Source organism: Balaenoptera acutorostrata, chromosome 6 (genome assembly GCF_949987535.1).
Source record: "Balaenoptera acutorostrata chromosome 6, mBalAcu1.1, whole genome shotgun sequence".
Lineage (NCBI taxonomy): Eukaryota > Metazoa > Chordata > Mammalia > Artiodactyla > Balaenopteridae > Balaenoptera > Balaenoptera acutorostrata.
This window is the reverse complement of record NC_080069.1, coordinates 49,509,443-49,797,800: the sequence shown is the minus strand read 5'-3', so window position 1 is coordinate 49,797,800 and position 288,358 is coordinate 49,509,443. Positions and strand designations below refer to the sequence as shown.

Below are 288,358 nucleotides of genomic sequence, written 5' to 3'. Positions count from 1 at the left end.
AGGTGATGCATGTGTTAATTAACTAGATGGGAAGATATCGTTCACAATGTATATGTATATCATATCACATGATGTACACTTTAAACATCTTATAATTTTATTTGTTAATTATACCCCAAGAAAGCTGAACAAACACCTGCTATATGTGAACTACCACATGAGGAATTATAAATGATGTTAAGATTTTAAAAAGATAGAATGTTGCACTCAAGGGGCTTAGAATCTACCAGCCAATCTGACTAGATGATCTAGTTTCTAACTGACCTAGAGTTCTCCTACAGAGAGGAAATTAATCACATTATTCTAAAAAGGGATTCTTCATTTCACAAAAAGATTCACAGCACATTTCCTAATGTACAGCAGGACATTTAAAATATAAGTACATGGGACTTCCCTCGTGGTCCACCGGTTAAGAATCCACCTTCCAATATAGAGGATGCGAGTTCAATCCCTGGTCAGGGAACTAAGATCCCACATGCCACAGGGTAACTAAGCCTGCATGCCACAACTACTGGGCCTGCATGTCATAACTAGAGAGCCCACTTGCTGCAACTACAGAGCCCACATTCTCTGGAACCCATGCACCACAACTACAAAGCCCATGCACTCTGAAGCCTGTGCACCACAACGAGGGACACTGCATGCTGCAACTACTGAGCCCGCGTGCTCTGGAGCCCACGCATGCACCACAGCTAAAGAGAAGCCCGCATGCCACGACTAAGACCCAACACAGCCAAAAAATAAATAAATAAATATTTTTAAAAAATAAAATAAAATATGAGTAGATGTGCATACTGCTTTTGGGAGAACATATTTGTGACTTTCACAACATTGGAAACAGATGAGTAGTATTTTTCTGTTTTCCAACAGTAGGAGTTAATTTTTTATGACATAAATTCTTAAATGTTATTTGTTTTTAGGCAAAAAGTGACCCTGAAAACAGGCAATTTATTTATTGTGAACTTTTGCCAAATAGTATCAAGAATGATAGCTACTTTTCCTTTTCCCAAAGCCTCTCTCTTTGTAATATGCTTCTTAAATGTGTTAAAATGTGCGTTTGTTTTATAGACTATCAATTTAATGTGACCATTTCCATATAAGCTGTAAAAACTACAAAACTGTTATCACAATCAATATGATATCAAGAAACAAAAATGAGATCTAATCATACTTAACTATACTCATATATCCCCTTAATAACATTCACAGGAGAAGCTTCAAGATGGCGGAAGAATAGGACGTGGAGATCACCTTCCTCCCCACAAATACATCAGAAATACATCTACATGTGGAACAACTCCTACAGAACACTTACTGAACGCTGGCAGAAGACCTCAGACCTCCCAAAAGGCAAGAAACTCCCCATGTACTTGGGTAGGGCAAAAGAAAAAAGAAAAAACAGAGACAAAAGAATAGGGACGGGACCTGCGCCAGTGGGAGGGAGCCGTGAAGGAGGAAAGGTTTCCACGCACTAGGAAGGCCCTTCGCGGGCGGAGACTGCAGGTGGCGGTGGGTAAGCTTCGGAGCCACGGAGGAGAGCACAGCCACAGGGGTGCGGAGGGCAAAGCAGAGAGATTCCCGCACAGAGGCTCGGCGCCGAGCAGCACTCACCATCCCAAGAGGCTTGTCTGCTCACCCGCCGGGGTGGGCGGGGGCTGGGAGCTGAGGCTCGGGCTTCGGTCGGATCTCGGATCGCAGGGAGAGGACTGGGGTTGGCGGAGTGAACACAGCCTGAAGGGGCTAGTGCGCCACAGCTGCCGGGAGGGAGTCCGGGAAAAAGTCTGGAGCTGCCGAGGAGACAAGAGACTTTTTCTTGCCTCTTTGTTTCCTGGTGCGCGAGGAGAGATTAAGAGTGCCGCTTAAAGGAGCTCCAGAGACGGGCGTAAGCCGCGGCTATCAGCGCGGACCCCAGAGACGGGCATGAGACGCTAAGGCTGCTGCTGCCGCCACCAAGAAGCCTGTGTGCAAGCACAGGTCACTCTCCACACCTCCCCTCCTGGGAGCCTGTGCAGCCCGCCACTACCAGGCTCCCGTGATCCGGGGACAACTTCCCCGGGAGAACGCACGGCGTGCCTCAGGCTGCTGCAACGTCACACCGGCCTCTGCCGCACAGGCTTGCCCCGCCTCCTCCGTACCCCTCCCTCCCCCCGGCCTGAGTGAGTCAGAGCCCCCAAATCAGCTGCTCCTTTAACCCCATCCTGTCTGAGCGAAGAACAGATGCCCTCAGGGCGACCTACACGCGGAAGCGGGTCCAAATCCAAAGCTGAACCCCGGGAGCTGTGCAAACAAAGAAGAGAAAGGGAAATTTCTCCCAGCAGCCTCAGAAGCAGCGGATTAAAGCTCCACAAACAACTTGATGTACCTGCATCTGTTGAATACCTGAATAGACAATGAATCATCCCAAATTCAGGAGGTGGACTTTGGGAGCAGGATATATTAATTTTTCTCCTTTTCCTTTTTTGGTGAGTGTGTATGTGTGTGCTTCTGTGTGTGATTTTGTCTGTATAGCTTTGCTTTTACCAATTGTCCTAGGGTTCTGTCTGTCCTTTTTTTTTTTTTTAACTATACTTTTTAGCGCTTGTTATCATTGGTGGATTTGTTTTTTGGTTTGGTTGTTCTTTTCTTTCTTTCTTTCTTTTTTAATCACTTTTTAAATTTTTTTAATTTTTAATAATTATTTTTTATTTTAATAACTTTATTTTATTTTATTCTTTCTTTCTTTCTTTCCTTCCTTCCTTCCTTCCTTCCATCCTTCCTTCCTTCTTTCCTTCTTCCTTTCTTCCTTTCTTCCTTTCTTTCTTTCTTTCTTTCTTTCTCCCTTTTATTCTGAGCCATGTTAATGACAGGCTCTTGGTGCTCCAGCCAGTCATCAGGGCCGTGCCTCTGAGGTGGGAGAGCCAAGTTCAGGATATTGGTCCACCAGAGACCTCCCGGCTCCATGTAATATCAAACAGCGAAAATCTCCCAGAGGTCTCCATCTCAACGCCAAGACCCAGCTCCACTCAATGACCAGCAAGCTACAGTGCTGGACACCCTATACCAAACAACTAGCAATACAGGAACACAACCCCACCCATTAGCAGAGAGGCTGCCTAAAATTATAATAAGGTCACAGACACCCCAAAACACACCACCGTACGCAGACCTGCCCACCAGAAAGACAAGATCCAGCCCCACGCACCAGAACATAGGCATCAGTCCCCTGCACCAGAAAGCCTACACAACCCACGGAACCAAACTTACCCACTGGGGACAGACACCAAAAACAATGGGAATTACGAACCTGCAGCTTGGGAAAGGGAGACCCCAAACACAGTAAGTTAAGCAAAATGAGAAGACAGAGAAACACACAGCAGATGAAGGAGCAAGGTAAAAACCCACCAGACCTAACAAATGAAGAGGAAATAGGCAGTTTACCTGAAAAAGAATTCAGAATAATGATAGTAAAGATGATCCAAAATCTTGGAAATAGAATGGAGAAAATACAAAAAATGTTTAACAAGGACCTAGAAGAACTAAAGACCAAACAAACAATGATGAGCAACACAATAAATGAAATTGGAATCAATAGCAGAATAACTGAGGCAGAGGAACGTATAAGTGACCTGGAAGGTAAAATAAGGGAAATAACTACTGCAGAGCATAATAAAGAAAAAAGAATGAAAAGAATTGAGGACAGTCTCAGAGACCTCTGGGACAAAATTAAACACACCAACATTAGAATCATAGGGGTCCCAGAAGAAGAAGAGAAAAAGAAAGGGACTGAGAAAATATTTGAAGAGATTATAGTTGAAAACTTCCCTAACATGGGAAAGGAACTACTTACTCAAGTCCAGGAAGCAAAGAGAGTCCCATACAGGATAAATCCAAGGAGAAACACACCAAGACACATATTAATCAAACTATCAAAAATTAAATACAAAGAAAAAATATTGAAAGCAGCAAGGGAAAAACAACAAATAACATACAAGGGAATCCCCATAAGGTTAACAGCTGATCTTTCAGCAGAAACTCTGCAAGCCAGAAGGGAGTGGCAGGACATATTTAAAGTGATGAAAGGGAAAAACCTATAACCAAGATTACTCTACCCAGCAAGGATCTCATTCAGATTCGATGGAGAAATTAAAACCTTTACAGACAAGCAAAAGCTAAGAGAATTCAGCACCACCAAACCAGCTTTACAACAAATGCTAAAGGCACTTCTATAGGCAGGAAACCCAAGAGAAGGAAAAGACCTACAATAACACACCCAAAACAATTAAGAAAATGGTAATAGGAACATACATATCGATAATTACCTTAAATGTAAATGGATTAAGTATTCCAAACAAAAGACATAGACTGGCTGAATGGATACAAAAACAAGACCTGTATACATGTTCTCTACAAGAGAACCACTTCAGACCTAGGGACACATACAGACTGAAAGTGAGGGGATAGAAAAAGATATTCCATGCAAATGGAAATCAAAAGAAAGCTGGAGTAGCAATTCTCATATCAGACAAAACAGACTTTAAAACAAAGACTATTACAAGAGACAAAGAAGGACACTACAGAGCGATCAAGGGATCAATCCAAGAAAAAGATATCACAATTGGAAATATTTATGCACCCAACATAGGAGCACCTCAATACATAAGACAAATGCTAACAGCCATAAAAGGTGAAATCAACAGTAACACAATCATAGTAGGGGACCTTAACACCCCACTTTCACCAATGGACAGATCATCCAAAATGAAAATACATAAATAAACACAAGCTTTAAATGACACATTAAACAAGATGGACTTAATTGATATTTATAGGACCTTCCCTCCAAAAACAACAGGATACGTTTTCTTCTCAAGTGCTCATGGAATATTCTCCAGGATAGATCATATCTTGGGTCACAAATCAAGCCTTGGTAAATTTAAGAAAATTGAAATTGTATCAAGTATCTTTTCTGACCACAACGCTATGAGACTAGATATCAATTACAGGAAAAAATCTGTAAAAAATACAAACACATGGAGGCTACACAATATACTACTTAATAACCAAGAGATCACTGAAGAAATCAAAGAGGAAATCAAAAAATACCTAGAAACAAATGACAATGAAAACACGATGACCCAAAACCTATGGGATGCAGCAAAAGCAATTCTAAGAGGGAAGTTTATAGCAATACAATCCTACCTTAAGAAACAAGAAACATCTCAAATAAAAAACCTAACCTTACACCTAAAGCAATTAGAAAGAGAAGAACAAAAAAAAAACCCCCAAAGTTAGCAGAAGGAAAGAAATTCTAAAGATCAGATCAGAAATAAATGAAAAAGAAATGAAGGAAACAGTAGCAAAGATCAATAAAACTAAAAGCTGGTTCTTTGAGAAGATAAACAAAATTGATAAACCATTAGCGAGACTCATCAAGAAAAAAAGGGAGAAGACTTAAATCAATAGAATTAGAAATGAAAAAGAAGAAGTAACAACTGACACTGTAGAAATACAAAGAATCATGAGGGATTACTACAAGCAGCTATATGCCAAAAAAATGGACAACCTGGAAGAAATGGAAAAATTCTTAGAAAAGCACAACCTTCTGAGACTGAACCAGGAAGAAATAGAAAATATACACAGACCAATCACAAGCACTGAAATTGAAACTGTGATTAAAAATATTCCAACAAACAAAAGCCCAGGACCAGATGGCTTCACAGGCGAATTCTATCAAACATTTAGAGAAGAGCTAACACCTATCCTTCTCAAACTCTTCCAAAATGTAGCAGAGGGAGGAACACTCCCAAACTCATTCTATGAGGCCACCATCACGCTGATACCAAAACTAGACAAACATGTCACAAAGAAAGAAAACTACAGGCCAATATCACTGATGAACATAGATGCAAAAATCCTCAACAAAATACTAGCAAAGACAATCCAACAGCACATTAAAAGGATCATACACCATGATCAAGTGGGGTTTATCCCAGGAATGCAACGATTCTTCAATATACGCAAATCAATCAATGTGATACACCATATTAACAAATTGAAGAATAAAATCCATATGATCATCTCAATAGATACAGAAAAAGCTTTTGACAAAATTCAACGCCCATTTATGATAGAAACCCTCCAGAAAGTAGGCAAAGAGGCAACTTACCTCAACATAATAAAGGCCATATATGACAAACCCACAGCCAACATCGTCCTCAATGGTGAAAAACTGAAACCATTTCCACTAAGGTCAGGAATAAGACAAGGTTGCCCAGTCTCACCACTATTATTCAACATTGTTTTGGAAGTTTTAGCCACAGCAATCAGAGAAGAAAAAGAAATAAAAGGAATCCAAATCGGGAAAGAAGAAGGAAAGCTGTCACTGTTTGCAGATGGCATGATACTATACATAGAGAATCCTAAAGATGCTACCAGAAAACTACTAGTGCTAATCAATGAATTTGGCAAAGTAGCAGGATACAAAATTAATGCCCAGAAATCTCTTGCATTCCTATACACTAATGATGAAAAATCTGAAAGTGAAATTAAGGAAACACTCCCATTTACCATTGCAACAAAAAGAATAAAATACCTAGGAATAAACCTACCTAAGGAGACAAAAGACCTGTATGCAGAAAACTATAAGACACTGATGAAAGAAATTAAAGATGATACAAACAGATGGAGAGATATACTATGTTCTTGGATTGGAAGAATCAGTACTGTGGAAATGACTATACTACCCAAAGCAATCTACAGATTCAGTGCAATTGCTATCAAACTACCACTGGCATTTTTCACAGAACTAGAACAAAAAATTTCACAATTTGTATGGAAACACAAAAGACCCCGAATAGCCCAAACCATCTTGAGAAAGAAAGATGGAGCTGGAGGAATCAGGCTCCCAGACTTCAGACAATACTACAAAGCTACAGTAATCAAGACAGTATGGTACTGGCACAAAATCAGAAATATAGATCAATGGAACAGGGTAGAAAGCTCAGAGATAAACCCACTCACATATGGTCACCTTCTTTTTGATGAAGGAGGCAAGAATATACAATGGAGAAAAGACAGCCTCTTCAATAAGTGGTGCTGGGAAAACTGGACAGCTACATGTAAAAGAATGAAATTAGAACACTCCCTAACACTGTACACAAAAATAAACTCAAAATGGATTAAAGAGGCCAGACACTATATGTAAGGCCAGACACTATAAAACTCTTAGAGGAAAACATAGGCAGAACATTCTATGACATAAATCACAGCAAGATCCTATTTGCCCCACCTCCTAGAGAAATGGAAATAAAAACAAAAATAAACAAATGGGACCTAGTGAAACTTAAAAGCTTTTGCACAGCAAAGGAAACCATAAACAAGATAAAAAGACAACCCTCAGAATGGGAGAAAATATTTGCAAATGAAGCAACTGACAAAGGATTAATCTCCAAAATTTACAAGCAGCTCATGCAGCTCAATATCAAAAAAACAAACAACCCAATCCAAAAATGGGCAGAAGACCTAAATAGACATTTCTCCAAAGAAGATATACAGATTGCCAACAGACACATGAAAGAATGCTCAACATCATTAATCATTAGAGAAATGAAAATCAAAACTACAATGAGAAACCATTTCACACCGGTCAGAATGGCCATCATCAAAAAATCTAGAAACAATAAATGCTGGAGAGGGTGTGGAGAAAAGGGAACATTCTTGCACTGTTGGTGGGAATGTAAATTGATACAGTCACTATGGAGAACAGTATGGAAGTTCCTTAAAAAACTAAAACTAGAACTACCATATGACCCAGCAATCCCACTACTGGGCATATACCCTGAGAATACCATAATTCAAAAAGAGACATGTACCACAATGTTCATTGCAGCTCTATTTACAATAGCCAGGACATGGAAGCAACCTAAGTGTCCATCATCGGATGAATGGATAAAGAAGATGTGGCACATATATACAAGGGAATATTACTCAGCCATAAAAAGAAACGAAATGGAGTTATTTGTAATGAGGTGGATGGAGTTAGAGTCTGTCATACAGAGTGAAGTAAGTCAGAAAGAGAAAAACAAATACTGTATGGTAACACATATATATGGAATCTAAGGAAAAAAAAAAAAGTGGTCATGAAGAACCTAGGGGCAGGATGGGAATAAAGACGCAGACCTACTAGAGAATGGACTTGAGGACATGGGGAGGGGGAATGGTAAGCTGGGCCAAAGTGAGAGAGTGCCATGGACATATATACACTACCAAATGTAAAGCCAATAGCTAGTGGGAAGCAGCCGCATAGCACAGAGAGTTCAGCTCGGTGCTTTGTGACCACCTAGATGGGTGGGATAGGGAGGGTGGGAGGGAGACGCAAGAGGGAGGAGATATGGGGATATATGTATATGTATAGCTGATTCACTTTGTTATAAAGCAGAAACTAACACACCATTGTAAAGCAATTATACTCCAATAAAGGTGTTTAAAAAAAAAAGAATTAATTAGTAAAAATTCCATGGGGATTTTATATTTAAAGATAGTGTATTTAGCAATACTAAACTGAAAATACAATCAAATAAGAGATAATAAAAAATTTCAGTTTGTAACTAAAAAAAATAATAATAACATTCATAAGTTACCAGTTACGTAATTAAATGCCAGAGGTGTTATCAAAGATATATTTTAAGGTCTAATTAACTGATAAGTATGGTTCAATGCTAAGTCTACATGATAATTAGTAAGACATAAGCAGAGAAAGTCTGCTAATCTGAAAATTATGAAGCTATTTCTTACCTGTTGCTGCATGGATGGAGATCTGCCTGCAAAGAAATGGCCTCAGGTTCTCAGGTTGGACTCAGAAAGGAAAGATGTGGTTTTACATGCTGCTGGAATAAAATATTATTCATTGCTCCTGTACTCTTTTCTTTTATAAATTTTTAAATTTTTAATTGTAGTAAAATACATATAACAAAATTTACCATCTTTATTTTTAAATGTATAGTTCAGTAGTGTTAAATATATTCATACTGTTGTGCAACCAATCTCCACAAGTTTTTCACCTTGCAAAATTGAAATTATACTCACTAAACAACTCTGCATTCCCCCCCAACCGCCACCCCAGCCTCTGGCAAACCATTCTACTTTCTGTCTCTATGAGTTTGACTACTCTAGGTAGTCTATAGATACCTCATTTAAGTGGGATCATACAGTATTTGTCTTTTGTGACTAGCTTATTTCACTTAGCATAATGTCCTCAAGGTTCATCCATGTTATAATCTGTGTCAGAATTTTCTTCCTTTTTAAGGATAAATAATGTTCTATTGTATGTATATACCACATTTTGTTCATCCATTCATCTGTGGGTAGACATTTGTGTTGCTTCCACCTTTGGCTATTGTGAATAATGCTGCTGTGAACATGGGTGTACAACTGGACTCTTCTCTTGATTTGATATAAACAGACACATTTTTCTGGTCCAAAAATTTGACCCTAACTTCAACCTCCAGTTGTCCCAGTTGCATTGGCAATGCATCCCCCCTGCGACTGGTGAACCAGTCTTTTCCTTGAGATTAGTGTGCTTTTTCCTAGAGGGAATTTGGAAAAGATCTAATATTTATTATGCCCAGTATGTGTCAGTCTCTGTGAATGGTGCTTTTACTTTCTATTCCTAATAAACCTTTGAAGTAGATATTAATCTCTTTATTTTACAGATGAGGATCCTCAGGCTAAGAGTTTAACAATTTCCCCAAGATCTCAAAGTGGTGTCAGGAAAAAAATATTTTCCACTATCCTCTTAGGTGATTGTATGGGGGCCTGCAAATTAAACTAACAAAAGCTTGATTAACAGAAGACACACAATTTTTATTAACATTTACATGCACAAAAGTTCACAGAAAAGAAGTAAAACTCAAAGAAGAGGTTAGTCTCTGGGGTTTGTATAATATTTTAACAAATGAAAGGCAGTTTAGGCTTTAAGGGACATTAATGTTGTGGAAGTGACTAGGAAATATATGGGGAATTAATGGAAAATAAGGGTTATTTTAGTAAAGGCTGTTTATGCACACTTGTCTCAGTGTTGACTCTCCATCTCTGGTAATAAGAGGGTCCTTCTCTTCCTGGTAGAGGAGGACACTTTCACAAAGGGACATTTATGACCTGCTTGTAGGCAGTTAACGAGAGGGCAGAGACTCTTCCTGCATCTGTTGATCCTCCATTGCCTTCGACTCAAAATAATCCTATGCCAAAGTGGTATATTTGGGGGTGGCATATCCTGATCCCCTTCAGTAGTAAAAAGTGAAATGAGATTAAATTCCAAGTCTTTTGGCCTCTATATCCCATGTACTTTCCCCACTACATTGATAATTAATAGGAACAACTTTTCCCACTTACATTCACAGAAATATATCATACCATTTCAGGGGGGTCATTCCGCTTGTCAAATGTTTCTTCATTTCATCTGCACTGCCACTCCCATCCCCTCAGTCACCCGCTGTTATGTGTCTAGCCCTATCCTATGCACAATGGGATACTGAGGGATACGATGAGGTTATACCTATAAGAAACTCACAGCCTAGCTGGGAGAAAGCATGAAAGAATTTCAAGGGAGTGCGTCTCTACAGACACATTAGGGTGTCAATCAGGGCACATGAATTCTGATCCAGTGCCATCCACCGTGCATCCTCTGCTGGACAATTCACCTCTCAGTCTTAATATGAATCTGGAATATGAGGGCATTGGATTGAAATTCCTTTAGACCCTAAATTTCTGATATGTCATTGCATATATACAAACAGGTGTATATTACACGTGGCTGAAGGCAACTTGCTTAAGCCCTCAATGTCTTTCTGTCCTTATTTGTAAAATGGAAGGTTGGATACGTGCCTTGTAAGATCTGGAGGAAATTAAAAGCAATACTTCCAAAAGACAGTCAGGAATACTCTTTGGTACAATAAATGGTAGCTAGAATTACGATAGATCTTCAGGTAGATTTATCAAATCAACAACTTTGCAGGGTAAAGATAGTGATATAGCAATGGGCTTCAGGTGAGGTATGGGAACTTTTGTTTCCCCTGGAAACAAAATAACCCTATTAAATATAATTTGGTTTACCATTCTTTCTTTTATCCAATCACAGAGTGGAAAGAAACCTTGAAATCATAGAATTCCATGATTCCTCAAACCTAGCTGGTCATCAAATCATCCAGAGTACTTATTAAAAATATGGATTCCTAGCCCAGCACCCAGAAGGATTCTGATTCAGTAGGTATAGCTGTGGTGGGTAGCTCTCCAACTATACCTGGAATCTGATTCCTCCACCTATGACCCTTTTTACATCTGGTTTCAACCTCATGCCAGGCTACAGGCATCCTTTAAAGAGTAGTTTTCCAAGCAATTCCACTTCTAGGTATATAGCCCAAAAGAAATGAAACCAGTCACTTGAACAGGTATTTATACATCCATGTTCATAGCAGCATTATTCACAATAGCCAAAAAGGGGAAGCAACGCAAGTGTCTATCGACAGAGGAGTGAATAAACAAAATATGGTAAATGCATACAATGGGGTATTATTCAGCCTTAAAAAGGAAAGACATTCTGACACGTTATAACATGGATGAACTTTGAGGACATTATGCAAAGTGAAATAAGCCAGTCGCAAAAGGACAAATATTGTCAGTTACACCTAGACGAGGTATCTAGAGAAGTCAGACTCACAGGAACAGAAGGTAGAATGGTGATGGTAGTTGCCAGAGGCTGGGAGGCGGGGGATGGAGTTTCAGGTGGGGAAGGTGAAAACGTTCTGGAGATAGATGGTGGTGACGGCTGCACAACAATGTGAATGTACTTAATGCCAATAAACTGTACACCTGAAAAATGGTTAAGATGGTAAATTTTATGTTCTATGTATTTTACCACAAAAAAATAAAAAATAAAAATAAACTAGAGAGGTAAAAAAAAAAAGTTTTCTGGCTGGGGGAAGGGAGAGATTTATTTTGAGCATCTGCCATAAACCAGGTTCCCTTGTAAGCACTGGGGAGATGGTTCCTTTTCTCAAAGAACCCGTGTACCTCTACAGAGAGGAACTGGATTGTTTCAATGAATTGGACCTACAGTGGAAAACTTCTCTGATAGCAGCCTGTGGAGTCAGAAAAGGGAGCCATCAACTCGTCCAGGGAAGGATGGGGTGGGCGTGGTGAGGGACAGTTGAAGGCTTCTCAGGAAAATAACACAGATTCTGAGTTCCCTCCGTAGCTCCAGCTCTGCTCTTACTCGCCTCCCCAGCAATTTCAGAGCCAGCGTTGCATCCTCCTCTACTCCAGCCACTGCCCCATCTCCTCTGTTTCCAGGTCCTTTGTCTCATGTCCTGAAGTCCCAGCTTGAACTTCACGAGCACCAGCTGATTAACATTTTACAGAGGGCTGAGAAATTCTTCCTCAGTCAGAGGTCAGGTCCTTTAGGAAAGTCTCTTACACCTATTACTCTGCAGCTATTTTTGTTCTGCTTTGCTTTCTTATTATTACCATCCACATATCTATTGTAGAAATTTGTAAAAGCAGATAATAAAAAAGAAATGAAAAATAAAAGTCACCAATAATCCCACCACCTACCTACCTCCGGAAATACTAATGTGCACACACACACCACACACACAAGCACACACACACATTTTACATGAATGGGGTAACACTATACATGATCATGTTTAACCTGCTTTGCCCACTTCACTCTGTTTTATCTCAGGTGACGACGCCTCTAGATTTGCGGATGGGGAGAGCACTGAAACAAGATTCCAACATTCACCACCCCCCACGCAGACATGCAGTTCTCATGCCCAGGTTTTCTAAACGGCAGGATCCCTAGAGGAGTAAAGCAAGGTCTGCTGCTACATGGGGCCAGGAGCCTGAGGTTGAGGACGATGCAAGAAAAAGGAGTTTCCTGCACCTCCTGCCCTTCCAAAGCCCACTGCTCTCCCCACCCCTCACAGCCATCCCTCCAAATACCACTCACTGAAACTTCAGCCCTTTGGACTACACCCGCCCTGCCAGGAATCAGGCACCGTGCCACCCCAGCAGATGGGCCAGAGAATAGGTAGTCAATGTTGATTTCCTGGGACAAATAGGAGTATCAAGTGTAGATGTTGAAAACAGGACTCCTAGGTAAGAATTTATCCTTCAGCACTCAAATCCTGACAGACACAGTCAGAATTCTAGCTGAGGGAAAAATTCACTCTGACCCAAGAGGAACAGCTGTCAAGTCTTGGGGAAAATATGTTTCCGTGGAGAGGGGAGGGCGGCAGTGAGGCCAAGGAGCTCTCTGGTGGGTTCCCCTCGCATTCTGCAGAATCCATCTTCAAGCCAACACAAGCTCGCTCAGCCCAGGCAGCGCCTGGTTAAGCGGCCATTAGAATGCAGAGCTGCACACGCAAGGCTCTCCAGATACATAAAGAGTCCATAACATTTGGGCTGCAGCCCTAACTCATTATTTGCTATGAAAGTTTATGTAGCCGCAAAATTAAATGAGAAAAGCCCATTAGGAAGGGTTTGAAACCTACTTAACTCATGCCTGACAACAGCAAAAGAGCAGAGCATAGCTGTCAGCTTAGTGGTTCTGCTTCCCAATCTAAATCATGGCTACTCCTTTTGGGAAGTTCCAAGCAAACTGGAGCCTTTCACACATCCTAGGGCCTGCCCCCTGTGGCCTGGGACCCACCCCACAGAGGTAAGCGAGCCCTGCCTGTAGCAGTCGCACCCTTACAGGACACTGCTGGGGCCCCTGCTCCAGCAGCCACTCGGCCAAAAGGCTCAGGCTGATTCTACAGGCTCCAATGGGTCATTTTAAATAGGGTCTGAAAATTCCCATTCAGCCACAGATTAGGCCTTTCAACAAGATCTCCTCTTTTTATTAAATCCTGAGTCAGCAAATCACGGCCCCCAGGTCAAATCCGGTTTCCTACTTGATTTTTAAATACGGTAAAGTGTTTTTTTTTTTAATTTTTATTCATTTATTTGTTTATTTTTAATTTTTGGCTGTGTTGGGTCTTCGTTTCTGTGCGAGGGCTTTCTCTAGTTGCGGCAAGCAGGGGCCACTCTTCATCGCGGTGCACGGGCCTCTCACTATCGCGGCCTCTCTTGTTGCGGAGCACAGGCTCCAGACGCGCAGGCTCAGCAGTTGTGGCTCACGGGCCCAGTCGCTCCGCAGCATGTGGGATCCTCCCAGACCAGGGCTCAAACCCGTGTCCCCTGCATTGCAGGCGGATTCTCAACCACTGCGCCACCAGGGAAGCCCTACTGTAAAGTTTAACTAGAATACAGCCACATTCCTATTTACACGTCCTCTAGGGTTACTTTTACTTTCACCCCACTGGGCAGAGTTGTAAAGTTGCAAGAGTCTGCAGAGCCAATAAATTCAAAAATATTCACGAATCTGACCCTTTACAGATAAAGTTTGCCAACTCGTCTACTAAACCACTATACGGATCAACTTCTATTAGTCATTGTTATTTAAAAATTTTTCTGATATATTTTAGAAAAGACATGAAAACAGTGGTTATTCAGGGATGGAGGGATTATGGAGAGTTTTATTTCCTTCTTTTTACAGATGTGTTTTTTTTCCACAAATGTTATGTATTCTTAATTATTAATATGAAAGAAAACATTTTTAAGAAAAAGACGAATGGATGCCTTTGCTATGGAAAAACGAACCTGTGGGACTGGTTGAGGTTGTACAAATGATGCTAAAACCAGACCAAATTTTCCATCTCCTTCCATGGAGAAAGGTGAATTTCTTATGATACCAAATATAGGTTGTATATGAGTCCAGGTCACCCAAGAAGCAGTACCCAAGACACGGAAGAACTTTCTAGGGGAAATGCCTGTGAGAGAAAATGAGGAGGAGCTGGGAGCCTGTGTAATGCTGGTCGGACCCCAAGTGAAAGAGAAAGAAAAGGAAGATTGGGTGGCAGCGTCTGAGAATGTGGTACAGTTCTAAGAAAAGTTCAGGACTGTCAAGGAGTTCTTGAGCCGAAACCATCTGTCAGTGGAGGCCCGCCTCTCCCAGTGATGGGCGAGCTTCATATCCTAGCCTAGCTCAGGTCACTGACTGACAGCAGCTGGCAGGAAACGTGGCCTCATGGAATTGCCGGAATGGATTTTTAGGCCAGGAGCTGGGGCCTTGAGCAACTACACTCCTTACAGCCAGAGATCTGAGAGATGCACTGTCACGGTCAGCTCAAAGAAAACCATAAAGAACACACACAAAACTACGTGACTCCAGCAAAGGAAACCATAGACAAGACGAAAAGACAACCCTCAGAATGGGAGAAAATATTTGCAAACGAATCAATGGACAAAGGATTAATCTCCAAAATATATAAACAGCTCATGCAGCTCAATATTAAAGAAACAAACAACCCAATCCAAAAATGGGCAGAAGACCTAAATAGACATTTCTCCAAAGAAGACATACGGATGGCCAAGAAGCACATGAAAAGCTGCTCAACATCACTAATTATTAGAGAAATGCAAATCAAAACTACAATGAGGTATCACCCCACACCAGTTAGAATGGGCATCATCAGAAAATCTACAAACAACAAATGCTGGAGAGGGTGTGGAGAAAAGGGAACCTTCTTGCACTGTTGGTGGGGATGTAAATTGATACAGCCACTATGGAGAACAGTATGGAGGTTCCTTAAAAACCTAAAAATAGAATTACCATATGATCCAGCAATCCCACTACTGGGCATATACCCAGAGAAAACCATAATTCAAAAAGACACATGCACCCCAATGTTCATTGCAGCACTATTTACAATAGCCAGGTCATGGAAGTAACCTAAATGCCCACCGACAGACGAATGGATAAAGAAGTTGTGGTAAATATATACAATGGACTATTACTCAGCCATAAAAAGGAACAAAGGAACAAAATTGAGTCATTTGTTGAGACGTGGATGGATCTAGAGGCTGTCATACAGAGTGAAGTAAGTCAGAAAGAGAAAAACAAATATCGTATATTAACGCATATATGTGGAACCTAGAAAAATGGTACAGATGAACTGGTTTGCAGGGCAGAAGTTGAGACACAGATGTAGAGAACAAACGTATGGACACCAAGGGGGGAAAACCACGGTGGGGTGGGGATGGTGGTGTGCTGAATTGGGCAATTGGGATGGACATGCATACACTGATGTGTATAAAATTGATGACTAATAAGAACCTGCTGTATAAAAAAAAAAAAACCTAATACTAAACTTTCTTTGGGTTATTTGTATGGAAATATGTTAATATAAATGTTTCAGGCATTACATGAAATTTCTAAAAATCTTAAATGCTCTGGTATAATGTTATAAGTCATAATTCTAGTTATTACTTTAAAATGTATATCTCAGGGCTTCCCTGGTGGCGCAGTGGTTGAGAATTTGCCTGCCAATTCAGGGGACACGGGTTCGGGCCCTGGTCTGGGAAGATCCCACATGCCGCGGAGCAACTGGGCCCGTGAGCCATAATTACTGAGCCAGCGCGTCTGGAGCCTGTGCTCCGCAAGAAGAGAGGCCGCGATGGTGAGAGGCCCGCACACCGCGATGAGGAGTGGCCCCTGCTTGCCACAACTGGAGAAAGCCCTCACACAGAAACGAAGACCCAACACAGCCATAAATAAAATAAATAAATAAACCAAGTGAAGAAATATTAAAAAAAAAAAAAATGTATATCTCAGAAATAACTAAATTTCCTTGTCAATTGCATTATTATGAACTTTCATCAAATCTTTAACCGTGGTCATTTTTAAGTCTTTTGTCATTTACAGACAGTTCTGGGTGTACTCTGATCCTTTTGCAAAAATGTTCCTATAGAAGGGTTTCATCTTCAAGGAATTCATGGAAAAGACTCTAACAAGTACAGGTTTCTGGTAACTGACTATACTGCTGAACTGAATGAATAAGCATTTTCAGAACTCTAATGGAAAACTGATGAATTCATAAAAGTGCTTAGAGAAGATCAAGATGAAAAAAAAATTAATGACATGGGACTGAGTGAACTGATGAGGATGATTATAATTTTTGTGACTTTCTGTTTGAATTTTTAAAAAAATGTTAAAAAAAAAAAGTGCATGACTCTATTAAACAAATCATTTTAAAACCCCAAAGCAGCATATAAATGAGATTCCAAAAAGATACTGACATTTTGGAAGCAGAATGGACCACAGAACTCTCTAATTCAAGGTGTTTACAGATAAGAAGGTATTTCAAATAGTTCACCCTTTAGAAAATGTCTAATGTCCTATTTTTCAAGAGTATATTTTATATTCTGAGCAACACTGATTTGAGAACTTGAGATTTTCTGACATGGGTTAAATCCACAGGGCAGAGAAAAAGAGTTTCAGCGTCAAAAGTGAGCCTCAAATGTCGGGATCATTCTTTAGGCCTGGGCCCAAATTCATCAATGGTAAGATTTTCAGGCAGAGGTCAAATGGAAACCCCATCTTTTATTTCTTAGAGGCATATAAAATATCAGATGAAGGCTGGATTATAGAGCTATCTAGTCTAAATCTTTCAATTTATCAGATAAAGTCACTGAAGCTGTGGAAGTAATAAACTAGCATTTATTGAGCAAATATTACGTGAAGCAATACGACAAGCAGTATCACGAGTTCACAGGTGTTTTGAGAAGCTAGTTCTAGCAGCACAACAAAGGCTACTTTGGAGGCACACAGGTCAGTTAAGAGGTCATTATAATTGCTGGGGCAATGATAGCAGGACTGGGAACAAGGGGAGACACACATCCCCTGGTCAAACAAGAAAGTGCAGAACGTAGAAATTAGAGAAACTGGCAAAAAAAGACGAAGATGTTTCCAGACTGAAGGAGTCAGAGAAGATGAGGCCTTTGTCCAAGAGTCAGTAAGGACAGAGTAGGTGAGGGCAGAAGATGGAGAGAGAACAGATGCTGCTGAGCAAAGCCAGACTTGTACGGTTAGAGAGGCTGCTGGAACTTTCATGTGGACCCAGCCAGAGAGGGGATGACAATTCAACCCTGAATCTCATTAGCAAGGACAAGGCTAGAGAAACAGACTCAGAAGTCATCAGTACAGATGTGAAAAAGGACCCGGAGGATGACAGTGTTTGGAGAGTGGATGGAGGCACAGTACCCAGCTGAGCACAGTGGGGAAAAGGGGCAAGAAAAGAACCAGGCGGGGCGGAGTCAACATGGCAGACGAGGAGAATGCAGAGTTCGCATCTCCGCACAACTAGGGCACCTACCAGGCACTGGTGGGGGACCATGGACACGGACGGGAGGAACCTCCGAGCAACCGGGTAGGACATGGTGGGGAAGTGAGCGGGGAGGAGAAGTGGAGGCGGGATGGGACCAGTGCCCCTGAGGGGCGGCTGGGTGAGGGGAGGGGTTCCCACACCCAGAGGGGGAACAGGGGAGACCCTCGGGAGAGCGGAGGAACAGAAGGGAGCGCGGCCGGTGTTTCCCCTGCCCACTTGCGCTCCAGGGAGCCTGCTGAGGTTCTGAGCCTAATCCTTTGGCTTCGGAGGCTCCCTCCAGCGTCTCTGAGCCTAAGCCCTGCCCCTACGCCCCTACCCAGGGCCTTACCTCCTGAACTCCAGGGCCCCCCTCAGGCCGTGCTGCCTTTCCCCAGGTCCTAAGCATAGGCCCCGCCCCACGCTTAAACATCACCCCAAGCCCCGCCCCCACCTAAGTTCCCTCCTCCCGCCTAAGCTCCGCCCCCACAGCCAAGGCCTTTTCTGGCCTTTTTTTTTTTTTTTTTTAGGTTGTGGTTCTGTTTTACCTTGTTGTTGTTGATTCATTTATATTTTTACTTATTCTAATAAATTTTTTATTTTTCTAATTTTATTTTATAATTTGTTATTATTCTGCTCCTTTTGGCTTCTTCCCCTTTTTTTTTTGTTTTTCTTCTTTTTTCTGCTGTGGTTCTGTTTTACCTTGTTGTAGTTATTTCACTTATATTTTTCCTAATATATTTTTTATTTTTCTAATTTTATTTTATTTTTTATTCTTTGTTATTGTACGCTCCTTTTTTTTTTCCTTTTCTTTTGCTGCACCATGTGGCTTGCAGGATCTTGGTTCCCAGGCCAGGGGTTGGGCCTGAGCTCCTGTGGTGGGAATGCCGAGTCAAAACCACTGGACTGGGCTTCCCTGGTGGTGCAGTGGTTGAGAATCCGCCTGCCAATGCAGGGGACACGGGTTCGAGCCCTGGTCTGGGAAGATCCCACATGCCGCGGAGCAACTAGGCCCATGAGCCACAACTACTGAGCCTGCGCGTCTGGAGCCTGTGCTCTGCAGCAAGAGAGGCTGCGATAGTGAGAGGCCCACGCACCGCAATGAAGAGTGGCCCCCACTCGCCACAACTGGAGAAAGCCCTCACACAGAAATGAAGACCCAACAGAGCCATAAATAAATAAAATAAATAAATAAAATTTAAAAAAAAAAAAACTACTGGACTAACAGAGGACCTCAGACCCCAGGGAATATTAATCAGAGTGAGGCCTCCTGGAGGTCCTCATCTTGGCATCAAGACCTGGATCTACCCAACTGCCTGCACACTCCAGTGCTGGACGCCTCAGGCCAAACAACCAGTGAGACAGGAACACAGCCCCACCCATCAAAACAAAAAAAATGAAATGACAAGAAAAATATGTTACAGACGAAGGAGCAAGATAAAAACCTACAAGACCAAATAAATGGAAATTAAAAAGGCAACCTACCTGAAAAAGAATTCAGAATAATGATAGTAAAGATGATCCAAAGAACTGAAATGAAAAATACACTAGAAGGAATCAATAGTAGAATAACTGAGGCAGATCGAATAAGTAAGCTGGAAGATAGAATGGTGGAAATAACTGCTGAGGAGCAGAATAAAGAAAAAGAATAAAAAGAATTGAGGACAGTCTCAGAGACCTCTGGGACAACATTAAACACACAAACATTTGAATTATAGGGGTCCCAGAAGAAGAAGAGAAAGAGAAAGGGACTGAGAAAATATTTGAATAGATTATAGTCAAAAACTTCCCTAAGTGGGAAAGAAAATAGCCACACAAGTCCAGGAAGTGCAAAGAGTTCCATACAGGATAAAACCTAGGAGAAACACACCAAGACACATATTAACAAAACTAACAAAAATTAAATTCAAAGAAAAATATTAAAAGCAGCAAGGGAAAAGCAACAAATAATATACAATGGAATCCCCATAAAGTTATCAGCTTATTTTTCAGCAGAAACTCTGCAGGCTAGAAGGGAGTGGCAGAACATATTTAAAGTGATAAAAGGGAAAAACCTACAATCCAGATTACTCTACCCAGTGAAGATCTCATTCAGATTCGATGGAGAAATCAAAAGCTTTACAGACAAGCAAAAGTTAAGAGAATTCAGCACCACCAAACCACCTTTACAACAAATGCTAAAGGATCTTCTCTAGGCAGGAAACACACAAAAAAGAGAAACACACACAAAAACAAACCCAAATCAATTAAGAAAATAGTAATAAAAACATACATATCGATAATCACCATGAATGTAAATGGATTAAATGCTCCAACCAAAAGACACAGTCTGGCTGAATGGATATAAAAAGAAAACTCATATATATGCTGTCTACAAGAGACCCACTTCAGACCTAGGGACACATACAGATTGAAAGTGAGGGTATGGAAAAAGATATTCCATGCAAATGGAAATCAAAAGAAAGCTGTAGTAGCAATACTCATATCAGATAAAATAGACTTTAAAATAAAGACTGTTACAAGAGATAAGGAAGGACACTACATAATGATCAAGGGATCAACCCAAGAAGAAAACATAACAATTATAAATATTTATGCACCCAACATAGGAGCACCTCAATACATAAGGCAAATGCTAACAGCCATAAAAGGGAAATCGACAGTAACACAGTAATAGTGGGGGAATTTAACACCCCACTTATACCAATAGACAGATCATCCAGACAGAAACTAAATAAGGAAACACAAGGTTTAAATGACACAACAGACAAGATAGATTTAATTGATATTTATAGGACATTCCACCGAAAGCAGAAGAATACACTTTCTTCTCAAGTACACACTGAATGTTCTCCAGGATAGAACACATCTTGGGTCACAAATCAAGCCTTGGAAAATTTAAGAAAATTGAAATCATATCAAGCATCTTTTCCAACACAACGCTATGAGATTAGAAATCAATTACAGGAAAAAACCCTGTAAAAAACACAAACACATGGAGGCTAAACAGTGCACTGCTAAAAAACCAAGAGATCACTGAAAAAATCAAAGAAGAAATTAAAAAATACATAGAAACAAATGACAATGAAAACACAACGATCCAAAACCTATGGGACACAGCAAGAGCACTCCTAAGAGGGAAGTTTATAGCAATTCAAGCTCACCTCAAGAAACAAGAAAAATCTCAAATAAACAATCTAACCTTACACCTAAAGCAACTATAAAAATAAGAACAAAGAAAACCCAAAGTCAGTAGACAGAAAGAAATCATAAAGATCAGAGCAGATAAATGAAATACAAATGAAGAAAACAATAGCAAAGATCAATAAAACTAAAATTTGGTTCTTTGAGAAGATGAACAAAATTGATAAACCTTTAGCCAGAAAAACAGGGAGAGGACTCAAACCAATAACATTAGAAATGAAAAAGGAGAAATTACAACTGACACCACAGAAATACAAAGGATCATATGAGACTACTACAAGCAAATATATGATAAAATGGACAACCAGGAAGAAATGGACAAATTCTTGGAAAGGTACAACTTTCCAAGACTGAACAAGGAAGAAGTAGAAAATATAAACAGACCTATAACAAGTAATGAAATTGAACCTGTAATTAAAAATCTTCCAACAAATAAAAGTCCAAGACCAGATGGCTTTACAGGAGAATTTTATCAAACATTTAGAGAAGAGCTAACACCTATCCTTTTCAAACTCTTCCAAAAAATTGCAGAGGGAGGAACACCCCCAACCTCGTTCTATGAGGCCACCATAACTCAGATACCAAAACCAGACAAAGATATCACAATAAAAGAAAATTACAGACCAATATCACTGATGAACATAGGGGTAAAAATCCTCAACCAAATACTAGCAAACAGAATGCAACAACACATTAAAGGGATCATACACCATGATCAAGTGGGATTTATATACATATATACAATGGAATATCACTCCGCCATAAAAAGGAACAAAATTGGGTCATTTGTAGAGACATGGATGGACCTTGAGTCTGTCATACAGAGTGAAATAAGTCAGAAAGAGAAAAACAAATATCGTATATTAATGCATATATGTGGAATCTAGAAAAATGGTACAGATGAACCTATTTGCAGGGCAGGAATAGAAACACAGATGTAGGGAATGGACGTGTGGACACAGGGGGGAAGGAGAGGGTGGGATGAATTGGGAGATTAGGTTTGACAAAAATACACTACCATGTGTAAAATAGATAGCTAGTGGGAACCTGCTGTACAGCAGAGGGAGCTCAGCTCGGTGCTCTGTGGTGACCTAGATGGGTGGGATGGGGAGGGGGGTAGGAGGGAGGTCCAAGAGGGAGGAGGTACATGTATACATATAGCTGATTCACTTCACTGTCCAGCAGAAACTAACACTAAGATTGTAAAGCAATTATACTCCAATAAAAAAATTTTTAAAGGAAAAGAAAGAAAAGAAAAGAGCAAGGAAAGCCTGGTGCTGAGGAAGGCGGAGGAGGGGAGAGCCTCCAGACGCCATAGCACTAACTTGACCGAGATCAAGTCACCAATACTTCCAAGACACCCTGCCCCGAAACCAAGCCAGGAGAACAAAAGTCACACTGCAGAGCTGGAATCCAGCAGATTGTAAGGAAGTGGAGTCCAGCCAGGAAGGGAGGGAGTGGGGGAATTAGTGGAATAACCACTGGGGAGATGAAGGTTCTAACTGGCCAACATTGAGCTTTTCTCCACTGATTTTGCTGTTGTCACATGCTCGGGTACTTGGGTCTTATTGCCTTATTTCTTCATTCACTCTCACTCCTGACACTTAAGTTTGCCTAATCTGGTTTCCAGGTAACTGCACCCCATAGAATTCAACTGCGTTAAGGACTAAATAGGATTTTTGTGAGCAAGCCTCAGCACAACTATATGTAATAACCAGCTGTAAAGGAAGCTAACCTATTCAGGATGTGGTCTGTCTCTTCTTCTGTTCATAGAGGCTTAATTTATGTCTTTTCTGAGCTTTATGCCTTAGAGAAGGAAAGGGATTGCAGTTAAAAGTCTTGTGTACAAGAAAAAATATTTTTTAATTTCTTAGTAAATTGACCTCTAAGCATAATCATATCTTGGATCTCTGTTACTCTCTCTCTCTCGGTCTCTTTCTCTGTCTCTGTCTTTCACACATCCACACAGTAGATGTTAAAGAAAGTTACATGAGTTTTTTTGGCTCTGGGATCATTATTATAAGTCGTAATAATATGGTTTTCAAAACATTTTTGTGTTGGCTCTGTAGCCAATCTTAACTGTAAAGATGATAAGCAGTTACTGTTATATTACAAATAAAACTTACACCTGTCTCTGTCTAAAATGCTACAGTGTATTATTGTTGTTGTTGTTATAGGAAAAGGAAAAAGCAGCCCTATAGGTATAACCCTTCACAGAAGAAAAATATCACGCTGGCAACTCATTATTTCAGGTTGTTATTATGTTAGATGATAGCTTCTAGGTGTAAGGCACACACCTATAATGATCACATTAAGGCAGAACCTCATTAATAATAGATGAGATCTGATTATATCCATTCCTGATGTTAGTTTAATAACCTGTGGCACTTTTTCAACAAAAAATAATCATTTGAACCTTTTTGCTTTTTAAAAAAGTCATCCTTGCCATATCTTGGTACCAAGCTGGAGAAAACAGGCTGCTTTTGAATCAAGGAGTAGTCCCTGATATGAGTCTTTCTGGTGCCTTTTACCAGTAAGAATTAACATTTCAAAGAATATTAAGAATAATTTTAGACTGAATTTCTAGCCTTTTAGAGATTTGGGGAGAAGAGACTTGATCATTTTTCATTGTTGTATGTCATGATTTGGGTTTTTTAATAGAACACATCAGCTTCTGCATTTACACCAGACCCAAACACGTTGTATCTCCTGCCAGTGCATTTGGTCCAGTACAGCTATGATCTGTAAGACATGAACAGATATTCTGTGTAAAGTACTTGTTATTTTACATTATCAGAAACTTTGTTGCAGCTTTTCCTAGCCCAGTTTTTGTTTGATTCATCACCTCTTATACACAAGCCCCATGTGCTGGGCTTAGTGATGTCTCCTCATTAAAAGATCTCCATATGTTACCTAATATGGCAAAAAAGAACTTTGCAGAGGTGAATAAGATTCTTGAGATGGGAGACTGTGCCGGATTATGCGGCTATGTCTGATGTAATTACAAATGTCCTTACATGGGAAGAAGGTGATGTGATGACAGAAGAAGAGACTGGAGTGATGTGCTTTGGAAATGAGGGAAGGACTTACTTCACTTAGCATGATAATCTCTAGGTCCATCCATGCTGCTTCAAATGGCATTATTTCATTCTTTTTTATGGCTGAGTAATATTCCCTTATATATATGTCAGACACAGAAAGACAAATATCATGTACTATCACTTATATGTGGAATCTAAAAAAATGATACAAATGAACTTATTTACAAAACAGAAACAGACTCACAGACTTCGAAAACAAACTTAAGGTTACCAAAGGGGAAAAGTGGGGGGAGGGATAAATTAGGAGTTTGGGATTAACATATACACACTACTATATATAAAATAATCAACAAGGACCTACTGTATAGCAAAAGGAACTCTACCTAATATTCTGTAATAACCTATATGGGAAAAGAATCTGAAAAAGAATGGATGTATGTATATGTATAACTGTACACCTGAAACTAACACAACACTGTTCTGGGTTGGCCAAAAAGCCAACCGAATAAATCAACTATATTTTAATACAAAATAAAAATTAAATTTAAAAAATGAAATAAATTTTAAAAAATAAAAATAGAAATACTTTATTACTAAAAAATATGAAGGAAGGAGCCACAAGGCAAGGAATACGGGCACCCACCAGAAGCCAAGAAAGGCAAAGAAACGGATTCTACCTTCACAGCCCCCAAAAGAACCAGCCCTGCTCACACCTTGATTTTAGCCCCATAAGAGTCATTGCAGATTCCTGATCTCCAAAACTGTAAGAGAATAAATTTGTGTTGTTTAAGTCACTTAGTATGCAATAATTTGTTACAGCAGCAATTGGAAACAAATACACCCCATATCTGCTTTCCTTTCAAAAGAGTAAGAGAGAAGGGTAGATTTTATGGAGCAGAGGAAAAGGAAAAGGAGATTCAATAGATATTATTATAATCCATGTGATCTTGAACAAAAGAAGATGTGCTTTTATAAACCGTAATTTTCCTATTGAAGTATAATGCTTGCCTATATAGAAAGTTGAAAGGTGCAAAACAAAGAGGAAAAACAAACAACCATTTTTAACATTCTATTTTTTCCTTCCAGTCTCTTTTCTACGTTTATTTTTATATATTTGAGCTTTTACTATCAGAGTGTTGGAAATATCCATGGAAGACAAGTCTTTGTTGCCCATCTTGTAGGTAAGGAATTTGAGGACCAGAGAGGTGAAAGTCATTTTGCCCAGTCATACTACTCATGAAGGACAGAACCTGGATTCCAGATCTCTCTTAACAACAAAACTCTTTTAACCACAGCATATGATGAAGTTAGGAGTTGGGAATAAAACTATGGGGGGGAAAGATCCATCAATTTTTATGAAGGTTCTAAGATTTCACTCTTGCTCAAGTAAGTCCCAAGTTTCCTGGAAGCTTGGGAATGAGGTGCTGATGAGACGCCCCAGTAGAAACATCTTCCTTTTTCCTAAACTGACTCTCCTTCTAACAGGCCAGTGAGGCCAGGAAGACGTTAGGTAGATGTAATTGATATTTAGATGAGATGCATAAATTAAAATCCCCTTTCATACCAGCAGCCAAACTGTTCCATTCATACAGCTGAAGGGAGATTTTTTTTTTTTAATTCTTTGCATCTTGGAATCCTCCAGATAAAGGCTTTCATGTCCATGCATTCTATTCATTGTGCTACCAATGCCATACTACTTTAATGTTTTCCACTTAAATGTATTTGCTTTGTCTTTTCAAAGGAAACTTAGAAAGGAAGAAAAAAAGGGAGAAAGAAGAGAGGAGAGGGAAAGAAGCAGGGAGCACGGAAGGGAGAGAGGGAGGGAGAAAGAGAGAGAGTCAAGCTCTATGCAATGTGAAAAGTTGATTAACATGTTCTCACAATTTTGAGTTTTGGAGGATCCATAGGCTACTTTTTAAAAATTATTATTCACTAAACATTTCTATTTGTGTCAAGCAATTGGGAACTGTTTGCATTTAATAGTTTAATGCCTCATGCAGTCACTGATGTAGAGAAATTAATGTAAATGAAAATAAATTGGGTATTATGCCCAGTAGGAAAGCACCCCAGCCTGCATCCCTCATCTAATTCACCCCCTAAGCCAGAGGGCAAAACTTCTAATGCAGTGTAATTTCCTCTCTGTAAGGTGCAAAATACAGCCCCCACTAATGGTCAACTTGAAGGATGTTTCACACAGGGAGAGTATCCGCATCTCAGGAGGTACTTGGGGAGCTGGTGTCCTCTATAGGGGTCCTGGCTGGGACATTCATCCTGAAGGCAATTTGGAGAGAGAGACAATAGGCAATAAAGCTAAATCATTGCAGAGATACCAGAGGGCTGTCCTCTGCACCCGGCTGGTGAAGCTGGGCTTGTAGCCAAGGCTGTTCTACCTACTCAGAGTGCAATTCTCCCTCCTTCAAGGTCATTCTCCCTAATAAAAGGGATCAGGAAATGGGGTTGGAACTGAGATGAGATCTCTGACCCCTTTTACACAGAAAGTCTACAGCCACTGTGCTGCTCACATTTCTCTCTTTATGCATGTACCTATTCCTCATAGACCCAGGGCCTGACTGCTCCAGGTCATCTGACTACCTGGTTACAATGCATGAGGATTCACTGTGCTTGTGTTAGGACCTGTATTCCAAGATGATGATGATGATGATGATGATGACGATGACGATGATATGATGACAAGGAGAGAAGCTAGCCTTGATTTATCACTTACCATGCACCAAGCACTATTTTAAAAGCCAAATGTATATTTTTTCTTATTTAATTCTCCAATCAACCCTAGGAGGTAGGCACAATTGCCATCACCACCCTCTACATGAAGAAACTGAGGCACAGAGAGGCTAAATAACTTACCTGACACAGCAGCAGCTAGTAAGTGGAGAAGCCAGAACCCTGGCTGTCTGCCTTCAGAGTCTTCAGCCAGTATCTCTTCTGCCTCTTTTACATTTATAGTTGGTAATTCTCCCAGCAACCCCTAGGACAGACAACATTATCTATGTTTTATAGATGAGGAAACTTGGCCTTGCCCAAGCTCACTCAGCTTCTCACATTTATTTATAATTCCATAGGGCATTGGTTTGCAACCATTTTTCTTTTGCTGAAGTCTTCCAAGAAAGGAAAATTTATTGGAAGCTTGAGGCCAAACAAAACTTTTCAGACTGGAGTGAGAACAGGGTCACTCTTCACATCCCCACATGCAGCAGGCAGACAAAATCACCTTTGTTCCTTTCATAGCATTTATCATAATTTCCAATTATTTGATGTCATTGTCTGATACTTACTCATTGTCTATCCACATAACTAGGCTGTAAGTTCTATGAGGCCAGGAAACTTAGTCCTATCTTATTCACCTTTGTATGTCTAGCACCTAGCAATGCTCCAGGCACACAGTAAGCAATCAGTAGGTATTTACTGAAATGTACAAGGTTAAGTAATACTTTTCCCTCAATCCCATTACGGAGCAAATCAAGACAAAACAGAACTTCCAAAAACTGGAGAGCAGAAGGAAATGTTAAATGAGGTTCTCTATTAACTGAGGTTTTAGTTCATTTCTATCGCTAAAATCACTTTACAGGGCATTGCTGCCCCTGTGGGGAAAGCGTGGTGATTTAGGTCACAGGCACAGGCTCCAGTCACTCAGCCCAATGGTGCAGTAGGAAAAGGATGAGAGGATGAACCCAACAAGCATCTTGGAAGGTAAACAACTACACTTATGCATAGAGAGGTCGTCTTCTTTTAATTTGAAAAGTGTTCCCAGAGCATACCTGGTAAATTCCCCAGAGAAACTGAAGTACAATTTACTGAAACAATGCAATGTTTCAAAGGTTTCTATCGGGAAGGTCTGCTAAAAAATTAAAGAAACCATGAAAGTAATGTCAGCAAATTTGGCTAGATCAAATAACCACATAAAATATTCACAAATAAAGTTAAAAGAACTTTAGAAAACTATTTTTAGCAAGTAGGACAGATACTATCAAAAGATCACCCAAATTAATAGGAAAAAAATTCTCAGACTTAGTAGACAATTCTATAATGGGATTAAATACAAGTCTCCAAAGAATTCCAGTGGAACTAATTCTCCATTAAATGACTAATCAATATAAAGTCGTTCAATTTCACAGGAAAGCAAAAGAACTGTGACTTTAAAAAATGAGCAATGTCATTTTTTATAAGTTAGGTTTATTGAAGTATAATTTACACACAGGAAAATTCATTCAAGTATATAGTTCAATGAGTTTTGACAAATATGCACAGTCACGAAACCATCATCAAGATCAAGATTTAGAAAATTTCCATCACCGCCAAAAAGTTCCCCTGGACCCCTTTCTTTTCAATCCCTTCCCTCTTCCCCAGACCCTGATCCAATTTTTTTCCCTATAGTTTTTCATTTTCCAGAATGTCATATAAATAGAATCATAAAGTTAAGTAGCCTTGGAGCCTGGTTCAATGTTTTTTTTAGTCTATCAAAGTAGCAAAGATGTAAAAGGTAATAATAATGTTCATGAGTGTGCTCAGACACAGCTAATGTATGAATAAACTGTTATTACCTCTCTTGGGTGCAAACTGGCAATATGTACCAACAGCCTAAAAATATTGATACACTTTGACAACTAATTCAATTTGTAGAAATCCCTATACCAACAGTTAATATCAAAGATGTGCACAAAAACTTATATACGCCCAAAGATGTTCATTACAGTGTTATTTATTATGGTAAAAAATTACAAACACCCTAAATGTTCAATGTAAAGGGAATGTATAAGTAAATTCATACAATAAACATATTTATCTATACACCAATTAGAAGTAAAGTTTACTGAAAGTTTTTGATGACATGGAAAATACTTATAATACTGGAATAGTACAAAAACAACATACAATGTTGCGTATATATTATGATATCAGAGTAAAAATGCACAGAGAAAAGAATGGAAGGAAAATTATTTTCTCCAAGTGATAGATGACTGTGAAAAGTATATATTCTTCTGTATTGTCCTAATTTTCTTCAATGCCCTTCTATTAATTTTATAATTAGACAAATACCTTATAAGAGATATAAAGCTCTGCTTTCTATCTAACCTGAATCACTTTTGCTCTACTCTAAACTCTTAGGAAGATTCAGATCAACTGGCCAATTACTCACACCTTTAACTAAGATTTATTAAGCACCTACTAGGCCCCAAGCACTCTGTTAGGTGCTAGGACTACAAAGAAGAATTTGACTCTGCCCTTATCTCAAAGGAATATTAGGTCAATATGTAAACACATAATATTGATTACTTCTAATAATTTATTTTACATCTTTACTTTATGCTAGATACTAACCATTTTTCATACATTACCTCACTTCTTCATCTGTAAAATGGAGATAATACTTGGGTGGTTATGAAGAGTCACCCTTAAAGCACATAGCCAGTTCCCACATTAGGCAGGCAACAGATATTTGTTCTACTCTAAAAGGTGTTATAACAGAGGCAAGAACTAAATATACTAGGGGCACAATTCTACAGAGGAAAGAGAGGTCAGAGACACTTGTGCTCTGCTTGACAAGATCAGGATTTTGCAGGTGGTCAAGCAAAGGAAGGGTATTCCAGGCAGAGGGGCCAGTGTACATCCTCATCTCTTTGAAGATGACTTTTCTAGCACTTCTATAAGGAAAGAGTTCCCTGTGTGATATATTCACAAGAGCCTCTTGAGAGCAGTGCTGCATACTTGCATGAGATGGTCTCCAGTGTTATGACACCCCCTGACAAATGTCGAGATTCATTTTCTAACTTGATTCTATAGGAAAGAGAGACAATTCCATCCCATGCATTGGAAATTGCCCTTTTGTTGGCCTTCCTACACAGAGTAGGACCTTCACGGAAACTCACCAGAAAGCACACAAGCTACTAGGTAAATGGAAACATCACACAGACCTTTGGAGGCAGAAAAACAGCAATATTATTTTTGGCAACAAAGAGTTTGCTCACTATCTTTTCTTCCTTACTCTTTCCTTGTCCTTTGCACTATCTACTGGGAGCTCTTCAAGTATACAAACAACATATAAATTCTAGCCATCTCAGTGATCTTCTGGAAGAGGAAAAAAGGGGAAGAAAATTTTCTTTTAGATAAAATTATCCTTGTTTTGCTTCACAAAGATTAGTCACTAGTTGAGTGGTGTGACTGGTTACATCGCCAGCTTGAGCAGCATAAACTGAACACACAAGTTCAATGAAGACAGATGGCAAATATCCATGTTAGTTATCAACCGTACTGAAGAGAGAGCTGAAGAGAAACACCACGTCAAGGGAAGAAGAGGCAAAAAGCACGTCAACATCACGCAGTTAGAAATTAGGTCCATGTAACTGCTTATGGCAGGAGGTGGAACTTTCAATATACATATTCAATATAGATAACCTTCAAGGTTTCTGAACTTTCCCTCAAGAATCCCAGTTATTTCAGCCATAATTTCCAAACACCACTGCTTCTGCTAATACTTTGGCCCCGATTTAAGGAAACACTCCTGTTTAATTTAGAACCTAACTCCCACTCATCTTCACATTTTTCTCATGAGCACAGCTCACAAGAGGTTTATTTATAAATGAGTACAGAAAGTCACAATGAAGAGGTTTATTTATAAATGAGTACAGAAAGTCACAATGAACTGACAAAGCCAACAACATCCCTAGAAGTGGCCAAGCCAGCAGAAGCTTTGACATTCCATCAGCAGTCCTCTGCTCCTCTTAATGAAAGCGCCGGAAGTAGGAAATGTAATACATGGTGGAAAACACTAGTCACAAGAGACCTTGTGAATATCTGTTCTTAGAGGTGTTATGCATATAAACGAGGCCCATCCACCTTAGATTGCTGTGATGCTTTCCTGTTGGAACTGTGGGGCTGACTCTCAGAGTTTGCTCACTGACATGATTTTGCAAAAGGTAAATTGAGTTACTCTGAAGAAGTTTTCCTAAGTAACTTAATAATATGGCACTTTAATGTGATGAGACTATTCAATCCTAGAGACAATTGTCCATGTAGAGTAAGAAGACTATAAGGTGAAAAAAAAAATGGCTTCCATACACGAATCACCTTTCGCTAATACCTAGGACCCACTGGACCTTCTGGATGAATATGTGCCATTCTATTTCAACTCAGCCAACCTACAATGGTCCTGAGCAGAGCCCATAAATCCATCTATAATTTATTAAAGACTTTCATGGCGCTCTGTTCAACCAGTGCACACAGCATGCTCTGTTAAAAAATGGTTCCGTCACTGGAAAAGAGAAAATACAAGTCTTTGCCCCAAAAGGTTTAGAGTGACTGCATGTAAATGTTTATGGACTGGAATTCCAAGTACGTCTTGTCTTGATGCTGACAGGGCAAATAGCTCTGCATTTAGCCACAACTAATAGAATATGCGTCCATGGACATGTCCCTAAGTATGGCTGAACATCATTTCATCCACAACTTTCCCTGAATTCAAGGAGTCCACAACTTCTAGGGTAAAATTAAAAACAATAACCACTCAGATTTTTGGTGTAATTGCAATCTTTTGTTAGCATCTTTTTTTTGCATTTTGAGTCGCATTAGAAAGAAATGCTTCATGAGCACACCATGCGGAAACAACCCTACTGCTAATGTGTTATTTCTATTCTGGGTGTAATATATTTTTACCCAGGGCCAGCAGAAGAAGAGAAATGATGCATAGATTTCTCTAAGGGGAGCAGGAAGGGGGAAAATACTGAGAACACACAACTACACTACCAAAAAGGTCTCAGCCAGGGATCTGTATAAGTCGGAAGAGCTGATAAATAAGACAAGGAAAAATCTGAGCCTTCACTGAACTTAACTTGGTGTCTTCCAGCCTTCTCAGGGCTGCCAGTGACAGAACTAGAGGGACCTCTCAGATTCAGAGTCAATGCAGGACATACTTGCTAGGCACTGTGCTAGATGATATCACCTCCATCATGGGCCACATGCAAAGGGCTCAGGCCTTTGCAGGAAGACTTGGCTCCCCTTTGCTGGCCAGAGAATACAATAACACCTAAGTAGGAGGCTTCCAGGATTGTGAGGCCAAGTGTCAGAGACCAAGTGGCCAATGGTGGGACTAGCACTGCTATTTTTAGAGCATTCACTGATGTCCAAAAGAATTCCCAGTGGCTACAGAAATTTAAAGAGATGAAACAGAAGCTCAAGGTCAAGGAGTGCCTTCAAGGCAGACTGTGCATGGTCGCTAAGGTCTTTTCCCAAGATGCCTCCACAGAATGATATTCACTATCTTGAAAGTAGACCGTGGTTCCCAGTAGGACAAAGTCAAAAACTAAATTTTTTCAGGATCCTGAGAATGAACCCACATCTCATATTAAACAAGCAAAAGAAACTAATGTGTAAAACCAGAACACCAATGTATTTTTTCACAAAGAGAAATTAGTATCAAAGGGAATACATGGATTCCATTTAACCATTGTTTTCTGGTTCTGTTCACAGATCTCTATGGAAAGCCATTAGAATGTACTTAAAAACAAGTAATAGAAAATCCAGCTCAAATTGGGTTAAACAATAACTTATTGATTGATTTATATAACCCAAAAGGTCTGTGCTAGGAAGTACTCCAGGCAAGGCTTGATCCAGCAGCTTAAGGCTGTCACCAAGAATTAAATTTCTTTTGATATATTGGCTCTATTTTCCATCATATTGGCACCCTTTCCATGGTGGCAAAATGGTTGTCAGCAGCAATAAGATGATATGCATTTTTCTATTCAACTTCAGTAAAAGAGTGATGGCTTCTTTCTGTCCAACCATCAAATAAAGGTCCTAAACTTTACTTTGACTGGAATAAATGAGATAAGTACCTATCCATGAACTAATCACTATAGCCAGAGGATTAGTTTAGGCCTAGGTCAGTTTTTATCCCTGAATCAATCACTGTGACAAAGAGTACGGGTTTGTGAAAATTGGTTTACAGCCAATCTCTGGAGTTAAGGGATGGCCAAACTACAATACAATCTATACAGTGTAAACAGGATGGGATAAATGCTTGGGAGGCAGCTACATGATTCTACTGTACAAAGGTATACTGTAAAGAGGGTTGCTTTATAAACCTGGGGTCAGAAGAAATCCAGAAATACACATTTTAATGGCGTTAAGATAAATAGCAGGATTCCCCCAACTCCACAGGAATTCCATTGCCAAAGTTTCTAGAAAGTAACTGGCTAACTTCTATAAATATACCTTAAGAATGAAAGGGGGAAAAAAGGCCAATACTGTGTGATTCCACTTACATGAGGTACCTAGAGTTAATCAAATACATAGAGACAGAAAGTAGAATGGTGGTTGCCAGGGGCTGCAAGTGGGGTGGTGGAGGCATGATGTGGAGTTTTTGTTTAATGGGTATAGAGCTTCAGTTTTTCAAGACGAAAAGAATTCTGGAGATAGGTGATAGTGATGGTTGCACAATATGAATGTACTCAATACCCCAGAACTGCACTCTCAAAAATAGTAAAGATGATACATTTTATGTTTTGTGTATTTTACCATAATTTTTAAAAAAGGAATAAATGGATTAATTGGATGAGTTATGGGCATATCTTATAGGCCTTGGAGTTGAATTTCAGTATCTCCACTCTAAAGTGTTATGTGCTTGTTTTTAAGTCAAATTACGAAAGAAAAAAAGTATTATTTTTCCGTTGCAAAAGATCTAGGGTCAAACACCACAATGACATACCAAGAAGAAATTGTCTTAGGTTCCTTTGGGCTCAAGGAACAGAATGTAGGCAGTTACCTAGTCTCCCACCATCATATGGCTTAAGTTGAGTCCGTCCTGCTTAAGCGGGCATAGCTGGAGACAATTTAAATTGTGCTCCAGGAGAGAGATCTTCTGGTACCCGCCACCTCATCTATTTATAGCTGGGAGGTGACAGAGATCACCCAACCCTGTTGCTCTGAAAACGAGGCACAACCTTGCCAGTGTGAAAAAAAAACATTCTCTTCTCAATGCCCATCTTCTGGGAAGTTTGTGTATCAGAATTGGTGCCAACCAGTACAACTTCTGGCTCTCTCTGCCAGGCCAGTTCATTACTGGACGACCTGAGAGAAAGTTGCTGGAGGCATCCAGAGAGAAACCGGCTCGTCTCTCCTCATCATCTGACATCCAAGTGCTTGGAGGAAGCTTCACTGTGGTCCCTAAGTACTGCCTGAAAACATCGATTGTATTTCAAAAAAAAGTCAGTGGGACAGAGGAAAACACTTCATTGGTAGTTAAAGTAGCATGTCCAGGGGCCTGGAAAAAGAGCTGGTAGAGTTAGAACCGGTAAAGGATGAAGGAAGGATGCCGCGTGTGCACACCTGATAAGGTTTATAAGCCACACGGAACTGCAGCTAGGCTTTGGTTATCTTAGCATAAGTAACGGGGCTGCGTAGAGCTCTTTTATTACATTGACTTTGATTTCTTTACACCATGGGATCCCTGCATATCTGATAATTGAACTCTAAAAACACCACACAGACACTGAGCTGATGTGGCCCAAGAGCAGCCATAGATATGCCCTCCAAAGACTATGTCTAACATTGACAACTAAAGGATAAATATCTCACTGACTTCTTAATAATCCTTATAGAATTAATGCCATCATCTGGTGGTGGCTTAGCATTTCCTAAATAAAGGAGCAAGTCCCTGGAGGGATGTAAGATGTTAGGTAGTGATGAGTTAGTGTTTCATTTAGGCTTTGTAGTGAGTGAGACGCTTAATACACCTATTCTTAGTGTGGTTGCACATTATTATTTGTGACATGGTAACAGTGTTTTGAGAATTTATTAACTGTAGGACATTGTGGTAACCGATATATTATACATCAGCTCCTCTAACCCTTAAAACACTGTAAGGTCAGTATCATTCCAAGTTCACAAATGAAGAAATCAAAGCCCAAAGCATTTGGTAATTTGTTCTGGATCGCGTAGTTAAGATATAGCAGATCTGTGATTCAAACTCGTATCTCTCTGAGCCAAAAAACTCACATTCTTCATCATCATGGTTCAACAGGCCTATATCTTTGTTGGACTGATGAAGTTTTGGTGAGCATTCTACACTTTGAATTCTTCTCTCAAGAGGCATCTAGACAAAGCTGGATGTTGGGAAAACATAAATTTTATCCTTTAGGCAAAATAGATGTCCAGACTTGAAGTTCCATGATAGCCACTGGGACTGGTGATAGGCTGCCCCATCAGGAGAGGAAATGGAAACTGTATTCTTTAGTAAGAAGTGAGTTCCCCCATTTCCAACCTTGGCTTTTTTTTTTTTTAAACATTTTTTATTTCTTTAATGTTGTATCTATTTTATTTATTTATTTTTGGGTCTTTGTTGCTGCGCGCAGGCTTTCTCTAGTTGCGGTGAGCGGGGGCTACTCTTCGTTACAGTGTGTGGGCTTCTCATTGTGGTGGCTTCTCTTGGCATGGGCACTAGGTTCACTGGCTTCAGTAGTTGTGGCATGTGGGCTTCAGTAATTGTGGCATGCAGGCGCAGTAGTTGTGGCTCACGGGCTCTAGAGCGCAGGCTCAGTAGCTGTGGAGCACGGGCTAGTTGCTCCGCAGCATGTGGGATCTTCCTGGACCAGGGCTTGAACCCATGTCCCCCGCATTGGCAGGCGGATTCTTAACCACTGCGCTACCAGGGAAGCCCCCAACCTTGGCTTTTGAAGCCTCCTTCAAAGGACTACTGCTTGAATAGCATCGGGTTTAAGCAGGGGTTAGGAGACCTGGGTTCAAATTCAAATTCTACTGCTTAATAGCTGGTCAACCTCGGTCAAGTTATGTAATTCCCAGAACGTGACTTTTCTCATCTATAAAATGGATATCATACTAATGTAAAATTTTTGCTCCCTTTTAACCTTTGCCATTTAAATAAGCATGTCAGTTGTGGTTTTAGTTTTCGTTTCCCAAATGACTAATTTCTCTAAGGACTACATCTTCTTTGCCAAATTCTCTGTTGAAATCTTTTATACATTTTTTTTAAAATCGGGTTGTTGGTCTTCTTAGTATTAAGTTTTGAGAGGTTTTTTAAAAAATAAATTCTGGATACATACCAAGTGTAGGTGAGAATATGTAGCATTTGGAAGTCTCATGCATTGCTGGTGAGAATGTAAAATGGTAGAACCACTTTGGAAAACTGTTTGGCAGTTTCTGAAAAAGTTAAATATACACCTACAATATGACCCAGCCTTTCTATACCTAGGTTTTCACCCAAGAAAAATGAAAACATGTGTGCATGTTTAGTTAGTTTCCAATATTACCCTTGTCCTGGGGATTGCCCCTTTTACAAAGGAGGAACCCCCCGCAGTCATGCCTGGACCACATGACCCTGCCTTCCTGGCCAGAGTCGGTCCATCTGATGGCAGGTCACTAAAGCTGAGAATTATAGACGTCAGTATTCTAGAAAAAAGGTCCATAATGTCCTGCTTCTGAGGTCCCTGACATTGCCTGGCACCAACCCAACCAAAGACTGGTTGCTTTAACACTTAGATTTCAGAACCTGAGCGTCCTGTCAATAAATTCCTTCTATGTTAGCTAGCTGGAGGTGGTGTATGTTGTCTGCCACCCGGGGGAAGAAATGAAATTGACATTTAACTCATTGCATTGATATTTCTTATGCTTTCTATCACAAGTGGGCACACCCCTATTTTTTAAAAAAAGGGCGTTCAATTGGCTCTGTGAGTCATTCATCCATCCCTTCATTTAACAAACTTTGATCCGATGACACACTCTATGCCAGGCACTGTACCAAACATTTTCAAATCTTGTTCAAATTATACAACTGCCTGTGTAACAATCGCATGCTCACAGCTGAGAGAGCTCAGGTTAGAGGGGTTCAGTTACTTGCTTAAAGTTGGAGTCCCTAATAGGTACTGGATCCTGCCTGCTACGATTTGAGCCCAGGCCTGACTAGCTTCAGAACCACACTTTTTCCATTACCCGTGCTCTGTCCGCTGGTAGTGGTAAGCCCCAACATGAGCAGTGAGCTCTCAGTGACCAGTCAAGCCACTGTGGCTGGCGGCTTTGGCAGTTAGGGGTCCCAAGATGTTTCCTGGATGCTCTCATGACCAATGGGAGCTAGGTCAGGAGTTTGCCCCTGTAAGGCTTAGTGTCCTGGGAACAGGTGAATTATCTATTCTTGAAGGCAGGGACAATCAGAGGACCTTTTTTCCGGATGTTGATGTCTACCTAGTAATGAAACTGACTCCTCAGTGACAAACGAGCAGCAAAATCCTAAAAAAAAAACCAGTCAACCACAAGCACAGGAAATGCTCAACCAGTGCCACCCTTGGTCACAAATCAAAAGATAATGGGACTGAAATAGTCTTCCTGAGAACTCATTGGAACTTTGACCACTTACGAAAAGCTGAGGATTGAAGCTGCATTTTTACAGAGTTGCTGGAAACACCCCTAATAATTTCAGTTGCACAGGTTCAGGCTAAAGCCAGAGACCTCATGATATGTTCTTTTCCTCAGGGAAGTAAGTCTACCAGAGCAGGGGGAGATTTTCATTTTCAATTTAGAGATTTCAGTATAGTTTAAACGTGCTACTGTTGAATTTTAAAATATAATCAAAGGGGAAATTCCACAGATCTTCACTTTATATATTTTTCCTTATGATCAGCCTGCAGAAATACGAAAACTGCCCAGAGCTCATGTGCACTGAAAATCATCACAGTGTCATTTGTAAGAGGAAAAATGGAAACAAGCATTCAATAATCTGGTAATGATACGTACAATGTTACAAATTGATTTTATTCAATTTTTTAAAGTTTTAAAATAATCTGGTAATCCATGTGATAAAAACTATGCACACATCAAACATATTTCAAATACTAATTTAATAATATAGGGTAATATTTATGATTCATTACATGATAAAAAATAGGGTACAAAAATAGATATTCAGTCTGATCCTGAAATGCGTGTGGTGTGTGTTTACGTGTGTGTGTCAGGAAGAAAATATACCAACAGCAGTGATACCTGAATATGTATAAAATGCTTTCCTCCTTACTTTTATATCTTATCCATTATTAAAATACATATATGCTAAATGTAATGTGGTACCTCAGCAGATTGGATCCTGGAACAGAAAAGGAATTTTAATGGAAAAACATGGAATCTGAATAAAGCCTGTTGCTTAGTTAATAGTAAGGTAACAATGGTAGTACTTTAGTTTGATAACTGTACCATGGTTATGTAAGATGTTAACACTGGGGGAAGCCGAGGATAAGGCTATATGGAAACTCTCTGTACTATCATCGCAACTCATTTATAAATATAAAATTATTTTTCAAAATAAAAAAAATTTTAAATACATATATGGCAAGCCACAGTGGAACCATAGTGGCAGAAAAGCCATTCTTCTTTATTTGTAAGGGCTGCATAATTTAGCATGTATAAACTGTCTCGTTTTCTAGATGTATCTTGTTCTTCCACTTAGACTGTAACTTCTTATGGGTCAGAGCTATCCTGGGCTTCTCTGGTGTTCCCCAGAGAGCACGTAGACCAGTGCTGGGCTAAGGATGTACAACCAAGACCAACAGCTTCATTGACTGTTTGACTTGTCCTGAGAAAGAAGACACCAAAAGGGACACCAAAAAAATCCACTGTTGTGCCACTTTTCTCCTTTTCTTTCAAGCACTTATGGCTCATTTCCAAGTGTATTTTAGATGAATGATAGAAAATATTAACAAATTAATTAGTTTGAGCCATATGAAATTGCATTTTTAGGCCAAAGATGTCTAATATTTACATCCATATGGTGCAACTTAAATAACAAGTATTTTGTGTTAATCATTGAGGGAGGTCTTCAGAGGCAATACCTTATAAGCAACAGTCTACACTTTACAGCCATTATTATTTCCATGAGTTCCTCTTCTACAGGGTTTGCTATTTTTCACTCTCAACTCATGCATTTTCTTCTTCTCCAAAACTTATCTGAGCAGTAAAAATCTCCCCAGTGGTTTGGAACTAATTTCTGAAACACCAATTCAAAAGATCACATGTCCTGACACACTGATATGTCTTGATTAGTTGTGAGGTGTGTAGCAAATCGTTCATTATTATTATTTTTTAATCCAAAATGTACAATGGGTTTGTCTTGTGCTTTTTCATATAAATTAGAACAAATTCAAGGTAATCCTTCTAATAGCCTTATACTCACACTCAATCACTCTCCATGTGGTTTCTCGAGCAGGGAAGAAAGAGGTGCAAGAACAGCCAGGGCTCTGGGAACCATACACACCTGGGTGTGTCCACGTGGCATGTGTCAACAAAGCATCATCAGCCTGTGCACATCTGCACACGGAGGGAGGGTGAACACCACTGTTGTAAGGACTTAGCAACTGCTACATGTTCCGAATTCAGAATACAAGAGTCTGTTTAACTATTTAACCACACATGAGAAGTTGATTTGAAAGGTATATGCAACCTGACATCTGTAAGAATATCTCTTGGGTTTATGGTGACAATCATTTAAAGCAGTGCTTTTTAAACTTTTTTTAAATTAGGGATGACTTTTCTTTAAAGAAAAAAAAAAAAAGCAATCTTACAGTTTATTTATTTGTACAAAAATTCTTCCTGAGTGCCTACTACATGCTAGGACGTGCTGTGCCCAGTAATTAATAAAACAGATGCTGTCCTTCTGCACAAGAAATTAGTTGTAGAGACAAACAAAAAGTCAGGCAAACACTAAATAAAGAATTATAAGGAGTCAAAGTGTCATGAAATAAATGAACAGGCCCCAGGTGAGGGGGGGACCCACTTAGGCAGAGAGATCAGGGAAGGATTATTTGACGCAGTTACGTTGAAGGTGAGACCTTAAGAATCGGAAGAGGACAGCCAAGCAAAGAACAGGGAGATGGTGCAGGAGAAAAACAGAAGTCCCTGAGGTTGGAAAATAAAAATGTGTACTGGTGCCAGTTTGCAGAACCATGTGATTTCCTTCTACTGATGCTTGCTTAGCAGCCAAGGTAAAGGATACAGAAGACATATTTTGAATTGACACAGAATTGGGAATTGGCAGTGAGCGTCACTAAAGGTCTAAGATGTGATAGAAATGAAGGTGCTTTGAGAAATATGCAAATGTTAACATTCGGTAAGAGACCAGAGAGATCCAATATTTACCTATGCAGAACCTTTTTTTAATACTCCTCTGCCAGCCTTTCCAGAGGTCTGAATGTTTCTTATCCATCACGGAGACACGGAGACACTCAGAATTGTCGAGCAGATTTCACTAAACCTGGAGGTGTCTGGAATAAAAGTGAAGTTCACATCATCGGGATGATACCATTTCTTAGAAGACAGCTGTCATCTATATATCAACAAATGGAGCCTAAGGCAGCACTTTCTTCAGTACTTTTCTGTGATTCCATCCCCCGCCTAAAGGAATATTGCCAAGTCCGTGATAACTTGCCATGTCTTGCATATTATCCACCATTAACATAAATCAAGTTTTCGTGTTTGTAATTTATGTTTCAGCACTTAGGGAATACCTTGCTAGTTATTTTAGATAGATAAATCAAATCAAAATTTTGTTAATAAAGTATTAGAAATGTCATAAGACCTCTGATTTATTTAAAGATGTCTAACATTCTTATCTCCATTTATTTCAAGTTTTAGGAAGAAAAATGGTTAGCTGGATCATCCTGCTCTTATTTTTATTCCTTCATTTAGGAGATTACATCTCAGCTCCAAAACCATTTTTAATAATAAGATATGCAATTTTTAACTGTTGGTATTTTTTAAAGAATAAACACGATTAAGATTAATTCATGCCATCCCAGATATACTCAAATAATGGATTAGTCTGTATAGCATATTGGATTCACGTCTGATAGCCAAGCTTTTTTTCATTTTAGCTTCATCCATATACTGTATACAGAAATTTACTCCTTTGTTTGCATAAAAGCCAGAACTACTTATGCAATAGAAGGAAATGAATGTAGACTGAACACTGCTAGGTAGCATATACCAGTTACCCAGCTTATAAATTGTATATATTTACAGGGAATGCCTAGGATATAGCAAATTAACACTATAAAACAAAAAGCAAATGGTGTCCATGGATTACAGAGAGGTCTTTTTCAAATGTAGAGTGTCAGGAGATAAGACTTAAATATATGGGAAAAAAAAGTAAAAAGAGCAGCAGGAAACTTTTGTAGGTGATGGGAAGGTGTAAAGCACAGATTGTAGTGATGGTTTCACAGTGTATACTTATTTCCAAACTCATCAAGTTGTACACATTAAATATGCACAGCTTTTTGTATGTCAATACCTCAATAAAGTGGTTTAAAAAACAAACAAAAGAATTAAACAAATGGAAGACACTGAAAGAAAAAGACAAAATCCGGATAAGCACACAGAGGAGGAATGGAATGGAAACTTTCCTTTTCTAGCAAAGAGTTAGATCCATGCCAGATCTCAAGTCAGAAGCTGATTCTCCATTTTAGGTGCTGCCTTATTTACATTTTCCCTCTGGGAGTCCGAGGGACAAAAGGTTTGTCGTTGACCTTGGAAATAATTAGCAACATTCTTCATTTACTACTTGACTCATTTTTGGCCTCCCTGCACTGGTGAACATGTATATTTTAGATGCTGATGAACACTCAGACAAAACAACGTGATGGAATTAGTCACTGCTTTTACAATTTCAGAGTGGACAGCTAAAGGATTCATAGTCTGGGATCATATTGGAAGAACTTAACATTGATTTGTCTAGTATTTGCCAAATAATAATAAGCAACAATATTGAACATCCAAGCAACATTTAGTGTAAAAGTAATAAATAATTCATGACATAAAGGTTAAAAATGCAAAAAGAAGCTTGCAGTTCTTAAGGTCATTCCTACTTGGTGTTGACTAAACAAAGCATAGTGAGTTGCGGGGCGGGGTGGGGGGGGGGCGGGGGGGCGGGGAGGAATTTAACTAGGCTCAGCAACTAAGTAGCCAGGTGACCTAGAAAAACTCAGGAGGTTCAGTTTCACTATGGACAAGGAAAGAGTATGAAACAGTATGACTTCTTAGTACCTCTTTTAGCTATAAAGTTCTATGATTGATCTAAGAGCCATGATACAGTTGCCTTCCATTTAGTATAGAATCTTATACATTAGTTTCTGCCTTCTAAGTATGCTTAACTAATTACTGGAGAGTCTAATAAAATACTACACTTTTTAGCTTAGGTCTTGCCTGAGAAATACTGGACCATAATATTGAAAGAGGTCTTTAAAATTAGTTATCTGTATCAACTCCAGCCTGAAGTAACATCCTCCTTTCAATTTCATTTCTATTCCTTACATGACTTGTTCAAAACCAAAAGAAGTCAGACACTGTTCTCTCCTCTCATTTAGAGGAATTCAATACTCTATTGCACACACATTATTCATTGTATTCATACTACACCTTGCACACATATTATAGAATTATCAAAAGAGTAAAAAGAATCGTATGGTCAAAGAACAAATGGTACAAATAGTGCAGTTTGCCACAGTGGCAATTTAAAAACCTCTAAATATTGTAAAGGTTAAATAAGGAAGAGAAAGAATTGCTTACTATGCCCAAAGAGGCATACCTGGGTACAATTAGGAAAAAAACAAAAGAGTAACAAGGATTCTCAGTAATACCTAATACACACCAAAGCCATTTCTTAAGAAAAATAAAGAGGAAAAATGGTTAGCACTAAGCTTAAACTGGGAAAAGATCAAGTTGCAGAATATAATTTTAAACAGAGTTTTATAGGACGAGACAACCTAATGGTGAGTCTTTTTTTTTCTTCCATTTTCAAATTCACAATTTCTGTGACTCCTTCCGGTGAGGTTGCCAATACCATACAATGGTAATGAAAAAAACAAATGAACAACCAGCAGCTAAAAGAATGAAGAAAATCTCTGTATTCCTACGGCCTCAAAGTTAAAATCCAGAGTCACCATTCCAGAGCCTGTCCAATAAGATAAAAGAGAAAAATTCAGATACTTGAATTTAGTCCCCAAAATCGCCCTGTTACATAAAGTGCTTCACAGTCCTTCTCTCTCTGAAGCTATTGTCATAAGCCCTTTCCATCCCTGTTCCCATTAACACAATAGCAAAACTGCCTCTGGCACATATAGGAAAAATGTAATAGCACCTCGATCTAGCCTTTCCAGTTGCAGGGAATCCAGAGAAGGCTGCAGTGGGAACATATGTCTACTTGCCCAGTAATGCTAGGTTTTACCTGTAGAGTAGGAGTGTGTAGAGTATGAAGATGTAGTGGGTTGGAATAGTCAAGCAAACCAGGACGTGGAAGATCTGACTTTGCCTAATGACCTAAAGAGAAAGCCACATACGCCCTCCAATTTCCTGGGCGCAGAGAGAAAGGAGACTTGGTCTGCCTCTCCCAATTCCTGGACATCCCTTTGCTCTGTTTGGTGGGACATTAGGTGTCATGTGGCCCTGAAGAGAGGCCTCAAATCCCACATCTAAACTATAAGGAGAGGGACTTCCCTGGTTGCACAGTGGTTAAGAATGCAGGGGACACAGGTTCAATCCCTGGTCCGGGAAGATCCCACATGCCATGGAGCAACTAAGCCCATGCGCCACAACTACTGAGCATGCGCTCTAGAGCCCGTGAGCCACAACTACTGAGCCTTCTTGCTGCAACTACTGAAGCCCGTGAGCCGTAGAGCCCATGCTCTGCAACAAGAGAAGCCACCGCAATGAGAAACCCATGCACCGCAACGAAGAGTAGCCCCCGCTCACTGCAACTAGAGAAAGCCAGCGCGCAGCAACAAAGACTCAGTGTAGCCAAAAAAATAAATAAATAAAATAAACTATAAGGAGGAATGTGTTATCGCGAGATAGGGAAGTGCCCCACTCCCCTGCTCTAGCCATGGCTTCCTCATTGCACGCAGGGATTCAGGATGATGGAACCAGACTCATGAGAACTTACTGCTTTATGATGACCTTCAACATTAATACTCTAAAGAAAAGACAACTTATTTATACCCTAAGCTCAGAGTATAGAAGCAGGAACAGTTGTGTATCTCAACCTTTGCCTAACCTGCAAAGGCATCATTGTGACGGTCCTGCCCAATCTCCTTGAATTTAACCTGTGAACAGAACATTCAATGTGTAAGGTTCAGGCATCCTTCTTCATTTCTCAATTATTCCTCTTTCAAATCCAGGTTTTTCTTGGGTCTCTAACAGCTTTCAAAAGTATTTCAGGCAATTCCTAGTTTTCTACCAAGGTTGAAGGGGCTAGAATGAATTTGGTTTATGTTAACACCAGATCCAGTACCCAGCGCAGAAGAGGCTGGGATTAACAGGGATCCAGTTACCTGCATCTGACACAAATGGCCTTTTATTTTAATAAACTGCCTGTACAAGAGGCTTTCTAACAGAGCAAGAAAGAAAAGAAGCTTATGATCTAGCAAAATGTTCTGAGAAGTGTGCTAAGTTTGAACTCAAATTGAAAAGGACCTTATTAACAAAGTAGTCTTCCTTAAAAATTGAGCCACAATCTTATTAGGCTCTCAACATCTAAATGCCAGTTAAAACCAATATACAGTCGGCGCTCCACATCTGCAGGTTCCCCATCTGTGGATTCTAGCAACCGCTGATTGAAAATATTTGAAAAAACATTTTTTCAGAAAGTTCCAAAGAACAAAACTTGAATTTGCCATGGCTAGCAACTATTTGTGTAACATTTACATTGTATTAGGTAGTACAAGTAATCTAGAGATGATTTAAAGTATACAGGATGATGTGTGTAGGTTATATGCAAATACTATGCCTTTTTATATAAAGGACTTGAGCATCCGTGCATTTTGGTGTCTGGGGGGAGGGCTGGAACCAATACCCTACAGATATCAAGAGACTTCTGTAGTAGATAGAGAAACAAGTTAAATGAACCTTAAGGAAACTTTAACCTCAGAATGTAGGACACTCTACAGGACTTCTGACATGGTTTCTCCAATAAATTGATGCCATTAAAAAAAAAAAAATGTGTGTGTGTGTACTGTTTAGAATGAATAAAATTTTAATGATGTGACAACCAATTGCAACTTGTAGACCATAATTGGATCCTAATTTGAACAAGCCAAATATTAAAAGTCACTCATGATAATCAGGGCAATTTAAACCAGACTGAGTATTAGATGATATTAGGGAAAAGCCTTTATCAGTTATAAGTCTATCCTGAAGTATTTACACATGAAATGACAAGCTACTTGAAATTTTCTTTAATGTCCTCGAGAAAAAAGTGGGGGAATAGATTAAACAAGATGGGCAAAATGTTGATTATTGTTGAAGCCTAGTGATAGGTAGATGCAGGTCCCTTCTAGACTCTTATGAATATTTCACAATTTTCATGATAAAAAAAGGTTTTAAAAGACAACGCATTACCATTAATCTAAAAAACTACATAAGCATCATTATTATAACAATTTATTGCAGCACAAAATGGAAATAATCTAAATGTTCCACAGGAGAAAAAGAATTTTTAATCTCTGATAAACCAATCTGATGAAAACTAGGCAGCCATTAAAATGACAATACAGAAGAGAGCAACAAAGAAAATGGTTATGGAACTCTTATTTTTAGAATAAGGCCTACATTCACATTACAATCACAACTCTTTCAAATATGTGTGAATATAAACAAAGAAGAGACTAGTGTATAAGAAATATAAAATAGCAAGTTGATGTGTCATAAAGTGGTGAAATGTTTTTCTTTTTGGTGATATAATACTGTTTCTGAAACAAATGAAAACCTGAGATGAACAAAACAACAAAAATTGATATGGACCTACATATGCGGAAATGTACCCTAATGCAATGGAAACAGCACTGGCTTTGGAGTTAGACAATCTGGGCGATTTCTTTAAACAATCTGAGAATCAATTTCCTCGTCTCTAAAATTAATGTAAAATATCAGCCCTTTAGGGATGCTACAAGGATTAGAGATGTAAGTAAATATCTACCACAATACCTGGCATGTATATAGTAAACATTCTGTAAACATTATTTACTACTATTATCATATTAAAAATGGGAGAGTTTTGAAAAAAAAAAACAAAAACAGATAAAAGGTAGGTGAGCTAATGGTGAAATGGCCGCAGATTTTCATGGTGGTATGGCTTTTACACAAAAAATGAAGATAGGGCAAAATGCAAGGAGGTTTTAAAATCTTATCTGGGCCAGTAGGAGGTAAGGATGAGCTGGAGAGGGGCCAAGGCTTGGATGAGGGCTGGTGTAATGAGGCAAAGGAGGCCACAGAGCGGGGAATAAGATCACCCTACAGGAAGAACGGGAGCAGCATGTAACACCACATTCAAACTACCCTGCAGCTTCAAGGCAAAAACTATAGTTCTAGGGGAAGGAGAAGGAGGGAAGTAAGAAAAAGTACCTAGAGGACCCCAAATCTGAATAAGGTACAAGAAATTTAAGTACCTTATTTGGGGGCTAGAGAGATGGGGCTTCTTGGCACTAACAGACAATCCCTAACCGGGATGATTATGATAGATGATAGAGTTTCAGAGCTTGAATGACCTGGAGTTCTTATAAAATTATCTCATCCTGTCTCTCCATTCTACAAGATGCGAAAACTAGGTCCAGAAAAGGGAAGTCTCCAGGAACTGTGACACGATTCTATGGCAAAGCTCTGCCTAGGATGCTGGCTTATGAACCTGAGACCAGGGTCCTTGTCCTACCTCATCATGCCATCCTTCAGGATGGTTCATCCCATAACCTCACCAAGTCAATCATTTTTTCCCATATTTATTAAACATATGTAGCCTTCCATGTCTTCAACAAACAATACAATACAAGCAGTTAATCTCTTCATTAATATCTTGCACGTCAGAAGCTCCCTATTAACTTCAAATTATTTTGTTGCATGAAACAAAAGAGAATGTACTGAATGTTTGTTTATCAAATGTGCCATCAGCACCTACTATGTACCACACACACAAAAATGAATGGCATAGACCCTGTCGCCAAGGAGCTGACAATCCAGTGAAAAAGACGAGCATGCCTGCATAGAAGCATAATCCTACAGGTACAGGTTACAATGCTTGTGCTGTGGAACTGAAGAAAATGGAGCTCATTAGACCTGAGATGGGGGGAAAGGAAGAGAAAACTTCATTGCAGGTGATGCTAGAGGAGACCCTGAGGATGAATAGTTGGTCAAAAGGCAGGGACAAGAAGGTGGCTGGTTCCAATACATGCCTGGCACAATAGCTTAGTGAGAGGTGGTAAGGGAAAATACAGAAAATACAGCAAGCATATACAGGAGTGAGAGTTGGGTGGGACTTGTGGTGAGAAAAATCAGTCAGGCAAACTGGCAGCAGAGTCAAGACCAAAATAAAAACCAACCTCTTTTAAGTTGTAAGAAAATAGAAAAGAGAGGGAGAGAGAAGAAATCTATTTCCTATCTCTGAGCTCTAAGTATAATCAGGTGATTAAAAATGAGTCATTGCCAGCTGAGGTATAAGAAGACTCCAAGAACAGAGCTAATTCCGGTCTTGGAGAGATTCCAGCAGCTGCCAGCAAACCTACATCTGGGGGTGCTAGTCCTGGGGTGTATATACAAATTCTGGCTTCCTGGCAAAAATTCTTTATTCCCTTTTTTTTCTGGGATCTGGCCTCTCTTCTTCTGGCTTGTCCCCCCCCCCCCCGCCTTGCTCTATAGATCCGTTGTGGTATTTAGATTAGATATTCCAACCCAAAAATATTTGGTCTCTCCTCCCTGGACCTGTATGACTTTCAACAAATGATCCTTCAAAACTACCCGATGATGACAGCCCTCAATACACAGATGCTCCCTCTCTAAAGAACAACGTCAATGAGCATCAAATTATAGGGACATACTATTACAGGGGGGAACTATCAATATATACTCAAATCCAAAGTCTACTCCAAGGAAAACTTTATGAGAGCTGCAAAATACACGTGGGCCACACAGGAAGGTGAAGCAAAAGTTCCTGAGGAAATGGACCACTTCCTCGAAGCAAAAAAGAGCAGGAAACGAACACTGCTTTATATGTACCCCCTTTGTGCTGGGCACCACCATGGGTACTTTACACATGTTACTGAATGTTTTTCTTCCCTTCTTTCCTCATTTCATTCAGTTTTATTCTTTCAAGTATCTCTCAGTAGTTTATACACATTATGCCATTTCTACTAAGGATGAATTTGGAGATGATGAGAACAAGGAGACAGCCAGTGCTAGAATCAGAGAAAACCTATTTCTTCAAACTCATGTACATATATTCTTTGTAAGAGTTCTTACTAGTTTTCAGATGACAGAGCATTTAAGGATATACACTGACATGAACATTAGTATTTCTTAAAATACATTGTGGGCATAAAGAATGCTAAATACTCTATGGGTTTTGCCTTGTACCAGCACATTCTTCTGTTCAAAATGAGTACATTTTCTGAAACTGGTTGCTGAGATGAGAATGAAGCCAGGAAGAAGTTAAGAAAGCTTTATGAGGACTTAGCTCTCCCACCTGGCAGACTTTCTGGAGACCACCCAGCAACCCTGACAAATGATTTACATTCTTCTCTGTTGCATGCTTGCCTGGGCCTATTAGACTATTACAATATTAAAAGGGTCTTGGTATCTGTCATTATTAATTTTAGAGAGTAACAAGGACATGCTGAGCCATAGTATTGATAGATTTGTAGAATATGTTAATCAGAGCACTCATTACTCAGCTAAGTTACCATTTTTTTTCAGATGGGCTTTCTCCACTAGTCATTTTTGATATTTAACAATTTGTCATTTCCAACTATGCACACTTGTTCCCTAGAAATCTATTTATAGGGACTTTCCTGGTGGTGCAGTGGTTAAGAATCTGCCTGCCAGTGCAAGGGACACGGGTTTGAGTCCTGGTCTGGGAAGATCCCACATGCCGCAGAGCGACTAAGCCCGTACACCACAACTACTGAGCCTGCGCTCTAGAACCCGCGAGCCACAATTACTGAGCCCACGTGCTGCAACTACTGAAGCCCGTGCACTCTAGGGCCCACATGCCGCAACTACTGAGGTCGTGTGCTGCACCTACTGAAGCCCGCACGCCCTAGACCCCATGTTTCACAACAAAAGAAGCCACTGCAATGAGAAGCCCACACACCACAACGAAGAGTAGCCCCTGCTCACCACAACTAGAGAAAGCCCGTGTGCAGCAATGAAGACCCAATGCAGCCAAAAAATAAATAAATAAAATAAATTTTTAAAAAAGAAATCTATTTATATACATATTTTGTAATGTCTTGATAGCAATGATTTATTAAACATTTGTGCCTCATCACGGAAGGAAAAAAATCTTCCGACAAGTATCTGGAGAACTCAGCTAAGAAATGAGTGGATTATGAAATGTGGCATAAAAATAATATGTTTCTGCTTTTGAAATGAGAAAGCTGAAGCATAAAGCTAGATGAATTCCTAAAAACTAACATGCATGAAGATCTAATCTCTTCTAATTCCAGAAGCTTGAAAGGTACCAAGTTTAGATTTGGGGTGTGCATTTAACAAAGGCAAACTCAGGTATTTTTCTGGGTCAGGGTAAACAACTCAAATATAATTGAAAAAGTAAGAAATATTTTTCTGTTATCTAAAATACAAATTCTGTCTTCAAGTAATGATTGTTTTTTTTTGTGTGTGTGGGTGAAGGCCATCACACCCATATATCTCCCCAGTCTTTTTATTCTCCTCAATCTATTTCCACTATCATTTCTAAAAGATCAGTACTTTATCTGCCCAAAACAGAGATGGTGGTAGCAAAACACATAAGCCACAGTCTTAAGTCAGAGAGGCTTATGCTTCATACCCAATTACGTATAGCACAGTCTATATTGAAACACCCAGGATGGTTCAATGCTCACACTATACTTCAAACAACTGTGTTACTGCTTACTTACTGCAGTAGCCTGGCTCTCCAGGACAGGGGCTCTGATGAAAGGGTGAGGAATGCAGGTGGAACCAGAGAAGAATTTGTCTGGTTGCAATATCACCATCACTATTTACAAAATACCCCTTAATGTGGCTTTAAGCAGAAACAGAAATGTTTTCAATTTGGAGGCTGAAGTAGCCTCAACTGGGCTTTGCCTAAGGTCGTCTCTATCACAAATCAGGGAGTGATATATCTCTTATTTGACATGGCCATGGCTCTTCATGGCCCAGACTCATTAAATGACAAGTTAAAATAACAACAGGGACTTCCCTGGTGGTCCAGTGGATAAGACTCCACACTCCCAATGCAGGGGGCTAGGGTTTGATCCCTGGTCGGGTAACTAGATCCCACATACTGCAACTAAGAGTCCGCATGCCACAACTAAGAAGTCTGCATGCCACAACTAAAGATCCCGTATGCTGCAACGAAGATCCCTCGTGCTACAACTAAGACCCAGCACAGCCAAAATAAATAAATAAATATTTTAAAAAATAACAACAGACTGCTTTGTTTGTCCTCTTGAGCCAAAACTAAAGTGCAGAAAAACCTCAACCAACCCAACCAACCAAACAACAAATGAACCGTTGAGGAAGGTGTTTTCCATTTTCAATATTGTACAGTTCATGTTTAAACTGACAATCCAGATCTATTCTCATGACCTTGGAGAAGCTCACATTTTTCAGTTGTACAGTGTAAATCTCAGCCCACCTCCCCAAAGCACTGAATAATGAATTCTGTGAAAAAAAACATTATATAAAATGGGATGCTCTGGAAATAGGGTGTTATAATAAACCCATGATTCTCCACAAACTCCTTCCTACTTTCTACTCCTCTCATTAGACATCTGAAAATTAGTTCTTTTTCCATCCTTTATATTCAGAATATAACTGAAAACTCTTTGGTGAGTGAGCCTCCCAAGTGGGTTCATTTATCATTCTGAAATCAGTGATCAGTCCACGTTACAGCAAGGGTGAAAAGTGTGATATTAAATACAAGAGAATGTTGACACCATAAGTATCCTGAAGCCGTGGCTTTCCCATTCTGTTCCTGACACAAATGCTTTCTCTTGTGATCTTTTTCCTAAGATTTGAAAGTGGGTGTGGCAGGGATAAGTGAGTGTGGGTGTGGGTGTGTGCGAAGAAGGGATGAAGAATATGGCCATCAAGGGCTCTGGTTCATTGACATTTGCTCCATCGTGGACTGAACTACTCATATCCTTCATGTCAGCCTTGTTGGCCACACAGTAGCTCTCTTTGTCTCAGCCTTAGTAACTTTGCCACAATAATACAACTGGATGATGCTATGAACTGTACCACCGCCCCCCCCCCCAGATTCATGTGGTGAAGCCCTAACCCCCAAAGTGCTGGTATTTGGAGATGGGGTCTTTGGGAAGTAAACAGGCTTAGGTGAGGTCATGAGGGTGGGGCCCTCATGATGGGATTAGTATCATTATAAGAAGAGCCATCAGAAAGCTTGCTCTTTCTCTCCCTGTGGATGTACAAAGAAGAGGTCAAGTGAGCACCACTGGAGATGGTCATGGTCTGCAAGCCAAGAAGGGAGACCTCCCCAGAACCCAGCCATGCTGACACCTTGATCTCAGACTACCAGCCTCCGGAATTGTAAGATAATTCATTTCTGTGTCTATGGTATTTTGTTATCACAGCGCAAGCTGACTAAACCAGGTGAAGAGACAAAGACATCCTGGGAAGAGTGATCTCCATAAAGATATAGTTTTTCTAAATGCAATGGACAGTTATTTCATCTCCTTCATACTCAAATTTATGTAAGTTTCATTGAAATAGACATCCCTTGGCCATACCCAGGGCTACCACCCTTAGAACAGGAAACAAAAGGATAAGAACTAAGGAACAAGAGGGTGGATACAGCCCTTCTCAGGAGATGGAGCAGTCGATGCCATTTTCTACATGTGATGTCTAGTCCAATTGCAACAGGTACAAGCAAAGACACTTCCTGATCCTCCCACCAGAGAGGCCAGCACTGGGGCAGACTGTGGGCCAAAGAGCCCTTCTGCACCCCATCGCCACCCTCCCTTCCCTCTGTGGTACCGGGAAGTGAATTAATTGAAGAGCTCACCTGCCTCCATCAAAGAGTAACTTAAGGAAAAGAATATAAAATGAAAAAGAAAGTATATATATATATATATATATATACACACACATATATATACATATATGTGTATATATATATACACATATATATGTGTGTGTGTATATATATATATATATATATATATATATATATAACTGAATCACTTTGCTGTACAGCAGCAATTAACACAACATTGTAAATCAACTATACTTCAATTTAAAAACCTAAAAAAAAAAAAGAGTAACTTAAAAGGAGAGGAAAACTACTAAATTCCACTATACAAACCAGGTTTGTTCAGTTCTTACTTTTGCAAATCTGAAGCATTCTATTTGACTACTTGTGGTTCTGTTACGTTAGGACTTGTGCAAGGCCAAGATAGCTAGGTTTACTAGCTGCCAAGGGTCAAAAGTGAAGAAGCTCTCAGAGACAAATAAGCTTCTAATAAACTAAGTTTTCCCTGCTTTAAAAAAAATAAGAATAAAATGTCAACGCTGTGCAGGCAAGTTTACAGAGATGGAAATGAAAGCTCTGCCTATCACCACAAGCCTTATTTTTTTTAATAAAATTGATTTGGATCAATTTGAGATAACTGCTGGGAGATGCCAGGTTTTATTTTAGAGACATCATTTGTTTTTGTTTCTGATCTGGGCTCAAAAAGGAACATTGCCAGTGTTTTTCCAGTGGCACAATGCTGTTCTAGAAGAATTAAAATAAGAAACAGTACCTGCATAATCTGCCAGAAAACACATGAGAGGAGCAATCAGCTCTGGGAAGAGTTGCTCTGAATGAGGTTTTCCTGGCTGCTTTAGGCCATGCTGTTTGTCAGTCTTTCAAAATTCAAGTCATTACCAGATGCTGATCTACTATAATATTGTGATATTTTATCTGATTACACTTACCTGATTGTGCCTTATCTGCTATTTGCCTTCCCATTCTTCCATGTATATTAAATGCAGGTGCTTTTATTATTCTGGGAGCTAGAAAGTGTTGACTGCTCTGAATATAAATGGGGATATTATATCATTAACTTGCTCCAAAAGCAGGGCCATTCACTGTATAAATCACATGCAAGGCACCTAGTGGAGCCACAATAAACCATAATTTCTTGAGAAAGAAAGCAACGAGGAATGGATAAGGAGATAAAAATTTAAGACATTGTTAAAGAAGGGTAATCTTCAAAACCCTATTTGGTTCTTTCAAACCAGCATTTGTTGATAATACAACCTTTATATTAGAAACTTTTTTAACTTCATAAAAAAAGCTCTGGGGGGAGGCATCATAACATAGAATGTTATCACTATTGGACTGCATAAAAACATGATCACTAACCTTCTATGGCTTGTCTAGGTTAGAAGAACATTTTGGGAGTACCAGTCTAAACTTTCAGAGATGTATACTCTGCTTCGGCAAATACAGTCTTACCCTCCCTGGGTTGTTCAGCTTAAACAAGGTGAGCAAATGGCCAAATGCTTTCAGCACTTCCAGACATTAAAAGGTGAATAGGGCTTCCCTGGTGGCGCAGTGGTTGAGAATCTGCCTGCCAATGCAGGGGACACGGGTTCGAGCCCTGGTCTGGGAAGATCCCACATGCCGCGGAGCAGCTGGGCCCGTGAGCCACAATTACTGAGCCTGCGCGTCTGGAGCCTGTGCTCTGCAACAAGAGAGGCCGCGATGGTGAGAGGCCCGCGCACCGCGATGAAGAGTGGTCCCCACTTGCCACAACTGGAGAAAGCCCTCGCACAGAAACGAAGACCCAACACAGCCATAAATAAATAAATAAATAAAATTAAAAAAAAAAAAAAAAAAAAAAAGGTGAATAGTTTAGAACCCGGTTGCAAATTTCAAAGGAAGTAGTATGCAGCGAATTAAGGCAGAACCGTGACCATGTGTGGCTGCCCAACAGTCTGGGGTTATACGCTCTGCTTAGTTTCCACTATGTTGGCCTCACTAAAAAGTTAATCCACAGCTATTTAAGTGGAAAGTTTCAGAAAATCCATTTTCAGAGCAAATGTTTCAATGAGACACTGCCCTCTGTTGGATAGACGACTATCCGATGGCCTGTGCATTTATCAGAGTGTCAGATTCCTCCACCATGTAACAGCTGGGAGCCAGGCCTTGGAAAGGAACACAGGCGACACTCTGCCTGAAGCAGGGTGGCCAGAGTCATCATCTGACTATCAGATCTGAACATACGAGACAGAAAAGAACAAGTTATGAGGACAACTGGGAACAGGAGGAGTAAGTTTGTCTCTCCTGTGTCATCAAGGAGGATGTGGTTTCTGCTCTCACTTTCCTCCCAAATTCCATGCGAGCAGACGAAGCCCAGCGTGTGGATGCTATTCTTGTCTCCCCGCCCCTCACTGTTACTTATAAATGCACAGAACAGTCCATTTTCTTTTAACTAAACAAACATATGTTTCAAACCTCTTTAAGTCAAGGTTGCTCTTTAATCAGAGAATCCTTTATTATTCTTAAATGATATGCTTGAAAACAAAGCATGAATATGGAAGACAGTCTGATCTTTTCAATAATCCCATGTTTACACATATTTTCTCTGGAAAGACACTGTAATGGGTTTCTTGTAATGTGATGTTGGGGCTCAGGGCAGGATACCCCAAAATATGCCACAATGACATATTGATTATTTTGAATTGAAGTTACTTGAGAAGCAGAGGACCCAAGGAGGAAACTCTGATGTTCCTCTGTCTCCCTGAAAGCAGGAAATAAATCTCTCATGTGAAAAGTGCACCCCTGCATTTGGAAGTAAGACAGCCTTACCGCAGAGACAGGGAGTTTGGGCCGAGAAGCTTCTATAAACTAACCTTGTTACTTCTTTAATTTACTACCACAAGACCAAACTCTGTTTAGATTCTTCACTAATTAAGCACCCAAAGCCTAAGTGTCTTTGTCCTGTCAATTCCTCACAAATTGTTTCTTTGACAGTTTATACAACTCAATATCAAAAAAACAAACAATGCAATCAAAAAATGGGCAGAAGACCTAAATAAGCATTTCTCCAAAGGAGACATACAGATGGCCAACAGGCACATGAAAAGATGCTCAGCATTGCTAATTACTAGAGAAATGCAAATCAAAACCACAATGAGGTATCACCTCACATGGGTCAGAATGGCCATCATTAAAAAGTCTACAAATAATAAATGCTGGAGAGGGTGTGGAGAAAAGGGAACCCTCCTACGTTGTTGGTGGGAATGTAAATTGCTGCAGCCACTATGGAGAACAGTATCGAGTTTCCTTAAAAAAACTAAAAATAGAGTTGCCATATGATCCAGCAATCCCACTCCTGGGCATATATCTAGAAAAGAGGAAAACTCTAATTCGAAAAGATATGAATACATGCACCCCAATGTTCACAGTAACATTGTTTATAATAGCCAAGACATGGAAGCAACCTAAGTGTCCATGAATAAATGAATGGAGGGACTTCCCTGGTGGTGCAGTGGTTAAGAATCCACCTGCTAATGCAGGGGACATGGGTTCAATCCTTAGTCCGGGAAGATCCCACATGCCATGGAGCAACTAAGCATGTGTGCCACAACCACTGAGACTGCACTCTAGAGCCCATGAACCACAACTACTGAACCCACATGCCACAATTACTGAAGCCCGCACACCTAGAGCCTGTGCACAAGAGAAGCCACTGCAATGAGAAGCCCATGCTCTGCAAATCCACCAGAGGGCAGACAGCAGAACCAAGATGAACTACAATCCTGCAGGCTGTGGAACAAAAACCACATTCACAGAAAGATAGACAAGATGAAAAGGCAGATGGCTATGTACCAGATGAAGGAACAAGATAAAACCCCAGGAAAACAACTAAATGAAGTAGAGATAGGCAACCTTCCAGAAAAAGAATTCAGAATAATGGTAGTGAAGATGATCCAGGACCTCAGAAAAAGGATGGAGGCAAATATTGAGAAGATGCAAGAAATGTTTAACAAACACATAAAAGAATTAAAGAACAAACAGAGATGAACAATACAATAACTGAAATGAAAAATACACTAGAAGGAATCAATAGCAGAATAACTGAGGCAGAAGAACGGATAAGTGACCTGGAAGACAGAATTGTGGAATTCATTGCTGCAGAACAGAATAAAGAAAAAAGAATGAAAAGAAACAAAGACAGACTAAGAGACCTCTGGGACAACATTAAAAGCAACAATATTCACATTATAGGTGTCCCAGAAGGAGAAGAGAGAGAGAGAGGACCCGAGAAAATATTTGAAGAGATTATAGTCAAAAACTTCCCTAACATGGGAAAGGAAATACTCACCCAAGTCCAGGAAGAGCAGAGAGTCCCATACAGGATACACCCAAGGAGAAACATGCAGAGAAACACAGCAATGAAATTGGCAAAATTACAAAGAAAAATTATTGAAAGCAGCAAGGGAAAAATGACAAATAACACACAAGGGAACTCCCATAAGGTTAACAGCTGATTTCTCAGCAGAAACTCTACAAGCCAGAAGGCAATGGCATGACATATTTAAAGTGATGAAAGGGAAGAACCTACAACAAAGATTACTCTACCTGGCAAGGATTGCATTCAGATTTGATGGAGAAATCAAAAGCTTTAAAGACAAGCAAAAGCTAAAAGAATTCAGCACCACCAAACCAGCTCTACAACAAATGCTAAAGGAATTTCTCTAAGTGGGAAACACAAGAGAAGAAAAGGAACTACAAAAAGAAACACAAAACAATTAAGAAAACGGTAATAGGAACATACATATTGATAATTACCTTACATGTGAATGGATTAAATGCTCAAATCAAAAGACACAGGTTTGCTGAATGGATACAAAAACAAGACCCATACATATGCTGTCTACAAGAGACCCACTTCAGACCTAGGGACACATACAAACTGAAAGTGAGGGGATGGAAAAAGATATTCTACGCAAACAGAAATCAAAAGAAAGCTGGAGTAGCAATACTCATATGAGACAAAATAGACTTTAAAATAAAGAATGTTACAAGAGAAAAGGAAGGACACTACATAATGATCAAGGGATCAATCCAAGAAGAAGATATAACAATTATAAATATATATGCACCCAAAATAGGAGCACCTCAGTACATAAGACAACTGCTAACAGCTATAAAAGAGGAAATCGACAGTAAAACAATAATAGTGGAGGACTTTAACACCTTACTTACACCAATGGACAGATCATCCAAACAGAAAATTAATAAGGAAACACAAGGTTTAAGTGACACAATAGACCAGATAGATTTAATTGATATTTATAGCACATTCCATCCAAAAACAGCAGAGTACACTTTCTTCTCAAGTGCACATGGAACATTCTGCAGGATAGATCACATCTTGGGTCACAGATTAAGCCTCAGTAAACTTAAGAAAACTCATATCATATCAAGCATCTTTTCTGAACACAATGCTATGAGATTAGAAATCAATTACAGGAAAAAAAACCTGTAAAAAACACAAACACATGGAGGCTAAACAATACATTACTAAATAACCAAGAGATCACCGAAGAAATCAAAGAGGAAATCAAAAAATACCTAGAGACAAATGACAATGAAAACATGATGATCCAAAACCTATGGGATGCAGCAAAAGCAGTTCTAAAGAAGTTTATAGCAATACAATCCGACCTGAAGAAACAAGAAAAATCTCAAATAAACAATCTAACGTTACACCAAAAGGAACTAGAGAAATAAGAACAAACAAAACCCAAAGTTAGCAGAAGGAAAGAAATCATAAAGATCAGAGCAGAAATAAATGAAAGAGAAACAAAGAAAACAATAGCAAAGATCAATAAAACTAAAAGCTGCTTCTTTGACAAGTTAAACAAAATTGATAAACCATTACCCAAACTCATCAAGAAAAAGAGGGAGAGGACTCAAATCACTAAAATTAGAAATGAAAAAGGAGAAGTTACAAGAGACACTGTAGAAATACAAAGCATCCTAAGAGACTACCACAAACAACTCTACACCAATAAAATGGACAACCTGGAAAAATGGACAAATTCTTAGAAAGGTATAACGTTCCAAGACTGAACCAGGAAGAAACAGAGAATATGAACAGACCAAACACAAGTAATGAAATTGAAACTGTCATTAAAAATCTTCCAACAAACAAAAGTCCAGGACCAGATGGCTTCACAGGTGAATTCTATCAAACATTTAGAGAAGAGCTAACACCTACCCTTCTCAAAATCTTCCAAAAAATTGCAGAGGAAGGAACACTACCAAACTCATTCTATGAGGCCACCATCACCCTGATACCAAAACCAGACAAAGATACTACAAAAAAAGAAAATTACAGACCAATATCACTGATGAATATAGATGAAAAAAACCTCAACAAAATACTAGCAAACAGAATCCAACAACACTTTAAAAGGATCATACACCATGATCAAGTGGGATTTATCCCAGGGATGCAAGGATTCTTCAATATATGCAAATCAATCAATGTGATACACCATATTAACAAATTAAAGAATAAAAACCATATGATCATCTCAATAGATGCAGAAAAAGATTTTGACAAAATTCAACACCCATTTATGATAAAAGCTCTCCAGAAAGTGGGCATAGAGGGAAACTACCTCAACATAATAAAGGCCATATACGACAAACCCACAGCAAACATCATTCTCAATGGTGAAAAACTGAAAGCATTTCCTCTAAGATTAGGAACAAGACAAGGATGTCCACTCTAGCCAGTATTATTCAACACAGTTTTGGAAGTCCTAGCCACAGCAATCAGAGAAGAGAAAGAAATAAAAGGAATACAAATCGGAAATGAAGAATTAAAACTGTCACTGTTTGCAGATGACATAATACTATACATAGAGAATCCTAAAGATGCCACCAGAAAACTACTAGAGCTAATCAATGAATTTGGTAAAGTTGCAGGATACAAAATTAATATACAGAAATCTCTTGCATTCCTATACATTAATGATGAAAAATCTGAAAGAGAAATTAAGGAAACACTCCCATTTACCACTGCAACAAAAAGAATAAAATACCTAGGAATAAATCTACCTAGGAAGACCAAAGACCTGTATGCAGAAAACTATAAGACACTGATGAAAGTAATTAAAGATGATACCAACAGATGAAGAGATATACCATGTTCTTGGATTGGAAGAATCAATATTGTGAAAATAACTATACTACCCAAAGCAATCTACAGATTCAACACAATTCCTATCAAATTACCAATGGCATTTTTCACAGAGCTAGAACAAAAAATCTTAAAATTTGTATGGAGACACAAAAGACCCCGAATAGCCAAAGCAGTCTTGAGGGAAAAAAACGGAGCTGGAGGAATCAGACTCCCTGACTTTAGACTATACTACAAAGCTACAGTCATCAAGACAATATGGTACTGGCACAAACACAGAAATATAGATCAATGGAACAGAATAGAAAGCCCAGAGATAAACCCACGCACCTATAGTCAACCAATCTATGACAAAGGAGGCAAGGGTATACAGTGGAGAAAAGACAGTCTCTTTAATAAATTGTGCTGGGAAAACTGAACAGCTACATGTAAAAGAATGAAATTAGAACACTCCCTAACACCATACACAAAAATAAACTCAAAATGGATTAGAGACCTAAATGTAAGACTGGACACTATAAAACTCTTAAAGGAAAACATAGGAAGAACACTCTTTGACATAAATCACAGTAAGATCTTTTCTGATCCACCTCCTAGAGTAATGGAAATAAAAACAAAAATAAACAAATGGGATCTAATGAAACTTAAAAGCTTTTGCACAGCAAAGGAAACTACAAACAAGACGAAAAGACAACCCTCAGAATGGGAGAAAATATTTGCAAACGACTCAACGGACAAAGGATTAATCTCCAAAATATATAAACAGCTCATTCAGCTCAATATTAAAGAAACAAACAACCCAATCCAAAAATGGGCAGAAGACCTAAATAGACATTTCTCCAAAGAAGACATACAGATAGTCAAGAAGCACATGAAAAGCTGCTCAACATCACTAATTATTCGAGAAAGGCAAATCAAAACTACAGTGAGGTATCACCTCACACTAGTCAGAATGGCCATCATCAGAAAACCTACAAACAACAAATGCTGGAGAGGGTGGGGAGAAAAGGGAACCCTCTTGCACTGTTGGTGGGAATGTAAATTGATACAGCCACTATGGAGAACAGTATGGAGGTTCCTCAAAAAAACTAAAAATAGAATTACCATATGACCCAGCAATCCCACTACTGGGCATATATCCTGAGAAAACCATAACTCAAGAAGACACATGCACCCCAATGTTCACTGCAGCAGTATTTACAATAGCCAGGTCATGGAAGCCACCTTAATGCCCATCGACAGACGAATGGATAAAGAAGTCGTGGTACATATATACAATGGAATATTACTCAGCCATAAAAAGCAACGAAATTGGGTCATTTGTAGAGACGTGGATGAATCTAGAGACTGTCATACAGAATGAAGTAAGTCAGAAAGAGAAAAACAAATATCGTATGTTAATGCATATATGTGGAACCTAGAAAAATGGTACAGATGAACCGGTTTGCAGGGCAGAAATTGAGACACAGATGTAGAGAACAAACGTATGGACACCAAGGGGGCAAGTGGGGGGGCGGTGGTGGTGGTGGTGTGATGAATTGGGAGATTGGGATTGACATATATACACTGATGTGTATAAAATGGATAACTAATAAGAACCTGCTGTATAAAAAAATTTTAAAAATAGGAAGCCCATGCACCTCAACGAAGAGTAGTCCCCACTCGCTGCAACTAGAGAAAGGCCAGGCACAGCAACGAGGACCTAATGCAGCCAAAAATTAATTAATTAATTTTAAAAAAAAGAGTGGATAAAGAAGATGTGGTATATATATGCAATGGAATATTACTCAGCCTTTAAAAAGAATAAAATATTGCCCTTGGTAGCAACATGGATGGACCTAGAGAATATCATACTAAGTAAAGTAAGTCAGACAGAAAAAGACAAATATTATATGATATCACTTATATGTGGAATGTAAAGAATAATACGAATGAATTTATTTATAAAACAGAAACAGACTCACAGACATAGAAACAAACTTATGGTTACCAAAAGGGAAAGAGAGTGGGGGAGGGATAAATTAGGCATATGGGATTAACAGATACACACTACTATATATGAAATAGATGAGCAATAAGTATTTACTGTATAGCATGGGGAACTATACTCAATATCTTGTAATAACCTATAATGGAAAATAACCTGAAAAAAAAAAATATGTATATATACCTGAATCACTTTGCTATATAATTGAAACTAACATAATACTGTAAATCAACTACACTTCAATTTTAAAAATTTATTGTTTCTTTGTTTAAAAAGTATAAAAGCTGCTTGCTTTGGTCACTTCTTAGGTCTCTGTGTGCAAAAATTAACATTTGTTTCTCCTATTAATCTGTCTTGTGCCAATTTTATTACTAGTCCAGCCACAGAACTCAAGAAGGGATAGAGGGGGAAATTTCCCCCTCCCTGACAGTGAATAAAATTCATTTATTTGTTTATATATATAAGAAATTTAACTGGATATTATTTTACATAGCTTAGGGGATCCATCCTTGAAAAATTGTGAAAATTAGTGAAAAAGTGAAATAAATATCTTAAACATAAAAGCTAAAACTATAAGACTTTTACAGCAGAGTATAGGAGAATATGTTCATGACTCGTGAGTAGTCAAGATTTCTTAGGTCACAGAAAGCAATAACCACAAAAGAAAACAAAAACAGGCTTCATCAAAATGAAAACCTTTTGCTCATCAAAAGACTCCATTAAGAAAATGAATAGTCAATCCAACAGACTTGGAGGAATCATTGGCAAAACATATATCTAACAAAGGACTGTTATCCAGGATATACAAAGAACTGTGGCACTTCAACAATAGAAAGACAAACAACCTATTAAAAATGGGCAAAAGATTTGAAGAATCAAAAATATATGTAGCTGAATGGCCAATTAGCACATGAAAGAAGTGCTCAACATCACTTGTTATCAAAAAATGCAAATTAAAACCATAAGGAGACAGGACTACACACCCATCAGAAGGGCTATAGTCAAAGAGACTGACACCAGCCATCCATGGAAGCAGGGACACAGCACCTGGAGCAATACTGTCCACGGTGGGGTAAATGACACAACCACCCTGGGAAAAGGTCTGGCAGTTTCTTCTAAAATGAAACATACATGTTCCCTATGACCAGCAGTTCCACACAGAGGTATTTACCCAATATAAATGAAAATACGTTCACAAAAAATACTTGTGATGTTTATCGTGGCTTTATTCATAAAGCCAATAACTAGAAAGAGTCATAGTGCCCATCAACCGAAAAACAGATAAATACATGGTGGTAAGCAATGAAACTAGCAACACAGAAGAACAAATGACTGATACACGAAAGAACATGGATAAATCTCACAAGTATTAGGCAGAGCAAAAGAAGTCTTACACAAAAGAGTATATATGGTATGATTTCATTGACATGATGCCAGAAAATACAGAACGAATCTACAGTGGAAAAATTTCAGAACAGGGGTTGCCGCTGGGGTTTGGAGGAAGGATTCACTAGGAAGGGGAGTGAGAAAACTTCCTGTGTTCTGTGTCTTGATAGCTTATATGTGTATATACGTTTGCCAAAATGCAGCGAATGTTCACTTAAGATGGTGCATTGCATTGTAAATGTACATCAAAAGAAAAATGTCAGCAAATATTAAACTCTAATGCTAATGATATGCCTCTGAAGTATTTAGGGGAAGTATACTGATGTCTTAGATTTACTTTGAAGTACATCACAAATACAAAGATGGGTTTATTTATGGGATTGATAACTAAGTAACAAGGCAAGTCCAGTAAAGTGTTAATAGTAGAATCTAGGTGCTGGGTATGTGGGTGTTCACTGTAAAATTCTTACAGTGTTGCTACTTGTTTGAAAATTTTCATAATAAAATGTCAGAAAACATGAAAAAAAATGTGAAGTATGATATGCATGGCAGTAAACTTCCAGTCTGGCTATTTATTAAGGTTCAAATTATAATTGTAGCAAAGGCTTATTTGCTCAGGTCTTAAAAACACACAAACAAGCTTAACTTTATTAAGTTCCACAAAGCAGGGAGTTTTGCCTATTTAACAAATTATAAGCACCTAGCATGGTGTCTGGCATATAGGAGGTGGTAAATAAATATTTGTGGAATGAACTTTTTTACATATAATTCTTAATCAGACTATTTCAAGGTTTTCAGAAAGTGAGATGTGATCAAAGCAATTCAAGTGTCTTCTACAGCTCAGCCCATGATCAGAAGTATTCCTAAACTCAGTATAGATGATTCTTACACTGGTTAATATTAGTTGCCTAACTAAATTGATTTTTTTAAAGTTTTTTTTAAAATTAATTAATTAATTTATTTATTTATGGCTGTGTTGGGTCTTTGTTTCTGTGAGAGGGCTTTCTCTAATTGTGGCAAGCGGGGGCCACTCTTCATCGCGGTGCGTGGGCCTCTCACTATCGCGGCCTCTCTTGTTGCGGAGCACAGGCTCCAGACGCGCAGGCTCAGTAATTGTGGCTCACGGGCCCAGTTGCTCCGCGGCACGTGGGATCTTCCCAGACCAGGGCTCGAACCCGTGTCCCCTGCATTGGCAGGCAGATTCTCAACCACTGCGCCACCAGGGAAGCCCCTAAATTGATTTTTAAATGATGATGGGATAATAAAGTACAAAGAATTTCAAGAGTTCTTGTAGTTTATTGATCTAAAACTGAGTTTGGCATCAGAATTATCTGAGAGTTTTATAAAAATTACAGTTTTCTAGGCTATACTTTGGAGATTCTGATTCAGTAGTTCAGTAGATTTTTTAAAAGTCCTCATGTAATTTCATAGCATATCTAGGTGTGCCAATCAATGACCTTGTTCATTTCTTTTCAACTACTTCAAATATATCTTCCAAATAAATGGCAAGAGAAGTAACTTTTATTTAGCTGCTTCCACATACTAGGTACTGTTCATGTTATCCCATTTAGATCGCACAATGACCCCTACAGGTGAGTATGATTAACTCCACTTTACAGTTTGGAAAATTGAGACTAGGCAATGTTAAGTAACTTTGACTCAATTCATTATAGCTAACCGTAGAGGACCCAAGATTTGAAGCCAGATGTGTCTACAAAGCTACAACCCTAGAACTAACCTTTTCAAAAAAGATAAGGGGAAAAGTTCCTAGAAAAGTTAGTTTCTCATCTGGCATTAGCAACTGTGATATCATGCAGCAAGTTCTTAATTTATTACTTAAATGCCCATTGGTATAATCTCAGCCTCTGCCTTGTTCCAGTATCAATGGAAAAGAGCAGCTAATGTGACCCTTTATATACAGCTTCCAGAAGAGCTTTGGAGGGAGGGGGGAGAAAGAGAGTTCTAGATCTTTATTCTTCAATTCTTTCTATACCTAGATTGCTCTACTTCAATTCCTCAGAGTTCTCCAAATAAATGTCCCAAATTAAATATTGCATTTTCCTCTCTCTCACACACAAAAAAATAGTATTTAGCTCTTCACTGTTTAAACATATCTTAGGCAAACTGTCATCTGCCTCACTGCTAGGATAAAGAATTTGTGGTCAAGGTCAACAGTAAATTGCTACCTCCTTCCTGGATTGCTGAAGTGACTGTTTGGGCTTTAGTTCTTTTAAGCTGTTTCCAGGTTTGAAGACAATCTAATTACAGACAATACCTCTTCACACACACACACACACACACACACACACTCACACGTTTTTATTAAGATTTTCATATTCCATATTGTGTTGCACATTATAAGTCAGGGTCTTTTCTCAGGGACAGTTGGGATCAGGAATCAGGTGTTGAAAATTTAAAACCTCCATCCTTCATTATATGGTTTCACAGCAGAGGTGTTCTAAGTCTTGGCACTGTTCTCCCTGCAGGGGGCTCAAGACATCCTGCTGTTCATCCCTTTCAGAAGAGCACTGTCTCAGCCAGACACACTCTACTGCCGAGAAGATCAAGCCTTCCTGGGTCCAATTCCTTTTTAGTGCCCAACTTTCCTCTTTTATCCTAAATATCTCCTTCTAAGGAGGCATCACTGTGCACATAACGACTTCATGTGATACATGAAAGAAACATAAACCCTAATCTGCTATAACAGCCTATGATTCTTTCATTAACAAATAAGATAAATGCCTAAGTCACAAAAATAGATGTTTTTTCAATCTTCCTGAGCTACAGATTCTTCAGCTATATAAAATAAGGAAGTACATTCCATGATCTCTATGATACCTTCCAGTTATAAAATTTTGGTATTAGACCAAAACAGGATTCGTTGGTTTGGAGAGGGTTCTCATCCACTTGGTCCTTAGAAAAGGTGATACCAAGTGAAAATCAAGATGCACTTTCAATAAATACTAGCCTAAATTGGGCAGGATGTTAGGTTAGAGGTGTTGCACAAAACTCAGAATGTGCCTATACGTAATAGGTACTCAAACCATTTTTGTATTAATCATAATTAAAATTTATTGAACACTTTGAATGTGCCAGGCACTGTTCTAAGAAATTTACATATATTAACTTATTTAAACTAACAACTCTTTGAGCTAAATACTATTATTACGCCCCATCTCATAGATGAGGAAAACTGAGGCACAGAGAAATGTGAGGCCAAAAGTCACAAAGGTGCCAGGATTAGAACCAAGAGGTCTGACACCAGAGCAGAATTAGTATTTGGTTATACTCTGAGAAAACTACCCGGTACTTGAGGGTCTTTCTGGAATATATTTTACTGATCTAACAAGTGGTGGCAAACTCATGACTCACTAGCTCTTCCTGCACCTTTGGCAGACATCATTAATAGATCATGGACCACCTAGAGGGGTGGGATAGGGAGGGTGGGAGGGAGCAAGAGGGAAGAGATATGGGAACATATGTATATGTATAACTGATTCACTTTGTTATAAAGCAGAAACTAACACACCATTGTAAGGCAATTATACTCCAATAAAGATGTAAAAAAAAAAAAAATAGATCATGGCCTCCAGGTGGGTTCTCAGAATCCTTTGTAACATAGAGCTCAGAGCAGGCCTTCCTGTCATTTGGAGTTGACATGTGAGAAACCTACTATCCGTCACATAAGATAGACCACTGACTGAAAAAGAGACGTATATACAGCTACCAATTGTCTGCCCTTACTTTACTTTCGCATTAAATGAAAATACCTACTTGGCACTTGCTCATGCACCATCTATGATTAGTGACTTCTATGCTATTGGAGCACAGCTAGAAAATGTAAAATGCCTCTATCAATGATTAATGATGCTCTTACCCACTGCGTGCAGCTACTCAAGTGGGGAGACGCTGCTTCCCCTGACATTCACAGAAGGTCACCAATGGCATTCAGGAACAAACAGGGGCAAAGTGGTTGATGGTCCGTGGGCGCCACGCTTCCCCAGGGTGGTATTCCAGTGATCAGACAAAACCTCCTGTCACCATCAAGGCACTTTGTTTATTTTCTTGGCTCATAGCTCCAGCATACATTTTAATCTATTCAGATCCTCGGAGCCAGGAAACCATTTGTATGGGGTGTGAAAAAGTCTCTGGTTCCAGAATTAACTTTGTGTCTCCATAATCTGAGAAAGTTAAGAAGGTCCCTATCCTAAAATTATGTCCCCTTGTGATATCCAAAATTCCAGTTACCAGCCATTCATAGTAGAAAATCGTAACACAAAGGAAAGAGCCTGGCTTTGGCGTCAGACAAACGAACCTTGGCTCTGCTATTTTCCTGTGTTATTGTGGGCATGGCATCTAAGAAATGGGAAGAACAATCACTCCCCACTGGTTTCATGGTGGAGGACAATGTATGTAAAGTACTTGGCACAGTGCCTGATACAGGTAACTCATTATCATTATTAGTATTACCATTACCTTTACTGCTAGCATTGCCATTTCCCTGGGTTCTCTCTTAAAATGTCACTGCTCTTGGTATGTGTAATGTATTAAGTCCCCACTGTCTTTGTTTGATGGGATTTCTTCCCTCTTTGGGGCCCAGGCAGCACTGATGGCACTAATCCCTTCAGCAGGAAGGACACTTCAAAAGAGGCAATGGGTTGCCAGAAAGGCACTTGGCCTATTTCACAGCTCTGTCTGAGGACATCCATTCCAAATTAGTTAACATTCCCCATACAGTAGCTTTGCCCCTGCCAAGGGCCATACTGAAATAAAAATCTTTTTAAAAAAATACCTCAGGGCTTCCCTGGCGGCGCAGTGGTTGAGAATCTGCCTGCCAATGCAGGGGACACGGGTTCGAGCCCTGGTCTGGGAAGATCCCACGTGCCGCAGAGCAACTAGGCCCGTGAGCCACAACTACTGAGCCTGCGCGTCTGGAGCCTGTGCTCCGCAACAAGAGAGGCCGCGATAGTGAGAGGCCCGCGCACCGCGATGAGGAGTGGCCCCCACTTGCCGCAAATGGAGAAAGCCCTCGCACAGAAACGAAGACCCAACACAGCCATAAATAAATAAATAAATAAATAATTTAAAAAAAAATACCTCAGCTTGTCCAAATGTAAAGAGGCAGTAAAAAGCAGAGCAATGAGGCAAACCCTGTATGAAGGCTATTAAAAATGTGACACAATTTTTTCAACTCTGTTTTCAAACTTCTAACCACCCTGCCTGCCTACACCTGCCAAAAGCCTGAGATAATAGCTGATGGCACCTTAGGGACCATTTCAGGCATCTCCTGGTTCCTCGTTCCTCATATGCAGAGATGCATAAAGGACTGCTTGGGTCCATATCTCACTTGAAAATCCAAATCATATTCACTTGCTTTTAGATCATCTCTTTGTTCATTTATAGAGCCAGGGAATGTTGCTAGGTTCCAAACAGGGAAACAGGGGCTGTTAGGCAACATACCTATCAAACAACTACAAGTTTAGAGTCCCTGCAGCATATTTATAGAGAAACACGGCAAGGGCAGGAAATGTCTTTGGCTACCAAGGTTATACTTTTATACAAGGCAATTGACATATAGATAGATAGATGATCTCAAAGACACCACATAACCCAGCCTCATAAATATGCCAAAAATGAAACTACACAAATATTTTATTGGCAGGTTTTCACAGATCTGATGAGGTTTTCACTGATGAAATCTATACTTTCTCATCTCACGACATCAGGGTCAAATTCAACTCATGAAACAGTCATGGCAAATTTCCATGATAGCAAGCGGAGTCGAGTGTCTAGAAGCAGCACAGGGGCATCTCTCACTGAAATTACAATGTACCTCCATACACCAATGCTCAGTGGTTGACCAGTTAGTCTCTGTTAGTCTGTAAAAATTTCTTGATCTCCAGAGACTCACTGAAATCCAAGGGTCTGGATTAGAAAACCCACAGAGCATTCTTAAAAGTCAAGAGAAGTTGAGTAGCTCTTTGCTTGCAGACTAACTCATCCATCTAGAGATAGATCTCTGCCAAATTCTCCGTGATTCTGTTACGCTGTTATTTATGAGGACGGTGGCATCATGTTTCAGAAATTACCATCCAGTCAGCACTGATGGGTATGTATTTTTCTTGCTCACTCAGTGGCAAAACACATATATAATAAATTCTTAGGAACTTCATCTCTTTCAGGGAAAGTCGAAATAACTGCTGGCTCAGTGGTCTGCCACAAAATCTATTCCTGGATAAAAGGGAGGTCCACCCCCTTTTTATTGAAGTATTTCAATACTTCAGCATTTCCAACAAGAACAGAGAAGTACCAATGAGAAGCAAAATAAGAAACTATGTTCCATGACTAAGAAATTGTTTCTGAATATTTTTATACCATTTTAAATTTGTTCTCAATGGAAAGATGGCAACAGATTAATTGCCCACATGCCCATTTGACAAAAAAAATTTTTTAAAAACAAACTTATTTTACTTTTATGGCTGCAGATAGGAGTTATTAACCATCTGTCTTTGTATTATTTAAACATTATACGAATAAACATTATTTTACAACCAGAAGACAGTTATTCACAGAATTGTACATTTATTCCCCAATAATTCTTCTTTGCCACTTTAATAAGGGCCTAAAGTTACCATCATTTCAACTCTCTTTAAAATTCATTACCTATATTACTAAGAAAAACAGATGGCAATACAGTTGTTTCATTGCAAATGAAGAAGGCCTAAAAGAGATTTTTAAAAAATTTATTAGCAGTATCAATTATCTCTAAAATTAAGAGGGAAAACTGACAATCTAAATTATAACTCACACTGTTAAAGGAAACGAGGGTAACACAAATAACTACCAGTTGATGGCTGCACTAACTAATACTCTTACATAGGCAAGTATCCTATTGCATAATAACAAAACATGGATAAACAATTAACATTTTAGTTCTCTACTTCTATGAAACACAGAAATGAGTATGTCTCCAGAATCAGACAACACATCATATAAGATAAATAGAAAGACAGTTCTTTGCTATGTAGGGTTAGGGAATAGAGGAAAATAGGGGTAAAATGAGGCAGAGAGATAAGGTTTCAGATCACCTGAAGGGAGTATGATAAATCTAGATTTATTAAGACTACAGAAACACCCTAAGGAACAGAAGTCAGAATAAACTAGCCAAAGACAAATCTGCACTGAAGACAAACTCTGACTTGCACTCTAAACCAGAGACAAGAGAGCGACGCAGAAAGAACTCTGCAGAAGTGCAGAGGCCTTCTCAAGTACTCAGCTGAGATTGAACAGGGAATGCAGGTGAGGAAACTGCCAAGGCCAGGAGAAGAACCACCATAAGGACAGGAGGTAATAATGCCCAGCATTCACACAAAGCTAGGAGCAGTGCCTGTTCACAACAGCCAGACTGGAACCTCATGACTCACAGAGCGCTAGGCTAAATACACAGAGGGCTTTTCTTCAGTAATGAGGACAAATTACACCTAGCATAAGCATGTTCCTGTTGGGCCTAACAAATCTTAAAAGCAAGAATGGAAAGGATCAAATTGTTTACAAGTAACTTAACTATGTCCCAGTAAAAAGGCTCAAGACCATTTATATGAATAAAAATATCCAGCACCCAACAAAGTAAAAGTCATATTGTCTGGCATTCAATCAAAAATTGCCAGGCCTATGTAGAAACTGGAAAATGTGACCCATCATTAGGAGAAAAATTCATCAATTGAGACTAACTGAGAACTGACACAGAATAAGCAGACAAGGACTTTTTAAAAAGTTACTATAACTATTTTTTATATTTTCAAAATGTTAAACAATGATATGAAAAATATAAAAAAGATGCAAATCAAACTTCTTAAATTGAAAATTACAATGTAAAATATGAGAAAGTATTAGATGGGATTAACAGCAGGTTAGATATTACAGAATAAAAGATTGTGAATTTGAGAGACGAAGAGAAAAGAGACTTTAAAAAAATGAACAGAGCAGCAGTGAGCTATAATAAAAACTTAAAGTACTCTATATATGTGTAATGGGAGTCCCCAAAAGAAAAAGAAGACAATTAAAATTATTTGAAGTAATAATGGCTGAAAATTTTCCAGACGTGATAAAAATAATAAACTCACAAATCCCAGAATACCAATGAACCCCAAGAACAAGAAATATGAAGAAAACTACATAAAGCCACATTGTAATCAAATTGCTCAAAACTAGTAATAAAGAAAACTGTAAAAGCAGTCAGAGAAAGACATGTTATATACAGAGGAATAATAATGACAGGAGATATCTCACTGGAAACAAGCAAATGAGACCACAGTGAAGCAACATCTTTAAAATACTAAAAAAGACAGACAATTACATGTATTGCCAAGGAAACTGGAACCTTAGTACATTGTTGGTAGGAAAGTCAAATGGTACAGTCACTTGGAAAAAAGTTTGCGAATTCCTCAAAAAGTTAAACACAGAGTTACTATATGACCTAGTAACTCCACTCCTAGGTATGTATCCAAAAGAAATGAAAACATTTGTCCACACAAAAACTTGTACATGAATGTTCATAGCAGCATTATTCACAGTAGCCAAAAAGTAGAAATAACCCAATAATTAACAAACTAATGAATGGATAAATGAAATGTGATATATTAATACAATGGAAAATTATTTAGCCATAAAAAAGGAATGGAGTACTGACATATGCTACAACATGGATGGATCTGGAAAACAACAAAGCCAGATATAAAAAGCCACGTATTGTAAGATTCCATTTATGTGAAATATCCAGAATAGGCAAATCCATACACAGAAAAGTATATTAATGTTTGCCAGGGGCTGGGAGAAGGTGTGCATGGGAAGTGACTGCTAATAGGTATAAAGTTTCTGAACTGTACACTTTAAAAGGGTAATCTTTAGAATTCTCTGGTGGTCCAGAACTCAGCGCTCTCACTGTGAGGGGCCTGGATTCAATCTCTGGTCAGGGAACTAAGATCCCACAAGCCGAGTGGCAAAGCCAAAAAGAAAAAAGAAAAAAAAGGGTAAACTTTATGCTATGTGAATTATATATCAACAAGACTGTCAAAATAAAAAAATGATAGAAATATAGTGTGGAAGATACCTAAAAGGTGAGAGATAGTGTTACATATCATACACTATGTGCAAATACATATAAAAAATAAACTGCAATGAAATTTAAAAATATAAAGTCAGAGATTGTAATATTGGATAAAAAAGTAAGACCCAACCATATGTTACCTACAAGAATCACAATTTAAATATAAAGACACAAATAGATTAAAAGGTAGGATAAGATATACCATACCAACGCTAATCAAAAGAAAGCAGAAGTAGTTATAATACTAAGAAAAAAATAGATTTCAGAGCAAAGAACATTACCAGGGATAATAATGTTATTCCATATGATAAAGGAGTCAATTTTTTTTTTTTTTTTTTTTTTTAAAGGATTTTCTTTTTTATTTATTTATTTATTTGTTTATTATTTTTGTCTGTATTGGGTCTTCGGTTCGTGCGAGGGCTTTCTCCAGTTGCGGCAAGCGGGGGCCACTCTTCATCGCGGTGCGGGGACCGCTCTTCATCGCGGTGCGCGGGCCTTTCTCTATCGCGGCCCCTCCCGTTGCGGGGCACAGGCTCCAGACGCGCAGGCTCAGCAATTGTGGCTCACGGGCCCAGTTGCTCCGTGGCATGTGGGATCTTCCCAGACCAGGGCTCGAACCCGTGTCCCCTGCATTAGCAGGCAGATTCTCAACCACTGCGCCACCAGGGAAGCCCAAGGAGTCAATTTTTAAAGAGGATATAATAATCCTAAACATCTATGCACCTAATAACAGAGCTTCAAAATACTTAAAATAAAAATAACAGCATTACAAGGAGAAATAGGCAAATCCACAGTTATTGTTAGAGATTGTACAACTCCTCTGTAGTGGGCAGAATTCTAAGAATACCCCCAAAATTCTCACCCCCTTGCTATAAATGCCCTGTATAATTCCTTACCAAGACCTGTAAATCTGATGGAATTTCACTCCCATGAACCTGTAAATCTGATGAAATTTCACTCCCATGACTAAGTTATGCTATATGGCAAAAGTAAAGGGATTTTGCAGATATAATCAAGGTCACTTATTAGTTGACTCTGAATTAATTAAAAGAGAATTATCCTGGGTGGGTCTGACCTACATAGGTGGGCCCTTTAAAGTAGGGTGTAGAGATTAGAGATGGAATAAGTCAGGGACTCTGTCCTATTGCCTTTAAGAAAAAAAGCAGGCCATTGTGAGTTCTACAACTGCAAGGAAGTTGCCAAACACATGAGCTTAGAAGAGGCCACCAAACCTCAGATGAGATCACAGCCCTAGCTGACAACCTCATTGCAGACTTCTGAGACCCTGAGCAGAGGACCCAGCTAAGCCATCCACAAATTTCTGACTCAAGGAAACCGTGAGATAATAAATGTGTGCTGTCTTAAGCCCAATTTGTAGTAATTTGTTATGTGGCAGTATAAAACTAATATGGCTCTCTCTCAATAAGTAAAAAAGTATACACAGAAAATCAGTAAGAACATAGAAGATTTGAACAACACTATTAACCAACCTGATCTAATTGACATTTATACAACAACCCACCAGACAACAGCAGAATACTCATTCTTTTTAAGTGGTCAAGGAATACTTACCAACATAGCCTACCAATATGGCCTATTTTAGACCATACTACAAATCTCAATAAATTTAAAAGGATCCAAGTCATAAAAAATATGTTCTATGACCACAATAGAATTAGGTTTAAAATCAGTAACAGAAAGATTTTAGAAAATCTCCCAATATTAGGAAACTAAGTAACACATTCCTATTGATAAGTAACCCTTGAGTCAAAGAAAAAATTAAGATGGAATGATGCTGTCAGAATATTGCAAATCACTGCAAAGAACGAGCAGTTATAGGATCACAAAGTTTTAGGTAAAAGAATAAGCAAATATACACTTAATTATTGTATTTAAATATTTTAACATGCAACTATTACAGAAGACAATGAGCTTCTATCGCAGGTCTAGAAACAGGATTGTTATACTATCAAATATTTTTCCTACAAGCTGACAAAAAGAAACTGTCTCTTAGCCTGATGGCAATAAAAGACAGAAGATGAATCATTGCTTGTGCAAACCAATTTATTTAGTCACTTTGGACTGCCGTTATTTATTACTTGTCAGCACATGCTGTTAGTTCAATTAAATACAAAAATTGTAAGTTCTCTTTTTTCCCCACCTCCATCTTTAAAAAAAAAAAAAAAGACACAAATTTAAAACATTAAAAGAACATTTTAAATTTATTGTGTTTCACGGGGGCACCTTCAAGATGGCAGAGGAATAAGACAAGGAGATCACCTTCTTCCTCAAAAATACATCAAAACTACATCTACATGTGGAACAACTCCTAAAGAAAACCTACTGAACGCTGGCAGAAGACCTCAGACTTCCGAAAAGCTGATAGGGTCTTGGTGCTCTGGCCGGCTGTCAGGCCTGAGCCTCTGAGATGGGAGAGCTGAGTTCAGGACATTGCCACCAGAGACCTACCAGCCCCACGTAATATCAAATGGCGAAAGCTCTCCCAGAGATCTCCATCTCAACACTAAGACCCGCCTCCACTCAACGACCAGCAAGCTACAGTGCTGGACACCCTATGCCAAACAACTAGCAATACAGGAACACAACCCCACCCATTAGCAGAGAGGCTGCATAAAATCATAATAAGTTCACAGACACCCCAAAAAACACCATCGGACGTGGTCTTGCCTACCAGAAAGACAAGATCCACAGCCTCATCCACAAGAACACAGGCACTAGTCCCCTCCACCAGGAAGCCTACACAACACACTGAAACAACCTTAGCCACTGGGGACAGACACCAAAAACAATGGGAACTACGAACGTGCAGCCACGAAAAGAAGACCCCAAACACAGTAAGTTAAGCAAAATGAGAAGACAGAGAAACACACAGCAGATGAAGGAGCAAGGTAAAAACCCACCAGACCTAACAAATGAAGAGGAAATAGGCAGTCTACCTGAAAAAGAATTCAGAATAATGATAGTAAAGATGATCCAAAATCTTGGAAATAGAATGGAGAAAATACAAGAAATGTTTAACAAGGACCTCGAAGAACTAAAGAGCAAACAAACAATGATGAACACAACAACAAATGAAATTGGAATCAAGAGCAGAATAACTGAGGCAGAAGAAAGGATAAGTGACCTGGAAGATAAAATAGTGGAAATAACTACTGCAGAGCAGAATAAAGAAAAAAGAATGAAAAGAATTGGGGACAGTCTCAGAGACCTCTGGGACAACATTAAATGCACCAACATTCGAATTACAGGGGTCCCAGAAGAAGAAGAGAAAAAGAAAGGGACTGAGAAAATATTTGAAGAGATTATAGTTGAAAACTTCACTAATATGGGAAAGGAAATTGTTAATCAAGTCCAGGAAGCACAGAGAGTCCCATACAGGATAAATCCAAGGAGAAACACGCCAAGACACATATTAATCAAACTATCAAAAATTAAATACAAAGAAGAAATACTGAAAGCAGCAAGGGAAAAACAACAAATAACATACAAGGGAATCCCCATAAGGTTAAGAGCTGATCTTTCAGCAGAAACTCTGCAAGCCAGAATGGAGTGGCAAGACATATTTAAAGTGATGATAGTGAAAAACCTAAAACCAACATTACTCTACCCAGCAAGGATCACATTCAGATTCAATGGAGAAACTAAAACCTTTAGAGAAAAGCAAAAGCTAAGAGAATTCAGCACCACCAAACCAGCTTTAAAACAAATGCTAAAGGAACTTCTCTAGGCAGGAAACACAAGAGAAGGAAAAGACTTACAACAACAAACCCCAAACAATTAAGAAAATGGTAATAGGAACATACATATCGATAACTACCTTAAATGTAAATGGATTAAATGCTCCAACCAAAAGACATAGACTGGCTGAATGGCTAAAACAAGACCCGTACATATGCTGTCTACAAGAGACCCACTTCAGACCTAGGGACACATACAGACTGAAAGTGAGGGAATGGAAAAAGGTGTTCCACACAAATGCAAATCAAAAGAAAGCTGGAGTAGCAATTCTCATATCAGACAAAATAGACTTTAAAATAAAGACCATTACAAGAGACAAAGAAGGACACTACATAATGATCAAGGGATCAATCCAAGAAGAAGATATCACAATTGGAAATATTTATGCACCCAACACAGGAGCACCTCAATACATAAGGCAAATGCTAACAGCCATAAAAGGGGAAATCAACAGTAACACAATAATAGTAGGAGACTTTAACATCCCACTTTCACCAATGAACAGATCATCCAAAATGAAAATAAATAAGGAAACACAAACTTTAAATGATACATTAAACAAGATGGATTTAATTGATATTTATAGGACATTCCATCCAAAAAACAGCAGATTACACTTTCTTCACAAGTGCTCATTGAACATTCTCCAGGATAGATCATATCTTGGGTCACAAATCAAGCCTTGGTAAATTTAAGAACATTAAAATCGTATCAAGTATCTTTTCCAACCACAACGCTATGAGACTAGATATCAATTACAGGAAAAAAATCTGTAAAAAATACAAACACATGGAGGCTACACAATACACAACTAAATAACCAAGAGATCACTGAAGAAATTAAAGAGGAAATCAAAACATACCTAGAAACAAATGAGAATGAAACCATGACGACCCAAAGCCTATGGGATGCAGCAAAAGCAGTTCTAAGAGGGAAGTTTATAGCAATAAGTCCTACCTCAAGGAACAAGAAACATCTCAAATAAACAACCTAACCCTATACCTAAAGCAACTAGAGAAAGAAGGACAGAAAAACCTCAAAGTTAGCAGAAGGAAAGAGATCATAAAGATCAGATCAGAAATAAATGAAAAAGAAATGAAGGAAACAATAGCAAAGATCAATAAAACTAAAAGCTGGTTCTTTGAGAAGATAGACAAAATTGATAAACCATTAGACAGACTCATCATGGAAAAAAGGGACCGAACTCAAATCAATAGAATTAGAAATGAAAAAGGAGAAGTAACAGCTGACACTGCAGAAATACAAAGGATCATGATAGATAACTACACGCAAGTATATGCCAATAAAATGGACAACCTGGAAGAAATGGAAAAATTCTTAGAAAAGCACAACCTTCCGAGACTGAACCAGGAAGAAATAGAAAATATGAACAGACCAATCACAAGCACTGAAATTGAAACTGTGATTAAAAATCTTCCAACAAACAAAAGCTCAGGACCAGATGGCTTCAAAGGCGAATTCTACCAAACATTTAGGGAAGAGCTAACACCCATTCTTCCCAAACTCTTCCAAAATATAGCAGAGGGAGGAACACTACCAAACTCATTCTATGACGCACCATCACCCTGATACCAAAACCAGACAAAGAAACCACAAAAAAAGAAAGCTACAGGCCAATATCACTGATGAACATAGATGCAAAAATGCTCTATAAAATACTAGCAAACAGAATCCAACAGCACATTAAAAGGATCATACACCATGATCAAGTGGGGTTTATCCCAGGAATGCAAGGATACTTCAATATATGCAAATCAATCAATGTGATACACCATACTGACAAATTGAAGGAGAAAAGCCATATGATCAGCTCAATAGATGCAGAAAAAGCTTTTGACAAAATTCAACACCAATTTATGATAAAAACCCTCCAGAAAGTAGGTATAGAGGGAAGTTACCTCAACATAATAAAGGTCATATACGACAAGCCCACAGCCAACATCGTTCTCAATGGTGAAAAACTGAAACCATTTCCACTAAGATCAGGAACAAGACAAAGTTGCCCACTCTCACCACTACTACTCAACATAGTTTTGGAAGTTTTAGTCACAGCAATCAGAGAAGAAAAAGAAATAAAAGGAACCCAAATCAGAAAAGAAGATGTAAAACAGTCATTGTTTGCAGATGACATGATACTATACATAGAGAATCCTAAAGATGCCACCAGAAAACTACTAGAGCTAATCAATGAATTTGGTAATGTAGCAGGATACAAAATTAATGCACTGAAATCTCTTGCATTCCTATACACTAATGATGAGAAATCTGAAAGAGAAATTAAGGAAACACTCCCATTTACCACTGCAACAAAAAGAATAAAATAAACCTTAGGAATAAACCTACCTAAGGAGACAAAAGACCTGTATGCAGAAAACTATAAGACGCTGATGAAAGAAATTAAAGATGATACAAACAGATGGAGAGATATATCATGTTCTCGGGTTGGAAGAATCAACACTGTGAAAATGACTATACTACTATAAGCAATCTACTGATTCAATGCAATCCCCATCAAACTGCCACTAGCATTTTTCACAGAACTAGAACAAAAAGTTGCACAATTTGTATGGAAACACAATTGACCCCGAATAGCCAAAGCAATCTTGAGAAAGAAAAACGGAGCTGGAGGAATCAGGCTCCCAGACTTCAGACTATACTACAAAGCTACAGTAATCAAGACAGGATAGTACTGGCAAAAAAACAGAAATATAGGTCAAAGGAACAGGATAGAAAGCCCAGAGATAAACCCACACACATATGGTCACCTTATCTTTGATAAAGGAGGCAAGCATATACAATGGAGAAAAGACAGCCTCCGCAATAAGTGGTGCTGGGAAAACTGGACAGCTACATGTAACAGAATGAAATTAGAACACTTCCTAGCACCATACACAAAAATAAACTCAAAATGGATTAAAGACCTAAGTGTAAGGTCACACACTATAAAACTCTTAGAGGAAAACATAGGCAGAACACTCTATGACATACATCACAGCAAGATCCTTTTTGACCCACCTCCTAGAGAAATGGAAATATAAAAATAAACAAATGGGACCTAATGAAACTTAAAAGCTTTTGTACAGCAAAGGAAACCATAAACAAGATGAAAAGACAACCCTCAGAATGGGAGAAAATATTTGCAAATGAAGCAACTGACAAAGGATTGATCTCCAAAATTTACAAGCAGCTCATGCAGCTCAATATCAAAAAAACAAACAACCCATTCCAAAAATGGGCAGAAGACCTAAATAGACATTTCTCCAAAGAAGATACACAGATTGCCAACAAACACATGAAAGGATGCTCAACATCACTAATCATTACAATAATGCAAATCAAAACTACAATATGGCAGCACCTCACACTGTTCAGAATGGCCATCATCAAAAAATCTAGAAACAATAAATGCTGGAGAGGGTGTGGAGAAAAGGGAACCCTCTTGCACTGTTGGTGGGAAGGTAAATTGATACAGCCACTATGGAGAACAGTATGGAGGTTCCTCAAAAAACTAAAAGTAGAATTACCATATGACCCAGCAATCCCACTACTGGGCATATACCCAGAGAAAACCGTAATTCAAAAAGAGTCATGTACCACAATGTTCATTACAGCTCTATTTACAATAGCCAAGACATGGAAGCAACCTAAGTGTCCATCGACAGATGGATGGATAAAGAAGATGTGGCACATATATACAATGGAATATTACTCAGCCATAAAAAGAAACGAAACTGAGTTATTTGTAGTGAGGTAGATGGACCTTGAGACTGTCTTACAGAGTGAAGTAAGTGAGAAAGAGAAAAACAAATACCGTATGCTAACACATATATATGGAATCTAAAAAAATAAAAATCATTCTGAAGAACCTAGAGGCAGGATAGGAATAAAGACGCAGATGTACAGAATGGACTTGAGGACACAGGGAGGGGGAAGTGTAAGCTGGGACGAAGTGAGAGAGTGGCATGGACATATATACACTACCAAATGTAAAATAGATAGCTAGTGGGAAGCAGCCACATAGCACAGGGAGATTAGCTCAGTGCTTCGTGTCCATCTAGAGGGGTGGGATACAGAGGGTAGGAGGGAGCCGCAAGAGGGAGGAGATATGGGGATGTATGTATATGTATAGCTGATTCACTTTGTTATACAGCAGAAACTAACACACCACTGTAAATCAGTTATACTCCAATAAAGATGTTAAAAAAATAAAAATAAAAAATAATTTAAAAATAAAAAATAAAAATACATTTATTGTGTTTCTATTATTTTACTTAGGCATTGTTTATTAAACATTCTGCAACAAAGCAAAGACTTTTTCATTGCTTTGACTCATTAAATTAAATGTTTACAGGGACTGGATATGGAAACATAATTTGGAAATTTGGAAGCTCTCCTTTCAGCATAATACAAACACAAAAATTTAAAACAAGGCACTCAGAGTGTTCATTGCAACACTACACTGAACTGCGAGAAAGCTAGAGACAGCAAACTCATAGCTATTAAAAAGTTGGATTTCTTGACTTGATTTCTTAACTTTCAGGTAAGTTATAATATTCATACTTGTTACATACATAGTATACGATACTTCACTCTGACCATACCACAGGGTTCTCATCATTTAACTGCAACCAAACATTTGTTAAAAATCTTGGGCTTCCCTGGTGGCGCAGTGGTTGAGAATCTGCCTGCCAATGCAGGGGACACGGGTTCGAGCCCTGGTCTGGGAAGATCCCACATGCCGCGGAGCAACTAGGCCCGTGAGCCACAACTACTGAGCCTGCGCGTCTGGAGCCTGTGCTCCACAACAAGAGAGGCCGCGATGATGAGAGGCCCGCGCACCGCGATGAAGAGTGGCCCCCACTTGCCGCAACAAGAGAAAGCCCTCGCACAGAAACGAAGACCCAATGCAGCCATAAATAAAAATAAATAAATAAAATCTTGTTCATATCAAGTATCAGACACATGGGGGAACATGTTGCTATGGAAAAAAATGATATTTGGAGAATCTGTCAAGAGAGTAATATTAAGCACTGTATGTTAAGTAAATGTGCCACCTACTCCTGCCAAGCACTAACACCTGTTATCCCTAATTATGTTCCTCACTGAGTTTATACCTTTAAAGTGTCAAACACAGGCCACTAGTTCTGGGGCTAATTTCAGTTTTCAGTGATGAACATGTTTTATGCTTCAAATGACATTATGTGGCCAACTACCAAGGATTACTCAAGTCCATTTTCTCTATTCTATTGTTTCAGTGAACAGAAATTACATATATTCTAACTGCAGCTAGGACTCAAAGCGGATATAAGACAATATAACAGGATGTTTTCAAATAGTTACCTAAAGATGATGTCTCATTTATCCAGTAAATCAAGAAAAGAAGCTGCCCATATATACAGTCTTCTTATACCCAAACATCTGCTTTTTACACTTTACAACAAAACTTAAATTTGCAAACAATTCCACACGAACTCCATTTCTTACAGACTCAGATTCATCATTAGACACATCAGTTATCACACTGTAGTGTGATACTTAGAGCAAACAAAACCTCCTGAGTGTGAAACTATTTGCCCCTGCACTAAATGGTCTCCAAGGACCACGGAACCAGAGCTCTTTCACTTCTTTCATTGTGAGCTGTCATTTTTCCTACTGGATGTGCTTACTCCGCACATCTCCCAGCGCTGTCTCCTACCCTCCAATATTTTCTGAGCTTGAAGAATCAGCAACCACAGTTAACACACAATTCTACGATATTAACACTTTGTAATTTCTCGATTATATGTATTAAATCTTAATATCTTAAGAATATCAACCCTACGGCTTTCATTTGTACACACGCTCTTTTTCCTCCAGATTGTTTGCCTTTTATGTTTTTACTCCTTATACAGATGGTCCCCAACTTATGATGGTTCGACTTAGGATTTTTCCACTTTATGATGGTGTGAGAGCAATATACATGTTCAGTAGAGACCGTACTTTGAATTTTGATCTTTTCCCAGGCTAGCGACATGCAGTATAATACTCATGATGCCGGGCAGTGGTGGGGAGCTGCAGCTCCCATCAGTTACACGATCATGAGGGTAAACAACCGATACCTTTACAACCATTCTGTACCCAGACAGCCATTCTGTTTTTTACTTTCAGTACAGTATTCAGTAAATCACGTAAGATATTCAACACTTGGTTATAAAATAGGCTTCGTGTGAGATGATTTTGTCCAACTGTAGGCTAAGGTAAGTGTTCTGAGCATGTTTAAGGTGGGCTAGGCTAACCTCTGATGTTCAGTAGGTTAGGTGTATTAAATGCACTTTCAGCTTACAGTATTTTCAGCTTATAATGGGTTTATCAGGCCATAACCCCATCGTAAGTCAAGGAAGCTCTGTATTCTTGACAACACTGGGTATCTTAAGAACACACTGTGTGTGTGTGTGTGTGTGTGTTGTACTGCTAACTTGATCAACAGACAATGATTTTAAACATTGGAGAACAAGGCAAAATACCCAATAGATTACGTCTAGACATTGAGGTTCCTCTCTATACTTTTCTCTTTTGTCCAAGTTATCTGCAATAAAGCTCTAATGCTGCAAATGAGAAATTAGAAAACAGAGCTTTAAAAAAAAAAGAAAGAAAACTTTGAACGCAAAATCACCTAATGTTCATGTACTTTTGATAATTTAAACTGAAGCTGTGGGAAAAACAGGAGGAAGAGAATTAATATTTGGGTGACATATGCACTGAAATGATTGTGGGGAATGGGGGAAGGAAGTGGCATGACCAAAAGCTTTAATCTTTTCCTATAACGGTAAAACACTAATTCAAAAATGAAGTTTTTTGAAGATCATGTACAAAAATAGACATTCAATTTGTTGGTATTTTGAACTAGATCTTTGATATCTCATCCAATCAAAAATTCTGTTTCTCTGATTCTCTATGATTTTAAAATTCTCAATTATATACTTTAAAGAAAAACAGGGTTCTAAACATAAAATTTTTGACATTTTTTAAATATACAGGTTGAGAATACAACAAACAATTTAAAAATTTTTCTCAAATAATGATCAGTTAAGGAAGAAAATGCAGAGCAGGAAAATGAAAAAAGAGTGAAGGAAAGAGTTAATATTTATAGCGAGGTGGAAGAAAAAAGGGAAGAAAAGCACACAAAGAAGATTTACTAAAAATTTTGGTCAGTAGGGCTGTTTCAAAACAGACACACCAACCAAGCTAAGGTGGGTAGCTGCACCCCATGGTCTCCTATCCATTTGTTAGATCCATAAGCTCTAAATATAAAGTTCCTTCTCTTACCAATCAAAACTCTATTTTCTGATAATATCTAGCTAATAAAGACAAATAATTTCAAACTAATTCACAGTAAAGTGTGCTTAAGATTGACAACTCACAATGTTTAAATACATTGAGCTACAATTTAAAAGTTTATGAATTCCGGGGCTTCCCTGGTGGCGCAGTAGTTAAGAATCCCCCTGCTAATGCAGGGGACACAGGTTTGAGCCCTGGTGCGGGAAGATCCCACATGCTGCGGAGCAACTAAGCCTATGTGCCACAACTACTGAGCCTGCGCTCTAGAGCCCGCGACCCACAACTACTTAGCCCACATGCCGCAACTACTGAATCCCGCACACCATAGAGCCCATGCTCCTCAACAAGAGAAGCCACCACAATGAGAAGCCCGTGCACCGCAATGAAGAGTAGCCCCCGCTCGCCGCAACTAGAGAAAGCCCGCATGCAACAACGAAGACCCAATGCAACCAAAAATAAATAAATAAATTAAATAAATAAAAGTTTCTGAATTCCAAATCAATGCACTAATAAAGGTTCATTTTGGAGATTCAGGAAAAAAAAAACTGCCAATGAAATGTCTCTCCTCCACTAAAGACTAGCAGGCTTTCCTAAAAAAAAAAAAAAAATCAATTAACATTTAATTAACATATAAGTGGAAATATGAAAACCAAGTTCTTATAGTTGTCACATGTCGATATAATCATGTTCCATAACTGGGAGGGATTGATTTCATTTACTCAACACAGAAAACAGTAAGTATTTATATAAGACTGATTTTTACCATAGGTTAAAATTCACATTAAGTTTTGACAAAAGAGTCTAAAGATTAAATGGAAAAAGATGATATCTGAAGGTATATTGAAAAGAGAATAGTCAATTGTATGAACATATATTTTTTAAAAAAAGAGGGATGATTACTTGTCCTCCACAGTTTCATAAACATACAGTATTTACAGTTATCATCTTTGGTTCTTTCTCATGTGACTACAGCAGCAGTTTGATCAACTAGTGTGCAGCAAAAATCTTTTTGCAGATTTCAGAATGCGTAAGAATTCCATTTATGCATTTAAATGTTAATACCAAGAACTATAAAACATGAAACCTGATTGAAAAATGCAGTATTTTAACCTTCAAATCTGGCTGTAAATAAAATATACATAATAAACATTTATTCTCTTTTTACATATTGCATATTTGACATAGATGTAAATAAGAAAATTTATATAATCGTGAATAAGCCAAAGGCATAATCAGATTTTAATTTGATATCTTAAGTGTTCCTGATATAGTCTCCATGTTTACTAATAGAAAAATTCCACAAATAAGCTATTACACAGATATTTAATACCAAAACAATTGTGTTGCAGTAATCAACCACATCAAGCTATCTTTTAAACTAAAAGACAGAGAAAAACTTTATGTAATAATGGTACTGACACCTTCTGAATCTCTTTTCAGGCAGAGTTTTTTTGTTTTTTGTGACCATGTTATAATAGATTGATAAACATGGCATACGATAATACCAATTTTTCATTAATATGGTGATTTTAAATATCACACTAAAGATAGAATTTTATTTAAAATCCTACACCAAATGTATTTAGAGGGGAAAAAAATCAGTTACTAAAACTCGTAGCTCTCTTTTGGCCCCAGGAAATACGTTCCAGGCAGAGAAGATATACGAAAACAGAAGACTAATGAATAAATATAAGTTATTCAAAGAATAAGAAACAATTTATCTTTTAAAAGTGACACAGTAAATTCAATTCTCTTCCCCCCAAATTTTAAAACATTAAAATATTGGTTCTCTGAATCTATAATGTCATATCTTTTTATTTTTGTACAAATGACTTTTAATCTTAAGAGAATAAAAAAGATCTTACAACTGACAATATCTATTATAAGAATATACCTAATAAAGCTAATTCCCTTGCTATTAAGGAGCAGTACTAACGTGTTTTACATTCAGGGTAACAACTGCTTCTACCAGATAACAATCAAGCTTTGGTTTTAAAATAAAAATATAACTTTGTTAAAATTAACAGAATAATTTTAAGAATTCTTTGAAATAATTCAGTAAGATATCTCATATATATATGTCAGCTCTCCTTTATATAAAGTACATTTTTATTTGTATACAATGAAGACTGGCTACGTATCTTAAAACAAAAACACAGGGGTACCCTGGGAAGATAGTGGTAGCAAAAGCAAAAGTTTTTGAATCTCTACATAAACCCAGGGAGAGCAATGGAAAGAAAAACCGAAAACCATGGACAACATTTAAAACAAGGCTAAGTACAGGTATGCTACAACCTCAAAATATAAGTAGGTAGAACAAACCACTAACAAGTCCTATGACCTTCATAATATCAGCACTTCTGTAGGAGAAAACAAAGGGAAGCCAACGGGGCATCTAACAGACCTGATAATAGGAGACGCTCAAAATAAGTAGAAATCAGGTGAGGCAATTTGAGACAGCAACTGAAGGTGGGATGGGTTTTGCCTCTAATAATAGCAGGTGAATGTGAGGATAATAATGTCTCAAAGGAGGAGGAGCACTCTAGAGCCTAAGCACTTCTGAAACGGACCAGCCAGGGCTCCCTTCTAGGAGAGAGTCCCACTAAGAAGAATCACTTGGTGGTAGAATCAAAACTGATCAGGATAGAGGAAATCAACAGATGGAAAGAGAAGTTCAAGTAAAGGTGGGAAAGGGGAACAGAGCTAGGAAATCCCTGAAAGCAAGGCAGCATAATTTTGAACACTAGAGAACAAAAAACAAAGAAGGGACTTCCCTGGTGGCACAGTGGTTAAGAATCCACCTGCCAATGCAGGGCACATGGGTTCAATCTCTGGTCCAGGAAGATCCTACATGCCGCAGAGCAACTAACCCCGTGTGCCACAACTACTGAGCCCGCATGGCACAACTACTGCATGCCACAACTACTGAAGCCCGTGTGACTAGAGCCCATGCTCCGCAATGAGACGCCACCACGATGAGAAGCCCATGCGCTGCAACAAAGAGTAGCCCCTGCTTGCTGCAACTAGAGAAAGCCCACATGCAGCAATGAAGACCCAATGCAGCCAAAAATAAATAAATAAAATAAATAAATATTTTTTTTAAAAAACAAAGAAAACCAAAAGCAGTATGAAGATAGAAAAGCTAATCTGAACCAGGTTCCTTTTAAAAGTTGAGAAAAATGAGCTTCACTAAAAATGACAAACAAAAATATCAAGATCAAATCCTATGCTATATTGTTATAAATAAAACAGAATAAGGAACAGAATAACATCCCTCCAGACAATAAAAGTACACCAGAACGACCCACAGAACATATCAAAACTATTACCTTGGATTTTAAAATGAGATTAAAGTCATTAAGAAAATGATACAAGCCATTAAAAAATGAAATATGAATCAGAATTAGAAATGAGGGGACAGAGTCAGCTCTACCCACCACCAGAGCCTCCCATCAAGCCTCTTAGATAGCCTCAACCACCAGAGGGCAGACAACAGAAGCAAGAAAAACTACAATCCTGCAGCCTGTGGACCAAAAACCACAGTTACAGAAAGACAGAGAAGATGAAAAGGCAGAGGGCTATGTACCAGATGAAGGAACAAGAAAAAACCCCAGAAAAACAACTAAATGAAGTGGAGATAGGCAACCTTCCAGAAAAAGAATTCAGAATAATGATAGTGAAGATGATCCAGGACCTCGGAATAAGAATGGAGGCAAAGATTGAGAAGATGCAAGAAATGATTAACAAAGACCTAGAAGAATTAAAGAACAAACAAACAGAGATGACCAATACAATAACTGAAATGAAAACTACACTAGAAGGAATCAATAGCAGAATAACTGAGGCAGAAGAACGGATAAGTGACCTGGAAGACAGAATGGTGGAATTCACTGCTGCGGAACAGACTAAAGAAAAAAGAATAAAAAGAAATGAAGACAGTCTAAGAGACCTCTGGGACAACATTAAACGCAACAACATTCGCATTATAGGGGTCCCAGAAGGAGAAGAGAGAGAGAAAGGACCAGAGAAAATATTTGAAGAGATTATAGTCGAAAACTTCCCTAACATGGGAAAGGAAATAGCCACCCAAGTCCAGGAAGCACAGAGAGTCCCATACAGAATAAACCCAAGGAGAAACACGCCGAGACACATAGTAATCAAAGTGGCAAAAATTAAAGACAAAGAAAAATTACTGAAAGCAGCAAGGGAAAAACGACAAATAACATACAAGGGAACTCCCATAAGGTTAACAGCTGATTTCTCAGCAGAAACTCTGCAAGCCAGAAGGGAGTGGCACGATATACTTCAAGTGATGAAAGGGAAGAACCTACAACCAAGATTACTCTACCCAGCAAGGATCTCATTTAGATTTGATGGAGAAATCAAAAGCTTTACAGACAAGCAAAAGCTAAGAGAATTCAGCACCACCAAACCAGCTCTACAACAAATGCTAAAGGAACTTCTCTAAGTGGGAAACACAAGAGAAGAAAAGGACCTACAAAAACAAACCCAAAACAATTAAGAAAATGGTCATAGGAACATACATATCAATAATTACCTTAAACGTGAATGGATTAAATGCCCCAACCAAAAGACAGGCTTGCTGAATGGATACAAAAACAAGACCCATATATATGCTGTCTACAAGAGACCCACTTCAGACCTAGGGACACATTCAGACTGAAAGTGAGGGGATGGAAAAAGATATTCCATGCAAATGGAAATCAAAAGAAAGCTGGAGTAGCTATACTCATATCAGATAAAATAGACTTTAAAATAAAGAATGTTACAAGAGACAAGGAAGGACACTACATAATGATCCAGGGATCAATCCAAGAAGAAGATATAACAATTATAAATATATATGCACCCAACATAGGAGCACCTCAATACATAAGGCAACTGCTAACAGCTATAAAAGAGGAGATCGACAGTAACACAATAATAGTGGGGGATTTTAACACCTCACTTACACCAATGGACAGATCATCCAAAATGAAAATAAATAAGGAAACAAGCTTTAAATGACACAATAGACCAGATAGATTTAATTGATATATATAGGACATTCCATCCAAAAACAGCAGATTACACGTTCTTCTCAAGTGCACACGGAACATTCTCCAGGATAGATCACATCTTGGGTCACAAATCAAGGCTCAGTAAATTTAAGAAAATTGAAATCATATCAAGCATCTTTTCTGACCACAACGCTATGAGATTAGAAATGAATTACAGGGAAAAAAAGGTAAAAAAGACAAACACATGGAGGCTAAACAATACGTTACTAAATAACCAAGAGATCACTGAAGAAATCAAACAGGAAATTAAAAAATACCTAGAGACAAATGACAATGAAAACACGACGACCCAAAACCTATGGGATGCAGCAAAAGCGGTTCTAAGAGGGAAGTTTATAGCTATACAAGCCTACCTAAAGAAACAAGAAAAATCTCAAGTAAACAATCTAACATTACACCTAAAGAAACTAGAGAAAGAAGAACAAACAAAACCCAAAGTTAGCAGAAGGAAAGAAATCATAAAGATCAGAGCAGAAATAAATGAAAGAGAAACAAAGAAAACAATAGCAAAGATCAATAAAACTAAAAGTTGGTTCTTTGAGAAGATAAACAAAATTGATAAGCCATTAGCCAGACTCATCAAGAAAAAGAGGGAGAGGACTCAAATCAATAAAATCAGAAATGAAAAAGGAGAAGTTACAACAGACACCGCAGAAATACAAAACATCCTAAGAGACTACTACAAGCAACTTTATGCCAATAAAATGGACAACCTGGAAGAAATGGACAAATTCTTAGAAAGGTATAACCTTCCAAGACTGAATCAGGAAGAAACAGAAAATATCAACAGACCAATCACAAGTAATGAAATTGAAACTGTGATTAAAAATCTTCCAACAAACAAAAGTCCAGGACCAGATGGCTTCACAGGTGAATTCTATCAAACATTTAGAGAAGAGCTAACACCCATCCTTCTCAAACTCTTCTAAAAAATTGCAGAGGAAGGAACTCTCCCAAACTCATTCTATGAGGCCACCATCACCCTGATACCAAAACCAGACAAAGACACTACAAAAAAAGAAAATTACAGACCAATATCACTGATGAATATAGATGAAAAAATCCTCAACAAAATACTAGCAAACAGAATCCAACAACACATTAAAAGGATCATACACCACGATCAAGTGGGATTTATCCCAGGGATGCAAGGATTCTTCAATATACGCAAATCAATCAATGTGATACACCATATTAACAAATTGAAGAATAAAAACCATATGATCATCTCAATAGATGCAGAAAAAGCTTTTGACAAAATTCAACACCCATTTATGATAAAAACTCTCCAGAAAGTGGGCATAGAGGGAACGTACCTCAACATAATAAAGGCCATATATGACAAACCCACAGCAAACATCATTCTCAATGGTGAAAAACTGAAAGCATTTCCTCTAAGATCAGGAACGAGACAAGGATGTCCACTCTCACCACTATTATTTAACATAGTTCTGGAAGTCCTAGCCACGGCAATCAGAGAAGAAAAAGAAATAAAAGGAATACAAATTGGAAAAGAAGAAGTAAAACTGTCACTATTTGCGGATGACATGATACTATACATAGAGAATCCTAAAACTGCCACCAGAAAACTGCTAGAGCTAATTAATGAATATGGTAAAGTTGCAGGTTACAAAATTAATGCACAGAAATCTCTTGCATTCCTATACACTAATGATGAAAAATCTGAAAGAGAAATTATGGAAACACTCCCATTTACCATTGCAACAAAAAGAATAAAATACCTAGGAATAAACCTACCTAGGGAGACAAAAGACCTGTATGCAGAAAACTATAAGACACTGATGAAAGAAATTAAAGATGATACCAACAGATGGAGAGATATACCATGTTCTTGGATTGGCAGAATCAACATTGTGAAAATGAGTATACTACCCAAAGCAATCTACAGATTCAATGCAATCCCTATCAAATTACCAATGGCATTTTTTACAGAGCTAGAACAAATCATCTTAAAATTTGTATGGAGACACAAAAGACCCCGAATAGCCAAAGCAGTCTTGAGGCAAAAAAATGGAGCTGGAGGAATCAGACTCCCTGACTTCAGACTATACTACAAAGCTACAGTAATCAAGACAATATGGTACTGGCACAAAAACAGAAACATAGATCAATGGAACAAGATAGAAAGCCCAGAGATTAACCCACGCACCTATGGTCAACTAATCTATGACAAAGGAGGCAAAGATATACAATGGAGAAAAGACAGTCTCTTCAATAAGTGGTGCTGGGAAAACTGGACAGCCACATGTAAAAGAATGAAATTAGAATACTCCCTAACACCATACACAAAAATAAACTCAAAATGGATTAGAGACCTAAATATAAGACTGGCCACTATAAAACTCTTAGAGGAAAACATAGGAAGAACACTCTTTGACATAAATCACAGCAAGATCTTTTTCGATCCACCTCCTAGAGTAATGGAAATAAAAACAAAAATAAACAAGTGGGACCTAATGAAACTTCAAAGCTTTTGCACAGCAAAGGAAACCATAAACAAGACGAAAAGACAACCCTCAGAATGGGAGAAAATATTTGCAAATGAATCAACGGACAAAGGATTAATCTCCAAAATATATAAACAGCTCATTCAGCTCAATATCAAAGAAACAAACACCCCAATCCAAAAATGGGCAGAAGACCTAAATAGACATTTCTCCAAAGAAGACATACAGACGGCCACGAAGCACATGAAAAGATGCTCAACATCACTAATTATTAGAGAAATGCAAATCAAAACTACAATGAGGTATCACCTCACTCCTGTTAGAATGGGCATCATCAGAAAATCTACAAACAACAAATGCTGGAGAGGGTGTGGAGAAAAGGGAACCCTCTTGCACTGTTGGTGGGAATGTAAATTGATACAGCCACTATGGAGAACAATATGGAGGTTCCTTAAAAAACTAAAAATAGAATTACCATATGACCCAGCAATCCCACTACTGGGCATATACCCAGAGAAAACCGTAATTCAAAAAGACACGTGCACCCGAATGTTCATTGCAGCACTATTTACAATAGCCAGGTCATGGAAGCAACCTAAATGCCCATCAACAGATGAATGGATAAAGAAGTTGTGGTACATATATACGATGGAATATTATTCAGCCATAAAAAGGAACGAAATTGAGTCATTTGTTGAGAAGTGGATGGATCTAGAGACTGTCATACAGAGTGAAGTAAGTCAGAAAGAGAAAAACAAATATCGTATATTAACGCATGTATGTGGAACCTAGAAAAATGGTACAGATGAGCCAGTTTGCAGGGCAGAAGTTGAGACACAGATGTAGAGAATGGACATATGGACACCAAGGGGGGAAAACTGCGATGAGGTGGGGATGGTGGTGTGCTGAATTGGGCGATTGGGATTGACATGTATACACTGATGTGTATAAAACTGATGCCTAATAAGAACCTGCAGTATAAAAAAACAAACAAAACAACTAATACTAAACTTTCATTGGGTTATTTGTATGGAAATATGTTAATATAAATGTTTCAGACATTACATGAAATTTCTAAAAACCTTAAAAAAAAAAAAAAAGAAAAAAGAAATGAGGGGACAGAATTTAGGGAGAAATTGGAAATAAAAGAAAAATATCACTCCAGAAATGAAAACGAAACTAGAAGAAACATAGGAGTGAATAAACATAACAGATAGTGCCTTAAGAGAAATAGGTGAAAAGGGAAAAAAATTTAACTCAAAATGAGGATAAAAAAGGTTCTGACATGTATTGAAGATAAGCAAAGACACATGGCAAATAATAGGAAATCCGGAAGAAAACCAAAGCAAGGGCAAAAGAACAAATACTACAATAAGAATTCAAGTAAATATTTGTAAAATTAAAAAGAATGTGAAATTACATAATGAAAGAGCACACGGCATATTTGAAAATACGGGCACAATAACTAACGCCAACACATATTCTCTTAAAAATTACTAGAGTGAAAGAAGAAAAACACATGGTGACCTAGATAAGCCAGCCTCAGGTGTCACAGATTCTAGTCTACCATCATCCTTGTCTACTCTCTTTCACACCTTTCCACTTGAAACCAATTAATCTAAGCTTGGATTTAAGAAAAACAAAAACTCAGAATTGACCAAAGCAAAAACAAGTTAAAAATTCAAGCAACATCTGCTTAAACGTATACTAAACACCACATTTGCCACTGCTCTCTCATGAAAGTCCACCGAAATGATAAAAAAAATTTGGAAGCTGAAGCACAAATGAGTGGAATTGACTTAGCAGGTGAAGGAGTTTGCAACCTGAAGGGCTGTAGGAAACTAAGAAGCAACTTGCTTCTAAACACAAACCCAAGTAATGAAGATCCTAGGTTCCTCCAAAGACAGTGCAGAGGGGAAAACACGAAAGTTGGTTTCACAAACAGGCAACCCTTCATTCACCAACTTCACAGAAAACTCTGGCAAAGTTGAAGCATGAGATTCTAAACTCAGGCATACCAAGCAGAGCTAAGGGCATTCAGGAAAAAGCCTTCAGAGCAAACTGTGGATATCCTCAGGCAGCCCCAAAGAAAAGCGAATTGTACCAATTAACCAGCCTCATCCATAAACAGGGCTTCCAATCAGCTTTTTGGGGTCTTACTAATGAAAGCAGCTAAACATCACCACAGATTTAAGGAAATTTGAGAAAACCTTAGATAGAGAGGAAAACAAACAAGAAAAAAATTAAACTGAAGGAACTAGAAGGCAAAAAAGCAGAAGAAAACTTGAAAACAACCACTAAAATTAACATCCTCAGACAGGTACAAATGTTTCATCCACGAAACTATCAAGCACAAGGCCAAGGCAAGGGTCAAGCAAGGCCCAACAGACTTAGCCATTAATGAAAAACAACAAGCTCTTTTTAGATGCAGGCAGCTTATTACTTACACAGTGAAGTAACAGTAGTCAAAGGTGCCAAGTCCCCATGGCCTTTGGGTAGGGTGACACCAAAGTAAAAGGAACCAGACGCAACAGGATTAACGGGACACTGCTGCTGAGGCGCTAACGCAAGGCTGCAGCTAAGAAATTTTATAGCCTACAGCTGTGCCCTTAAGTGGGGCAAGATAGAAAGTCTCAAGTCTCCAAGGAACCAGGGAGGCAGATGGGAAAATTGCCTCAAGACATCCTTCTGCAAAATAGGGAGCTTCCCTCAAGAAGAAAAGGCTGATGAGAAAATGTTCTTGTGACGGCTCCTCACAAGACTTGACTGTCTGACCACGTTCCTAGGAAGATAACAGGGCATTGCACCAAGACTTAGGCCAGGAGGTTCAAGCCCTGACTGCATGGCCTACGGGGATATGTGCAAGGTCACCAGAACACCATGGAGTGGAGCCATGGCCCTACAGACACAACATACTGCTACTTTTAAAAGGGAATATTCAGAGAATTAAAAAATCTTTTGGATATTAAAAATATGATAGGAGAAAAAAATCATTGGAAGAATTGGAAGAGAATATTAAGAAAATATATAAGAAAGCAGAAGAAAAAGATGGAAAAGAGACAGTGAGAAATAAGAAATTTTAAAATTAGGCCTAGATATCCACATCTTAATAAAAGGAGTTCTAGAAATAGAGATTAGAAAAAATTAGAGGGAAGGAACTTATCCAAGAAGTAATATTAAAAATCTTCCCAGAACTCAATGACGTGAATTTCCCTTTTAAAGAGTCCATCAATGATTAACTCAAGGATGAAAAAAGATCCATCCTTTAACACATCATCAAGAAATTTCAGAATATTAGGAATAAAGATAAGACACTAACAGCTTCCAAAGAGAAACAAACAGGTCACACATAAGTATCAAGGATCAAAATGACAAATGACTTCTCAATAGTTTCAGTGGAAGTTAAAAGGCACTGGTGCAATGCTGTAAAATTGAAAAGGACAATGATTTCCAGCCTAATGTCAACACTCACATAATGTTTCACTTGAACATATGGATAGAATTGAGCCATGCTGAGTCACACCAATGAATCAAAACTATTTATTCTTTATGCAGTTTTTCACAGGAAGCTGTTGGAAGAGGTACACCACCGAAATGAGGGAATAAATGAAAAGAGGAAGACAGGATTCAGGAAATGGGATATTCAGCATGAAAGAGGTGAAGAGCAACCAATCCAGATTAGCATAGGACAGAGAGCCCCAGGAGAAATGTCTTTAAAGAAAGAAAGAAAAAAAAAGCTAGATTACATGATGTGTTTGAACCTACTAAGAGACTGAAACTCCTGGAAGGTAGTTAGGGTACAAGTTAACTGCTACTACAGAGAACACTGAGCAAATGAAAGAATAAGGTCATTATAAATTAATTCCAAACAGCTTAAAACAAAAATTGGAACAAAACAGGAAATCTAATTACAGATACCACACAACCCAGTTGTGAAAAACATTTACACAGTCAAAATAGTATAAATATTGAATGCTAACTGAACCAAAACTGTGATGTAACTGCACTAAATTGGGAGGATGAGAGAGGAAGCTACATTTTTAGGGAACAGGGAGAAGGAATAGAGCTTAATTTTCATATTCCAAAATAGATCAATAAATAAAATCTAAGACTGAAATATCAAGGAAGAGCAAAAAGTCATGTTACTTAGAAATACAAAGATAGAGTTTTAAGAAGGCTAAAAGATTTGAAAGTGGTTACCTCTCAGTAGCAAGAGCTGCTGTAAAAAGAATAGGGAAGGGAGTACTGTTTTTCATTATAAGCCTTGGAAAAAAAATTTTGGACTTAAAACTATCTAAATATTTTGAAATAAATAAAGCAATAAGTTAAAGATAGCAACCTAAGTTTACAGGCCAAAGTGAATAATTCTAGACAATACTTACCAAGTGACCCTGACAATAAAGACTAATAGGTAGGACTTCCCTGGTGGCACAGTGGTTAAGAATCCACCTGCCAGTGCAGGGGACAGGGGTTCGATCCCTGGTCCAGGAAGATCCCACATGCCATGGAGCAACTAAGCCCGTGTGCCACAACTACTGAGCCCATGCACCACAACTACTGAAGCCCGCACACCTAGAGCCCATGCTCTACAACAAGAGAAGCCACTGCGATGAGAAGCCCACGCACCACAATGAAGAGTAGCCCCCACTCGCCCCAACTAGAGAAAGCCCGTGTGCAGCAACAATAAATTAAATAAATAAATATTGAAAAAAAATAGGTAAAAGAAAAAAAACTGGATTATTGTTCATATCTAGCAACCCTATGGGACAAAGAAAGATTAGACTGTTTCATTTTGAATAGGGGGAAGAGGAGGGGAAGCCCTAAGAAATACTTGAACTCAAAAGAGTTCCCTAAGTTTTGCAAATTTTTTGGTATTTTCTACTGGACTCCCAGGATGTTACAGCAGAAAGAAACCTTATATATTGGCTAATGATTCATCTCTCCCATTTTATAGTTACTTGTCCAAAGTTACACAGCTGGTTTGGGCAGAATCAGAACCCTCTGTTCTTAACTCTCACACTCTTGTCATTTTATCACAATGCATTTTAAAATAATAATTAAATATCAAGGAAATTGAGTTCCTACTGATATATTCATTAGCACTTTTCTTTTTATTTAAAAAGGGAGACTACTTGAATATAAAAAATGTAAAAATATCTATTAGTTTTTTTTTTTTTTTAATATTTTATTTATTTATTTATTTATGGCTGTGTTGGGTCTTCGTTTCTGTGTGAGGGCTTTCTCCAGTTGCGGCAAGTGGGGGCCATTCTTCATCGCGGCGCGCAGGCCTCTCACTATCGCGGCCTCTCTTGTTGCGGAGCACAGGCTCCAGACGCGCAGGCTCAGTAATTGTGGCTCACGGGCCCAGTCGCTCCGCGGCATGTGGGATCTTCCCAGACCAGGGCTCGAACCCGTGTCCCCTGCATTGGCAGGCAGATTCTCAACCACTGCGCCACCAGGGAAGCCCTCTATTAGTTTTAAGTTAAATCATATTGGTCTTTTACTTTTAAATAATTAGATATTATACAATAAAGGAAAAGTATCTATAACCAAACTCTTTTCCTATTTTTTATGATGAAATGGAACTAAGAACTTTTAAAACTTTCAGGCTGCCATCTATATTTTGCTTAAATTGTGGGTTCACTCCTGCTTTATCTACCTTGAAAATGGCATTGAAAACACATATTTTATTGCAAATTGTATTACTATTCAAATGACTCAGAACACCTTTATTCAGATAGCTAATCATGCCCTAGGATCTAACGATTTGCTGAAAGTAGGTTTTGACAACAAGATTTACAAGGAAAAGATATACTGCCCTATAGTTTTAAGGAACTGATGGTGTTCAACAAAAGGATTTGAGAGTGTTAGGTGATTTTCATAATTATTATGCTACACACTGGTAACCTAGTGATAGGTTTTTAGGATATACCTTGAGTGTGTGGATTAATAGGAACATCAAAAAGTGGGCCAAGGCCTAATGCAGAGGACCCATTATTACCAGTTGCCACCTATCATTCAAGTCTTGGGTCAAGTTCCTAGTCAAATATCAGAATTACCTGACTTTGGATGGAAAGTTAGGCTGCCAATTTTTTTTCCTCTTAATCACTAATTAAACATTGCCTAAAATTTTTCTTTACCTTGGCAAAAGGGAAGAATTAGGCATAAAACGAAGCAGCGCTCATATGTTTATTAATCAGTCTATTCCATGCTAAAATCTACACCACAACATTCCTACACCGTAACAGTTTAAGATTCTGAACAAGACTAAACACCTTTGAGGTAGTCAATAAATACCTGTGAGCTGATGATTTAAATGACAGCATCAGATCAATATATATTTTCCCATATATTGATCCAGGCATTTCTAAAATAACCTTATTCCTGTTCTCTAAAGCCATTCATTTGCAAAAACCTCTCGTCTTTCAACATTACAAAAAAAAAAAAAGTGAGAAAGTTGATTTTCCAAGGTAAGAATCCACGCAGCCTCTGATTTCTTCAGTTCCTTCTACCTCACACACACCCACTCTAGTCAAATGTCCTCTAAACAATTCTGCAGTGAATATAGCACACAATGCTTCATGAAGGTGGTGATTTTAATCAGCTACAAAGCACTCAGACCTTTTTCTACTCCTATGTTTGATCACACAAAAGTCATCTACTGCATTTTATAATTAATAAGCAGCAATAAAGTTTATTCTACACTACTTTGTTATTATTTTAACTTTTAATTTAAGTTGAAATAGAAACTGATTTTTTCATTTTGAAGCAGTAACTATGAGAACTATTTAAATCATATCCATGTTTATCAACCTAAGAGAAGCATTTCAAATGATATAGGCCTCTGTCCTTCATTAGAAAGATTCCACAAGAAAAAAAAATGACAGCATTATTTAAAGGCAAGTTCAGGAACAACAAAAATGAATTTGTAACTGCAACTCCAGTGTTTCATAAATACTATTTTCATAAGAAACCCTCTAAAATTTACATATAATTAAGCCAGCTAATAAGACACAATCCCTGTAAGTTTTGTGTATAAGGAAAATCCTCATACAACATTAACAGAACATGGCTTATAAATAAAATATACTGTTTCTGTTAGCAAATATAAAAACAACAGTTCCAGATTTATCTTTTAGAAAAAAAATTAATTTATTTTAAGAGGCTCTGCCTAAATTTATTTTGCTATCAAACAACTACAATTAGTGATGGGGCAAGCATCCATAATTGTGGCAGGATGTTAATTTATTTACAAAAACTATACAAAATTAGATTAATTATTACATCAACTTATCAAAGCTTCCTGAAATTAATTTCATTTTTGGAAATGTATCAAAAGTCCTCAGATCCAGAATGATAGTCTTTATAATTTTTAATTCATGGAATTATAGCACATAAGATCTTCAAGCAAAAACATCGGATGAAAGCCTGTACGATAAAATAGTCTCCTTTTCCTAATAGCTTGGAATGTAAATTAAAATGTGTTCCCTTTTTATTGAAGGAAAAAAACTGAACTAAGCATCCAGTAATATCAAATACCTGTTAGAATAACTTGTCTGCTGGAATTAAAGTTGGGCAATTACTTCTACATTGTTAAAAAACGCTTTAAATTAAGTCCTTTTTTTCTTTTATAAAGAAAGCTTTTCTAAGCCATTTTGGATCTCTAAGTCTTGTAACAAAAATGTCACTCAGTTTCTACTAGCAAGTCCACACCCATAGAAGGCATCTTCAACGCAGTACATATTTTAAAAGTGCATATAAGCATAACTAAATTTCTTAAATTGTTAACAAACCTAGGAGCAATAATTTAATATTCTATCGCAAAATATAGGTAGCCTAAAGGCAACATGCTTGGTCAATCTTTCATAAACTTTTTGGTTTGATGCCAAAACATTTCAAAATAAAGAAAAGAATACCATGACTCTTTGCTAATGACTTTTCAGATATTAATTTGCAGATATAGCTAAATACTCATCTAACAAAGTATCCAGGTTACCCAATGATATTTGCCATGAATTCAGAAAACAATAACATATATAATACAAAAGTAACAACAACAAAAACATGTATTTTAGGCCTAAAATGAGTTTATCTAATAAGAGTTACATGAGAAATATCATGTAAGACCCCAAATAAACTTTAGATACAAAATTATATGATGTGGCTTTGTTCAAACACATCTAATATTCAGATACAATTTAAATAAACTAGGCTGGCTTTTTTATATCACCAGCTTTCATTAGGGCTTTAATAGCTCTTGCCCTCATCTCAAGTTCTAGCAGCTCCAGCTGCTGTGCAGAAGGCTGAACATCTTCTGGTGGAGGAACAGTCAGGGTGGCGGCTTTCGGTTCCTTTGGGCTAGACTCTGCCAGTCCCAGAATCTCATTCACACTTTTCTCAATGTCTTTCTCCAGGTCATCTATCTGACCAGCTTCACTTTGGACTGTATTTTCTGAGACCTCAGGAGCAGCTGCTTCTTCATTGCATGGGCCTTCTATGTCGCTGTCATAAGCATCTGCATTTATACTGAGTACATCACTATCTTCCCCTTTGCCTGTAACAAACAAAAAAAGGCAAAGAACCATGTAACCTAAATGCCCTGATCAAAATTTCCTTTCTCTTTATGATGAAAGGGCTGCTGTGACCCCCACCTCCCATCATGGAGTCCCAAATACATTCCATAAACCCCATCCCAACCCCCTTTTCCCCTGACTCAACTTCCTTCCTCCCTTCTTCCCTTCCTCCCTCTCTCCCTCCCTCCCGCCCTCCTTTCCTTCCTTCCTCCTTCCTTCCTTCCTTCCTCCCTCCCTTCCTTCCTCCCTTTCTTTTTTTTTCCGCCCCTGCATAGATTGTGGGACTTTAGTTCCCCGACCGGGATTGAACACGGGCCCCAGCAGTGAAGGTGCTGAGTCCTAACCACTGGACGGCCAGGGATCCCCCCTTCAACTTTGAAAACAGATCTAATTTAATGTAAATTTTAATGTATTTTTCATTCCAATTTAGAAGAATATGGAAGCACTGGGAAATGTATACCATCATATGGATGTCCCTGATCAAGTTTCCTAATTAAAATATCGTAACACTTTAGACCACAGTGAAGCCTCTACATTACAAAATGTTGACACCCTTTGGATAGAGTATCGCTTATTACTGAAGAAGCAAAATTCCATTTGAGAAGGAGTTTAAAATACTTTGCCTTATAAACTACAAAAAAGGAAAAATATCACTGGCAAGCTGGACACCACGTGCATTGCAATTATTCCAAAGCTTTTCATATACTTTTTCAAACACTGTGTTCTAAATCAATAAATTAAAGGAGAATGCCTAAGGCCACTTTCTAAGGTAAAATAACTTTTCACCAGGAGGATTTTAATTAATAAAGTTAGTATGCCATAAATTTTTAAAATACATTTGTTATAAAACTTCTATAACTGATGCTAAGAACTTGCACATAAACACAGATTGTAGCCCTCAACCACCTTGGCCTTGGACCATTACTAAAGTCCATGAGTTATTTACAACTTTGAGTGCTCCCTTATACCTCCAATTTATTTATCTTTTAAATTCCTAATATGTCTTTTAAAAAGAAAGTAATGATCCCCCAATTGTTAGCTTTGTTAGTTTTCTTGTAGTAGGAAGAACTTATTTACAAAACATAGATTGACAGATGGAAAATTCTGATAATAGAATGTATAAACAATTCTACTCCATGGATTTTAAAATAAATGATTTAGTGACCTTGATTCTCCTACACACCCTCTCAATGTTTCAAAGGAGAAAACTCTTTATGAAAAAACTTTTTTCAATTATATTTTCTATGGGTTTGTATCAAACATTTTTAGAGGGCAGAGGTGGGGTTTGCTTTATTTTTTTAATCAGAAACAGCTATACATGTTATTCACTGAAGAAATGGGGTTCTATAAATTTGGTGTTCTGTTTACATTAAAAATTATCCAAATCCAAGTGATTGAGTTCTCTGTACCACAGTATTGGTAAAAGCATTTACAAGTTCCATCTGCCCATTATACCTGCACCATGGATGCCAAAGCTTTGTAGAATCTGTACCTGAAATAATTTAGCATAAGCACTTCACTTCACAAATGTGAAAATAAGGTAAGTGATTTGTACAATGTAATCTGACAAACTATGTAAAGATCTAGGATCATACTTCAAGTCTTTTCACTATTTCTTAATTTTCTTCATTCTACTGACTCACTTTTAAAGTATAGCTTGTAAATATATGAATACATTTTCAAAGATAATTTACTCTCATCCTAAGTATTAGAAATTGCAGGGTTTTTTGTTGTCAATTATGATCCTCAAATCAGAAGGGGTATAACTTGTACACTCTTTCTAAAAAAGTAACTTTAACCTAAAATGCCTCAGTCTAAGCCCTCAAAATATCAGTGTGGTCACGTTCTGTCCTTCCACACCCCCATTCTGCATATGTGAAAATGTGTGTGTGTGTGTGTGTGTGCACGTGCATATGTGTTCAGGGGGAAATGAGCACACATTTAAATTATAAGACAATTCTACAAAAGAGCATCTTCAAGTTTTTACATGGGCTTAGGAGTCTGAGAGTAACAAATCAATCTCAGGGAAATTATTTGTACTCCTCTAAAATAAATAAAAACAGTTTCACTGTATGCATGATGTTAAAGTAAGGCTATTGAAATCCACCAAGAAAAATAAGACAGGTGGGTCTGAGGTAAAATAATACAAATGTAATTGAAAATATTAAGAATAAGAATTCAGACTGTTAACTGTTAAAGACATTACAATAAAAAATGACTCAGGGAAGAGAGCAAGCATAAAATTAGACCCAAATTACTGATGTCATAAAGCAGCAAAATAACTAAAGTAACTTAGATGTGGTACATATATACAATGGAATATTGCTCAGCCATAAAAAAGAATGAAGTAATGTCATTTGTACCAACATGGATGAACCTAGAGATTATCATACTAAGTGAAGTAAGTCAGAGAGAGAAAGACAAATATCATATAATACCACTCATATGTGGAATCTAATTTTTAAAAAAAGATACAAATGAACAGATTTACAAGACAGAAATAGACTTACAGATATCGAAAACAAACTTACGGTTACCAAAGGAGAAAGGTGGGGGGAGTAATAAATCAGGAGCTTGGGATGAACACACACATACTACTATATATAAGATAAATAACCAACAAGGACCTACTGTATAGCACAGGAAACTAGTCAATATTCTGTGATAACCTATATGAGAAAAGAATCTAAAAAAGAATGAATATATGTATATGTTTATGTATAACTGAATCACTCTGCTGTACACCTGAAACTAACACAACATTGTAAATTAACTATACTCCAATAAAATTAAAATTAAAATAAACAAATTAAATTTTAAATTTTAAAAATAAAATAAAGTAACTTTAAAATATACACAAAGAAACAAGAAGGTATGATATATTCCTTACTAGATTATATAAAAGAGCAGAATTAATGTAACATGGGTGGCCGCTAAAATACTACATACCATTTAGACAACTTCAGAGAAAAGCAGTATAACTAAAGAAATGAATCAAATAACTTAAGGGAAAGGACTAAAGGAGTTTAAGAATTTGGCTAAGCAATAGTTATAGGAACACAGAGTAAGAATTAAAATATTTTTCAGGGAAAAAGCAATAAAGAGTTCAAGGATTTATTGAGCATTCATCTCTTATGGTTGATGCCCTAGCCAACTACTCACAAATATACATTCTATTCCATTTTCCTCTTATCTGTATACATTCATAATTTCTCTTTTCTTTTGTTTTCCTGCTATCTTCTGTGCTACCAACTTGATTCATACCCTAGTCAAACTCTACCCAAGTACCAAAGCTTTTTAAATAACAAATCAATCCATCTAGATTCAGTATCTAGACAGCAAAATGAATCAATCACTATCTAAGTTCATCACTAATACAGATGAATAAATGGAACAATTTATCAGAGAAAATATTTGTTTATATTATTTAATGAGGCATAGTTATAAACATGGGATAAAACCATAAAGGGAAAATATTTCACAACTAAATAGAACACCCAACACTCTTTAAATATTTTACTGACAAGGAGAAAATTTACAACTACAAAAGACTCTATCACTTTAAAATTAATATAGTTTCGGTATTTAAAAAAGGGAGTGTACTACATAATAGAAAAGCTAAAATGCAATACCTGTATTTTTATTATCATCTATAACAAACCTCAATGCTTGAAAGCTACAGAGATTCCCCTAAGCTAAAGGAAAACATTTTATGTTTTATGTTTGCTTTTTGTTAAAATAAAAGTTTTAATTATCCAAAGTAAACAAACATAGAAGAATTATTAAATATTTTGAGTAATAAAAATTAAAAAGGACTTTTAAGTTATGTAACATTTAAACCTTGATAGGGCCTATATTATTCCACTTGCAAATAATTCAACATATCAGAATACTTTTAAGGCATAAAATGAAAGCATATCTAATGTTATGAGTGACTACATGCTTGTGAAACTTCTTGATAGTGAGTTATTAAATTAAGCCAAGAGACAAACCCTAGTACATGGAATAATTAAGTATCTGTCTGAATTCCTGATAAAGATGGCAAATTGAGCACACATATCTACTTCCTTTCCCTATCAAGAATCCAGTGAAGTGACAGAAGAGAGATACTTAAAAATAATAGCATAAAAACTGTAAATTAGGACTTCCCTTGTGCCACAGTGGTTAAGAATCCACCTGTCAATGCAGGGGACAAGGGTTTGAGCCCTGGTCTGGCGAGATCCCACATGCCACGGAGCAACTAAGCCCGTGCACCACAATCACTGAGCCTGAGCTCTAGAGTTCGTGAGCCACAACTACTGAGCCCAAGTGCCACAACTACTGAAGCCCATGTGCCTAGAGCCCATGCTCTGCAACAAGAGAAGCCACCCAATGAGAAGCCCGCACACCTCAACGAAGAGTAGCCCATGCTCGCCGCAAACTAGAGAAAGCCTGCACACAGCAACGAAGACCAAACGCAGCCATAAACAAACAAACAAACAAATATATTTATAAGAAAGAAAAAAAAACCTGTAAATTAAGTGAGGATGCAAATAACAAACATCAGTCCTTCCTAAGTAAAATACAAAATGGAAAATCCACAAAGGAAAAATATCAACAAATAAAGCTAAAAAAATGTAAGACTTCTGAGAAAGAAAATAGACTACAAATAAAATTATAAGATGGGGCAAACCTATAAGAAAATATTAGCAAAATACATTTTTTAACAGGACAAATGTAGGAATATATACAACGTCTGGGAATTGTTAGAAATAACTAAAAACATGGGCAAAGGATAGAAACGGGTTAAGCATTTCACAAAATATGAAATACAAAGGATCAATAAATATATAAAAAATGATCAACATAATTTTTAATCAGGGAAATACAAATTAAAACATTAAGATATTACTTTTTACTCATTAGTAAAAAATAAGAATTTCAGCCATCTGGAGAAAAAAATAATAAATTGGCAAGATGCAAAAATGATCAAGACACATTGTTAAGTCAAAAAAGTAAGCTAAAGAGTAATAATCATACTATGTTAAAAGTAACATAAGTTATTAATAGTGATTTACTTCTGGGGAGGGGAGTAAAAGTAGAAGGGGAAGAGAAGAAATTGAGTTTTCCAATTTTGCTCTATGAACATATGTATTTCTTCAACCATTTCTAAGAATATAACCTTGTAGAAAGTTAAAAAAAAAAGAAGTTATAATATTAGATAAGAAGAAAAGGTATCATCTAAAAAGAAATTTTGCTGGATTTTTACAAAATGTAAGTAGGCAGGATAAAATTGACAGAAAAATAAAAGCAAAGCAAAATCACTGCCAAAGACATCACAGATAATTCTTTCTTAGAGAGTCTTGGAAGCAAGGAAGAGTTGGCTTTGGAACATACAGCAAGATAATTAAACTCATTCAGAATAGTTGAGTCAAGTGAACCCTTCCTTCCTTCCCTCCCCTTCCCTGCCACATGCCCAAGCACTCTATTGGGAGGTCTACCCCATTCACTTACACTAAAGAGATCTGGTAGAGAAATATAACTAAACAGCTATTGAAGAAACCCAAACCAGCTACCAGAAAAACTACAATAAATGAAGGACCAAGATGAACAAAGGAGGACATAAAGAAAATTTAGGGATCAGAAGATATTCTACTGGAGGAGAATGAGGGGTTGGGGTGTCTACTTAGTATCCTATGGAGTTTGAAGTAGACACTGTAGCCATAAAACAAGTACAGGGTGCAATGAAAAAGGACCAGAGAACAAGAAATATTATAGTTTACAATTACAGTTATCAAGAGCAAACATTCAATGGTTGTTGAAAGACAATGTTTTTTAAAAAAAACCTTTCAAAATGTAGAAAAGAAATAAAAATATATTTAAAATATGCAATAAAAGTTAAGAGATGAGGATGAATGACTCACAAGTCCAACAACCTAATATAATTAATTCAACAAATATTGTTGAGCACCTACTATGTACAAGACATTGTTTTAAACACTGAGGAAACAGCAGTGAATTTTAAAAAGTCCTCGCCTTACCATTAAGTCCTAGGACAGACACTATAAATAAATCAACATCAGGTGCTATGAAAAAAATAAAGCAGGATAGAAGATAGTAGCAGAATGCTTTCATAGAGAGTGATCACTGTGATTTGATACAGTAACAGTTGAGCAGAGACTTAAAGCAACAGAACAAGTCAGAAAGCAAGAAGAGAGGGAGGGGAGAGGGAAAATACTATGTATAAAATAGATAACTAATAAAAACCTACTGTATAGCACAGGGAACTCTAGTCAGTGCTCTGTGGTGACCTAAATGGGAAGGAAATCCAAAAAAGAGGGGATATATGTATACATATAGCTGATTCACTTCACTGTACAGCAGAAACTAACACAACATTGTAAAGCAACTATACCCAAAAAAATAAAAAAATTAAAATAAAGAAATAAGAGAAGAAAACTGATATGAAACAAAGAAGACTTTCACACTGAAAGGGTCTGCCAAGAGCATCACACCTAAGACACATCCTGTGAAATATCAGAACTCAACGATAAAAAAAAAAAGTTCTTAAAATTTCCGAGAGGAGGGAAAAAATAGATGTCCAAGAAAAGATAGCCTCAAGAAATCAAGAGCATTCTTATCAGCCACTGTGGACAATACATTCCAATGGCTACTGACATGCTCACAAAAAAGAGTAGTAATGACATACTCTGTGTCTCGAGGACACAACACTGCTTCTAAATATTCTTGTTAAAAGATTGAACATGAATCTGATCAAGCCTCTATATCTAATTATCAATTTACAGAAAAATAATGTTAAACAAAACACTGAGATGCACTCAGTAAATTCAAACTGAGAAACTCCGACAACCCAGCTTCTTCAAGAAATAAACTGCAAAGAGAGGAAGAAAGGGAGAGAAAGGGGAGTAGATTAAAAAGAGACTCAGTATCATCCAATTGCAATGTAGGGACCTTATTTGGATCCCTATTCTTACAAATATAGTTTAAAAAATACTATAAGACAATCAGAGAAGTTTGAACACTGAATATTTCAGGATTAAAATTACATTATCACTGTTCTGTAACCCCTAATGAAATAATGGAACTAGACAATACTAAATAGCTATTAAAACCATTAGGCTGCAACACCTGACCCAATAGATCAATCTTAATATCACAATACCCACCAATGAACAACTAGGTTAAATTTGAACACTTTCTGAATACTATCTGATGATTTAAGAAATGCTACTTTTTAAGGTATTATGTTTAAAAACCCACCTCTTATCTTTAAGAGATACACTGATACTAAAATATTTACAAATGAACTGAAAAGATGTAGGATTTGCTTTAAAATAACATAACGGGTAGGAAGCAGGTAGGAATATAGATGAAAAAAGATTAGACATAGGTGGATAATTGTTGAAGATGTAGCTGAGTACATGGGAATTAATATTCCTATTTTCTTTCCTATTTTTGCTTGAAAATTTCCAAAATAAAAAGGTTTTTTAAAGTAAATTTTTATTTAGAAACCTGTAACAACAGGTTTTAATACATACACACACACACACACACACACACACACAAAATGGAGAAGAAAATGAGAAAATCTAAATCCAATTTTCCTATCAAACAAACATAGAGTTGGTTATTAGAAGAGTTAAACTATTTTACTTTTTCTATTTTAATTAGTTTTTCTCATCTGATTTGAAGTTATTCACGTTCAGTGGTTATGCCATTTAGAACAACACATTTCACCATCCTTCCCTCTAGAATCTCAACTCCCCAAGGCCTCCGGCGTTATCAATCTGCTGGAATCTCATTAGTAACAAAGCGTATGATATATTGGACAGCAATGCTATGCCTCCATGGATTTCTTTTCTTAGACTACAGATAATTTCGGTTTAAAAAATTTTTAAGTTATGAAGAACACACTTTTAATGTATTCTAACTGTAGAAAGTCAGCTTGATAACTTTTAACATTTTTAGTGAGTTCCAGCCTTTTCAAGAAGCCAAAACTTTATTTTCTGAAAAAGAAACAAAACTGTTCTTTTAATATATAAGAATAATTTTTTTCTGGATAAGCCTTCAATCTTCCTCTCAGCAAAACTAACAGATCTTGGCTATTTTTTTTTCATGCAGTGTTTTAAACTATTGATTTAACTTTAAGTGCATCATGTTAACCATCATATTCAAAACTTAAATCATGACATTAACCAACTATTACTCATAAAAAAGAAAATGCAAAGAATTTAATACAGAAAAACTGTCTAGTATTCTACCAAACCCCTTGAACTATCCATTAAACTTCTGGATAAGTGATTGTCTGCTAGCTTGTAAACCTAACTTTTAAGAACCACTAATCCAGAGATTAGTCCAAGAATCAATAAATATTCACTCAGTATCTATTTACATAGGTGCTGTAAAGGCCACAGAAGTAGGCCTTACAAAATGCCACAGGTAGTGTAGACTAAATATGTGTGGCAGGATTTAAGACACAGGTTTTGCCTTCATGGTGCTTGAGGATGCTTAAAATATGAACATCACACTTTAAAGTGCTAAATTGTACAATATAAAGTATAATAGAATATCACAGTATATAAAGCAATAGTGAAAAGTCAAGGAGATCTTTACAGACATGTATTATTAAGTAGGTCTTAGAATCTAACAGGTGATATTGACAGGGGAGGAAACTCCCAAGTGTGAGGGACAGAATGGACAAAGGCAAAGTGTTAGATCTAAACTCAGTACAATATGTGAGCCTAACAGAATAAAACGCAGACGTGAGAATATAGGAGAGGGTAGTACCCAAAACTACTGCCTCTGAAGACATCACCATTCCAGGACAAAAAGCACAGTAGGAACCTCCTGCCAGCCTTTTACAATGGATCAGGTAAGTAAGTATTTTGGGGTCACACTGGGGTACAATAACAGGCTAACACATGAGAGATTCCTGACCACCCTTCCTCTAGTAATCTGAAAGTAAACAGGAAGAACATATGTTTAAATGTCATTCATCATTTCTCCTACCATTTGATTAAACAGGATTCTAATATGAAAACATACAAAGGGGTTAAAAATGAAGACAGAGTAGTGTATTTACAAGCACTGTTGTTTAAAATCAGGCAACTGTTCTCCCCAAAGATTTGTTGGAACTTATGAATTTAAAAGGGCATCACACTCAAATATTCTCTGCTTGTAACATCTCAGTGCTCCGCAATCTGCCCATCCAAGGAAGGTGTTCTTAAACTCACCATCTACTTCACAATATGCCATGTTTCCTGCGACACTGCTTTAGTTTGTTTAAATATAAATATAAGCTTACAAAGAGATACTAAAGACTTGATGCTAATTTTAGATAATGTAAAAGTATCTTTTATATACTCATGCAGAAAGCAGCCAGTCATTATCAGTACGCCAAAAAAGTGGTAGTACATTTCATAAAACATAGAAATCCTACCCTAAAATTAAAAACACTTTCATTAAAGAAGTAGGAAAAATAATGAAAACTGTCAGTTTCACCCTAATTCTTTCCATAAAAGAAAATATGTGGAAATAGTGAGAGTCTTTGGAAAAAATAACTATGTCACCTTAGAGTATATGGTACTGAAGGCAGAAAATGCAGTAAAAAGTGTCCTGTATGTTTTCAGAATGGTTGGAAAAAAGGTATAATCTCATGGGGAAGGATAGTTCAAGAGTGTAGAAAGATGCTCAAAAATAAAACTCTATCCAAACATTAATTATCCAAATGAGGAAATATCCAAAGAAATATAAGCTACAGAAGAATCTCTATGATGACCACATATTTTATAAAGGGCACACGATCAATGCTTAATATAAAAGACTGGTATGAATCTATACAAGCAATATAAACAAAGCTAAAGGCTAAGGGAAACAAACCAAAACATGGCTCAGTTTTGTTAAGACCAGAAAGAAAAACAAGCTTATGAGCAACTCACTCTTTGGGGTAGGTGGTAGAATATTAATGGATAAATATAACTAATATTCTATTTCACTTCTATCTTCTTTTTAAGAACCTTGTACATACTGGACAGGACAGAAGAGAAAGAAGGAATTCTTTTAGTCATCTATCCATCCACTTACTCATTCAAAAGAATATGAGTACCCACTATAGACAAGCAGTGAAGACTTAAAGAATCCTAAGACATAATCCTTTACCTTACAGTACCTAAATTTAGGTTCCCATAAATGCTTCTTGAATTGAAAACAATTATTAATTATTGGGCAGTGTTATAACAGAAGTAAATAAACAGGCAACTATGGACTTTAGTTAGTAATAATGTATTAATAGTGCCTCATCAATTTTAACAAATTTACCACACTAATGCAAGATGATAATATGGGAAACTAGGAGAAGTGGTGCTAAGTGGGTATACAGGAGCTCTGTACTTTCCACTAAATTTTTTGTAAACCTAATTTAAAGCTGTTCAAAAAAATTTTAAGTATTAGTTTTTAAAAATAAAAATAAAGCTTGTTAACTACAAGCTCAATGTGTATCAACTATATGATGTGGCAACCAAAACGGCTGTTTAAATCATAGGCTAGGTGTGAGGTGTATAAAAAGTTCAGGAACTGCTAACAAAATTGATTTCAAGCCTAGTATTTACATCTTTCTTTTGGTAGCAGCACTTCTATATAAGGAGGTGCTTTTCCCAATGAACTGGATGAGAACATAGTGGCTGAAAAACACAGAGGATCCAAACATCTGAGGAAGGTTTGGAGTATGCAACCTCCAAAGTAGCTCCCCTAAGACTGTGTCTAGGATCCTATGAAATGTATCACAAGATAGAATGTTTAAAATGAGTACAATTTAAAGAAACATGGAAATAAACACTTCTCTCAGAATACTGAAGCAAATTCATAATTTCATTCTTGATAAAAAACACACAGAGCATTATGCATCCAAAAACCTTATCAGTTTACTTTTTTTTTTTAATCCAGAAAAGTCTCACATTCAAATGCAACAGAGGGGCCTTCCAAAGGTACAGGAACAGTATGGGCTAATTTGCCATATAAAATGTAATTTTCACCCTTTCATTCAACTACTACTCATAGAAAGAGACAAATTAAAAAGCAGGATCATATTGGTGTCATTGCCGGTAATAACTTGTGAAAAAGCTCAAAGGAATGAGAAAAGAAATGTAAATTCTTATGCCACACCGATGGTTACACCACAATCTCTTTTTACTTCACCAATTGCTGAACTGGATAACATTTCCCCAGAACAAGTTTTTAAAAATCTTTTAAAGAAGTTAACTCGTGTTGAAAAGCTGCATTCTGTGAGTACTTATTTGTTAGAGCCAGTCAAGGAGATAATCAAGGGCAAGGAGGAAAGGAATTAGACTCAAACTTTGAAAACAAATCAGTAGTACACATGCTTCTCTGCTTCCAACTCCAGAACAGCCTTCTAACACTTTCTTTTCAGTCTCCCCTCAGCTCTCTAACACTCCTTCCTGCAATTTTGGTTTTCAAAGGAAGAGGCAGCACAGAGCTCATCTGCCAATCCAGAGACTTCTTCATGTAAAACTTTTGGCCTACAAATGCTACTTAATTAACTGATGATCTTCATTCTTTCTCCCTTTACAGTGCAATAAAAGTCTCTGATGACATTTTTCTCATTATCTTTTCAATTTTTTATAACTTGTACTTATTCCTGCATGGTTGTAAAGTTCTCTTCAGCAAAACTCAACCCCTTTGTAACTGCAAACTGATTTCTTCATTCTTTTTTATTCTAGTGCCTCTCTGTACCTACCTTCCCTTCTCCTAGTGCAGTACTACCTCAGAACAACAACAGAAGCAATAAGAACAAAAATTGAGTTTTTCCATTTCTCTCCCACCTTAAGGACTCAAATAGTCTCACACAATTTTATGTTTAATATCTTTGCTAAATGATGGAAAATATCCCATATAAAATTTAATTTTTTTGAAGTAATAAATGAATACATTATGGCCACCATCAATCCTTTATAATAGTCTAAAAGAGTGGTCTCTCAACTTCATTATTTACATAAACCTATCAGTGAAAACATTTTTAAGTACCTGTCCAACTACATATTTTTTATTTACTTATAAATTAATACATAATTAATATGAACCATTACAATTACATATATGTAACTGAAAATTTTAAAAGGGAGAGGTTTAAATATATAAGTTTATATGTATTTATTTACTTTAGAAGCTCTAGTATTTTCATCTTGCATTCCCAGGGAGTGTGTATAATTACCCTGTGGTGACCAGTGGTCTGAAAGGCTGAAAGAAGCCCAAAGAAAATACCTATTCTAAACTTTCATCACATGGTTTAACCACTGAAAACAATTTTCCCCTATTAAAGTCTACTTTTCAAATTCTTGAAGCTCTCAACAAGATAATTCTTAAAGCTGTCTATCATTCATTAACTGTTTTTTTAAATTAATTAATTTATTTATTTATTTATTTTTGGCTGTGTTGGGTCTTCGTTGCGGTGCGCAGGCTTTCTCTAGTTGCTGTGAGCAGGGGCTACTCTCGCTGCGGAGTGCAGGCTTCTCATTGCAGTGGCTTCTCCTGTTGCAAAGCACGGGCTCTAGGCACGCGGGCTTCAGTAGTTGTGGCACGCAGGCTCCAGTAGTTGTGGCTCACGGGCTCTAGAGCACAGGCTCAGTAGTTGTGGCACATGGGCTTAGTTGCTCTGCGGCATGTGGGATCTTCCCGGACCAGGGATCAAACCTGTGTGCCCTGCACTGGCAGGCGGATTCTTACCACTGCGCCATCAGGGAAGTCCTATCATTCATTAACTCTTGAATTAGAAGGCCAAAATATAATTGCATGAGGCAACTACATTCCTTAAAAAAAAAAAAAGTGACAAGATTTGAGTCTAACCGCAGCAAAAGTCTGTGCATTTTGTGTGTGTGTTTGCACATCTTTCTCTAATAGAAAAGAGGAATAATTTGCACATGAGAAAGTTAATGTAAAAGATTCAGAGTAAAATGTAGTCAATGTCTTATTAATTTTAATCATTTTATACACCATGTGGTTACATTACTTATTTTTATAACTGTATTCAAATGAATGCATCTTAAGGAACCATCATACAGCTTAAAGACTAAAAAATCAAGCATCTTTTTCTCTAATAGAAAAATGTAGAGATAGAAAAAATTGTATATCTCATTCTTCTTCCATTAAACAATTTAATAAAACAGTTACTAAGAAGCACTCTTCACAAGTGCAGACACTGCCCTAGGCCCTGTTCTTTAGAAAATCTGATAGAAAGGAACTTCAAGATCAAGGCCAAACATCCAAATATTTAAATATTGTGAGAATCTGCTCTACAACAGCACCACCAAGTGGCCATTTGTGTAACCTGTGTTCAAACACCTTCAGCAATAGGGATGTATCTCAGAAGGCAGCCCAATGCATTTTCTGATACATCTGATTATTTGAAATAAATATATCGATCCAAACATGTTTAATGATAACCTTATCTACTGGCCCTGCTTTTATTCTCAAATTCTCAATACAGAACAAGCCTAATCAGTCTTCTACTTAATAGCCCTTCAAATATTTTAAAGGGACTACTATAAACCTCAACTCTTCTCGTCCACCTAAATACACAATTTTAACTTAGCTATTTAATCATGTATAGTAAAAAAAAAAATTTCTCATAACAATTTCCAAGAAGGAATGCAAACATAAGAGCTTAATTCTTGAAGTTACAAAGGAGAATAATTTGCAAAATTACACATACCCCAGTTGTAAACTTTAAAGCAAAAATTTTAATTGTTTTAATATTACTAAATGTCTTAAATTTATTTATTTATAAATATATAGAAGATAATTCATTAAGATTAGCAAAGATTTGTTTGATATTTTTAAAGTATTTTCTATGCATTAAATACCTTTGACAAACAGCAGTTTCATTTTTTCTTAACTGTAGCACAAATGACTAATTTAGAAAATTTATATAAACCATTCTTATACAACTACCCTTCTGCTAAAAATGAATGACTTAGGACACTAATCCTAATCCTAGTTTACTACAGGACCAATCAATCAATTAGTAGATTATATTTACATTTAAATGTTTGCACAGTGAAGGTGAACGTTAGTGTACAATCTGATACTCACCTTCAGCACAGCCAGTTTCATAAATAAATTTCCTATTGATAAGATAAATAATACCAGTACTAGACAAAGAAATGCCAATTTCAATCTACCTAATCCATAGTCACTGTTTCTCAATACTAAGTATTTTAGAAGCTGAAAAAACTGAAAATATAATTTAAATAACTTGTCAATATCATATACCATTAATAAGGCATATAAGATTTATTTTATCCTGAAAGAACAAAGAGAAAATTCAATGCTGCTTTATATTTTGGTCTACTGAGCAAAGGGTTACTTTAGTACTAAATAAGCTTCAATGAATTTTCTTAAATGGTCAAGCCATTAAATAAAATGACAACGCATTCACAAGGAGAATTATGCTCTGTTTTTATTGAGCTAATAACCGTGAGCAAAAATAGAAAGTTACAGATAATATTAAATCAATTTTGAAAGTTCTGCATATTAAAAACAGACAATGTTAGTTCATTTAAAATAAAGGCAATAATCTTTATTGAGCCTGTCAGGATTTGTTTCCTGGGGTACCTCACCTTCTTGGTTAACTCCAAGCAAGTTAGTTACTATCTGGTTCAGATTTCAGCTATACTAATATTTGTCTGTAAAAAGTTCTATATAATTGAATCTTCTAAATAACTTACGTTTATCCCATTATGCAACAAAATGTTAAATTTTAACCATTTCATAGGCATTCTTCTAAAAGACTTCACTTATTTCTCTGCTTTCTAAAAAGAGCTGAAATTTAATTTAACCATTTTCTACAAATTTAGTTACAGTATTACAGTCTTTGTCTACATTTTGTTCTCACTACATATAAACTAAAGGAATCACAAAATTAATTAATCAACTTTTTTCCTTTCTTTTTTTTTTAAAATACATATTTTGTTTTTTTGTTTTTTGTTTTTAATTTATTTATTTAATTTATTTATTTTTGGATGCATTGGGTCTTTGTTGCTGCACGCGGGCTTTCTCTTGTTGCGGCGAGCGGGGGCTACTCTTCATTGCGGTGCGCAGGCTTCTCATTATGGTGGTTTCTCTTGTTGCAGAGCACGGGCTCTAGGCACGTGGGCTTCAGTAGCTGTGGCACAAGGGCTCAGTAGTTGTGGCCTGCGGGCTCTAGAGAGCAGGCTCAGTAGTTGCGGTGCACGGGCTTAGTTGCTCGGCAGCATGTGGGATCTTCCGGGACCAGGGATCGTACCCGTGTCCCCTGCACTGGCAGGTGGATTCTTAACTACTGTGCCACCAGGGAAGTCCCTCCCTTTCTTAATTAAGCATTAGTAGTACAGGCCACGGCTTAAAAAAAGAAATTCTGCCCAAGTAAACTGATGACCTGTTTCTCTCTACCAAATAAGTTCTTATGATTCAAGTTTTAGAGAAACTATTCTAAGCCATCAAAGACTAGTTGCCTACAAAATAAACAACATAACCCTCTTGGCTGCAACAGATTCTCACTGCTCTGAAGTAATTTTTATCAGGAAAATGGAAAAATGTGATGTAATCTTTGACTAACTAATAAAAATTTATTTTTACATTCAGTTTTCCCTACTAGGCATGAGAAAAAAACAACAACAAAAAAAGACATCTAAAAATTAGCCCTATTCATCTACCTGGCTTGAATAAATAACAACTACCATTTTACTTCTGTTAGCTGGTAATGTCAAAAATTACTGATTTATAGAAAATAATATATGAGGAAGAAAGTAAACAAGGACAAAATATCTAGCAAAAAAAAACAGAAAAAAGTTACTCTATAAAACTTTTTTCCCCATATACAACCCAAAGCTATCCAGTTAACACAGCTACACTATCTTGGAGGTGAGAATACATAATAGATTACGGAATTAAAACTATTCAAAAATGACACCTTTCTGTTGGCATCTGTAACCATACAGCACTAAGACAGAGCCACTCCAACGGCTAAAGGAGTCATGAAATAAAGGATGTATATCTTACTCTTGATCTTAGACTAAATAAACTATTTTGTTTCCCTATCTATAAAATGGGGGCAAACTGGAAGACTGTGAAAATTTATTATTGGTAAAATGCTTATAATTTTCAGGTAAAATGTTACAGAAAAAGTTAAGTACGTGATCCATACCTTGTTTTAATTCCAAACCTTCAGGTTGCTTGTTCTCTCTCAGGCATGAAGTAGAATCTATAAAGATGTCTTGTCTGAGGAATGAAAATAAATAAAAGCAATTTTTTAAACATTATTCAATGAAGTAATATTTACTGCTGAGGTTCCTAGAATTAAGTTATACACTTGAGAAGACACACTGAATTCTTCTCAGCCCCCAGGGTACCATTCAGTACATTCTGGAAACTCAGAAACATGTATACAAGTGTCAGAAGCAGCGGCTATAAACTACTACCAATTTAAGTAGTATACTTTGTAAAATCAAGGGACAAACCTGGAATGAATACCGAGGTTAATTTTCTCTCCCTTCCAATACTCTGCAGGGTAGCTGATGGGAGAAATCATAACTCACAGAAGAATCTAGTAATTTTTCAAGTTCAACTGTTAAATTTAATGGGCACTCTGGCATTCAATTTATTTTATATTCATCTTATTTCATACCTCAAATGCTTTGGTGTCTACAGGATGTGGAAAATACATATCTTATTTGTAATATACATATGTAACCAAAGTAAATGGATTATGTATAAGATCATGCCATAAAAAAAGTTCTTGATTAACTATTTCTGCAAAAGAGCTGTAAACTAAACTAATACTCTTTCTTAGAGAGCATTATACCATCATAATATTGATGTTACAAATACTTTACAGCAAAAGTCAAGACATTAATTATTGTAAATATTCAAAATAACTGTTTTCTTTAAAATACACATCTAGGGCTTCCCTGGTGGCGCAGTGGTTGAGAATCTGCCTGCTAATGCAGGGGACACGGGTTCGAGCCCTGGTCTGGGAGGATCCCACATGCCGCGGAGCAGCTGGGCCCGTGAGCCACAACTACTGAGCCTGCGTGTCTGGAGCCTGTGCCCCGCAACGGGAGGGGCCGCGATAGTGAAAGGCCCGCGCACCGCGATGAAGAGCGGTCCCCGCACCGCGATGAAGAGTGGCCCCCACTTGCCGTAGCCGGAGAAAGCCCTAGCACGAACCGAAGACCCAACACAGCCAAAAATAAATAAATAAATAAATAAAGTAGCTATAAAATTAAAAAAAATAAAAATAAAAAAAAAATAAAATAAAATACACATCTATTACCTTCTGAGAATTTTTACACACACCCTAAGACTAACATACTAGAAATATCTAGGAAATTTTCATATTCACAAAACTTTTTATATCCACTTAATAACAAATCCCTCAAATAACTAAAGGATAAAGACTTGTGATCATTTCTTTGAGAAGTTTACAATTTTCTTTCCAGCCAACACATTTGGCACTTATAAGCTTGTTCTGTATTAAAACTTTACTAATACAAGTACAAACTCAAATAGAAACTTTGAAAATATTTAACTTGGTATTATGACATCTTAGAGATTTATAATTGAGATAGCTCCATTTTTTATCCTTCTTTCTGTCTAATGTCACCTACTCAGATTTTATTCTTTCACCAGAATGACTAGCAGATCCCAAGGAGGATATCAACACCACCCCCTGGCAATCTAGGGGCAGATTAAATGCCAATATATCACATTAAAAGCTTTGCAAAGGGGACTTCCCTGGTGGCACAGTGGTTAAGAATCTGCCTACCAATGCAGGGGACAAGGGTTCGATCCCTGGTCCAGGAAGATCCCACATGCCACGGAGCAACTAAGCCAGCGCGCCACAACTACTGAGCCTGCGCTCTAGAGTCCACGAGCCACAACTACTGAAGCCTGTGCACCTAGAGCCCATGGCAAGAGAAGCCACCGCAACGAAGAGTAGCCCCCGCTCGCCGCCACTAAAGAAAGCCCGCGCACAGCAACGAAGACCCAACGCAGCCAAAAAAAAAAAGAAAAAAAAAAAGCTTTGCAAAGAATAAAGTTAAAATATGCCACCTCAAGCCTTACGTCAAGTTAGATTTTACCTACTGGGAACATTAATCTATTTCTAAGTATATTCCTTTAGAGAAAATGTTTATTTGCTCTTATACCTGAATGGCACTTATTTCTCTTCTAAACACATACACCTAACATTTTAAAAAAATGACTTGAACAAAAACATAATGTAACATCAACATTAAAAGGACCATGGGCATTTGCAATACCTAATAAAGACACAACATCACTCACGCAATATTATAGCTGAGAATGTATAACCTATATCATGAGGAATCATCAGACAAACTGCAAGTGGAAATGAGTAATGTTCTATTAAAAAGAGGGAGGGGAGTTAAAGTCAATGTTATAAAAGACAAAGAAAGGCTGTGGAAATATTCCAGGTTAAAGGAGGCTAAAGAGTCATGACAATTAAATGTTATAACTGACTTGAGACTGCTCAACTGGAGGGGGAAAACATTATAAAGGATATTACTGAATCAAGTCAAACTAAAATACTGATGGCAGATTGGATAAAAGTATCAATGTTAAATTTACTAAAGCTGAATTTACTGAAGTTAACAATGTATTGTGGTTATACGAAAAAGAATATCACTATTTTAGGAAAAGTACAATGTAGTATTTAGAGGTAAAGTGTCATGATGTATGTAACTTAGCCTCAAATGTTTCAGAAGAAAATATACAAGTATATAAAGAGAAGGTGTGCAAATGGGACTAAATGTTAATAATAGGTAAATCCAGGTAAAGGATATATGTATGTTTCTTGTACTATTCTTATTCCTGCAACATTTTAATAATTCTGAAATTATTTCCAAATAAATTTTTTAAATTAATAATAATGTAGTGAAATGCATTATTTTATGCATTATTTGATTTTCTCTGTGAAAGCTCCTTGAATCGCCTTCAAATAAAACTGGACCCCTCTATAAAGACTATTTGCCGTCATAAACAAATTTTTTTACTGCCCAAAGTGAATGTTTATAATGTTCTGTTTTCTCTTAAGTTGGATTTGATCAGGCTGTTGAAGAAAGTCACCAAAAAAAACTTCAGACAGTAGAGGTAGTACACCGCCTTGTGGCTGAAAAGTGAAAAGCTAGATGCTTTTGCATCAGTATCATCGGAAGCTGAAAAAATTTTTCAGAAAATAGTTTGGAATTTTAATTTTTCCAAGACATAGATTTGCAACTAAAATTATCATACGCATTCAGAGTTCTGTAATGCAATTTAAAGATTTTCACTAAAGAGCATAAAAGGCAAGATGGAAACAAAAAAGGAAATGTCTTAAAGTGTAAGAAAATTATGTCTCCCCCAACATAATAAAACATACTAAGTGTCAGAGTTAGGAAAACTAAAGGAATTCCAATTTATATTTAAATGACATTTAAATATATCTATCAAACGCTTTAAAACCATATAAGAATTTTATAACAACTGGAGAGAGAAGAGGTGAAGAGAAAAAAGGTGGGAGGGAAGGAACACACTAAAAATCTGGCTTGGGTTAAGAATCTTGCAATGCTTTTTGTAGTCTTTTCCATTAAGAAAAAAAAAAAAGCCAGTTTTTATTTCCCCAATTCTCTTCTCCCATCTGCAATGCTCCTTAAAGCACCTTAATTTACAATCTTGGCCTTGAAGTATAAAAGAGCCCTGTATCTATCCTTGGGATTTAAGTTCTCAAACCAACATCAGTCCAACGTTTTCTTTTACTCCAAATACGGTTCTACGCTTGATGCTTTCTTATAACTCCAATGAATTTGTTTTTTAAAATCAAAGTAATACACTGGGGAGATCTGTAGGACTTGATCAAGAACAACCACACATGTGAATTACTAAGGTTTAAAATATATTGCTAAACAGAAAAAAAAAAAAATCAATTTCTTGTCCAAAAGAAAAATACTGGGAAGAGACCTCAACAGAAGGATAAAGAGAGAACCAAACCAGAAGGATTCCTCCCATTTTGGAAAAAGTCAGCTAACAAAGAATCAGGCAAACTGGCCTAACAATAGATATAACCCTTGGTTCTCTCCACTATCCTGGGAGTAAAACTAGAGGCTGAATGATGCCAGCTTATCATCTTACGAGCTTTCTACTATTAAAAATAAGAGACAGGCCAAGAAACTAGAGTAGCCAAAACAATTTTGAAAAAGAATAACCAAGTTTAAGGATGCACACTATCACATTTCAAGAGTAAAAAGCTACAGTAACCAAGACAGTAATGGTATTAGAGAAAGGATAAACATCTGGATTAATAAAACAGAAGAGAGTACAGAAACAGATCTAACACATATATGGTCAATAGTTTAAAACAACAACATAAATGTGTATCACAGTTCTGTAGGTCAGAAGTCTGGGAGGGGTCTCACTGGACTAAAATCAAAGTGTCCACAGGCTGCACTCTTTTCTGGAGACTCTAGGGGAGAATTCATTTCCTGCTCATTTGGGTTGTTGGCATAAATTTGTTCCCTGAGATGGTAGGGCCAAAATCCCTGTTGCCTTGCTGCTTACCCAGCTTCCAGTCAAGGTCTTCTCATGTCACATCTCTCTGACCTACTCTTCTTCTGTCTTCCTCTTCCGCTTTTAATAACTCAGTGTGATGAGACTGGGATAACCTGGATAATCTGGGATAATCTCGCCATCTCAAAGTCCTTAACCTTAACCAAATCTGCAAAATCCCTTTTCTCAATATATAAAGTAACACATTCTTAAGTTCTGGAGATGAGAGAGTCATTTTTCTGCCTACTATATTACCTGAACTGGAGAATGGATAAACAAACTGTGGTTCACCCACGCAATGGAATACCAACTACTCAGCAAGGAAAAGGAAGGAACTACTTATATACACAGCAACATAAGTGAATCTCAAATGCATTATGCTAAGTGAAAGAAGCCTATATACTGTATTTATCTATATGACATTCTGGAAGAAGAAAAAGTGTGAGGACATAAATCAGGTTGTCAAGGGCTGGAGACAGGAGAAGGAGTGGACTACAAAGAGCCATGGGGGAAATTCTGGGGATGATGGAACGGGTCTATATTGTGGCTGTGATGGTAGATAAATTTGTCCAAACCCACATAGCTATATAGTAAAAAAAAAAAAAAAAAAACCAAAACATGAATCTTGTTGTATCTAAATTACACTTTTAATATTTTTTAAGTTGGGGTACCACAAAGTCTTAGAACAAGTTCAGAAAAATGAAATCACCTAGTGCTCAAATGTAACCCTCAAACAATATGGAATGGAGCAAAACAATCTTTCTCAAAGGGCCTTTCCAAACAGCAAATAAATTCACATCTCTAGTGTTTTCCTCAGCAAGCTTATTCCTCAAGATAGCAAAACTGAACCCTTGTTTCCATTTCCTTTCCCCAAATAACAGAATTCCAAAAATCAGTTACCATACTCCAGTTTCTCTGATCCATGATTCTCTAAGAGTTCATCCTATAAATTGCCCCCCACAACTCCAAGTTTTTGTAAATAAGTCAATTCTCTAAATGGGGGCTCTAATCTATATAAAAGTGACTAAAGGGAATCACAGAGGTTCTCCTCTTTGTTCTATCCCTTGTATTACTGCTTTCAAGCCTTTTCCAGTTTTAAAAATTGTATGAGACCACTTTACAAGTGCTTTATTTAAAGGTGCACAAGTAGAATGTGCAAATATCCTACTAATTTGAATGTGGAGTCCTATCTAAGCGTTAAGTCGCAATACTGTCAATGATTAGTAGTACTTTCTGTGAAGGTTTTCTGAAAAACGTATCCTGTTATTTCTGATAAACTTATTATATAGAATAGTCTGCCTAAGTATTACAGCTAATTTAGAAGGACACAAGAACATAAGTGGGGTACAGATAACCAATTTATTACCCTTTACCAGCCAAAAAGCACACAGTCAAGCCCTTTATAATACATATACTATGTCTAAAGGAATTTAGCATACAGAGTAATGGCAATTTAACAAATTGATCTCATTTGTGAAAAAAATCCTTTTATGCTTTAAAATATGTATACAATAGTTTTCTCTTAAACTGTTTGTAATAAATGAAAAAGTTAGACACTTGTAAGCAATAAATTGTTTTTAAAAAGCAATAACAGTAAAGAATAATAATTAAAAATCACAATGAATTCTTTTGCTTTCTTTAGGCTTTGATAAAAGCAATTTGGGGAAGGGAATCCCCAATACTCATCAATGTAAAGTGGAATTTTAAGAACAGTGATTGTGTGATTCAAAGTAAAAATTCAGTGATTCAAAGTAAAAATTCTAGAGCAAATACAGCAACATTTTTTCAATGCATTTCAACAAGTACTATTCTAAGCACTTTACAATCTTTTCTCATTTAATCATCATCACAATCCTATGAGTAGATACTGATATTACTCCTATTCTACAAACAAGGAAATTGAGGCCCAGAGAGGTTAACTAACTTGCCAAAGGTCAGAGAGATAGTAAGCTGTGGAGTTCTGCTGCTAAAAATGCAGGCAGTTTAACTCTAGAACCTTCATTCTTTACATTTATGCAGACTTTCTCCTACTTAAAGAAACAGTTCTCCAAGTGGTAATATTAAAAATTATACATAGCCATCATCTATATCTCAAAGTATCAGGTCAGTTTTCATTCAAAATTTGACCCCAAGACCTCATAGGAAAATACTTCTTTCTATTGGAAAAACTAAGATATGCTATTAAATCATTAAGACAGAATTATTATTTTACAGTGGAAAATTTCAATGAAAAGACAGACATGAGGCTCGCCGCTCGAGGCGCGACGTGCTGCAGCTCAACGTCACGGTTTCCCCCCGAGGCTTCCGAGCTAAGCCTTGGTCAGATCGAATTGGCTGTACGGCCGTCACCCGCACCGCGGCCCATTTGCGGTCGGAGGAATCGGGCCCTAGCCGGCCGCCGTAGCCACCTCTCTGTAGTGGGCGTGGTCAAGGCCGGGTGACCCCCACTGGAGCCGCCGCTGCCAGCGACATGTTCAAGGTAATTCAGAGGTCTGTGGGGCCGGCCAGCCTGAGCCTGCTCACCTTCAAAGTCTATGCATCAGCAAAAAAGGACTCATCTCACAAAGCTGCTGTGAAGGTTAATGAGCTTTCACTCTACTCTGTTCCTGAGGGTCAGTCTAAATATGTGGAAGAGCCAAGGACCCAACTTGAAGAAAGCATCTCCCATCTCCGACATTATTGCGAACCATACACAAGAAATGTACTCCCAAACTAAACCCAAGATGCAAAGTTCGGTTCAGTGGGGGTTAGACAGCTATGAATATCTCCAAAATGCACCTCCTGGATTTTTTCCAAGACTTGGTGTTATTGGTTTTGCTGGAGTTGTTGGACTCCTTTTGGCTAGAGGTTCAAAAATAAAGAAGCTGGTGTATCCACCTGGTTTCATGGGATTAGCTGCCTCTCTTTATTATCCACAACAAGCCATCGTATTTGTCCAGGTCAGTGGGGAGAAATTATATGACTGGGGTTTACGAGGATACATAGTCGTTGAAGATTTGTGGAAGGAGAATATTCAAAAGTCGGAAAATGTGAAGAATTCACCCGGAAATAAGTAGAATACTCCATGCTCTGCCCATTTTAATCAGTTATAGGTAAACATTGGAAACTCCATATGGTAAACCAGTATTTCTACAGAAAAATGGCAGAGAAGTTAGTATTGAATGTAGTAAATTGGCATTCTTCTTCAGGAGAAACTATACTAGGCCTCTTTGTTATCTTGGGTGATGCCATACTCCAAGTGGACTAATCTGAAGTTCTTTCACCTAGAGATAATGTATAAGCCTTAGAACTCCTCGTTCTCATGTTGCTATTTATGTACATAATTAAAATTCTAAGTTAAAAAAAAAAAAGACATGAGCAAATACAACTGGTAACCAAAATAAATTCCAAATGAATAAAAGATTTAAACATTTAAAAAAACCATAAAGTACTAAGAGAAAGTATGAAAAATACTTTTTATAATTTCAGAATAGAGAAGGACTTTTGTAAATATAAAACACAGAAACCATAAAAGATTGATAAAATCAGACTACATAAACATGAAATATTTATGCATGTGCAAAAAAACAATAAAAGCCATAAACAAAGTAAAAAAAAAAAAAAAGCAACAAGCAAAAAGAAAAAAAATTGCAACCCACATCACAAACAACGGATTAAAAAGACCAGAGGGGACTTCCCTGGTGGCGCAGTGGTTAAGAATCTGCCTGCCAATGCAGGGGACACGGGTTCAATCCCTGGTCCAGGAAGATCTCACACGCCATGGAGTAACTAAGCCCATGTGCCACAACTACTGAGCCTGTGCTCTAGAGTCCGTGAGCCACACTACTGAGCCTGCACTCTAGAGTCCGCGAGCCACAACTACTGAGCCCGCATGCCGCAACTACTAAGCCTGCATGCTGCAACTACTGAAGCCTGCGCGCCTAGAGCCCATGCTCTGCAACAAGAGAAGCCACAGCAAAGAGAAGCCTGTGCACCGCAATGAAGAGTAGCTCCTGCTCGCCCCAACTAGAGAAAGCCCGCGCACCCCAACAAAGACCCAGTGTGCCCAAAACAAATAATAATAAAATAAATTAATTAAAAAAAAAAGACCAAAGCCCTCTACCTACATACACACACAAGGTAAACAAAAACAACAAAGCTCACAGATAAAGGAAATTCAAATAGCTTTGTAATATATGGAAAGACAGTCAATTTCACTCGAGAATATAAATTCCAGTGAGATATCCTTTTTTACCTATCCGATGAACAAAGATCAAATGTTAGATAACATTATATTAGCTAAAGTATATGAAAACATGTATTCCACATTTTGGGGGAGGGGTATAAATTGGTTTAAACTCTGAAAGTCAATTAGGCACTACCTATTAAAATTTCAAATGCCCAAACATCTGATCCAACAATTAACTTATAGGACTTTATATAATCACAGAAGAACAAGACTACTTACATACAGAGATACTCATATCATACACAGTAACAGAAGACAGTAAACACTTACATGTCCAGAAGAACAAGATTACTTACATACAGAGATACTCATATCATATGCAGTAACAGAAGAGAGTAAACACTTAAATGTCCATAGATAGACTTTTGCTATATTCAACAACGGAATAGTATACAGGGGTGGGTGTGTGTGTGTGTGTGTGTGTGTGTGTGTGTGTGTTTGTGTGTATGAAGCCTTATATGCACTAGGTAGAACAAAATCCAAGAAAAGTCATACTATTAAATGGAAAAAATTAAACAAAAAAAAGGTACGGAACAGTTTGCACAGTATGCTACCGTTTGTGTGACAAGAAAAACTATACATACACTTATCCATTTGTAAATGTATACAATTTCTCTGGGAGGATACAGAAGAAACTGGTTTACTGTGGTTGCCTACAGGAAGGGATTCAGAATGGGGAACAGAAAAAACAGTGAGACTTATTTTCACTATATACTTTTAAAAACTTTATACTATGTGCATGCATTTACCATTCAAATAAATAAGCTGTTAAATAACACACACAAGATACATGGCTATGTGAGAAAATGTCCTTATTTACTGAAAATTCAAACATAAATACTTAGAATCAACTTACAGTACTTCAAGAAAATAGATAAAACAAATATGGAAAATTGTAATCAGTGTTAGGCCTAGGCAACAGTTATTTGAGGGTTTCATTATACTGTTCTCTCTACTTTTCTATACACTTGACACTTTTTGTAATCAAAAAATAAAAATAAGAACAACCTAATACAGTGAAGTCCCTTTTGTCTAACTCAGACAGATGGTATCACTTAACTGAAAAAAAAAAATTTATTAACACAGGGAAACACTTAAAAGTCACATATAGGAGGAGCTTCAAGATGGCGGAAGAGTAAGACGTGGAGATCACCTTCCTCCCCACAAATACATCAGAAATACATCTACATGTGGAACACCTCCTACAGAACACCTACTGCACGCTGGCAGAAGACCTCAGACTTCCCAAAAGGCAAGAAACTCCCCCACGTACCTGGGTAGGGCAAAAGAAAAAACAGAGACAGAAGAATAGGGACGGGACCTGCACCAGTGGGAGGGAGCTGTGAAGGAGGAAAGGTTTCCACACACTAGAAGCCCCTTCGCGGGCGGAGACTGCAGGTGATGGAGGAGAGCGCAGCCACAGGGGTGCGGAGGGCAAAGCGGAGAGATTCCCGCACAGAGGATCGGTGCCGACCAGCACTCACCAGCCCGAGAGGCTTGTCTGCTCAGCCGCCGGGGCGGGCGGGGGCTGGGAGCTGAGGCTTGGGCTTCAGAGGTCGGATCCCAGGGAGAGGACTGGGGTTGGCTGCACGAACACAGCCTGAAGGGGGCTAGTGCACCACAGCTAGCCGGGATGGAGTCCGGGAAAACATCTGGAGCTGCCAAAGAGGCAAGAGACTTTTTCTGGCCTCTTTGTTTCCTGGTGCACAAGTAGAGGGGATTAAGAGCGCCCCTTAAAGGAGCTCCAGAGATGGGCGCGAGCTGCGGTTATCAGCGGGGACCCCAGAGACAGGCATGGGATGCTAAGATTGCTGCTGCCGCCACCAAGAAGCCTGTGTGCAAGCACAGGTCACTCTCCACACCTCCCCTCCTGGGAGCCTGTGCAGCCTGCCAGTGCCAGGGTCCCGTGAGCCAGGGACAACTTCCCCAGGAGAACACACTGCACGCCTCAGGCTGGTGCAATGTCACAAAGGCCTCTGCCGCCACAGGCTCGCCCGGAATCCGTACCGCTCCCTCCCCTCAGCCTGAGTGAGCCAGAGCCCCCGAAGCAGCTGCTTCTTTAACCCCGTCCTGTGTGAGCAAAGAATAGACGCCCGCAGGCGACCTACACGCAGAGGCAGGTCCAAATCCAAAGCTGAACCCTGGGAGCTGTGCAAAACAAAGAAGGGAAAGGGAAATTTCTCCCAGCAGCCTCAGGAGCAGAGGATTAAATCTCCACAATCAACTTGATGTACCCTGCATCTGTGGAATACTTGAATAGACAACGAATCATCCCAAATTGAGGAAGTGGACTTTGGGAGCAAAGATATACATATTTTTTTCCCTTTTTCTCTTTTTGTGACTGTGTATGTGTATGCTTCTGTGTGTGATTTTGTCTGTATAGCTTTGCTTTTACCATTTGTCCTAGGGTTCTGTCTGTTTTTTTTAACTTTTTAAAAATTTTTTCTTAATAATTATTTTTTATTTTTTATTTTAATAACTTTATTTTATTTTAATTTATTTTATCTTCTTTCTTTCAATTTTTTCTCCCTTTTATTCTGAGCGGTGTGGATGAAAGGCTCTTGGTGCTCCAGCCAGGCGTCAGGGCTATGCCTCTGAGGTGGGAGACCCAAGTTCAGGACACTTGTCCACAAGAGACCTCCCAGCCTCACGTAATATCAAATGGCGAAAATCTCCCAGAGATCTCCATCTCCACGCCAAGACACAGCTTCACTCAATGACCAGCAAGCTACAGTGCTGGACACCCTATGCCAAACAACTAGCAAGACAGGAACACAACCCCATCCATTAGCAGAGAGGTTGCCTAAAATCATAAGGTCACAGACACCCCAAAAGACACCACCAGACGTGGACCTGCCCACCAGAAAGACAAGATCCAGCCTCATCCACCAGGACACAGGCGCTAGTCCCCTCCACCAGGAGGCCTACACAACCCACTGAACCAACCTTAGACACTGGGGACAGACACCAAAAACAACGGGAACTATGAACCTGCAGCCTGCGAAAAGGAGACCCCAAACACAGTAACTTAAGCAAAATGAAAAGACAGAAAAACACACAGCAGATGAAGGAACAAGGTAAAAACCCACCATACCAAACAAATGAAGAGGAAATAGGCAGTCTACCTGAAAAAGAATTCAGAATAATGATAGTAAAGATGATCCAAAATCTTGGAAATAGAATAGAGAAAATACAAGAAACGTTTAACAAGGACCTAGAAGAACTAAAGAGCAAACAAACAATGATGAACAACACAATAAATGAAATTAAAAATTCTCTAGAAGGGATCAATAGCAGAATAACTGAGGCAGAAGAATGGATACATGACCTGGAAGATAAAATAGTGGAAATAACTACCGCAGAGCAGAATAAAGAAAAAAGAATGAAAAGAATTGAGGACAGTCTCAGAGACCTCTGGGACAATATTAAACGCACCAACATGCGACTTACAGGGGTCCCAGTAGAAGAAGAGAAAAAGAAAGGGACTGAGAAAATATTGGAAGAGATTATAGTTGAAAACTTCCCTAATATGGGAAAGGAAATAGTTAATCAAGTCCAGGAAGCACAGAGCGTCCCATACAGGATAAATCCAAGGAGAAACATGCCAAGACACATATTAATCAAACTATCAAAAATTAAATACAAAGAAAAATATTAAAAGCAGTAAGGGAAAAACAACAAATAACACACAAGGGAATCCCCATAAGGTTAACAAGCTGATCTTTCAGCAGAAACTCTGCAAGCCAGAAGGGAGTGGCAGGACATATTTAAAGTGATGACAGGGAAAAACCTACAACCAAGATTACTCTACCCAGCAAGGATCTCATTCAGATTTGATGGAGAAATTAAAACTTTTACAGACAAGCAAAAGCTAAGAGAATTCAGCACCACCAAACCAGATTTACAAAAAATGCTAAAGGAACTTCTCTAAGCAGGCAACACAAGAGAAGGAAAAGACCTACAATAACAAACCCAAAAAAATTAAGAAAATGGTAATAGGAACATACATATCGATAATTACCTTAAATGTAAATGGATTAAATGCTCCAACGAAAAGACATAGACGGGCTGAATGGATACAAAAACAAGACCAGTATATATGTTGTCTACAAGAGACCCACTTCAGACCTAGGGACACATACAGACTGAAAGTGAGGGGATAGAAAAAGATATTCCATGCAAATGGAAATCAAAAGAAAGTTGGAGTAGCAATTCTCACATCAGACAAAATAGACTTTAAAACAAAGACTACTACAAGAGACAAAGAAGGACACTACATAATGATCAAGGGATTGATCCAAGAAGATATAACAATTGTAAATATTTATGCACCCAACATAGGAGCACCTCAATGCATAAGGCAAATACTAACAGCCATAAAAGGGGAAATCGACAGTAACACAATCATAGGAGGGGACTTTAACACCCCACTTTCACCAATGGACAGATCATCCAAAATGAAAATAAATAAGGAAACAAAAGCTTTAAATGATACATTAAACAAGATGGACTTAATTGATATTTATAGGACATTCCATCCAAAAACAACAGAATACACATTCTTCTCAAGTGCTCATGGAACATTCTCCAGGATAGATCATATCTTGGGTCACAAATCAAGCCCTGGTAAATTTAAGAAAACTGAAATCGTATCAAGTATCTTTTCCGACCACAACGCTATGAGACTAGATATCAATTACAGGAAAAAATCTGTAAAAAATACAAACACATGGAGGCTAAACAATACACTACTTAATAACCAAGAGATCACTGAAGAAATCAAAGAGGAAATCAAAAAATACCTAGAAACAGGGCTTCCCTGGTGGCGCAGTGGTTGAGAATCTGCCTGCTAATGCAGGGGACACGGGTTCGAGCCCTGGTCTGGGAGGATCCCACATGCCACGGAGCAGCTGGGCCCGTGAGCCACAACTACTGAGCCTGCGCGTCTGGAGCCTGTGCCCCGCAACGGGAGGGGCCGCGATAGTGAGAGGCCCGCGCACCGCGATGAAGAGCGGTCCCCGCACCGCGATGAAGAGTGGCCCCCACTTGCCGTAACCAGAGAAAGCCCTCGCACGAACCGAAGACCCAACACAGCCAAAAATAAATAAATAAATAAATAAAGTAGCTATAAAATTAAAAAAAAAAAAAAATACCTAGAAACAAATGACAATGAAAACACGACGACCCAAAACCTATGGGATGCAGCAAAAGCAGTTTTAAGAGGGAAGTTTACAGCAATACAATCCTACCTTAAGAAACAAGAAACATCTCAAATAAACAACCTAACCTTACACCTAAAGCAATTAGAGGAAGAAGAACAAAAATACCCCAAAGTTAGCAGAAGGAAAGAAATCATAAAGATCAGATCAGAAATAAATGAAAAAGAAATGAAGGAAACGATACCAAAGATCAATAAAAATAAAAGCTGGTTTTTTGAGAAGATAAACAAAATTGATAAACCATTAGGCAGACTCATCAAGAAAAAAAGTGAGAAGACTCAAATCAGTACACTTAGAAATGAAAAAGGAGAAGTAACAACTTACACTGCAGAAATACAAAGGATCATGAGAGATTACTACAAGCAACTCTATGCCAATAAAATGGACAACCTGGAAGAAATGGACAAATTCCTAGAAATGCACAACCTCCCGAGACAGAACCAGGAAGAAATAGAAAATATGAATAGACCAATCACAAGCACTGAAATTGAAACTGTAATTAAAAATCTTCCAACAAACAAAAGCACAGGACCAGATAGCTTCACAGGCGAATTCTATCAAACATTTAGAGAAGAGCTAACACCCATCCTTCCCAAACTCTTCCAATATATAGTAGGGGGAAGAACACTCCCAAACTTATTCTACGAGGCCACCATCACTCTGATACCAAAACTAGAGAAAGATGCCACAAAGAAAGAAAACTACAGGCCAATATCACTGATGAACGTAGATGCAAAAATCCTCAACAAAATACTAGCAAACAGAATCTAACAGCACATTAAAAGGATCATACACCATGATCAGGTGGGGTTTACCCCAGGAATGCAAGGATTCTTCAATATATGCAAATCAATCAATGTGATACACCATATTAACAAATTGAAGGAGAAAAACCATATGATCATCTCAATAGAGGCAGAGAAAGCTTTCGACAAAATTCAACACCGATTTATGATAAAAACCCTCCAGAAAGTAGGCATAGAGGGAACTTACCTCACCATAATAAAGGCCATATAGGACAAACCCACAGCAAACATCATTCTCAATGGTGAAAAACTGAAACCATTTCCACCAAGATCAGGAACAATACAAGGTTGCCCACTCTCACCACTATTATTCAACATAGTTTTGGAAGTTTTAGCCACGGCAATCAGAGAAGAAAAAGAAATAAAAGGAACCCAAATCGGAAAAGAAGAAGTAAAACTGTCACTGTTTGCAGGTGACATGATACTATACATAGAGAATCCTAAAGATGCTGTCAGAAAATTACTAGAGCTAATCAATGAATTTGGTAAAGTAGCAGGATACAAAATTAATGCACAGAAATCTCTTGCATTCCTATATACTAACGATGAAAAATCTGAAAGTGAAATTAAGAAAACATTCCCATTTACCATTGCAATAAAAAGAATAAAATATCTAGGAATAAGCCTACCTAAGGAGACAAAAGACCTGTATGCAGAAAGCTACAAGACACTGATGAAAGAAATTAAGATGATACAAATAGATGGAGAGATATACCATGTTCTTGGATTGGAAGAATCAACATTGTGAAAATGACTCTACTACCCAAAGCAATCTACAGATTCAATGCAATCCCTATCAAACTACCACTGGCATTTTTCACAGAACTAGAACAAAAAATTTCACAATTTGTATGGAAACACAAAAGACCCCGAATAGCCAAAGCAATCTTGAGAACGAAAAATGGAGCTGGAGGAATCAGGCTCCCTGACTTCAGACTATATACTACAAAGCTACAGTAATCAAGACAGGTTGGTACTGGCACAAAAACAGAAATATAGATCAATGGAACAGGATAGAAAGCCCAGAGATAAACCCACACACATATGGTCAACTTATCTTTGATAAAGGAGGCAAGCATATACAGTGGAGAAAAGACAGCCTCTTCAATAAGTGGTGCTGGGAAAATTGGACAGATACATGTAAAAGTATGAAATTAGAACACTCCCTGACACCATGCACAAAAATAAACTCAAAATGGATTAAAGACCTAAGTGTAAGGCCAGACACTATCAAACTCTTAGAGGAAAACATAGGCAGAACACTCTATGACATACATCACAGCAAGATTCTTTTTGACCCAGCTCCCAGAGAAATGGAAATAAGAACACAAATAAACAAATGGGACCTAATGAAACTTAAAAGCTTTTGCACAGCAAAGGAAACCATAAACAAGACCAAAAGACAACCATCAGAATGGGAGAAAATATTTGCAAATGAAGCAACTGACAAAGGATTAATCTCCAAGATTTACAAGCAGCTCATGAAGCTCAATAACAAAAAAACGAACAACCCAATCCAAAAATGGGCAGAAGACCTAAATAGATATTTCTCCAAAGAAGATATACAGATTGCCAACAGACACATGAAAGAATGCTCAACATCATTAATCATTAGAGAAATGCAAATCAAAACTACAATGAGATATCATCTCACACCGGTCAGAATGGCCATCATCAAAAAATCTAGAAACAATAAATGCTGGAGAGGGTGTGGAGGAAAGGGAACACTCTTGCACTGTTGGTGGGAATGTAAATTGATACAGCCACTATGGAGAACAGTATGGAGGTTCCTTAAAAAACTACAAATAGAACTACCATACGACCCAGCAATCCCACTACTGGGCATATACCCTGAGAAAACCATAATTCAAAAAGAGTCATGTACCAAAATGTTCATTGCAGCTCTATTTACAATAGCCAGGACATGGAAGCAATGTAAATGTCCATCGACAGATGAATGGATAAAGAAGATGTGGCACATATATACAATGGAATATTACTCAGCCATAAAAAGAAATGAAATGGAGGTATTTGTAATTAGGTGGATGGAGTTAGAGTCTGTCATACAGAGTGAAGTAAGTCAGAAAGAGAAAAACAAATACAGTATGCTAACACATATATACGGAATCTAAGGGGGAAAAAAAAAAAAAAAAGGCCATGAAGAACCTAGTGGCAAGACGGGAATAAAGACACAGACCTACTAGAGAATGGACTTGAGGATATGGGGAGGGGGAGGGGTGAGATGTGACAGGGTGAGAGAGTGTCATGGACATATATACACTACCAAATGTAAAATAGATAGCTAGTGGGAAACAGCCGCATAGCACAGGGAGATCAGCTCGGTGCTTTGTGACCACCTAGAGGGGTGGGATGGGGAGGGTGGGAGGGAGGGAGATGCAAGAGGGAAGAGAAATGGGAACATATTGTATATGTATAACTGATACACTTTGTTATAAAGCAGAAGCTAACACACCATTGTAAGGCAATTATACTTCAATAAAGATGTTTAAAAAAAAAAAGAGTCATGTACCAAAATGTTCACTGCAGCTCTATTTACAATAGCCAGGACATGGAAGCAACCTAAGTGTCCATCGACAGATGAATGGATAAAGAAGATGTGGCACATATATACAATGGAATATTACTCAGCCATAAAAAGAAACGAAATTGAGTTATTTGTAGTGAGGTGGATGGACCTAGAGTCTGTCCTACAGAGTGAAGTCAGAAAGAGAAAAACAAATACCGTATGCTAACACATATATATGGAATCTAAGGAAAAAAAAATGGTCATGAAGAACCTAGGGGCAAGATGGAAATAAAGACACAGACCTACTAGAGAATGGACTTGAGGATATGGGGAGGGGGAAGGGTAAGCTGTGACAAAGTGAGAGAGTGGCATGGACATATATACATTACCAAATGTTAAATAGATAGCTAGTGGGAAGCAGCCGCATAGCACAGGGAGATTAGCTAGGTGCTTTGTGACCACCTAGAAGGGTGGGACAGGGAGGGTGGGAGGGAGGGAGCCGCAAGAGGGAAAAGATATGGGGATATATGTATATGTATAATTGATTCACTTTGTTATAAAGCAGAAACTAACACACCATTGTAAAGCAATTATACTCCAATAAAGATGTTAAAAAAGAAAAAGAAAAAAAAAGTTACATATATAATTTAAGCTTTTTAGGTTAAATTAAAACAGAAATGTATCTTCATTCATCAGTCTTTGGATATGAAGCCTTATCTTTGATATGAATCCATGGAAAAGAGTTCAGGCTCATCCTACTCATATAAGCCATTGACTACATCTCTACTTTTGGCTTATTTAAAACACAAAAATCTGAGTGCAGAAAAAAATAACCCTTTTTATTTATACAGTGCTGCCCAAACTTTTACTGTTGTTATCCCACAGCTAAAAACAACTGCACTTTGAGTTTTTCCAAAGCATTCAGCGTGATCAAATAATCTTTTTATAGTGGTATTTCACCTGTTTTTGCATATAACTATATTGTAAAACTACAGTAACTGCATTGGAAACAAATACATGTGACTCTTGGTAAGCAAAAACTTCAAATGGTGGGAGAAGTGCACCAGCGTATTAAAGAATAATCATTGACAAACAGTTTAGTGCACTTAACATCAGTGAACTTATTTTTCAAGTGAAATGGAAAAGACAGTTAATACAAAGAATCAGATAAGTGATTAAGAAAATCTTAAATTTTTTTAAAAAGTGATAAGGGAAGAGCAGAGAAAAGGAAAACTACCTGCTTACGTCTAATCTAGTGCTTGAGCAGCAAGATGAGGCATTAAAATGACTGATGGGAAAACAACAACAGATACAGTTTAAAAATCAGCTTTCTGTAACACAAAGAAAGATTTTTTTTGTGTGTAGACAGTTACAAAACCAGAAAATCCTTCCCAAGACCCTCAAAATTCCCCAACGGAAAACACAGTTGCAATTCAAATGAAGAGCCTATCTAAGACCTCTGAGAAGCTCAGGCCCTCCCATTCCAAGGAATGTTCTAAAGATTCTAGAGAGGTGCCTATTTGCTAAATATTTAAAAAGAACTGGGTCAAGATCTGCTTCAAAGTTATCAAGTTGAAAGAAGTTGAAAGGAGGGGGTTAAAAATAATATGGGAGGAAACATAGTGGGTGATAGGTATTCAAGCGTTCATCGTACACTGAAATTTTTCATAATAGAGTTAAAACAAGTAACTGTTACAAAACAACCTCATACATTCCAGAGTGGGTTATATGAGTTAGATGAATCACAGGTCAATTTCTGAAGGTATTATTCCTAATGAGCCCGGGTCTAGGGTCCACCTGAGGCTTATTTTTGTATCTATTGATAAAAATGTTTAGTTAATTACGTACTGTAGATTTATGTTGCCCATTAATTCAATGCTCCGGAGCACTGTAAATTTTATTCAAATGCTTTATTCCTTTGAAGCTTAATAATAGCAGTTTATGAAGGACTCTTTTATTCCCAACAAGTTTAGTTTTACTGACACTTACTGAGAGTTCAGCATTTGGCTGAGTACTATTGCCCCTTTGAAAGTTACTTATACATACGTAATCCAAGGACTGCGTTGCTTGAATTGGAACAAATCAAACTCAGTACTCTAATGCCAGCTGAGCTGAACCCACAAGACAGCTCTAACTCATCAAAAAGGGCATGAATGTGTCTCCCTTACTAAAAGCAAAAGAAAAACTAACGCTTTTTATTCAACTAACAAACGGCATCAGAGTTCTACCACATATCACTATTAGGGTTGTTGTTCAAATTATATGTATCACCTAAAAGCTCTAAGGCCTGTTCAGGAGTATCTTACTTTTTCAGGAAGTTAATCATCCAAAACTAGACTCTGATAATAACTAATTTAGAACATGCCCATCCTCTGCTAAGGAGCAGTGACTAGGATCAATAGTTCCAGAACACTCCTACAGAACCTACTTGGCAGTATACCTTAGTTTGAGAATCTCAATTTTTAAATTTCTTTGCCTTCTAGAACTGGGATATTATCTCATCACTGCTTATTATCCACAGAGAAATACAACTTCATTTCCACTGACGTCTCCCTCAATATCATTCACTAAAAGCATATTAATTTAAAATTCATAAAGGTATTTATTAAATCAATTCTAAAACACTGTTAAGATTTCCCTAAAGTGTTTGTATTTTTATTCTTTTTATATAAAACCTCAATCCTGATTATTTTATTGCACTATTCAAGACTTAAATTTCATTACAAACATATTCTTTAGGGTGTAATCATCTCACATTATAGGCCAAGCTAATACCTGTTCTCATTTTTAGTGCTACTTTAGCTCTAATAAAGCTTCTTTTCCAAATGAAGAGAGTGCTCTGATTCCAGGCATATTACCTTATTTACTTAAAATTGTTGTTCTTGTTAAGCAACTTGTAATCTGTAACATGTGCAAATCTTGTCACAATATCTAAGTTTTAAAACACTGCAAAATTATAAATGCTAAAATTTTTAGACTATCTCAGTACAATACAAAGTTGCTCATTTACTTACCTAAGGTGAACTAAAGTGACAGACAATCCCATCCCTCACCTTTTTAAAAATGAAGGTATTTAGAAACTACGAATGTTCCATCTTCATAGTTCCTGCATCTCATTCCTATTAAAATTGTTATGTTAACACTCACTAATTTCAAGTTTCAAAGTAGTACACTGTCAAAAATTTCTTATAACTACTACTTTCTTTTTCCTTTAGGTAGTAAAAAAGAACTATTGTAAAGTAAGTATGAGTAAGCAATCAAAATTTTAAAAAGCAGTAGAGATCAAAAGAGCTTGGGGGAAAAAACATGTATTTGAAAGCTGACCTTAGAAGATAAATATAACTTAAAAATATAAAGCTAACAATGTGAGGAGATCATATAAAACTGAAAATATAAATTTAGATTTTTTTCCCTTGTGCATAAACATTTGTGTGTACTTCTGTATTTTCAAACTTTTAATGGTTTACAAGAAAAGTAATTTACATAGGGCATATTAAATACCATATACATACACATACGCATACATATACCTCATACTGAAGGTTGTCACTTTACAGCTTCTTAGATAATTCTAAGAAGCTATTAATGTTATGTCCTTTCCCATAAACACAATAAAAGCACACAGGTTGCCGTTAAAAGAAAATATCAAAATTTTCACGTGTCTTTAATACCATAGACTGCTTTACCTAGACCTATTTAAAATTCTTTTTGTTCATCAAAATTGGGATAAAAAGGTAAAGGTGTATGTCTCAGTTGATAAGACACTGACAAACTGACAGAACTGGTTCCAAGGCAAACCTTTGGCCTTTATGTATTTTCCCTTGAATCAGAGTTTCATTTTCTAGACATTCTGTACATTAAGCATATAGGCAAATGAAGTACTATGTGGCAAAGTGAAACATATATATGCCACTCAAAAAGAGAGTACCTACACTCAGCTCCAAATTTTTTTTGCCCTCTCAGGAAAGGTTGCTTGATCTGATTTTCAAGTAACTCAGAAATCCAAACTTTGGTGTGTTATCACTTGATTTTTAAATGTTGGAACTATTTGAAAATTTTTAAAATATTTAAATTGAGCAAAACATCTCTATGGTTACAGGCAACAATCTAAAACTCTGGCTTATGTCTAGGTTTTAATCAAGTACCTTGCATAGTTTTCTATTGCCACTGTAACAAAAATCACCACAAATTTAGTGGCTTAAAACAATGTGAATTTATTATCTTACAGTTCTGGAGGTCAGAAATCCCAAATTAGTCTTAACGACACTAGAATCAAGGTGTAGGTAGTGTTACATTTCTTCTGGAGAATCCATTTCCTTGTCTTTTCCAGCTTCTGCAAGATCACCTGCATTCCTTAGCTTGTGGCTCCTTTTTCCATCTTCAAAGTACATCACTCCAATCTCTGCTTCCATCATTCCATCTCTTTTAGCTGCCTTTGACCAGTTAATTACTCCCCACCACCAATGTTGCATGCGCGTGTGTGTGTGTGTGTTTTTGGGTTTTTTTGGTCTAAATGCATTTGCTAGAACCTCCAAGAAACACTGAAAATGAATGATCCTGTCTGATTCGTCATTTAAATTCACCAAGTGGGTAGTTAAGTTTGGTAAAATGGTCATTATCATATCTGAATAGTTTTCTACTATATCTTTTTTACCTACAGCTTATATTAGAAATGACTGCTGAATACTAGCAAAGGCCTTTTTAGCATCTACTTATCTGACCATGTAATTTTTCTCCTTTAATTTGTTGAAATGAATTATGCTAATAGACTTTCTAATTAAGTCTCCTGTAAATTCCTGGAGTAAATCCTACTTGGTCAGTAGCATAATTACCCACTGATACACTGCTGGATTCTATATGCTAATGTTGTACTTATAATTTTTACATCTATATTCACAAGTGAGAAGGCCTATAATCCCCCGCACACTTTTTTGGCACTATTTATGAAATTTGGGATATTAAAGCGATGCAGAAATCATAAAGTAAACTGAAGATCTTTTCATCTTTTTCTAGGGCTTGGACTAATTTAAATAACACAGGTGTAATCTGTTTGAAAATAGTTAACAGATGGCATTATTGAATGCTTTATTAGCTGTAAACACATTACATGTATCAACTCATGTAAATAATAATTCAGTTGTGAATTCACCTTGTCTTTTTCAACAGATCTCTATTCACCTTTCTGATTTCTTCTTCGTTAATCTCTTCAAGTTTTCCACTTTTGGGAGAATTTGGTTAATTTGTATTTTGATAGAATACCATACATTTGCTCGCTTCAAGTTTGTTTATACAATGCTGCATGTGGATTCTCATTATTCTTTTAAACTCATACATGCCTATGATTCTGTCTCCTCCTTTCTCACTAATCTCAATTTTAATTGCTCTCTACTTATTTCCTTAATCAGACCGAAGAAGAGTTTATTTTATTTTCTTGTCTTTACAAAAATCAAGTTAATAAATTTAAATTTAATTATCCTTTTGTTTTCTGTTTCTTAGTTTTAATGTTTACCTTTGTTGTTTCATTTTTCCAACTTTCTTTTGGTTTATTTTGTTATTTTTAAAACTCCTTTAAGATGTGAACTAAGTTCCTGGGCTAGTCATTAAGCTTTTCTCTCTCATATCTAAATCTTCTCTTTAAATTTAGCTTTGAAATACTAACAATCAAACAGAGCACATGAATTCCAACTGGATCCTGGATCAGAATCAGTTAATTAATTAAAATAAATAAGTAAACTATAAATTTTTTTAGTAATTGGGGAAATTTTATATGGGCAATATATTAGATGATATTATTTGAATTACTGTTTATTTCTGAAAAGTGATGATGGCATTGCGGCTGTAAGACTCTTATTTTTAGGAAGTGCATACTGAATTGTTTAAGCATGAAATGTTATGACATCTGTAACTTATTTTTCAATAGGTTATGAGCTGAACTGTTACCCCACAAAGAATTCATATGTGAAACCCTAACCCCAGTGCCTAAGAATGTTGACTGTTTTGGAGATAGGGCCTTTATAAAGCTAATTAACTTAAAATAAGGCCATTATGGTAGGTGCTAATCCAATCTGACTAGTGTCCTTATAAGGGGAGACTAAGACACAGGGAGAGACACCAGGGGGACACACACAGAGAAAGACAACCAAGTGAAAAGGCAGCAAGAGGGTGGCCATCTGCAAGCCAAGGAGAGAGGCCTCAGAGAAAACAACCCTGCCAGTACCCTGATCTGGACTTTCAGCCTCCAGAACTGTGAGAAAATAAATTTCTGTTGTTTAAGCCAGGCAGTCTGTGGTATTCTGCTATGGCAGCTCTAGCAACCTAATACAAATGGCTCTTGGGGAAAAAGGATAAATATAAGGAGAGAGCAAAAGCAAAAATGGCAAGATGTTAATGTTGCTGAATCTAGGTAGAGGGTATATGGATGTTCATTACATCATTCTTTCAACTTTTATATAAGTTTGAAGTTTTTCAAAATAAAAAGTTTGGGGGAAAAAATTTCACTGGGAAATTTATACACACACACATACATGTAAGTTTGTATTTGTTTGTTAAAGCTGCCATAACAAAATACCAAAGGCTGGCTGGCTTAAACGACAAAAATGTGTTTCTCACAGTTCTGCAAGGTAGAAGTCAAAGACCAAGGTGTCTGCAGGTTTGGTTTCTTCTGAGGCTTGCAGATGGCTGCCTTCTGGCTGTGTCCTCCCATGGCTCTTCTCTGTGTGTACCCAGCCCTGGAGTCTTCCAGTGTACTCAAATTTTCTTTTCTTATAAGGACAACAATCAGATAGGATTAACTTAATCACCTCTTTTTTTTAAAAAAAGATTTATTTATTATTTATTTGTTTATTTATTTTATTTTTATTTTTGGCTGTGTCAGGTCTTAGTTGCGGCACTCGGGCTCTTTGTTGCCGTGCACGGGCTTCTCTCTAGTTGTGGTGTGCGGGTTTTCTCTTCTCCAGTTGTGGTGCACAGGCTCCAGGGCACATGGGCTCTGTAGTCTGAGGTACGTGGGCTCTAGTTGAGGCGTGCGAGCTCAGTAGTTGTGGTGCGTGGGCTTAGCTGCCCCACGGCATGTGGGATCCCAGTTCCCTGACCAGGGATCGAACCCACATCCCCTGCATTGTAAGGTGGATTATTTACCACTGAACCACCAGGGAAGTCCCATTTACCTCTTTAAAGACCTTATCTCCAAATGAGATTACATTCAGAGGTGGTAGGGGTTAGGGATTTCCACATATGAATTTTGAAGGGACATAATTCAGCCCATAACCAGGTGTTTTCTCCTTATCCTTGCACTTACAGTCTTAAGTCTTTAGATCAAAAATTTTAATTCTATCATTTCTTCAATACTTTTCTAGCTATTTGTTTCTCTTTCTATAATTTCTATTATGTTCAGGATAGGTCTAAAATTGTCTTCCAGGTAGCCATGAGTTACACATAAGGATTTATACTTTTTGTGTGTGGTTTTTTATTATTCTGTATTTATTTATTCAACTTGATTTCTTAGGACAGTGATGTAGCCCCCAGTCATAGCTAACCTCTTTATCAGTCTGTCTCCTAAGTTTAGGAATTCAGAATTTATTTTTAGTTCCTAAAACTACATTTGTGGGGACTTCCCTGGTGGCACAGTGGTTAAGAGTCCACCTGACAATGCAGGGGACACAGGTTCAAGCCCTGGTCCGGGAAGATCCCACATGCCGCAGAACAACTAAGCCTGCGTGCCACAACTACTGAGCCTGTGGTCTAGAGCCCATGAGCCACAACTACTGAGCCCACGTGACACAACTAATGAGCCTGTGCTCTAGAGCCCAAGCCACAACTACTGAGCCCACGTGCCACAACTAATGAAGCCCGCACACCTGGAGCCCGTGCTCTGCAACAAGAGAAGCCACGGGCCCCCACTCGCCGCAACTAGAGAGAGCCTGTGTGCAGCGACGAAGACCCAACGCAGCCAAAGATAAAAAGATAAATAAATAAATTTATTTTTTAAAAAAAACTACACTTGTGCTCTAATTGTACTTCTTTGAGAGTTTTCATTATTTTGTTAAAGTTTTCTTTCCTATAGTCTATTAATTCTGTGTTCCACAGAAGCTACCTATTCAACTTATTCAGCTTCATTTTCCTCTCTCAAATTATTGAATTCCTTTAATTGGTCTTTGCCTACTCGTAACTGTTCCCTCAGCATCTGGACAGCTCAGACTACTGTTATTTATTAGAGAGTAAAAAACCAGCAGGTAATAAAAAACATGGAAATTTTCAGCACCAAGGACCAAACATGTTAACTAACTTAGCCCTCCGTTGAAGCACTGGAACGAGGTTTTTATAAGTCTGCCCACCAGGTTCAGTTCTCTTCTATAGAGATTAACAGGACTGAATTGTCCCTTTAAGCACAAAGCACATAGCAAATGTCAGGAACATGCACTAAAGCCAGCATCTTCTCACATCAACTCCCTGTCCCACCTTCACTGTTTCACACTGCAGTATATCTCCCCATTCATAACTAAGATTATTAATAATAAAATAGTAAACAAATAATAACAAACAAGTCACATTAGCTCATTTAATCCCAATAATCCTATTGAAGCAAGGATTACCCACATTTTACAAATGTATAAAGTGATTTTAGGGAAGGTTAAGTGTCTTAAAGCCAGGTCCATTAACATGAATGCTTATATAATCTCTTCAGAACTAACATTCCTCCTACTTCCACATTCATTTGTGTGACCTCAGGCACACAAATCTTTCTGGGCCTTATCTTTCCATTTGTAAAATGATGATGCTAATACCACCTACCTCACAAGGTTGTTGTACAAACCCAATGAGTGAATGAAGGCATATAAAGTGATTAGAACAGTGTCTGGCATACAACACTTACTGGCTCAGTAAGTGTTAGCTTTAATATTATTATTTATCTGGCATCTTTAGCTTATTTGGCATCTTCTAGCTTAGTATTATTATTTATTTGGCATCTTGTAGCTTTTTTTTTTTAAAGCCTATATTCTCAAATAACTCAAAAGAATCCCAATGATCTGGCACTTATCAGGTCCACAAGTGGCTACTATGACAGTTTTGGGTAATATTTGTGATTGCTTAACCTGCTCATTGCAGCATTTAAAAGCTAACATGATCTGTCTTACAGTAACATTGTAAAAGTGGGTTCTTCGCAATAGTCACTTTGAATCTAATCACCATTTTTTTCATTAGAAAAAAATTTTTTTTAAGAGAATTAAGTTTCTAATCTGATTGGCTATCCATCAAATGGCTTCTAACAGTAAAAAAGGTAGCATTAATGTTCAGGTGTGAACAATAAAGGACTTAAACTTGACAACACCTCAAAAACTGGGAAAAATAAACAGAGGCAAACAAAGAGGCAAAATATTGCCTTAAATAAAGGCAAACAAATGTAATCAAGCAGAAGTTGATGCTCTGTAAGAAACATCAAGAAGCAAGACGGTTAATTTAGATAATTTAAGAAACTAAGGACTTCCCTGGTGGCGCAGTGGTTAAGAATCTGCCTGCCAATGCAGGGGACACGGGTTCGATCCCTGATTCAGGAAGATCCCACATGCTGCAGAGCAACTAAGCCCATCATGCACCACAACTACAGAGCCTGCTGCGTTCTAGAGCCCGCGAGCCACAACTACTGAGCCCACGTGCCACGTCTACTGAAGCCCACGCGCCTAGAGCCTGTGCTCCACAACAACAGAAGCCACTACAAAGAGAAGCCCACGCACCGCAATGAAGAGTAGCCCCCGCTCACTGCAACTAGAGAAAGCTTGTGCACAGCAACAAAGACCCAACGCAGCCAAAAATAAATGAATAAATAAATAAAAAGAAAAAGGAAAAAAAAAAAGAAACTAAAAAGTACTAAAAAGTGACAAGCCTTGTAAATGGTTAAACTATCTGAACTAGATTAGCATACTACATAGACAATTTAAAGCTAAGTATTTTGAAGGAAAATCAATAGCAAGACTTTTTAGAAATGTGTACATTTTCTACTCTGTGGGTAAGTATCAATCATCCTGTGACACTCCTAGGCAAGATGTATGTGATGACCAAAAATCTACTGATTATGAGGCAACCAAGATACAATGATTTCTTCAATACTTCAGTATAAGTAGATTATTTGATGCCCTCTACAGTTATAACATGAAGTTAAATTATCTTTTTTCAGTGATACTTACCCAATAGCATTGTATTAGAAATGAAATTATACTCAAGGTTTCAGGTTAAATATGTGCTACTTATTTATGCGACTGCCTCTGGTTATCTGTTTTTATTTGTGCTACTGCCTATAGCCAAACTCTGCAAACAGAGATAAAAGTCAGTCTTACGCAACTACCAAAAAAAAAATTGTTTTAGTCAAAAATCATCAATAGATAATAAAATCAGTTGGTGAAAGTTTGATGAGCCCATGGCAGAGCAGAATAATCTAGAAAAAGAAATTAGCATGTTGCTTCTTGATTAGTCAGCATCCCAAAACATCAGGTATTTTTCATCAGCACAATAATCAAATTATATGTACCTATATAAAGTGAACCATCTTACTATCTCAGCTGTGAAAAGAAGCTATTATCACCAAACATTAATAGGTATGTAGAAGATATTCAGCGAGATAAAGTCTTCTAAACTACTAACATAATGTTTGGTAGAGTAAGTATAATACTTAATAAACAGTGGGTATCACTAGTGATACGTATATTCAAATTCCAAATGAGAAATGTGATTCTGCTTGAGGTTGGCATTGTTGCAGTCCTATATCTGAGCAGTAGTTTAAGAAAATCATCTTAATCCTGAAAGCAATTAACTTCATTCTCATATATACCAAAAAGACTAATCATTACAAGTAAAAAAATCAATCCAACATTGTTGAATCACTTTATATAAATATAACACAGAAAAACAATCACATTCTTGAGGTAAGAAATCACCAAAGGGATAACAAAGAAATTCTGAAATAAAAATGGAAGTTTTTAACTTACTGACTAACTAAATCAGATCCCATCTTAGAGCCATCATCTGCCTCTTCTTCCATATCAGAGTCCATACCATTGTCACCTTATGAATGACATAAAAAAAATAGAAAGCATGCTCATAGAATGTCAGAGTGATTTAATCATTATACAGAAAGTGTCATGTATAAAGTGACGATTAAAAAACTTGAGAGTTGCTGAAAGATGACATTTTTAATTGCTTATATTTAAAATGCCTTATTAGGTATTTGTCATTGCCTTCCCTTTATCTATTTTATAAATGTACAAAATATATATAAGCAAGAATGTGTGTACATATAATACTTACAAACTATACACACATGTATACATCTATTACCATTTTACATTTAAAAAAGATGTTATCTCTGGAAATTGAAATCCTCCATTTTTTTGTTCCTTCTCTTGTAATGCTAATGCTAATATCCTTGTAGAGTCCAAAAAGAAAAGCTTTAAAATCCAAAATTCTACAGGTAATATATACAAAGAAGAGTCTTACTTCAGGCAGACAGATAAATGTTGGCAATTCTTCTAACTCTGCATTTGGGACTTATTAGAGCAGAAATGGTATTCAACAGATAATTAAAAGCAGTAAGAATATAAAGCAGAAAATTTTAAAATATTTTAAGAGAAGGCTTTGCCTTCTCAATAAGTAATTTTTTTATAGCATTTTGGGTAAACATTTTTTATTTCATTTTTTTATTGTGCACAAACTTAATGTTCTTACCTACACAACTGATTTGGAGAAACCATACATACATCAAAAAGTCCATTCCTGAGATGCTATTCTGATATGTAAACTATATTTCTGTACAGAGGTAAAAATACTCAGTGATTACCCAATAATAAAATTAAAGTAACAGTCAAGTTAAAAAAAAAAAAAAAAAAAGAATACCTCAGGATTTATGCTAAGTATAGTATTAACCACTAAGTTACCAGAAGGTAGAAATACGCATTCTTACCCTCAAGAATCTTCAAGATTTTTTTTTCAGACAGGAGCTCTAACTGTTCCTGGCACAGTTTTTTAATTTCTTCTATTGAACAGTTCTAAAGAAAATGACATTTTAAAAAATGCATTTATATAACACAGCACCAATGTAAACTAGAAAACAGCAACCATTTAAAAAAAGAAAGTCTGCTAAGCAAAATCCTACAGTAAAACAAATTAAAAGTCACATAAATTTTTTTCTGGGATGAAATGTGAAGACCTGCCAGTTAACATGTAAACATTATAATTTATAGAGTTTTGATTTGGATATATAAAGTCATGTTTATTATGAAAGAACAAACTGAAGAATAAGTAGGTGCCCAGATATTCTTAATAGCAGCCTACTTATGTTAGGTAATACCTCTAAAGGCTTAAATATTCAAGTCCTAGTTCCATACATCTTAGATATATATGATGTTGGGCTTAACTTGTCCACGGCTTTTTTTCCACATCTGTAAAATTAGAATACCATGTATTTCCCTGAATAATTTTCAGAGATAAATATATGAAAACATTTATGAATTTAATGAAATATAGGCTATTACCAACTATCATTGCATACTGTTACACAGCAGTACTCTACTTCTTAAAGCACCAGAAAGAATCAGTATACCTCTAACTTAGTTACTTAAACTGCCTGTATTTAATAGAATAATTTCCAGAAGGTCAAAAAATTCCTTACCTAAATATAGTAAAGTACCCTATTTCTTCCTGGCAAATTTTTAAATAGACAAAGCCATTTACGGTTCTACAAAATCCCTTCTTTATATCTTTTTGAAGTAGCTCATATTAGTTGAAAACATCCAATTATAATTTCCATTAAGTAAAATGATTGCTATAAAAAAAGTGTTTGTATATTTCTGTATATGTGGATAGCCTGATAATGTATGTAATGAAGTACCTTTAACACATCAGGAAGCATCTTCTGTAACTTCTTCTCTCCTATGATACAGAAACACTGCTGAAGCATTTCTTTTTTGTCTGATATATAGAAACTAACTGGTTTTAATGCCACAGTCAGGTCTAATCCACCTTCTTCAAGGTCACTGTGCTCTGCCAAGAATAACTCTTTTTCCAGAGTTGGCAAAAGATATTTGGCTTCCTAAAATTAAAAGAGATAAAGAACCATTAAACAATAGAAATATGTCTATAATGTCATACATTTTCATTTAATAAAATCTTCATTAAACATTTCCAAATTCTTTTTTTGCACAAATTATTTATTTAAAACCATAGGAAAGATTATTTAATTGCTCAGTATTCTTTGAAGTTACTCTCCACTCTGTAATTATCAATAAATTGAGAAAAAGTGAAGAGATAATATCTTAGGACACACAAATGAAAATATACTCAATACTGAATGATTTCCTACAATTTTAGACTTGTGGAATACGATATTCCTCCAGTAGACAATTCACCCAAGAATTTTATGTATGCGTTGTCATTCTTCTTAATTCATAAAAAGAAATGGGATAGCAGCAAAAATGTTATAAACCACAAATATTATATAATAAAGTATCATTGCTTACCAGAAGCTATTGTCATTTTTTAAAATAAAGATTTCTTTTTAAAAAATATTTATTTATTTATTTATTTATTTATTTTTGGTGGCATTGGGTCTTAGTTACAGCACACGGGCTCTGTAGTTTGCAGCGCGCAGGCTCTCTAGTTGAGGCGCATGGGCTCAGTAGTTGCAGCGCGCAGGCTTAGTTGCCCCGCGGCATGTGGGATCTTGGTTCCCCAACCAGGGATCAAACCCGTGTCCCCTGCATTGGAAGATGGATTCTCAGCCACTGGGCCACCAGGGAAGTCTGTATCATTTTAAAAACTGTTATATATCTAATGATATTCAAAGCAGGCAAGTAATTTAAGACATTTCAATCAATTTTACCTCCTATCTCCCAAATCTATCCAGTCTCTCCAAATCTACTGCCATAATCCTGATCCAAGGTACCATCCTCTTTTTGCCTAGATTATCTGTAGCACTTAACTGGACTCCCTACATCTAATCTGAGGTCTTGCCAATCTGTTTTGTATACTGTCACCAAAATGGATTTTATAAAATGCACATATACTCATCCTTCCTATTTACTGATATAAGCTGTCAATGACTTCCCACTGTTCTTAGGGTAATATAGTCTATTAGGTCCTTCATACTCATTGTGTTCCAAACACAACGACCTTGTCTGAACTACTCAAACATAAGGTGTTCTCCCTTCATTTCATACAGGCAGGGCTTTTGTACACACTGTTCTTCTGTCTAGGAGAGTCTTTCTTCCCCACTTCCCCATCACTCTATACTCCCAAGATCAACAAACTCAGGTATCAATTTAAAAGTCATTTCCTCAGGAAAATCCCTAACTATATTATTCAAGTAGGTTTCCTTTTTATACTTTCTAATGCAATTGTTTAAAATGCAGTTTAAAAACAGGCTAATTTTAAAGAATACTATGATAATTACACTGAAAAAGCAAAGGTTAGCTCTTGTTCTAACTGCTCACAAAGCAATTCAGGTGTTAGCAAGGATGTAAAGGAACTGAACTCCCATAGAGTGCTAGTAGGAATATAAAATAGTGCAGCTGGTTTGGAAAACGGTTTGTAGTTCCTTATAAAGTTGCCATATGATGCAGAAATTTCATTCCTGGATATATATCCAAAAGAAATGTAACCATAATTACACAGAAACTGCACAGAAACTGGCACACAAATGCTCACAGCAGCATTATGCATAATAGCCAAAAGTTGGAAACAATCCAAATGTCTATCAATTGATAAATGAAAAAATTAAATGTGATACTAGCCACACAATGAAATATTATTCAGCTACAAAAAGAAATGAAGTACTGATATGTGTTAAAACATGGGCAGACTCTGAAAAAAAAATATGCTAGGTGAGAGAAGCCAGACACAAAAGATCACATATGATTCTATTCATATAAAATGCCCAGAACAGGGAAATTTATAAGTCTATAGAGGGGACTTCCCTGGTGGCTCAGCGGTTAAGAATCCGCCTGCCAATGCAGGGAACACGGGTTCGAGCCCTGGTCTGGGAAGATCCCGCATGCCGCAGAGCAACTACGCCCGTGTGCCACAACTACGGAGCCTGCGTTCTAGAACCGCAGCCACAACTACTGAAGCCGGCACGCCCTAGAGCCCGTGCTCCGCAACAAGAGAAGCCACCACAATGAGACGCCCACACATCGCAACAAAGAGTAGCCCCGCTCGCCACAACTAGAGAAAGCCCGCGCGCAGCCACGAAGACCCAACGCAGCCAAAAAAAAAAATCTACAGAGATAGAAAGTAGATTAGTGATTGCCTAGGGATGGAATGGGTATATGGGTGTAGGGGTAGTAGGGATGACAGCTAAAAATTACACATAGGGTTTCTTCTGGGGATGATGAAAATATTTTAAAATTGACTACAGTGATGGTTGCACCACTCTGTGACTATACTCAAAAACCAGTGAACTGTATACTTGAAATTAGTAAATTGTACGGTATGTGAATTATATCTCTATAAAGCTGTTAACAACAACAATAGGGAATGCAATACACAACAAATATTATGGCACTATTGGAATTTTGCGATGTTCTCTACATGCCTAATATATAATGACTTCTTTTTTTCTTTTACAAATACAGTTACTTCTCATGAGAAGTACAGTTTAGTTCTGTATGCAAATGCTTATAGAATCCTTATTATTGGTCTCCTCATAATAATAAAGAGTACTAAAGACATGTACACTATTTAAGATGAGAATGGTGATATCCAAAACTGAATCTAAAAGGGGTGAAAAAAATGCATAGATCTATAACTATTGAAGAATTTGGGGAAAAAAAGATGGCGGTTAAGGGAAAAAACACTACCCCTAGAAAAATCCACCAGACCCCGATAGCTGTATGGTCCAACAGTCAAGTTCCAACATATCTTTGAGAAAAAGATATAAACTACTCTGGAACACACCAAAAACAATGCAAAGCTTTCCCAACTCAATCCATAAGGCTACCATAACCCTGATACCAAAACAAGACAGGATAACTACAAAAATAAAAACAATAAGCTGATTTAACTTAAGAACATAGGCACAAAAGTAAAAATACTGAATTTCAGCGGAGTACAACAACCAAATCAACAAATCAAATAGTATTTATCCCAAGAATGCTGAGGACAATTCAATATAAGTTAACTTATCAATAAAATTACATAATCAGATTAAGAAGCAAAACTACTGATCACCTCAACAGAATGCCCTAAAGGCATCTGATAGAACTCTATAACCCTCAGAAAACCACGAATTAAAGAAAATTTCCTTAACTTGATCAAAGGTATCTCTCAGAACCTATGGCAAATACACTTACTGGTGTAAAATTAGAAATGTTTCCACTACAAAAAAGAATGGGAAAAGAATGCCTACTATGAACGCTTGTGTTCAACACTATACTAAAAGCCTTAGATTAAAAAGAAAGAAAAGGACTTCCCTGGTGGCACAGTGGTTAAGAATCCGCCTGCCAATGCAGGGGACATGGGTTCGAGCCCTGGTCTGGGAAGATCCCACATGCCGCAGAGCAACTAGGCCCGTGAGCCACAGCTACTGAGCCTGCGCTCTAGAGCCCGTGAGCCACAACTACTGAGCCCATGTGCCACAACTACTGAAGCCCGCGCGCCTAGAGCCTGTGCTCCACAAGAGAAGCCACTGCAATGAGAGGCCCGTGCACCGCAATGAAGAGCAGCCCCCACTCACTGCAACTAGAGAAAGCCTGTGCGCAGCAACGAAGACCCAACACAGCCAAAAATAAATAAATTAAAATTTAAAAAGAACAAACAATAAGAAATATCAGGGCTGAAAAAGAATATATATATGTATAACTGAAGCACTTTGCTGTACACCTGAAACTAACACAACACTGTAAATCAACTATACTCCAATAAAAAATAAAAATTAAAAAAAATTTTTAAATAAAAAAAAGAATTCAGGGCTGACAAGAGTTAATAAAGAGGCTGCATATCAAACGATTAATGGGGAAGCATAGAGACTTCCATGATTTTCCCTTCATTTCTGTGTTGTATACATTTAAAGTATGTATTCATGCATTTGTTTTATAATGTAAGCAAACTTTTTTTAAAAAACGTTACTATCTTGCTAGGTCGATGGAGCATAAAGAACATGGCTTTTATAATCAGATACTGCATTCGAATGTAGGCGTTATTAACAAACTGTGACTGTGGGTAGACTTCCTTAACCTCTTTGAGCCTCAATTTTCTCATCTTGTAACGTGGAGGAAGAGAGAAATAAAGCGCGGCTCGCAAGGGCACTGAAGGGTAGTTCCTGACCCATACTTTTCAAGGAGACTGAGGAGACCACAGGAGTGGAAGAAGCCAAAAGCAGTATGAGTCAGACGATCGGTAAATTCGGAAACTTTAAGTTCAAGACGTGGGAGTGTGGGGTTCAAGGGAACTCAGGAGCATGAACTTCAAACACGGGACCCCTTAGGATCGCAGCGCTAACATGAGATACCTCCGGCTCCGCATCCCGCTGCCACATTCCGCTCCTCGCCCACCTTCTTCCGGAAACGCAGCCGCTTCGAGAAGCGGCGAGAAGAGCACGCACGCACCTGCTGCAAGGAGCCGGAGACGCTGGCAGATGAGTCAGTGCTCCTCCGCTTACGGCGCTCACTGCGCTCCACGCTGCTCCCACCCCAGCAGCTGCCGCCGCTCCCACCGCCAGTGACACTTCCACTCAAGCTGGTGTTCCCACAGCAGGTGACGCTCCCGCAGCCGCTGGCGCTCCCGCAACCGCTGGTGCTTCCACTGCCGCCACTGGCGACGGCGGGAACTGGGTCCGGCGCCGTGAGCGCCGCCGCCGCCTCCTGACCGCTTCGTTTGCGCCGCTTCTCCCGGGAAGACTTCTTCCCAGTCATGATCCCGCCGCTGCAACCATCCGGGGAAATCCCGCCGCTTCTGGATCGACCGAAAGCCTGCCGCAGCAGCTAGCGACGGGCACGGGCGTCGCAGCTTTGACGTCACTTCCGGCCGCATCGCCAACGTCAGGAGGCGTTTCTGGAGGCGGGGCCGGGGCCAATAGCGCTGCCTCCACCAGCCGAGGAGGTAAGCTTCAGTTTGCGGCAGGTGAGCAGCGTGGGTGGTCTTTTGTTGTTTGTTTTCATACCCCTACAAAGGGCCCAAGGCGGAGCATTACAACAGCTCTTTGCCTTATTGACACTGTTTTTCAATCTTTGTCTATATACAATACACAGTAAGGTAAAAGGTATATTGTTTGATTCTCCAATGTCATTTGTCTTTCAATTTTTCTTTGACACTAACAACAATAAAGAAAATTTAAGGGAAATCTCATTATCCTCATCACGTGGATAGATTTTTTTTTAATGTATTTTAGGGAGTTGTACAAGAGTAGGGTCTTCTGCTTCTTTGTTTTTCCCATTAACACTACTCTCTGGGCATGATTCCTTTTCGCTCTAAAGGCCCTTGACGCTTGTATTTATTCTTTCTCAATTTATTTAATATTCAAATACTGGCGCTTAGGTTGTTGACAGCCTGGCACATTGTCAGAAAAATGCTGCTATAAATAAGAAAAAATTTACATTATTTTGTACTCAAAAAAAAAAAGAAATTGATCAAAGGATATCAGCATCTTACTTTTCTTCTATTTAATCGAGTTCCTTTGAAAAAGAAGGGCTGAACCAACTTAGAATGTCATGCATATACTGAAATCTTTTTAAGAATTTGTTCTAACACATGATAATAGTAGTTTTTTTGTTTTGTTTTTTTAATTTAATTTTATTTTTATTTATTTATTTATTTATTGCTGTGTTGGGTCTTCGTTTCTGTGCGAGGGCTTTCTCCAGTTGCGGCAAGCGGGCGCCACTCTTCATCGCGGTGCGCGGGCCTCTCACTATCGCGGTCTCTCTTGTTGCGGAGCACAGGCTCCAGACGCGCAGGCTCAGTAGTTGTGGCTCACGGACCTAGTTGCTCCGCGGCATGTGGGATCTTCCCAGACCAGGGCTCGAACCCGAGTCCCCTGCATTGGCAGGCAGATTCCCAACCACTGCGCCACCAGGGAAGCCCTAGTTTTAACTTGTATTCTTGACTTACAATGTTGAATACTTTTCCACTGATTGGAACACTGTTTCCTCATCATCAAGTAGTCCGGTATTGTTTAACCATTTATCTACCAGAATAAGTATAGCGACCTGCTAAATGTAAATTAATTCTTTATGTTGGGGAAAGAGGAGCAGGAATAAAATACTATTGGCATATTAGTGTTGCTACCTTTTCTTTGTTCCTTCTTTCCTCATAAACTGCCGCTTCACACTAGTTCTTGGTTTTTTGAAGGAGAGGAAAACAAGAAGAGTTTAGTAGTGGAGGTGACCAATAAGGAGATCCCAGACCATTTTTTAAAGGGATTTGAGGCAAGAAATGCAAAAGAAAAGGAGCAGTGTGTGAGGGCAGCAATGGAAAAGAATAGAAGAGAATTTAGGGACTATTTCCGGAGATTATGTATTTCCTGCACAGAGTGCATGAGGGACAAGAAAAAGACGAGTGAGTTTTTGAAAATAGATTATGGGTCATAGTTTTATGAATGTTAGCTTTTGTGGGCTGCTGTGTGGGATTTTTGGATCTAAACACAAACCAGGTTTTAAAATCAGAGATCAAGAACACATTAAAAAAATGTGTCACCGTTTGGCTTGGGTGGTCTCAGCTGAGGCCTTTAGCCACAGAAGGAAAAAGGTAAGGATAGGGCAACACTAGCTGGGTGGTAGTAATTTTCTAACTTTCATTGAGGTGATAGAAAGCAGTTGAAAAAAGAAACCTCCCTTTGACCACATTCCCTACGTGTCTCAGTCACTCAGCAACTATTTAGTAAGTGCCTAAAACAAACCAGGTTGCAGGGGCAATCCCAGGTCTGGGAAAATAGCTGTCTCCACTCCCCATTCCACCCGTATATTTGTCTTCTAAAGTCAATGCTGAGGCCAGGCCCACTGTGCCCTCAGGAGTTCCATATTGGCCTCATTAAGTCTCATGCCTGAAAGGAATGGGAGTATTACAGTATATTCACAGACAGAATAAATACATAAAATCAATAACATGTAATGGTTGTGACCTTGTTACGAACTGAATTATGTTCCTCCAAAATTTATATGTAGAAACCCTAACTAACCCAATATAACTATATTTGGGGTAGGGAGTTTAAGGAGGTAATTAAGCTTAAATGAGGTCATGAGGACAGGGAAAGGGCTTTGACTCATGGTGTGAATATGTCAGAGACATCACAGGTTGGCTTAGAGTCAGTGAGATGCCATTGTCTATTTAGGTTGAACCATATGAAATTGCCTTTTTTGTAGGTCAAAACTGGTTGAATGGTGACAGTTTCATACGGTTCAACCCAATATTATAGAGCTTAAGAGGCCCAGCACTAAATATTGTTATGAACTTAAAAGCTCTGCAAGCAGATGCAGGACTGCTTTTCTGCCCTGGAACAAATATACGGGAGGGTAGACAGAGATTGGGATTTATATGCCATTTTCATAACTACTCTTCAGCAACCCAGTGAGCATTAATCACAGTGATTGGCTAGAGACAGGATGCATTAATGCTGGGGCCAATCAGTACTTCTCTGGAATCTTATAAAGAGACATTAGATGAGAATTTTGCTCTTTCATCTTAAATGATGAACTATAAGGAAGTTACCTCATAGCTGCTAGTTGTCATGTTCCCTGACCTGGGAAGGATGCTACGAGAATGAGACCAACAAGAGACACTGGCTGGAAGAAGACACAGAAAGTCCTAATGGTGTCATTTTTCATCAGTGAGCCAATAATTCTTTTTTTTTTTTTTAAGCTGATCTGTTACTTTCTGTCACTTGCAATGTAGAGTCCTAATTAATACAACTTACAACACGTAAGATGTTCCATGAACAGCATTTTTTTCTGCTGCCCCATATCTTTCCTAGAAATATACCCTCCGAGACTATTCAAAAACCCCACCTCCACTCATCTTAACTACATCTAAGGTTTCACTTCTTATTTAAAACCCTTCCAAATCACTTGCATTCTGAACCCTGCTAAGATTAGCCGCTTTTTCCTTTGTAACCTACTGTTCTCCCTACAGAGCAAACACAACTGTCTACTGCAGGCACTTGCTAATATCTTCTTCAAAATACTGTTAGTTCTCATGAACAGAGGCCATGTATTACATATCTTTGTAGTCTCAACATATAATACAGTATCTGGCACATGCTAGAAACTCAATGCTTGTTAAACTCTGTACTGAGAAGTTGCAGATCCACACAGAGCTTCTTTCTATGTCGCCACTGTGGTAAATGGCATTAATGGCTCCAGGTCTTCACCTCTCTGTATTCATGCCCTTTGCCATGTAATTTGATAATATCCTTCTTCCACTGACTAGAGACATAATTCCTGCAAAGTGGAGTCAGCCATATGACTTGATGAAGCCAAGGGGACATTAGCAGATGTGCAGCAAGCAGTCTCAAAAAAAGCTTGTGCAGTTAGGATGGTCCACTCTTGTGCTTCCACCATCACCATGAAAATTATATACTCAGACTAGCCCATTAATCCCAGGAGAAAGAGGAGACAAATAGGGCTCAGCTGCCCCAGCTAAGCTATCCAGTCAAGTCCAGAGTAGAGTCACAAATGAGCCTAGCCAGAATCAGCCAAACCCCAAACTTGTAACTCCTGAGCTAAATAAATGCTATTGTTTTTGTTATTGTTTTCTGTGCAGTATTACTGTGGCTATAGTTAACTTATATGCATACTTTCTAGACTCCCCCTGCCCCCTCTTTCCTTGTATTTCTCTGCTAGTTATGAGAAGGACCTTCAACGCTGTTTGATATCAAATGAGTCACTGTTCAATGCTACAGCTGTAGGATGGGTAGATGTGATTCTTATATTCTAACAGAAATGCCTTTATATTTCATGGTGAGGTTCTGTGGCATTATAAAGAAGTGTAAGGATATTTGTGTTTAGAGTTCCAACCAACTGCTTTTATTAAAAAATCATCAGGACACCACCACCCCCTACCACCTACATGGGCACTTTTTCCCCCCATAGCAATAAAATCTAGCATTTTTCTTTTCCTTTTAAATATTCTTTGTACAGAGCAGTCACTTTCATTGTTAAAGATGTTAGACTTGGTTAACTTTGAAAGTAATGCTTGATAAACACATTATGTGGCAGATATTTTGCTAGGCTTTTTTTTTTTTATTTGGCTGTGTTGGGCCTTCATTGCTACGCGCGGGCTTTCTCTAGATGCGGCGAGCGGGGGCTGCTCTTCGTTGCGGTGCGCGGGCTTCTCTTTGCTGTGGCTTCTCTGGTTGCAGAGCGTGGGCTCTAGGTGCACAGGCTTCAGTAGTTGGGCTCGCAGGCTCTAGAGCGCAGGCTCAGTAGTTGTGGCGCAGGGGCTTAGTTGCTCTGCGGCATGTGGGATCTTCCCGGACCAGGGCTCGAACCTGTGTCCCCTGCATTGACAGGTGGATTCTTAACCACTGCGCCACCAGGGAAGCCTGTATTTTGCTAGGCTTTTACACAAATATTTTATTCTTCTATTTTATGAAATCTCAATGTAGAGATGTGTAAACTGGGACTGAGGTTAAGCAACTTGCCTTAACTCATTAGTAAGTGGTGGAAATATCACTGAACTATATGGCTTTTTAACTCCAAAGCCACTACTCTTTTGCTATATTACACTGCATCTCTGGTTGCTCTTACTATTGAAATTTTAAATGGTGTAGATGTAAGCAAACATTTCTTGAATTTATTAGTTCCTTTGAGGACACAAGAATGAAAGAAATGTGGTTTGAGGACTTGTTTCAGGCCACCTTTTTCTGCTCTATGTATCAACCTTACATGCCACTACCAACCATCATAGTTGCTATTATGATAAAGTGAAGTGGCTACTACAAATCGAGATTTTTCTCCATATGGATATCCAGTTTTGCCAACATCATTTTTTAAATGTAATTTTGTTGTTTTGTTACTACTGACGTGTCAAAAAAATTTACTTGACCTCTTTCAGTTTCTTCACCTGTAAAAGTAAGATTACTAGCAGTACTTGCCACATGGAAATAATGGTAAACATAGGAAATAGCATAATGTACTTGCTTAATGCATGCTATTTAGTTTACTTAAATTCATCTGTTCTTTGCAATGCTGCTCAAATGGTTGGTTTTAAATACAGTTGCAAACCATTGAGTAAACATTGCTATATCATATGCCTTAAATGTAGAGTGATGTTATCTCTATCACATCATATCTAATGAAAATATCATTGCCACTTGGACATTATACTTTTCTGATTTATTATAAAGTGTCCAGGAAACCTAGGGTCAAGTTTTAAGTCCCAGGAATTCATCTTAGGCCTAGGATCAATATCAGCCTACCTACTTTACAGAAGTATATTGGTCAACCTTCTCCTCTAAAACTTCCATTACCCACCTTATTCTGAAGGCTATTTTCCTCCGTGACAGGCACGAGTGGTTTACTTTTGCCCTCAAAGTCAAGATCCTGCCTTTCTTAGTATCCCTGGAAAACAAGCATCCTAATTTCAAATATTAAACAAATAAAACCTGATAACCACTTTGGGAAGCAGACAGGTGGAAAAATATTTAAGAACAAGAAAACTTAAAAAAAAATGTTCCCCCATCTTTGTTGAGATGGTAACTAGAATGCCAATTATACCATTTTTATTCTCCTAACCTCCTTTAGTTAAGGGAAGGAAAACATCATTAAGGAAGCTCAGATATGATGCAATCAAGTAAAAAAAAAAAAAATCAAACAAAAAACAGGTACTAATCACCTGTGAATATTCTAGCCACAATAGTCAAATTTCAATCTAACCAAGCCTTTGGATTTAGCTTTCGGTTTATAGGAAATAGGTGTGGCAGGCAAATTCTAAGAGGGCCACCAAAGATCCCTCTCCCTGGTATTCATAACCTTGTGTAATCCACTTTTCTTGAGTAATTAACTTCCAAGCAATAGAGTATCTTGATGTTGAGGGGATGTCATGTTTGTGATTAAATTATAAAGATTCTTGTTGGTCCTGCTAGCAGACTCTCTCTTCCTGGCTTTGATGAAGCAACTAGCCATGTCAAGGAGGCCCACCAGGCAAAACTGATGGCAGCCTCTGGCCAACAGCCAGCTAGGAACTGAGGTCCTTAATTCAGCAATCAAAAACAACTGAACACTAACTACGTAAGTGAGCTTAAAAAAAATGCATCCTTCCCCAGTCAAGCCTTCAGATGAGACCCCAGCCTTGGTGGGCACCTTGATTGCAGCCTCATGTGAAACAAAGAAGCAGAGGAACCAGCTAAGTTGTGGCAGGATTCCTCACTCACAGAAAATTTGAGATAATAAATGTGTGTTATTTTAAGTCACTAAGTATTGAGGTAATTTATTAAGCAACAGTAGGTAATACAGTAGGGTTATAAGAATATTTTTTACAAATACAAAACAGGAGTAGTTAACATTCTGGATTGGCCAACACACTTCAAAGTCAATGATAAAAAAAAAAAAAGGAGATGGAGGAACTGTTGTAGATTAAGAGACCAAACAGCCATATAACCAAATAACTAAATTCAATACATAAACCTTGATTTTTTAGATTAGATCCTTTAGAACAAAAGTTATAAAAAACATTCTTAGGACAATGAGGAAATTTGAATATACACTGGATATTGGATGTTATGAAATTACTAATTCTTTTAGTATGTGGTTATTAATAAGAATATTCTTTAAAATGTTTTCTTTCTTTTTTTTTTTTTTTTTAAATAAATTTATTTATTTATTTATATTTATTTTTGGCTGTGTTGGGTCTTCGTTTCTGTGCCAGGGCTTTCTCCATTTGCGGAGAGCAGGGGCCACTCTTCATCGCGGTGCGCAGGCCTCTTACCGTCGCGGCCTCTCCCGTTGCAGAGCACAGGCTCCAGACGCGCAGGCTCAGTAGTTGTGGCTCACGGGCTTAGTCGCTCCGCGGCATGTGGGATCTTCCCAGACCAGGGCTCGAACCCGTGTCCCCTGCATTGGCAGGCAGATTCTTAACCACTGCGCCACCAGGGAAGCCCTGTTTTCTTCTTAAAAGATGCATAATGAAGTATTTAGTTGATAAGTGTGTTATTTGTAACTTATTTTTAAATAATTTCAAATGGAAGTATTAACAATAGAGATAAAGCAAATATGGCAAAATGTTAACTGCAGAACCTAGTTGGCAAGTCCATGAGTGTTCATTGTATGTATGAACATTTTCATTAAAAGATTGAAACGAAACACATGGAAAAATGAAGTTAAATGAAAGTCTTCAAAATTGTATTTATAATCACAACTACACTGTGTGCTACAGACTGAATGTGCCTCCTCAAAATATGTTGAAACCTAATCTCCTACGTGATGGTATTTGGAGGTGGAGCCTTTGGGAGGTGATTAGATCATGAGAGTGGAGCCCTCATGATTGAGGGGTCCCCAGAGAGCTCCCCCCCTCCCTTCTGCCATGCAAGGACACAGGAAGACAGCATCTAAGAGCCAGAAAGTGGGCCCTTACCAAACACCAAATATGCCAGCACCTTTATCTTGGACCTTCCAGTCTCTGGAACTGTGAGAAGTAAATGTTTGTTGTTTAAGCCACCAAATCTATGGTATTTTTGTTGTAGCAGCCGAAACAGACTGAGATACTGTGTATACTTTTCTACAGAAAAATGCACTAGAAATTAGAGTAATTATAAATTATTTTTTTAAATGATTGAATAACATTTCCTATTCTCAGGTGGGTAATTTATATCTCAAGACCTCTAGGAAGGATGATACGTCACAAATGATCCTCTATACATTTTATTATTTTTTCACAAAATAACCATAATATACAGTGATAACTGCTAAGGAAGCCATAACCCAGTCTTATCCCCAGAATTATCTTTGTGAAGAAGGTTTTTAGCTATGCTTCTTCCATTACTTTAAGATTATGAGGTAGATAAAAAAATTTTGTCACATTGTTATAAATTCAGCTAGTCATGAAAAAAAAATCATAACATGGTCATTTTATTTATTTTTTGGCCACATCGTGTGGCATGGGGGATCTTAGTTCTCTAACCAGGGATTGAACCCTGCCCCCCTGCAGTGGAAGCGTGGAATCCTAACCACTGGACAGCCAGGGAATTCCCTAAAATGCTCATTTTTAAAAATGTAATGCCAGAGGGACTATAATAGTTAATGAATTAGAGACAATGATAACTTAGCTCTTTTGCAGGCAACTGTTTCTAATGCAATATGAAGGACATTAACTCCAAGACTTTTACCACTGGAGGTGATTTGGCAACATTTATCAAAGTTTAAAAATGTGCATTAACTTGACCCACCAATTCCAAGTATAAAATGTATCCTAAGGAATTAGTAAGAAACTTGTGAGATTTGCCATAGCATTGCTTGATAGCTGAAAATAGGAAACAATGTCAGATAATAGGAAATGGGCACATCGATATAACATAATATTATATTTATTAAGGTGGAAATATGTGTACTATATGTCAAGTTTAAAAATCAGGTTATTGAACAATGTGTATCATACAATCCTTTTTTAAAAAAATAAAACATGTTTACATACCAATTGATATGGCACAAGATGTCAAGAATGATTCTCTGTGGGTAGTGAAATTATAGGCAATTTTTATTTAATGTGTGTGTGTTTTATTCAATGAATGTGTATTTTTCTATTCAGAAAAAAATAATAAGGGAATCATGGAAAAAAGTAACTTAAAAAAAATCTTTAAAACAATTAGATCACCACTTATCACTTATCTTTCAAGTGGGATTTTTTTTCCTTTTTGCTAAACTGTATTTTGTAATTTTTCTTCAATAAACATGACATAACAGTATAATAAAAGTGGTTATAAAAACACTTGTACACTAATGGGAAGCAAACAGTGTTTACCATTTGCCACCCCTTACATTTTGAAGAGTAAACTCCTATTCTTAACGAAGACTTTACATCCTACCATTATTCAAAGGTACCTAGTATTTCAAAATATTGCAGATAAATTGTACTTACAATTGCATGCTAAACATGACATGTTAAAAAGAAAGCACTGTATTGTAAGCACTGCACCAGGCTGACCCAGTTATACTCTTAATGCAGTCATTTAACTTTGACTTAACCCCCTAGATCCCAATTCAACAAAAAGCAAAGCACGGGTAACTAATGGAACCAGCAAACAATATTTAACATCTGGGTACACACCAGAAAATTGCAATTTAATACTTAGCAAAATACATATCCCCTCAATTTACATTTTACCCATTCTTTTGATATTCCAAGTGTTTTTCCTTGGATTAATCTAGACAATCAAACCATTCCTCTCTTATTGGGGAAGAACTGTTCTTCTTAGACTGCAATTTGGCATTCCAAATCTGGCAAGCCAGGAAATTCATGGTTCTATATATCATAAATGTTGGGAATGATGCTCACTATTTTAGATTAAGAATAGTTTCACTTCTCTTAAGAAATTAAGGTTCTCTTAGACACAATAATTTATATAATTAATGGGTTGGTTCCCTCTTGGTGTTAGTTGCTAGGATGTTCATAGACAAATTTGTGACCCCCTCCCTCTCTAGGAAGTATGGCATGGTTTGTACTTTTCCTTTTTTCCATCATGATTCATCCCACTATCTTTACTTCTGAAAATAGAGGTAACATCACCCTACATTTAACAGGATTTGGGAATTAAATATCAAAGTGTTTAGCACTATACCGGGACCATGTTAGAGGCTCAAAAATACTAATTTCCCATGACAGTCTCTGGACTTGCAAATAACAGCTTGATGTATTCTTGCTCGCTCAATTGCCTGATAATATTCAACACATTCCAAATTCCCTTTGATATAATGGAAATGACCAAAAATAGACAATCAGATATCGAAATTGGAATGAATAATGAAGTTACCTCAAATAGTGAAGGGGAAAAGAAACTAGATCATTAAGCCTGTAGTCAATTTGGGGCTTCATCCGTCTGAACTGATACACATAACACAGCTTAGTAATTTGCTTTTACTTCAACTAAAAATGAGCCATCAAACAAACTTTCTATTTACAAAGGACTTAAATGAAGAAATTATATCTTTTCAATATATGGAATAATTTATAACAAACTTAATTTTAAAAATTCTAAAGTAGTTGTCCTAAAACAAGACCTTGAAATCAATCAGTGCTGTTGAAGAAATCCAGCAATGAAAATGAGTAGAGCAGAAATTAAATAAAAGACAACCACCAACAATTAACAGTCTGGGGTATATAAGTAGTAAAGCAGATTACATAAATAAAAGCCCTTGTCTTCTCCTAGTTGGCTAAGGTAAGGGAACTACACCACTGTAGTTGTGTTGCTGTTGGTCATAGATCATTCTTAATTTATCTCTGAACTATTAAAAAACCTATCCCCATTACCCAGGAAAATTTCACAGTTCATCAGTGCAAAAATTTTATTTCTCCTTTGTTTCCCCTTCCCCGCCCCCACTTTACAAGATCTGAAATTTTACTTAATCCACAGCATTCTTTTCATCATCTGTAATGTCATGTGAAATGTGAGAAAAAAAACACTTAACAATTTAAAATCTCAGTCCCCTAGCCCACTGTTACAGTAAATTTAGGATAAGTCTACAGCATTCACTTACTTTAGCTGGTTCTGATACCGAGGCATACTTTTTTATTTGAGAATCAACGCCTAAAGATTTGGCTAATTGTACAGCGTTTGAATCATCACTGATAAGTGTCCCAAGAGCCACAAGAAGTCTAAAAGTGGCTTCCAGGTCTTGTACAACTTCCAAGACTGTGCTAATTACTGACAAGCACTGAGCTTTCCCTTCAATGTTATGGTCTTTATGAAAACAAACAGAATAGTTCAGGGTTAATGTAGCCAGAGCAATGTGAATGTTCTTATTGCTCCCTGATTTCAGTTCTATCGCATGGGATAGTAGTGATTCCCTCTGGGACATCATGAGCTTTTGTCCTGCCTGGCCAACAAAACAATTGCAAAAAGTCCTGAGAGCAAGCAGCTGGTTTGCTGGCTTTCCTTTAGGGTTCAGAAGACTGATGAGATGGCTGCTGAACCGAGCTCCTTCTTTTTCATTGCAGAAGTTCTCATTCACACTGGGATGTTTAATTGACAACCGAAGAATGTCAAGTGCAGGAAAGACAATATCTATTGAAAAGAAAAATTCATTAATGTTAAAAAAGCATTTTAAACATTAAAAATCATATGCCTGCTTTACAAAATGTGTATACTTCTGAAACTTGTGTTAACTAATTTTTCATATTTACAGAGACTGTATTTATTGCTACAAGATCACATTACTTTAAAAATATGTTAACTCTCCTGGGTTATTAAAATAGCTTGACATACAGTGAGTATTCAATAAATCTTTGTGCAAAGAACAGGATTGGGACCTTGCTTTTAAAAAATCCTAAAACAAGACCAAAGAATTGAGGGAAAGTTCTTTATAGGAGAATTCCAGTTCACAAATGCCAATAGGATGCTTATTATACACACTGGTGGAAGGATTTATATTTAAGGGACTGGGTAGACACCATGTAAATGAATGCACTAAACAATCTTAACATCATTAAAACTGAGGAAAGCAGAAATTATGGGCCCTGTGATATAAAGGTAGTATGCAACATCATTTATAAAGGATATTCACCTGAAAAAAACTACTGAACCAGAATCTAATTATGTCTAGCAGGAAAAACAGAGATAGAGGAACACATTAAGTGATCAGCCAAATTCAAAATATGGGACATTTTTGCAGGAAAAATGAGTTTTTTCTCCAATAAATCAATTACATGAAAAAATAATGGGGAAGAGGACACTTTTGGAATAAGAAGAATTAATTAACTAAATAAAAGAAAACATAGCAAATGTTTGTAGCCTATGTTTAACAGGTCAGATAGAGTTTCGTGGATGGCTTGCAGGGAATCCACAAATGCTCTGAAAGAGTATACAAAATGGTCCATGTATGGGATCATTACATTACCTTCAGATTCTCTTAAGGTATGTGACCAAAGCAAGACTATGAGTTACAGTGGTATAGTGAATCCTTTTTGTGAAGTTTTTCCCAATGTGAATTTCGACTAACATGTCAACTTTTATTTAATCTAAAAACACCAGTAGTATGGATAGAAATTAAAAGATATACTTTCTGCTTTCTAGTTACATTTTAAAGAGTGTTTCTGTACCTTCAGGCCAGTTAACAGCTTTCCATAAAATCTGAAGTTGCTGGGCTGTGGGTTTTTCTGAAGAATTATTACATATTAGAGATAGTATCTTTTCAAGAAGTACCAAGTCATCCTCAGTTAACTTCTTCTCTTCCGATGCAGTTCCATTAAGTTCCTTCAGTTTACCTAGAACCCAAATCCAAACCTTCAATATTCTCTAACTGTAATTAGGCAGATATATCACATAAATGCCAACATTTTCAATAAGAGTACTCTACCACACACCATGAGGAGGTAAGACTTTTCACAGCAATTATCAAAGACCATAAAACAAGAATAAGGCCTGGGAGTAATTTTAAGCTGAGTACAGTATAGAAAAAGAAAGATTACTGTGATGATTTTTATTTTACCTGTTGTCTTCTAAGATCTTCTAAAGCTTTTTGCTTTGAATAAGTTTTTAAGTATACCATATTTGTTATCATTTTGAATGCTTTTCAAAGTAATGTTATGTCATATATAAGTCAATCCCCTACTTTCTCAGAGAGAAAATTTATAACTTTTAGCCAACTTATGGCAACTTCTATGACTGCCAATGAAATAGTCAAAAAGCTAAATGTGTATTTATATTTAATTTATTGACTTAGTTTCATCTGTACATTTGACATCACATTTTTAAAAAAACATATTTAATTTGCTTCCCACCATATTGACATTTCATGAAACTATTTCTTTAAAACTCTTCACATGCATCTTCAATATCAGCATCTTTGTCATCATTAATGTTACTTTGAGTCATCTAACACTATTTCCTCAAAAATTTTCATCTCCAAGAATAAAAAAGCCCAAATTTCCATCACAAAAGGTTTAAGAAGATACAATGTCCAAATTTACAAATTTTTATCAATCATTAACTGGAAACTTGGATCTATTTCATTATTCTCTGGCACTAAAAATTGCTTAACACTAACAAAATATTAAAACAGTTTATTAAGGGAATGCAAAAAGCAAGAGATCTTTTATATTTGTACAAGAGTTTAAAAATGTCAAGTTGTCTAAAAGTGTGTATACACTTCTTTATTGTTCAAAAATAAAGCAGTTAAGAAAAGACCTATGAATGACTTTTATAAAGATAGTATGAAGGATGATGAGAAACAAAACAAAACAAACCCCCCCAAAACAATAACACCCCTGTCATATATTCAGGTATGTATGTTATCTTATCTCAATAGACTCTCACCATAATCTTTGAGGAAAACAGAGCTAGTAATACTCTCAAAAATAAACAAACAAACAAAAAACAAAACAAAACCTAGTCATTTTGTTCTGAGGAAAACATTAACAGAAAAAGCAATGAAAGCCAACTGAGCAGTTTCATTTTTACAGACAAGATCTTTGTTTTTTAAATGCTTCACTCGTTCGTTTTCATTATTTTTTTTCTGAAATCAGTTAAGAGCTTAGGGAATGAGACTGATATTTTTCCCCTTTAATTTTTTTTTTCTCATTAAAGTCATCAGAAAGCATTTACTTATATTTGTGTAAGGTTTCTTATAAAGTATTAATGTCCATTATCAGATCGTGTATTTTTAGTTGACTCAGTTGTGTAATACCAAAATACAAGTCTCTATCATGTAAGCACCTGGTTCCCAGCACATGCTTAGGAGAGAAACAGCCTTGAGAGCAACTCAAGGAGTCTGTGGATATGTGAGAAAACTATTTAATTAAAATACACTTACCTAATATTTGTGTAGGGTTTGCTTGGTCAAAAGTGACAGCCTCTTTTTTAGGAAAATAAATATTCACTGTCTTAGATGCAGCTGATTGGTAGGCACTGTTCCCTATTTACAGAACAGAAGAAGGTGAAAATCATTCAGAGTGGTCAAAAGATTTTTGATTTTTCTGACTTTTGTTTTCAAAATTACTGAGATACATAACTATTCAGTGCATGCAATAAAATAACAACCAACTTCAGAAAAAAAGAAAATAAATCCATAAGATTTTATATACTGTATATATTTGTTAATATAATAAATTTCAGTTTTTGGAATGGGAGCTTCAATGTAAAACAAAGCCTTTCCATTTCATATTTTCTACTTCTCTCATATTTTTAAGATTCAATGTAAATTGAAAGTTTTTAAAAGATCAAAGAACACAAAACAATTATGAAACTTTCCATTTCCTTCTTCTCCAGGCATACTGATCTCTCTTTTCTCATTCCAAATCATGTAGTAGGCATTGTCATTTTCTCCAATAATTTTCTACATCATTTTTATAAATCCCTCCCAAGTTGTAAGCTCCTGAAGGGCATATGTATTTACTTCTTAAGTCCCCATTATAGCAACACTAACTCAGTATCTGATGATGAATAACAAACTGCCACAAGATGAAAATTCAACAATACTCAGTGAATAAAAGCTACTTCAACTAAAGCATAATTTAAATCTAATGTATGTCTTACATTCATTTCAAATCTTAATTTATACAACATTTTTGTTCTGACGTAAAATGAAGGTATTTTGCAAAAAATATGAATAAAACATTTTAATCTTCTGAGTATATTAGGAATAGAAAGGGGGAAGGTAGATAAATGAAGAATGAGGTAAGTGCACAAAATTAATTCTAATTGCTTACAAAGCATAAAATATTTATTGACATGATCAAAGACACTGCCTGTACTCCTGGTTGTTAGAGTCTAGTTGTGGTAAGGAGATTGCAAATCAAACATCATCCAAACAATTAAGTACAATGAAAAGTTCTCTGAAGGAAAAGTATAGGATGCATTGAGAGCTTATGATAGACTAGAGGATCTAGCAAGAGGTGTATGTGCATACCCAGGAAGTTTCACTGAATTCATTTAATAAATACTATACTGCAAAATTAAATAAAAAAGAAAAAGGAGGGAAAAAGCCAAACAATAATTAGTGGTCAAAATAGCAAAGTAGAGGGCACAAATATTCCCAAAGAGAACAGCGGTACCAAACTCCTGAGGTAGAAAACTGCATGCCACGCTCAAGACACTGATGCAGGCCAGTAGGGAAGAAAAAAGGCAGAGAGGAATGTGATGCAAGGCAAGAGAAAAGAGTCAATGGGAAGCTATTACAGGGTTTTAATCAAGGGAGGGGCATAAACAGAGGACGACTGAGAGACCAATTTGGAGGCCATTACTTCATTGGTCTAGGTGAGAGATGACAGTGGCTTAGATAAGGTATACAAAGGTCCATTACATACACCAAACTGTTAAAAACTTTAATTTCTTAAAAATGAGAGGAAGCACTGTTAACTTTAAGACTCTTTTGTAATACAACAGGTATAACATTACTAAGAATTTATTCCGTATAAAATGATTTACATATATTTCATAATCTTAAACTCTTATTTCTAGGAAGTAGATATAACTTTACAAATGAGAAAAAGAGAGGCACAGAAACAGAATGACTTGCTCAAGGTAAAACACATAAAAAATAGTGGAACTGAGATTTAAATCTAAGCATTCTCACTCCAGAGTCCTTAATCTTAATTACTTACTACATTAAACTTCAGTACTGCCAACCAATGTTACTTTCACAATGAAAAAAATAGCTTAAAAAATCATATACCAACTTAGTTCTCAAGTAGAGTGGTGGGTTTATGAATATTTTGTTATGCTCAATAACATGTATGTCACACATATTCTCTTGTATAAAATAATAAATAGGGAAATATATATGCCAAGATATCTCTCAAGCTTACAAGAGGTGAACCACAAATTCAGTTCTGCGTTTTACGGCAGCCTATACAGAGTGAAAAAGTATGCCTGCATATGTTCAACAATGCTAAACAAAGTAAGATGTGTCAGGGTCTAGGCTGGACACTAAGAATAAAAAAAGTTAGTTGCTCAGGGGAAAGCCAAATATTCCAGGCCTAAATAGTAAAAGCAAATTCTTTCCTGAGTCCTCTCAATGTGTAATGTAGTAAATAATATTCTAAACACATTAAGTATATAAGAATGAAGCGGAAGAGATGGGAGTAACTCAGATTTTGTAAGGATAGTGAGGAAACTAGCCTTAACACAGTAGAACAGCAGTTTTCAATCCTGGCTGCACATGAGAAAATTATAAAACTACTCTTGCTAAGACCCCAACCCAGAGCAACGTTAGATCAAGTGAGCATCGCTGGGGATGAGGTTGAAGTCGTTTTTCTAAGCTCCCCAGAGGATTCTAATGTGCAGTAATGACACAATTCTGAGAACACTCTAAAAGCCAGGTCAAAAGTTTGGTCTTGATTTACTGTGTAAAAAGTTTTCCAGCAAGAAGAAGATGCCAATTTCCTTAAACTTTCATTACATAAAAGTACTAATGAATTAAAAAAAAAAGAGGAAATGAAAAATGTGCACCTGTAAATGGATCAACTCCAGCCATGGTAGTTCCCATACTTGCAGACACTGGTACATACCGACCACCACCTAAAATGCAATAATACTCCTAGTAAGCACAGGTAACGGCAAATGATAAAGTTCAAACTGCTCCTTCTCTACACAGAATGACTTATTTTCATTATTAGTCACACTTCAGAATGACATCTTAATAAAACAGTTGTAAATTTAATACAGCAAAATGCTTAGAACAGTATCTGGCATGCAGTTAGATCTCAATAAAATTAGCCAGAAAAGTAATTCTCAAGTTATAAAATAAACATTACATGCCTTATATACTATAATTATAGAAGTTTAATGAATTACAAAAGCATTAATAGATTGGAGAGAAAGAAAGTCAAAAGTTTCCATAATGAAATGTGAACACTATTTTATTGAAATAGAGACGGGATTAGTTGGCACATAAGACAAATAGAAAAGAAGCTAGGTAAGAGTTAGGGATGCTATGATAATAGCCCAGTCTCACATTTGAGAATACTTGTAGCTGCTTTATTGAAAATGGAAAGAAAGAAAGAAACAGGAAAAACAAGTGCAGAGAGAGAATCAGCAGGATGTGGAGATGTTCGGAGTCCTGGATCAGCCTTTGTGGGAAGAAGAAAGATGAGCTATTGTTCTAGCCCCTCTAAGCTTAATATTCAGGAGTTGGTATAACCACTGCAACAGATACAGAAAAAGCAAACAAAACTAAACAACAGAACTGCAGATGTGAACAGGATTCATTAAAATAATGAAGAACACAGAATAAGTGGATTTGCTGAGTTTTTACCATATGCTGGCTAGCATGCTAAGCATCTTATATGCATGAATCATTTAAATATTAATTAGAGATCATTATTATATAATATTTTAGAAGAGGAAGGCTGAATAATTTGCCCAAGGCATTATTATGAGGCAGAAGGTAGTCCTACACTGTTCCAAATGTGGTTTTCTGACCACTTGAATGAGAGTCACTGGTTCAATATGCAGACTCCCAGGGCCTGCCCATAATAGCCTAATAGTTCTCCAAATTAGCTTCACTTTAGAAACCAATAGGGAGCTTTTAAAACTACCTAAACAGCAAACCACATCCAAGACCATATAATCAGAATTGCGACTGGGGAAGGGATCCGACTCTGAATATTTTTAACCTCCTCACTAATCTAGTGTATCAGAATCTCTGGGTGGGACCTTGCAATAACTAACTTAAACAAGCATCCCATATGATTCTAACTGACATTAAATGTTTGAGAATCATATGAATGAGGAAAAGAAAAAAGAATTAAGATTAACCTTAAGTTAGAAGCAAGACGGGGAATGTTTTGGCCCCAGTGCTGTTGGTAAAACTGGAGGAACAACATCAACAATAGTAATAGCTAACATATATTGAGGGCTTAAATATATTCCAGGCATTTTGCTAAACATTTTATATGTACTATACCACTTAATTTTTATAATATCTCAATACGGCAAACATTTTTACCTATCTTTTATAACAGTGTGGTTCAGTTAACCTATTAATTCCATAATTCTCTTGGACTTTTAGTATGCTATCTTGCATATCTCCATAATCAGTGCATCTTCTGAGTTACTGACACTGTGCAACAGTGAGACATGCTCCAGTTACGATGGCCCCAGTTGTTCTCTTGACTTTGTTGGTACTGTTTGAAGCTTGGTATATTCTTTCTGTTCCAAAAAACAGCTGCTAATGAGATTCAGGAACTCTGTCGTTCTAAGTTTCAGAGCATCACTGTGCCTGAATATGCTGATAGAGAAAGTTATCATCTTATCTACTCTTCAGATCTTTACTGCCTTTTCAGGGTCACCAAAGACTTCCTTAATAGCCATCATGCTATCACAACATTTAGCTTGATAGTTGGTTTCTGTAGTACACTGGTACACTGCACAGGGTACGGCTATTTATTTGCATCTGGGCCACCAATGCATTCTCAGGAGAAGGGAAGCTCACTGAGAGCAGTTCACAACTTCATGATACTGACCCAAGCTTGTGTGTTGGTCCCATCTATGGTTTAGAAAGGACTATACGGTCACTTTTAGAGCTCACAGTACTAAGTCTGCAAGGCCAATAGATACCATAAATACTATGAATTTCTTCCCAAATTTGGTATATTGTCCAGGAACTCTGGCTGAAGATCCAACAACAGCATCATAAAATACATCAAATGCTATTCTGAAAACAGAGATTTCTTCAGTTGCATTAAAGTCCAATTTTTTTCCAGTAGTGTTGATGCTGAGGCATGCATACCTTTGGTAAATAAAGTCACTGTGAAGAGACACCAACACTTCCAGGGCTTCATGAAGGCCATTAATAACTTAGATTAGGAAGACTAATCCTGGGTAGCTGGGTGGACTGTCTCCGTCCATGCTAAAGGCAAATTATGCCTGGGCAAACTTCTTGACTGCACTGCTCCATCCAGTCTCAGGGACTCACACAGCTCCTTCTCTGCTCGTGATCAGTAGCATCTCGCCAGTGACAGCACTCAGGCTGTGTCTTGGTTGGTGGATTCCCCTATTATCTAATTTCACAGATAAAAAAAATAGGCTCAGACAGGTTAAGTAACTTGCCAACTTCTCATAGCAAGTAAGTGGTAGAGCCAGATTTTGAACCAAGGTCTGTCTGACTCTAAAATCTATGCTCTTAATGACTCTGCTCTCCTTTCAGGAAGGACCGCTGGAGAAAATGATGAATTTTAATAATATGTTATTAAAAGTCATGAGGAAAGCTATAGAAGTACTCGAGGAAAAAGAAAAAATTAGAAGTTAAAGAAAAGGAGATCCATCAAAATTGGAAACACAGAAAATAAGGGAATTATCAGTTATGGATAATATCTTCAAAATGTAAAGCTATATAATACAAAATGTTATACATTTAGTGAAGAAAGACATATTGATCAAAACTGCTTCCCACCTGTAAAAGGATCTGCTGCAGGCAGTGTGTTAGAAGATCCTGATGAAGAGCCTGGAACATACCGACCACCACCTGTGCATGCAAACAAAGAAAAATCTGAAGTACGCCAGAATCCTGAATTTCATAAATGGCACAATGCTTACATCAGAAGACTCTAAATGTGGGGAGAAATAAAAGAGCGAGGCTGTCCCATGACAGAATAAGAAGAGTTATAGTCAGAAGTCTTATAGTTGGAAAGGTTAGTAAGAAACTAAAATTTCAGTGATTCTCCAAGTTTTGTTTTTGTTAACTTTAATCCTTTATTGTGTCTTAGCTTCTGCACTTAAATATTAAAATAACTAGGAATTCAAATATAAAAAGATAAATTGTAGTTGGTCTCTGACCTAAATAATATACACATACAATCAGTTCCTGTTCCTATACGAATTCACTAGAATTCCTGCTGCTGTTGTTGCTATCAAACCACAGGCAGCAAATGTGAATCTTTTAGAGAACCCCTGGGTTCATTAATTCATGTGTCAAACAGTGCATTCAGTGCTGAGATCCAGCAGGGAACAAGATTGCTTGTATCCACTGAAGCTTACAACCTACTGGGGAAAATTACAAAGGGGATGAGTGGTTCAAAGCAAACAGATTTCCCATTTATACATTTACAAACGTGTGGTGTGTGTGAGTACGTTTTGTTAGTATCTCTAAGGAAATAATCAGAGGCATCTGCAAAAAGATACATCTAAGGATGCTGATAGAGTTTCAGAAGAGCAAAAAAGCCAAATCGTTGTTAGATTTCCAGCCAGAGCCAGCTGCTTTAATATCTGTCCTCCATCCCACAAGATAGCTTATACAATACATTACTCTTTTGCACTGTAGACTGATATTCCAACCAACAGAAATATCCAGGTAATAAACTTTTTTTTTTTCTTGTTCTGTCAAGTGCATCTGCTGGGAGGGTCCTATCATTTATAGTTCGTGGTGAATCAGTCTGATAATCTGTTTAAGTCAACATGCAGGTGAGATTAACTTTATTATGTGAATGAACAATGGAATTTTGAACTAGAAGGAGAGGAGATAATTTAGGAGCATGAAGCATCTGTGAGAGAAGAAGAAGAAAAAAAAAAGACCTGAGACAAGAAGAGGATATGGGAACCTTGCAAAACAAGGAAGAGCACTAGCACATGAAAGATAGAGTCAGAAATAATAGGAACCCCTTAACAATAAAGTGTCAATTTCAAATTTTTATTTAGAGCTAGCCCTATATCTAAGAGAAGATAGATATAGGGCCAGCTCTATATCTATCCCATACCATGGCCTCAGTTCCCAGGGCCCAGAGCTCAGGCTAATACCTCTAGAATTAAACTCCATTTCCAAGGATCCCAGACTCAGACTAATACTGCTGGGATTATACTACTACTGGCATGAGAACCTAATCCCATTAATAACATTTTAGATGCTGTATACTATGTTATAAACAACTGACTTAAAATGAACATGTGGAATACAAATAACATGTAAACTAAAACTACCCATAGTTCAGTTCTAGATTTGATGCATAACTAACTAGTTTAGCCTCATGTGAAAACAGAATTTCTATTTACTAAATTTCACCAAAATATATATTTTAAAAAGAAGCAATAACATGAAGGAACTTACAGGTTTCATTTCAAATGACTGAATTAGTTTCAGTTTAATTTTATTTAGTTTACAGTGTGGCTGTATTTTTGAAAGAGAACGATCTACAATTGTTTCCATAAATACGAAATTACTATATAATTTGAGCCTCAAAAATATATATCTGCAGCAAAAACCTGCTATAGATCTTGGTTTTTATTTAAACAGCTAATCATAATAGGTGTTTAAATACAACAAATAAAGAAAAAAAATAATCAACATTGGTGGAAGTATATAAGACTTAATACAAACCCTAACTTACCTGTAAACGGATCTGAAAAACTGGGGTTCCCAAGTCCCAACATTTGACCTTTTGTGTTATCAATAATAAATTTAGCCACCTGATCCAAAAACATAGGATTCAAATCATTCTTCTGCAAGAAGTTGTATGCAGTTAACCAGGGATCATCAGTGATGTTATATGGCAGTTTATATGATGGTCCACCTTCGTTGACATCAATTGAGAAAACATAATCAAACTCCTTTAATAGGAATATAAAAAGGAGATAAGTGATTACTATCTGTTCACATAAATTAATGACATACATAACACAGATTTATTTTAATAATTATAGTGCTAAACTTTCTCCAAAGCACAGTTTTAAAATCTTCCACTTGGCAAATAATGTTTAATAGCAACCATATGCATGTGGTGCAAGAATAGTAGTTCACTGGCAGGTAGATGTGGGGGATGGATTATTACTACATATTAACTGTAAGACCAAAGGATGGTTTCCAAATAGTTGATCTCAAGGCCAAAAGTATTAGCTGTTACCTTACCCTACTCATGAAAACATGCTGGCATTATAAGCACAGCCCTGCAGGGTCCCTCATGACTTGTCAAGTTAAATATAGCTAGGCACAAAGCAATAGACAAAAGGTGACACAGAAGCGCCTAATCCAAAATGGTTGGGAACAGTTTATCTATTTAACTACCAGAAGGCAAATAATGGCTGTGTCCATCACAAATGCAGCTCTCTCTACATGCAAAGATACTAAAAAAAAAAAAATCAAAATTTACTTCAAGACTGAGAATCTCCCCATTGAAATCTATTTTTAAATGTCAAAACACCAAAGAAAATTTTATTAGCATGGGGAAAGGGAAACGAAAACTTTTAATTTGTCTAATGCTTTAAGATAATAGCAATTAGAAAGAAGTCGACATACTTTCCCTTCATATAAAACTTTTCCAGATGTTTGCTGATTAGCACCAGATGAGCCAACAACATCACCAATTTTTATCCACCTCCCTTCACTAACACTCCACTGATAGGCTTCGACTTTCTCCCCATCTCTGATTAGGCGAGTCTGTCCTTCTCTAGTACCTTAAAATAAAAATTTTAAGAATCAAAGAGAGAATGGCAGAGTAAAATTTACAAACATTAGATAGAAAAGTTTTAACATTAAAGTTTATATATAAAAGAGATATGTATTTTGGCTTAATAGAAAATTTTATGAAACAAAATATTTTAAAATGTAATTCTACTGGAAACTGGCCAAAAAGAAAATAATGGTTTAAAAGAAACTCTATTGCGACTTCCCTGGTGGCGCAGTGGTTAAGAATCCGCCCGCCTGCCAATGCAGGGGACACGGGTTCGAGCCCTGGTCCGGGAAGATCCCACATGATGCGGAGCAACTAAGCCCGTGTGCCACAACTACTGAGCCTGCACTCTAAAGCCCGCGAGCCACAACTACTGAGCCCATGTGCCACAACTACTGAAGCCCGCACACCTAGAGCCCGTGCTCCGCAACAAGAGAAGCCACCGCAATGAGAAGTGAGAAGCCCACGCACCACAATGAAGAGTAGCCCCCTCTCGCCGCAACTAGAGAAAGCCCATGTGCAGCAATGAAGACCCGACGCAGCCAAAAATAAATAAATAAATAAATTTATTTTTTAAAAGAAAAACTATTAAATAAAGGATGGTTAAAAAGATGTGATTCTACTAAAAAGTAGCTGGCTGATCGAAAATAAAACAAGTTTTATTAACGAGTATCTTCTGACAATACTTCATTTCAGTAGATGATTCTCCATTCTTCTAGCTGATCAGGCCAAAAAGAGTAGAAGAGTGTGATTCCTTTCTCTCAATTCTAATCCTTCAGCAAATTCCATCAGCTCTATCTTTAAACTATAGCTAAAACACTACCTCTTCTCACCACCTCCATTGCTACCGGTTGGTACAAGCCACCATTATTTCTCAGTTGGACTGATTCAATGGCCTCCTACTATAGGCGCTGGAGCCCCCTAGAGTCTATAACACTGGCTGTTTATTCTGCCTATGACATTCTCCACACAGATGTTAGCAAGATTTGCTCCCTTGTCTCCTTAAGGACTTTACCTGAAAGCCACATTCTCAGCAAGGCCTTCAGTGGCAGAGACTGCTAGCTGTCCTCCAGAGATTCCTGCTCCTATTCCAATGGGTACAGCTGTAGCTGTCTAGTCGAAGACTACCTTATCCCGCCCCCTTACATTTTGTAGTCCCTAGATTACACACTGAGTAATGGTCAGTGGAACCTGGGAGGGTGTGATAAACGCCAGTTCTAGGCCTAGTCCATCATCTTCTACCCTCCCCTCTTATGCTGTCTGGTGGCTGAATATCTATAACCAAGGGGACCCTGCAAGCACATGATGAAGATGGTGATTTCAGCATGGGTCCCTGAATGACCTAGAGGAGTAAAATTATTCTACGAACATGTTCCAGCATACCCTGCTGTCAACTGAACTTTAAATGTGCAACAAATAACCTTCTCTTGTGTTAAGCCACTGACATTTTAGGATTTATCTGTTACAGCAACCAGTGCTATCCTAAGTATTATACATTTCCTGACCACTGAATTTAAAACTCCTGTTTTATTTTTTATTAAAACTCAACACCTGCTTTACTTTTCCCATAGTACTTATCTAACATACTTGTATATTTACGTATTAACTTTTTAATTATCTGTCTCCTCCTGTAGAACATAAATTTGTGAGAACAGAGATTTCTGTCCCTTTTGTTATCTGTATTCCCCAGAGCTTAGACCAATGCAGGGCAGACAGTAGGTACCTAGTAAATATTTACTGACTGTGTATATATAGAGACAAAAAGATTACATTTTTGCAAAGAACTGTAAGAATATTAAAAACATGAAATAATACAGTGGTGTTCAAACTTTTGGTTTCAATATTTCTTTACAGTCAGAAATGTTATTCAGAAACCCAAACAGCTTTTTTTTACGTAGGTTATATCAGTTGATTTACTGAATTTGAAATTAAAAATGAGAAGATCAAAAAATATATTTACTTCATGGAAAACAGTAATAGATCCATTACATATTGAATAAATAATAGTTCAATGAAAAATAAGTATAGTTTTAAAAATTTAGTGAGAAGTCTGGCATTGTTGTACATTTTTGTAAATCTCTTTACTGTCTCTCTTAATAGAAGACAGCTGGATTATCATACCTGCCCCTGCATTTAACCTGTTGCAATCTGTTGCTTGGTTGATGTATACAAAGAAAATACAGTGTCACACAGATAATACAGTTGAGAAACAGAGGACTAGTTTAATAGCCTTTTCAGAAAAATGTGGATATTCTACAAGTAGTAGATCCTGAAGGTTACAAATTTAGAATCTGAAACTATATCAATGAATTTTTCACGCTCTATTATACTAAAATCCATCGGTCTATCTTATACTTTGAACCGTTCTTTTACCCATGTATGATTTTATAAGACCATGAACTGGTCATTTGGAAAATACTGATTCACTGAGCTATGCAGATCTTCCATATGATTACACATTTTATTATTCAATATAAAAAAACTGCATTTGTTAACATTACCACTAATGTTACAAGTTTTCCAAAATTTCAATTTTCATTTGGAAGTCTGAATTTTATCTTTGGCAACAAATGCTGTCAGTTGTTTTCCTTAAAGTGACATTCTCGCTTTGTTCATTTTCAAAAAAATATCTGCCAAATACCTAAGCCTGAATAACAGTAGTCGTTCTTTGAAATAAAAATGGCATTCCCTGAAAAAAGGAAGAGTTCAGCCTGCAACTCAAATGACTGCAGAAGTACTTATCCCTGAGGCACATGGTACTTTGGTAAACTGTATGTGTACTTTACGCTTTGTCATCCAGAATGTTAAAAATGACATGTACTAAAGGGCCAAAATGTAACAAAATTAATTCTTAATGCTTCATCAGGGACACTCTTAAGGGCAGATGGCATTTTTTTTAATGATGACTGCATACCAGTGAAGAACACCATGACTACCTGAATAGTTTGGTGCCACTGCCTTGATCTATGTACTAAGGAGCCGGCAGTTTTACCCACCACCGCTTTTATACCATAAATGTAGATGATAACACAGTGTAAAGGCAAATAACATCTTAGTATTATAAAACTAGCTTTGACCACATGGATATCCTGAAAGGATCTCAGAATCCCCAGAGGTCCACGGACCAAGGGATCATGGATATATCCAACCTAAGATTTCATTTGAGACAACTACTGTTCTCTGATTTTAAACTCAAATGATCCCTAACTCCTTAAGCAGACATTGCTTTAATTAAACTCATTTTTATTTTTAGTCTGCACAACCTCTCAGAGAATCCAATCAACCAAAAGGTATTAAATGAGTGACTTCCGAACACCTACTATATATGAGCTAAGTATTAGGTGATTTATTTAAAGAAAAAAAGATTCCTGTTTATGGGAAACTTAGCTCAAAGTCTTTAAAACTGTGAGGCAGAGGCAAAAAGAACATGATTTTTCACTGTGGTTATGCATAATAAAAAGTCTCAAAGATCAGTACCTGGCAATGAGAATAATACTGAATGACTTAACAAAACAATCTTTTTTTCTTGTCACTCATTATCCCAAAAGGCAAGCATGGTAGCATTTTTTACTACTAGATACACTGAAATATTTACCAGGTTCATTCAGATGTTCCCTCCCAGGAAGCTGCTCAGCATTAATGTCCCCTAAATCACCAGTTTTGGAATCAATGGTTGCCTGAGAGAGTTCTCTTTCAAAAGCCTTGATTTCCTCAGCACTTGCTGTCCGATCCTCCGATTCTGTAAACACTCTAATAATACCATCACTATAAGGAAACAGAAACTGATTTTAAGTCACTGCCACAGTAGGTGAACATTATCACACTTCAATGATCCAAAGCAAAAATAATATGCATTTGTGAATATGAAAAATGCTACTATGTATTTATTGCTGAGTATAGAACTATGCTGATTTCAGCACACTACCCTCTATTACTTTCTAAAGCAATGGAAAGGGTGGAAAAAGACTAAGGAAAAAGTTAATGGCAAAGAACAAAGAAATATGTACTTAACACAATTTTCAATTCCAAATTAAATATTTACCATCATAAAAATCTACATAGCATACACTTTTAAAGTGAATATTACGCACATAGGTATCATGGTATAAAGAAGGGTAGTAAACTGTTTAACCTATAAAGGGCTCAAATACCCAGCATAGGGCTTAGAAAATACTAGATGCTCGATATCCGTTCATTAGAAATGCATGCAGCCTGTCCTTACTATGCCATTAACTAGCAATGTAACCCGAATCAAGAAAAAAAACAGCTTCACCTCTGGACTAGATGGCAGTCTCAGCCTCTATTCTCAGAAAAATGACTTCATTTCCATAATTTCTCTTTGTGAAATTTTGGGGTAGGGGAGGCAAGTTAGCCACTTTCAACTGTACTAATCCTACTCAACTCTACAGAAAAACTTTCTTACTTAACCTTCTACTAACAGCAGTGTTACCCCTTTATTTTTCTTCAACTTTAAATGACTTTAGGGTGAAAATAACTAAACCAACAAATCAACCTCTGGCCCAGCCAAGGAGTAAAATACATCCGCTTTATTAGACACTGTATCCCTTATGGCTGTCGCCCTTTTTCCTCTTGCCTTCAGTGCCACAGTAGTCTATAATCCTTTCCCTCATCCATTTCTTCAAAAAACTCTTTATCTGTCTCCTCTCATTTACCTTTTTCTATCATTTTCTATGAAAATGTGATGTCAAAAAAGTCACTACTAACATCTTTCAAAGCAAATCCAAAAGCTTTCCTAACTTTCCACTCCTTAACCCCTCATGTACTTATTGACACTGATCACAATCTCCCTCCAAAATCTCTTTTCCATCTCTGAATTTCAACATCTGGCTTGCTTTTTGTTTAGGCTACTGGCTTCTCTTTTTCTACCCACAGTGTATCACAAGTTCAGTCTTTAGTTCTGTTCCTCCCCTTCTATGTTTCTTCCCTCAGAGAAAGATGCCCTACTGCTTGACTCTCGAAGTTCTGTGCCAATCTTGCTTTTCAGTCTCAGTTGCTACACTAGGACCCAGTCCAAATGCCCATGACCAATCTGCATGAGTGTGGCTTATCACCACTTGGATCCCAGGAAGTTATCACCTTCTTCACCAAACCAATTCTCACTCTTGCCCATTTTTATTAACGTGGACTTCTAATCATCCGAAGTTTGAAACTCTATCCTTTTCTGACACCCCCCCTTCTGATCATTTTCCTTCCGCATTATCTCATTTTCTGGTCTTCTATCCATTAGCACTGCAGGGTCAATATTTCATAACTTTACACCTACTACTGCAATTGCTACCAACTTGGTTTCCTGCCCATTGTCACCACTAGTTAAATCTAACCTACATATTTAATAATTCATAAGTTCTGCTTTAATCACAGCACTTCTTGCTCAAGAGCTACAACCCTTTAACCCCAAGCACTGAATCTAACAAATGCCGGGCATTCCAGGTTCTCCATAATTAAGCCCCACCCTACCATCTTCCCCTGTCATCCACTGTTCCCCAGCATTGTTCCTCCACCATTTTCCTTCATTATCTTTCAAAACCCAATTCAAATTTCTTCTCCAGAAAGTTTGCCCCACCAAGCTCTAACTTCTCTAATTTCATGTTTCGACTGCACAACTTACAGTGCAATACTATTGTAATATATCGTGTATCATTGGTGCAAAAGCTGTTATACCTACTACTGTTTTGTTTAGTAACACAAACGTGCCTGTGGTCTCCCCAATTCACCTGAAATTCCTATGGCTTATCTCTGTGCACTCTAACACTTACCTAAGGCCTAGACACATATTATTGATTGACTGACTAGAACATGAATACCTCGCACCAACCACAATGTCACCATTGTCTAGCACACAGCAGCACCATATAGACTGAGCTGGAAGTCGGATTGTTTGAGCACATTCCCCGTGTTTCCAGATTCTCAGAGATCTGTCTTCTGCTGTTGTCACAAAATCTAAAATTAATGAATACAGGAAAAATTAATTTGAATAAATAAAATTAAGTACATTTATATATACCACCTTTCTAAATAGGCATACTGATTTTTAAACCCCAAAGTATTTATAAATTATAGCTTTAAATTTTATGTATTTGTCACTTATACAATATACAACTTCAAAAAATCACATTTTTATATATTTCACATCTTACACACTGTACTTTATACCAATAAATTATAAGAAGTCTTTCCTCAGATGCCCAAGAACTTTTTACAACACACCATCAAGTCTGAATTAATATGAAGATGATCATACAGTTTTCTCCTTTAGGAAAAAGATACTTATGAAATAAAGTTACTAAATTATTCAAGTTACAGTTAGTAAATTGATTTAAAACATTAGCCCTCTGCCCCCCACCTCAAGATGGAATAGAACAATGCTCAATGCTCAATACAAAATTTAAAATATGGGGCTTCCCTGGTGGCACAGTGGTTAAGAATCTGCCTGCCAATGCAGGGGACACGGGTTCAAGCCCTGGTCTGGGAAGATCCCACATGCCGCGGAGCAGCTAGGCCCGTGAGCCACAATTACTGATCCTGCACGTCTGGAGCCTGTGCTCTGCAACGGGAGAGGGCGTGACAGTGTGAGGCCCGCGCACCGCAATGAAGAGTGGCCCCCGCTCGCCGCAACTGGAGAAAGCCCTCGCACAGAAACGGAGACCCAACACAGCCAAAAATAAATAAGTAAATAAATTTAAAAATATGTAGTATAAGAAAGTCTTACCTTTACAATTTGGAAAGACAGATATGCTATAAATATAATTTGTATGACCATAAAATACTTCAAGACACTCGCCAGTGATTTGCCACCTTCTAATACTAGCATCATTTGCACAGGAGAGAAATTCTGTCTCACTCAAAATTGCCAAGCCTCTTACACAGTCTTCATGCCCTGTGTTAAAAAAAAGAACAAGATTAATCAATAAAAATGGATCATTTGGTTGATGGCTCTATGTATTTTATTAACATTATAAAACACATACCAGTGAATATTAAAAACCGATTTTCAAGTTAGAGAAATACTTTTATTTTTCCCGGTAGAAAAACCTGATAGCCAAAATTTGTATTGTAGGCTTGGCAGTATTTTTTATCACCAGTCTTGGGAAGTTATTCTATATTTATCATATCTTCTCTAAATTATTTCTTAAAACTTTCTTAAACCCCTCCAGAAATAGGATTCTGATCCCCACAATTTTTTTTTAAAGAAAATCCTTTATTTATTGATTGATTGATTGGCTTCACGGCATGCGGGATCTTAGTTCCCGACCAGGGATCAAACACGTGCCCCCTGAAGTGGAAGCTTGGAGTCTTAACCACCGGACCACCAGCGAAGTCCCCCAATTTTTACTTGACAATTCATTTCAACTTTTCTTCCCCAATAACAAAGAGTAATTCATAACATACACAATATTAAAATATAAACAGATATATAACAAAGAGTAAATATCCCCTAAATTTCTCACCACATAATACTGAGATTAATATTTATAAAGCACCAAGAAAAGAAAAACTAAGATTACAAAAAAGATTTCAATTATTTAAGAGTTTGAAATAAAATCTTTATCACAGAAAAGTAAACTTTATTAAAATGTGAAATAGGTTGAGAGAGATTAATTTATCTAAAACCACACAATCAGTGGCAGAGCTAAAGCAAGAATTCAAGTTCCCTGCCTCTTATTCCTACTTCTTTTAATTCAACGAAAACATAAAGCCAAACATTGTTGCTTTACCAAGGGAAATATTTCATAATTTATATAAATGCAGGCATTAAAATGATAAAATAAAAATTAATGACTACTGATTTTTTAAAAGGGCAAGAATTTATGGAATGAAAACTTCTTGTGTTATGCTGATTGTATATATACATACGTGTGTACGTATTTATTCCTCTCATCAAAGGATATTAAATGTTTTTAAAAACTTGATAAGATTCCATTTTTTTCAATATTGAGGCACTGTAGATGCCACTACAATTTTTTTTAAAAGACAAAACATTCTCAGAAGTTTGTGATCTAATAAAGGAGACCAGAAGTCAAAACCTTTCCCATGCTCAGTATATTTCCTATGCTGATTCAGATTAGCTATAACAGATTAATAAAAACTTAATACATATGTTGTATATATGGAAGCAGAAACAAAGGGATGTTTAGTTATAACTCATTGCCCATTTTCCACCTACAGATAGTTTTATCTGCACAAAGGGACTTCTTGAAGTATTATCCAGGATGCTGATCAACTTTTAAGGAATAAATAAAAGCAAGGAAAAACAAACAAACAAAATCATACCAAAAACGTTAAGTGCCCCACAAATAAATCATCAGTTCTAATATTAGACAGCAGATGCCTCGTTTTAGGAGTTATTTAATAGCTGAGGTTTTAAAAGACTACCCATCTGAAACCACAACATAAACAAAGCCTGAAAGTTGTTATTATTAAACAACGTACTTCAATATTAATAAAAGCACGACTGATGTTTTCCTCATATATGAAGATAACACTACTGACCCACCCTCAATAAGACTTATGCTTGGAAGTTTCAGGCTGAACTTGTTCAAATGACAACCAAAACATAACTGAGTACCAAAAATGACATATATAAAATACACAGAAGCACATACCCATATTGTAGCTATTTATTAGTCCATATCTGGTCGTTTTATGAGAGGTCTCAGTACATCTTTTAAAAAGATATTACAGGGCTTCCCTGGTGGTGCAGTGGTTAAGAATCCGCCTGCCAATGCAGGGGACACGGGTTCGAGCCCTGGTCTGGGAAGATCCCACATGCCGCGGAGCAACTAAGCCCATGCGCCACAACTACTGAGCCTGTGCTCTAGAGCCCGCGAGCCACAACTACTGAAGCCTGCGCACCTAGAGCCTGTGCTCCGCGACAAGAGAAGCCACCTCAATGAGAAGCCCGAGCACCGCAACGAAGACCCAACACAGCCAAAAATAAATAATTAATTCAAAAAAAAAAAAAGATATTACATATTAACTGTCAGAAAATTTACATTCACCCAAGTTAAATGGCTAAAATACACTGATGTTTTTCAAATACCACTTTAAAACTTCTAAATTTTTGAAAAAAATCACCTGTGCAAATAGGAAGCAAAGAGATTAACAAAATCTGTCTACTCTGATCTTACCAGAAAAAGTCCTCTCGCATCTTCCAGCCTTCCACAGTTTAATGGTCTTGTCTGCTGATCCAGTTAACATTAAGCCCTGCTCAGGTAATATCTTTACTGCCCATACTGCAGCTGTATGACCCTGTGAGAAAAACGGGTATTAAGTTAAATTGCCACAGAATCATCATCTTTAATTATTTTCTCGAATATTCACATAGAACTACTGTACCTGTAAGGTCATCATGCATTTGTCATTCAGCCAGACTTTAGCAGTAGTGTCCCATGAGCCACTAAGTAATGTCCCAAATTTTCCAGATGAAAGACTACAAACTAAAGGGAAAAAAGGCATTAACACATTTTCATAGAGAAAAATGCTCAACCTTGCTAGTTACTAAAATACTACAATTTTAAAAACACTTTATGAAGTGACGGTATTAGCTAATTAAGGCTCAACTCAATGGAAATGCAGAAGAGTGCAGCGGTCAAGAGCACAGACTCTGGTGCCAGGCTGCCTGGGTCCAAGTCCTAGCTATACCACTTAGGAGCTGTCTGACCTCAGGGATATTACTTAACATCAGATTCCTAGACTGGAAAATGAGGGAGCAGGATTAAGTGGGTTGCACAATCCCTTCCAGTTCTAAGAAACTACACAGGAAAATAATGCAAATGATTTTCAAACGCTATTTATATAGTTATTTAGGGTCACTTTAGTTAACATGACAGAAAAAACTAGAGTTAAGCTGACTCATTTCATTACTCAACAGTAATGAAATGGTTAATTTAATGCCTTATGATCTTTATGTAACACTGTACAAGCTAAAAATTATAAATATGAAAAATTATCTAAAAACATGGAAACAAAAAAGACAGAGTTCTGATTAAAAATGGCAGATTATCCACAGTAATGCTATAAATGGCATTAATCTACAAGGACAAAGAAAACAGAAAACAACATAACTAACTTAGCAAAATGGAGGAGGTTACACAGAAAGCGATGAGAAGCAGAGTAACTGGCCCCACAAAACTGAGACTAAGTATCCAGTCACTAGGTTCCACAGAGGATGGGGCTAAGCAGAGGACCTGAAAAATGAGAACAGTGATTCAAAGGCTGCACACAACAGAGTGAAACACCAGACCTCTCCTCTCAGCCTACAGTGTCAGGAGAGTACTTCCTTATCCACTGCAGGAAGGAGACTGGAGGTTTATTCTCTGGAGGAACTGAAGCAGCGTTTCTAGACTCTGGTCACCAGGCATAATAAAGGGCTGGAATAAGGAACCCTAAGAAACACAAGGGGAATAAGCAGAAAGTCTCCATCCTGAAATGTGGTACCTACAGTCCCCCTGCTCCCAAAGTAAGAGGCAGGAGGACTGAATAATGTTAAAGAACTCCAGATGCAGACATTCGAGAGGGTTTCCATCTAAAAAGTCAGACCATCAGATCACCCTCTAATGAAGCCCACCAATCATCAAGCTCCACCTACACGAAAGAGAAAAACCAAAACAAAGAAACAGAAAAATAAGGGGGAAGGGGTTTGGGGGACCCATAAGAAACAAATCCAATTTCAGGAAGCAGAAGAAAAATCTCCAATACAATATTATTTGCAAACAGATATATAAAAAAAGAACTAATGAGAGAACAAGAAAACTAAATGCTAAAAATAAAAGAACCAAACTGAAAAAATAATAATAAAACTAGGGGGAGAAAAGTCTCCTGAGAATTAGACCCAAAAGGCAAATATATGAAAAATAGGAAAGGATAATTAAGAATGTTAGAAAGTAATTTCAGAAGGTCCAACATCTAACAGGGATTCCAGAAAGAGATAATTGGGGAGGGGGAAGAGAAAGATGAGGCAAAGAACACAGAAACAGTACAAGAAAGATTCCTAAAAATGAAGGTCATGATATCTAGACTGAATGAACCCACAAAAGTGCCCAATGAAAGGCACTTTGAGAAACAGAGATAGACATGCATTGTGAAATTTTATAACATTAGAAATAGAGAAGACTCCAAAAGTTTGGGAGGGGACCAGAAAAGTGTCCCATAGAAAAGATGGGGAATCAAAATAGCATCAAACTTCTAAATAACACTATACACTAAAAGACAATAGAGCAATGCCTTCAAAATTCTGAGGTTAAATGGTTTTAACACAGGATTCTACATCTAGCCAAAAAATCAAATATTCAATAAGACTAGAATAAAGCTATTTTCCAATATGCAAATACAATATATTTAACCCCCATGTCACAGCTTTCTTAGGAAGCTGCAACAGCTGTATTACACTAAAATGAAAGAGTAAGTTAAGAATGACAAAAACATGGGATCTAGGAAACAGGGAAATCCAGGATGACATTAGCCCAGGTAGTACCAATCCAACAGAAGGCTAGAAGGTTACAAGAGGAAGTTTCCAGGAAATACATGGAACATATAAATATTTTAATGTGTGTGGTAGCCATTAGTGATATTCATCAAATATTTTCTGCTCTTCACCTTCTAACCAAATGGTAAGACTGAACTCCCCAGTTCCTTTGGCTTTAGGCATGCTACATGACTTGTTCTGGCATTGAAAAATGAGCAGAAATAATGTTACTTCCAGGTGGAAGCTTTAAGGACAGGTGCACAACGAAGCCATGCTCCCTCCCCACTACTCCAATATCTATGAAAGCACATGTTGCAGTGAAGCTTCTGTCATCCGGATCCCTGAGTGATTACAGGAGCAGAGCCCCCTGCTGCACTGGATCTATAAGAAGCAAAGCAAACTTACTGCATTAAGCCACTGTGATTCTGGAGATGTCTGTTACCACAGTGTCACCTAGCCTACCTGACTGATTCAGAATTAGTAGCAAAGGTGAGGCACTGCTGAAGCAAAAAGCTGAAATATATGGCAGTGGCTTAACAGGCAGGTAATGAGGAGATTATTACCACAGAAGAGAAGGCTGGTGCTCCTTATCATGTAGTAAGGAACATCTGGTAAAGCTGTTACTGGCAATAACTCAGGACATGACAAACTTGTAGTCTAAAGAAAGAGGTTGGAAACCAGGACTTCAATGATGGGTGTCGCTTACTATTGGCCACATTTGGCTAGGTACTAAAAGAATGGAATGAGATCAAGAACTGGCTGGTTCCCAGCCAGAAATGAAGAGTCCAAACTTAGGGATTTGCAGAGTTGGAAGAGCCAATTGCTTCTCAAGCCCAAATGAAAAATGTAAACCCGATAAGTCCTTTCAGCAGCAAAGGACAATTGAAACCCAGCCATGTAACAGGAACAAATCAAAAACACGGCCATCCATCCTGCCAAAACTTCCAAATGGATTTAAAGCATTTTCAAAGCAAAGAAAATTAAGGTTGTTGCCCTGAAAATAAATGCTTTCACCTGGGAAAATAGCTCAGGGAAAAGAACCTAAAGGTTCAGCTTTCCAACTAAAGTCTGAAAGGCACAAGGTTTCAGTAGCTAAATCTGAAGAGGCACACAGGGAAAGAAAGAAGAAGAGATGGGGAGTAATATAGCAAATCTAGACTACAGCTGAGGTATGACTACTGACAAAGAGATCTGACTGGAAATCAAACAGGTAAAAAATATAAGTTTTTCAAAGAGTTATGCTGCCAATAACTAAAAATGTCCGTGACTGTTCAAGACTTAACACGACCCTTGTGCACCTAGCTCCCACAGGCAGAAAGCAAGTTGAAAAAGCTGGTTAGTCCCCAAGGAGGGTTAATGTGACCAAGGAGAATAATAGAAAAGAATCCCAGAGGGTTAAAGGAGATCCATGAAGAAAAATGGATTGGGAAACCCCTTTTGGAGAGCAGAGGGAACTGATCACAAAAACCTATCACTCCCAGAGTAGGGGGTCCTTGAAACAGTCACCCATCTGAATTTCAGATGACTACAGATTAGAAACTGCTGTCTTGCATTGTTCCCTTTTCTGAATGGGAGTGCTTCCTCTGATTACCCTCAATATTCCACAGTTGTATACTGAATGAATGGGTGACAGGTAACTTGTGTTTTTTGGTCCACGGATCTCCAAATTTAAGAGGAACTATGTCTGGACCTGATGTAGAAACACCTGAGCATCATTTCCCTGATGTTTAGAATACTATGTATCGTCCAGAAATTCTTAATTTTGAACTTGATGCTGCAACTGGATGGGACTTTTGGCTTCTCTGACATTAAGAGAGAAGTGGGTATATTTTGCCTGCAGAAGAGAGAGCAAGCTGAATAACTAGTGACCAGAGGTAAACTGTGGTAGCTCTCTCTTTTTGGGCCCTGGCACTTGCTCCGAAGTGTGGGATGGCACTTTCCTCCTCCATTACCTAAAACCGCAACTTGTAAAGTAACTGGAAACTGTTATATATATATATTGACTAAAAAACAGTACCACTCTACCATTTAGAAAATAAAATTTGGGCTAGAAAGCTAACAAAAAAATGACATGACATAAGGATGTCAATCATTAATTTCTTCATCTCCTACTCACTAATGTGGTAGGTTTTAAATTTAAAAAAGAAAGAAAGAAAGGAAAGAAGGGAGGAAGGGAGGGAGGGAGGGAGGGAGGGAGGAAGAAAGGAAGAAATGACATTTGGCCTCAAACCATCAAGTAACTTAACAAAATAACAAAAGATGACCTTATGATAAAGTAGAAACAAACCAGGCAGAAAAAATACCCTAAAATGTGAAGCAGTATTTTTACAGCACAGGTTTCTATGAGAAACACCTTAAAAGAAAAATCAAGATAAATATGATTACATAAAATAAACTTTTGCATTACAAAAAGAAAAAAAGAAAAACAAGAACATATATAAAGTTAAAAAAAGATAATGAAATGAAAAAATATTTGTAATTTGTATCAAAGGATTAATAACTCTAACTCATAAAGGACTTTAAAAATGGCCAATAACCCCACATTATATGGACAAGAATGTAATTCTCAGGAAAGAAAATGCCAACAGTCCTTCTGTATATGAAAAAATGACCCCTCCATAATGAGAGATGAAAATTGCCCCATACTAAAATATCATTTTTCACTTATTTTGGCAACAATCTAAAAATCTGACAACATACTTTGTTGATAAGGGAAATAGGGACGTATATACTGCTGTTGGAAATGCAAAAAAAGTTTTAACACCTAATGTGGGGATTTGGCAATAACAAAATTAAATATGCATTTACCCCTTGATCCAGAACTAGATATCATACCTAAGTTACACTCACAAAAGAACAAAATGACAGATGCACAAAGACACTTGCACTAGCAAAAATTTGGAAACTTAGATATCCATCAATAGGGGACTGGCTAAATATGTTAAAATAGCTATAGTACAGCTACACAGTGATATACAATGCCACAGTAAAAATGAATGACTATTTCTATATACTGAAATGAAGTAATCCCTAGGACAATATTATCAAGCAAAAGTAGCCAGGGCAGAAAACTGCAGTAAGATACCTTCTATCTAAGAAAGGGGCAACATAAATATACATACATATTTGCTAATTTTTTTTTCAGAAAGAACAGAGTTAATAAACAATTAGTTACTTATAAGGATGGCGGGAGAAGGCAATATAGACAGAATCCAGATTTCTCTGAATGCACCATGTTGAATAGTTTTTTCTTTGCAATTATGTATGCTTTATATAACTACAAAACAAAATTAAGTTAAAAACAAATCCTGGTGAGCACCACTACAACTCAAATTGAGGTTTCTAAATACTATCTCCCACTAAAAGAAAAACATAAGGCTTCTTGGCAAAATGGCTGATTTCAGGTCTAGAACATTTTGTACTACCAAAAGCAAGGAAGACTACTGAAGGTCTTATCAAGAGGCCACAGGAGCCAATTTTTTAAAGAGGTTTCCAATGATCAAATATAGGACAATTTGAGAATCAAAAAAGAAAAAAAAAAGATGTTAGGGAATCAACTCATTCTGAAACCCAGTAAAACAGGTGACAGAAGGGGCAAGAAAAGCACTTATCCTGTCTTCTCTGTGTAAATGTCTCACACTGTAACCAAAGAGTTGATGTGAAAAGTTCTTTACAGAAAAATGCTAGCTATTAAATCCAGAAATAATGGTAGAACTAGAGTATAATTTGCAAATTTTAATGAAATATTGGATCTATGCAATGATCATCAGTAGATGTTAAAGACTTATTTTCAAAGGCTGATGGGAATTTTATAAAGAATGAATGAATCTTAACATCATGAAAAGAAATATTACATGCCTCCTGTTGTGCTACAACAGAAAGTATACAATTCTTGCTCAAAACTTGAATCTGAATCTGATCAAACTTCTAGACCTAATAGCTTACAAGACTACAGGACTGAGGAACATGAGGCTAGAGAAATGAGGCTTTAACCAGCAGAGTTCAGATTACAGGAAATTCTATAGGTAAAATAAGCTGGTTTCAAATAGAGAGGGGATTTAAAAAAAAGAAAGAAACTAATAGATCGAAAGACATGTGGACCTTGTTTGGGTCACAATTCAAACAAACTGTAAAAAGAAACATTTGAGACAACTGGGTAAATTTGAACATTCACTGGATATTTGGTAACGAGAAATTAGGTTTTGTTTTGTTTTAGGTGTGATAATGATATTGTTTTTAAAAAAGAGAGAGGGACTTCCCTGGTGGCGCAGTGGTTAAGAATCCGCCTGCCAGTGCAGGGAACAAGGGTTCGAGCCCTGGTCTGGGAAGATCTCACATGGCGTGGAGCAACTAAGCCTATGCGCAACAACTGCTGAGCCTGCGCTCTAGAGCCTGCCTGCCACACTACTGAAGCCCATGCACCTAGAGCCTGTTGTCTGCAACAAGAGAAGCCACCGCAGTGAGAAGCCCGTGCACCCCAACGAAGGGTAGCCCCCGCTCGCCGCGACTAGAAACAGCCCGCACACAGCAATGAAGACCCAACGCAGCCGAAAATAAATAAATAAATTAATTAATTTAAAAAAAAGAGAACCCTTATCTTTTTGAGGGGTCAGCAAACTGTGGCCTGTGGGCCATCTGTTTGTGTACAGTGCACAAACTAAGAATGGTTTTTATATTTTCAAGTGGTTGAGAGAAAAAAAAAAAAAAGGTACTTGCTGACATGTGAAAATTATATGACATTCAAATTTCAGTGTCCATAAATAAAGGTTTATTGAAACACAGACATGTTCACTCGCTTATTTATTGTCAGTGGCTGCTTTTGCACACAATGGCAGAGCTGAGCAGTTGTGAAAGTGACTGTATGGCCTGCATAGCCTAAAATATTTACTACCTGGCCCTTTACAGAAAGTTTGCCAAACCCTATTGTAGTGCTATATATTGAAGTATTTACAAATGAGATAATATATTGGAAATTTCCTTTAAAATAATATTTTGGAAGAAGCAGAAGATGAAGCAAGATAGGCCTTGTGTTGATAATCCTTGAAGCTATGTAAATACATGAGTAGAAAAGATCATTACACTATCCTCTTATGTTTGTTTATATATAACTTATTATAAAATACTATGTCTCTACTTTTGTATACATTTGAAGATTTCCTTCAAAAAGTTTAAAAAAATCTGTATCACCCTGTATTGAAGATTTCCCATACCTACACACAAAACATTTTACAAACTCCTTAAAGAAATTAAGTTTAGAGTGCTTATGGGCCATACTATTTGCTTACAGTTGTCCCAAACTATTCCAGATACATAAAAAAAAGTAGTACACATACTGCATTGATTAAGCGTATCATTTTATAACAAAGAGCTGTTAAGCAAACACGAATCCAGGAATATAAAAGAATCAGACATACAAATCACAGAAAATGCTGTTCAAAAGTATTAAATACTCTCAAATAATGATACCAGAACCCTAAATACATTCCTTCTGGGGCTTCAATTTGCTGCATAAATACAGACATAACAGCCCAAAGATAAAGAAGTGCTCTCAGTTTTCGTGAGTAAATGAATTTCTTGCACAAGATAGCTGAAAAACCAAAATTACAAAGTATATAAAACCATAAACTCTTCCTTTTTACATATATAATCATGTCAACCTTTACTGATGACAATAAGTCTGTAACAGAGAATTTGCAGAACAATGATGATCCAAAAGGTTTTCACTATTAAGCCATAGCTATAGGTAAAAAATAATAATAATAAATACAAGGGAAAGCAGATATAAGAATTTTATCTTCAAAAGGATGAAACTTATTCAAACAGAACAATACCAAAGCATTATACTCACCAGTATTTTTGTGACCTTTTAGTACATAAAGTGGCGCTGGACTCTCCAGTGAGAAAATGCAAATATTGTGGTCATTTCCTCCAGTGGCGATTAGTCCATGAGGGTACATGTCACTTGAAGGTATGATGCATACACAAGAGACAAAATTGGAGTGGCCACTCATACAGTGCATTTCTGTAAAGCCCCTGTTAGGACTGGAAAGACATGATAATTAATAAGATATACATTTGTCCTCTGACTTAGCCTAGGACAGACGTTGTCAAAGTACTAATTTTCTTTTAGTATCTAGGTTGAACTTTATATACTACTTTAAGAATCTATTGTTTTAAATTAAATATTAAATACCTAATTTGTCTTAGCTACTACAGAGGCTTAATCAGATTAGGAGAAGTTTAATTAGTGTTTCACTGTTAAGAGTATGTTAATTAACAGAAAGAACAAGGAAGGAAAGGAAAGGAGACAAATACCGTAAGTGGTTTTTTTTTCCCTCCATCTGCACTTCTACTTATCAGTGATTGTTACCGTAAGAAATCTCTGGTGAAGTGAAACATTCATGCAATTAGGATAATGGAATCTACTATCAATAAGCCGTAAACACACTGAGGACATTTGCACACTGAAACATTAACTTAGTACTTATTAGTATAGCGTGTGTATCTAAATAGCTAGACTATCAATCACTTCCAATATGCAAACTAAAGGAACTAATACAGGGACATATAAATGACTGCTCTAGGGACACAGCATATTAATAACTGCCTGGGAATTAGAATGATTACCAATTTGTTATACACATCCTTCACTTAGCACCACTCCCTTACATAACAAGTCAAACAACAGATTATGATATACTATATGTGGAAGGCAGTAAGTTAGCTGTAGAGGGGGATAAAAGAATTATATCCCTGATTCAAGCTAAATCAAGGAGTTTGTGATCTAGCTGAAGGAGATAAAACAACTGTACATAAAAGAGAAGACTCCCAGATAAAGACTGCACACATGCTTATCTATATTCACTCCCTTCCCAAACACCACAACAATATGTATAATGTATATTTTATATCTATCTAACCATCTATGTATACTTTAAGAAAGGCATAAACCCACAAGGCCAGAGAGAATAAGAAAAAAAAGAACAGAAATATAATCGAATACTGAAAGCTGACAGAAAAGTAGTAAAGGCCTTAGGATACTTGAGAAAAATGAGTTCTAAGCAGGCATCAGGGAAAGTAAGAGGCCCAATTTACAAATGAATCTGCAGAAGGCTCAAGAATTAGCAGCACTATGTATCTCTAGGAAATGGGAACAAAAAACTAGAATTAGGAAGACTAGTTGAAAGTCTTTGGAATCAGACACAGAATCATATCAAAAAATCTTCAAAGTAAGGTATTTGGTAGTAGCTATTTTTAACTTGTTTATTTTGGTGTTTTTTTTTAAGTGTGGTCTTAGAAACCTTTTTTTTTTTAAATTTATTTATTTATTTATTTATTTTTGGTTGAGTTGGGTCTTTGTTGCTGGGCACGGGCTTTCTCTAGTTGCGGCGAGCGGGGGCTACCCTTCATTGCAGTGCACGGGCTTCTCATTGCGATGGCTTCTCCTGTTGCAGAGCACGGGCTCTAGGCGTGCAGGCTTCAGTAGTTGCGGCTCACGGGCTCTAGAGCGCAGGCTCAGTAGTTGTGGCACACAGGCTTAGCTGCTCCGCGGCATGTAGGATCTTCCCGGACCAGGGCTCGAACCCGTGTCCCCTGCATTGGCAGGCGGATTCTTAACCACTGCGCCACCAGGAAAGCCCTAGAAACCATTTTATCAATAAGCCCAAAGAAATGTAAAAGATAGGACATGTTTAAAAATCTATATTATATAAACCACTAAATCTACCTAAATGTGTCCCTTAGCACTCCCCAGTACAGATGGATGCTTGTGTGTATCTACCGTAGTGATCTGTGAAGCTCTTAATGGCAGAATCCAGACCTGGTTCTTCCCAAGTTTGTAGCACAATGTTGTACATGGTAATCATTAAGTACTTCTTGAATCAGTGAAAAAATGCTTTAAGCATCAAGAAAAAAAAAAAAAGACAGACACTCCAGCCAGACAACTGCCCCTCTTGTACCCAGCAAAAGTCTTAAGTTTTTTCTTTAGAAAAGGTGAAAGTCTTTGGCTGGGGGTAGACACAAAGCACAGTTGAGCCTTGGGGTATGAGAAACATGTACAGTCACCATGGAGGCCAAGACCACCAAAGACAAAACCTAGAAGCCAGGCAATCATCCTCTAGGCAGGAGATCAGCCCTATGAAACAGTCCAGCCAGATAACCCTACCGTGAAGCTCATAGCAATGAAGCTCCACCGATAACACAGATCTTCCCAGGAGTTTTTTAGTTCTCCACCCTTAATGGAAAGCACAGAATAAGAATTACCAGACATTTGGGGTAAAATAGTGACCAAAACAAACAGGGAGGGGAAATAACCAATTTGGAGGAAACAGACCACTAAGGAGAAAATAACTTTAAAAAAATCAGCATTGCCATCCTTAGATATAAGATATTGCAACCATGAAACAAAAACATAATTTCACAAAAAGTTAAGGCAACTTCTGAGGAAGTATAGTAGACAGAGAAAGAAAAAAATTTATAGAGAGAAATTAGAAAGCAATTTAGAAACAAATTCAATATATGAATAAAAAGTTCCAGAAAAGAGGACAGAGAAAATAAGACGAAACCAAAGAATTTAAGAAAATGTCCCAGAACTTATGGACACGACTTATGGACATTAAAAAGGACCACACTTAATGAATGTGAAAAATGAATGAATATAGACCACCTCCCAGAGAGAAAAAAAATAATAGGTCAAGAATAAGAATGGCTTCAGACTTCTCAACTGTAACACAGTGAATCCAGTGGAGCAATGGCTTCAAAATTCTGAAGAAAATTAGGAAACTACAATGCTACAAACATTTAAATTATTATTCAAGTAGCTAGGCAGGCTAAAATCATGTTCCAATTGCAAGGTCTTAATACATTTATTATCACTGCACTGTATTTCAGGAAGCTCCTGGAGGATGTGCTCCAATAAGCTGTCAAGGAAGAAAACCAGGAAAGTTAAAGGATATTGATAATAGAAATCTAACACAAGAGGTCCAAAAAGGGATTCTCGAGAAGACAGTGAAGGGAGATCCCAAGATTAGCTGTGCACCAGAGGCAGACAGACCAGGTCAGAAAGTTTTCATCATCAGGAAAATGAAACTGTTATATATCCAATGTGTCTAGAGGTCTTGAGAGGAGAGTTAGACAACTAGCAAACAATATGAAGTTGAATTAGTGATAAATACATAGAAAGTTAAGCAAATGAAAACCAAAAATAAGACAATTATTAGCTATAGGGAGATCATAAAATTGTTGAGGAAAAGTTATCATAGTTTATTCCACAGCTCAGGTGTAGATAGACTCTGTACAGTCACAAAACACTGATTTAGTCTACATTAAATTAAACTATGTTATAAGGATCAGGACATAGAAAGGATGCATGTGTGATGGGGGTTGGTAGAGGGTAGAAATGAGAGCTAAATTTTCATATTCCATAATAAAAACTAACAGAAAATGCTAAAACAGAAAACTAAAAGAAATTTTAAATGAAAAGAAATAGCAGTATAGCACTTTATATACAGATACGGAAGCAAAATTCAAAAATAAGCCATTAAAAGAGATGAAAATTTTGCCTTCAAGAAAAGGGAAGAGTGGGTTGGAGGGTAGGAAGGGAATGGCTCTAATTTCTTAAACTCTGCAGAACTACTTGACTAAGGACCCAAGGTGCTGAGTGTTTACATGAGGGAGAAGTCACTCCAGCCTTGGCATGGTCAGGGAAAATTAACACATGATGTTGAATCTGGAGTTGGCATCTTTCAAATACGGGTAGTTTTCAAAAGGCAAAGCAATCGTTGGTGACAGACTTGGGAAATCCAGTTTACTGTGAGGTGGGCTTCTAGAGGCTTGAAGCCGTCTGCAACAATGGCATGTTGACTGGTTCAGTTCAATGTACAACCGAAAAATGGCATCTCCATTCTGAAGCGCCTTCAGAAGACCCGGAGGCTTCCTCGGTTTTCAGTGGGCTCTTGTGAAAGATGAAATATCTGGTTTAGTCCACCCTAGAATAGAACTATTTTGCCTCCTTGAAACTAAATTAAATCCCCCCATCATTATCAGTCCACCCCTACATTATCCACCCCAATCCAGAGCCCTATCAACAATGTACATGAGAAAATAAAAATGTTTACTACTTGGCTCCAAACATTTTACTGCACTTCATTAATTTTATTAATATACCATGAAATAAATAGAAATTGTCAGGATGTCAGCCTTGAGGACACTTTTTATCACACTAAAGGTACGGTTGAGACACTAGTTAGGATGCCTAAGAGTGACTATGAGATGCTCTACCACAGCGCTTGGAAATGAGAGGAAAACAACCTTATCTCACCAATCACTCACTATGGAGCCCTGTGCCTGCTACAATGCAGGCTCTCAATCAGTGTTAATTGAATACCACATGAATTCTAAAAAACAAAACCGAAAGACAACGTGAACTAAGTGAAAAGAACCAGTTTTCAAAGAGAGGGTCATTGCAGCTCAAAGTTTGTCAAGTTCCTGTGATCCAGCGATTTAAGCTCCTGTCAACCTAACACAGTCCTACAACGTAAAAGTTTGAGGATTTAGCTGTTCAACAGAATTCAACTATTACAACAAGCATCCTTTAGCTACTCTTTACTGCAATGTTCATATCCTACTGGGCATGTGCTTCTACTGAACAAAATTTTAAATGTACAAGCTTAATCAGTAATTTGTACTCAAATACACAGAAGTTATGTATCAGTGTTACCAAGTGGTTTGGAATACCACAGAATCTTAAGCATTAGAGAAGACCTTATCTAATTCAATATAGGAGTTTCCTCTACAATATCCCTAGTTTAGTCTGTCATATTTTGGCTGCACTACTGCAAAAGCCTCGAAACAGGTCTCCTTCCGCATTTATCCCTTTGCGATTCATTCTCCACCTGAAGCTAGCAGAAACTTCTCCACAGGTAAATCAAATTAATCTGTCCTCTGCTTGAAACTCTGAAGGCTTCCACCTACTAACTTCTTTCCTCAGCCCTCTTCCCAGGGCATGATCTGGCTCCCGCCAGCCTCTAAGACCTGCCCTCACCTCACCGTTCATTCCCTCCTGCACATTGGGAATTTCCTCCTTCTCAATCCAGGGCCACTGTGTTTGCACCTCCTACTGTCTACAGTGCTCTTCCAATTCAACCCTTCTGGTTCCTCACTCCCTTGACCAGCTCAAACTCAGTATCATTTAAGAAAAAAAACAAATGCCAAAAACACCTTCCTCAGAGAGGTTTCTTTCTTTAACATCGCTCTCCACTCAATTCTATATCTTATATCTATATTTGTTTTCTTCATAGTACACATGCCAATGTGCAATTATTTATTTGGTTGTTTTTCATCCATCTTCCCTCCCAGACTGTAGGCAAGATCTATAAACACAGGAAACTTGTCTGTCCTTTTATTCTTCTTCTTCAGGATCACAAACAAATAGGAGCCACTCAATAAACAGTTATCATCTGAATTTATGGATGAAAATGTATGGTTTCAATGAGTGAAACCTCTGATGGGAGAGTTACTACCTGAAGTAACTTACCTCAATTTTTCCCTATCTGAACTGAAATCTGTCTTCCAGGTCTTAAATTTCCTGTTACAACAACTAAATCAGGGCTAAACACTTGAACTTGATTTGGACTGGAGCTTAACCTTCTGTTTCCTAATATTTTTTTGATTAATCTCTCTGAAAATCTTTTGAAGGCAGTGGGCTTTCTCTCAAGAAAACCACTCCCCCACATCCAGAAAACATTTGAGGGGTTTCATCCCCTCCGTCCAAGTCCATCACATACCCCAGACTAAGAAAGTCTGAGTTGGACAACGTGGAGAGGAGCCAAGGCAACTTTTTGCAATGCAATTTTTGAGAACCTTAATTCTCAAATTTGAGGGAAGACTACAGAACAAATTCCAGGGAAAGAAGAGGACTTAACTTAATTACACATGCCAGATGCTTCCACATGGCCTCATTAAGGAGGGTGCATCTGGCGTCAAAAGTTTTTCAAATCGAAAAGAAACACAGGAAATCATCGTCCACAAACTGAAGCCACAAAAAATAAGAAGTTCGTCCAAGGTCACTCAGTCGTTTAGTGGTCAAGTTAGGCCAAGAAAGTAGGTCTCTGTTCCCCCAACCTGGTGTTCTTTCCACGTAAACCTCACTAGTTTCTTACACTGCGTGCCCAGACTGCCAGTGCTCTAAGAACTAGGAGGGAGCGTGGACCGTCGCAAAGGCTGGGAAGAGTGGAAGAGAGCAGGATAGGGCAGGGAAGGGTCACTCTCTTCCCAGACGCCGAAGGAAGCTTGCAGCACAGCCGCGTAACAGCGGGACTCGTAGCGCTTACCTGTCTGGGACCCAGAGGCGGGTGGTGCGGTCTCGGGACACGGACACAAAAGCCCCCGGTGGATAGAGGCAGCATACCAGGCCCCGCACGTCCAACTCGTGGCCCGGAAGCGAGCAGCTCAGCCGGTACCTGGCGGCGCCGCTCGCCATGGCACTAGTAGGTCCGGCGCCCGGTGCCCTGGCACCGCGCGAGATCAGTCCGCCGGGGAGGCCGGGCGTGCAGCGCGAGAGGGCCTGAAGGTTAGGGGCGTCGGGACCGGAAGAGCCCGAAGGCCGGTGCGGAAGGGCGGCCGGGAAGGGGCGCGCCCAGCGGGCCGAGTGACACAGCAACCCTGACATGCACACCGGAATTCATCATCGGCCTTAGCCCGCCATGACGCAGAGTGTGTGCGTCCCGACTGCTGAGGCCGTTGAGGAGCCGAGGCTCGATTCCCTCATGCGCGCTGGACCACCAACGGAGAAAGAGATACCACCGTCCGGCCCCTCGGAGTGGGCGTCCGAATCCCGATCCTTTCCAAGCCCGCGTCCTCGCCGAGCCCCGGCTGAGCTTTTTATTGTAATACCGGATGTGGGCCGGACTACAAATCCCACAATGCCACGCGCCGGCGGGGCGTGAGTCGTAGGCGCGCCAATCCGGGTATTTTAAATCTTGGTCCGCTGTGCTGTGGGCTGTTTTGTGGCTGAGTTTGAGTCGCGTGTACTGTTGGGGGCCGGCTTAACGCCGCCGATTTCCCCAAACCTTCTCTGCGTAGTTTCCCGAGATTTTTTTTTTTTCCCAATCTAAACTTTTTTAAATTAAAACGAGAGAGCTTGGGGCCAAGTTGGAAACAAATCACTTTCCTTGAATTCTGTGAATACTAAACCGGGATTTTGGTACTTAAAAAGTTTTATTTTATGTGTTAACTCAAAGATTTAAAATTTTCTCTCAAACTGTCACATCTCTATACAAATGGCAAATGCTGGGGCTAACTTAAATGTCTGAAAACACTAAGGGAGAAATGTCAGTAGCTTCTTTGTGAGACAACATACGGAATAGTTGGACAGTTAGAGGTTGTAGGAGAGGATATATCTTTTTTTCTTGCTACTCTTCCAGCAGAAAAGTTTTCTGCTGGGGCTCTGGAGCAAAAGACAGAGTAACAAGAGAAAAACAGGTGTTTTAACGTGTACCTCGTATATACAAGGGAGAAATTCAGAGATGAATAACTCAAAGAGGTGACGAGAGCTTGGGCTTATATAGCATCTTAACAAAGGAACAATAAATTTTTACACAAGCGATAAAAGAAAAGAACTTTTAAATCTTTAGAGGCAGCAAATTATGGGAAGCCGACTATATGGGAAACTAACAGTAGTTAAAGGTTAATTACTAAAGTTTTTATGTAGATTCTTTTGGTGCAGTCTCCAGGATGGTAAAGGTCTAAAGTTGTCTCCAATGATTAACTTTTGTCCTTCCTGGTTAAGAAGCAAGGAGGGGCACTTTGAAAATTTATATTCTGCTTTTATGCAAATAGCAGAATAGTAGAGAACTTTTCCTGTACCTGCTTTTCAATTGCCTTCCCCTCCAAATAATCCTTATAATACCAAAGTGGCATATTTTGGGATGGCAAATTCTACCACCCTTCACTACAGCGACCATAAGGATAACAAATGACCACTACAAATATGTTGGTCTCAAATGGAATAATTACATGAAAATGTTTTACAAACTTTGAGAACTCAGTCACATGACATTATTTCATTTTGTATTGCACTGATTTTAACCTACTTGAAGGCGGGCATACAAGAGAATAAATCTGGGCATAAAAAATGTATGCAAGATGGGAATAATGTGAAAATGTTAAAAGTCCAATATGTATGTATGTTTAGAGCTCCCATCACGTTTTTTTTTTTTGAACTCCCATCATATTTAAGCTGTCTATAGGAAGACTGGGAAAAAAAACAAACTGCAAGTTACTTTTATTAGAGAAGTAGGATTTGAGACGACATAATTCTCATTTTTTTAAAAACCATGTTTAAAAAACATTTGATTTTAAAATAATTATTTTAAGACCACTTTGCTTTTAATTCAGCCCTCCTCACAAAATAACTCTGAAAGGAAGCCTAAAGGTATAAAGCTTTCAATGAAATGAAACATATGGTACCAGAATCGCATCAATACTTAATGCTGTATCGTGTATGTTGTGTTCCTTCCTTCTAACAGGAAGGAAACTACTACTTATGAGAAACAAAAAGACTGTACAATGAATGCTGCCTGCCACGGAATAACTTCAAATAATTCTTATTAAAAAGTCTGATGTATTACAAATGATGTTACACAGCGATATGATAAAACTCGCTGGAGTGAGTTCAGGTCATGCACACAATCAAGAGAGGTTACTCTGATTACAAAGAAAACCAAGGTTTTTAAATAAAATATTCTTCCCTAGCCAACTCGCCGTTCTCCCTGTCTTCCAGAGGTGTCGAGGTAACAGAAGTTAGTCCTCAAACCTCGCGAGATCATTTCACTCTCGCTTCACTGAGCGAAGGCCGAGGATTGGCCAATCAGGAGGAGGGGGCCTCACCGCGACCAGCCCCCGTTGCCGGGAGACGCGAAGGCACGCGGCCACTAGGGGTTAGGCCTTGAGGGCCCAGGAAAGCTGCGCGCAGGTGAGCGGGGCGTCTCGGGTGAGCTAACGGGTTCGCGGACCCGACTGGAGGGCTACGCGGTGGTGGAGGGCTCGGAAAGAAGTGCGAGTGCCCTTGAGTCGTGCGATTTCGCTCCTTCCGCGCCCCGCCGCGGAGCGACCTCCCTCCTTCCGCGCCCTCAGCGCCGGCGGAGGTGAGAAATCCCGGGTCCAAACTCTCCCTCTTTGCCTCCCTTGCCGATTATCTTCGCCTTGGAGATGCTGATGCGTTTCAAACAAAATAAATCCAGCTCTTAGGTGTTCTCCTCCGCCAAGGAAGTCCCATTTCTAGTCCGGCAGAGCGTGAGGAGAGACCTCAAACAGTCCCCTGAGGAGACCTGCCAAGGCGAGACCAGAGGGAACGATCCGAGCGCCTCCAAGAGGGAGTTCACTGTGGGCTGAGGGATTTTACTCGAAGTAATAATAGATTTCTGTCTGTTGGTCAGAGCGGAAGGGACTTAGCAACTTTCCACTTCTTCATATATATTAAAATGGTTGATTCGGGGAGGATAATGATTGTAATAATTAGGAGCCAGATGTTTCATGTAAAGTATTTGGAATCGTCACAACGGCTGTGCAGGCTGGAGCTCGCTGCCACACTGCAGATGAGGAAACACGTCCAGAGGGGAGATAATATGGCTGGTAACTGACGGAGCTCCGTTAGCATCCCTAAACTTTCTGGAACCTCTCTGGTTGTGTGAATAACCCCAGCGATTGTGTGAACATTTGAAGGACTAACCCCGGAGTTAGTGGCATATTTATTACTGGTGCCCCTCCTTTTTATTTTACCCGGCGGAACTGATCTAATGCTAACTAAACTTTTTCCACGATAGTAAAGCTGTAGCAAAGAAAATCAGGTGGAAAGTCTATATATCGTACATTTTCTTAAAGTTCCTCAGGAAAGCTGGATTAACACTGACTAATTCTGCTGGAAACAGGTTTATTGTATTAGCTTTCTCTGGGAGAAACCGTTTTGACCACAGACCTTGTCTGCCTTTCAAAAAGTTGTTTCATGAAACTCACTTTTCTATTTGAAATAATAATAGTAGTAATTCTACTACTTTGTCCGAAGAGTTCAAAACGGCAAGAAAATAGAATCATGGAGCTAGTTGGAATGGGAAGGTTGTAAGTTTGGCGTGAACATATTAAATATAAAGTGATAATGGGATATCTGAATAGAAATTCCCAGTAAACAGTTGAACACTTAGAATTGGTGCCCAGTTTAAAGGACAGAACAGGAGATACTGATTTATGAGTAATCAGCCTAGTTCAAGTTATAAGAAAAGGATGAAATATTATGTAGAGACGAGAAGTAATCCAAGGACTGATCATGAATGATGGTAAGGAAAGCCAGGGAAGAAGTACTGGGCATGGGCTATAGAAACTGAGAACCCATTTTAGTTTGAGAAATGATTTGTTTCCTTTTTAATAATTTAGTAAATTTTTGTAACTGGCAATGCCTTCATGTGGGAGGAAATTCAGATGGTACAAAAGAACAGAAAGTTTTTCTCTGGCACTGAGATATATGCTGGGGGTATAAAGATAAATAAGATCCAGCTCTTGCCTTCAAGGTAGAGAAATACTTAAGCAGGTTATTTCAATTGGTGTGATAGGTCCTGGGATAGAGATGTGTGTGGATCCATCGTAGCATTTAGGTCAGCCCTGTAAATTCAAATTGAAGAAGGTGAGGGTGGTTATGGTCTGGTCGTTGAAGGATTCCTAGGGAGGATAACAGGCAAGATGTGTGTTATGCAAGGGGACCACTCAGGAGGCCAGTATTATAATCCACTTGAGTCCATGAGACCACGAACAGTACTATAGGAATGGAGAGGAAGTTAGATTTTAAACATTAGGCATAAAATCAGTAGTAGTATTTCATTAGCTATGGGGAATGAGGAAGAGGCAGAAATCAAGGACTACGTTTCTGGCTTGTATGGCTAGGAGTTGGTACCAAGAGGAAGAACAAATCTGGGGGCGATGACAATGAGTTTACATTTAGATATATTTATTTTGAAATACTGATGATATATTGAAGTGGAAATGTCGAGTAATTATTTGGATATAAACACCTAGGAGTGTGAGAAGTCAGGACTGGAGATAACGTGTTGTGAGTCATTAGCTTATTAATTGTTAAAACCCTGAGTGTAGATGAGGTGGCACAATGAGAGCTTAAAGAGGAAAAAGAAAAATAGACTGTGGATGATATCTTGGGAAATGCTGCTAATAAAGGCAGGTAGAATAAGATGGAGACTGAAAAAGGAGAAACAGAAGAGGGGAGTGTCACGGAGATGGTTTCATGTAAGAGTGGACACCAGTAACAGAGAGATGACATTTACATTCCTAACTGCATTGGCAGGAACCATTTGAATGGAAGAGTAGGAATCCAGGAGATAGAGGAAGTGGAAAAAGTAGAGAATAATGGATATAAGCTATTTTTTAGAGTTTGCCTGTGTAGAAAAAGGACATATAAGACTGTATTAAAGGTGGTTTCAGGATCAAGAAATTAGTTTTTAAGGTTAGGAAAGAATGGAACATGATAACAGACTGAAAGAAAGGAGACAGTTTAAAGACATACGTAAGAGCTGGATAATGCCCCAAAGGAGATTGGGGCAGGGGTGAGGGAGAAGGAGGTTGGCAAGGAGAGGGAAGCTAATGTCCCAGAGGTATGGGATCAAGAGGATAAATCAGAATAGAGACTGATCTTGAATGAGAGAAAGGATGGCTATTGAGATTGGAGGTCAGGGTATTTATAGGTAAGTGTGTGCTCCAAATGTGATAGATTTCATGTCTTAATTTTCTCAATTATGAAATTGAGTCATCTGCTGAGAGTGGCAGGGACAGACTTAATTGGAAAAGTGGTTAAGAATTGGAATCATCAAGGACAGAGTAGCTTATAAAGGATAAATAAAATAATTTCTGAGATGAGGGTCCATCTAAATTTGGTGACTATGGCTTTGCAGTTCTCCAGTCTGTACAGTCTTGGGATTTCCATCAACAGTGTTCAGCAGTCCAGGTTGAATGTAGAGAATGGTTTCTGATTTTGCCAGAAGGGTTGAAGAAGAGTTCGAGGATGCAAATTTGTTGATGGTGCTCATGAGACAGTAATTTAATATTGAGAAGGAAAGGCGTCCTTGAAACTGACCTCCTCAAGGTCACTAATGGTTTCTTGGATGGGGATTCCAATGGACATTTCAGTATTCATCTTACTTGAATTCCCAGCAGAAAATGGCATTGACCATTCCTGCCTTTTCTTGGCATCTCTGACACACACTCCTGGTTTTTTGTTTGCTTTCTGAGTCTTCGTTTTCAGTCTCTTATACTAGTTTCTCCTCTTCTGTGCAATCTCTAGGTATTGACATTCCTGAGGCCAGAGTCTTGGGCACTCTTTTTCTCCATATTCTGTCTCTAGTTCAGTATCTTTAAAACTCTTTTGAACATGACCTATAATAGGACATATATTTTACATTATACACCAGTATACACATGTGTGTAAATTTGTATAAATATAAATGAAAAAAATTTTAATGAAACAGTACTCTTCCTATGTGCAGTGAACTCTCTTGTATTTTCTATTTTATTTCATATTTAAACCATATTGGTCATAACCTGCTAAATTGTTTTCATAAGCTACTAATAGGTTGTGACCCATAATTTTAAAATGCTATTTTAAATTATTAGCCAAAACTTTAAATAATAATATATTCTGATGAGTAAAGGAGGGGGCTGGTAAACTGGGAGAGAATGAGTGAATAAAGGAAATAGTTTAAGGGGAGGTGTAGTGAGAATAAAGGTGAGAAAAAAGGTAGAAGGAGAGGAAATTAAGGCCAGAGAATAAAGTATTTCAATTAAGATATTTGAGATGAAGCAATTCCAGATGATGACAAGCTCCAGCTCTGGCCATGGCTATGAATGACTAAAATAGAGTTGAAATGATTCTGAAATTTAGGTCAGGGAACTGTGAAGCTAGAATGTTACATATTGAATCCAGTATCCATGTGGAAGTCATCCAGGATGTTGGTGGTACTGGAATAGAGGACTGTGAACAAAAGATTTTAGTAAACATGGGGGAGAGATTAGGAGGTCCCTAGATAGAAGCAACCAAGAAAGATCCAAGGCAATATAGTTGCATTATTTGGTCCTCAAGGGAAGAGAATCCTGTTTAATTTTTTAAAAACTTGGAAGAATAATGTTTTGACAGTGACATTGTGGAGCAAGGAGAGTGCGGTGTACTCCTTTGCTTTGGAATTGTGGGACAGGAAGCTAAAACAGCCTTCACTACCAAAAGCATTTTCAGGAGAAGACAGGAACCTGTTAAGGCAAAGTGTAAAAGGAACTATTTATAATAGGATTGAGAATATAAAGGAGTTTATTATAGACCAGAAATCACAGAGAAAATATCGGCAGAGAAGAAAGATACTGGTTTTGCCGGGAGAGAGAAAGCTTACTAGAGTATGGGATGAGAGTCCAAGAGAGAAAGATATCTAGAGGGGCTTGCATTTTGATAAGATAACAGGGAAATGAGGAGGGCATGTTGTAATAAATGATTCCATGGTTCTAAATCGAACATGATTGTCAAATCTGAATAGAATTAAAGCGAGCTCAACCTTGTACGTAGTGATACCTGGAATGGCAATTGGCAAGAAAAGTCATCATGGATTAAATGTTTGAAGGAAGGGTATGCAGGTCACTACTATCTTGCTACAGAAGATACCAAAGGAGACCTATTCCTTGTTTCCAAACAGTGGTTAAAGTGAGCAATGGCCAGTAATCACAAACCTTCAGCAGCTCGCCCTGTTTCTCGAGGTGGGATTGGATTGACAGGAAGGCCTCCTTCTGGAATACGACCCCCATCAGGAAATATTCGAGTGGCAACTGGAGTAAGTTTAAAACAAATTATTGAATTATTATGCGTATATCCTGGTAGAATTTGGAAAGCTTGTCTATAATAAGAGATTCTTCTTTGTTTTTCTTTATTCTATAAAGAAAACATACTATTATATAAGTATGTTTTTTGGAAAACATCTAGAAGTATAAATGTGGGAGAATGTTTGAAAGACACTGTTAAGAGAAAGAGCCCTGCTCATGCTGATATTCAAATTTATTTTAAAGTTACAATAATTTAAGTGGTATAGTGTATTGGTGCCAAAACCAAGTGAAATGGAAAAGACCAGGAATGGAATCAAGCGTGTAAGAATTTAATTAATGATTAAGGTGGCATTTCAAATTAGTTGGAAAAACGTGGAGTATTCAGTAGTGCATGCATTCAGTAGTGCATTTCAAATTAGTTGGAAAAACATGGAGTATTCAGTAGTGCACTCAAATAACTGGTAAACCATTTGTTTTAAAAAACCAGATCCCTCCCTCACACAGAATTCTAGATATTTTAGAAATTTTATATTTAAAAAATGAAACCATAAATGTATTAGAGGAAAATATAGGTAAGTATTTTGTATAAACTTGGCATAGGCTAGGCCTTTGTAAAAATAACAGGAAACATCAAGTACTGAAAGGGAAAGTATTTTTATATTCATATATTTGAATTTACAAAAATTGAAAACATCATAAAAGTTAAAAGAAAAATGACAAACTGGTTAAAAAAAAAAGTATTTGCAACATATATGTCATACATAGAGTTCAGACTCTTAAAATGAAAAAAGAAAGTTTACTCATTTGTAAAAGCTCTTTCTGTATTAAAGCTATAAATCCTATGTCCAATCAAAATTCCTTGAGATTTCTCTTGGGGTAGGGGAAGGAATATCATTGTAAAACTATTCTAACATTCACCTAGAATGGTACAAAGGCAAAAATAAGAAAAAGTACAATACTCTAATATAAAAATATAAGTAATAAGTAAAACAGTGTTCTGGTTGCTACAGCAGCCTAGAAACAAACTCTAGTCAATGTTAAGAGCTTAACGTAAGATAGAGAGTGTCATAAATCAGTGAATCAGTAAGAGAAACACACCACATTAGAAAGAATTGGTAAACTTTATAAGCTGATAATTCTAAGCAGAATAATATCCTGTAAGGATATTTATTACATTTTCATTATAATTATAATAGTGAAAATTTGAAAACAGCCTAAATGGCCTTACAACAGGTTAATCTTAAATAAATTATATGTCTATCCCTATAATCGGCTATTAAGTAGCCTTTAAAAATTATTTTCAAAAAATATTTCTGGAAATAATATATCTTTATAGTACAGTATTAAGTGAAAAAAGCACTGTGGTATCAGTTTAACATAAAGATATATATATATTTATATTTACATAGAAAGAAATGAATACTCCAAAATATTCATAGTTATTTCTCTGATGCTCACAAGAGATGGTTTTGCCTATCTCATAAGGTGCGTGTGAGGTACTCAAGCTCGGACGGTAGACTAATTGCAAACTAGAGATAATGTTGGGTCCCGTGTTTAATTCATAAGAAGAGCAGCAATTTTTGGAGGGAATAATTTTGTTAAAGTTAGGTTTTCTTAAAGTTTTAAGATTTTTCTAGAGTTTTAGGTAATATTATCAACATCATCATCAACTCATACTGAAATGATTTTTCTAAAGTCTTCATATATATGGTACTGAGCTAGGGTATCTTTTTCTATTATTCTAATAGTAAGAATTTATGCTTATTAAATATTTATAAAAGGAATCTGAAATATATTGGCCACCTACTGTTTGCCAGGTTCTTTAACTAATTTTTGCAATTACTAAAATAGTAATGCTTGTTGTAAAACATGCAAAGGAAAAGTGTCAAAGAGTTCCCTCCTTCTACCCCAGGTATAACCATTGTCTAAGGTGTGATGTGTATCCTTCTAGACCTTTTTCTATCCATTTACAAACACTAACACACATCCATATATAATTGTATGGTTTTAGTATTTTCCAAAATGAGGACAGTGCTATATGTATACATTCTTATTTATCTTGTCCTTTTCTTTCAATAATGTATTATAAATATATTTCTGTGTGAATACATGAATATCTACTACATTCTTTTTAATGTGTGCAGTTTTAATTTATGCTTTCTTCTCTATACTTTCATCTGGTAAATTTTTTTTAAAGTGATATAGTTATTTGAGTAGCTGTCATAATTATGCTTGCACAGAGCCAAAGAGGAAATTATTCAGAAGGTTTATCCAAGGAGAGATTTAGCATTCTTTCCCAAAGATCACTCAGGATAATCCTGAACTCATTTCTTTTGAATTTGTAGTTGACAGTATTCCTGTATACAGTGTATTCTTTGGAATGCGTTACTGTTCCTGGCCCCCATACTCAAATTAATTACCAAGTACTTCTCAGAGTCACTTGAGAACTATGTTAGCTGATAGAATTTGAGGCTACCAGCTAAAAGAATTAAAAACAATCAAAATCAACCAGAATGGTTGTATCTAACCTCTATCTAAAATTTCTACTACATATTTAAATCTACTACTTTATTCTTTGGCAGAGAGTGAGAAAAAAGAAAAGAGGGAAAGGAAGATAAACAAAAGAAGGGTATCTTGGAACAGTTTCAGGCTGTCCTTTATACCTTCCCATGCCTGTACATACTATATGAACTGACAAGAAGGGAGTCTTTTGACCTTTCCTCAGGGTGTATAATATTACACTAGATTCTGCAGACCTGAAGTAGAGAATCATGTAGAGTAATAATATGAATGCTTGCTGAATGATGGAAACTCTTTAATACTTATATGGCTATCTTGTGATGTAATTACATCTTTTTTTCTCAAGATGAAAATTTCTTTATTTTTTTCTGATTTTAATGGTAATATATACTTACTGTAATAATGTTGAAAATATGAAATTATATAAAACATAAAATAAAAATGAACTATTATATAGGGATAAACTTTGTTACTATTTTTAAATGTAATCCTCCAGACTTTATTTTACAAAAATGGAATTACAACCGTTTCCTATGGTTAAATAAGAACAAATAGGTGGACATTTTGCTCCTTTCCAGTTTGGGAGTACTATAAATACATCTACACATAGAATTTTAAATTTTAAAGAAATGTATTATTTAATTATCATAGGATTTTAGATGTTAATTTTATTTAATATTTCAGACATTTAAAAATGTAAGGAAAATTTTACAAATTATATAGAATCTTAGTTTTTTTTAATATTCTCTTTGCAGTCTTAACAATATTAGAGGCACAGTCTTTTTCTTGTTTATTAAAACTGAATCTTGTTTGTCATTTAGATGCCACCTGGAACAGCAAGACTGGGCTCTCGTGGTGGTCCCATAGGGACAGTAGGAGTTCTGTCCTCTCAAATCAAAGTTGCTGATCGTCCTGTGACACAACAAGGTTTGAGTGGAATGAAAACTGGGATGAAAGGTATCTATTTTAAGAAGATGAGTATATTTTGTACAAGTATTACAGTATCATATTACTAAATCAGAATTATAGACTGAAAGAGGCTATTTTACTCAATTCTTATTCCTTGATTCACAAAATTGTAAGGGTTAAATAAAAGAATGAATGTGAAAATTCATTGTGAACTAGGGAGTTATATACATATATTGGCTATTTTAATCTTCATTTTTCTGAACATAGAAGTTTGCTATAACTTTTCCTAAATTGAAGTATAGTTGATTTACAATATCATGTTAATTTCAGGTGTACAGCACAGTGATTCAGTTATATATACATATATATGTATATATATACTCCTTTTCAGATTCTTTTCCCTTATAGGTTATTACAAAATATTGAGTAGTTTCTTGTGCTATACAGTAGGTTCTTGTTGGTAAACTTTGCTATAACTTGAAGAAATTTGAAATAATTTGAAGAAAAGAAAAGCTCAGGAATAAAAATTAGATTTCTAGTACTATATAGAAATATTCTGAAATACTTTTTTTTTTTTTTTTTTTTGGTTTCTATACCAAAATGACACTGGTAAGGCATTTGTGTATGTATGAGAAGTGAGTCAAGAAGTGTTACTTTTGGTAATAATTAATATTCCATTATAATGCTTAAGTAAGGAAGTGAGGCTAACACATAGATTTATACTACATCTCTCATTATGCCTCTCTATGTTTAGAAAGGCATAATAATAACACTATATGTTATGATTCAGAAAGTTGGTCTATAATATATATATAATTCAAAGCATGGTGAACTGTTTTATAATGAGTTTTTTATTTTCTGTATTTGTGCAAATGACTTATCAGGGATGAAGATACTCTACTGGTACAAAGTTAATTATAAGATATCATACTACCTTCTGTAATACAGTATATCATGCCTTTCAGGAGACTTAAATTTTCTTACTTGTATTATAATACCCTTAGCTCACTAAATATTAAAAACCAATTGATTACTGGACTTCCCTAGTAGTCCAGCGGTTAAGACTCCATGCTTCCGATGCATGGGGTGTGGGCTCAATCCCTGGTTGGGGAATAAGATCCTACAAGCTGTGTGGCGTGGCCAAAAGATGAAAAAAAAAAAAAATTGATTATTTAGAAATGCTTGCTTAATAATTATCAATACTGTGAAGGAAAATGAGTCAAAATTTTGTAGTTGTTTAGTCTTTAAAAATGTCTTCATAGAAGTGTTTATGTTTAATATTACTTATTTAAAAACAAGGGTAGAAACATACTGCAATTCTATAGAGAATTCATCAAATTTTATTACTGTATTAATTTCTTCTTTAAAACAGAACCAGTATCATTTAAGATAGTCATTTTCTACTTCAAAGCCTTGTGTGAAAGAGTTCTAATTGTTACCATCATGCACCACTATCTGCTGTGACTTTTGTTCTTACCTGTTCCAGTTTCTCATTTCCCATTCTAGTGAGACATTCTCTCCCTCTTCTCAGCATAGACCTCAGTCAGTACTCCCTAGCCATTTCTCTCATGCCTTGCAGGGCACTTCACCTCTCTCAAGGTTTGGGACATTTAACCTAGGAATACTTTTTTAGTCCTACTGAAATGTAAGCTTATGTTTCTTTCTAAAAAGTCTCTGAAAAAATTATGTAAAATCATAATATCTTGCCTACATTGAGAAATTTGTAGTCTAAATCTGCACTGTCCATTATGATAGCCAATAGCTATATGTGGCTATTTAAATTTAAATTAATTAAAATTAGGTAAAATAAAAATTCATTTCCCAGTAGCACCAGCCATATTTCAAGTGGTCAGTATTCCCATGCAGCTACTTTATTGGACAGTGCTGCTATAGAATATTTCCATTGTTGCAGAAAGTTCTTTTGGTTAGCCCTGTTCTAGACCCCCTTAGACCCAGTTTCCATTCAGCCAACCTGACCTGTAGAGTCCACTGTTTTTGTTTTTGTTTTTTTGAGCCCGCTGTCCTGACACTATTTGTGGTCTTAATTCAAGCTTCCATTATGTCATGATGCTAAGATATTCTCTTTTCTATTTCAGTGCTTCTTCCTTATTTTCAGATTTACTGGGGCATTTGTGAGCACTATTAGAGAACTGTTGAGTGTAATTCTGGTTGTGCTTTTGATTTGCTATTTTGGTGGCATTTTCAAACTGAACACTAATACTTAAAAAAATGTTTTTTAGGTCCCCAGAGGCAAATTTTAGACAAATCTTATTATCTTGGGCTTCTTCGGTATGTTAAAATACTTTTTTTCTATGCATGATCATGAAGTTTTAACTACGGTACTTATTAAGATAATTAGGTTGTAAAGCAATTATACTCCAATAAAGATGAAAAAAAAAAAGATAATTCGGTGTCTGTTAATTCCTAAGAATTTTGTATTCTAACATCATTTTTGGTTAATTTGGCTGTAAACAGATGTCATCACAAAATGTGGTGATACAGTTAGGCTGAGGTTTTAAATTTTATGTATTTGAATGTATGTGAACTATATATTTCAAGTTCACTGTTTTTCATTTAATAGTAATCTTTTATGCTTTTTTCACTAGTTATTCTGAAATATATTATTCATACATATATGTATTAATGATAAAATATATATGCTTATTTATAATATATTTAGTACAGAGTTTTAAGTAAGTATGTATTTGGTCAGTTCCTATAAATGTGGCCTAATTTTAATTAATTCATAAGCTTTGTTATATATCTCTAAGTATGCAGCTCTAAATTAAGAACTCTTTTCTCTTTCTATACCTACCTTTTTCTCTGCTCAGGTGTCCTACTTTCTTATCTCCATTTTTCCATTACACTTTGTTTTCTTGTTGGCTCATCCTCTATATCTTCTTTCTCTCTGACTTGCATTCCATTTAATGCATCCTTCTATCGTGTCCTGAAAGCTCTGTTTTCTTTCTTAGTCCTTAATTCTTTTGTTGTTCAATTACCTGAATCCTTTTGATTCTCAAACTCCAGAAGGCAATAGGAGAAGGGTAGGTTTTCTCCATCTGTCCTCAAAGCTGCCATCAGTAAGAAAGATAGTGAGGCCATCAGTTGAATAGCATCTTTTGATATCCAGCCACTTTTTAATCAAAAGAAGGGAAGGTGATAGAGCTATTTCTCATCAATGCATTATTGCCTCTCTTCTCCAGGATTTGTGCTTCTGTATTAAAATATAGTTTTACCTATTTGTGTAGTTGACTGTAGAGCAGTGGTTCTCAATTGGTAGTGATTTTGCCCCCCAAGGAACATTTGGCAATTTTTAGACACATTTTTAGTTGTCATAATTAGGTTTGGGGGGTGTGCCACTGGCATCCAGACCAGAGATGCTGTTAAACATCCTACAGTGCACAGAATACCACCCCCCTACCAAAGTATTATTCAAAGACCTAAAATGTCAATAGTGCTGCTCTTGAGAAGCCCTGTCCTAGAGGGTAGCAAGAGCTGTAAGGGTGACAATTAGGTATCTACTTCTGTCTTAGATTGTACCAGTTTGCCCAGGTTTCCATTCCAGTCCTGTTTCATCTTTTTTAATGAATAGAGAACCTATATCAGTTTATCAGTTGGGATATACCTCCTTAATCAAATAAGCCACTTAAATTGTTTTTATTTTTTTAGTGAAATTTCACAAAACCATTTATATTATTGTTACACATTTATGAAAAGTTTGTTTCGTTTAACTAGAGAGACTGTTTTCTGGATTGGAAATATTACTGACTTTTTTATTTCTTTTCACTTAGAAGTAAAATAAGTGAACTTACAACAGAAATCAATAAACTTCAGAAAGAAATAGAAATGTACAATCAAGAGAATTCAGTATATTTGTCATATGAAAAGAGGTGAGTAATTTTGCAGTTAAAGTATGCAAGGTATGTTTTTATTATGAGTAACATTTAATGTAGTATGTATCAGGAGTTTATACTGAATTTGTAGTTGTACATAATATTCATAATGTTCATCTGCCTATTTATGTATTTATGAATGTTTTTATTTTATGTTTCCAGAGCTGAGACTTTAGCTGTTGAAATCAAAGAGTTTCAAGGACAACTAGCAGACTACAACATGGTATTTGTTCTTTTCTGAATTTCTTTTGAATATTTTCATTGTTTTTTACCAATTTAAAAAATGTTATTTTAAATACCAAATAATACATGAATACATGCGTAGTGAGAATCATTGAAACCATAGAAAGTGTAGATATTAAAGTTTCCCTTTGCTTTCTCCCTCCTTTCCCTCCCCAGAAATAATTTGGCTTAACAGATTGATAAGTATTCTTCAAGCCTTTAAAAAAAAAAAAAAAAAAGAATTTATCAATACTTAAAAATACAGAAACATGCACACTTTTTTTCCCTAACAATGTTAAAATAATAATTTTTAAAGTAGATAAAATTTATTGGGTACTAGCAATGTCATTACTTTAAAAATGTTTTTGTCTTTCTATGGAGTGTTGTCATCATGAAATTTTAAAAATTTAATTACTTAGTCCACAAATTACCTTCATCAGTATGTTTCATTCAAAATACAGTGTTTGCCTTCTGTCAAAATAGAGTATCTAACATAAACATAGTTTTGCTTCCTAATATGAACTTCCAGAAGATGCTTCCTAATGTGGATTTCCAAAAGAAATGATCCCGTTGGCAGTGTTGATTACTGCCTCAATCTTTGGGGTAATCTTGGCCCCATGAAAATTTCTAGTGGCAAAATTTTCTTCCTTCCTACTCTGTAGGTACTTTAGGCAGCAGTGGTCTCTGGACTTATTGAAAACTTTTATCTCACTTCTCCAACTAAAAAATAGTGTTACACAAAATAAGAAACATGCCACCATAACGGTTAGGTAAATTATGATATACCTACTTGATATTGTTACATTGTACTCATAAACAAAATTTCTCTGATTATAGTATATTGTAATTCTCACATTTGTTGGACTTTATAATCCATAATATTCTGTAGATGATGTTCTGTTCTAAATATGAGAAAAATAGTTTTTTATAAAATATAAAAAGACATTAGATGAAAGGGATTTTTAGTTGTACTAGAATGCATTAGGTAAGTTGCTTAATATAAAAATATTAATAACATGTTTGTAGGTTTTTCTCTGATACAGAGAAAGCAGTTAGTTAGCCAGGTATCTAACATATAGTAAGGTCTCAATAAATACTAGAGCTCATTAGCACTTATTAGTCATACCACAATTGAAAATGTGATACATAGTAATATATATTATATTAGGAAAGCTTAGTCTTTTAAAATCAATTACATCCAAATAGTTTGCTTTTAGTAGCCTCCTGTTCAGATTCTGGCTCTACAACTTGCTAAATTTCTGTATCTGCAAAATGTGGACAAAATATCTACTTCATAGAGTAATTGTGAAAATTAAGTGAAATAATACATCTAATAAGTTCAGAACAGGGTTTGGTACAAGGTAAATAGGTAAATATGTTTGCTATTCCTGTCATTGCCTAACTCTTTGAAGTAGGCTAACTAGTGTTCTGTTTGTGCCTTGCCCTGTTGTTTTTTTTTAAATTTTTTTTTTAATTTTTAGAAGACCAAGAAAATCATTTTACATTTACACTGGTGTAAATTTGTAAATCCGTTAACACTCCTCCCCACTGAAAAGAAAAAAAAAGAGAGAGAGTGAGAGATCTTCCCCCAGATTTTGTCTTCTCAACATCCTTCTTTATAAGCTCAGACATCTTTTCAGAGCAGGCAAAGCTCTTTGAGGTACGATCGGCAGGAAGAGTAGTTCATTACTGCCTACTTTTCCACCCTAAAGATGTAGTTTATTGATTGCCGTAATTCATAGTATATGCTTACTTAGCTCAATATTTGTTTTTGTCTTAGAATGTAAAGTACTTGGAAGTATTAATACTTAAATGACTACTCATTAGTTGTAAGATTGAATACCTATATTATGGATTACAGAGAAAATTTATGAAGACTAATATAATATGTTTTTTTTATACTTTTGTTTTTAGTTGGTAGATAAACTTAATACCAATACTGAAATGGAAGAAGTAATGAATGATTACAACATGGTAAGAAAATTTATAAGTATAAGCAATAGATCTACATAGCCTCCAAAACAAAGCATTTTTCTCTAGAAATAATTTGATAAACCTTATGTACCTTGGAGATAGGTATTACTCTGATCCTAAATACTACTGTTATAGTTGAGTTCCTTTAGTTGCTCTTTTAAAATTTCTTCCTGTTGGTTGGCTCTCCCAAGTGGATGCTTCAGTGTCTTTCTACAAGGCTGTGTTTGAACTGGTCTCTCACTAAGCATTAGTTAGGGAGTCCCGTCTACATATCCTTGTATATAAATTAGTTTGCAATACTTCTGGTTTAATATTTGTGCAAATGGAGCTGAGTACTCAATGAAGAGTTTTATTAGAAAGGGAGAAAATGAATAGTTACCATATGATGCCAGACATAATACTACTTTTGATTAGTAAATGAGAATTTGTGTTCTGTGGTCTTGGATTATTTGGTAGAAAACAGTAAAATGATAATTGCTAGCTTAATTGATTATAAACATTTGGAAGAAAATAACATACAACTTATAGCATAGTTTATAATTTATACAATCAAAGACTATTTTATAAAAGCATAGGATTTATAAAATGACTTTTCTAAATTGGGATTCTATTAATAAAAGCAATGATAATGTAGTGAAATTATTCTTAGCTTTAGAACTCAGGAGAATTCCCAATTTAAAAACTGTATTTTTAATGCCAAATGTAAAAAGGTAAAATCTTTGTGTTTTTTTAGTTTTTTGAGATGGGTCCAAATTCTAGGCTGAATATGCACAGGTAGTGTCAACTAGGAGTACTCAGGTAAAATCCTAAATGATTTAAGAATACAACTTGCATTGGGTGTAAATTTAACATATTACTAATCAACTATTGAACACTTAATAAAATCTTGACATTCTGTTTACATTAATGAAGTTTACATTAGATTACTTGACAGATCAGTAAACAATGAATATTTTTGGTGTGAGATTACAATGCCTGTGAAAAAGACCATTTCTTTGTATTTGGTGTTTGTAGTGGTTTGTTAAATGAAGCATACTGTATTTTTTAAAACTTTGCCTGTGCCATTATGATTATTATAATAATCTCTAATTGGTTCATAATCAGAACAACCTTTAAAGAGATAGTTTGGTCTAATGGTAATTTTTTATCAATAACTTTTGTGTTAACTCTTTATTCAGCTTAAAGCTCAAAATGATCGAGAAACACAAAGTATGGATATTATATTTACTGAAAGACAAGCGTGAGTACAGTCCATTTAGAAATCAAACAGATTTATAAGTGACTTGTATAAGGTAGTTTAACTTCTGAGCCATTTATTTCTTTACAATTTTGTTAATTGGTTTTCCCTGATGTATTTTTTTATTTAAAAAAGTTGAATATTTGCAATACAAATTGTATTGTTTATGTATCTTTTTTTTTTTTAATTTTCATCTTGTATTTTATTTTTTTGGCTATGTTGGGTCTTCGTTTCTGTGCGAGGGCTTTCTCTAGTTGTGGCAAGTGGGGGCCACTCTTCATCGTGGTGCGCGGGCCTCTCACTATCGTGGCCTCTCTTGTTGCGGAGCACAGGCTCCAGACGCGCAGGCTCAGTAGTTGTGGCTCACGGGCCTAGTTGCTCTGCGGCACGTGGGATCCTCCCAGACCAGGGCTCGAACCCGTGTCCCCTGCATTGGCAGGCAGATTCTCAACCACTGCGCCACCAGGGCAGCCCCCTTGTTTATGTATCTTATCTTCATTCAGAGAAATAAAATTTCTATGTCTTGGAGTTTAAAATCTAAGATGGATAAGAACATCTTCATCTCTACCATTTGCAATTTTAACTTGAGCTCTTTTTTTTTTAAAGATTTGTTTATTATTTATTTATTTATTTTTATTTTTGGCTGCGTCGGGTCTTTTTTTTTTTAACATCTTTATTGGAGTATAATTGCTTTACGATGGTGTGTTAGTTTCTGCTTTATAACAAAGTGAATCAGCTATACATATACATATATCCTGATATCTCCTCCCTCATGCGTCTCCCTCCCACACTCCCTATCCCACCCCTCTAGGTGGTCACAAAACACCGAGCTGATCTCCCTGTGCTATGCGGCTGCTTCCCACTAGCTATCTATTTTACATTTGTTAGTGTATATAAGTCCATGCCGCTCTCTCACTTCATCCCAGCTTAATGCGTCGGGTCTTAGTTGCGGCACGCGGATCTTTGTTGAGGCATGCAGGATCTTTCATTGCGGCACGCAGGCTCTTCATTGTGGTGCACAGGCTTCTCTCTAGTTGTGGCAGACGGGTTCCAGAGCGCGTGGGCTCTCTCGTTTGCGGCACGTGGGCTTTAGTTGAGGCACGTGAGCTCAGTAGTTGTGGCACGCAGGCTTAGTTGCCCCGCGGCATGTGGGATCTTAGTTCCCCGACCAGGGATCTAACCCTCCCCCCCTGCATTATAAGGTGGATTCTTTACCACTGGACCACCAGGGAAGTCCCTAACCTGAGCTTTTTAACTAATTTGAATTATGAGATTTAAACCCCAGTCTAATGAAACGCACATTATTATTCAGTGAGCTATTTATATTATTTCATTATTCAATTATTAATTGATAATTAGTTGTTATATTAGTAATCTAATCATAGACGTAGATTATTTGTGCATCTTTTTTTTTTTAAAGATTTAGCTGCTTCAATTTAAGCAGAATGTTGAATATCTTTTTTTTTAAATTTAATTTAATTTATTTATTTATTATTTTTGGCTGTGTTGGGTCTTCGTTTCTGCGCGAGGGCTTTCTCTAGTTGTGGCAAGTGGGGGCCACTCTTCATCGCGGTGCGCAGGCCTCTCACTATCGCGGCCTCTCTTGTTGCGGAGCACAGGCTCCAGACGCGCAGGCTCAGTAGTTGTGGCTCACGGGCCTAGTTGCTCCGCGGCACGTGGGATCTTCCCAGACCAGGGCTCGAACCCATGTCCCCTGCATTGGCAGGCAGATTCTCAACCACTGCGCCACCAGGGAAGCCCCCTGTGCATCTTTATATATAACCTGGTTAAAGACCAAATACCAAGTAACTTTGAGTTTGGCTATAAGGTAAATGTGGCAGTGACAGTAATGCCTACAAAGATAATAAATGGATGTAGTGTAGTTATCTTAGCCCATTTGGGCCGCTATAACAAAATACCATAGACTTGGTTACTTATAAACAACAGGAATTTATTGCTCACGGTTCTGGAGGCTGGGAAGTCCAAGATCAAGGCACCAGTATAGTCCTATTCTGGTGAAGGCCCTCTTACTGGTTCATACCTAGCGCCTTCTCAAGGTATCATCACATGGTAGAAGGGGCTAGGGAGCTCTGTGGGATCTCTTTTATAAGGGCACTGATCCCATTCATGAGGATTCCACCCTCATGACCTAATCACCTCCCAAAGGCCCCAACCTGCTAATACCATTACCTTTGGTGGTTAGAATTTCAACATATGAATTTTGGAAGGACACAAATATTCAGACAACAGCTTTAGTTAACATAATTATTCTTTATTGACTTTTTGACCTTAATTATTGTCTAAAGCAGTGCAAACAGAAGATGAGCTATTTTGTACATACTAATACTGCACACATTTTGTTCCATAAACTTATCAATATTAATTTCCTTGAGAGCAAGGATAATAATTAACCAAAATTATGTAACATCAAACATACTGTCATATTACATCTGCATGTACAGTAAATATTTGATGAAGAATAGGATGTTAAATATAAGGATGAACTATTTGAAAGATAAATGTAATTTTCTATTGATGAAAAACAAAGGAATCTCATTTTCCCCATCTATCATTTGATGCTACTATAAAGTGCTATCTTTTTTTTTTTTTTTGCTACACTGGGTATTAGTTGTGGCATGCAGGATCTAGTTCCCTGACCAGGGATTGAACTCAGTCCCCCTACATTGGTAGCACGGAGTATTAACCACTGGACCACCAGAGAAGTCCCTAAAGTGCTATCTTAAAAATTACAAATATACTGAAAGTCTCTTCCCTTTTACAAAGAAAATTCCGTATTCATGGTGACCAAGCACTTACTTGAAAACTTCCTTTTTGTTGTTGTTGTTCTGGTTTTAGACCATTTAGCAAATATTTATCATTTACTACGTATAAAATACTTTCCTAGGTACCTAAAGAATAAGAAATAATAAGGTATAACCTGTTGAGGACCTTATATACTTTAGAACATTTAGGTCCTCATTTATTTCATCATTTATCTGCAAAGTTATATGATACCCAGGTCAGATTTATAAATATTATATGTACATGTTTTATAGATATTTTATCCAAAAAGATAACTCCCCGATTATAAATTTAAGAATTTCATAGGTTTTTATGTCTATTTGGTTCATTTGATTAAGGAAAATGTCCTTAAAATAAAGTACTTTGTCCTGAAAATGTCAGCAGTTTCAAAACTTAATATCTGTAGTTTGTAACTAAGGCTGAGTGAAATAGGTTCTCCTGACCCTTTAAGAGGAAATTTAAATTAAAAACAAAGTTATTTTTATAAAGTTTATTTTTATATATCACAGGAGGATAGATTTATTTCATGTGTTAATCAGATAGCCAACATCTTAATAACACGAGACTTTACCTTGACTCTGTACATTCAAAGGGAGCAGGAAATGTCATACCTTGAGAAAGCAGGTATAAAAATCTTGTTTTTATTCTCTTCTCTTTTAGTACCACCATTTACTGTGGTATGAGACCATCTAGTTTATTATGGAACACCTATTTTTAATAAATTGGTTATAGTATATAGCCTCAATATGTTACTATGACGCCTGTGGCTTTAATTCAGTTTCATGTGCCTGCTTGAACTAATGATTCTCTTCCAATTCTAATGTCTACACTTTTCTAGTTTGGTGTTAGCTAAAATCATTTATCCTTTAAAAATATATGTAATTATAATTTTAAACCCATTTTTTTTCTTTGTTTAGTCAGATATCTATTGAATACCCAATATTTAATTATAAGAGGCTTTTGAATGTAAGAGATGAAAGGTAGTTTTTGCTCATTCATATTATATTTCATTTTACTACATTTCTCAAATATGAATATTTGCCTCAAATTAAGAAACGATATTTTGGTAAAATGATAGGTTATTTAGAAAAAGATGCCTTATATTTTTAAAGTTATCTCACTCTTATAATTGAGATTTAAAACCATAACATATAATTTACATTATCTGTTAGGAAATATTACACGTAAGACATTTATATCTTTTATTGAAAACATGTTCCTATAAATACAAATGCACATGACAAATGAGTCAGTTCTTTTATTTCACAGGGTGTATCATCCAAAACAGTTTTTATTTTCCTCAGTAGACATTTGAACTGAATTTACTATTGATATAACCTTACAAATGACTGTTTTTAGGATATAATGTACATCTACATTATTTTTAGTCTTTTTTCTAAGAAATTATCAGGTATGTACATGTGTTAAAAACTTTATGTTACCGAGAAATTTGAACATACACAAAAATTAGTGTATTTTACTCCTATTCACCCATCTCCATCAGCTTTTATCCAACCCTGCTCCATCCACACCACTAGACACTGTTCCCTTCCCTGTATAATGATGAAGAAAATTTAAAACCCCATATTATTTAATCCATAAATATATTTCAGTGTTTTAGAGATATTCCTTTCTCTAAAAGGTATAAATACTGTATACTAAATTTCCCCACATATGGAAGGTAAAAATGATAGATTTTGTTACAGTTTTTAATGCCACTATTTGCATAAAGTTGTTAAAATTATGATTGTAGCCAATTGTTTATAAGGAATTGGCAAATAATTCACTTTAGACTCTTCCTATAATAGTCTCAAGGCCAGTGTTCTTTGGACCATTATTGTCCTATGAGCTATTAGTAGCTATACATCAAAGAAAAGATTTTGTTGTCAAGGAAGTTTGGCAAATTCTTAATATTTTGCTCTTGAAGAGCAGAGAGCAGTTTAGTTTAGTAAAGCCTTGGGTAAGTCCTATAGTAAAGAAACTTGTTTGACTTTGTTTAAACCCAGTATTTCCTAGTAATTCTATAGTAGTTTGACCATGTACCTTTTAATCCCCCACCCTGTAAATACTTCTGCATGTCTCTCTGGAAGTTAATGTTCTAGAAGACAGTTTGGGAAACATTGCTCTATCTACAGCATCCCAAAGAACTGACCATGGACCAAATGAAGATTCCTCAGCCACACCACAGAATCATTTGACTAAAAATCTCCTAAAGAGAGGCAGAAATAGGTATTTTTAAAAACAAGATTCATAGATGATTCCCACTTTGGAAGCCACCATATTATTCAATTGTGACAGTCGTGCATTTTGATGACAGTCTTTCTTTGTAACAAAAATCAAGAGATTGTGCCTGGACATTGTACCTGTGCTTTAAATCACTACTAAATTTTCAGAAATTTGTTGTGCCAATTCAGGAAGCATTTAAAAAAATTTAAAAAGCATTTTCCAATTCCATGAATTCATTCTATGGGCATAAAATCAACCTTAGTGTGTTGTCAGTTTAAACTATCTCTGTTCTTCACTTTGATTTGTGATAAAATTCCAAAATCTTTATTTCTTTACTGATTCCAATCAGTAAAACTTTAATATGTATTACATCACATATCTGACTAATATGAAAATCTGTTCATTTTAATTAATGAATAATTTACCTTAGGCCTTTTCCTACTGTTATGTATGGTCCCCTGAATACTGCTGAGAGTAGTAATGCTAGTATTTTAACTGTTAGCTAACAAGGAGTGGCAGTTACTGTATTTGGACCTACTTGCACAATGCCAATGAGAAGAGCATAATTTTATGATATTTATGTGTGTTGCAATTAATATGATGGTCTACTAGCTATAGTTCAGTATGTCATGTATCAAAATCTCCATGTCTGAACTGTGAGTGAGCTGTTAACATTTTTTAAAGAATCAAACATTGAAAGAAATTAACTTTCTTCACGTAATTCATGAGTATCTATGTATTTGTCTTCAATAAACCCATCATCATCTACCACAAATTGATGTAGTTGTTCAAATATTACTGTAGTTTCTTCGTAGCTTGTGTCTGGTATCTGTGGAGGAGGACTTGGATTTCCGGTAAAACTATCTTCATAGGTTTCTGCTTCATGCTCTTCCAGGCGATGATGATTGTAACTAAGCAGAAAATTATACCATACTGGACATTTGATAGCAATTGAAATGAGGAGTGAAGTCATCAGTACAGTGACTACAACACTGACGAGAAAAGCCCAGCTTTTTCCTTGAGATTCACGTTCTTAAATGGAATACCGAGAAAGAGAGGGTGGGGGTAGTTTTGTTAAATTGACAAAAATAAAATAATCATAATTACATGTCCTAATAACTCCCCAATATTGGTATTAGAAATAAATGTACATAATCTTCTTTAAGCAAAAGTTACTAAAACTGCCAAAAATAAAGATATTTCATAGTGTGGTGAAGGAATACCTTTTTTCAAAATATCTACCTGTCGGGCTTCCCAGGTGGCGCAGTGGTTGAGAATCTGCCTGCTAATGCAGGGGACACGGGTTCGAGCCCTGGCCTGGGAAGATCCCACATGCCGCAGAGCGGCTGGACCCGTGAGCCACAACTGCTGAGCCTGCGCGTCTGGAGCCTGTGCTCCGCAACGAGAGAGGCCGCGACGGTGAGAGGCCCACGCATCGCGATGAAGAGTGGCCCCCGCTTGCCACAACTGGAGAAAGCCCTCGCACAGAAACGAAGACCCAACACAGCCAAAATCAATCAATCAATCAATCAATCAAACATACGCATCTGATTCAAGATCCTCATTAAAAAAAAAAAAAAAAAAAGAAAATTGTGGTGAAGATTTTCAAAAAAAAAAAAAAAAATCTACCTGTCTTTGCAGGTATTGTTTATCCATTCACCTAGGGACATTATTGATTTATACCTGTTAAGAATTGTGACTTAACTAGTTAATACCAAGGCTCAGAGAAGTTAAATATCAATAATCTGCATAACGGCATTTGACTGATAACTAGCAGAGTCTACTTTAGAAACCCAGTGTTTTGTCAGTCTTTTTTTGGGTGGAGGAATTGTTCTTTTACATTGTTTCTGGAAATTTAAAATACAAAAAAATAATGAGAACTATCTCAGTTTATTTGGTATGCTATCCTCAGCAATATTATTATTCAAAACCAGTACATTACCTGAATTTCTTGTTAAGTTGTTCAAAAAACTATTAAATGTTGAATTGCTAATGGACTGAAAATGAATGTAAAGATCTTCAGTTATAGATGAAGGAAATTTTGAGTAGCATTCAGCCTTGTAAGGTACTGTTTTGATATTGTAGCACTTCAGTATATCCGGATAGCTGCACATGGTGATGTTCTCATTTTCTAGTAAATTAGAAAGAATAAGATTTATTATGGAAAATAATATTATTATGGTTAATAAATTATTATGGTTAACAACATTTTATAATTTTTTATCTAGAATTTTTTGACATATTTATCTGTTTTCATTAAAGATATTATAAAAAAGAAACTGTTGTATTTGCCTAGAAACACAATGAGGGAAATGCCCATTTCTGTTTATTATGTTATAAATGTAGCTTAAGTGCAGTATCTGTTTATTGTTTAGTTTGTCTGTGTTAGTAAAGTAAAAATGTTATGATTTAGATTATGGTGAACATCTGGAACATGGCATGTAGTTTAGAAAGCAGGGCACCTGTTTTCACCTACTCTCTGACAAGATATCCTAAGAAAAGGAAGTGCTTTTAAAAATTAGTCTTATATACTGGAACTGCAAACTTAGTATACAAAGTGACAGTTTCATCTCATGTATATATAGAACATTTAAGTTTCTTTTCTTCTTTTTCTTTTTTTCTGGACAGGCAGAGGGAGAGCTTGTATTCAGCAATTGGTTTTCAGTGTTTCTTCTTGTTTCCCTTAAACAGGAATAGTTTCCTTTTCTTTTAGACATGAAACAAGAGACTTTTCTGGGGTAGAACAATCCAAAATCAATCACATTTTGGTTTTGACTAATTTAAATTATGATTGCTTACCTAGTGTCACATTCGATGTGTTCAACCAGTTTTGCAAATTCAGTAGACTACAAGAGCAGTTCCACGGATTTCCGTATAAAAGTATGAATTCCAGATGAAACAGTTGTGGTACATCAAGATAGCTTATCAAATTGCCTTGCAGATTCAATAGTATCAGGTGTTTTAGAGGCACAAATATATCAGGATTCAGTTGAACTATTTTGTTTTGGCAGAGATATAACTGTTTTAGTTTATCTAAGCCTGTAAAGGCACCCTGTTGAATTATGTGGATGGAGTTTCTACAGATATTTAAAATTTCTAGATGGGAGAGTTTACCAAAACTATTATTATGTAGGATAATGACATTGTTCTCAATCAAATAGAGCTCAGTGAGTAAAAAATATGTCTGTAGAACTCTTGTATCTGTAACATTCAGAGTAATTTGGTTATAACTGAGGTCAAGTATAGTAACATTTTTATTGATATTTGCTGGAATCAAAGTATAATTCTTTGCAGTGAAATTACATTTGACTTCCTAAAAAGAAAATTAGAAATGCATTAATAAGGAAAAATGCTAGCAGAATTTCCCAAATTTTCATATGCAGGCAATTAGACATTAGAAGGAAATACTTTTAGAAAAAAATCTACTATCTAATCTTTTGATGTTAAAATATGGAAAAGGTAAAGCAAATACTTTTTTTTTATTAGGATGGAATGTTGAAGATTAAGGAATTCTGATATATATAATTGAGGAAGGAGATCCTAGTTTGTCATACAAGTATCTTCCAACTGTTATTAAATAATCATTACAGAAAGAAAATATTGGTATATTGCCATTTATATATGTGGAAATAAATGGTAAATAATAATTCTGTTAACTTATTTAGTATTTCAGTGTGCAAGATTGACATTTATAATGAGAAAATAATGTAAAAATGTAATTTTTAAAAATCGGAGTTACCAGCACTACATCTAGGACTATTAAGTAATTAAGAAACAATATTCAATATATACCTCTATAGGGTTAACAGCTCAAAATTTGGTGTTTTAAAAGAAAATATCTTGTAACAGAAATTGAGCCATGTGTTGAATTTAAAGAGTCAGGCAACAGGAAGAAGTGCTTTCCTTATGTGGATATAAATCCAAAGAAATAGTTCTTGTTTTGACTGGTTTTGCAGTTGAAATGTCCCCCAATAATAATAATAATAATGTAACAACAGCAATTTCCCTCATAAATATGTGGTTTTTTAAAAAGTTTCCTACATTTTAAAGTGTGTTTTTTATGTCTTAACTAATCTCCGGTTTTGTAGTGAAATTTTACGTATTTCGCCTTTAGTCAGCTTTTAAAGAACTCAGTCTTTTAAAAAATGAAGACTGCTTTTGTCAAATTAGAATCTGGCTCAGAGATCACATGTTTTGAATATACACAGCTAACTAAAGAGTTTGTTTTGATAGCTTGATTTTTTTCTTCTTTCTTTTATTGCCTTCAATATTTTACTCAATCTACACAAAGTGTACCTTTGAAAATATTTTCACTAGCTTGATTGTAAAAACTTACGGTTTTAGACGTCTGGCTTTCGTCTGATAACAATAGCATGGAGAGCGGCCAAAACAAGATTGTGATTTTTGTGATTTTCATATTGCAAGCCTGACAGAAAAGAGAGTATTTATATCTCATTAGGAGACTAGAACATTAGAGATTTTTTTAGGACATTTTGATTTCCTTTTTTCTCCTTTTAAATATATTTTTTCTTAAAATATATAAAATATGAAACAAGTAAATATCCCTTCACACTCCCTGCACTCTAATCTTAAAAAACTGGAAAGCTCTTGGGGAGAATGAAAGACAGTAATTTTCAGGGTATCTCTAGTTCCTAGATCTATTGAAAGGAACTTTAAAACAATTGAAGTGGTTGTACATTTTAAAATTTTAATATATGTGCACAAAAGAAAGTCCAGAAGGATATATATATATATACGTATATATACACGTTTAAGTATATGCTTATATTGCTACTTCTTGATTTTTCAATTTTAGGCATTATCTATTGATATTATCCTTTGACTTAACAGTTTGGGAGATGAGAGTTCTCAGCTTTCTTTTAAACACTCCCTACCTTCATCTTCAGTGCATCAAATATATACTTACTGTCTCTTTACTCTCCGAGCATAGTCATTTGTAATTTTGGTTAGATGAGTACTCAGTGTTTATACTGTCAGGAATGTATAAAGCTGTCAATGACTGAGCCCTGTTAACAGGATTATTATTCTGTTCCTGCACACTTATTTTCTCTAATTAATTGTCCTGGTTTTCTTTTCATGTGCTTAGGGTTTTTTTTTTTTTTCTCATTAATTTATACCCAAACTCTCGCTAGCAAATCACTCAATAGTTTATGTATATTAGATAGTTTAATCTGTTTCATTTGCTTGAAGAAGTCTCTCCCAGAGCCTGCTGCCATGCTCTGATCTAGACGAGCTGATCACTAGGCCCTCTACACAGCCGTTGACTTCCACTCTCCTTCCACCCTCATTGTAGAGACTCCCTTTTGCCCTTGTTGCTGGATTCCTGTTTTCTAGAATGCCCTGTCTTGGATTACTGCCTTTTTTCCATGGAGCTTCCTGCAGGAGCTTCCTGAGAAGGTCCATAGACGAGAATTTTTTTTAGACCATGAAAAATATTTTGGCTAGAAATAGAACTCTAAGTAGGAAATAATTTTCCCTCAAAAGGTTGATGGCGTTGCCCCATTGTCTTTGGGTTTCTAGTATAGTCATCCCTCAGTATCAGCAGGGGATTGGTTTCAGGAGTCCCTGTAGATACCAAATCTGTAGATGTTCAAGTCCCTTACATAAAATGGTACAATATAATGAATACAGTGGACCCTTCGTATCCACGGGTTTTACATCTGTGGATTCAACCAACCATGACTGTATTACTGTTAAAAACTGTGATGCTATGCCGTTCTAATTCTTTATCCTTTTATGTAACTTGCCGTTTCTTAACCCCAAAGCTTTTTCTTTGCTCTACAATAATATATAGTTAGAGGTGTACAGTATAGTGATTCACAATTTTTAAAGGTTATACTCCATTTATAGTTATTATAAAACATTGGCTATATTCTCTGAGTTGTACAATATAGCCTTAATATGGATATTCTGAAATTTCATGATCCTTTGTGAGAGTCTGTTTTCATTCATGAAACTGGGCAGTTGGTGGGCACTTTCAATCTGGAAACAATGGGAAATTTTCTAAATTATTTGATTGATGGTATTGATAATTTTCTTCCTCATTAAAAAAAAAAATCTCACTTCTCTTTCTAGAACCCCTTTAATTAGGTGTTGGATCTCCTGGTATGATTTTCTAATTTTTTATGTTTACTCTTCCACATTTCATCTCTGTGTGTTTTTGCTCTGCTTTCTGGAACTTTATTGTCAAACTCTTCTATTAAAGTTTTCTTTTTCCTGTCATCTTCTTAATTCTAAGCTCTTTTTGTTCTCTGAAAATTTCTTTTGTAGTATACTGTGGTATGAATATATTTTTTTCCTTGTTTTTTCTTGTTGTATCTCTTGTTTTCTTTTTCCTTGAATAGCCTTTGTACCCTCAAGTTGTGCTTTTCCAGTTTATTTTTGTAAGTATCCTTTATGTTAGAGGTTTTCTTTTGAACTTTGTGTATCCGTTAATATTTGGTTTAGGACTTACATATAAGAGTGGGAAACGAAAAACCTGATGGGAAACTGTGCATTTGTGTGGTTCTTATTAACTTTGTTATTATTTTTTGGCCATGCCTCATGGCCTTTGGGATCTTAGTTCCCTGACCAGGGATCGAACCTGTGCCTCCTGCAGTAGAAGCGTGGAGTCCTAACCACTGGACCACCAGGGAACTCCCGGTTCTTATTAACTTTAGATCTTACTGTAGACTGACCCTAATGGACTGTTTTTTGGGGGAATCCCTAAATGTCATTATCTTTAGATTGTTTCTCTTGGGCTGCTTGGATTCCCCAAAATGACATTTTTAATCTGCTGCCTGAAAAGGTGAGGCCAAGTAGCCAGCATTCTGAGAGCTCAATGATGGAAAAGGTGGGTTTATCTCAGTAATTAGTATGTAAACTTTAACTTACTCTCCCTGCTTTTGGCATAACGTCCCTGCAGTCACTTGTGCCTAGTGCCTAGATTCCATTTGTTTTATTTTCCCCAGAGCAAAAAAACAAAAGCCGTATTTTTCTGCTTAGGTAGGAGAAGACCTTTACCTGGCTGGGCAGTGTCAGGGAGAAAGACTTTCAACTATGTTTCAGCCCCTCCTTTTCTACTTCCAGAATATCTGGTACTGCCAATCTGTGGGCCATCTAGGGATCCTGCAGCGTAAATTAAGTGGCTTCTCAGCTTTCCCCACTGCTGGCTTGGGAGAATTTTGCTTTCCCAGTCAGTTTGCACTTAACTTTTCGCTTTCTAGTTTCTAGATTTTATTGCTGTTGTTTCCTCTTCCATTCTTTTTGTCGTTATGAGTTTATATACTTCAAATTACCTTTTATTTTCATTTTAGTAGGGTTTTGGACAGGATTCAAAGTTAGTGGGTACATTCAACATGCCATGTTTAACTGGAAATTGCCATTTATTTCAGTAATTCTTCTTACTAAATACTTTCCATTTAGTCATTTTATTCATGACCTTGATATTTCTTATTTTTATTTCTGTTTTCTTAAAGTCAACATTAGAAACTGCTGCATAAAGCAACTATATTCCAATAAAAATTAATTTTAAAAAGATCTATTAAAAAATAAATAAATAGGGACTTCCCTGGCGGTCCAGTGGTTAAGACTTCACCTTCCAATGCAGGGGGGTGCAGGTTCAATCCCTGGTCGGGGAGCTAAGATTCCACATGCCTTGCGGCCAAAAAACCAAAACAGAAAACAGAAGCAGTATTGTAACAAATTCAATAAAGACTTTAAAAAATGGTCCACATCAAAAAAAATAAAAAAATTTAAAAAATAAATAAATAAATAAGAAACTGCTGCAAACAAATGATCTGTTTGAAATGATATGAATATGTCCTGTTACTATCATCCTTAGTGGTTAAAATTTAGTCTTTTGAGCCTTCTTATAGCACTTGTTACAATTAGTTGCTTATGATTTTTTAGGAAAATTTATTCCACGAGAGCAGGAGGTAAGAAACTACTCGGTGAGCAAGATTCATTTCAAGTTACTAAAGTCTGTTGCTGCATTAGCAATGAGGAATTTATTGTTATGCCAGTACTGGTCTATTCTAGTTAACTTCCTCATTGCCTTCCATCTGATGATCTGTTTATGTTTATTCCTTTTCCACTTTCTTTCTTTCCATGGCTAAATCAAAGTTTGAAGAAAAAGCCACTGTTCTCCTAGATTTTACAGTTTGAATGTAGATCATAATAGAATCCCTTTTAGAGTCAGAAATGAATTCAAGCTATCACTTATTCCAGACCACTGCCCACAAAAGGGGATCCCTAAATCATATATAAAAGGTAGTTTACCCGTATTTAGTGATTTCTAGGAATAAGTATGCAACCTCCCCAGTGGCTTGTTTCAGTATTTCTCAATGGTGTAGTGAAATTCTTCCTGATGTTTTTGTAGGATGCCCATGTGGGTAGGGCAGTGGTAAGGGAAAAGTGCTTCTTTTTTTTTCCCCCAGGAATAAATAGGATAAGGATGAATAAAGGAAGCAGATAGGCTACAAAGAAAATTAACTAAACTAAAGAGTTTATGTGGAATAGAAGCAGCCGGAGAAGGTAATGGAGGTCAGATGGGACTGTGAGACTTTGTGAAAATGGAGACAGAGGATTGTCTTATATTTATTATCTTCATCATTTGCGTTATACTAATAATTGTCTTCTCCAGTATGCTAAAGTGAATAAAATTGTAAGGGTTAGAAAAGGAATCTTTTTTTTCCTTCTATTTGATAAATTTTAGAGTTAGAAACTATATATACTTAGAGCTTAAGGTAGATTCTGTACAAGAAAGCAGTCAACAGATCTAAACCATTATTAGGTCTAAAGCTATGAAATGCATTGATTGAGCTGCAAGGTCCATGGGGCTTTTCATATATTTGTACATGTTTTGAGAGGGGAAAGATTGAAAGACGGGGTAGATGGATGTTGACCATCACAACACTAAATAGACAAATCCTTAGATAGCAACATTTGCTAGCTTTATTGGCTATCTTGAAGACATCAGATTGGCAGAATAACTAGCTGGTAGATTATGCAGCAATTGTTCTTGAGTCAGTTTACCCTATTTAAAAAGTTGATTTAAAAGGAAACAGTTATTATTGCCTTTTTCTCCCTTTGGATTTTTTTCTCAATTTGATATTTATTTTGAAATGATATGTGGGCTTGAGTTTAGTGATTAAAAAATAGAGAAAAAATGGAATATCAGGTTTTTTTAAAAACTATCTTACAAAATTAAGTGCCCTTTTATATAGCCTATAACCTATATTACAGAAAAAAAGATTTTCACAAAAGGAAATGGTAGATATTGAAAAAGAAACAGTGTTCTTCTTAGTGCAGTTTCAAGTACAAGTTTCTGAGAAGTTTTTGGTCATGTACTTTATATGACTATTATATACCATGAAATAAAAAGATACTGCAATTATTTTGGTTTTGTTAAATAAAATGTGTATACTGTAATACAGTTTTGTCATTAAATATTTTAGATATTTATACCAGAATTCAATGTATTTGGAGTAAGGTATTAATAATTCACAATTAACTTCTCTCTTGCAATTTTATAGAACTTTTTTTTTCAAATTTAAAAACTTTTATAATGGAAACTATCAAGAAAAAACCTTTAAGTAGGATAGTCATTGCCCAGTTTCAACAATTATCACCTGGTAGTCAGTCTTTTTTCATCTTACAAATTTGTTTTTAAGTTAATATCACTTTAAAATGCTCTGTGATTAACATATTTCAAAATAAAAAGATCTTATAAATTTGATTGGCTAGATGAAACTTTTTTTTTCCAAAAGAAAAATAATTACTTTTTATTACATTATCAATTTATTTGGGAAAGATTTTTTGGCCATGTCCCAGGTTTATATTTCTAAGGTAGATCTTGTGAAAAATACAATCATGTTTTCTGCTCTTTCATCAGTTATTAGAGACAAAGATTTTTGTATAGACTTAACAAGTTTAAATATGATTTTTAAAAATTCAACAATAATCACCAAACCTTTAAATATATAAGATCTTACCTTTCCTTTTTTCTTTTGTCTCTGAGACTGGTGTGTAAGGAGTCTACTCTCTTTCTTCCACAGCATTAAAAAAAAAAAAAATATGTCATATGATTTTATTTCACTTTGTTTTAACCTTTGTACCCAGTGAACAGGTGGAAAAAAAAAAAGAAAGAAAGAAACTAGACTTCCTTAGCAAAAGATTGACTAGAAGAGTAATTTCTTAAAGTCATCTTTGACTTTTTTAGTGTAACAACTAAGGTGGCTTGCTTAACCTTTGTGATTCTTAATTACTCTTAAAAAATTTAAATATTAACAAATTTACTTTGTGAGTTAAAGTATATAATATTGAGAATGCATAATTTGAAAGATACATTGCTAAAGTGATTTAAGTGTTGATCCTAAAGGTATTTTGTGTTTTGAAAGATTCAAGTTGAAAAGATTCCACCAAGTTTTGTATTCCACTGAGTTTCAACTTTGTTGTTTACTCATTTTTATGACACCATCGTTGGTAGTTTTACTGCCAAGTTATAACAGGAGCAGACTGCTCAAAGCATCAAAAGACCCGACCCTTGGCTGTTATGTGGGCTTCAAAAAATCAGTTACCTTCCTTGTGCTTCCTTGTGTAACTTCCCCTCTGTAAAATGGAATACTTTACAGCATTAGTTCCCATCTAACTGTAGTAGATATATCAGGCAAAAACATGGTTAAGATTCATTGTTGGTAGTAAATAATCATGGAGTTCAGAGTGAGTTAGATCCAACAAACTTCTCTGGGCTTCAGTATCCTTAATCTGTGAAACAAAGAGATTGAAATAGATGATCTTTTCTATTTGAAATTTCTATGAGCGCATATACCCGTATAAATTGTAGCAGCAGCAGACACATTTTTTTATGCTGTAGTAATTGAGGCTCAAAGTGAAGACATCACTTCCTGTTCAATAATGAGACAAAAATAAATAGAAATTCCAGGTTGTCTGTTTCATTATGTTCATCTTTTATTTGGTTATTATGAGATGCTGTCTGTAGGAAAATTTCTGAGTTTAGATTCTCTTATTCTGGTACTAGGGTATGAATGTGTAAAGTGTGTGGAGGTTAGATATGTGGATCTATGAGGCTTAGTTAGTGATTGTGAAACCTGTTAACAATATCTACATTTGAAAGAGATTGAATAGAATAATTATATTTTGAAACTCAAAGTAGAAATTTATAATATTGAGACTGAGAATTTATCATCAAGCAAGCTTTTTATATGTAAATCTTGAAGTATTTACATGACAACTAGCATCTTACCTCTATTTTTTTCAGAATTTTTCTCTACCCTATTTATTTATTTTTTTTTTTTTTTGCATTACAAAGTGCAATATACAAATTTAATCATAAAGGAAATAAACATGTTTGGTTTTGAGGCAATGTTTATAAGACAATGTTGGGTCAGTTTCAATCAGAATTTCAGTAAGCCTTACTTTTGTATAGTATTTTTCAGTTGTCAATATAATTCATGAGAATTACCTTATTGGAGACTTAGAAGCATGCTCCAAAGGTGGCAAAATAGATTGTCCACCACACTTTATGAATGAGGAATAGAGGTTAGACTTTCACCACATGAAATACAACAGCCTATTAAAGATAATTTTATGGGATTATGTTTTTTTTTTTTTTTTTTTTTCCACACACACACACTGTATTTTATTTTTACAAGAGATAGATAGACTGCCACCAAGCATTGTACATGGATGACCACAACAAAAGCAACAATGATTGCAATTACCAAACATGAAACACACTTATACTATGTCATAACATTGACATTCAGTCCAGTAATCCTCCACTGTAACAGCTCCTTTACTTTGCAGTGAAAATTGATTTGTATATTCTTTTCCTCTGAGTCCTTGTGGGATTTTTTTTTTTTAATTCAGACAGAAAGTCACAAAAATTATACTCATCCTCATCAGTTCACTCAGTCCCATGTAATTAATTTCTTTTTTTTCATCTTGATCTTTTGTTAGCACTTTTATGAGTTCATCAGTTTTTCATTAGAGTTCTGAAAATGCTTATTCATTCAGTTCAGCAGTACAGTCAGTTACCAGAAACCTGTACTTGTCAGAGTCTTTTCCATGAATTTCTTGAAGATGAAACTCTTTTATAGGAACATATTTGCAAAATCATCAGAGTACACCCAGAACTGTCTGTAAATGACAAAAGACTTAAAAATGACCATGGTTAAAGATTTGATGAAAGTTCATAATAATGCAGTTGACAAGAAAATTAGTTATTTCTGAGATATACATTTTAAAGTAATAACTAGGATTATTACTTATAACATTATACCAGAACATATAAGATTTTTAGAAGTTTCCTGTAATGTCTGAAACATTTATATTAACATATTTCCATACATATTTCCATACAAATACAAATATAAGATTTTTAGAAATTTCATGTAATGTCTGAAACATTTATATTAACATATTTCCATACATATTTCCATACAAATACAAATATAAGATTTTTAGAAATTTCATGTAATGTCTGAAACATTTATATTAACATATTTCCATACATATTTCCATACAAATACAAATATAAGATTTTTAGAAATTTCATGTACTGTCTGAAACATTTATATTAACATATTTCCATACATATTTCCATGCAAATACAAATATAAGATTTTTAGAAATTTCATGTACTGTCTGAAACATTTATATTAACATATTTCCATACAAATACAAATATAAGATTTTTAGAAATTTCATGTAATGTCTGAAACATTTATATTAACATATTTCCATACAAATAACCCAATGAAAGTTTAGTATTAGTTGTTTTGTTTGTTTTTTTATACTGCAGGTTCTTATTAGGCATCAGTTTTATACACATCAGTGTATACATGTCAATCCCAATCGCCCAATTCAGCACATCACCATCCCCACCTCATCGCAGTTTTCCCCCCTTGGTGTCCATATGTCCATTCTCTACATCTGTGTCTCAACTTCTGCCCTGCAAACTGGCTCATCTGTACCATTTTTCTACGTTCCACATACATGCATTAACATACGATATTTGTTTTTCTCTTTCTGACTTACTTCACTCTGTATGACAGTCTCTAGATCCATCCACTTCTCAACAAATGACTCAATTTCGTTCCTTTTTATGGCTGAATAATATTCCATCGTATATATGTACCACAACTTCTTTATCCATTCGTCTGTTGATGGGCATTTAGGTTGCTTCCATGACCTGGCTATTGTAAATAGTGCTGCAATGAACATTCGGGTGCACGTGTCTTTTTGAATTACGGTTTTCTCTGGGTATATGCCCAGTAGTGGGATTGCTGGGTCATATGGTAATTCTATTTTTAGTTTTTTAAGGAACCTCCATATTGTTCTCCATAGTGGCTGTATCAATTTACATTCCCACCAACAGTGCAAGAGGGTTCCCTTTTCTCCACACCCTCTCCAGCATTTGTTGTTTGTAGATTTTCTGATGATGCCCATTCTAACAGGAGTGAGGTGATACCTCATTGTAGTTTTGATTTGCATTTCTCTAATAATTAGTGATGTTGAGCATCTTTTCATGTGCTTCGTGGCCGTCTGTATGTCTTCTTTGGAGAAATGTCTATTTAGGTCTTCTGCCCATTTTTGGATTGGGGTGTTTGTTTCTTTGATATTGAGCTGAATGAGCTGTTTATATATTTTGGAGATTAATCCTTTGTCCGTTGATTCATTTGCAAATATTTTCTCCCATTCTGAGGGTTGTCTTTTCGTCTTGTTTATGGTTTCCTTTGCTGTGCAAAAGCTTTGAAGTTTCATTAGGTCCCACTTGTTTATTTTTGTTTTTATTTCCATTACTCTAGGAGGTGGATCGAAAAAGATCTTGCTGTGATTTATGTCAAAGAGTGTTCTTCCTATGTTTTCCTCTAAGAGTTTTATAGTGTCCAGTCTTATATTTAGGTCTCTAATCCATTTTGAGTTTATTTTTGTGTATGGTGTTAGGGAGTATTCTAATTTCATTCTTTTACATGTGGCTGTCCAGTTTTCCCAGCACCACTTATTGAAGAGACTGTCTTTTCTCCATTGTATATCTTTGCCTCCTTTGTCATAGATTAGTTGACCATAGGTGCGTGGGTTAATCTCTGGGCTTTCTATCTTGTTCCATTGATCTATGTTTCTGTTTTTGTGCCAGTACCATATTGTCTTGATTACTGTAGCTTTGTAGTATAGTCTGAAGTCAGGGAGTCTGATTCCTCCAGCTCCATTTTTTTGCCTCAAGACTGCTTTGGCTATTCGGGGTCTTTTGTGTCTCCATACAAATTTTAAGATGATTTGTTCTAGCTCCGTAAAAAATGCCATTGGTAATTTGATAGGGATTGCATTGAATCTGTAGATTGCTTTGGGTAGTATACTCATTTTCACAATGTTGATTCTTCCAATCCAAGAACATGGTATATCTCTCCATCTGTTGGTATCATCTTTAATTTCTTTCATCAGTGTCTTATAGTTTTCTGCATACAGGTCTTTTGTCTCCCTAGGTAGGTTTATTCCTAGGTATTTTATTCTTTTTGTTGCAATGGTAAATGGGAGTGTTTCCATAATTTCTCTTTCAGATTTTTCATCATTAGTGTATAGGAATGCAAGAGATTTCTGTGCATTAATTTTGTAACCTGCAACTTTACCATATTCATTAATTAGCTCTAGCAGTTTTCTGGTGGCAGTTTTAGGATTCTCTATGTATAGTATCATGTCATCCGCAAACAGTGACAGTTTTACTTCTTCTTTTCCAATTTGTATTCCTTTTATTTCTTTTTCTTCTCTGATTGCCGTGGCTAGGACTTCCAGAACTATGTTGAATAATAGTGGTGAGAGTGGACATCCTTGTCTCGTTCCTGATCTTAGAGGAAATGCTTTCAGTTTTTCACCATTGAGAATGATGTTTGCTGTGGGTTTGTCATATATGGCCTTTATTATGTTGAGGTAGGTTCCCTCTATGCCCACTTTCTGGAGAGTTTTTATCAGAAATGGGTGTTGAATTTTGTCAAAAGCTTTTTCTGCATCTATTGAGATGATCATATGGTTTTTATTCTTCAATTTGTTAATATGGTGTATCACATTGATTGATTTGCGTATATTGAAGAATCCTTGCATCCCTGGGATAAATCCCACTTGATCGTGGTGTATGATCCTTTTAATGTGTTGTTGGATTCTGTTTGCTAGTATTTTGTTGAGGATTTTTGCATCTATATTCATCAGTGATATTGGTCTGTAATTTTCTTTTTTTGTAGTGTCTTTGTCTGGTTTTGGTATCAGGGTGATGGTGGCCTCATAGAATGAGTTTGGGAGAGTTCCTTCCTCTGCAATTTTTTGGAAGAGTTTGAGAAGGATGGGTGTTAGCTCTTCTCTAAATGTTTGATAGAATTCACCTGTGAAGCCATCTGGTCCTGGACTTTTGTTTGTTGGAAGATTTTTAATCACAGTTTCAATTTCATTACTTGTGATTGGTCTGTTGATATTTTCTGTTTCTTCCTGGTTCAGTCTTGGAAGTTTATACCTTTCTAAGAATTTGTCCATTTCTTCCAGGTTGTCCATTTTATTGGCATAAAGTTGCTTGTAGTAGTCTCTTAGGATGTTTTGTATTTCTGCGGTGTCTGTTGTAACTTCTCCTTTTTCATTTCTGATTTTATTGATTTGAGTCCTCTCCCTCTTTTTCTTGATGAGTCTGGCTAATGGCTTATCAATTTTGTTTATCTTCTCAAAGAACCAACTTTTAGTTTTATTGATCTTTGCTATTGTTTTCTTTGTTTCTATTTCATTTATTTCTGCTCTGATCTTTATGATTTCTTTCCTTCTGCTAACTTTGGGTTTTGTTTGTTCTTCTTTCTCTAGTTTCTTTAGGTGTAAAGTTAGATTGTTTACTTGAGATTTTTCTTGTTTCTTTAGGTAGGCTTGTATAGCTATAAACTTCCCTCTTAGAACCGCTTTTGCTGCATCCCATAGGTTTTGGGTCGTCGTGTTTTCATTGTCATTTGTCTCTAGGTATTTTTTTATTTCCTGTTTGATTTCTTCAGTGATCTCTTGGTTATTTAGTAACGTATTGTTTAGCCTCCATGTGTTTGTCTTTTTTACGTTTTTTTCCCTGTAATTCATTTCTAATCTCATAGCGTTGTGGTCAGAAAAGATGCTTGATATGATTTCAATTTTCTTAAATTTACTGAGGCTTGATTTGTGACCCAAGATGTGATCTATCCTGGAGAATGTTCCGTGTGCACTTGAGAAGAACGTGTAATCTGCCGTTTTTGGATGGAATGTCCTATATATATCAATTAAATCTATCTGGTCTATTGTGTCATTTAAAGCTTCTGTTTCCTTATTTATTTTCATTTTGGATGATCTGTCCATTGGTGTAAGTGAGGTGTTAAAGTCCCCCACTATTATTGTGTTACTGTCGATTTCCTCTTTTATAGCTGTTAGCAGTTGCCTTATGTATTGAGGTGCTCCTATGTTGGGTGCATATATATTTATAATTGTTATATCTTCTTCTTGGATTGATCCCTGGATCATTATGTAGTGTCCTTCCTTGTCTCTTGTAACATTCTTTATTTTAAAGTCTATTTTATCTGATATGAGTATAGCTACTCCAGCTTTCTTTTGATTTCCATTTGCATGGAATATCTTTTTCCATCCCCTCACTTTCAGTCTGTATGTGTCCCTAGGTCTGAAGTGGGTCTCTTGTAGACAGCATATATATGGGTCTTGTTTTTGTATCCATTCAGCCAGTCTATGTCTTTTGGTTGGGGCATTTAATCCATTCACGTTTAAGGTAATTATCGATATGTATGTTCCTATGACCATTTTCTTAATTGTTTTGGGTTTGTTTTTGTAGGTCCTTTTCTTCTCTTGTGTTTCCCACTTAGAGAAGTTCCTTTAGCATTTGTTGTAGAGCTGGTTTGGTGGTGCTGAATTCTCTTAGCTTTTGCTTGTCTGTAAAGCTTTTGATTTCTCCATCAAATCTAAATGAGATCCTTGCTGGGTAGAGTAATCTTGGTTGTAGGTTCTTCCCTTTCATCACTTTAAGTATTTCATGCCACTCCCTTCTGGCTTGCAGAGTTTCTGCTGAGAAATCAGCTGTTAACCTTATGGGGGTTCCCTTGTATGTTATTTGTCGTTTTTCCCTTGCTGCTTTCAATAATTTTTCTTTGTCTTTAATTTTTGCCACTTTGATTACTATGTGTCTCGGCGTGTTTCTCCTTGGGTTTATTCTGTATGGGACTCTCTGCGCTTCCTGGACTTGGGTGGCTATTTCCTTTCCCATGTTAGGGAAGTTTTCGATTATAATCTCTTCAAATATTTTCTCTGGTCCTTTCTCTCTCTCTTCTCCTTCTGGGACCCCTATAATGCGAATGTTGTTGCGTTTAATGTTGTCCCAGAGGTCTCTTAGGCTGTCTTCATTTCTTTTTATTCTTTTTTCTTTAGTCTGTTCCGCAGCAGTGAATTCCACCATTCTGTCTTCCAGGTCACTTATCCGTTCTTCTGCCTCAGTTATTCTGCTATTGATTCCTTCTAGTGTAGTTTTCATTTCAGTTATTGTATTGGTCATCTCTGTTTGTTTGTTCTTTAATTCTTCTAGGTCTTTGTTAATCATTTCTTGCATCTTCTCAATCTTTGCCTCCATTCTTATTCCGAGGTCCTGGATCATCTTCACTATCATTATTCTGAATTCTTTTTCTGGAAGGTTGCCTATCTCCACTTCATTTAGTTGTTTTTCTGGGGTTTTTTCTTGTTCCTTCATCTGGTACATAGCCCTCTGCCTTTTCATCTTCTCTGTCTTTCTGTAACTGTGGTTTTTGGTCCACAGGCTGCAGGATTGTAGTTTTTCTTGCTTCTGTTGTCTGCCCTCTGGTGGTTGAGGCTATCTAAGAGGCTTGATGGGAGGCTCTGGTGGTGGGTAGAGCTGACTGTTGTTGTGGCGGTCAGAGCTCAGTAAAACCTTAATCCACTTGACTGTTGATGGGTGGGGCTGGGTTCCCTCCCTGTTGCTGTGGCGATCAGAGCCCAGTAAAACCTTAATCCACTTGACTGTTGATGGGTGGGGCTGGGTTCCCTCCCTGTTGGTTGTTTTGCCTGAGGCAACCCAACACTGGAGCCTACCCGTGCTCTTTGGTGGGGTTAATGGCAGACTCTGGGAGGGCTCACGCCAAGGAGAACTTCCCAGGACCTCTGCTGCCAGTGTCCTTATCCCCACGGTGAAACAGAGCCACCACTCGCCTCTGCAGGAGACCCCCCAACACCAGCAGGTACGTCTGGTTCAGTCTCCCCCAGGGTCACTGCTCCTTCCCCTGGGTCCCGATGCACACATTACTTTGTGTGTGCCCTCCAAGAGTGGGGTCTCTGTTTCCCCCAGTCCTGTCACAGTCCTGCAATCAATTCCCACTAGACTTCAAAGTCTGATTCTCTAGGAATTCCTCCTCCCTTTGCCGGACCCCCAGGTTGGGAAGCCTGAGGTGGGGCTCAGAACCTTCACTCCAGTGGGTGGACTTCTGTGGTATAAGTGTTCGCCAGTCTGTGAGTCACCCACCCAGCAGTTATGGGATTTGATTTTACTCTGATTGCGCCCCTCCTACCGTCTCACTGTGGCTTCTCCTCTGTCCTTGGACGTGGGGTGTCCTCCTTGGTGAAGTCCAGGGTCTTCCTGTCAATGATTGTCCAGCAGCCAGTTGTGATTCTGGTGCTCTCGCAAGAGGGAGTGAGAGCACGTCCTTCTACTCCGCCATCTTCTCTACCCTATTTATAATCGATCTTGCATAGGTAATAAGTGGCACATCACTGGTATTTCTTGTGATTATATGATAAAGATGGTTATTGTTTGTAATTAACTTCATTACTGCTACTTACATGATTAGACTTGTAATGTTCCTGTTATATTTTCAAGGAAATTAGCTTATTATTTTGCAGTGCTAAAGTACAGTTGATAATTTGTGAAATATCAATACCAATTTTAATTAAAGCAGTAGATAAAAGGGAATTTAAGCAAAATATATTAATCTAAAGCTATGAATTTTTTAATCAAATTGCACTGTTGGTCTTCCTACTCCCCAGTGCAGTCAGAGCTGTGTTACTTGAGATGATTTATGTGGTAAACTTCCATACAAGATTTCATTTGGTCAAAGAATTCTATAGCTAAAAGATACTTGAAAACCACTATTCTAAAATTTAACTCTCTTGTTTGTCTTGAGGGTATGATAACAAAAAGTGCAAATACTTTCTCATGTGTATAAGACTTTAAGGATTTTCTGTGATAATCTTTGTGTTTTTTTATAAGAAAGTAAAGTGGAGAATAAGGAAATACATGGATTTGGGGATTGAGAAGAGAAGGATGTAAAATAAGTCTGTGTTTTGTTTTATTATAAATTTATTTGTTTTTGGCTGCGTTGGGTCTTCATTGCTGCGCGCGGGCTTTCTCTAGTTGCGGCGAGCGGGGGCTACTCTTTGTTGCGGTGAGCGGGCTTCTCATTGCGGTGGCTTCTCTTGTTGCGGAGCATGGGCTCTAGGCACGCGGGCTTCAGTAGTTGTGGCACACGGGCTCAGTAGTTGTGGCACACGGGCTCAGTAGTTGTGGCACACGGGCTCAGTAGTTGTGGCTTGCAGGCTCTAGAGCGCAGGCTCAGTAGTTGTGGCGCATGGGCTTAGTTGCTCCGCAGCATGTGGGATCTTCCTGGACCAGGGATTGAACCCATGTACCCTGCATTGGCAGGCGAATTCTTAACCACTGCACCACCAGGGAAGTCCCAATAAGTCTGTGTTGATGGGGCCAAATTTTGTACAGGTCAAATAAAATTTTTGTGTACATTTATAAGGACTTTTAGATCACAAACTATGGTTAAATAACTTTTAAGTATCCTATTTAATTGAGACTGAGTAAAAGTTAATTGATTTTTCCCCTCAATATTGTAAGAGTAATATTGTATACTTTTGATTTCAGGAAGGAAAAACAAATTAGAAGTGTAGAAGAAGAAACTGAACAGGAAAAACAGGCAGCAGAGGGCATTATCAAAAATATGCCTCCTGAAAAACAAGTCAAGTATATAGAAATGAAAACCATGAATGAGAAATTGTTGCAGGTAATACTAATTACTACTCTGTGCTGGGCATATAGCAGTCTTACTACTAAAAATGTGATCTCAAGGTGGGCAGCATTGGCATCCCCTGAGAGCTTGACTAAACCTACTGATCAGAGTCTTCATTTTAACAAGATGATTCATATGGACATTTGAATTTAGGAAGCACTGATCTAGAAAATTTTGTTTTCTTATGTTGCATAACGACCTAGCTTTTACTCTATTATTCAGTTCTATGCATCATTCATTTTTGCAGATCATAAAGATACATGAAACACTTGTTGTTTAATGAACTTCTAATGAAAACATTAAAAGTCCTCATACACCAGAGCCATATGGATATTTACTTTCCTTTTCTTCCTGCCTAATAAACAGCAAGTCGTTTACTTGCTATGTCCTTAATTTGAACAGCTATTGTCCCCTAATTATGGTGTTTAAATAAGCAATTTGGATGCCTGCTGAGGGATTATTGAGAATCCTCTCAACATTCAGTCATGGTGGTGACTCAGATTTGCAAGGTAGTGCCCTTTGATGCCCAGATATCCCTTAACCAGTTAACAGAGAATTAGTCCCCACAAATGCCAATAATGAATGTAGTTCTAGTTTCTCAGATAATCCTTTATTGACAATTTAATATAACTTTTTATTTTAGACAGAATTTATAACATATAATGAAACATTGTTGAAAGAATATTATAAAAATGCCAAAATATTATCAAAATATAGCTAATATCACACAGGGGTGTTTGAATGGGTCGGTTGGCCCTTGAACAACTTGGGTGTTAGGCACACTGACCCCTGTGCAGTTTAAATCTGTGTATAATTTATAGTTGGCCCTCAGTATCGAAGGTTCCACATCCACGGATTCAACCATCCATGGATTGAGTAGTACTGTAGTATGTATTTCTTGAAAAAAATCCACATGTCAGTGGACCCATGCATCTCAAACTTGTCTTATTCAGGGGTCAACTATAAACAGTTCAAGGGTCTTATCCCTAAGAGTGAGCCATGTAAAGGGCTACAGGTCTTGTCCTTAAAAGAAAATAGGCAAAAGATATGGAAATATGGTTAAAAAGACAAATAAAAATTATAACTTTAAACAGTACCATCATTAATTTGAAGTCTTCTGCTATTTGATATTCTCAGAACACAGTGATGGTTCACTGTGAAAACTTCTGGCTCCCTTTAAAAAGCTCATAAGTATTTTAAAAGGTAGATCATGGCAAGGTTTTTAGTAATAATGAAATAAATTGGCAAAAATAGAAATAATGAATGTTAGTAAATTCTAGTCAGATTTTAAGATATGGGTTGAAAACATTTACAAAATTTACTTTGTCACATCTGTATTTGAAATGTTGAGAAAGAAATTATTCTTAATGTAATTTGTATATATATTTGCTTTTTTTCCCTTCTTCTTAGGAATTAGATACACTTCAGCAACAGCTAGATTCACTGAACATGAAAAAAGAGAGCTTGGAATCTGTAAGTAAAAATCAAGTAAAAGTTTTCATATTACTCAGCTACAAAAGAAAATTCAGTTAAATATATTAATGGAACTCATTCAGGTACATATTTATTTAGTAGTTTACTAATAGGAATGTAATAATTTTTTTTCCTGTTCAGGACCGCAAATAGTTTAGTAAGAAAACAGATTCAATTATTGAGTACCTACCCTGTACAAAAATCATTCTGCCTTGCTGAGGCACACAAAATCTAATGGTAATTTAAAACTACCAATGGCATTTTTCACAGAACTAGAACAAAAAATTTCACAATGTATGGAAACACAAAAGACCCCGAATAGCCAAAGCAATCTTGAGAAAGAAAAACGGAGCTGGAGGAATCAGGCTCCCTGACTTCAGACTATACTACAAAGCTACAGTAATCAAGACAGTATGGTACTGGCACAAAAACAGAAATATAGATCAATGGAACAGGATAGAAAGCCCAGAGATAAATCCACGCACATATGGTCACCTTATCTTTGATAAAGGAGGCAAGAATATACAATGGAGAAAAGACATCCTCTTCAATAAGTGGTGCTGGGAAAACTGGACAGCTACGCGTAAAAGAATGAAATTAGAACACTTCCTAACACCATACACAAAGATAAACTCAAAATGGATTAAAGACCTAAATGTAAGGCCAGACACCATAAAACTCTTAGAGGAAAACATAGGCAGAACACTCTATGACATAAATCACAGCAAGATCCTTTTTGACCCACCTCCTAGAGAAATGGAAATAAAAACAAAAATAAACAAATGGGACCTAATGAAACTTAAAAGCTTTTGCACAGCAAAGGAAACCATAAACAAGACAAAAAGACAACCCTCAGAATGGGAGAAAATATTTGCAAATGAAGCAACAACTGACAAAGGATTAATCTCCAAACTATACAAGCAGCTCATGCAGCTCAATATCAAAAAAACAAACAACCCAATCCAAAAATGGGCAGAGGACCTAAATAGACATTTCTCCAAAGAAGATATACAGATTGCCGACAAACACATGAAAGGATGCTCAACATCACTAATCATTAGAGAAATGCAAATCATAACTGCAGTGAGGTATCACCTCACACCGGTCAGAATGACCATCATCAAAAAACCTACAAACAGTAAATGCTGGAGAGGGTGTGGAGAAAAGGACACCCTCTTGCACTGTTGGTGGGAATGTAAATTGATACAGCCACTATGGAGAACAGTATGGAGGTTCCTTAAAAAACAAAAAACAGAACTACCATATGACCCAGCAATCCCACTACTGGGCATATACCCTGAGAAAACCATAATTCAAAAAGAGACATGTACCACAATGTTCATTGTAGCACTATTTATAATAGCCAGGTCATGGAAGCAACCTAAGTGTCCATTGACAGACGAATGGATAAAGAAGATGTGGCACATATATACAATGGACTATTACTCAGCCATAAAAAGAAACGAAATTGAGTTATTTGTAGTGAGGTAGATGGACCTAGAGTCTGTCATAGAGAGTGAGGTAAGTCAGAAAGAGAAAAACAAATACCGTATGCTAACACATATATATGGAATCTAAAAAAAAAAATGGTTCTGATGCACCTAGGGGCAGGACAGGAATAAAGATGCAGACTAGAGAATGGACTTGAGGACACAAGGAGGGGGAAGAGTAAGTTGGGATGAAGTGAGAGAGTAGCACTGGCATATATACACTAGCCAATGTAAAACAGGTAGCTAGTGGAAAGCAGCCACATAGCCCAGGGAGATCAGCTCGGTGCTTTGTGACCACCTAGAGGGGTGGGATAGGGAGAGTGGGAAGGAGACGCAAGAGGGAAGGGATATGGGGATATATATATACATATAACTGATTCACTTTGCTATATAGCAGAAACTAACACAACATTGTAAAGCAATTATACTCCAGTAAAGGTGTTAAAAAAAAACATACAAACAAGAGACTAAAAACAAATGAAGAGGGAGAAGTCAGTTCATTACTTTAAAGATGTAAAAGCTTGCGTTTGTTTTATTATTTGTTTATTTAAAGCGTTTTTAAATTCACAAAACATGTTTTTTATTAAAAAATTGAATAAGATGAAAGTAAAAATGCCTATTTCTTTTCCCTCTTTCCAGACAGAACTGCTCTCACATTTATTGAGTGATTACTATGTGCTTTTTTTGAGCTCTTTACATATGTCACCAGCATTGTCATTTTATCTTCACAGCAATCCTATAATCCTACCTTCATTTTACTGTTGAGAAAAACCTTAAGTGGGATGTACACTGGATATGCTGTCTGCAGCTTTTTTTTTTTTAACCTAACATTCTCTCTTGAATGTCTATTCATGTCAGCTCTTAAGATATCTTTCTCATTATTTGAAATTACTGCATTGTATTACATTGTATGACTATATATAGCACAGCCTTGTAGATGACTAGGTTGTTTATATTGATAGTTTTTTGAGATTATAAAACAATGCTGTAGTGAAAACACACATTTTATGCAAAGTTACTACGAGTGTATCTTAAGATAAATTTCTTGCATTGGGTCAGAAGGTACAAACTTCTAAAACGTTGTAACATTGACAAATTGCCTTCCAAAAAAGTTCCATTTTCTACTTCTAATCTCAATGTATGAGAGTGCGTATTTCCTCCTGTACTCATTAACAGCTGCATTATCCATGCACCTTTTCCATTTTTACTTGTTTAATAGTTTAAAATTAGTATCTTGTTTTAATTTTCATTTATTTATACAAAAAGTTGAGTATCTCTTTATATATTTGTTGGCCAATGTATTCTTTTTCTGCAAATTACCTTCCCACTGTCTGTACATCAAACCTTGCCTGCCTTTCTTGATTTCCTATGTATTCAGGTAGCTATAACGATGAGAGGATTAGTAACAATTGTAAATTGACATGATTGCTTTCACCTAGCTTGCAAAAGAAATAAACCATGAGTATTTTGTAATCATTCTTTTGGAAATTTGCTATTGAAAAAACTAGTTTGCTTAAAAATATTAAGACGATTTTCTATATCCAGTTGTCTACATGTGGGTACACAGAATTTTTATTTTCTTTGATCTCTGTGGTAATAAAAATATGCTTCAAGGAATAAGGACTGCATTTATATAGTATTAATACAGCCAGCTTTCAGAATTCCTCACTATCTTTTTAGGGTGTGTAGGAGAGAGTTAGGTCTTATTTCATTGGCAGATTTAGTTTCCACAGGAAGAGGTGTAGGGTATAACCTTGGAGTTAGTGTTTCTATTGATGCCACTCTACTTTGGCATTAGTACATGTATGCCTAAAATTACATGAATTTAAAGAAATTTACAGTATTCTCAAATGAAGAAAATGTAGATCCTAATTCTGTTTAACTTTAGCTGGATTCCTTTGTGGGTCTTTTTGGTGCGGGGGGAGATTTGTTCTTCAAGATAACATCATGTCAAGTATCAATCAAGTAGTGTTTATTGCATATCTGCTGTATGCTCCCTACTGTGCTAAGTATTGCTGATTCAGTTCATAGGAGTGTGAAAAAAATCAGGTGAAAGGTCAACATGAGTTTGAGTCTTCAGGGGTGGTTTTATCAAGATGCAATGATGAACATGTCTATAGGTGGTTAAGCAAAAGGGAAGGGGAAGGTACTATGAAAAGGGATACATCAAAATGTCTGCATTTTTTCTATCAGTATTTTATTATCATGCCTTTTCACCTGAAGCTAATACATTACTTAAGCTGTGTATATAACCCTTTGCCTATGGACTTTCAAACATTTCCTTTTGTTCACTTTTTCCTTTTTTTAAGATTCCTTCTCTTTTGCTTTCAAAAAGGAGGTCTCCCCTCTTAAAATTTTTGTTCATACTGTGGGCCTGGTTTCAGATATCATTAACTTTTTTTTTTTTCATGATTAACTTTTATTTTTGTTAACTTAGAAAAATTATTTAGATATCAGATCATCAGTTTTCTCATCTGTAAAACAGAGATGATAGTACTATCTTACAGAGTTGCTTTGAATGTTAGAGATAGTGTATAAAAAATATGAAGTTTAGTGCCTGGCACGGAATACGTGCTCAATAAATAACAGCTTCAAATGTCATTTTCATCATCATAATCACCACTACCACCAACATCCCTCGCTCTTTTGGTTATCATTTAAAATGATCACATCCCTTATTTTCTCTTTGTGAACAGTAGAACAGTGGTGAATACATGATAATTTTACTACTCATGTCTATTAGTTTCCTAGTGCTGCTGTAATAAAGTATCACAAACTGGGTGATATAAAACAACAGAAATTTTCTTGTAGTTCTGGAGGCTAAAAGTCTAAAATCAAAGCATCAGCAGAGACTTGCTTCTTCTGGGACACTAGGTAGAATCCTTCCTTGCCTCTTCCTAGCTTCTGGTGCTGGCTGTCAATCCTTGGCATTTGTTCCTTGACTTGTATCTACAACACTCCATTCTTTGCCTATATCATCAAATGGCATTCTCCTCAGGTGTCTCTGTTTTTATCTCTTCTCTTCTAATAAAGAGCAGTTAATACTGGATTAAGGTCCACTTTAATGACCTCAAGATAATCTTAACTTGATTAAATCTGCACAGACTCCATTTCAAATTAGGTCATGTTCACAGGTGCTGGAGATTAGGACTTCAGCATACATTTTGGGGGGACATAATTCAACCCATAACATTGTAGGAAAGCATATATATGATCTATTCAGGGGAAAATATCTTCCCTCTAGAGATCAGTTCCTTGGACTTTGGATTGGGTTTTGTGGTTAAAGTTATACATACATCGTTACATTTTCTTTATTATCTTCCCATTGGTAAAGATGTCTTTATCTTTGTTTAGGTCTTATATTTAGAAAATAAAATAAACTAAAGCTACCACCTTCTTGTGAATCTTAGACTGAAAATTGCTTATGAAAGTATATAGGGATTTATTTTTATTCTTCCATGTTTAGAAACGTGCTTTGTAGCATGATTGACTACTCTAGGTTCTTGATATCTCTATTTAAAGATGCTGGTAGTTTAAATTTGTCCTTAGTCTTATAAACTGAAAACTATTTGAATAGTTTTTGATAAAATACTAAAATTATTTTAATTCTCTTCAGGAAATAGCACACTCCCAGGTAAAACAGGAGGCTGTATTGTTGCATGAAAAACTTTATGAGTTGGAGTCCCATCGAGATCAAATGATTGCAGAAGACAAAAGCATGGGATCCCCAATGGAAGAGAGAGAGAGATTACTTAAGCAGGTAGGAAAAACAAACATACTTATTTTAATATGTCAGGATATGGTAAATATATCAGTATGTTTTATTTAAGGCGTATGAATTGAACAGAAAGCTAATAAGCTTATTTTCTTAAAAAACAGTGAAAAGTGAACTCCATCTAAATTAATATGAACTGCTTGACCAAGAAGATCTAGGTAAAAGTCATTTCTCAAATAAACTTTTTTTTTTTTTTTTTACTTAAATCCTTATTTTATATGGTCTTCATGCATATTTTGGTCATTTTTTCATGTTTTGGATCCTTATAAAAAAAACTTGAAACTCTTCTTATTGGTCAGTAAATAATTAATCTTATTGAAGATGTATTCCATTATTTGTTTTGGGCCTCATATTTAGAAAATGAAGTGCCCCAAGGCTGACGACTTTGTGTGGTTATTTCTATCAGTGCCACCATGAAGTGAATGGAATTAAAATGTCCTGTGAAATCACAGTATGTCACCATGTTATGTCACATGTGTTCAGTAGCTTTCTTACTATCCCAAGGCTGGCTTTAATTTAGCCTATTGTTTATCCTGAGACACCCTAAATATACAGCCCTTAGGAGCCTATATATTTGGGAGCACCTCTAGTCAGGAACCTACAAATGGGACTCCTTTGTTGTCTTAGATTGAATCCAGTGGGTTTGCAGGAACCTTAGGGATCAACTCAGGAGCTATTTAAGTGTTAGAATCATTCTAGAAAGGTATCAAAATCTAGAATCTCTGAAGTTCCTTGGAAAGAGATCATTGAAGGCAGGGGATGAAGAGTGATCTTGGGATAGAATTTCTAGATAGAATACAGAATGACTAGTTAAATTTGAATTTCAGATAAGCAGTGAATAATCTTTTAGAATAAATATATACGTAAAGATAATAAGTGTATTCCAAATACATACCACAAAAGTTATTCTTGTTTTTCTGAAATTCAAATGTAATGGGGATTGCTAAATCTGGCAGCCCTACCGTGTGCGTGGGTTGGGGGTGGGGAGCAGGGGGAGCAGGGGTGGGGAGACAGGCTCAAAAATCCTAGATTTTTTTTTTTTTTTTAAAGTATTTTTTTATTTATTTATTTTTATGGCTGTGTTGGGTCTTCGTTTCTGTGCACGGGCTTTCTCCAGTTGCGGAGAGCGGGGGCCACTCTTCATCGCGGTGCGCGGGCCTCTCACTATCGTGGCCTCTCTTGTTGCGGAGCACAGGCTCCAGACGCGCTGGCTCAGTAGTTGTGGCTCACGGGCCCAGCTGCTCCGCGGCACGTGGGATCTTCCCAGACCAGGGCTCAAACCCGTGTCCCCTGCATTGGCAGGCAGACACTCAACCACTGCGCCACCAGGGAAGCCCAAAAATCCTAGATATTTATGTAAATTGATCCAGGCCTGAAGTTGTGTTAACTTCTTGGTGCCATGTGGATAGGTATGGATATTTATCAGTCACCACTCTTCCTTTGAGGAGGAAAGAAAAATCTGTGAATAGTTCCCTAATGATGTTCCTTTTAACTTCAAAGGTTGAATTTCAAGAAATAAGTTCAAAGCGACTAGATTTGATATTTTAGTACACACCCTAGAAGGAAAATCTCTTTAAGATAGCCTAACAATGAGAAATTCTTTAAATTCTGTTTTCTCTTTATGCCTTTATAGGTTAAAGAAGATAATCAGGAAATAGCCAGCATGGAGCGACAGTAAGTACTTCTACACTAGGACATTTTACATTCATTTCTCATCTTTTAAATTGCATTCTAAATGTGTAAGAGGTGCATATTGTTACAGTCATTTTTTCTGTGATTCACATTGACAATATTGATGCAGCTTTCAGTTTGATTTATAGCTTTAAATAATTCTTTGAATGTTTAGTTAAGAGCCATTACATAGTATAATTGCTTTTTAAAAACAGCTTTATTGTGATATAATACATACCATACAATTCACATATTTAAAGTGTACAATTCAGAGTTTTTTAGTATATTCACAGAGTTGTGCAACCACCACCTCAGTCAATTTCAGAACAGTTCAGTCACCCCAATAAAAACCCATATCCCTTAACCATCACACCTCTCATCCCCCATTCCCAGCCCTAAGCAACCACTGTACCTTATGTCTCTGTAGATTGGCCTGTTCTGGACATTTTATATAAATGAAAGCATACAATATATGGTCCTATGTGGCTGGATTCTTACACTTAGCATAATGTTTTCAGGGTTCATCTGTGTTGTAGCATGTATCAGTATTTCATTTCTTTTTATTGCCAAATAATATCCCATTGTGTGGCTATACCATATTAATTTATCCGTTCATTAATTGATGGACATTTGGATTGTTTTTATTTTTGGGCTGTGATGGATCATGCTGGTATGAACAATCATGTACATGTTTTTGTGTGGACATATATTTTTGCTTCTCTTGGGTATTTACCTAGGAGTGGAATTTACCTAGGAGTGCTGGTTCTTACGGTAACTCTATATTTAACTTTTTGAGGAGGTGCCAGACTATTTTCCAATGCAGCTGCACCATTTTACATTTTCACCAGCAGTGTATAAGTGTTCCAGTTTCTCCATGACCTCATCAACACTTGTTATTATCTGTCATTTTTGATTACTGTGTAGCCGTCATAGTAGGTGTGAAGTGGTATCATTGATTTGCATTTTCCTGATGATTAATGAATGATGTTGAACTTTTTTTCCTGTACTTATTGGTCATATATACATATTCTTTGGAGAAATGTCTATTCACATTCTTTGCCTTTTTTTTTTGTTTTATTTAGTTATTTATTTTTTATAGATCATTATTGGAGTATAATTGCTTCACAATACTGTGTTAGTTTCTGTTGTACAAAAAAGTGAATCAGCCATATGCATACATATATCCCTACATCCCCTCCCTCTTGAGCCTCCCTCCCACCCTCCTTATCCCACCCCTCTAGGTCATCGCAAAGCACCAAACTGATCTCCCTGTGCTTTTGCCCATTTTTAAATTGGGTTATTTATTGTTTTATTATTGAGTTGTAAAAGCTCTTTATATATTCTAAATAAAGTCTCTTATCAGATAAATGATTTGCAAAATTTTTCTTCCATTATTTGGGTTTTCTTTTCACTTTCTTTATGGTGTCCTTTGAAGCACAGAAGTTTTAATTTTTTTTTTAAAACTTTATTTTTTTAATAAATTTATTTATTTTATTTATTTATTTTTGGCTGCATTGAGTCTTCATTGCTGTGCACAGGCTTTCTCTAGTTGCAGCGAGCGGGGGCTACTCTTTGTTGCGGTGCCCGGGCTCCTCATTGCAGTGGCTTCTCTTGTTGCAGAGCATGGGCTCTAGGTGTGCAGGCTTCAGTAGTTGTGGTGCACAGGCTTATTTGTTCTGCAGCATGTGGGATCTTCCCATACCAGGGGTCGAACCTGTATCCTCTGCATTGGCAGGCGGATTCTTAACCACTGTGCCACCAGGTCCCAGTAGTTTTAAATTTTGATTATATCTGGTTTATTTATTTTTTTCTTTTGTCGTTTGTGCTTTTGGTGTCATATGTAAGAAACCAATGCCTAGTTCAATTTCATGAAGATTTATGCTTATGTTTTTTTATTTAAGTGTTTTATAGATTAGTTCTTATGTTTAGATCTATGACCCACTTTTAGTTAACTTTTGTGTATGGTATGAGGTAGGAGTCCAGTTTTATTCTTTGCTTGTGCATATCCAGTTATCCCAGCACCATTTGTTGAAATATTCTTTCAACAAATATTATTTAATGTTCTTTCTCTGTTTAATTGTTTTGGCACCTTTGTCAAAAATCAATTGTAGGGGCTTCCCTGGTGGCACAGTGGTTGAGAATCTGCCTGCCAATGCAGAGGACACGGGTTTGAGCCCTGGTCTGGGAAGATCCCACGTGCCGCGGAGCAGCTGGGCCCGTGAGCCACAATTACTGAGCCTGCGCGTCTGGAGCCTGTGCTCCACAACAAGAGAGGCCGTGATAGTGAGAGGCCCGCGCACTGCAATGAAGAGTGGCCCCCACTTGCCACAACTAGAGAAAGCCCTCGCACAGAAACGAAGACCCAACACAGCCATAAATAAATAAATAAAAATTTAAAAAAAATCAATTGTATATAGATACAGGGTCTTATTCCTAGGCTCACAATTCTATTCCATTGTCTGTCCTTAAAAGGATATGTCTGTCCTTATTCCAGTATCATACTGTCTTGATTACTATAGCTTTGTAGTAAGTACAACTGCTTTTGTTAAAATTTTAACCCATATAATCTTCTCTCAATGGTAAATTTTCTCTTACTTTCTAACTTTTCAGACAAACTTGCTAACTTAGTTTAGTTTATATAAACCTACAAAAAGAAGGTTGCTAAAGATTTTTTATTTTCTTAGTATCACAAGTAAAGCTCAAAAGAAGGCTGGGGAAGGGTCTACTGTTGAAGTCAGGCAAGCCAACATTCTCAGAACACACTTGTACTCTAAATACGAATCATGAAAAAAGATTTTTCTCTCAAAATTTATAGTATTGTCCTCAGAATAAAGCATACTATTTATTGATATTTTTTCTGCAGATTCGAAAAGATTTAAGATTTCGTAACATCATCACTAAATGTTTTTACTGAATATCTAAATTGTCTGCCATAAATTCATTAAATAATATTTTCAACAGGTTAACAGATATAAAAGAAAAAATAAATCAGCTTAATGAAGAAATTAGACAACTTGACATGGATTTAGAAGAACACCAAGGTAATTTTTAAAATATTTTTATGATGTATAATATAGATACATAGCAGTATTTATACAGTATTAACTTGGGCCTCAGGGACTGTTTACCTGGGGTTTATTATTTAATTCTTTGTGATATCACTAAGCTTAACTATTAAAATACTAAACTATTAAAATATTTAGTAGTAGTAACTAAATATTATAGTAAGTATTGAATCATTTAAGTAATATTTTAAATATTATAGTTAGTATTGAATTTTAATAGTAACTAAATATTTTAATAGTAACTAAATATTATAGTTAGTATTGAATTATTTAAGCCAACTAAAAACTTATATAACTTAAAATGGTTATATAATGGCAAGAGTTTATTTTGTTTTGCAAAGAAATTTTTTTGTTAATTGGGATATAGTTGTTTTACAATGTTGTGTTAGTTTCTACTGTACAGCGAAGAGAAGTAGAGTTCCCTGGGCTATACAGCAAGAAATTTTTTTTTTAATCAAGTAAAATGGTTTAAAGTTGCTCACAGATTTCTAAGTTATACTTCTTCAGTATTGTCAGCTATTAACTGGGGTAAGTGGTAGAGTTACAGGGGAGTGAGGATCAAGTCACAAATATCACAAAAAATGCAGGAAGAATTATTCGCTAGGGGACCCACTAATGTGGTGGCAAGTACTGATTATTCCAGTCCTCTCTCAGCTTTCCCCAGCAGTGGGATTTGAAGAGCCAAGGCAGGGACCAGAGCACTTGCGGTGGAAATGCTGGGGTGGGGATTTGGGAGCTACAGAGTATGTGTGGTTGAGGGAAGAGTTTGGGCATCACAGGTTCCTAACCAGGTTGTCTCTAACAAGGGAGGAAAAGCTGGGTTACTATGGCACTTTAATCACAGATTAACTGCAAACCAGTTAACATGCTATTGAATTATCAAGAGATGACTATATATTCTTTTTTTTTTTTTTTTTTAATATTTATTTGGTTGTGTCGGGTATTAGTTGCGTCAGGCAGGCTCCTTAGTTGTGGCATGTGAACTCTTAGTTGCAGCATGCATGTGGGATCTAGTTCCCGGACCAGGGATCGAACCCAGGCCCCCTGCATTGGGACTGCAGAGTCTTAACCACTGCACCACCAGGGAAGTCCCAAGATGACTATATATTCTTATGAGTTAGATATTCTATTGTAAATAATATGCCTATTATGGCTAAAGAAACATTCATAGCAGGGGAAAAGGGTGTTCTTTTCCTAAATTAATTTTTTATTTCAATTTTAATGCAGTGTATTAGTTTTATTTATACATTTTATTGATTTATGAATAATAGCATTAACTACTATTAATTGATTACTTACCTGGACTGGTTACTTTGTGATCTTTGCAGGAACACTTTGAAGGCTTCTGACCTCTTTTATGCTTGTTGAAACTCAGAGAAGTTAACTCAAATTCTCACAGCTAGTAAGGGGTAAAGTCTAGATATAAACCAAGTTCTCTTTGACCCCAAAGTGTTAGTTCTATTGCCCAAACCTAATCTTGGCTTTCTGATATGAAGTGCTTTATTTGTGAAATAAAAATATTCTTGTGAAATGCTTACAGTCTTATTTACATGTGGCTACATGTAAACAAGACATCTAAAATCAGACAAACTTTAAGTCCTGGTTATTAGGTAAGTAAACTTATCTGAGCTTTCATTTTCTCATCTGCAAAATGAATATAGTGGTCCTACCTCACTAAGATTTACGAATAGTAAATGGTACACATGGCAAGGTAGGTTCACAATAAATTGTTACTAAGGTCATGTTGTTTTCTTTATTAAATTATTTTATTGCTTTTAATTTATGTGGATCTAGTATATAGATTTTCTTTGTTAATAAATTATTCTGAGAAACCTGATAATGTTCTTGATTTCAGATGCTTTATGGGATACAGTTTAAATAATACTCCTCCTTCTAAATTTAAATTTCTAGCAGAATTCTATTTATTTTTCCTGTAAAATAACTCATTTGGGGGTAACAATTTATTATTAATTGCTAGTTCTACGATAAATAGAATGCTTTGAATTGTAGCTTCCCTTTTCCTTTTTGTTTTCGTAAATTCTTTGTCCTTTTTTTTTTTTTTCTTTTTTTCTGGCCGCACCACAGCTTGCGGGCTCTCAGTTCCCCAACCAGGGATCAAATCGGTTCCTCCTGCAGTGGAAGTGAGGAGCCCTAACCACTGGACCACCAGGGAATTCCCTGTCCTTTTTGATTAATGTAGAAAGACACAATCTATAATGTAATGTAATAGTAGCAAAAAAGCATATATATATGTACATATAAAAATATATGTGATATATAAATATTATGTATTGTATGTTCACATATATATCAATGCATTAGTTTTTTGTTCTTCTACTACACTTTGATCATCCTGGATTATTGGTTCAGCAGCACAGGGGTTTTTATTAGAAGGTAACTTGTTAGTTCAGGACCTCATTATTTCTTTCCTGAACTATTTCAGTAGTCTACTAACTGGTCCCCCGACCTCCAATCTTGCTCCCTCGCAGATTCATCCACCACAGTGTTGCCAGAGTGACTTATGTGAAATGTGATTCTGTATCATTCTCCACTTAACAGTGGTTCCCCATGACCTACAAGATAAAGTTTAAGAATCTCTGTATGGCATTCTAGTCCCTCTATAATCTGGCCTGTACATTGTCAGCCTCCTCTCCTACCCCTCAGCATCTCTATCCTTACATTCTAAGAATAATAATAATAATAATAATCTACCAGTGGTACCTCACACCTCACCCTCTTTATCATACATCAAAGGATTGTTTCATGCTCAATCCTTTGCTCCTATTATTTGTTCCCTTTTCTTGAATGTTCTTTTCCCTGTTACTTACTTTACTAACTTCTCATTTTTTAAGATCTAGCTCAGGTATCCTTTCATATCCAACATAGTAACCCTAACTTCTCTCCCTGACCTATTTCTGGGCTGGGCTAAGTGAGTGATCCCCTCCGTTATCAGAACACACGGCGTAAATGTATTGACCACTTTACCACTTTCTACTTAGGTGTTTGTCTTTTCCCTTAGGCTATACATCCTCCAGGGCAGGGACTGTGTCTTGTTCACTTTGGTAACCTCTTTCATCAACACTGCCTGGGAAAATAAACATTCAGTAAGTCTTTGTGGAATGAATTAAACAGTCCTGTATTTTATTTATATATTTTTTTAATAATTATTATTTTTTTTGGCTGCACCGTGCAGCTTGTGGGATTTTAGTTCCCCATCCAGGGACTGAACCCAGGCCCTCAGCAGTGAGAGCATGGAGTCCTAACAGCTGGACAGCCAGGGAATTCCCAGTCCTGTATTTTAGAAGGGAAAGATTTGTAGAATGAATTAAAGGTGAGAGTTGGGCTCTAGTCACTTCTTTGGACCCTCTAGTTCTTAAGATATACAAATGCACTCTTATCTACAGAGAGAGCTTGATTAGTTAGCAACAGTTTTATTACTTTTTAGAGGATTCCTACCTTCGATTTATGATTTCCAGTAAAGAGGTGGATTCTTATCTACATCTGCATTCTCAGCAGTCCCTTGACTCAAGATTGTGGATAATCTGCTCCTTAAGATGTGGAGGATTATCAAGTTATTTTGACTTTCTGGTCCATACTTATCTCTGCCCCCAGCTTTATTCCTTTATTAATTTCTTAGGTGTTACCTGGTTTCTTCCATTTATGGCACCTGTGTGTAATCCAGCTAGGCCACCTTTTGCCTTGTAGGGGTTCTGGTTAACATAACATTTAAACCATAAATGTGTTTGTACATGTCTGACTTTGTTAGCACTTGCTCCAACCCTTCAGTTTTCAAATAAACTTTTAAAAAGGTTTGTATAATTCATTCTAAATTTAAAGGCATCCTTTGATACTGGTTTAGGTACAGTTATGTTCTCTGCTAGATATTAATGGTGGTCCTGTAATCCAACAGCTTCTTCAAGTTCATCATATTTTTGCACTTTTTAAGTCCTTAAAGTTATAATTTGCTAAAAGTTACATTGTCTCAAAGTTAACTAAATAAAATCAATTAACAGTTATTTGGCTATTCTATAAAAATCTTCATTATTCCTAGATTATCAGTTTCTGTGACAATCTGGATAATGCAGAAAAAATCCTCATAATACACTTACACCTTTGACCAATTCTAGATGGGCTTCTTTGCTCTCAAATCTTTATTTAGTCTTTGTAAGTAATTTTTAAAGGTGAAATAATCTCATAACAGAGAATTTTCATTATAATAAGATGTCTTTACTTTTTTAAACTGCTGGGGGATTTAATCCTATTATGTTAAGTATTTGTTAGACTTCACCCCTACAGTAGTTTTACTTTATTGCTGGATCAGGTAATTTTGTTATATGGGTTCTAAAAATATTTAGGTTTAAATATGTGTACTATCCTATATTTTAGCAGGAAAGGAATTGTTACTATTTTTGCTAACTAGAAGCAGTGAGAAATAGCTCTATTGAAAGTTGTTATATGGTCAGAATTCGGCTACAATCTGCATCATTATTAAAGCAGAGCACTATTGGCAGATGCCATGCTACTTTTCAGAAAAGCCTGATTTCTCCTGGAATCCATCCTGATTTCTCCTTTCTCAGCTGAAGTGCCAACCATTAAATATTTACTTAATTGTTGCTTTTTAAAATGCTCCTTCTGTATGAGAAAGGGAAAGTAATGGAAAAGGCGTTGTAGCTCTAGGTGAAGGCAACAAGATAATAGTAGCCTATATTCTCATTCAACATAAGATATTATTTTTATTATTCTTTTACCTAAAGATTTACTTCTAACATATAGTTGAGTAATTAGTTTTTGATAAGGTAATTGTTGACTAAGAAAATTTATTCTCACCACAAATTAATTTTTGTATACTTCATATTGAAGGTCCCTCAAAGTAAATGGTGTTTATTGGTCCACTTAACTCAGGCCTCTACTGTACTCTTCACTATATTCCGTTAAATTCTAAAAAGAGCAGTGTTACTATTTTAAGACACGACAAAACCTTTCATGGTGTAGGAACACAAAATAAGTGATTGTCTATGCAGAACTCCTGAGCCTTTTGAAATTTGGTTAATTCTCAGCTTTACCCAGTGCAGCTTAGGTTTAGACTTTCTCAGGTCTGCTAAATTAGTTACCATTTGTCCATCTGCTTCCAGCTTCCAAAATTTTATTACTATTGTTTCCTCTCCTATTTTCCTCATTGCTGGGAATTTGACCTTTAAAAATTCTTTTTACTATAATTTTAGTGGAGTTTGGGGGGTAGGGCAGGTTAGGGTTAGATGTGCATGTTCAACCTACCATCTTTGTCAAAAAATTACCAGTTATAAACTTACCCAGAATTTCTTTTTTTTTTTTAAACATCTTTATTAGAGTATAATTGCTTTACAATGGTGTGTCAGTTTCTGCTTTATAACAAAGTGAATCAGTTATACATATACATATGTCCCCATATCTCTTCCCTCTTGCGTCTCCCTCCCTCCCACCCTCCCTATCCCACCCCTCTAGGTGGTCACAAAACACCGAGCTGATCTCCCTGTGCTATGCGGCTGCTTCTCACTAGCTATCTATTTTACGTTTGGTAGTGTATATATGTCCATGCCACTTTCTCACTTTGTCCCAGCTTACCCTTCCCCCTCCCCATATCCTCAAGTCCATTCTCTTGTAGGTCTGCATCTTTATTCCCGTCTTGCCCCTAGGTTATTCTGACCATTTTCTTTTTTTTTTTAGATTCCACATATATGTGTTATTAGCATACGGTATTTGTTTTTCTCTTTTTGACTTACTTCACTCTGTATGACAGTCTCTAGGTCCATCCACCTCACTACAAATAACTCAGTTTCATTTCTGTTTATGGCTGAGTAATATTCCATTGTATATATGTGCCACATCTTCTTTATCCATTCATCTGTCGACAGACACTTAGGTTGCTTCCATGTCCTGGCTATTGTAAATAGAGCTGCAGTGAACATTGTGGTACATGACTCTTTTTGAATTATGGTTTTCTCAGGGTATATGCCCAGTAGTGGGATTGCTGGGTCATATGGTAGTTCTGTTTTTAGTTTTTTAAGGAACCTCCATACTGTTCTCCATAGTGGCTGTATCAATTTACATTCCCACCATCAGTGCAAGAGGGTTCCCTTTTCTCCACACCCTCTCCAGCATTTATTGTTTGTAGATTTTTTGATGATGGCCATTCTGACCGGTGTGAGATGATATCTCATTGTAGTTTTGATTTGCATTTCTCTAATGATTAATGATGTTGAGCAATCTTTCATGTGTTTGTTGGCCATCTGTATATCTTCTTTGGAGAAATGTCTATTTAGGTCTTCTGCCCATTTTTGGATTGGGTTGTTTGTTGTTTTGATATTGAGCTGCATGAGTTGCTTGTAAATTTTGGAGATTAATTCTTTGTCCCTTGCTTCATTTGCAAATATTTTCTCCCATTCTGAGGGTTGTCTTTTTGTCTTGTTTATGGTTTCCTTTGCTGTGCAAAAGCTTTTAAGTTTCATTAGGTCCCATTTGTTTATTTTTGTTTTTATTTCCATTTCTCTAGGAGGTGGGTCAAAAAGGATCTTGCTGTGATTTATGTCATAGAGTGTTCTGCCTATGTTTTCCTCTAAGAGTTTTATGGTGTCTGGCCTTACATTTAGGTCTTTAATCCATTTTGAGTTTATTTTTGTGTATGGTGTTAGGGAGTGTTCTAATTTCATTCTTTTACATGTAGCTGTCCAGTTTTCCCAGCACCACTTATTTAAGAGGCTGTCTTTTGTCCACTGTATATTCTTCAGGCTCTGTTATCGTCATTGTTCTATCTTTTCTCTGATCTCACAAACTGACTTTTGTACTTTGATGGTAAATTTCAATGGAAAACTAGTATAATTGCTTGGAAGCTTTGGACAGTCAAAAATGCAACATAACCCCTTTCAGTCAGACTGACCCAAAACCCAACACACTATTAGATTTTCTGTACACAGACCAGGTGCCCTGCCGGTATTGCCAGAGCTGCCACCAGTTAGGAAGCTATAAATTGAGAATTTTTCCACTTGACAATATTAAATACCATATTGTTTTTCACCCCAAGTTAGGTTGTAAGCCCTGGAAAAATTCAAACTTGTAAATTTTTGTTATCTTTCAAGGAAGAGCCAGGGATGCTCTGTTAGAAAAGTGACTGTATTTAAGCCATGGATAAAACATTCTTAAGGGAATTTTGGTTTATATTGTTAAGATACCCAGAATTTCTGAAGAGTTTTAATCACCTTGAATGTACTTCATTTTATGGGTGTGTGTGGGGTGTGTGTGTGTGTGTGTGTGTGTGTGTGTGTGTGTGTTGCCTCAAATGACCATTCTCGTGTATTGTCATTAACTGTGCAAATTATCAGTCAGCATCTAGGAGGTTACCCCTTCCTACTTTTTAAAAATTTTCCTTAAAGTAGTTAAAGTTATTTTAAAGACTCCAATTAACTTATTTTTTTAATTGTGTACTTTTTATATACAAATCTGGTGTGTACTTAATGTGGAAAATTCAAGCAATACAAAAGTGTATAAAGTAAAAATCATCTCCTTTCTCTTCATACTCATCCCATTCTTCAGAGGTAATCATTGTTTACAGTTTGATATGTATAGCCTTTTAGACTTTTTTCTATACATGGCATATATATATATATTTAATGTATATATATTTAATTGAGTGATACAGTTCTTCTGAGCTGAGTCTTCTCTTTTTTTTTTTTTTTTTTTTAAATTTATTTATTTATTTATTTATTTTTGGCTGTGTTGGGTCTTTGTTTCTGTGCGAGGGCTTTCTCTAGTTGCGGCAAGCGGGGGCCACTCTTCATCGCGGTGCGCGGGCCTCTCACTATCGCGGCCTCTCTTGTTGCGGAGCACAGGCTCCAGACGCGCAGGCTCAGCAGTTTGTGGCTCACGGGCCCAGTTGCTCCACGGCATGTGGGATCTTCCCAGACCAGGGCTCGAACCCATGTCCCCTGCATTAGCAGGCAGACTCTCAACCACTGCGCCACCAGGGAAGCCCGAGTCTTCTCTTTTAACTGTATATAATGAACATTCTTCCATATGAGGATGTATATACTTCATTCTAAGAAGTATAGCATAGTAGCCAATGTCAGGACTTTAAAGCCAGACTAAGAATGGTCCCTGGCATATATTTAAGTACTTACGAAAACTATTAGCTATAGTCATGTTGATATTCTTGTTAAATAGTATTAGCTGTATCCACATTGACATTAGGTTGTTTCTAATTTTTCACTACCAAGAAAAATGCTGCAGTAAATAACCTTGATACATACATGTTTGTTAATTTGTATATTTCTATAGGCTAAATTTCTAGAAGTAAAATTTTGAATAGAAAGTTACTTATGTATACAATTCTGATTATTTTTGAAAATTTCTTTCCAGAAATGGTTGTACCAGTTTATACATCCAGCAGCAGTATGTGAAAGTGCTTCCTCACCAGTGCTAGTTACTTCTCTGACGGTTCACTGTTCTCAAAGACCTGAATTTGTAGTACTACCATGATCCACGAGGTGGAGCTAATTTTCTGGACATCTGCATGCTCAGACAAGGCTTAAGGAACACAGTTAACAAAGTACAGTGACATTTCTCACCAAGAAGGATTTTTGGGCATTATTGCTCACTACAAATTATTCCTTCAATTTTAGAGTACAGTATCTTCCCAAAGATTGATAAAATCTTTGATAAAATGGCATTGATAAAACCACAGAATATCATGTGGTTATTAATACAGCATATCACAGACATCTAAATATCTAACAGCTACAGTGTGATAAATATGTATCATAATAGAAGTATGCATAAAATGCTACAGGATCATTGGATTACTGTCCTAAACTTCAAATGCATTCATTGCAATTTACTCTATAATTTATATGCTGCTTTCAAGAGTAGTAAAAACATAAAATACAACCCTTTTCTTTGGTTTGTCTGTAGGATACTTCTTCCTACTCATAGTTCCAAGGCCCAGGTTAGAAGCTTTTATTCTCTGATTATGTCAGGTAAAATAGAATTTATAAAGACAGAATAGTTTTGTTTTAGAGCACGGGTTCTGCAACCCGAATGCCAGGATTCAAATCTGGGCTGTGCTGTTTTACTGGCTGATCTCAGACGTGCTACTTGACCTTTCTGTACCTTAGTTTCCTCATCTTTAATGTGGGGATAATAACAGTACCTACCTTCCTTTTAGGGTTACTGTGAGGATTAGATGAATGGAGCGTGTGTGTGTGTGTGTGTATGACTCAGAATAGCATGCAATTTAAAAATTGCACATAAATGTTAGTTATTGGCTGTTATTATTAATGCTATTTATTTATTTATTTATTTTTAGTTTTTTTTAAACAGCTTTACAAAGGTTTAATTGACATACAATAAAGTGCACATATTTAAAGTACATAATTTGATAAGTTTTGACATATGCATCCACCTGTGAAACCATCACCACAATCAAGAGAGTAAACATACCCAACGGTCCCCAAAATCTCCTAATATGCTTTTGCAGCCTCTCCCTCCCACTCCTACCTGCCTCCCCAAGTAACCGATGATCTGGTTTCTGTCATTGTTGATTAATTTACATTTTCTAGAATTTTATATAAACAGAATCATAACTATGTACACATTTTTCTCTGGTCCTTCACTCAGCATAATTATTTTAAGATTTATCCATATAATTGCATGTGTCACCAGTTTGCTCCTGTTCATTGCTGAGTAGTATTCCACTGTGAAGATAAACCACAATTTATTTATTCATTCTTCTTTGCCTGACTTGGATTAATTATTTTTAATGATTCTATTTTATCTTCTTTATTGGTCTTTCAGTTATAATTCTTTGTTTTGTTATTTTAGTGGTTGCTTTAGGATATTGTGTATATCTTTAATGTATCACAGTCTACCTTCATGTTATATTATACCTCATTATGTATAGTACAAGAACCTTGACAATGGCATGCTTCTACTTCTCCCTTCCTGATCTTTGTGGTATTGTCATCACACATTTTCCTTTTACATATTTTATAAGGTAATAACTACATAGCTATTATTTTTGACAGTCAATTATATTTTTAAAAGATTACTAATAAGGAGCAAAATCTTACTATTTACCCATGTAGTTACCATTTCTGCTGTTCTTCAGTCCTTAGTGTAGATCCAGATTTCCATCTGGGATCTTTCTCTTTCTGCTTGAAGGACTTTAAACATTTCTTGTAGTTATGGTCTGCTGGTGATGAATGCTTTCACCTTTTGTAGGTCTGAAAATGCCTATTTGCCTTCATTTTCAAAGGACATTTTTGCTGGGTATAGTCAAGGTTGACAGATTTTATCTTTCAGTACTTTAAAGATGTTGTTCTACTGTCTTCTCACTTACATTGTTTCTGATTAGAAATCTCCTTTTTTTTTTAACATTTTTATTGGAGTATAATTGCTTTACAATGGTGTGTTAGTTTCTGCTTTATAACAAAGTGAATCAGTTATACATATACATTTATCCCCATATCTCTTCCCTCTTGCGTCTCCCTCCCTCCCACCCTCCGTATCCCACCCTTCTAGCTGGTCACAAAGCACCGAGCTGACCTCCCTGTGCTATGCAACTGCTTCCCACTAGCTATCTATTTTACATTGGGTAGGGTATATATGTCCATAAATACACTAGCACTCTCTCACTTTGTCCCAGCTTACCCTTCTCCCTCCCTGTCTCCTCAAGTCCATTCTCTAGTAGGTCTGCGTCTTTATTCCCGTCTTGCCCCTAGGTTCTTCATGACCATTTTTTTTTTATTCCATATCTATGTGTTAGCATACGGTATTTGTTTTTCTTTCTGACTTACTCCACTCTGTATGACAGTCTCTAGGTCCATCCACCTCACTACAAATAACTCAGGTTCGTTCCTTTTTATGGCTGAGTAATATTCCATTGTATATATGTGCCACATCTTCTTTATCCATTCATCTGTTGATGGACAGTTAGGTTGCTTCCATGTCCTGGCTATTGTAAATAGAGCTGCAGTGAACATTGTGTACCTGACTCTTTTTGAATTATGGTTTTCTCAGGGTATATGCCCAGTAGTGGGATTGCTGGGTCGTATGGTAGTTCTATTTTTAGTTTTTTAAGGAACCTCCATACTGTTCTCCATAGTGGCTGTATCAATTTACATTCCCACCAACAGTGCAAGAGGGTTCCCTTTTCTCCACACCCTCTCCAGCATTTATTGTTTGTAGATTTTTTGATGATGGCCATTCTGACCGGTGTGAGATGATATCTCATTGTAGTTTTGATTTGCATTTCTCTAATGATTAATGATGTTGAGCAATCTTTCATGTGTTTGTTGGCAATCTGTATATCCTCTTTGGAGAAATGTCTATTTAGGTCTTCTGCCTATTTCTGGATTGGGTTGTTTGTTGTTTTGATATTGAGCTGCATGAGCTGCTTGTAAATTTTGGAGATTAATCCTTTGTCCCTTGCTTCATTTGCAAATATTTTCTCCCATTCTGAGGGTTGTCTTTTTGTCTTTATGGTTTCCTTTGCTGTGCAAAAGCTTTTAAGTTTCATTAGGTCCCATTTGTTTATTTTTGTTTTTATTTCCATTTCTCTAGGAGGTGGGTCAAAAAGGATCTTGCTGTGATTTATATCATAGAGTGTTCTGCCTATGTTTTCCTCTAAGAGTTTGATGGTGTCTGGCCTTACATTTAGGTCTTTAATCCATTTTGAGTTTATTTTTGTGTATGGTGTTAGGGAGTGTTCTAATTTCATTCTTTTACATGTAGCTGTCCAGTTTTCCCAGCACCACTTATTGAAGAGGCTTTCTTTTCTCCATTGTATATTCTTGCCTCCTTTATCAAAGATAAGGTGACCATATGTAATGCTATTAATTTATAAACTGAAACTTCAATAACTTTCCTGGAGATTTTCCCAAAACATATTTGGAAAGTATTTTCCCCAGGATGTACAAGATAATATATTCAGTTTATCATCTGGTATCTGAGTTTCAAATGGCATCTTTACATTGCTGTTTTGTAGTTTCTCAATATACATACAATGAAGAAGAATGAATCATTGCTTATTGTTCAATTTGGGGATTGGTTAAACTATTCATTAGTATGGTGGTATTATCTTCAGACCAGGCACTTCAGCACCATCTGAAACTTGTTAGAAATAAAACTTCTTGGACTCTACCCCAGACCTACTAAACATGAAACCTTGGGAATAGGGCTTAGCAGATTGTGTTTCAACAAACCCTCCTGATGATTCCAACGCATGCTAAAGTTTGATAACCACTGCTTTAGGAAATAATTAAGAACTTACATTGTGTTTAGTATACATGCCAAGGATTACTCATTATACCATCTGATTTTATGGACATTACTCTGTTGAAACAAACTTGTTCATAGTCCTTTTTATTTTCTTTAGAAATGGTGCGGCTTTAGGCAATAATTTAACTTTTACATATTTAGAGAATTTTTATTGTATATATTTTAAATGTCTCTAGTAGATAGAATAATCAGACCTTGTCTGCATAGCTGTAAAGAAACTTTCCTGCCAAAATTTAAAACATTTTGTTGAATGTATAATTGATAAATTGGGTGAAGCTTGAAGCTAAAAGTTAGTTTAAAACATTAAACTTAGATGTACTCATTTTAGCGTACCAGTTTAGCATTATTTGATCTATTAGTTTATCACTTACTGCTATAGTGATGTGCGAAAAGTAGGTGAGAGAGAGACTGAATGTAAAAAGATGAAGTTTAATAGGACTCCAAAACTAATTAAAATTGAAGCAGGAGTGGGGGAGGAGAAAGTGCTGTAGCTTACTAAAATATGTGAAAATGTTAGAGGGGGTTTAGATAACTGCTCAGTGTGAATTCATGTGATAGAGCCTCCAGAACAGCTGGAATCCTAGATTGCATTAACAAAAGATGAATATGTGGACTATGAGAAGTGATAGTCTGCTTGGAATCCTGTTTCTTGGCATCATACTTTAAAAGGAATGAAGAAGAACTGGAGTAAGAGTAGAATGAACAGAATGATAACAAGACTGAAACTATGCCACATAAGGAACACTTGAAGGTACTGAACGCTGGAAGGTACCAGGATATTTAGCTTGCCTCAGAAGGACCCCAAGTGCTAGAAAGGAAAGAATCCTACCTTCCAGCAAAAGTACCTCGGTGTTTATTTTTGCCCCTCCTCTCTAATTTTATTTGCTATCTGCTACTTTTTCACCTCTAAAATCAGTAGGTCTGCTGACTTGGGGGCCTTGCAGCCAGGGGAGTCACTAGCATGTTCCTTGTTGTACACTGATCATGAGAGAAGATTGAGGTAGCTACCTGTTCTGGAAAATGGTGATCAGACCCTTCTCCAGGGTCAGAACTGCTTCTCAGAGTATAAAAGCCAAGATTGCTCTGTAAGCCTTGATTCAAGAGGACATTTTATGATAGAGAGGTAAAAGAGTCAGATGACCTTACTGACAAGTGAGGAGAAAGGTGGTTATGGTGGTACTCAGCCCTTTAGTGCTGGAAGAAGAACCTAGTTCCCTTACTCCACTGGCTGGCTATAGCTGAGAGTATCAAAAAGCAATAGTGTCCTTTCTGCAATATCCCAAGTCTTTTGTAACAGTCCGTACTCATTTCTTCTTTCCCCCTTATAAGGGGAAAGAGGCCTGAATTTATAGTGGAAATTTTTGGGTTCTTGTCTTACTAGAGCATAAATTTCTTGAAGGAAAATATCTTATTCATCTCTGTAATTCCTCCGTTACCTGTTAAAGTGCCTGATATGATACTTTCTATGTAAAAGCCTCCTGAACTCTTTTCACCCATCTAGTTATCATAGTACTTCATATATAGCTTAGTTACAGTACTTATGTTGCATTGTAACTTTTTGCTTTTGTTCACCTAACAGATTGTACACCCTTCTAGAATAGAGTGGCAACTGTCTTGTTCATTTTGATATCCCCAACACCTATTATAGTATCTGGCACATAATAGGTACTCACTAAATTTGGAAGAAATAAATTATGTAGAACTATGATCACAGCAAATACTCAGAGTTTGAGGATAGCTCTAAAATAACCCTCATTTTATGAACATGTCCTTTTCCTTCTCCTTTGGTCTCTTCATTGTTGATCTTTGTACAATGATTAGACCCTTTTTCTGGCCTGCTTTGCACCTCCAGTGTGATAGCTGATTAGCTTCCCCTGTCTATGATCTTGTCCTCTCCTATAATATTAAATCTAAGGATAGATTTGGTAACAAGCCCTATTTTTTACCCTACTTTAGGACTGCCCACATCTGTACATTGCCTCTCTTGAGAAGCTCAGATATTAATCCACTAACTGAGGAATCACAAAATAGAGGAGTTCACTAGGGCCCTGATCTCTTCTCTTTTTAGCAACAGTGATATGGGAGGAGGTTTTATGAAGCTTGGGAATTTGCTAAGATATATGGGAGCTCTGTCCTAACTAATCCAGCTGACCAGCTGTATAGCTGGGAGACATTGACCAGATATGTCTTCCAGCTCAATCTGATGGCAACTTGGAGCATGGATTTGAGGGGAGAAGGAGGGAGGAATCTCCCAGGTTTCTGACTTGGATGATAAATGTATGGTGAAGGGCTTTCAAACATAATAGGCAATACAGAGGGGTACAGACTTTGAGGGGGAAGACTGATGCATTTAATTATGGATATGCTGTGTATTAGGATGTCATGAAACGTGCCCACATGAATATATGTAGTAAACAATTGGATAAAACAATCTGAAAATTAGGAAAAAGGTCAAATTTAAGAGTTTTTAAACCACAAGAATGAGTGGGATTTCCTTGGATATAATGTAGCATTAGAAGTCAACGAAGAGCAGAATCCAGAATTTAAATGAAGAAAGGGAAAGTTATGAAGAGAAGACAAAGAAGGAATGATCTGAGAGTAAGAAAAACCAGAAAAGCCCAACCCCCAAGCAACAAAAAACATAAGCGGAAAAAAAATTGGAAGAAGAAAGGATGTATCAATAGTGTCAAATATTACAGAGTAAGATAACTTGAAACTGCCCCTTGGATTTAATAATTAAGGAGTCATATAATCTTACTGTGAACAATTTCATTGGAATGTCAGGAGGAGAAGCCTCATTGCAGTGTCGTAAGGTCTAATAGCAAGATGAGGAGCTGGAAACAGCATGTGTAGGAAATTCTCTTAAGTTTAGAAGAAGAAAGATAAGATGGTAGTTAAATGCCTATAAAGCCTAAGATGCAGGCCTTCTTCTTAATCCCTTAATGCCTGACCAGTCTCCCAGGAGGACAACTTCTCAGACAGCCACACAAGGAACTAGGACTTTTTTAGAAACCTAGGCCATGGCAGATTCAGCAGATACTAGCTTTTCTGCTACTTCACATATGTTATATAATATTTACGAGCATATCAGCCTCCTATGAGGATATTCCAGATCATGTATGCTGCAAGCTCATATTCTTTCTCTTTGTTTCCCACCCAAAAACTATTGCCATAAATTACTGAATGGTAACATCATTATAGGGCTAATCTTAATCTGTCTATAATGTACTTTTCAAAAAAACTTAATCATATACAAACTTTGTTATTAGTAAAACAAAAACATCTCTCCCCTTCCCCTTACAACTAATCATGCTGCGTCAGTATGCTCTGAGACCATTGTTGATCATCTGAACTGATCAGTAAAGTTGTTAATGCATCCAAAGTCTTAGAGTGAACCAAATGTTTCCCATTCATTCTGAGTGTTCACTGGCTGGGAATTCTTGACCTCTGGGTATTTACTATCCTTATACAGTAGCTTTCAGCTTTTTACTACGAGTACTGGTGGTGGGGGCCTTGACAAGGTTTTCTCTGTATAAGGGTTGTCCTCAGTGAATTTGGGAAAAATGTTTTCAGACCAGAAAGCAGAAAAGCTGTCTGCTGACCTGGGTCTCTGACTTTGCCATCACCTTTGTGTACTCGTAACTCACTTCCCACCTAAGCAAGTATACGATTGGAAGTCCATAGCCTCCATGTAATTAGGGGCTCTATTCTGACTATCTGCCTCCACTCCCTAATGTTATTGCTGCTCTAGCCGGTACTTGGCAAAACCGTAGAGCTTATAGGAGGATATATAGAACACAGGCTGACCAATGGGTTTTAGCCTCTGGACTCTTAACTGTTGGCTCCCGCATTTTCTTAGAACTCTTCTTCCTAAAGTCCTTCTAAATGCCAGCTTCTTACCAGGAACACCCTTAGGAATCTCTTATTCTCTCCATCTTTGCTGGGCATTGTCTTAGTAAGCTTCCTTCATTTCTCCAGAATGCTAAGATCTAACTGACTTTAATGAAGCAACTGTACTGATTGGAGCAAGCACAAATTTATTCTGCTTTCTTTACCTGGGGCCCGGGGAGCACAGGACTGCAGCCATCTCACTAGTTCAGGAAAATAGCCCTGGGCCTCCAAATCTCAATTTCTGTTACACTGAAAAATCCTGTTTTTCTAAAATAATCATGATCCACCTCTACTAATGGTCCCTTTATGCAGCTAAAGTGTCCGATTTCATCCATCTGTATGGGCCATGGATTTTTGCCCTTTTAATCATGTCTTTCACATATATTAAATGCAACATGTCTAAAACTGCTGTAAGCAGTTTCTTCCTCAATTTGCTTTTTATTTATTTATTTTTCAGTACCACAATGTCCTCGATTGCCCAAGCCAGAAACCTGGGAGTCATACTTGACTTCTCCCTCTCTGACCCACACCAAAATCCTCACCTCACTCTGGCTCTTAAACGTCTCAAATGAAAATCCTCTCCCTTACATCCTAATTGCCACCAGGCAGTCTTCATCTTTCATTTGGATTACTTTGACAACCTCCTAACTGGTCTTATTGCCTCCACTCTTACTTCTCTTTTATTCTCCAGATCAGAAATGCAAGTTGATAATTTTATTCCTCTGCTTAAAATTCTTCAGTAATCTTTGCCCTTAGGAGAGAATCCAAACTTTTATAACATGTGTCTTACAAGGTCTCTCATAACCTGCCTCATCTTTGTGCCACTTTTTCACTTCACATTCTCTGCCTCTGAACTCTTTCGGTTTTTTGTGCTACCATATTCATCCTCACTTCCATATTTCTGTACTTATAATGCTTTGACTTTCAACTCCTTCTATATTTTGACCAAGTAACTCCTATTCATCCATTCTTTATAATGCAGCTTAAATATTACTTCTTTAGAGGAAAATTTCCTGAATCCCTGAACTAGATTAATTGTCCTTGCTGTGTGCTGCTATAGCACCCTTTACTTTCATATGATAGCACTTAGTACATTTTAATTGTTAAATCTCTAGACTTTAAGCTCTGTGAGGGAAGTAACCCTGCTATCTTGTTTGCTGTTATGAGCTATTCAGAGAAAAATGAAATTTCATGGGAGCTTATGTTTCCCGTCACCAGTGTGTTCATGCGTAGGTTGAATAGCTCCAAGTTGGAAGTGAAATAGAGAACCACTGGAGAGTCTTTCAGTCCTTTCCAGTCAGGGGATTGTTCTTTCCAAATAGTCAAACATACATACATACATACATATATATATATATATATATATATATATATATATATAGCTGTTTTGAAAGACCCTGTAAGTCAATGTAAATGAATTTCATCTAATTGAAAATACTGAATATTTAATGACTAATGGCATATAGAGAACCTAAGAGATATTTCTAATTTAGAGTACTATATCTTGAGTTCTTGAAACTAATGTTAAATTTTTTATCTCTTATAGGTGAAATGAATCAGAAGTACAAGGAGCTAAAAAAAAGGGAGGAAAATATGGATAGTAAGTGATAATCTTATAGATGTGAAAATATATTCTCAGACAGTTGTTCATTTATACTGAATCAGAGATCTCATTTTGAGAAGATATAATGACTAATAATAGAAGTGCAGAAGTGTGGACATTCAAAGCATTTGCCTTGAAGTATTACTAAATATCTAGCATAGTTTAGATGGGTAGAGAATTCTAGAAAGATTTTGTACATGTGTATGTATGTGTATGACTGTATGTTAGGGATAGATTCTAAAGCTAATACACACATTTATAGTCTGTATAGAGAGTCTATAGACCACTCATTGATTGTTGAATGTTCTCTTTTACATGCTTCACCTTTAATATCTTTCACCTTTTTTTAAGCTTTTCATAGTACTTATCTCATTATTTATTAGCCCTCACCTCTGATTTTGTTTCTTGGTTCTATCACTAACTGAAGCTTTAGTAGCCTTCTATTGTAGCTTCTCATTCACTTTTTTAAAAAATCTGAATTTGACTTTGTAAATAGATCTTCACTTAAACTTATGTTGTACATTCATAAGTTTATCAAAATTGACTATATTAACGATTACTGGTTTCCTTTTTAAATTATCATTTTTCTAAAATCTGACATTTTTATAGGTCTGAGGTCAATTGTTACCTTCATAGAAACATGTTATAAAGCAGTAATTACCAACTCTGGCTTAACGATATCCCAAGATTTCTTTAAAATCTCAGCAAGTACCAAAAATTATCTCAAAATTAATTTGTTGTTTCATGCTAATAGTAAAATTATTTTAAGTTAATTTTTGGAAGATCCATAGAAATATTTTAAGAATGTAAATAAGAGCAAATTATGTACTAATTCTATGTTAGAGAAGAAAAAGGAGGATTTCTTAGAATATTTATTTGTAACAATAAATTACTAAACTTACTTAGTTGAGACTAATTTGGCATTATAAAATACTCAATTTTCAGGTTAAAAATGTAGTTAGTAATATTTTCCAAAGTAAAGTTAGTGGCTATTTATAGATGTTAATTGTAGATGTATCAATGAGATCCTATCGTAAAAACATAGGATTTATTCTCATCTCCATTTTATCAACTGTTACTTCTGAGCCTGAATTTATAAATTTTTAGTTTATTTGTATTAAGGTCATAACAAACTTTAAAAGTCTGAAAGTATGTAGAAATGTTCTTATTGAGTAATTTAATTACCCTTGGGTTAATAAAAAATTAAACAGTGATAGTTTAAAATTTGCCTTGAATTTCTAAAAAGTACTTTTCAGACCTACAAGTCAGAGCTTATGTAGTATTTAGCTATATCAGCAGTAGCATCTCATCATATTTTTCAATTGGCAGCCTTTATTGAGACTTTTGAGGAAACTAAGAACCAGGAACTGGAAAGGAAGGCACAGATAGAAGCCAACATTGTTGCACTCTTGGAGCACTGTAGTCGAGTAAGTACCATGTGCCTGTCTTAGTGTCTTCATTATTTTTTACTGTGATTACCTTTCTAAATACAACTCAAAAACTGCAGTGGTTCACTATTATGTAAGAGTACAGGATACCTAATGAGTATCTTGATTCCTCAAAAAATGTTTATTGAGGGCTTCCCTGGTGGCGCAGTGGTTGAGAATCTGCCTGCCAATGCAGGGGACACAGGTTCGAGCCCTGGTCTGGGAAGATCCCACATGCCACGGAGCAACTAGGCCCGTGAGCCACAGCTACTGAGCCTGCGCGTCTGGAGCCTGTGCTCTGCAACAAAAGAGGCCGTGATAGTGAGAGGCCCGCGCACCGCGATGAAGAGTGGCCCCTGCTCGCTGCAACTAGAGAAAGCCCTCGCACAGAAACGAAGACCCGACACAGCCAAAAATAAATAAATAAATAAATTAATTAATTAATTTTTTAAAAAATGTTTATTGAGCAGCTACTGTTGTGTGGTACCATAGGACGAAAAATGCATGGTCTCTTTTCAATATTCTAAGTGTTTTAAAAATCCAGTCAGTTCCTAAAATAGAATAGTTGAATTTTTTCTGCAGTAAAATAATGCAAATGTAAAAGAAACAATTCTGAATTTTAATTTAACCTCTCCTTATTGAGGAAACCTGACTTTGAATCTCACTGTATTCTTTTATAAAATATATATATAATGAATGATGTATTTCAAAAAAGAATACCCTTTCAAAACATCCAGTCCTTTGGCAGCATTTTCAAGAGTTTTATTGGAAAGTTAAATCAGTGGAATTTTTTCCACTTTTATGTCTCTGCAAATACAGAATATAAATCGTATGAAACAGATATCCTCTATCACCAATCAAGAGCTGAAGATGATGCAGGATGATCTCAATTTTAAATCCTCTGAAATGCAGAAATCACAAAGTACGGCTAGGAATCTGACTTCAGGTGAGGAAACAATCTAGATTTTAATATCCTTTTTTTCTGTAACAAACTGGAACTTTTAAAATCTAATGTTATTCTCTTTGATTTTTTTTGAAAGACTGAGGATATAATTTATGATTGCCTATTGCTGCAGTCATTCATAGGCTCAGAATTTTGTGTGACTTCATATCAACTTAATAGTAATTCACTGGCATATTCTCATTCATTTAACATTTATTGAGTATTTGCTTTATGCCTTTGCTGTAATTTGGGTATACAGGGATTAAAAAAAAAAAACCACTCTGTTTCCTCAAGAAACTTGCAATCTGGTGGAATGACAAACAAACAATTGAAGTGTAATGAAACAGTGTTATGATAGAAGGATAAGGAGCAATGGACGTGCACAGGGCTCATATCCACTGTGGTCTTGGGTAGTTAGGAGAGGTATCCTAGAGGTGGTAATGTTTTAATTATAGTTTCAGCCATTATGACTAACATGAGACTAGAGCAGCATTGTCCAAAAGAAATGTAATGCCAGCCACATATATATTTTGAATTTCCTAGTAGCCACATTAAAAAAGTAAAAAGAGACAGGTGAATTTTAATAATATATTTTATTTAACCCAGTGTATTCAAAATATTATCATTTCAACATGTAGTCAATATAAAATGATCAATGAGAGTTTACAGTTACAGCCCGTCTCAATTTGGACTGGACACATTCCAGTGCTCAAAAGTCATATGTGGCTAGTGGCTGCCATTTGGATAGTGCAGGCAGGGATTAGAAACAAATATACATAATTGAGGTTAAAGAGCCTAGGATAAAGTCAAGTCAAAATTTGTATAGCATCTTTGGTTTTTTGAAGTGGCGGATTCTAACTATGATGGTGTATGGTGACTTTGAATTAGCTATGTTTTATTTATCTACTTGAAATTACTCTGGCAGTTTGTGAGATCATGGAGAAGGAAGACGCTATTTGCTAACTTAAAGATGTTGAAAGATTCCCAAAATGGAATAGTTTCCATAATATCCCTTTATCTGGAATCCCCAAATCTAAAAAAGCTCTTTACAGCAAAACCTAACCTGACCTGAACTGACATGAGGCTATTTAATTACCTTACCTAGTGTGACTGTTCATACTTTTTGCTGCAGAAGTATATTCATCTACCTGATGTCGGGTTGCTGCCTCAGACCCTGTTATGAAAGTTATATAATAATCAGTATATACACTATATTACTTTTCTAAAATTCAAAGAATTCTGCATTCTAAAACACAACGGCCTAGGAGTTTTATATAAAGGATTGTGAATCCATAAATGCATATTGAACGCAATTAATATGCAGTTGAATTTAAATTGATGATATAGGTAGAAAACTGTACATTTATTTTATCTGCCCAGATTTGCTTAAAGTTTGTTTGCCATAGTTTTATTTGTATATCTGAATTATATTCCACGTAAGTAGAGAGGTGCATTCTAAATTTGATTTATACCTACTGTTGGTTTAACTATGAGTATTTTTTTAATTGTGATAAAAAACACACACAATTTACCATCCTAACTATCTGTAAGTGTACAGTATGGTAGTGTTAACTATCTACACATTGTTATGCAGCAGATCTCTAGAACATATTCAACTTGCAAAACTGAAACTTATACCATTGAACAACAGCTCCCCATGTCCTCCTCTTGAGCTCCTGCTAACCACACTCTACTTTATGTTTCTAAAAGTTTGACTATTTTAGATACCTCATATAAGTGGGATCATGCAATATTTGCCTTTTTGTGACCACTTTAGTTCACATCATAATATCCTCAAGGTTCATCTGTGTTGTGACACGTGACAGGATTTCTTTTTAAGGCTGAATAATACTCTGTAGTATGTACATACCACATTTTCATTATTCATTCATTTGTTGGTGGACATTTAGGTTATTTCCACCTCTAGGCTATTGTGAAATCCTGCTGCAGTGAATGTAAGTGTGCAAATATCTCTTCAAGATCCCATTTTCAATTATTTTGGATGTATACAACTATGAGTGTTTTTACATCTTTATTTTCTTTTTTCTATAAGCTGAAGAATTTTATGTTTAATTATTTCATCTAAGAAACTTCTGTTTTGTGTTTTAGACCATAGTTTTAAGTTTTTCATTTTCTAAGGTCAATATTAATTCAACAAGTTTTTGCCTCCTTTAAGCTATCTTTGTATAATGGCTGTCGAGAAACATACATTTTTTTAAAAGGGTAAATATCAATACCAGGAAATGAATTCAATAATCAGGACTTTGTATTCCTTTCATACTTTTATACTTTGTGTTTACATTTCTTTTAAAAACCTAGTCATTGTATTTTCTCCAGAGATGTAGAATTAAAAAAAAATGAGAACTGGCTTCAATGGAGATAAAAACCCGGTTTGTTACTTTGATAAGGATTTTACTGAAAATTTCCCTTTTGAAGTTTGCATTATCTGACCCCTACAATTAATTTCACTTAGTCAGTTATTTTTAAGTGTTAATTTAAGCCAAGCATATAAATTGTTCTTCCTCTCTTTCCTTAACACCATCCCCCACAAGAAACTTTTTCTATCTGGAAATCACCATAAGAGGTTTATAATATTCTGGTTCATCTTTCAGAGATAATGAATTTTACATTCCCCTTTTGTGAACTGCCTCCCTTTGACCCTTGAAGTTATAACTGGAACTCACCTGATTTTCTTAGTGTACTCTATGCTTCTTAATGGAGCAATATCACTCCCAAGGGGGCAAAATTACTTCTTGGGGGGAGGGTAAAAAAAATTTTAGATACTAACTATAAAGGTGTGTGGCCCTCCAAAGGGTCACTGTACATAAACCGATATACATCTGTAATATAAACAATTCATGGGAGGTGACTGGGAAAACAATAGTCTACAAAAGACTCCTTAGGGGGACAGTAATGAAAAAAAAAAAAGGTTAAGAAACACTGATAAACTGCATGAGTAAAGAGACAAGGAACCTGTCAGCAATAGTTTTTATTTATATTTTTGGAAAGGAAACTCCAGGGAATAAACAAATGCGCTGATGGCAGAATATTTCAGGAACATTTCCCCAGGTCAAAGTGGTTCCTTCTGAGATTTTGCTACTATGTACACACTACTTGGTAAACTTTGCAACTTCATAGCATATCAGAAGGAACTAGTCTGCATCCTCTTCCTGTCTCTTCTCTTGGAGAAGCTTTTAGCTTTTCATGGGGTCCTGCGGTTAAAGGAAGATAAACTTTACCCTGTACCAACCAACCATTTTCTCCCTTTCTCTAGGAAAAGCAGTATATATAGTTTAAAAATGTATTTCCCTAATATATCTTTAATATAAACTTGTAGTTAGATTTATATAACTTTTCACCAAACAGCCAAAATATACAAACTAAGTACATTTCCCATTTAGAGCACTGAAACACCATAAGCTTCAGTGACTTTGATTCAGCACTTTGATTCTCAACTATTTCCAACCCTAGTAGAAATATTAATCCAACAAAAAAAAACCCTCTCAACAACATTTCAGTCCATATATTGATACATCTTTTAAAATAACATATAGTCAATGTGGTTGAAGGAAATGTTCACATTTAATTATACCAACTTAGGACAAATTTGGTTGGTAACAACCTCCTTTCTTAAATCAATGTCTTTTGAAGCTTTTTTTTTTTTTTAACTATTTGGTATTTTATACTCTATGTGATTTTTGTTATATTCATAAGTAGAGAGTTGCTCGATTCTTGAACATGATATTTTTATTATAATGTCACCTTCCAGGTATATTTTAAGCTTTCTGATTTCATAGGTAGAAGAGGAAGGTTTAATAGCAGCTTTGTATTGATTTTTCCATTAGAAAATCTGTATAGGTAATAAAACTTAAATTTATTAAGTCCAAGTAAATTTTGCTGAATCTTACGTGAAGAAACCAACTTACTTACTCATTGCCTGCCCTGTATAAGAGAGACAGCCTGGTAAGAAGGAGTGCCAAAAATCTATGTATAAACTCTAACCAAATCCTAATCTGACTACTGAAATGTGTATGCATTGAGTAGGCTTTATGGGACCTAGGAAAAAGCAGCAGCTAGAAGTTGAAAGAACTGAGTACAGAGATTTAAGATGCTACCCACTCCAAAGGAGAAAAGTTTAGAGATTTATTTAGTTCAGCAAAGTTAATTGCTTATTTATAATATATATCAGCACTTTTCAAAGGAGCAAAATACACAGTCTCTACAACATGTCATTTAAAATGTCCATTATACCATAAAAATTTACATTTAGTAAATTTACTAAATTTACATTTAGTAAAAATGAAGAAAGAAGAAAATGTGAGTCAAGGGGAAAGGCAGTCACTACACACTGAACCTGAGATAATCCAGACGTTGAAATGAAAAGAAAAGGACTTTAAATGTTTATAAACATATTTAAGGGCTTGAGGGAAAATAAAATCATAAAAAATGAACAGATTGGAGAATCCTACAGAGAAATGGAAATTACAAAAAAGAACCAGGTGAAAATTCTAGAGTTGAAAATATAACTAAAATGAAAAATTCACTGACCTTAATAGAAGATTGAGGACAGCAGAAAAAAAGAATCAGTGAACTTAAAGATAAATAAATAGAAATTATCTAATCTGAAGAAGAAAAAAGAATGAACAGAGCCTAAATGACCTGTGGGACAGTTTCAAGCAGTCTAATTTACATGTAATTGTAGTCCCAGAAGGAGAGGAGGGACAGAGAATGGGGGAGAAAAGATAGTTGAAATAATGGCTGAAAATTGTCTGAAAATTTGATGAAAAACTTAATTGTACAGATCTAAGAAGCTCTTTGAACCCCAAACAGGGTTAATGTAACAATTCCTTACCTAAGCACATCATCATCAGACTGCTGAAATGCAACAATAAAGAGAAAACAATGAAAGGAGCCAGAGAAAAATAATATGTATACACAGGGTACAATATATCCCACTATGAGATTAAATTTTATCATAAAAATCATTCTGAATTTTGTATTTTACTCTGATATATGTTACTTTAATATAAAAATCTTCTACCCCTAAATCTAAGTAATTTAAGGAAGATGTTCATATTTGGCTTTTGACACTCTGAAATACCACTGTTTTTTTGAAGGTATTCATATTCCTACTTTAAACTAGAGGAAAAGTGAAGGTAAAATGTTCTAAGATGACAATGCATCACTGTATGCCTCTACAAATAAGTAACTACAGGATGTATTGGATAATTCCCATGCCTATCCCTGGGAACACGGAAGAGAAGAAACTGGCCAAGGCAGGTTTGAATCCAGATTTCTTCGTCTAAATATACAGGATATATATTTCAATTCCATTTTAGTATCTGTTTTTGAGTTAGCTGAAATCAGATTTTATTTTGGTAGCTATAAGGAAAGCAGAACAAAGGATGATGCCTGGGGAAAGAAGCCTGAAGTAGCAAAGTTGACCAAGTGTTACTGTTCCTCTTCCCACAACTCACTGTTGCTCATTGAGGCATCTTTGGATCATAAAGTAACATTTGCTATTGTAAAAAATGAACCTTTCATAAAGGTGATAACAATATCACTCAGCACCAAAGCTTGACTGGCTGTTGACCTTGGGCAATAATTACCTTTCTAAGCTTTAGTTTCCTCATATAATAAAATTTACCCTCGCCCAGGGCTATTACAAAAAGTAAATCAGATAATATATAAAGCCAGGCACATTCCAGGTTCTCAGTAATATTGGTTTCCTCTTAAACCTTTCTTTCCCTTTAAAACAGAGACTTTTAAAGCCAGCATCACAAAGTTAAGAAGTCTCTGAAATAGAGAAGGTAGGTATTATATAATCCTACCAGAATGGAATATTTTTTAAAATACTGTTTTCTGATTATAAATGCAATTCATATTCATTATAGAGGATTTAGGAGATATAAGCAAGCATAAATAAAAACTAGAAATACAATCCCACTATCAAAAGTTTATTACTATTAAAATTTTGGTATCTTTTTAGTCTTTTTTCCATATTTTATCACATCTTGGAAAAAAATAAAAAGCCTTTTCCGAATATTCTCTGCCCAGCTATTATCCCTCTCTTTCAAAGATTTCACAGTCAAATTTCTTGAAACCTTCATATCACTCTTGATTCCATTTCTTTCTGTGAAATCTGTTCTCAGCAGATACATCCAGGTTCTCCTGGTCAGTAAATTCAACACATATTTTGCCATCTTTTTTTTTAAATCTCTAAGTAATATTCTGTACTACAGACCACTTCTTTATTCTTGAAATATCTTTTCCCCATGACTTCTGATTTTTCTCTTATTTCTTTGGTCATTTCTTATTCTATATGGATCCTTCATGTTAATTTATTTTAAAAATTTGGTATTCTTACAGGTGCAGTCATGAATCCTTTTCTGTTGATGATCTGAACCACTCCCATGGCTTCAGGTGCCATCTCTATGCTGGTGGTTTCAGAATCTGTATCTTCAGAGCTCACATTTTTCCCTCTGGGTTTTAGACCCATATTTCTATATATGGACATCTTTACTTATCTCTGTTTGGATGTTTCTGAGGTATCTCAAACTCAGTAAATCCTAAATCGACTGCAGTGTATCGTAAATCCCTCCAACAGATAAAATTTGTATGTCCCTCTGCCTACCCTCCCATACACTCATTTATTCAAGTTGGAAACAGGATTCCACATTTTCTCTCACTCAACTACTGTATCCGGTCAATTGCCTGTTTTGTTAATCCCAAATCCCTAATATTTCTTTTTTTAAAAAAAATATTTATTTATTTATTTATTTATTTATTTATTTATGGCTGTGTTGGGTCTTCGTTTCTGTGCGAGGGCTTTCTCTAGTTGTGGCAAGCGGGGGCCACTCTTCATCGCGGTGCGCGGGCCTCTCACTATCGTGGCCTCTCTTGTTGCGGAGCACAGGCTCCAGATGCGCAGGCTCAGTAATTGTGGCTCACGGGCCCAGTTGCTCCGCGGCATGTGGGATCTTCCCAGACCAGGGCTCGAACCCGTGTCCCCTGCATTGGCAGGTGGATTCTCAACCACTGAGCCACCAGGGAAGCCCCCTAATATTTCTTGAGTCCCTTCAGATCTCTCCTGCACTGTTTCTTCATTTATTTTTATCTGACATAACTGTATATTTTATATATATAGTCTTCTTCCACTGGAGTGTAAGTTCTTTGTTCGTTGCTATATTCCCCATGCCTTTCTATTTGCCTGGCACATAGAAAGCACTTATTTAATAAATATTGGGTTTTTTAAAAGATTTTTTTTGATGTGGACCATTTTTAAAGTCTTTATTGAATTTGTTACAATATTGCTTCTGTTTTATGTTTTGGTTTTTTGGCCATGATACATGTGGGATCTTAGCTCCATTACCAGGGATCGAACCTGCACCCCCTGCACTGGAAGGTGAAGTCTTAACCACTGGACCGCCAGGGAAGTCCCTAAATATTGTTTAATGAAAAAAAATCCCCACCAGTCTAAGATTTCTTGCCTAGATCACTGAATCAACACTTAACTGGTCTTCCTGCACATAGTTATGCTATTTCAATTAATTGTCCACATGGCAACTAGAGAGAACTTTCTAAAATTTAATTATGTTACTCTCTGATTTGAAACTCATTGATGACTTGCCATAGCCCTTAGCATAAAGTCCCAACTCCCTATCTTGACTTAAGCCCTTCATGAACTGAAATCCTTCAATTTTTCAGTTTTCTCTCCTACCACCATCCACTTTGAACTTTGGGTTCTAGTCATACTGAACTTCTCTTATTTGCGCAAAGGTACCATGCTTTCTTACCTGTAGACTTTTTTGCACATGTTGATTATTTTCTCTGGAACACTCACTTTTTCCTTTGTATGGTTGATTCCTAATCCTTAATGCCTTAGTTAAAAGGCATGTCTTCAGAGAATTCTTCTGACCAATACCACATGTTCTGTGGTACCCTGTATTACTCTTTTCATAGTAGTTACCCAGTTTACTGTAAATGCTTATTCAATTTCCTAATTTAACCTCTAGAATATAGCTCCTCGAGTGAAAACAATGATGTCTCTGTTGATTTCCATCATATCCTCAGCACCTGGCACATAGTAGATGCTCAATACTTTTGAAAGAAAGAAACACACACACACATACACACACACACAGGCAATCTTCATTATTTATGGATTGTGTATTTGTAAACTTGCTCTCTCACTGAAATTAATTTGTAACCCCAAATTCATATTTGCAGCACTTTCACGGTCATTTGTGAACACACGCAGAGGTGAAAAATTGGAATTCAAATTTGAAAAATTTGAATGCTCGAGTTGCCAGTGGAGGTTGATTAAGGCAGCACTATGCCTTCCTGCATGAGTTCTCATACTATAAACAAGAATCCTTTTCATGGTATATTATTTAATGTCACTTTTTTTTTTTTTTACCACACTTCTGTGTGTTTTTGCTAGTGCTTTTGCTATTTAAAATGGCTCCCAAGTATAGTGCTGAAGTGTTGGCTAGCGTTCCTCAGCGCAAGGCTGTGATGTGCCTTACAGAGAAAATATGTCAGTCAGGTAAGCTTCATTGAGGCGTAAGTTGGCCTTGAGTTCAATGTTAACAAATCAATAATATATTAAATAAGATATTTAAAGAGAAACATACATAAAACAAGGTTATGTATTAGTTTGATAAAAGTATCATCAAAGTTGATAAAAGTATCGTGAACAGAGACTCACAGAAACCTAATCCTGTATTTCCCATAGGAGTTCAGTATTTGCTAACTCAATGTTTACAATAACTTTACAGAATATAACTACCACAAATAATGAGAACTGACTGTATATGTACTTATAAAATTTTGCTCATAACGTTTCATAACTTGATTTTTTCCCCACATAACTGTGTGTATATGTCATGCACGTATTAAAAATGATGAATCTTTATCTCATGTATTATTAAGTAAGAAAAAGAACTATGTGTGTTCTTACATGTTTGTATGAGAATGGAGACAAATGTGATTAATATACAACAGGTTATGTTGGTTACCTGGGGGGTGAGTAATTTTTTAAAAATTTATCTTTGTATTGTCTCACTAGTTGCAGTGAACGCATGTTTCTTGTGCAGATACTCTTGTAAAACATGATTTTTAATGATTGCATTTCCTTTTGTGTAAGGAATAAAATTTCGACTAATTATGGCCTTGAATCTTCCTGCGTTTCAGATAGTCATCGTCTACAGTTGGATCTACAAAAAATGGAGCTACTGGAAAGTAAAATGACTGAGGAACAACAGTCTCTAAAAAGCAAAATTAAGCAAATGATAACTGATCTGGAAACATATAATGATTTGCCAGCTTTAAAATCATCAGGTGAAGAAAAGAAAAAGGTAAATGGTAACAGTTCTATGAAATTGTAATTCAAGTTGGTTTTTTCTTGATTAATTTTAATAATATATGTATTTTTTTAATTTATAAAATTTATTATTTTCAGTTGACTGATATATAATCTAAGAAAAAATAAAGAAGTTTACATATATAGTAGGAATATAGAGTGATTTAAGTTTCAAAACAAAAGACAAACATTGAAAAGCAAGCAATAGGGTACTTCAAGTATAAACCTTGTTAAATGCAAATTTGATTACGATATTTCTCTACTTAAGACTTCTCAGTGGCTTTTCATTGCCATTTACATTAATTTAAAGTAAATCTGGGGCTTCCCTGGTGGTGCAGTGGTTAAGAATCCACCTGCCAATACAGGGGACACACACGTTGAGCCCTGATCGGGGAAGATCCCACATGCCGCGGAGCACCTAAGCCCGTGTGCCACAACTACTGAGCCTGCGCTCTAGAGCCCGCAAGCCACCACTACTGAAGCCCGCGCACCTAGAGCACATGCTCTGCAACAAGAGAAGCCACCACAGTGCGAAGCCCGTGCACCGCAACGAAGAGTAGCCCCCGCTCTCCGCAACTAGAGAAAGCCCGCGCGCAGCAACGAAGACCCAATGCAGCCAAAAATAAATAAATTAAATTTAAAAATTTACAAAAAAATTAAAAAATAAAGTAAATCTGGTGGAGTACAAACACATATGACAGCCCTAATGAGTTATTATTAATATAGTTAATATTAATTTAGTTTATTATAATTAAAAGGATATTTTTACAAACAGGTTTTAGAGTAATTATAGCCTTGGTAGAATTTTATCAGAATATTATTGAAATTGTTTAAGTCAAATGTTGTTTATATTGGTTTACTAGGTATCTGCTAAAGCCTGTTATTTACTTCTGTTTGGATCTATCTAGAAATTGCATCAGGAGAGAACAGTATTATCAACCCGCAGAAATGCCTTTAAAAAAATAATTCAGAGACTAAACACAGAATATGAGACACTAAAAACACAATTGCAAGAAAACGAGACACATTCTCAGGTAAAAAGAAAAAGAAAAGACTGAAATTCATTTCTATTTTTAGGCTATCTGGCCTGTTCTCTTGATCTATATTTTCACTCCCAAAGTAATCCATTCCTTTTTTTTTTTTTTTTTTCCACCTGCTTTATTTACCTTCCAGATTTTCTGGCTTTGAAGATAACTAGATTCTGTATAGTCTCTACTCAGAATGAATTTACTCCTGCTTTCCTGACTTCTATAAACCTATATCGAAGGCCAGCTCTATGCTAGGCACTGTTCTGGGCACAGCCATTATGGTAATGGCTTTTAAAAATTTCAAAAGTAAAGTGTTTTTAATGCAGAAACTTTAATACATAAATGCTGCAGATAACAAAAATGAGCCGTAATGACTAATATCCCACCACCCAGGAGATGATTCTGTGGATATGAAGACAGATATTTCTAGTCTATATTACTATGTTATGTGTACACTTAGTTTATACATATACATACATAAACATTTATTTCTGTATATTTATAGAAATGGTACCATATTGTACCTATTCTTTGGAAACTTGTTTTTCATTATTAACTATACATCATAAATACTTTACCTTGTCAGCAGATTTTTTTAAAATATGATTCTATATAATATTTGACTATATGGATATAGCATAATTTACTGAGTCAATTCCAAATTGTTGGACATTTAGGTTATTTCTCATTTTCAAACTATTCAAATAATGCTATAAAGAGCAGTACTGTTCCTGAATTTCTTTATTTACATCTCTGATTATTACACAGGATGCATAGACAAGCCCCCTTTTCATATCACTCATCCTGTTGATAATTAACTGAACAAGGTCCAAGGTCTTCTACATTGAGAGCTCTCTCTAAGGGCAGAAATGATGTCTCTTTCCCTCACTTTCTCCCCAGCACGGTGCTAGTGGTTGGCAAGTAATAGGTGTTCAATAAGTATTTGTTGGAGGATTAAATGAAGCATGCGTGTCATATACAAAATCAGTAATTATGGTCTGATAAAGGTTGGTCATTCTCACATCTAATTATCTACGTTAGCAATTTGCAACTATGATTTATTAATGCTAAATGCATTAAATTTTTTCTTCCTTCGTGTACTAATATGATGATGATAGACAACCATCATTAACATTTTGGTATAATATCCTTGTAAATTTTTTTTCCTTTGCAGTTATACACCCTTAATTATATTGTTTTTACAAATAATGAAATCATTCTATGCATATGCTCTTTAAGCATTTGTTTTCTTAAGTGTTTTCAAGTGTTTTTTTTGATGATATTTTTATGGCATCAGCTATTTCATTGTGTGGATGTACCATTTAAAAAAAAGATAAACCTTATATTCTTCTTGAAAGGGGTGGACTCTCATCAAAGTTTGCCACAACTACTAAAAGCTTAGAAGTCACTAATTTACATATTTCAAATTTATTCGTCAGTTACTCTGTCTCTACTTTGTAATATACAGGCCTGGATATAAACTTGTGAATAGCAAAATTATCCTAGTCTGTTTAGAGTGGGAATGGATACTGGAGAAGAAACATAAGAAAAAGTTTATGAGGCCATTGTTTTATGGTTCATAGGAAAAAATACTGATATTTCATATGGATTTTTGGCCCTCCTCTTCCACTGAATGGATGATTTAAAGAGGAAAACATTTGACAAACACAATTTCTTAGAGCCAGTCAGTGGCTACTTCATTTATTCCCACATTAAGTTCTAATCTTATTCGTAACCCCACGTACAGGAATTTGTAACATAAACCACAATTTACAATGCTTCTCTGTATTATTTGTTGCTTTTTGTGAATCCCAACTGTTTGAATCACATCCTGGTCTCTCTATCTTTTGCAGTTATTTACTCAAAAACTGGCTTTTGAGATCTGTAATTTTTACAATAGACCTTTTTTTTTTTTGAGTGGTTATTGATTTGAAATCATTTAAACACATTTATATTGGAGGAAACTGTAAAACTCCTAGAAAACATAGGGGAAAAGCTCCTTGACATTAGTCTTGGCAACAAGTTTTTTATTATAACACGAAAAGCACAAGCAATGGAGGCAAAAATAAATAAGTGGGTCCACATCAAACTAAAAAGTTTCTACACAGCAAATGAAACAACAAAATGAAAAAGCAGGATGGGAGTAAATATTTGCAAGTCATACGTCTCATAAGGGGTTAATATCCAAAACATATAAAGAACTCATAACAGACTTTTAAAATAAGTTGCAGGAAATAAAAGACAGATGTGTGCTTCATGACATCCTTGGAGCATTAAAGGCAAGTAACTGAAATAGATGTATAATATAGAAGGAATTTGACCATCTGACACAGTGTTGCTTTTATATCATTATTCATGTAGCACTTAAGGGGTCTGCTGCATTATAAGGCCACCCCTTTGTATGAAACAAAGAGGAAAAATTTGGTACTTGACTTTGCAAAAGGTTATTAGAGATTTATTGTCAAAAAGTGCTGACTGCTTCCTTAAATCCATCTTAACTTCAAGGCTCTATCAGGGGAAGCTAGATCTGATTTAGTAGCATTAAGTCACAGCACATACAGTTCATATAATTAATTAGTTATGATTCATCCTAATATCTAGATTTATCTCTTTGGAGGAAACAATGGGATGGATGCTACATTAAGACTGAACTTACGCCCTGAAAATAATTTTAACATGAGATTAGAAAGAAATATTAATAATGCTGTTTCAATTATCAGATTTTTTAAAATGATTATTACTTCTTGGAAATGTCCAGGCACAACATTATTTTAATGTTTCATTTTTCAGACTGTCCTTTGTTTAGGAAAAAAACTATGTGCATCTTAAAAAAGAAAGACCATAACCCAGAGTTACAAGGTTAATTAAATCAGAAAAACAATTTAATTCTATAACAGTAAAATTGTCTTTGGAGGAAGCAACCATCAATATAATATCCACATTAGCTTCCTGTTGATGCAGAAATTATTGTAACAGTGCCAGCTTTTTACCAGCCCTCTTATAATCTTCACACTGCAGCTCTGCTCTTATCACAGCCTGTGGAATTAGACAGGAAATTTAGCCCTGGAAATAAGGAAGTTTCTCCTATATAGCTGAACCTTTGCAGTATTAGAATATATAGTACTTTTGTGGCATTAGACCTTCAGGTTTCAAGGAGAGATTCCTATCATGTCCCATTCTTCTTTTTTAAGTTCTTTTAGGAAAGGGAAAAATCATAAATTGTCTTTCAGTTGGTATGTTCATTGGTATAATAAATAATTTCCAATTTAAGTAAACAGAGTAAACCTGTTGTCAAATTCAGCATTGTATTATTGTATTTACTGTTATTTAATTTTTTTTTAATTTCTTTTTTGTCTATCATGGCTTTATCTCAATAAAATGCAGGGAGTTGAAAAGATTTAAAATTGGGGGTGTTTTTTTTCTTATTGTCTCAATGGGGTGTATAATTGTTTTGAATATGGGCACTGGTTAACATTTTTCTTTTGTGTTTTTAGCTTACAAATTTGGAGAGGAAGTGGCAACACCATGAGCAAAATAATTTTGTGATGAAAGAATGTATCCTTTAAAAAACTGCGAATGAGCTTGACTGAGTGATTTTTTTTTTTAGGAATTTCTTTAAAGACTGAAATGAAATTCAGTTCAACATTAAATACCTAATATGTACAAAACACTGGCTAAACTTTGTGGAAAGTAAATGAATAAGACTTAGTTTCCATTCTATGATAGTGTGTGTGTGTGTGTGTGTGTGTGTGTGTACACCAAACTAATAGAAAGGAGACTGTACAGAGCCATAGTGTGGCATAGTGACTAAGTGTACAGGTTTTAGAGTCAGGAGATCTAATTTTAAATATTGACTCTACTACTTATATGTTATGGACTTTGGACAGTTTACTTAATTGTTTAAACCTCAATTTTATCATCTCAGATACAGTTAATACTTCCTTCTCATGGAGTTGTTGGGAGAATTACATATAACCATATATATGTATATACGTATATATGTATGTATAGTCATTTGTTGTTATTTTTAATGCTGTACCTTGGATATCTGGGCAGCAAAGGGAGAGATAAACCAAGTAGTGTCATGAGAAATTTGACCTTCAAGCTCATCTGTGTTTCAGCCAATTCAGCTTCATCTACCAAGATAGTACTATGTCCCATCTTATTTCTATCAAGATGGTTCTTATATTCAATCTTCTTGCTTGTCTTTTTGTATGGACATAGAAGGAAGCAGCTGCTGAGGACAAGTATTGTGGAGTTGTAAGAAACATTTCCCCAAAGGTTGTTTCCTAGTCCCTTTTTGACCTATTTACGGACATCTCTGCTTAGGGAACTAGATCCTGATTCACTGGTTGCATAGGTTCTCCTCTAGGACACTACTGAACATCAGCTCAGGGCAGCATGGACCCCAGCTTACCTCCAGATGAGATGCTTTAAGGGCTTTATTCCCAGTGGTTGTGCAACTTATTTTAAACGCAGAAGATTCCCATTCACAGTATGATAAAGTCCAGAATTCTGGTTTTGTGCAACATAAAGTAGGTGATTTTGAAACAGAGTGAAGTCTAGAGACTTGCCTGAAATTCTGTGTGGTACTCTAAAGGACATAGTTCTTCTGAACGTTGAATTGTTCTACGACCAGATTAAGATTGAGATGAATAACATGTTAACTCTAAAAAAGATTTTATACCATAGGTGAACTTTTTTGAAACAAGTTTTGCCTGGCCTTTTGGGTTTCAATTGATGCTTAATCTGTTTTTTTTAATAACTATTCTAATTGTGTTTTTTTGTGCCATCTTCAGTTTTCAATAAGAAAAATACTAGTACAGTTTGGGTCCTTTCTGAGTCACAAAATTAGATTAATATTTGTTTTGATAATGTTTCCCCTTAACTCATGTAATTAGTCATAGCAACCAAGAGTCAAGAGAGTGATTACCGGCCAGTTATGAAGAATGTGACCAAGCAGATTGCAGAGTATAATAAAACCATCATGGATGCTCTACATAGCATGAGCAGAAACTGAGTCTGAACCAACTACAAGTCTCTATAGAAATATCCTCTTGCTGCTAAACTTCATACATGCCGGATGAAAAATAATAGCTTACCCTTGAAGAGTTTTACCTAAAATTTTTGAATGTTACAATTTTTGTGGCCTCTTTGAAGTGTGAAATTTTAAATAGTATAATAGTTTAATAAATAGTTTACTTATAAAAAAGTATCGTCTCCTTTTATATTTGTATTTGTTTTGCATGGGTGATAAAATGTCTCAAAGAACCAGGAGATAAACAAACTAAAAGTGGCCATTGTTACTCATTTAGTTGGTATAATACATTTATGGCAGCACATGAGATCATCTTTTCATATGTCAAGCCTAGGAGGGGTGTATGGAGTATGATTCTGATTTAACACTTATCAACCTTGCCAATTTTTGCTTCTAGAAAAAGTAAGAATAGAAGGGAGATATTTAGTTTTGAGCTTTACTTCTCAAATAGGGTATATTTGATGTGTTTTAAGACATATAAAGTCACATGTAAATATATAACATTTTTTATATATCAGTTATTCCTAAAGATTTCGAATTAAGACTTTTAATCTTTGCATTTTTAAAATACTTTCTCACATGTAAATATTTGCTAGGAAAAACATGAAATTTTAAAGAAATGTTGTACTTATGGTCGGCTCTTTTGGACTATGGCTACTGCTGTTCATTTCCACCGTGGAGTATGCATTCACTCTTTAGTACTATAGGAGGACTTAAGTAGATTAATTTATAAGCATTGCCAGAACATTTGAAAGGAAAAGGTGGAAGAAGTAGAATTGTGTTATAGGAATCTGGGAGACATTATGGTAACTAAAGATGTATCCTCTCTTTTGGGCAGGAATGA

General features: G+C 36.7%; 5 protein-coding genes across 10 annotated transcripts; 2 read left to right on the top strand and 3 right to left on the bottom strand.

The window, feature by feature from the left end:
- Positions 1-98,137: 98,137 nt before the first annotated feature.
- On the bottom strand, positions 98,138-150,703 carry CAAP1 (caspase activity and apoptosis inhibitor 1). 2 transcript variants are annotated; one of them, XM_007176829.2, is made up of 6 exons: positions 150,314-150,703; positions 145,603-145,803; positions 144,676-144,760; positions 143,705-143,780; positions 115,549-115,622; positions 98,138-99,334 (listed from the first exon to the last, which is right to left on the bottom strand). In XM_007176829.2, the coding sequence occupies exons 1-6, from the start codon at positions 150,617-150,619 to the stop codon at positions 98,988-98,990; spliced, it is 1,089 nt and encodes a 362-aa protein (XP_007176891.2). In that variant the 5' UTR covers positions 150,620-150,703; the 3' UTR covers positions 98,138-98,987. The 2 variants fall into 2 exon arrangements, with proteins under 2 accessions (XP_007176891.2, XP_007176892.2); XM_007176830.3 differs by having other exon boundaries at positions 150,217-150,343.
- LOC103014912 (MICOS complex subunit MIC26-like) lies at positions 122,254-123,295 on the top strand. Its single transcript, XM_057548840.1, is given in 2 exon segments — positions 122,254-122,636; positions 122,638-123,295. Coding segments are annotated over 2 exon segments (585 nt in total). The 5' UTR covers positions 122,254-122,415; the 3' UTR covers positions 123,002-123,295.
- A 10,473-nt stretch (positions 150,704-161,176) lies between the features above and the next one.
- Positions 161,177-197,588, bottom strand: PLAA (phospholipase A2 activating protein). 2 transcript variants are annotated; one of them, XM_057547675.1, is made up of 14 exons: positions 197,037-197,588; positions 190,556-190,749; positions 182,580-182,680; positions 182,372-182,492; positions 179,953-180,120; positions 179,000-179,183; positions 176,818-176,987; positions 173,069-173,226; positions 172,164-172,383; positions 170,237-170,308; positions 167,293-167,361; positions 164,657-164,758; positions 162,945-163,109; positions 161,177-161,910 (listed from the first exon to the last, which is right to left on the bottom strand). In XM_057547675.1, exons 1-14 carry the CDS (start codon positions 197,372-197,374, stop codon positions 161,345-161,347), a joined length of 2,628 nt encoding a protein of 875 aa, XP_057403658.1. In that variant the 5' UTR covers positions 197,375-197,588; the 3' UTR covers positions 161,177-161,344. The 2 variants fall into 2 exon arrangements, with proteins under 2 accessions (XP_057403658.1, XP_028020911.2); XM_028165110.2 differs by having other exon boundaries at positions 179,048-179,183; positions 197,037-197,587.
- A 1,959-nt stretch (positions 197,589-199,547) lies between these two features.
- On the top strand, positions 199,548-287,679 carry IFT74 (intraflagellar transport 74). 4 transcript variants are annotated; one of them, XM_057547676.1, is made up of 21 exons: positions 199,548-199,678; positions 204,438-204,572; positions 207,903-208,038; positions 210,231-210,279; positions 211,782-211,880; positions 212,046-212,106; positions 214,020-214,079; positions 215,258-215,319; positions 240,296-240,434; positions 241,851-241,913; positions 247,020-247,163; positions 248,812-248,852; positions 251,811-251,890; positions 269,658-269,711; positions 271,044-271,141; positions 271,961-272,087; positions 280,528-280,632; positions 281,280-281,443; positions 282,357-282,482; positions 285,971-286,031; positions 287,378-287,679. In XM_057547676.1, the coding sequence occupies exons 2-21, from the start codon at positions 204,453-204,455 to the stop codon at positions 287,494-287,496; spliced, it is 1,908 nt and encodes a 635-aa protein (XP_057403659.1). In that variant the 5' UTR covers positions 199,548-199,678; positions 204,438-204,452; the 3' UTR covers positions 287,497-287,679. The 4 variants fall into 4 exon arrangements, with proteins under 4 accessions (XP_057403659.1, XP_007176894.2, XP_057403661.1 ...); XM_057547677.1 differs by lacking the exon at positions 199,548-199,678 and adding an exon at positions 199,687-199,850; XM_007176832.2 differs by lacking the exon at positions 280,528-280,632.
- LRRC19 (leucine rich repeat containing 19) lies at positions 221,048-230,412 on the bottom strand. The gene is made up of 5 exons (XM_007176831.2): positions 230,340-230,412; positions 224,681-224,770; positions 223,144-223,657; positions 222,287-222,475; positions 221,048-221,376 (listed from the first exon to the last, which is right to left on the bottom strand). The coding sequence occupies exons 1-5, from the start codon at positions 230,403-230,405 to the stop codon at positions 221,048-221,050; spliced, it is 1,188 nt and encodes a 395-aa protein (XP_007176893.1). The 5' UTR covers positions 230,406-230,412.
- Positions 287,680-288,358: the final 679 nt, after the last annotated feature.

Coding starts and splice junctions, on each gene's coding strand:
- LRRC19 (XM_007176831.2), bottom strand. CDS start 230,405: ATGCTGTGGAAGAAAGAGAGTAGACTCCTTACACACCAGTCTCAGAGA. Junction 223,658..224,680: donor AAAGCCAGACGTCTAAAACC/GTAAGTTTTTAC, acceptor TTTTCTTTTTAG/GAAGTCAAATGTAATTTCAC. Junction 221,377..222,286: donor CAACTTAACAAGAAATTCAG/GTAATGTACTGG, acceptor ATTCCATTTAAG/AACGTGAATCTCAAGGAAAA.
- IFT74 (XM_057547676.1), top strand. CDS start 204,453: ATGGCCAGTAATCACAAACCTTCAGCAGCTCGCCCTGTTTCTCGAGGT. Junction 208,039..210,230: donor AATGAAAACTGGGATGAAAG/GTATCTATTTTA, acceptor AATGTTTTTTAG/GTCCCCAGAGGCAAATTTTA. Junction 248,853..251,810: donor ATAGCCAGCATGGAGCGACA/GTAAGTACTTCT, acceptor TATTTTCAACAG/GTTAACAGATATAAAAGAAA.
- CAAP1 (XM_007176829.2), bottom strand. CDS start 150,619: ATGACTGGGAAGAAGTCTTCCCGGGAGAAGCGGCGCAAACGAAGCGGT. Junction 144,761..145,602: donor TGCTTCCTGATGTGTTAAAG/GTACTTCATTAC, acceptor CATTTTCTTTAG/AACTGTTCAATAGAAGAAAT. Junction 143,781..144,675: donor AATCTTGAAGATTCTTGAGG/GTAAGAATGCGT, acceptor GTCATTCATAAG/GTGACAATGGTATGGACTCT.
- PLAA (XM_057547675.1), bottom strand. CDS start 197,374: ATGTCAGGGTTGCTGTGTCACTCGGCCCGCTGGGCGCGCCCCTTCCCG. Junction 172,384..173,068: donor AAGTTTTATATGAAGGGAAA/GTATGTCGACTT, acceptor TTCCTATTAAAG/GAGTTTGATTATGTTTTCTC. Junction 164,759..167,292: donor TGGAGTTGATCCATTTACAG/GTGCACATTTTT, acceptor TTCTGTAAATAG/GGAACAGTGCCTACCAATCA.